Here is a 288358-nt window from a genome sequence, read left to right as displayed (position 1 = left end):
CTTCCCAATCTGGCCCCAGCCATGCGTGTTACTACTCCAAGCCATAGAGGAGACGAAGAGAGAAACGATTCACACCAGGACTAGTCCAAATGAGGGGAGGGAATAGGTTTCTCCTCGGCAAAAGGATCATTTCTGCTCTGTTGGACATTTTGGTCGCTGTTTAATACAAAATATGCTCTTTTGAGACGTTTATGTGAGGTTTATTTTCATCTGAAAGCCACAGAAAGGGCACTCACATTGGTAATAGGGGTATATCATGGCTGTGTGGTGGCCTCTTGGCTCTCTGAGCAGTTGGAGTGTGGAGCGGTACGGTCGATTAGCTCAGCAAGCAGTTGGGGATGTTACAGTTTTGTCGCTCTCTGAAGTGCATTTAACGTGTCAGCTTGTGGCAGTAGAGTGAGACCAGCGTGGTGTGTGATTTACCAGTTTGACAGATTGGGATTAAGCCTTTGGGTTTAGAGCGGAAATTAGACTCGGGAGTTATTCGTAGCAAAAGACGAGGATTTAACAGAATCGCAGTTTAGCCGAAATGATATATTTTAGAAAATGTAAAAAAATAACTGAAAATATTTGTGTGAAAATGGACAAGAATGAACAAATATTCTGAAAATCCTGACCAAATTACTGTATTTAATCAATTAACTTAATTAGCAATTAACATTTTTTAAAATCATAAAAAGCGAAATAAAGAATCAAACCAAAAGGGTTCCTTAAGGATTCGTTGGATAATTCCAATAGATAAGTTCTGAGCTTACTAAAAATGTTCTACTAGGAACCTTTTCAACTTGACAAACACTCTATTGTAAGGTTCTACGTAACACCTTTAAGGGTTCCTACAGATGGACAACCGAAGAAGCCTTAAGCATAGATTCCTAGATTTTCTCTGAGCGTAGTGTTTTAGTGAGACTGTGTGAATTTGAGAGGGAATGAAATCTTTGATTTCCTGCAGAATACTTCATCAACTTAAGCAGTGTTCGCGGGTTAGCTAGCCACAAGATTGGGCTTGGATTTCAAAATCCAACAAGATTGTAGTGCAAGATTCAACAGAATCCAAATACAGACCTGTAATGCTTTATTATGATAAAAACTATAAAAGATTTTATATTATAGTTTATAGGCACCTAGGAGATAATGTTATGAGGTAACTCTGTGAAATTCTCTATCATTTTGTGATTCTGTCTATTATTTTTTCATTCTCTCTCTCTATCTCTCTCTTGCTATCTCTCTCTCTCTCAGTGCGTACACAGAACCTTTCCCAATGTGTCCTGCCCCTGCATCACATTTCACAGAGGAAGACCACGGACGCACGTCTGAGGAGGAGGAAGGGTGCGCTGATCAGAGCTTTGACAGACAGGTCAGATACACCAAAACAACAATTGGATCAAGTTTTTTTTGTTGTTGTTTGTTTGTTTTTTTTAGTTTAAAGCTTTTGTAATGCTGGCGAGAAACAAAATGGTGGAACTTGTCCAATGGGTTTACAACCAGATGTGTCTTTTTTGGAGTCCTAAGTCTATACTTTTACTTCCTTAATATCTAAGGAATAAAACATGACAAGATTGTACTGTTATAGGAAAAATAATAAAGGATAAGATGGTGTGATGCCGTCTGGCACAATATTTTGATATAACAGCACATTTCAGGGTGTTTTATTTCTCTTATACCACAGCAGGCATTATCAAGTCAATTTTTTCATTATTCAATAACACCATGTTGTACATTTCATCCATTTATAGTTATGTTAATGTTGTAGAACGTACACAAAACAAGTTTGTTCCCTCATAAGCCTCTCTCTCTCTCTCTCTCTCTCTCTCTCTCTCTCTCAACAAAAAAAGATGCATATATATATATATATATATATATATATATATATATGTATATATATATATACACTGGACTGCAAAAGATGCAGATATACACAAAAAGAGAAGTAATCAAATACTTTTTCACAGCACTGTATTGTATGTTTAATAGTCTATACATTCCTCTTTTTTTACTGTTATAATAAGTTTTAGGTAATGAGTATAATAATGTACTCCAAATCACCAGAGTTAAAACCATCTCTGCGCTGAATGTGTTCCCCTGACCTGTAAATCTGAACTCGTAATCAAATTCTCATACGCTCTCTCTGACAAAAACAAGGAGCCTCCCTCTATAAGTGGAATTCCCTGTGTGTGCACTTTTGTCAGGTTCAGATTCATATTTCTCCTGTCGGCCATTTTCCAAGCACGGAGACAGCGGCACTCCACCCGTTCCCCCTGCCCATGCGGTATCAGCCCAGACCCTGGCCTTGTGACGCACGCTTCCTTGTTTTCTTCAGCTTTAAAAAGAAAAGCAAATCAAGGGCTGAGAATGCTCCAGCTCAGCCCAAGATAGCAGGATAGATAAACATGATAGCAAGCATTAAAAAAAAACAAAAAACAAAAAAAACCTGCCAAAGAGATTGTGAGCTACACTGAGCTGTAGAACGGGTCATACAAAATTCTACAAAATGTTTATAACTGATGAATTTAATTCCAAATGTTTATTATGAGAGAAAATCTGAATCATTTACAGACAATCTTCTAAAATTTTGTAATAGTATGTAACATAATAATAAATCCTGATACTGATGTATTATGTATTTTATGTATTGGTATGGTATAAAAAAAAGTGTGAGAGATTGAGAGTGTAACAAGTCTAACACAGTCATATTAACACAGTCATAATATAGCAGCACTAGCAGCACGTTTTTTTGTGCGTTTTATATTTTAAAACGCACTCTACTGACCATTTTCTTTTACAAAATGGAGTTGAAAAAGTTCAGAAAAGCATCAAGTCATGTCACGAGATTTTGTTACTTTAAGTTGAAAGACGCGTGAAAAAGCAAACAAAAATGGAGGACAGAGTGCTGGTGAAAAACTTGTTAGTGAGTGAGTCTTGTTAGTGAGCGATCAAAAAGAGATTCATGACATGTTGAATCAAAAATAGTCTCAGATCTACACTATATCCAGGGAACCTCAGATCTGCAGTATATCCAGGGACCCTAGAGCTACTATATCCAGAGAGTCTCAGATCTGCACTATATCCACAGAGTCTCAGATCTGCACTATATCCAGGGACCCTCAGATCTACACTATATCCAGAGAGTCTCAGATCTGCACTATATCCAGGGACCCTCAGATCCACTCTATATCCAGGGAGTCTCAGATCTACACTATATACAGGGAGTCTCAGATCTACACTATATCCAGAGAGTCTCAGATCTACACTATATCCAGGGACCCTCAGATCTACACTATATCCAGAGAGTCTCAGATCTGCACTATATCCAGGGACCCTCAGATCCACTATATCCAGGGAGTCTCAGATCTACACTATATCCAGGGAGTCTCAGATCTGCACTATATCCAGGGACCCTCAGATCCACTCTATATCCAGGGAGTCTCAGATCTACACTATATACAGGGAGTCTCAGATCTACAGTATATACAGGGAACCTCAGATCTACACTATATACAGGGAGTCTCAGATCTACAGTATATACAGGGAACCTCAGATCTACACTATATACAGGGAGTCTCAGATCTACAGTATATACAGGGAACCTCAGATCCACTATATCCAGGGAACCTCAGCTCTACACTATGTTTTGTCTGACTGGATTATTTCAGAATTGTGAGATGATAGAAATGCAAAGTGTAGCCTGTGTGTGTGTCACAGTGTTTCCAGGAGCTATTGGATTTAAAGTGAAAGCGCTACATCACTCTCTGATGTCCCAATCACTAAAACAAACTGCCTTGACCTCCTAAATATAGACATTCAGCAGTGACACGCGCACACAGCCGCCTGTGATTAGCCTGCAAATCAATGTGTGCTTTGTACTTGCCACAAGCACGGCCCCTCATCCATAATGCATCCGTGCCCGAAAGCAGTGCGTTTGAGAAAGCTTTCACATTTATGTTGTGCCTTAATGAAACGATCCGTCTTCTTCTGACAGGGTCGGATTAAAAAAAAAAATCAGATCAGTATGTTTTCTCACTCAGTCTCTGTCGCACTCTTTCCGTCTCACTTCCGATTCGTTTCCGGCTGGGGTTTTATTCTCTCCCACTTTCTCAGCATTTAGCATGATGGAACACTTTAAAACCCTCCTCAAAACCCGTCTCACTTGTGACTCTTTGTGTTTTGTGTCTTGCAGATTGATGGCAGATCCAGAGCATACTATGTTGCCAAAGAGCTGCTGGATTCGGAGAGAGAGTAAGTGTGTGTTTGAAGATTTTTGAGCCAGTGTGAATAAATAATACTACAGGTCACATTCGAGAGACCTTCCTACTTCCTACTTCCACAGTTAGGGTTGAACTTCACGTGTAGGTGTATATAGAGAGTGTATTCAAATGATACAGTATCCTAACATCTTGCTCATCACCGTGTTTACTAAGGCATAGTCTCTCTGACAGATTAGCACTGCACTATCTCTGTAAACATGCTCAATTTCAACAATGCGTCAATTAGCATGATAGGGAAATTGCTTGGTATTACTGCAATAATGCGCTCATCGATGCATAACATTCATCCTCCAACTTGCGTCACCTTATAAGAGCTTTGAAATGGCCTGATTCAAATAAAATAATGGGCAATTCCAGCCTTATAAATGTGAGCTCATATTGACTTGTAAAGAGTATCATTGCCTTTGTGAAGCCTATCTGCCCCCTCCTGATGCCGTCCTTACAAAAAGAACTTGTTAGCTCAAGTTACAGGGTTACACAACATTATATAAGGAATAAAACACTTTAGAATGTGCTGTTATAGGAATATAATCCCTGATAGGGTGGTGTGATGCGGCCCATCGCAAAGCAGAGTTGCTGTTTGTTCAGATTAGAGAATCTTCAGGTTACGATTGTTAAGAAGAAAGAAAGCGAAAGTACACAAGAAAGACGGCGCCCTCGCCCTGCTGCACACTTCCTGCACGAAGCTTGGGAGAGTTTGCCAAATAACACACAGACACACAAACTTCGAATGGCGAGGTCTCTGATTTATTTCAAGAAAGGCAGAGTACATATCGCGCTTGACACACGACAGAGACAATGGGTTAAGCATTGATTGGCAAGGCGGAAAGGCATATTTGCATAAAACAGAAAGCATATCAGTGTAAGACAGGAACAACTCCATATATGGTTTTCAGGAAGTCAAGGGAATACGAGCAAATGTTTTTTGGGAAGGTATGTAAATGCATGCAAATGGTAATCGGGGAGACAAAGGAATGCGCAAATGGTGAGGGGCTTTATCTGTCTGTACCTGGAAGAGGTACAGAGGAATAAAGAGATAAAGTTGTTAACACAGGTACAAAGAGGGAAGAGGTGTTCACAGTAAACTTTTCCCATAAGCGGCGAGGAACACCTAGGAATTTCTACGACAGATCCCACCACTCATATCCATCCAGACAGGGCATGAGTCGTTGCTTGTGTTCTCAAGGCTAATACAAAAAAATATATATGTGTATGTGTTAAGGTGAGGCGAGAAGAGGCCCCCTAAGGGCTGCTTGATTGTGAATTTTCTCCTTTCTCGTGTCAGCTGGTTCTGGTCAGGCACCGTTTCTGTTTACTGGCGTGAATCCACCGGGGTTGAGGGTCAGTGACTACATTTACATTGACAGCATTAATCTAATTATTGACCTTATTCTGAATAAGACAATATTCTGATTAAGGTGTTTACATGAGTCGCTTTTAGAATATTCCTTTCATGTTCCCGTTTTACATGATATAGAACATAGATCGATTAACAGCACACATCATTACGTCCCCACGTCACGCCGACCGACGTTCCCTCCAGAATTTCACGTATCGACATACAGTTCATCTTCGTTATGGTACCGTATACAGTTTCGGGTGTTTCATTTTTAATTTTACGAAAGCTTCAAGTGCAGTTAATTATTTGTCATGCAGTACGTGCAAATACACGACGGCTTGAAGCCGTGGGCTGCGTCCCAAACCACGTACTTACCTACTATATAATAGCTGAAACACATGCATCTCGCCTACTATATGGTAGGTAAGTACATGGTTTCGGACACAGCTGTGCTCTCTTGTTTGCCGTAAAACGGTTGAGCACTGCCGTGTGTGATCGTGTCCTGTCACAAAATGCGGTGAGAACTCCCACGTGACGTTAATAGTGTGATTAAGGTGTGTACATGTCTATAATGTACTTCGATAATGCGACTAAAACAGGAATACTCCACATGTCTTAATTCGATTTGTGTTTACTTCGAGTATGACTTTAGTCGGATTAAGGTCATCAATAATCGCTGTTTACATGCTAGTTTCTTAATCAGAGTATCGTCTTAATCGGGTTAATATCAGATTATCGTTGTCCATGTAAAAGTACTGAGTGAGAATGGCTGTCACCATTGTGGGAGGTCCAAAGGCGACTTCTCCAACCTTCCTGGGGTTGAGGCTTTTCTAGTACTGTATCACCTGGGGAAAAGGGGAGTAGGTTTCCCTGCAGGTAAAGCAAGAGAAGCAAAGACATTACCATGCACATTGTTCAATTTTTCAGTTAACACTCGAGTGTAAATGCTGACGATCACGTCTAGGTCTCCTTTAAAAGAAACAGCAGGGTTAGCTTTAGTCCACGGCATTGGAACTGGTCTGCCCATTTATTTAGTGCACGCATCATGTACTCATAATCCCACTGAGAGTCCCTATACAGTTCATTTTACTAATAGTATAACTGTATTTAAATCATCCTCATTAAAGGATTCCTCTCTAGGATAAGGATGCCTATGACCCCATATTAGATTATTTTCCTATAATCTGAAGTGTTTTATTCCTCTACAGTAATTTGCCAATGATTACATATTTTTATTTATGAATGAGTGATACATCATGCTTTTTAACCATTTATAGTTACATGTCATGTTGTGGCACATGATGGTGACATAACTTATCTTATAGCAACTAAAAAAAACAGTCATTCCTTCACTAGCATCTCTTCTCTCTCTCTCTCTCTCTCTCTCTCTCTCTCTCTCTCTCTCTCTCTCTCTCTCACTTTTCTATCTGAAGACATTTCTTGGCAGAAAACGTATTGACCCTTACAAAGCACTGTCACTGGAGACTCCTTCCATAAACATCAAATAAACATCTCCTAACAGAAAGCTTCACTTTATCAATGACTTTCCTCTGACGTAAAATAACAACACGCTCACGATTACATATCAGAATGAGTGCGCAACTGTCCGAGCTGCTGTTATCAAAAATGAATCAGCATCCTCTGATTCGAGGATGAACATGGTTGTGGTTTAAGTAAGCTATATGTAATGAAAAATCTGATTTTTCCAGTTATTTATTTATTTATTTATTTTCTTTCTCAATGTGATCACAGACATGTGAAGACACTGAAACTACTTCAAGAGGTAAGACACCATACCATGTTTCTTCATGTTTCCCCTGTCTTATTTTCATATTTTGCTACATAATGAGTATTTTGTGCAACATTTTGTGCTTATGTGGCTAACTGGCATGCTGGGGGTTTGTGCAACTTTACCACCCACCGTTTTAAAAAGCCAGTTAATTACATTAGAGCGCCGGTGCTGTCTTCATGGGAATATGTGCTAATTTCCAATGCCGCTCTGACTTCTAGGGGGTTTATTGTTGATGTGCATCACCTCGCTTACGTGGAGAATACACGAGGATGAGTGGCGTTAATGAGAGGAGTCTGTGTTAATGTCGCAGTTTAATGTGTGTACATGAATATGTTAATTAAAGCATTTATTATCTGCTGGTTTACAGGGAGCAGATAGCACAACACTGGAGGATGGTAATTGTTTCTTGTATGAAATTTCATTTGAGAGACAGTTTAGATCGGATCAGAAATGAATGCTGAAACGTTGCGTGTTTCGCGAATGTCAATCATGTCGTGAGTAATCTGATAATGGGAAAACTCGAAAATAGCACCCTTCTTCTTATTTCGTGCACGCTGCGAAGTACATTATTTCAGACATTATTAAAAAACCTGTGCACTCTATAGGGAATAGTGTGTGGACAGAGAAATATCCAATAATCTGATTTCTATTGAAATGCATGATACAGAACCCAAATGAACAAAACCCATGGTTTCCAGATTTTCTCCCCAGTCTGTTTGAATGCCAGTTCCCGCCCACCATCCAGCTCTCCCCTATCATACGAGGGTGAAGGCCGAGCCGTGCTTCCCCTGAGACGTGTGACACCTACTGCATCACAGGGCAGCGTAACACATTCGGAGGAAAGCGCTATCCGCCCTCTTCCTCATACATGAGGTCACAAACTCATACGATCAGCTAGTACCACTGTGATTGACAGGGGAGAGAGTATTTCGTCGCTCGTACCCAGAGCGCACAGACACTTTTTGCTCCCTGAAGCATTAAGAATAACTTTTGATAACACTAGAGATGTATCCTAGCAAATTATACACCCAAGCGTATTACTACTTCCTGGGCAGCTCTTTTCTTTATGGTTTTGTAGAAAAACTAATGATGTTAGATTAATTACAATTAGAATACGCTGGTCATTTGGATTAAAATCCACGCGTCTGATATCTCCGGTAACCGCTTTATGACGATAAAAATGAAATACCATAGTGCGCTGTCTGCATATTATGACCCATTGACTGTTCTGGTAATCAGATAATAATCGTGTTATTAGTGTGCATGTAAACACGCTCAGTGAGAGGCTCCTAATTGCTGACGCCTAAACAGAAATGACTGCATACACACAAGCGTGAGCACACACGCACACTCACTCGCACGCACACACACATGCACACACACGCGAGCTATATAGCTTAGGTTTATCAGTGTTTGTCCAGTTAGTATAACTTCCTTTCCTTAAGAGCATCACCTTGAAAATGTCATTACTTGTGTGACGTGGTCTCTACGCACATGCTTTGTGTGTGTGTGTGTTTGTGAATGTTCAGGAACAAAATGTCCTGATTATGTAGGAAACAACAGGGGTAGGCCAGCTTGTCTCAACCAGCAAGATAGTCCTGACAAAGTTGTTTGTTTTTTTTCTCCATATATGGCTTCATATACAGTAGATACAATATATAAATGACTTAAGTGTATCTCTACATGCATGGTTGTGTGAATGTATGTGCAAGCTAGAAATAGAGAGAACAAAGGAGATGTACTTATAACCCTTTGAAATGTTATGACGGTGACCTTGGCCCAACTTTTGTGCATTGTTTTTCTTTTCTCTTCTTTTTTTTTTACCATTAATTAAAGCTGCATCGCCAATTATTACACACAGAGGGGCCAGAGTGGAAGAAATAACGTAAGGTAGCATAATTTATCAGAGGCCACAGAGCTCCGAAGCAGTTTTGCTGTCCTGATGTAAATTACCATCCTTTATATTCAGCAGTATAATTGCCTCATTTGAATAAAATAGGCGCTAGTCTCTACAATCGCTTATCAGTTCGCTACTAAAGAATGCTAATGGTACTGTATACATGCAGATTGTAGTGCATTGTATTGGCCCATATGACCCTCATTTACATGCATAAGCTACTATATTTGCATTATGTAACATCCAGGGAGATGTGTGAAACGATTATAGATCTAGTTGTATGTTGGAAATGCTTGGCCTTAATATTGATACGCTATTAATATTTATGTAAGATAGCACAATTAGTGTTAATGTGATAAGATATAGACGCCATTAATCACAGAGTCTGTAGTGTATTGAATAGCAATGAGATTCAGCGAGAGGAGGAGTGGAGTCACCTTGATTAAGGTCTCCGATGCCGGCGTTAAATCAGTGTTTTTTTTTTTCTCTCCCGTCACTGGCGACTTTGAGGACCCTACTGAATATGGATTTGTGTAAAAGTTTACGTCAAGCCCTAGAGTTTCTGAGAGAAGAAGACCTAACTGGTACCTCCTACTGCTGATACAACGCACAGTCTACATGTAACTCTTCCTTGTAATGAAGTAGAGTAATGAATTACAGCTCAAATTCTTCAGTCATTTTATCACAGCTACTCGTTTTTTTTTTTGTATTTTTAACCCATTTTTGTTACTTCTATGCTTTTAAGCAGTTAAGAATTAGCCTACATTCCTATAAATATATATATATATATAAATATATATATATATATATATATATATATAAGCAAAGTAGAAATATCATGAAGTTGAAATATCTTGAATATAGGCAAAGTCAATTAATTTTTCTCTTTATTATTTTGTTTTAAAAGATTTTAAAAGTCTACCTCTGAACTGTAAAACCGGATAAGTTCATTTAACTCAAAAAATGTGAGGAAACTAATTACCTCGAAAGTTTTAAGTTGATAAATCAATTTCTATAAACCAAATACACTTCAATTTACTGGAACAAATACACTCAATTTACTCTATTTAAGTGTATTTAGTTTAAAGAAATTGATTTATCAACTTAAAAATTTCGAGGTAATTAGTTTCCTCACATTTTTTGAGTTAAATGAACTTATCCGGTTTTACAGTGTGGATATTTTGACTTATTTCAAGCTTGAATTTGTTTTATTATATTGGCAGGTCGCTTGGCTTATTTTAAAGGTTTCTTTGTAGACACAAAGCAAAATTATCAGCCAATAGAATACGACCTATGAATAGGTCATATATATGATATAATCATCTCATAATGAGGAATATTACATAACTTTTCCTTTATTCAAGATATACAAAGTATATTTTTCAGTATAACCCTGGTGCCTGATATAACCTCCCAAAATTCCCCAAAATAAAACACCACGCTTTCAGATTATGCTCAAATGATTTTGCTCATTATTCCGAGTCTCAGAATCTGTGATTTCCGACGAGATCGACAGAAACGCGGCGTACGACACTTCGGCTCGGCCGTCATCGGTTATCTGTCGACCTCGATTGCTTTTTCATAGAAGACGATAGCCACGTTCCCTCCGCAGTACAAGATGTCAAGTCGTGAATATTGATCGTGTTTAATATTTACGATTTTAAAGTCAGAGGGTTTGCGATGGGCTTTTACACACGCTACGTTGCAGGATAATCTGAGAAGATAATTTAAGTACATGTGTTTACAATCAGCCTTAAGATCGTAACATAGGTTCATGTATTTGTGATGATCATGAATGGTGAATATGCCTCAGAATCAGAACGATTATCCTCTCGCGTGTGAGGAATGAACTCGTTCATTAATTAAGGAATTGTATTCATGTTTAAGGAATACCATCATATTTTTTTATAGAAGTAGTTTGTAGCAGATTTCTGTTTTCAGGTAATACAGTCTCTGTGTGTGATTTTTTTCTTTCTCTGTCTTTATTTATTTATTTATTTTTATATTATCCATCTCTATCTCTTCCTCTTTCATTCTCTTTCTTTCTTTTTGGGGTTCACTCTGCATATCCTGCTATAAACCTTGCAAGAAGCGAGCATTTCAACATTTTTTGTTCATGTTGTTACAGAAAGTTGTATCATTTCAACTTATGCTTATTTTATTTAGTGTTAGTGCGTATGAATACCTCTCCAGTCCTCTCCAGTTATATCTCTCTTTATTCTTCCTACAATTATCTGGCACTTATTTCATTGACAAAAAGTTTCTGAATAAAGATGTCTGCCAAATAAATGACTGCAAATGCAGTGTAAATCAAAGTTTATTTTGCCACATGGCTGGAGATAATTGTCATACTTTCTTAGCAATGAAAGATTAAAAAAAAAAAAAACCCAAAGTGCTTTATTCTTTGTGCTGTCTCTTCAGATTTCCATTATTGAAGGGACAGTGAAGGACAATGTTTTCACAGCCATGAGTCCCATAAAAGTAGCGCAGAGTGAATTACAAGAGCATTGACAGACGCAGACCTCAGGAGCGATCGATACTCATTGATTAATGCGTGAAGCTCCTGTGGCATTTCAGGGGATTATCACCGTGTGTGTGTGTGTGTGTGTGTGTAAATGTTTGTCACTACTGCTCTCTTAAAAGTGAAATTGATGAGCTGCAGAAAATGGCCTTACTGGACACTTCAGTGCTTTTTTATTATTTATTATTATGACGTTGTTACACGCGCTTGTTTTGTGAAGACTCCAAGCAGCAATTTTGCAGATAATGTCTTCAGCCAGAGTAAACGAAAGCCTTTTATTCTCCGGAAGCTCTCTCAGAACACAGTCGTTCATCCGTGAGAGCATCTGATGGCGTGTTAGTCCGGCTCTTTGTGGCGAATATGTTCCACACGCGGCTTTTAAGTCATTTACTGGTGTTGCAGGTGTATCTTTTTGTTTCATATTGTCTTTTTTATCCTTTCTGAGAAGGAATAACCAGCTACTTATCATGTACTACTCTGAATTTTTTAAAATTATTATTCCTTTCTCCCTTTATTTCAAAGGTGCCAACAACAGAGCTCTTTTATCAGTTATTTAGTAAAATAAAAAAGTTTTTCTAGGCCAAACTGAGCTAAAAAAAAAAACAAAAAAAAAATCCCACCAGATTTCCAACCATTTATTCTTCGTACTCATGTTGATAAATGCCAAACAGCTCTTAAGGACCAAGCTTGTTCACAGTGCAGCTGATTTATATTCAATGATGTTTACAAAACCCATAAAAGGCAAAGCTCACAATGACCCGAAAAAGACAAAATGACAACTAAACGGTGAAAGAGCCCCTCCTTTAAATCTTCCGTTCCGCAAGCAAAAAGGAACTAAATGCAAATGCTAGAAAATAGTAACTACAGCTGACTTTTATCCAGCTTCAGGTAATATATGTTTTTAATTGATAAGAAGACGTGTGCGTAAACTACGATGGGAACACATTTAGCGAATAATTTCCTCGATTCGCATCAAAAAATGTCATGTAAGTTTGCCTGAGCAAATCATGTGATTGGATAACCGGCTCAGAAAAGTAAACACAGCCGAGAGCGAGCGTCGGTAGTTTCCCTGGAAGTGACGATTTTGTTCTCTTGAACACATGGTGCTTTATTCACAAATGCTTTATGCAATATTCCAATTGTTCACATGAGTTAAATTCACGACTTGGATAGAAACATGGCTATTGCAGCAGCCTGCACCTGCCTTGAGCGATACTGTCGTTAATCTGAGATAGTCAGGGGGTACGGTAACGCATTGTGAAGCTGTATTATTACATATTATGACATATTATACCATCTTTATTTTTTATTACCGTTATGCTTTGCTGAGATTTACATTGATTTACAAAGATTAGAGAACTCAGTAAGTCCTTAGAGCCTGTATGGAAGGATAAAGAGATTGTCACTCTCACACACATCCTTTAACACCCCTCATATCTCTAGTGTCATCTCTTTGAGACAAGACAGAAACGTGCTTGGAGAAGTGATCAGGTTAACGGTGTAACGTGTAAGGCGTCGAAAATGCAGTCGAGCAGTACGTAAAAGCAAACATTCGATTATAACGTCCGTTTAACGTTTCTCTCGATCCCGTCCTCTGTGTAGGATTTCAGGTCAGCGGTGGAGGAGGCAGTAGGGGAGGACGGCGAGCCCGTGGTGGAGGAGGGGAGGATGGACGAGATTCTCAGCACCTTGCCTCAGGCCTACCAGCTCCACACAGACATCCTTACGCAGCTGGACTCCCGCATACAACAGTGGTGAGAACTGACAGTGCATACATACACTACTGAGTGTGCGCAACCTCTGAAAAGCACAATCATTTCATTATGGTTGTGAAATAACCATGTACGGTGAACTTCAGAATTATTGGCACCCTTCAAAAAAATACGGCATCCCTATATCTTTAAGATCTCTTCGTAAAATGATTAAGTACGAAGAGATCTTAAAGATATAGGGATGCCGTATAGTGGCGTTTTTCACGCTTACGATTTTTCCGTTTATTTCCCTGCAGAAAAAGCCGTTTGAAAATGATTGGCATTTTTGTGGAAAACCCTTTACGGGGTGAAGTTTTTGGACATTTCTTGTTGCAGCATTTTTAAATCTGGATCAAGGTTGTGTGAGGTAATCACACTTAGCTGGCAAGGTTTTAGACATATTTAGACGGACTTCCTTTTTTTTTTTTTTTTCTAACCACTGGGTGTGTTAAACTGGCTCCTTACCAGATATTATCTTTGCAGGAAGACAGCTTAGGCGAGGTTAGAAATTATTTACATGTTGTTATCCATGGCAATATCCAATAGGCATTCGCAGACCAACACATGTTAAACAAGGCAAATTAAGGCAGGAAACCCCCCAATCAAATTATGCCTACACTGACAAATGCATTAGATCAACATTCATATATACACCAAATGCAGTGGTTAGCATGTTCGCCTCACACCGCCAGCATTGGGGGTTCGATTCGTGCCGCTGCCCTGTGTATGCGGAGTTTGCATGTTCTCCCCGTGCTGCGAGGGTTTCCTCCGGGTACTCCGGTTTCCTCCAGCAGTCCAAAGACATGCATGGTAGGCTGACTGGCATGTCCAAAGTGTCCGTAGTGTATGAATGGGTGTGTGAATGTGTGTGTGAGTGTGCCCTGCGATGGATGGGCACCCCATCCAGAGTGTACCCCACCTTGTGCCCGATGCTCCCTGGGATAGGCTCCAGGTTCCCCACGACCCTGTAGGATAAGCGGTATAGAAAATGGATGGATGAATGCACACATTCGATAGGCATCAAAAACCTCCACCCAGAATGCCACCAATTAAAACCTCCTATTATGAGTCTCTGCCAACTCCTATTTCCCAAATGTGTGTCGCTACGCTCCATCAGATTAGTTCTCATACACCTTCATGTGAAAGAGGAGATATATCCACCACAAAGGTACTATCATTAAGGCAGGTCGTGTCCTTGAATACCCTCTGCGGCTGTTGCAGAGACCTCTAATGCTTCTCATTCATCTTCAGGGAGGAGAGCCCGAAGATGGTGGACGTCTTTCTGACACACCGCGAGGAGTTTGGGATTTTCGTGACCTACATTGCTGGTTATGACCGCAGCATGGCTCTGCTGGAGGAGAGCTGCAGACGGAGTAAAGCCTTCGCCGATGTCGTCAAACGCTTCGAGGTGAGAATTGGATGTGATTTCACCTGTGGAAATGGTATTTGTAGACCTGCTGTATGCACCTAAATCTCTGGTATTAATATTTTAGGTAAACACAAAAAAAGAAAGAAAAAAAACACTTTCTATGAAGGCCAGGTGTGCTGTTTAATGACCTTATGAACACATTTCTACCATGTTATTATGCATTCATATGATAAATGGTCTGCACTTTTTTAACCTTAGCAGTTCTACAAGGCACTTTACACTGTTTCTCATTCACCCATTCACACACACACTCATACTCACACACCAATGGCTGCAGAGCTGCCATGCAAGGCGCTAGCTTGCCGTCGGGGGCAACTTGGGGTTCAGTGTCTTGCCAAAGGACACTTTGGCATGTGGAGACATGTGAGCTGGGAATCGAACCGCCAACCCTACGACTAGTGGACAACCCACGCTACCACCTGAGCCACAGCCATGGTATAATGGTATTATATAATATCAAAATGTGTGTCAAATTAGCATGTGCCTTAGCAAATGCCTTTCGAATGCAAATTAGCATGATATGAATGTGTTCACAGTTGTATTATAAATATGAGCTTCGTATATAGTGTTACTCTTTATTCATAATGCATTATAAATGTCCATCCATCCATCCATCCATCTTCTACCGCTTACTCCTTTTCAGGGTCACAGGGAACCCATGGAGCCCATCCCAGGGAGCATCGGGCACAAGGCCGTATATATGTGTGTATATATATATATATATATATATATATATATATATATATATATATATATATATATATATATATATATATGTGCTCAAGTGAACATCTGACAATATGAAGTCTTTATAAAGTGTTATGCATGCTACTATATGAGGGTATATTTAGACTTATGGATGGCATGCATTATACAGTGTTATGTATTCTATATAACATGTTACGAACTAATTTTAAAATGTGTTGTGAATGCAGGATTCACAGAGAGTGTCACAAAAAAAAGAATTACACTGGTCTGTGCACAATCCTTATTCACGTGTGGTCTCTGAACACGCCTCGTAGGATATTCAGCGCGTTCATTGACCACACGTCTAAACGGAGATTCGAATCACCAATGACAAGAGGCCAACTGTCCCGGCTCATTAATATTCATGAGCATCTGTATTCAGCAGTTCTTGAAAGCGCGAGGGGTTTTCTGGGAGGCTTAATCAATCTATAGCTGTGACAGAGAGACAGTGATGAATGGTGAAATAAGCCACTGTTCTGAGCAGCCGATGGTGTCAGAGTTTGTTTAACGCGATCTAATCTATGAGCACTTTCAAATTACAGAGATTTTATAGCTGCTTATAAGTGTATCAGTGATGTATTACAGCAACATCAGCGTTATGCAAGGTGCAAAGTGATGTATTATAGCACTTATACCAACTTTAAATATTATTTACAGCAGCAAGTTTCAGGAAAATACATCAGATATTGGAAACAGAACATCCACATTCATCTTCTGTGCTGTAAATCAATAATATTTTTCATATTTATAGGGGTGTATTAGAGCAAGTGGAGTGTTTGGTAGTAGTGCTGTGTGTAATAAGAAAAATTGCATTTAGTTTTTTAGTCCTGCCCTGAATTCGCTATTTCACATAACACATGTTTACATATAGTCTACAAGACACAATAATAACTGAATTTACACAAATGAACCAGTTCAAAAGTTTACACACCCTTGATTCTTAATACTGCATGTCGTTACCTGGCTGATCAGCGACTGTCTGTGTTTATGTTTTGTGAGAGTTCTTCACGAGTCCCTTGTTTGTCCAGTTAAACTGGCCCACTGTTCTTCAGAAAAATCCTCCAGGACCTGCACATTCTTTACTTTTCCAGCATCTTCTGCATATTCGAGCCCTTTCCAACAGCGGCTATATGATGTTGAGGTCCATCTTTTCACACTGAGGATGACTGAAGGACTCGTACACGACTATTACAAACAGTGCAAACATTCACTGATGCTCAAGAAGGCAACACGGTACATTAAGAACCAGGGAGGTGTAAACTTTGGAACAGGATGATCGGTGTAAATTGTGGTATCCGGGACTATACACACCTCCACACATCTTCACACACACACACACTCACACACTCACACACAATATGACAATACTATAGAAACAAACTGCTTTTTCAGCATCCAGACATCAATAGATCTGCTGTGCAAGCCTGAAAAGCTCAACGCTGTTCAAATGAACATCCTTACAGCCCTCTTCTTCCTCTCTCTGCTGTCAATTGCCTTTAACTGCTCCTCAACGGATTCCTTCACTTCCCCAATTGGAGTCAATTTGCTCCTTTACTTGTTGCCTTTAGACAAAGTTGCACTGATCGCTGTTTAAGCTCTTGTCAAGCAGAATCTCTGAGTCTTTCATTAACCTGAATAGGACACAGTAACTGCTGTGACCAGTCCAAGTCTGAGTCTGTTACAATTTCAAACATCTACTGTATGATTATGATTGACCCTTGATAAGTAGATTTAAAAATGTGTAAAGAATCAAGTTATAGCAATATACATGGATGTGAACTGGCTGTTAAGGAATAGGTTATAAAACTTGAAATGTAGACACTCTTCCGACACTCTTCCTCTTAGTGAAAATGTAATCGCTACGCTAAAACATTACAGATGGAATTATTTATTTATTTTTTTGGGGTGGGGGGGACTTTCAGTGAATTGAATCATTTGACTCAATTGCATGATTCATTCTGATTCATTCTCCAATGAATTCATTTGCACGGTTTGCCCAGATATAGAGCTCCTCTGTTTTGCGGTATTTTGTAATGCGCTTGTATGTCCGTGTTTAGAAGAATTATTTTTCATGCCCACCCCACAACACTGAGTACTGTTGCTAAAGATTCATTGACTCAAGGGGTGTGGTTCATCCAGTTTAGTGCACATGCAATTGCAAATAAGACTTAAATAATTCACTGATGTTCATAAAACCATGATGTAATCTTATCTAAAATCGGAAAACTTCCACATTGAAATTTTGTAGTAAAAGAAATGAGTCAGTGCATGGCAATGGCTGATACTGATTCGTTAAGCCTTTGTGACTCCATTAGGCTTCATTAGGCTACATAATCTCATCTTAATTAGATTTAAACAATTTGGTGATATACCAGGGACAGTCTGTGTTCACGACGCACCGACTTTCTGCTACAATTCAACCTTAAAGTGCCAATTTTATGCTTTTTCATATATTACCTTTCATGTAGTGTGTAATATAGCTGCTTTTGAATGTAAAAAGGCTGCAAAGTTTCAAAAATCAAATTGCACAACAAATGTAGTTGTTGTCTCCCAAAAGAAAGTACAGATTCTGAACAGCCTGAAATGAGTCGCAAGTCATTCCAGACTTACTTCCTGAACAAACCTACGTAGGTTTGTAACAAAAACCCCCACTTCTGGTCTTCATTCGCTGCTCGCGAACAACATGTACTTTGACCCACCTTTGTTGTTGTCATAGTATCCGAAGCACGAGCCGTAAAGGCACAGCCCTCTTCTGGAAAGGGGGCGGGGAGCAACAGCTCATTTGTATTTAAAGAGACACACATGAAAACAGCGTGTCTTTGCTTCCACCCAAAAAGGGGCATTTACACTATGGTATAATAAATGATCCGTAGGGTATTTTGAGCTGAAACTTCACGCACATTCTGGGGACACCTGAGACTTATATTACATCTTGTAAAAATGGGCATAATAGGTCCTCTTTAAACTTTAGGATTCTGGGTTGATACCAAACTGAAAATGGGGGAAAATTGTGTAGTTGATTTTCACACAACTGTTGTTTAAACCACAGGAAAAGATCCGTCCACATGCCTTAAGCCCATTGCTTTTTGTTCTACTGTATATTAGTAACTCTCTGACATGCACTCTTAGAAGTTCAGTTGGATGCATAAGGATACTTATCTTCCTTAAAATTGTAGGCAACAAAAACTCTTAGAAAAGCATCTTGTGTACTGAGTTCTTCAGTTTGTAGCAGTAGACACAGAAGGATGAATCACCTTTGGTATGTGTGTAGGTGGATTTAATCCCAGACAGTCTCTTTATGTAGGTTTCTCAAAGAATTCAGATTTTAATCTGTTGCTTGGGTCACAACAAAACGCAGAAACAAAAACAAACAATAAAAATGAGGAAATATGGACTTCGAAAAACTACGAGTGCGGAAAATGAGAACCGTGAGGTTCTTCTCAGTACTCGAACTGACACCAGCTTGAGTCTTCACTCTGACTCCTGTGACTCACAAATTGATCAATGTCCACACTCATTAAAGACATATCAATACTTTAAGTACTCAAAGGAACTGAAAGACAGAAGTTTAGGAAGCATGGATACATCATGTGCTTCCCCAAACGTCGATTATTTTCCAATAACCGCACATCTGGCAGTCTCATACAACAACAATTTGCTAACGATTACATTTTTATTTACTAAAGAACAACACATTGTACTACTAGCATCGCTGTGGTATCGGTTTTTATATAACATGCTTGCTATCATGTGCATTTACTCTGTGTGTGTGTATGTGAGAGAGAGAGCGTGTGTGTGTGTGTGTGTGTGAGTTAATTTGGGCAATTGCAGCCCCTTAAAATGTACAGGTGGGGCAGGTTAGATAAAGACCCAACGAGTCTGTTACACACATCCAGGCAATGAGGCGCACAAAAGCTAATTAGTGAAGCAGCCTCCTTTGAATTAAATCAGCTCCGGGCGCAGACGCTGCCTCAGCTCGTACTGCCACGGTGATTTGTGTAGCTTATCTGCACGCTGGCATCGGCCACTGTCCCTCTGAATGCCTGGCTCACTTCCAGTGCAGCTCAAGGGTGCAAAATATCAGCCCTCGCGCACACACACACACACACGGAAACACGCATGAAAAGACACACACTGGCTGGCTGAAGAGTCCACTTCTTCACTACTGTCAATTGGATTGCAATCATAGCGCTAGCTCTCAGGCTGCCGAGAGGGTTTTAACACACAGGTCGTGTTACTCTAATCTGTCTGCTTTAGTGGTTAAATTAAAGGAGCAAATAAATATGATGTATGGAAAGGGAGGAGAAAGTAATGAATCTCAAGGGGGTATTCATCCGAGTGCGGGGAGGGAGAACGAACGTAGGAATGATGATTACAGCAGTATGATGATGAGAAAATAAAGACAGAAGATTAAAGGAGGATGGAATGAGACAAAGAACATTTTAAGGCCTATTCACACTGTATTTCGTTTCAGATAAAGGATAAAGTGAAGAGTGCTAGAACCCCCCACCCCCCACCCCTATAAAATATAGGGTATTTTATCCCAGCAAACAGATCTCTGGTCCATTTTAAAATGTTGGAGTTTGGTGTACACTGCGTCCTGTATGAACACAATTCGATCCCAGGACCAGGCATCACGTTTCTTCCTGTTTCACGGGTCACAATGATGTCCGATGTTTTGTTGCGCAGATTAAACTGAATGCTTTCTTAAGATACCGAACAACAAGAAGACATTTAAATTCCAACTTGAATACAGTTAAACTCTATTGTTACTTTTTTTTTTCCATGTAACCAAACAGGTTTGGCTCAAATGCTTCAGCCAGACCATGGGTCAGTGTAGGAAAACCTGAAGAAGCCAATAGCAATAAGAAGGAACCTATAAAAACGATTGAGCGATTGATTTGTTGTTCAAAAGGAATTGGAATTGAATTGATTTGGGGTACAGACTCAAGTGTTTGGGCCAAATGTGAAAGACCTTGGCACTCTGTTACCTTAGGTAGAAAAGCAAGTTAGATCAATACAGGAAAGCATTTATGAAATGAATGTAATCGCTAAATTGTTTCATCTCAATACTGTCTTCACTGGGAGCTAATTATATGGGCATACATGTATTTAGCTATTATGATAAAAGCTACAGCTAGTATAAAGCCACGCCTCGTATTCGGATATACCGAAGTATTATGATCGCTGTTAAACATAAATTCATGATCCTGTAATGCGATCATAATCACCTCTGAAGCAACAGAACCAGGTCCGGTGTAAGAAAATCGTTTCGGTTTCTATAACCACGCTTTACAACCGTGATGAGCAGAAAAGCATGCCAGAATGCACAACAGGTCGAACGTACATCCGCAGGAGACTCCACACCTGTCAGCCAAGAACAGGAATCTGGGGCTTAGACCCTTTCCACGTTTTTGAAATTGGAAAAACATCCTTTCCAATGTTCAGCTGTCTAGTTTGTTTGAGTCTGTACCCAATGTAGCCTCACATTCCTGAACTCCAGATGTGGTCCTCTGCTAGTGTAGCACATCAGGCCTCACGGTTTGACGTGTCGTTCGTCCCGAGATGCATTTCTGCTCGCCACGGATATAAAGAGATCATTAAGTGAAGCTCTTGTCCTGTAGCATGTGGCATGCATCTATGCATTGCAAAGCTACTATATGATTTGGCTGATTGGATAGTCGCATGAATGATGTTGCACTTTCACAGATATCGTTTATCTCAAACCACACAACCCTCCCCTGTGTATTCATACTCATTAGTGTACTTTCACAGGTCACGTCCTACCTGCTTAAAACCTTTCTTTATCGTATCCCGCTTTGCGGTTCTCCCCCGATCCCGATCTCGGCGAGTTATCTGACCCCCAACATGCCCTCAGAGCCTGCAGGCTCCTCCGAGTCACCCTGAACAAAGACTTGTCCCAGTCAATTAAAGCTTGATTGATTTTTGCGCTCTCCTTTCGCCTGACCCATTCACTCACTCACAGTTTTTTCTTTCCACCCTGAATAATGAATAATTGAAGAACAGAAAGAGATTTATCGAGGTTCTGTCTCGATGTAAGGAAAGGTCACCGATTGTCCTTGGAATGATTTTTTTTTCCCCTTCTTTGGTAGTTGTGTTTGGTATCTGTGATCTAGGTGTTGTAGGCTGAAGGTCAAGACAGGATGACCGTGTGGGTTACACACATCTGTGTCAGACTGTATTGCGATGCATTTACAGTACATTAGTCGCATTTTTTAAGTGGTGTGTGCATGTGTGTGTTACAGCAGCAGAATTCAGAGGGAGTGCAGATTCCTGTGAAACACCAGCTGCTGCAGATCATCGTGCGTGTACTGCAATACCGCATGCTTCTCACAGGTAACACGGCCGTAAATGTGTACGTATAGACGAGTAGACGGGAGTAGAAAGATCTACATTTGAATTTTGGGATTTCATTTTTTATTTTTTCATATTTGACTCAGACTGGGAGTTTTCTGGTATTTGGCACTCAAGATTTGCTTTGTTGTGTGCATTTCATTCTTTCCAGATTACTTAAACAACCTCTCCCCCGACTCTAAAGAATATGAAGAAACACAAGGTATTGTTCTGCTCTCGTCCCTGCATTTTTAAGCATTATTAAAAACACACACACACACACACACACATATATATATATATATTACATACATATATTATACTTATTTGCACCACAGCAATACTGAATTCTCCAGTCTCATTGGTCAGACTCGATCGTTTTCTATAATAAGGGCAGCTCTATCAACACGGCATTTTTAATTAATGACCGATTCAAGTTAATTACACTCGCTGCGCTGTCAGAGGAATAAAACACTTCATGACATGATGTCATTGGAAAGCAACCAACATTGGGATAGATAGTGATGCATCACATCACTCTGTCATGGATTATTTTTCCTATAACCGCATGCCCCGTTGTGTGTCTTACCTTACATACGTATAGAATCTGTTTCAGAGTGTTTCAAGAGCTATAATAATTCCAGAATTTCACAGGAAAAACTGAGATTCACAATATTTTAAAGGCATTTGTCTACCTTCCTCAATTTCAGCCTTCTTTTTTTTTCATTTATTCCATCACAGATATTAGTCAGATCTTGTCTGCAATTTGTCTTTTATATTAGTATGCTGGCTAGCTGGTTCATATTGGGTTGTTGTTGTTGTTGTTGTTGTTTTGAGAAACGTGTAAGATTTCATTCCATTACATAGAAAGGAAGTTGTAAGAAAAGTTGTGAACAGTCACGACCTTACAAGCATGAAAAAAGACGTTGGCTTTTTCTGCATGGCTAAATTTTTGGCTTCCCGCAAAACAAGGCTGGTTGGTTATTCATCGTCTTCCACTATCCTTTATGGAAGTATTTTGCTGCCCACACACACACACACACACACACACACACACACACACGAACACAATGAAAGTTTTGTGATTTTTTACGGTGTTTCTAATTTGCTTTTACACGCAGCTGCGTTGGTGATTGTGTCAGAGGTTGCAGACCAGGCCAACGACAACCTAAAAGAAGGGGTAAGTGTGTGCGTACGAGTGTGTGGGATCTCTGCTCTGGCAAAATGTTTACCGCATGATGCTACGGTCAAGGGCGGGGAGAGACAATGTCATCAAAACGTTCCAGATGTTCCAGAAACAAAGAGCGTAGTGTGTGCTGGAATAAGGCCTAGACTGAGACACAGAGGCTTTCCCAAATACACACACACACACACACACACACAGAGGATCCCTCTATCTCTTGCACTGCTATTCATTTCCGAACAGCCTTTCCGCCTTCCACCCTCTCATTTGCAGAACAAACAAAGGCATTCAGAGCGTCTCATTTTGTTTCTCTCTGTCGTACTTTTCCTATCTCTCTGTCCTCCTGTCTCTCTCCCACTCACTTTCTGTCCTCCCCTCTCTCTCTCTCTCTCTCTCTCTCTCTCTCGGTTTCCCAGGAGAACTTGCTGCGTCTGGTCCACATTGAGTACAGTGTGAAGGGGAAGAGGAGTTTACTGCAGCCAGGAAGAGTGAGTGCTACATACAGACATGTTCGCTTCCTATCTTTGTCACGCTCAGATTCCTACTCGCATGAGCAGAGATGAGATGAGAAAAGTTTGAAAAAGTGTTTGTTATTTACTAGGCTAATATGGCGGTACGTTCCAAGCACAGCAGCACATCTAGCAATGACATTACAACAGTGGCACCTCACTGATAAAACATTATGACACTCATATGAGACGACCATCTGCTCTGTGTTTGTGTGTGCGTGTGTGTGTTCCAGGTGTTTGTGAAAGAGGGCACGCTTATGAAGGTCTCCAGTAAGAGCCGACAGCCTCGACATCTGTTCTTGGTAAATCTTGTTGCTTTTATTTATTTTTTTTCGCAATATTTCCATGCTATTGTATGCAGTGTATACGCTGCATGCACAATCATTAGGCAAGTCAGGATCTGATCAGTATCTGATTATTATTTCAATGCATATTATTAATTATCTGTATAAACCTCAATGCTAACTGGGTATAATTCTTTTTAAGGTGAAGTTTAATGAGGCAGGGTGTGGCTTAAAGTGATTAACACCCTGAAATAAGGTGTGAATAATTATTTATTATTAGTTAGATTAGATTATTAGTGAATAATAATCAAGCGTGAGATTTACAGTGAGGGAAGACAATTCATTTCTTTGCACAGCATTTGGGAGGCTGTGGTGGCTACCTGAGCTAAAATCGATCGTGAACAGATCGAGAAACTGACAGATTCGATGGATGGAAGGCTCATGGTGGTTATTGGAAAGAAGGGTTGGGCCAAAATATATATATATTTTTGGTAACTTTATGATTGAAGAATAAACAAGTCAGAGAAAAAAATCCTTTGAAATTTAGTTGCCTAATAATTGTGCATGCTGATAATTTCCCCTGAGAAAGATGTGAAATAAACATTTAAGATCATCTAACACCATTGTATTTCTTCACCAATAAAACTAAGCTGAGAAATACCATTTGCCTAGTAACTGTGCACGCAGTATCTCTGTCTCTCAGTCTCTCTCTCACTCTCTGAGTCTCTCTCGCTCTGAGTCTCTCTCTCTCCCAGTCTCTCTCTCTGAGACTCTCTATCTCTCTGAGTCTCTCGCTCTGAGTCTCTCTCTCAGTCTCTCTCTCACTCTCACTCTGAGGCTCTCTCTTGCTCTGAGTCTCTCTCTCTCCCAGTCTGTCTCTCTCTCTGAGTCTCTCTCTCAGTCTCTCTCTCTCAGTCTCTCTCTCTCTCTCTCTCTCTGAGACTCTCACTCTGAGTCTCTCTCTCTGAGACTCTATCTCTCTGAGTCTCTCACTCTGAGTCTCTCTCTCTCTCTGAGTCTCTCTCTCTGAGACTCTGTCTGAGTCTCTTTCTCTCTCTGAGTCTCTCCCTCTCTCTCTCTGAGTATCTCTCTCTCTCTGAGTCTCTCTCTCTTTCTCTCTCTCTGAGTATCTCTTTTTAAATCTCTCTCTCTCGCTCTCTCACTCTCTTTCTCTGTCTGTCTCACTCACACTACGCTCTCAGCTGCTCTTGTTTTTTCAAGGCTTTGTTTCCTCCCAGGATGTTTGGTGTGAGTCAGTGGCTGACGGTTTCCTTTGTAATGCTAGACAAGACAGTCAGCAGAAGCCTCTAGTGACACACTAATGCATTCAAGCACACACTAATGCATGAGAATGAGCTTCAGGCTTCATTCACCTAGAAACTGGGTTTAGGTTAGACAGAGGTTATTGTTAGACAGAATCTACTTTGTCATATTTTGGAGTTAAATGACGTTACCTAAGAGCCTTTTCTTGCTTTAAGTGGTGTAAGTCTCTGCTTACGGACTTCGGACCACCAGGGGGCACGAGGATTTTTAAAACAGGTTGTGCGAAAAAGCACACTTTACTATATTTTGGCAAAATGGAATAAAAAATGACAATTTATGTAACTAAACTAGGTAACAATCACAAAGAAGCGACGACCATGAAGCGTTTATATCTGTTTATGGTGGGGGAAAAAATTAGAAGAGGAGAAACACTGAAGATAATGCTAATTAAATGGATTTATTCAATTTTCTTGGTTCCCCTTTAAAAGTTAGTAGCTAAATATATAGAGTAGGAAATGTTTTTCCATCATCTAACATAACCCAGTATTAATTCTGTTCATTCTTGCATATATAATGATGTGATTGGTGTGGGTGGGTGAGTAAATTGTCACCTAGGGCCCCCAGATGTTCAGAAACGGTTAGCCTATAGCTTTCCAAAATGTGAGACTGGCCAACTCATTGGAGCGCTCACATCTGAGCCCAATATGCTAGCTAACGAATTTATGATCCCTGATATGCAATCATATACATGCCGTACTTGTGCACACGTACCGCTGCTCTAAATCCACCACTTGTTCGTTCACAGTTGTCTCTTCTAACGCTCTTGCTGTCTCCTCCCTCTTGTTTTCTGCTTTATGATCCCTCTATTGACTCCATGTCCCTGATTGATGCCACAGTCTGAGTTTATATGACCGACGATCGCGTCCGTAATGCTGGCGTGAAGCCCGACGTGATGTCACAGGGTCCACGAGTAAAGACGGCTGTCTCAGTTCAGTTTTAATCTACACAGTAATAAATAAAAGCAATTCAAAGGCAGAGCCATCGCTCACGCCGCGACCGACCCGCCGGCGCATCCCTGCTAACAAATCATACACACGTATTTTTATTCTACACAGGTGAAATCCATCAACTCTCAGTGCTCTGAAAACATTTTTCTTTTGTGACTGCAGCGAGAGAAAAAAACAAGCTTTCAGTCACATGGATCTGACATGGGCCGAAAAATAGAGGTTTCTTTTTCTCTTTTTTTTTTTTGCATTATATAAATGATAAAGAAATCTGGAACATGCAACCGGTGGAGAAAATTATACTGGATGAACATTTGGGGTTTGTGCTAAATGTGAAAATGTGAAAATGTCCCCCTAGTCTATTGATCAGCGACTGCAGGCTAAGTAATAAGGAATACGACTCTCGTATTCGTGGCTGTCCCGTTGTAGGAAAATAATCAGCGACAGGGTTGTGTGATGAACACGGAGTAGAGTTACTGTTATTACCCCAGAGATAATTCTTTTCCAATAACAGTACGTCCTGATGTGTTTTATTCCTCTTCTATATTCCATCAGTTACCATTTTTATTTATTAAAGCCTGACGGTCGGACCATTTTTACAATCCAAGCGCAAAGCTATGATCACCTGTACTGACCTCCGGAGCCGTCCGTAATGAGGAACTGTCACGTTAATATGTTTAAGGGTGGGTTGCACCAATAAGGATTAATCTTAAATCTAGATTAAATCAAGGTTTATCTAATAATTCCGTTTGCACCAAACGTTAAACCTTGTTTAAAATAAGCAGGCTTACATATCAACCATCACATTAATCCTGGATTTAATTTCACAATAAACCTGGATTAACTATAATCTAGTTGCTCCATCACTTTAAACTCAGATTTTGAATTTTTTTTTTTTTTTATTATTATTTGAATTTTTTTCATTTTCTCAGTCTGTATCGGTTATGCGAACGAGCGGTTAATAACGGCAGTTGAATTTTTTGTTTTCATTCAAAGTTTAAAGTTCACGATCCCTTTGGAAGTGAAAGAGTTACATTGTTGCTGTTTAGTTCCACTGGAGAATTTGTATATTTCCACCTTTATGAAATCTGCACGCACTGCCGCAATGTCGTGAATGGCGAATCCATCACGATGGAGAAAACGAATCGTAAATGGAGGTTTTAATCGCAGGTTAGAATTCTAATCCCTGATCTGTGTTTAAAATGAAGTGGTGCAACACAACTCGATTTAAAATAAAGCCCGGGTCAACAAATCCTAGATTAGCTCTGGACTGTGCTTAATTTAATCTTTACTGGTGCAACCCACCCTTAAAGTCTTAAAGTAGCTCGGCCATGGAACTTCGAAAGGATTGTCTAAGCGTGAGAGAGAACAGGCGCGTGGCCGTGTATTCCTCCTGGGTTTTGCGACTGCTGTTTTTTTTTTTTTTTTTAATTATTATTGCTGTTTTGTTGTCGCTGTTTAGAGCCTCCGCCCAGGTTTCTTTCTCTGAATCACTGGTGCAGAATTCCTGGATGCCGTCTCTGAGATACGGATGTTTGGGGCACTGCACGTTTTGCGTCCCAAATGATGTCATTGCTTTTGTTCGATGCTAATTTTATCGAGTAAAACACAATGACTGGTTTGAAGAAGTGTGTGTATGGGTGTGAGTGTCTGTGTGTGTGTGTGTGTGTGTGTGTGAGTGAGTACGTGTAAGTACGGGTTCCCACAATTACAATATCATCAAGTCAAGCAAATAAGATAAACTATATCTATTGTGTGCAGCGTGTGAACTGCGCTCTCAGGGATCGAAACAGAGACACGTGTTACAGAAAGTGTGAGGAACGTGGGGGTTGGGGTGGGAATGACACCTTATACTGCACTCTTGTGGTGAAAGATAGAAAAGGCAGGCTGTGGAAGTCTGTGTAGTAGGTTATATGTAGATTTATAATAATGGACAGTTAGTCACAGTGTACAGGAAGTCATTTGGAGTTATAAAGGATAAGACTGATAACCCTGCCGTGTGTGTGTTGCAGATGAACGACATGATCCTGTACACCTTCCCTCAGCAGGATGGGAAATACAGGATGAAGAATACTCTTTCTCTCAGTGGGATGAAGGTACAATCCACAGTTCAGCGCTGCGGTTTTGCAGAATTTTAGTTTCTGAATGCTTAATAGGAAAGAATCGAGATCATTTGCATTTGACTCTTGGTGCGTCTTGATTATTCATCTAACTCCTAATCTAACTCAAAATCCTTTTCATTTTTTAACCTTTTTTTTTTTTTGCTCACCATCTCCCTCTTTAGATGGGGGGGGGGGTATTATTATGCACGTGTACAACAGGAATGAATACATGAGAGAAACAAATGTAAAAATTAAATAATAAATAAATAAATAAATATTATACCTAAATATACTAAATATACTCATCTTCATATACACTGCAACAAATCTGATACTTCTCTTTATTATTATTAGTAGTAGTAGTTTTTTTTTTTTATATAAATATGAGACGGTTAAACCTATTTCTAGATAGAACAAGAGCATTTTAAACTTGAAATGATTATATAAGTTCTATGCCTAGAAAAAATGGTCTTATATTTGTTCTATAATTAATCTCATAATGAGAAATATTACTGTAGTATTACTGTAGCTTTAGTTGTTGTCAATATGTTACATAAGCTCGTGGAGCGTCGCTATCGTAGACATAATCTCCAGCTTTCATTAAAGATCGAGAGGCGTAACCAAGGAAGGAGGAGCGATACTAAATTCAATGAGTTGTTATCGATTATAGAATAGTAATGATTAAGATCTGAACAGTGTCAGAAAGATTGAGGGGCATCACTGAAGAACATTAGTGTCCTAACAAACATGTCTGTGGCTGAATGGGGGAGTGATTCCTTTAACACATGACCTTGTGTGTGTGTGTGTGTATGTATGTATACAGGTTAGTAAACCGGTCATCGATAACATCCTCAACACACTAAGGATAGAGGTCAATGATGTCACCATCACCCTCTCGGCCAGGTATGGACCCGTCTTTATGCACATTTGCGCGAGTGCACCCTGTATCAGGTGTACACGTAGCTCTATTTACATCCAGTGTCGAATGTTGAGCAAAATTCAAAAGCATTTCCATAAAAAAAAAAATCTGTCAAAAGGAAACGCAAAAACGACATGCTTTTATCAGCACGGATGTTTTAAAGACAAGACGGCATGCCGAGTAAACTGAAGTTTCCAGCTCAAACACATGTTCAGCGTAGATCTCCTAATAACAGAAGCATGCCAAATGATATGACGCCACAGCTGTTTTGTTTCCATCTGCAATCCATGACATCATCAAAATGGTGCAGGCCGAACACACAGAATCATGCAGATACTTGAATACACACTCTAGCTTTCGTCATGATTTCTGCATTTTTTCATTATATCAGCATGTGGATAAATAACACTAGTTTCATATTAATCTCTCTCTCTCTCTCTCTCTCTCTCTCTATAGCTCTGTAGGAGAGAGGGAGGACTGGTTCCACACTCTGAGCCGAGCTATAGCCGACCACGCTGCAGGCCTCAATACGTTCAGCTCCTCCAGCGAGGTGATCATCGTCTTTACCTACTTAAGCTTAGATATTTGTGTGTGTGTGTGTGTGTGTGAGGGTGATTGTGATTGGCTTACTTTCCAGTTTTCTAACCCAGAAAGCTGACTTCATGCATGAACACGTGGTATCACGGGGTATACGGCGGATGCAGCGTGTATCCGTGTGTGATGTGGCGCGTTATTTTTCCAGGCGCGAGAGAAGCTGTGGATGTCTCTGGGAGAAGCCGCGCCTGTCCTGGTGCCCATCTCTCACGCCATGATGTGCATGAACTGCGCGTCAGATTTCAGTCTCACGCTGCGCAGGCACCAGTGCAACGCATGTGGCAAGGTAACACACGCAGTCTCACACACCTGACACTTACTCACCCACAGCAGTACCATAAAGTCTTCAGTGTTACAGATTTAAAACATTGCTATAGGTGTGAAGAAATAATAACGATTTACACCAATCATCCTGGTCAAAAGTTTACACCCCCCCTTTGCTCTTAATGTATCGTGTCGCCTTCTTGAGCATCAGTGAATGTTTGCACCTTTTGTAATAGTCCTGTGCGAGTCCCTCAGTTGAGTTCCTAAGTGTGGAAAGACGGATATCAACATCATATAGTCTGTTGGGAAGGAGTCAAATATGTAGAAGATGCTGGAAAAGTAAAGAATGTGCAGGTCCTGGAGGATTTTTCTGAAGAACAGTGGGCAGTTTAACTGCTCAGGACAAACAAGGGACTCGTGAAGAACTCTCACAAAACATAAACACAGACAGTCGCTGATCATCCAGGTAACGACACGCAGTATTAAGAATCAAGCGTGTGTAAACTTTTGAACTGGTTCATTTGTGTAAGTTATTACACAACTGAACTCAATAAAAACTAAACACAATTTTTATGATCCCTCTTAACTAATAACTGTAGGTTATTGATTGCACTTTTGTTTCCCGCCTGCAGGTGGTGTGTCGCTCCTGCTCAAGGAACAGATACCCGCTGAAGTATCTGAAGGACCGAATAGCTAAAGTTTGTGACCGCTGCTACGCCGAGCTCAAGAAACGAGGCATGTTTTCCAAAAAGGGTTTACCCCTAAGTAAAGCTGCATGAGCTAGTATTGATCTTTTTTTTTTATTTTTTATTTTATATTATTTGCATACAACAAGTATTTTACAGTCAATTTTAGAGCCACAGGCAAAAAAAAAAAGAGTGATTTTTAAAATAAAATGTACATAGTAATATTATTAATAAAATAATATTACAATAGTAAAAAAGAATCTAATTAATGACAATGCACTATAACACTATCATAAGCAATTGTAATTTTAAAATCATAAGCGATTTTATCGCCAACGTCCTTTTCCTGTCCTCGCTGCTTCACCGTGACGTCACATCATATTAATGCTGCATTCGACTATGGCTCATAACTCCGACTAGGAAAACCCTAAGAAAACACCCCCCCAGTTCTTAATTCCTATCCGTAAACTCGACACGGTCTCCTCAACCCCCGAATTCAGCAAGTGACATCAAATCAAAATGGCTGCCACAGCATCAACTTTAAACAAAGCAGCACTTCTTTATTTTTACACACGTCACACTGTATATGTGAGTATTTGCTTTAGATCAGTCCACCTGCAGACATATTAGCTGTCAAATCTATAACGTTTAATATATAGATCATTGTTTTGAGGATGTACATTTACATCGCTCGTCACGGTTAGCCGACTAGCTTATTGCTAACAAACGACGAACATGGAGGTGAACTCAAGACGTAAGTGGAACACAGCGTCAAATCCTTTCGCGGAATGATAGTAAAGTATCTATATTTAAAAATCACGGCGCCCCCTGGTGTTCGGTGGTCCCTAAGCAACCACTTATAACACTTCTGCCAAGAAACAGCCCTGGTGACCAGGATATTGAAAACTATGCTCGTTTATTATGAAGATTTCTCCCATTTTTGAAAGTTGTAAATAATGTAGCCTTGAAAAATATTGTTTTTTGAGAAATTAATCAAAATCGTCCAGTTGGTAGTGGCCTCAAACTGTAATCAGTTGAAACCAAGGCAAATCTTCGGACACTTCTAAACTGTCATGTTTCGTGTGTGTGTGTGTGTGTGTGTGTGTGTATATATAGGTGGGAACGTTCCTATTCCATGTGGTAGTGCGAGTCCACATACACAGCGCGCCAGCAGACCACTGTCCGCTGTGTTTCAGAGCCTGCAGCCTCCCAGCCTGTGGAAGAACAGGAAGAGCAGCATATCACCCCTCGCTCAGGTATTACTGTACACTCTCTCTCTCTCTCTCTCTCTCTCTCTATTTATTTATTTATTTATTTATTTATGTGTTTGTTTCCTTCTCTGTTATTCCTCTGTTATGCTTGTGTGTGTGTGTGTGTGTGTGTGTAGGTGTCAGTGGGTGCTGAAGGCTCCACTATGAGTGGGAGTTTGCAGAGGCGGAAGAAGAGCAAGCGGAAGTGGAAGAGGCTGTGGTTCCTGCTCAAAGACAAGGTGCTCTATACCTTCACAGCTCGAGAGGTGAGGGGACACAGAGTCTCCTACACCAACACACACACACACACACACAAACACACACAATCACAAACATACAGACTTTTATCTTTGACCTTTGTGAGGGTGTCCACTGTCTCGTGTATTACTGGAGCTAAATAATGTTACACCTGCTGTAGAGCCAAACACAGACGTAAACAAAGGAAATTTTTTGGCTCATTATTTGTTTTTAAACAAAATCTATTCATGGGGACCCGCCAAATACCCACATAGGGTCACGATAAATATACGCAGATTTTTTTGGCAGTAATGAAATCAACACGTTTGTGTGCACTTAAGTAATCTGATCACGTAAAAAAAAAAAAAAAAAAAAAGCTCAGGTTTTCATGAATCAGACAGTAACAAATCTTCCATTTTTCTTTCGTAATACATCATACCTGCAGCTCTGCAGCCATTTTTTCAACCTATTTACTGTTTCCATAGCAACTTGTGTTTCTCGGGTTCGGTTTGCACAAATACAGAGATGTAGAGAAACGAGACATATCAGCTGTATGATAACTAGTCAAGTTATAATCAAGGTGTCTTTAACTGTTTTCTTGATAAAAGCTTATGAAGGCTAAAACAGCAGTTATATAAGCATGAAAACTTTAACAGTTATATTATTAGCATCTGAGCTTTAATTACAGTTATATTATTAGCATCTGAGCTTTAATTACAGTTATATTATTACCGTCCGAGCTTTAATTACAGTTATATTATTGGCATCTGAGCTTTAATTACAGTTATATTATTAGCATCTGAGCTTTAATTACAGTTATATTATTAGCATCTGAGCTTTAATTACAGTTATATTATTACCGTCCGAGCTTTAATTACAGTTATATTATTACCGTCCGAGCTTTAATTTCAGCCATATTTATTACCGTCCGAGCTTTAATTTCAGTCATAGTATTAGCGTCCGAGCTTTAATTACAGTTATATTATTAGCGTCCGAGCTTTAATTTCAGTCATATTATTAGCATCCGAGTTTTAATTACAGTTATATTATTAGCGTCCGAGCTTTAATTTCAGTCATATTATTAGCATCCGAGTTTTAATTTCAGTCATATTATTACCGTCCGAGCTTTAATTTCAGTCATATTTATTACCGTCCGAGCTTTAATTTCAGTCATAGTATTAGCGTCCGAGCTTTAATTACAGTTATATTATTAGCGTCCGAGCTTTAATTTCAGTCATATTATTAGCATCCGAGCTTTAATTTCAGTCATATTATTAGCATCCGAGTTTTAATTTCAGTCATATTATTACCGTCCGAGCTTTAATTTCAGTCATATTTATTACCGTCCGAGCTTTAATTTCAGTCATAGTATTAGCGTCCGAGCTTTAATTACAGTTATATTATTAGCGTCCGAGCTTTAATTTCAGTCATATTATTAGCATCTGAGCTTTAATTTCAGTCATATTATTAGCGTCCGAGCTTTAATTACAGTTGTATTATTAGCGTCCGAGCTTTAATTTCAGTCATATTATTACCGTCCGAGCTTTAATTACAGTTGTATTATTAGCGTCCGAGCTTTAATTTCAGTCATATTATTACTGTCCGAGCTTTAATTACAGTTGTATTATTAGCGTACATGTAAACACACTCAGGTTGCATGATAACAATGCAGCTTGACAAATGAAAGGATCTACAGTAGTGCGTTCTACACACCCACACACACACACACACACACACACACACACTCATACACACACAGACACAGACACACACAATTAATTGTCATCGACTCTCTCCCAGCCAGCACATGATATCTACATGCACAGACTCCAACTCATGATCAAGCCAAATCACATTCTTTATCTTTCATTTGTCACATTCATGTTCATTACTGAACCTCGCTCTCGCTCTCTCTCTCTGTCTCTCTCTCTCTCTTTCTCTGTCTCTCTCCCTGTCTCTCTCTCACTCTCCCTCTTTCTCTCTCTCTCTCTTTCTCTCTCTCTCCGTCTCTTCAGGATAAAGTGGCGAGTGAGAGTTTACCTCTTCAGGGTTTCACTGTGAAGCTGTCTGATCAGTCCGAGGGTGAGGACACAGGTGGTGTCTTTCAGCTCTACCACAAAAAAACTCTGTACTACACATTCAGAGCGGATGATCACCACACCGCACGAAGGTCTGTCTGTCTCACACATACACACACACACACACAAATATACACAAACAAACACTCCAAATGAATGGCAGGTTTTTTAAAATGATTTATTGCAGTTTAATCACTGCGACAGACCAAATAAAATCATACAGAACAGCAAATAAATATATAATAACTTCATTATAATGTATAACATCCCAATACAGCTCTAATGAGTGCTTTATGATAGGTACGAGCACTCGGAGTGTGAAACCTATAAGCCTACAGAAAAAAATACAACTCATAAAACAAAACAGTGGTGGCGCCTAAAGTACATAACGAGACTGATAAAGATTTTGGACTTGACCCGATTTGATTAGATCTGCAGAAAGTCATTTCTAACATTTCTCAATTCACTAAGTAAGGACTAAAACACTTTCAAACACCCCCGCAGATGATTACAGCACATCCCAAAGTCTTTCAGTCAGCTAATACCGCTGCAATTTGCCAATGATAAAAAATGCCTTTTTTTTTATTATTATTATTAATTACAGAACATCACATCATACTTTTTTATTCATTTATAGTTACTTTTAATGCTGTGGATGGAGACAAGAAGTTATAAACACTACTCTAAATAGCTGATCCCTGACCAGCCTCGTTTTTTCTCTCACTTTTGACAAAAAAATTTTTAAAAATGGTCATGTTAGAGAAATCTGAGGGAAAAAAAGAAAGCGTCTCGAATACTTACTGCAACATTACAATACAAACGATAACATATTAGAACGATTAGATATAGTATTAATATAAACCTTGCAGCCAGAAATAAGTATTACCAGAGCTTCTGTTATAGACAATGAATCAACACCTTCTGACCAATCAGATTTGTGAATGCAACAGGTATAAACATTTCTCCATTCTCGATACAGTATACTTAGATCTTTGGTTAGATTTCGAGTATTTTAGAGTATTTCTAATGCGGTAATCGAAACCACAGGAAAATACCGGGTGTTTACAAACTTTTGACACATATACAACTTTATATTTGATTTTCTCCTCTTTCTCCCATGTTCACGTTCTTTTTGTTTTATTTTTACAGATGGGTGAATGCCATGGAGGAAGCCACAGTATTATAGTATTAACTGCAGCAGTGTGACTGTAAGCCGTGACTTTTCTAAACAAAGACGAAGAGGAAAGCGTATGTTAAACCACAACTCACTCCTACCCGAAGGAATATTTGCGCCTTTTGGGTTTTTTTGTTTTCTTCCACCGCAGACGTATAAATGGAGTCGTTTCTGCATACGATCGCTGGAAATTCCACGATGGAAGAAAAGACAGTGTTACTTGACTCGACTTTGTTCACTTTCTCGCCGAAGAAAAAAAAGTGAAGAATGCCAAATGTAAATAAAGTGACATAAAACGGAGGAATCTTTTTATAAGGACAGAACATTTTACACACGTCGGATTTATCCGCTTCGATTTTTTTCAAGTATATAAGTTTAAATGTCAGCTGTTTGAATTTTGATACGCGGTGATTTGGATTGATGTGTATTGTGTGAAATCTACCCTAACAATTTCAGCATAGGAAAGTTTGATACAAGACTGTATATTAGCTGTATATTTCATCATTAGAGATGAGAATTTAGGCTGTAATATAATTATAGGGCAATGTCAATTGTGCCATTGTTTTTCATTTATCGTCATTTTTTTTGTTTTAATTTACACATTCGGTCTGAATTTCTCTTGTGGCTTAGTTTAAAAAAAAAAAATGCACACAATTTCATACTCGAAAAATGTTGCTTCTTTAGTTTTGCACTGGAGCTACAAGAAGTCAGTCTGTCTCAATTTATATTTTAGACAAATATATGCACAAATCAACATCATTAGTCTATGTGATCTCATTATTTAATGTTTTGTATAGTCCATATTTACAGATTTAATTATAAAATACAACTATATGACTGTCCGCATAACTTTTTCGCTCCTTCAAACTTTTGGGAGGCGGGGCTTAGGGGGGTGAACTGACACCAGTATGTCCTCATTCAAACTTTTGGCAGGCATGGCTTAATGGGGTGAACTGACACCAATGTGTCCTTGTGCAAACTTTTTTGAGGTGGGGCTTAAAGGGCAGACTGACATCAATACGTCCTCATTCAAACGTTTGGGAGGCGGAGCTTAAGGAGGAAGACTGACACCAGTATGTCCTCATTCAGACTTCTGGAAGGCCGGGCTTAAAGGGCAGACTGATGCCAATATGTCCTCATTCAAACTTTTGGGAGGCGCGGCTTAAAGGGCAGACTGATACCAATATGTCCTCATTCAAACTTCTGGGAGGCGGGGCTTAAGGGGATAAACTGACACCAATGTGTCCTTGTGCAAACATTTTTGAGGCGGGGCTTAAAGTACAGACTGACACCAATATGTCCTTGTGCAGACATTTTTGAGGCGGGGTTTAAAGTACAGACTGACACCAATGTGTCCTTGTGCAGACTTTTGGTAGGCGGGGCTTAAAGTACAGACTGACACCAATGTGTCCTTGTGCAAACATTTTTGAGGCGGGGCTTAAAGTACAGACTGACACCAATGTGTCCTTGTGCAGACCTTTGGTAGGCAGGGATTAAAGTGCAGACTGACACCAATGTGTCCTCATTAAAATTTTTGGGAGGTGTAGCTTAGGGACCGGACAGACACCAACTGCGCTAAAGGAAAAAATGATTTCAGTTATCCAAGATGACTGCCTGTATAATGCATTTTTGTCTATTTCTTTTGTTTAGATTTGCTAGCTTTATATATAAATGACATGACTGATTTGAGGAAGATATTTAGACTTCTCTGACGTCTCAGGCCGATCTGAGGCGGAGCTCCATTTCCGAACTAAAGAAGCGAACATGACTCGCTAAAGCACGTCATTTGGAAAATTGTGTAAAAAAAAAAAAAAAGGTTTCCTTTCATCTCAGTGATGACGCCTGATAATGATGATGCTGAGTCTTTCCTACTACATGAACTATCGTTACTGTGTCATATTAAGGCCTGATTATAGTCTATAATTTTACTTTATTACATTTCAAAACTCTTTATCCTGCGTAGCACCATGTCGTGTTGTCGAGGATGCGTCCTGATCTCGATCTCCACCCATGCCTGTTGTTTTCTCTATACTTCCATACACGTCTCTGAATTCTCCAGTTGCTTTGAAAAAGTCTGAACCAGCACCAGAGAACATTTCATCTTACATCAATACAGCGCCGTTCTCTTTAAATAGGCTGATATAAATATCTTTACGATGTTCGTTCCTGCTGTTATTTTCATGAACACTGAGGCCGAGTACGCGTTTGAATGTTCTTCCACCTGTCGCTCACAGGTTTTGCATTGTTTCTATACACGGTAACCAGATGTCAGGAACGGCGTCGTGAACCACATTCAAATCACCGATGGAAATTTGTCCACAGGGGATCGCACTCTTTGACAAATGTCTCCACACCAGAGAAGTGTGTGTGGAAGGTGTATAATCCATCTAAAAACTGTCTTTGTATCGATCCCTGCTTCGCTCAATCAGATTAGTACAATGTTAAAAATACGGGATTCTATAGGGCTGAGATTGGAGAACACTGATAATATGTTTCTTTAAATATCTGTTGTATTGCACTGATTTGTAAGAGACAGAGTGATGACACAGTATTGAATTTATCCAGGTTTATTCTGCTGCACATATCGATGATACACTGAGAACGCAGAGGAACGTGTTGCAAATGATACTGTAAGCTGCTTTTTTACCGCACACTATAACGAAGCCCGTTCTGCTTTCTTTTCCCCCGCCGTCTCACAATCTCTCCAGGTTCTTTGCTTCAAAGGCAATGTTTTTATCCCTTGGAAAAAGAAGCAAAACAAAACAAATGGGCAGTACTGAACTTTTTATCAGATCTAGAGATGCACAGTATCTCACTTTTGATGTTACAGTCACACACTGTGTTACGTTATGATGGCTATATATACGACAAACAACAGAATCTAGAGCAATGTAAATGAAATGTACATAATTATTAAGAAAAACATGCATCTTTTCTTTTATTTGCACTGATAGTAAGAAAAAGAAAGTTATGCCAGTTTTATCAAGTTTTATTAAGGTGAATCAGCTGTATGGATTTGGGATATTATTGTTCAAATAAATATAGTAAACAGATGTGTCACATACAGGCAATATTTTTTTTTAATATAATAATAATATAATCATAGAAGAAGAAAAAAAGAATGATTGATTATTATTTATGTTTATATATTTTTCACAATTTATTTGGATTATATATATGGTGAATTATTATTGTTGTTGTACATGAATTATAATTTCATGATTATAGATAATAATAATAATAATAACAGAAGAAGAACTATTATTATTTATGTTTATATATTTTTATATACAGTTATTATTATTATGGTCTTGCTGTTTTACATATAAAATTTTAATTTCATGATTAATAATAATAATAATAATTATTATTATTATTATTATAAAAATGTAATGTGATAATGCATAAAAGTATAATGTATACTATTTTTAATTGTATTTAGTTAACCCATCTGAGTGCTTTAAATACAAATATCAAAATATTCAGCTAGATATTAATTAAATAATCCACATTAATGAAATCATCTACTTCATTAATTAAAACTAAATTTTTACAAATGACCACAAATCATGAAAATATAATCAAATAAAAGCCCCCAATAACTATTTAAAGAAATGGCTTTGTTGAAAAATATTCTATTCTAAATGCAGTAAAAGTTTTCTGGAGCATAATTCCAAAATTATATAGCTAATATAAGCTAATATATCTCTTTTCTTAGCTTCCATGAAGACAGCGTAATTCACTGAGTAGCCGATAGGGGGCAGCACAGACATTTCTAATCACCATGACCTTTTCATGAGTTCCCGCTGAAGCGATCATGCGGAATTGTGATGATAATTGTGATTATATAACACTCTCGTTCCTGTTGATTAGTAACTGAATGTAAATACGTTATAGAATCACATTAATGTGGCCTGACTCTTATTCAAATCTGAATTTTATCTCCCTGAGACCAACCTGGAAAAAAAAAACTTCCTATCTAAATAATTAATAGCTCTCCAAGGTCACTGGGCCTAAAGTGCCTGCTCTCTCTCTTTAATTACACACACACTGCTTGTGTGAGTTAGGACCAAAGTCTGGATGCTTATCTGGACCCCTTGTGTAAGAGAAGCTCCTTGTCACTGACATCGATTTGCATTGGAGCTCTCGCCGCTTGTGATGATCAGACCTCGGGGCTGAGTAAGGTGATATAACTACTGTAGGTCTGAATAATGAGCTTTATCATCAGGCCCCGGGCACAGTTGGGTAAAGTGGGACGAATTGTGAATAATTGATGTGAATGAAAAGAAAGAAACTGCACAAAACATTTCGGCCTATTTCTTTTCATCCACTGAAATATTAATGGTTCATTGTGAGGTCTTTGTATGAGGCTGATTTAGGGTGTGTAACCTTAGCCCGGATAACAGAATTACTGAAAAAGCTCTCAGGCAAGTGGAAAAGGACCATTTAGGCATGATGGGTTACAGAAAGTCTGGGACGAATAACAAATAAATTACAAATAACTATCTGTTTATTGAAATAGGAATGGAACAGCAAGGCTAATTCAATTTTATTGTATTTTCTTGCTATACTTTGAAGACATTTGGGTTTGAGATGAATATGAGATGATTTCAGCTTTTTTATTAGTGATCTTTTCACTTATCCAGCTGTAGATCTGAAACGCTGCGTATTATATTAACAACAATTCCTGATTTGAATTGAAACTGCAGTTAGATTACTTTTAACACAATGCCAGTGATACTGGTTTATAGTAATCATCACCGTCATGTGATTTAAAATAAATAAATTCGGGATAGACATCACAGACCTCCGGGAGCCTTTGAGCTACATGGATGTATAGGACAAAACTATATTTGCAGAATATCTGAGTTGTTCCTTGGTGCGTGAATGAAATGATTATTAGAACGGTACTGTCTCCCAACAGTGGCTTGCATAAGTATTTACCCCCCTTGGCTTCTTGGTTGCTTCTCTGACCCTCTGATTTTTGGTGGACAGCCTCCTATAGGCGAAGCTGTGGTTGTGCAATATGTTTCCTTTTTAAAAAAAAAAAAAAAAAAAAAACAGATTTTAACCAAAGCCTTGTTATACTTTGCCAGAACTTTATCCTGGACTTGTTGTGCTTGCTCCTTCGGTCTTCATGATGCTGTTTGTTTAGGTGTGTCCTTAAACAAACTCTGGGGCCTTCCTGGAACAGGTGTATTTATATTGAGATCATGTGACACTATAATTGCACGCAGATCGACCCTGTTCAACTACTTGTGAGACTCCTGATGGCGACCGGCTGCATCAGAGATAAATTGAGAAATTGGGCTGCTGTGAATGGTTCATGGTTAAGTTCAAGGGCATGAACACTTATGCAAAACACTTTAGTTCAAGGATTTATGGCAAAATGTGCTGGATGATGACACAATAAGCCTGTGTGATTGCATCAGATGAACATGATGTAACATGAGGTCAGTGTCAAGGTGGCAGTCGGGGTGCCAGGACTTATTTTAAGTGTAAAACCTGTGTGCCCGGGAAGAGAAATCAGATTCAGCGAATGAATGGTGGCTGAAGAGTTATGACTGAAGTACAAGACGACCTGAACATTATGAGACTGTTCAGCTCTGTCTGTTCCTTTTTTGGTTAAATGAGATGTGTGATAAGAGAGAGGGAGAGAGAGTGTGGTAAAAAAAAAAAATAATAAAAAGAAGAGAAAAACGAATCTGCAGGGAACGAATAGCGTTCGGCAAATAGGCGGCGAAACCTAGAGACTGACAGAAACTGAACTGCAGAAACTGGGCTGCTCCAGTTGCTAAACTCCCTCAAGTCTCTCCTGACCCAATAACGAGATTGATAAAGTAGGGACAGAGGGACAGGTTGCGGGGGACAGATTTATTTTCTCTGTCTTCCTGCCTGAAACGTACAGAGAGAAACAGTGGGCTAGTCAGTTAGAGAGAAATCTTGTCTGTGTGTAGATAACATTTCTAAAAAAAAAAAATAGAGTTCCCCTAAGGCCTCTATCATCGTCTCTTTCCTTGTAGCAGTATTAGCCCGGTGGTTAAGGTTCCAGAAGGTTCCGAGGTCAAATCCCAGGACGCTCTCAGCTACTCACATCTGATTTAATGTAAATATTCCATCCATATTATTCCACACGAGGTCAAAATTTAATACTTCAAGAGACACTGTTTTAAAAAATATAAATTATGTCACTCAGAGACCACAAAACCCAAAACCTCAGCCAGATTGGTATTTAACCACAACTAGAAAGCGAGAGGTTACAATGTGATTAGGCAGCTTCTCGATAGAGAGAGAGATAGCCATCTCTACGAAACACAAGACAGGATATAACTGTACTACAGAAATGCTGAATTCTTTAGTTAATTCTTAAGTTATGAGAGTTTGTGTGTTAGTTGCATTCGTTAGGCGACAAAAGAAAAGATGTGTCACTCCGTGTGTCATCTCTCACCAGGTCCATACATGGCTGAAAAAACAGGTCTGTGTGTATTTGTGTTCTCTCGCTCTCTCGCTCTCGCTCTCTCTCTCTCTCTGTCTGTCTGTCTGTACGTGTGCGTGTGTGTGTGTGTGTGTGTGTGTGTGTGTGTGGGTGAAAGGGCAGGACTCCACTCCTATCACTCTATCCATAAAGTCACCATTGTAATCTTGACTAATGTTTAGTGGACACGACGTACAGCTGTCGTTTTCTTGTGCAAACATTTTTTTATTTTTTTTTTTAATTAAGTTCACGTCACATCTTTTCTAAGCACAGTCATGCCTGGAATTATGTCATGGCTGGAAATCCCCACTGAAGAACAATTTTACAATATTTAGAATTAGACTTCATGTGTAAACTTTATTTATTTATTTATTGCCAGCCTTCAGAATAATAAATTATTCTGAGTTTGAGATGAAGAGGAAGAAGAAGAAGAAAAAGACTAATTGTGTGTGATTAATATATACTGTAAATCACACAGTCATGCATCACAGATATTTCAGCCACATAAAGATATTTCAATTGTGTAAAAAAAAAAAAAAAATTCTCTCCTTGCTGAGAAAGGGAGCGAGAACGAGAGGAAAAAGTGTGTGAATGAGTGTAGGTCGTTTTTCTCATTTTCTTTGGACATTGTTTTTCTGCCCTGGCGCCTTCCTTTCCTGTCGTTTAGCCTGGCAGTGCCGTCTGCTGCTCCATTACATTTTACACACACACACACACCGACTGGTGCCTGCATAATCAATTGATCATAGTGAAAGGTCATTAGTCAGGGCCAGTCGTCTGTACTGCTTCTGTTCTGGTCAGTGGAAACACACACTCCCTCTCTCTCTCTCTCTCTCTCTCTATCTCTCTCTCTCCCTCCCTCCCTCTCTCTAAATTTACCCAAATAAGACTTTTCAGTTAAGTAACACTTTTTAGCAGGCAATCTCCTATGACAGAGAAGCAAAAGAGTTGTGTCTATGGAAGTCTATGTGAAGTATAAACCAATATAATAGTAATCATTGTGAAATTAAATGTCAGGGGTTTAATCATGTTTAGTACATTTGCCTCGCACCTCCAGGGTTGTGGTTTCGAATCCCGCTTCTGCCCTGTGTGCGCGGAGTTTGCATGTTCTCCCCGTGCTGCGGGGGTTTCCTCCGGGTACTCCGGTTTCCTCCCCCAGTCCAAAGACATGCGTTGTAGGCTGATATGCGTTTCCAAATAGCCCGTAGTGTGCCCTGTGATGGGTTGGCATCCCGTCCAGGGTGCCCCCCACCTTGTGCCCTGGATAGGCTCCAGCATCCCAGCGACCCTGTGCAGGGTAAACGGTACAGAAAATGGATGGATGGATAGATTGTGAAATGTCACGATACACAATGCTTGGATAATATTGGATATTGTCACTACGTTTACAGTTTTGCAAGCCAAACTTCTCGATTTCTCTAGAGAGTCCAGTAATTTCAACACCCCCTTGCTCAAGGGCCTTGCTCAAGGGCCCAGCAGTGGCAGCCCTGGCAGTGTTTGGATTTTGAACTCACGACTGTCCGATCAGTAGTCCAAAATCTTAACCACTGAGCTACCACTGACCTATTCTAGTTAGTGGATCTGGAGCCTATCCTGAAAATCTGTCCGAAAAGGCATTGCACAACACCCCAGATGAAACCAACAGAGACACCTAAAGTTTAAAGATTAGCTTAAAACTTGACAACACAAGATGCCATTGATTTTGACATAATCAGTATTCTTTCTAAAACCCTAAACCTATTGTTTTCAAAATGGGGTCCAAAGATCTGCAGGACTGAGATGTATAGCCTCTACCACCCACTAGTTTTACTAGTATCACTGTTATATAATTATTTACTTTATATTGATGGGATTGAATGGGTTTAAACTGATACCAGCCAAATCTACACGGTTACAGTAAGGAAGGATGGGTCACTGAGTTGCTTAATATGTAAACACTATGTATTAATGATACTCACAAGATGAGTCACAACACAGTATGAAGAAATTTCGAAATTTACTACATACTGGATCTGCTAAACTCTACACTCAAGTAAGACATTAATCAGAAAGCACGATCGTTATTTTATCCCCCTTCACATAAAGAATGTATCTGATCATCTCAGAGTGTTTATTCTGGAATGAAGGTTCTTAACGATTCTTAAAGAAATTCGCAAGAAGAGGAAGAGATGACATGGTTGTGTAAAACCTAAAGTAGAGGAAGGAAGGCAGGCAAGGCTGGGGGGAAAAGGGAGAGGGAGGTAAGAGCAAAGCAGAAGAGAAAGAATGAGAAACAAAGGAAGAATGGGCCAAAAAGGAGAAGAGAAGAACAGCTACGAAAGAAGTGGTTCTAGGAGATAGAAGAGAAGTGAAACAGTGCAATGGTTCAGAAACAGTCGAAGATCTTTCTCACACATACACACACACACACACACACACATACATAGGTTTTCTCTAGGGTGGAATTTTCTGGAGCCAATAACTTTATAGGAAATTTAGGCATACAGATTCATGAGTTACACACTCCAGGTCTTATTAGCAGCAGCTGAAGACGTTATAAATAGCAACACAGGATCTCGCACTACTTTATATGCCACAGCTTGGACTTAGAGCAAAGGGTGTAGCAGAGTAAGCATCATGTGACCTTACAATGGGTATGTGTGTGTGTGTGTGTGTGTGTGTGTGTGTGTGTGTGTGAGAGAGAGAGAGAGAGAGAGAGAGAGAGAGGTGGGCACTATGTTAAGGCTTGTGTGTTTTCCAGTACTGTGAGGTAAGAGTAAGGAGGAGTTCCCTGGGCTCAGGTTTCAGTGTGGGATCTCCCGAGTCCATCTGACTCATGACAGCTACATCACCTGAGTACATGCAAAACAAAGCTAGGCTTTCTGAAGGTGCCTGTAGAAGCACACGCCCAACACAAGCCTCGCTCGTTTCATGGAAAATGACTGCAGAGTGACTTCCTTATTCCCTTATTCGTAAACTAATCTACAACAGGAATAAATTATATGATTTTGTTTTCCGTTTCTTTATTTCTAATGAAAATGAATTACGTTCATTGCTTTGTCAACTAGTTTCATGAACATATATGTTTGTGTGTGTGTGTATATATATATATATATATATATATATATATATATATATTCTGTTTAAAAAAACAAGAGACACCTAGAATAGAGTTTGTAATGGTTTTAATGGAAACTGTAATGGTCCCTGTGGTGTTCTACTGGTAATTTGTTGCTTTCTGTTGATGGCATGTTATGTCTAGTGGACACCATAAAGCACAATTAATTGTAATGGTTTTCGCTGATGATTTGTAATGGTATTTTTAGTGGAAACCATTAGAATTTCTGTGATGATTTCTATTGGGGTCCCCCCCCAAAGCAGGGTAGCTTTGAAAACAATAATCATTTTGATGTTCATTTTAAACGAAAAAGTCAAGTTATAAAACGTAACGTTATTTTTAAAAACTTCTTGAAATGAATCATTATTTACGTTCTTAAAGAAATTTGCCAGAGGAAGAGACTACACGATTGTTTTCCATTTGTTCACGTCACTTTACTTGTAAAAAAAAAAAAAAAAAAAAAAAAAAATCTTCAAGCCTTAAAACACAAAGATCAAGATATAATATATCATGTTACTTTAAGAATAAATATATACATATTTTAAAATATTTTACATTTTTTTAAACTGTGGACTAAAAGTCCTCGTGCGTAAATCGCCAATCCCCCTTTTTCACCTGTGGAAACGTCACGCGCATCACCATAACAACTCCCAAAAATCGCAATCGTACTCAGTAGCTAGTGGATCAAAAATTCATACTAGTTAGTATGGTAGTATGCAGCGTTTCCTTGTAGTCATGGAGACGCGCGAGGAGTGAACCGCTGCTAGCGTTATAATTCGCGTACTGTTTAGTATGCTAGTATGCGGTTTCTGGACTTGGCCAATGAATATGACAGCGGGGCGGGTTCACACACACATACACACACTCTCACACTCTCTCTCTTTCACACACTTCCTCAACCACACCGTGTGTTCAGTTCTGCGGTCAGAAGCACACTTTGTTAGCACAAGAAAGGACTAGTTTACGAAGATTTCTTGGTCGGTTCTCTGAGGTAAGTTTGGAGACTGGGGGGTTTAAAAAAATTAGCTCATAGCTGCAAAAAGTTTCCGAGTCGTAACTTTTGACGTTAGTGTTGATAGAAATACGAGCACGGGGCATGATTAGAAGTGTTTTCATGTTTCTTCTGGTTATCAAATCATCTTAATGTTGTACTTCATGTTGTTTAGTAACACGGAGTAACTCCGCGTTGTCAGTCTCCCATTCAACAAAGTAGTGAATTTCGGTTAAACCGCCGCTTAACAAAGAATGCACTACTTTTGGACAGGAAGTAAGAATAACATGCGTGTTGTTTCATCTGCAGTAGCGTTCAAGCCGCAGGAAAGGCACTTAAACGCGGTTCTAATATGTATTTCATGCAGTGAAGGATGAAGGAACCGTGAGCTAGAACGGTTCTAGATTCGGGTGTTTAGTGGAACGCATAGCGCTCGCGACGTTACGTAAGCAGAGCTCGCGCGACTCTGAGTGTACAATCTCTGAGCAACACTTTTTATAACCTGGGTTTTTTTTTTTGGTCTTGTTTCGTGTTATATGTTGTAGGAAAGTCGCCTATACACGTCGTAGTCAAGTGAAAGGGAGACCAAAGACATCATTCATCAACTAAACTCTATATTTGTCGCTGAAGAGACACTTTAATCACTTACTGTATAGTACAGCTGTGGAGGAAGAGGCAGCTGCTGCTACCCTTGAAATGAACCGTGCCACCTCAGGTCATAATCACATCTAGGTCAAATTACCACAGTGTGTGTGTGTCTGTCTGTTCGTGTTCCGAGCTGTGTTAGGAACTGTGTATGAGTGTGAACAACTAGCCTCAGAGAAAGAGGGAGAGCGAGAGACTCGGAGAGAGAGACTCAGAGAGAGAGAGAGAGACTCGGGGGGAGAGAGACAGAGAGAGAGACTCAGAGAGAGACTCGGAGAGAGGGACACTCAGAGAGGGAGAGAGAGAGAAATTCAGAGGGAGAGAGAGACTCGGGGGGAGAGAGACAGAGAGAGAGAGAGAGAGAGAGAGACTCGGAGAGAGAGAGAGAGACAGAGAGAGACTCGGAGAGAGAGAGAGAGACTCGGAGAGAGAAACAGAGAGAGAGACTCGGAGAGAGAGAGACAGAGAGAGACTCAGAGAGAGAGAGACTCAGAGAGAGAGAGACAGAGAGAGAGAGACAGAGAGAGACTCGGAGAGAGGGAGACTCAGAGAGGGAGAGAGAGAGAAATTCAGAGGGAGAGAGAGACTCGGGGGGAGAGAGAGAGAGAGAGACTCGGAGAGACTCGGAGAGAGAGACAGAGAGAGAGACTCGGAGAGAGAGACGGAGAGAGAGAGAGAGAGAGACTCGGAGAGAGAGACTCGGAGAGAGAGAGACGGAGAGAGAGAGAGAGAGACTCCGAGAGAGAGACTCAGAGAGAGAGAGAGAGACTCAGAGAGAGAGACACTCAGAGAGAGAGAGACTCGGGGGGAGAGAGACAGAGAGAGAGAGAGAGACTCAGGGAGAGAGAGAGAGACTCAGAGAGAGAGACACTCAGAGAGAGAGAGACTCGGGGGGAGAGAGACAGAGAGAGAGAGAGAGACTCAGGGAGCGAGACTCAGGGAGAGAGAGAGAGAGAGAGAGACTCGGAGAGAGAGAGAGACTCTGAGAGAGAGAGAGAGAGACTCGGGGGGGGACTCAGAGAGAGAGAGAGAGACTCGGGGGGGGGGGACTCAGAGAGAGAGACTCAGAGAGAGACTCGGAGAGAGACTCTGAGAGAGACAGAGAGAGAGAGACTCGGGGAGAGAGAGAGACTCAGAGAGAGAGAGAGAGACTCGGAGGGAGAGAGAGAGAGAGAGAGAGAGAAAAGGGGTACTAAGCTGTAGCGTTCCAGGTAGTACAGCTAGCAAGGTGTATGCAGGGTCTGTTTAAAGATTTAGTCTAAAAGATATGCACATTTCAATCTGTTTTTCAGCGGAACCATTCAGAAAGTGTACAGTACAGTAAACAAACCTATTAAAAGTTGTGCCACCCTTCTCGCCTCCTCTTTTCCAGCCCGTGTCCACAACCACTTTATCGCATCTCGTTCAGTCGGTTGGTTCTGAGGTGGTTTCTGATTCCAGTTTGACATAAGTGTAATGAAAATCTCACTTTCACGCCTAGCAAATCAGGTATTTCCAAATCATTTCAATTCCGTTAAAGCGTCGACGTAATTACTCAGCTGTCCTAAACAACAGAGAATGGACGTGTATTTCCAAGGCTACATAAATGGCATTGGGTTCTGTGAGAAATCGATCCAGACGTCTTGTTCTACATTTTCAGATTTATAGTAGCCACGTCTCAGATCGTATGACTTCCCTCCAGATAACAACCCAAGCGTTTACCCAACACCTGATATTTTACTTATTGTCCGTCATGTTTTGGGGAATTACCACAGCGGAAATTTTATGACGTCATAGCGTGGATTATGTTTTGTTACGTTTTAAAAAAACAAAAAACATTGTAGGTAGTTAATATGGACATATCTGATCATGTATTCGATCATATATTTTAGGATGAATTTAAAACGAACGCGCTGGATGACACGGAGAACCGGAGCAGGGCTTTATGTTCGGTTTTCATGTAAAATAAATAATTGGTAAATGATCCGTTTTAAATCGGGCAATTTATCATCCAATTCACACAAAGTAACACTGAGCTGTTTTCTCACGTCCGCTGATATTGTTTCGTGTTTATGATTGTTATGATATTTATTTATTATTATTATACCACAGTGCTGTTCAGTTCTCCAGTCTGATTTACGCTCTACATACTCCTGATAATAGTCTAATAACAAATGAAAAATGTGTCATTTAACAAGGAAAGCCCTCAAATTGTCGACACCTGTGCGATTTTTAACTGCGTTTTCGTTTTTTAAAACGCTCTCCGTCTACGCTGGCGTTTTCGAAACGTTTTCCGAAAACATGCTCGAAACGTCTTAAAACGCTCACGTCGCCATACTGCTCGTGTGTAAAAACATATAACTCAAACGTATAAGTTTGCAGTCTTGAGTAAACGTTCTGTCCCCTTTTTTTTTGGGGGGGGGGGCAAACTGAAGGTTGTACATACAAAGTGACATTAATTGTTAACAACGCTATTAAACTGGATAGCAGGCACAACGACTGCAGTACAACATCGTCCACCGTCTTGTTTGTTTTCAGTTGAATGGGTCACGTGACTCAAAATATGTCACTGTTTTTGTAAATATCCGTTTTCAAAAAAGCTCAGTCAGTTTTTCGCCGGACGAAAACGGCGTGACGGTGTGGACGGAAGTTCAAAACGTAGAGAAAAAATTTCAGATTTATCCGGATTGACGTAGACGTAGCCTTTAAGTTTTCCACCACGGGATGTTGTGTTTTGCGTCTTTTTGGTAACAAGCTGCGTTATTTATTTATTTATTTATTTATTTATTGTCTCATTAACACGGAGCTACTGTCGATAGCTGCTGTTACGTAAGCGATGACAAGAACTAAGTACGTCGTCGAATGTAGCTATAAACGGATCGAAAATATGACGTGTCCTAAATAATCTAAAATTGCGAATGATCACACTCCTGCACATATCTCGTGTAGCTCTCGCACAGATCACACTTCACTCCCGCACATATCTCGTGTAGCTCTCGCACAGATCACACTTAACTCCTGCACATATCCCGTGTAGCTCTCGCACAGATCACACTGAACTCCCGCACATATCCCGTGTAGCTCTCGCACAGATCACACTTAACTCCCGCACATATCCCGTGTAGCTCTCGCACAGATCACACTGAACTCCCGAACATATCTCATGTAGCTCTCGCACAGATCACACTTAACTCCCGCACATATCCCGTGTAGCTCTCGCACAGATCACACTTAACTCCCGCACGTATCTCGTGTAGCTCCCGCACATATCTCGTGTAGCTCTCGCACAGATCACATGTAACTCCCGCACATATCTCGTGTAGCTCTCGCACAGATCACATGTAACTCCCGCACATATCTCGTGTAGTTCTCGCACAAATCACACTTAACTCCCGCACATATCTCGTGTAGCTCTCGCACAGATCACATGTAACTCCCGCACATATCTCGTGTAGTTCTCGCACAAATCACACTTAACTCCCGCACATATCTCGTGTAGCTCTCGCACAGATCACACTTAACTCCCGCACATATCTCGTGTAGCTCTCGCTCAGATCACATGCAACTCTTGCACATATCTTGTGCAGTTCTCCTACTCTCGCAAAGACCTTTCCCACTGATATCTTGTGTTTACTTCTTGCATAGATGTAGCATGTACATGCATGTAGCTGTCACACAGATCTCATGTAGCTCTCACACAAATCTCATGAACTACTGTTTATAGCTGCTGTTATGTAAGCGATAACAAGAACTAAGTACGTCATCGAATGTAGCTATAAACGGATCGAAAACGTGGCGTGTCCGTCTGTAGTAATCTAAAATTGCGAAGTGTGGCGGTACTCCTCGGGACTTTCCGATGTTTTTATTCCTCATCTAATAATTCTGGATGACCCGAAAACCCTAACCTGTTATATATGAATGATCTGGAAATCTTTTGCGTACTATCTCTACAGCGATGACCTGTTTGTCTGTTTATCGCCACCCTTTCTTTCTTTTCAATCTGGACGCACTGGAGTCGCAATTCTTATCCAGTAATCGTGTCCGGTGACACGTTCGTCCAAAGAACATTCGCACGCTGTTGGGTATCCTTCCGTGCGATCTGCTGGTTCAACTCTCATATGACTCATTTTCCAATGCTCGTTTTTTCGCTACTCATCTCCACCCCCCGCCCCCTTTGTAGTCGTTTCTCACTTCTCTTTGGTGCCGAGTCGATGTGGCACAGATGAAGAAAGAGGTGGTCGAACGTACCCTACTTTGCCGTAAAGAGCAGCTTTAAAGTCTCCGTAGTGTTACTCTACTGATCGCAGAGCTCTGTTCTGACACGCGCAATGGCTCATCCTCTTTTGACACGCGATCACGTCGATGCTGCAAACATGTGGTTTCGTTCGTTCCTGTTATCGGTTCTGCCGAAGAGAACAGCCCGTAGCATTCATTCATTCAGTCTCTTCGAGTGTGTTCATTAGTAATCTGTGCACCACAAGACGGTGTTCTGTTTATTGTATTCAGGGAAGTCCAGCGCTAAGGACGCGGAACAGGAGCCGCTACCCTAGACAAAACCCGAGCTAACTGGTAGCACTAGCGAAAAAAGAATTTTGTAAGAGCGACGTAGGAACCGCGAGAGAGCACCTAGCACTCACCATCTAACTCTCGCGTAGCTCTTAAGTAGGTATCACATAGCGGTTGCATGACTTTGCATATCTCTCCTGTAGCTCTCATATAACTCTTGTTTTGATTTTGCATGAATCTCTTGCATTGATATCTCGCATTTACTTCCTGCCTAGGTCTTGCATGTACATCCTGGGACACACTTGCGTAGCTCTCGCGCAGATCTCGTGTAGCTCTTGCATAGATCACATGTAACTCTTGCACATATCTCGTGTAGCTCTCGCACAGATCTCGTGTAGCTCTCGCACAGAGCTCGTGTAGCTCACACAGATCACATGTAACTCCCGCACATATCTCGTGTAGCTCTCGCATAGATCACATGTAACTCCCGCACATTTCTCGTGCAGCTCTCGCACAGATCACATGCAACTCTTGCACATATCTCGTGCCGTTCTCCTACTCTCGCAAAGCCCTTTCACATTGATATCTCGCGTTTACTTCTTGCATAGATGTTGCATGTACATATATGTAGCTCTCGCACAGATCTCATGTAGCTCTCGCACCGATCTCATGCACTGCATGCCGTAGCACCGGTCTCATATAGCTCTCACTCAGATCTCGTATAACTCTCACGCATGCCAAACAGCTCTCGCAGATATGCCATGTAGCGCTCACACAGATCTCCTGTGGCCCTCGCAGAGACCTCATGTAGCTCTCACAAAGAACTCACGTAACTCTCAAAGAAATGTGTAGCTCTCGCACAGATCTCTTGTAGCTCTAGCACAGATCTTGTGTACTGCACATCTGGCACAGATCTCGCGTAGCTCTCGCATAGATATCGTGTAGCTCTAAAATTGCTGTAATACAGATCTTGCACAGCTCTTGTTAGCATACCTAATAGATGTGCAGGCAAGGCGTTTGTGTTTAACAGCTTACTGTATGCTAGGGGCCCCTGTTTGTTTGTTTTTTTGTTTTGAAGTGGGCGGGCGGGGGGTGGGGTGCTAACACCCTTCAAGCAGCATGTGTTTATTACCCATATTTGTTCTTTCACTTATACACAACAGTGTATGGCTGACATGTTTATCCTCACTCACAACACCAAGCAGACTGTTATTTAAACACACACACGCACACACACACACACATAGAATGGGCAGACAGGAGGCACTCTGAGTGCAGTGGGTGGCCTGGTGAGGTTAATGAAGTCTTTGTGAAGTGTGTACAAAGCAGAAATGGATACCAGGCTTAATGCACTGAGAAACAAGAGCAAAAGCCTTTTCACCTTTAGGGAGACATGCCAACACACACACACACACACACACACACACACACACACACAGAGTATTGAGTTACTTTTGAGTTATATTACTCTTAACACACATCTGTTTGTCTCACACACTTTTGTGACCTGTAATGTTTCTTTCTCTCACTCTTTTCTCTCAGTTGTTACTACACACACACACACGCACACACACACACACACACACACACACACAAGCTCACTCACTCACAAGGACAGACCTGTTTTCAGACCTGTTGTTGCATTCTATGACTGTGATAATTGACCAGAGAGAGAGTAGTTCAGCAGGTTTGACTGTACCCTGGTACTGTTCACACACAAACACACACATGTATGTACACATTCTCTCTCTCTCTCTCTCTCTCTCTCTCTCTCTCTCTCTCTCACACACACACACACACACACACACACACACACACACACACACACACACACACACACACACACACACTACACGTGTGCAAACATGAGTCGCATACACAACTTGCCCTGTTTAATAGAGGAATCAGCTTTTCCACACAGACCTAAAGCTGCCTGTACATACTGTGTGTGCATACGTATGTGTGTGTGTGTGTGTGTGTGTGTGTGTGTGAGAGAGAGAGAGAGAGAGAGAGAGAGAGAGAGAGGCTCCTGTTTCTGAGCCTGAGGGAAGAGAGAAATCAATTGCTTTCTGAAATGAGTCACATGGCACCTACCTCGCCAGTGACCTTGAACCCTTTCTTTCTTTCTTTCTTTCTTTCTTTCTTTACGTATGAGAGAGAGAGAGAAGGAAAGAAAGACAGCTCATAAGTGTGACTTTGCCCGCACTCGCAATACTGAAACTAACATGTAAAGTCTGTCTCGAACCATCCAAATCCGATGGAAATTTACCTGGAGCAGTCATTTGACAGCAGTACGTTTTCGCACCGCGTAGGTTGTTCGTACGAATTTGGAACAGATGGGCTTAAAGTAAATGACGGTTAATATTTGGTCGCATATCCCGTGCTTGCAATAACTGCATCAAGCCTGTGACTCACTGACATCGCCAAACTGTTGGTTTCTTCTTTTGTGATGCTTTTCCAGGCTTTTACCTCAGCTTCTCTCAGTTGTTTGTTTCGGGAGGTTTCTCCCTTCAGTCTCTTCTTCAGGAGGTGAAATGCTGCTCTACTGGGTTAAGGTCTAGTGATTGACTCGGCCAGTCTAAAACCTTCCACTTTTCCCCCCTGATGAAGTCCTTTGTTGAGTTGGCAGTGTGTTTTGGATCGTTGACTTGCCGTATGATGAAGTTCCTCACGATTAATTTAGATGCAAATTGGTGACAGATTGTTCCTGTAACCTTCTGAATTCATTCTGCTGCTACCATCATGAGTTCCATCATCACTAAAGATTAGTGAGAATGTTCCAGTGATGAATGATTTGCTTCTTGTAGTACGGCCTCTATATTTCTGCACTTGAAGTCTTCTTCGAGGGCTGGATTGTGATACCTTCACCCCTGCCCTGTAAAGGTTGTTGGTGATGTCACGAACTGTTGTTTTTGGGTTTTCCTTCACAGCTCTCACAATATTTCTGTCGTCAGCTGTTGATGTTTTTCTTTCTTTTCCAGAACATTCCGAATTGTCCTGTATGGGCTTTGCCCAATGCTTGTGCAATGGCTCTGATGGATTTTCCATCTTTTCTCAGCTTCAAAACGGCTTGCTTTTCTCCCATAGACAACGTTTTTAACGTCAAGCGCAGGCTTCACAGGCGAAACCCAAGGCTCAAACCAAGAGTAGATGTCCGGAGCTATTAATTGTTTAAAAATCAATCTAACAGGGCACACCTGGGTAACAAGAAATACCAGTCAGTCGCATGTTCCAGTATTTATGATCAATTTGAAAATGGGTGGGTTCAAACAAAAAAGCTGCCAAGTACTGAGCTGTTTAACACATCTAGATGTAAATATGAGGAAAGGAATGCTGACGTTCCGATGTATTATCTCTTATTCATCGTTTGACCTCTAACCCAAGTGTCTTCAGTGTATAGTGAAAACAAAATAATTGGCTTTGATGTTCCATTACTTTCAGAAGGCGCTGTCTTTTAGAAACTACACTTTAAAATGGATTTTTTTTTTTTTTAAACTAAAGCATGTCGAAAATGCAGGAAAATAAAAACATAGCTAAAAATGAAATGCACACTAACCCACAGCTTTAACAAATAAAGGAACTGTAATCCTAACAAAAACCTTTTCCAATTCCAATCTTTTCTGTTTGATTCAAGATATCTGAGCCACCATTTTTATTGATTGATTGATTGATTGATTGATTTATTTATTTTTGGCCATCGTTGAATCAAGGCCGATCTTGCGTATTGAATCGGTATCATATTGATTCGTTTAAACGAATCATGAAGACTCTTTGGAAGTAGAAACATCAGCCTATTGTCAAGTTCCGGAACAAGCTGAGGAAACGAGAGGGCTTTTTCATTTTCGTTCCCTTCGCTGTTTCTGAGAAAGCTTTGAGAAATTGTACTGTCGCATATCAGCGTTTACGCCATTTGTTCGAATGTAGATGTTATGTCAGGAACTCGAATCTGACGACAAGCAATTAGACACGGGACAAACCGGTAGGCTTCGGGTTTCGAGAGGTGTACATAGAAAAGAAAAGAATGCGGAATCTGATGGTTAAACATCACACGCGACTCAGGCAGGATAAACAGGTCGGCCTGCCTCGTACATTCTGCTCCGGAGAAGAGTCGAAACGCTCGCGAAGGCTGTCCAATAAACTGTGGCGATGTAAACAAGCTCAAGAATTAGAAGACGTGACTACAGCGAGCAGCTTTTTTTTTTTTTAGTGGCGAAGTCATGTGATCACAAACCCTACCGTATGTTCGTAAAACCGGTTTTACAGTGTGCTCTTACCACGGCTTTTTAAGATCCGTACTCCTCACGCTGTATGAGAGGACCGCAACAGAGTCTGTGCGATGATGTCCGTTGTCCTTGTCAGACCTACGGAGCATTACTACGTTCTGCATACGTCACCAGTGAGCGCGATCCAGGCTCGTGCAGAAAACAGGTCGCGTAAATGCAAGCGTTATTTTACTCTGTCCGTCAGCATGTTTTGGTTGCGTTTCACCGTCACCGCTACAGAATTTGCAGCCGTCCTGTGAGATTTGTGTAATGCTGTGTCGACCTCCGATCGCTGCTTTTAGACGAGTGTCGAAGCAGGGCTCGCACACTGACATTTTCATTTGAAAATATTCGACGCTGACGGAACTGTCGTCGGCCATCTTTAGTCAAATTATGGTGCCGTATCTGTTTATTGATGGCGGGGGTTTCATGTTCTCCACATGTTTCCGGGGTTTCCTCTGGGTACTCGGGTTTCCTCTCCCAGTCCAACGACACGCACTGTAGGATGATTTAGCATTTCCAAATTGTCCGTAGTGTGTGTGTGTGTATGATTGTGCGGTTGGCACACAAGTTTGAATGATTCCTGTACAAAGACTTGGCAACACATTTCACAGGAACATTTCCTCAGAAATCCTTGTAAGCTCTGCACACACACACACACACACACACACACACACACACACACACACACACACACACACACACACACACATGAACTTGACTCCCAGGACCTTATATAGCTTCACGCTTCATTTGAGTGAGCGTCTTATTAAAGTTTATTGGTTTAAACATCCTAAACTCCCTCTGTGAGAGAAAAGGGGCTGCAAGAAACGAACGGGAGAGTGAGCGAGTAGTGAACGAGCGAGATTATCTTTCTGTCGAGAACGCAAAAAGTGCTGACTGCGGTCTGGGCAAAATCTCCACTCCCAGTCTGGCCTTTCTTCCGAAGAGACATATGATACATCAAGGACGAGAACGAAGTCGTTACTCATTGACTGTGCTCTGTCTTCTTCTGCCTCTTCAACTGTGTGTGGGTGTTGGTGTAACCAGAGATGAGGTTAACAGGAGAGTAGGAGGTATCTTGGATACACACACACACACACACACACACACACACACACACACACACACACACACAGGACTGCCTCGCCAGGTCGTCTCTCAGTAACCGCTGTTACTGCTGAACAAACACACCAGTTGAGCAGCCACACAGTGTGTAAACTAGTAACAAACCAGACAAGCTGTGTGTGTGTTAGTACATAATATATGTGTATGCGTGTGCATATGGGTAAAGAAAGCTTCAGAGAGTTGCTGATGCTCATTCCACCTGTGTAACTAGACAGAGAAAAATTCTAATTACACTGTGTATTATCTAATGTTTATTTGCTTTTTTTTTTGAATAGCTGGTAAAGAATTCAGCACCAGCGCTTTGCCATTTATACTGTTTGCTTTAGAGATTTGTTGTGTAGGATTTGGCACTCTCAAATCTCACACACACACACACACACACACACACACACACACACACACACACACACACATTGCGTGACAGGCAAGAAGCTGACCAGTTACTCATCACGTATTAGGTACACTTAAGGAAATTTTGTTAACCCGTCCTCAGAAAGATAACACACAGGTACAACCCTCATGCTTCGGAAAGGAGTTTGGAAAAATAAAAACCCACCTCAAATCTTATTAGTTGTGTTATCTTGGCTGTCCATCAACAAGTGGGGCGGGGTAATGAACAGCATGTAGTAATGGGGAAAGCATTTGTTTTGTTGCTGTTCTTTGCGTGTCACGTCATCTAACGAAGACGACTGTAGAATCGGCCGTCTTTGTGGTATTAGGCTGATTTTTACCAGGTAGCGAGTTCAGACACAGAAGAGAAATTGAGCTCAGGTGCGTAAAGCAAATCTACGTTGAAGTTACATGCAGAAATGATCAGTCGCAGTTTCTGATTATATAAAATAACAGGGGAAGAAACATGCCTGATGGTGTTTTTATTACTAATCACTGGTTCTCTAAGCTTGTTCGAATACTCGATTCTGATTGGCTAGAAGGTGCGTGTTAAGACCGTTTTTACTGTGGTCTGTCTGAATACCCGATTCTGATTGGCTGGAAGTAGTTCCGGTCAGTTTAATCACCGTTCTAAATGAATGTGCTGCCTATAAACTGTAACCAGAGATCGTCACACCGATCTCAGTCCCATTAACTGTATTAGAAATAGATTTGACGGGATTAGTAATTCATTATGAAATATCCCAAGATCAGTCTGTGCGAAGTTTGTGGTTGTGTTTGCATCTCATATACATTTTCTCTCGCTCTCTCTCTGTCTCTCGCTGTCTCACTCTCTCTCTGTCTCTCTCTCTGTCTCACTCTCTCTCTGTCTCTCTCTCTCTCTCTGTCTGTCCCCTCCTTTGCAGCGTGTGCTCATTTTTTCCGCTCTCTCCTGAGAAACTAGTGTGTCTTTTTTAACGTCATTTGCAGCTGTGTGTGTGTGTGTGTGTGTGTGTGTGTGTGTGTGCGTGTGTGTGTGTGTGTGTGTGTGGTTCCCTGTTTATGTTTGTGTGAAAATGTTCTTGTTTAATGACAGGGTTTGTTCGTGTGTTTTTAAAAAGTCAGTGTGTAGAGTTCAAGCAGTGTGTGCTTTCTGTGCGAGCGTGAGTGTGTAACACTTCTTGAAGCGCACGGTCCCGCTCAGTCCCACTCCACCTGCTCCACATTTCATTCCTGCCCTTAATCAGTGCCCCACTGGTGCGGAGAAACGCACATCCCACCCGGTTTGTTCCGTCCTTCTTTACAGGACCCTTACTCTCGTGTCCCTTGCCAATTTTTCGATGCCCGAGTGCTGCTCCGTTTCCTGTTATGATGTAAACACGCCTTATCAGCATGGGTACTGAAGTGTTAGCATATGTCATTGCTTTGGAAAATGTCTAGCTTATCTGCTGTCGAAAAATGCACTCGGTTGAAAGTTCTCGGGGGGAGGGTTGGCGTTGACCTCGCCGCCATTTTGTGATCCAGCGAAAATTGTCTGTTACTCTGGAACTAACTGTTCGGCCAGAAATGCCGTCTGGAATCTGCAGCTCAGTCGCCGTCTAATCCTCACCATAGCAACGTGATAAAACCCAGCACTCACCCCCCCCATTGTGACTATGTTCTAATCTAAGATCAGTTGGATTCCCAGTACACGCATGCCGGAGATGCATGCCACTGATCTTGTGAGCTGATCTGAGACCAGATTCTTTCCATGCTGTTTCCTTAATTGCCAGTGTATTTTAGAGCTGATCTGAGATCAGCATTTTCCAGTGTCTATGCTCGTTTACGTGCCTTTGACCTCAACCGCTGACCTGAGACCGCTTTATTTCAGTGTCCAAACTTGTTCAAGTGCCGGTAAACTTGTGGTCTGATCCAAGATCAGCTCCTTCCAGGGTCTGTGCCGGTTCGAATTCAGCAAACGCACGAGCAGATGGAGGATCATGGGGGTCTGAGTGCCGAGGTGTCTCGTGAGCAGCCCTGCTATTGGACGCTATCGGAAAGTGTTTGCAAGCAAAAGATTGAACTCTGTCCACGCACGCTGTATATGCAAACAGTTTCTTTCCAGTTATAAGCCACAGCTTCCAGACTGCTTCCTCATTTTTACAGACCTACAACTTTACCCTGTAAATTCCCGGAGGTCATAAGGTCCCTTATCATATGAGTAGACGTTTATTTGTTCTGTATCAGAATTGTATGCTATGTCATGTTATGAAATGCTGTAAAGGCCAGTTGTGACACACTTCGGCCGTGGAATCACTTAAGAGAGGGTGGGTGTGTGTGTGGGGGGGGGGGGGGGGGGACGGACATGTGTGGGGACGTGTGTAGGTGTGTTTTGAGCTTTAATGCCATCAGGAATGCAGTTCAGTCCGACTTTAGTTGCTGGGTTTGGAAAATAACATCTAAGAAACTTAGCGTTTATGAACGCATTATGTTATTTTATTAAATACATAAAAGGACAGGAAGCTGATGCAAACATTGGGAAAAGAGTTTCAGCAGACTACAGCAATATGTGAAATGTGTGTGTACAAAAGGAAGGGGAACAAGAAATGATGAAAGGATGTGTTAACTCGAAATGCACACGTTTTTTTTTTTGTTTTTTTTTAAAGCGAATAGTTTAGTTGCTAACAGTTTTATGTAACATTTGGCACATTTGTTTTTATTCATTTCTGTAACGACTTTCTAGGCTCCACGGACGATCGCACGTCCACGTACAAGCTTTTCACACGTGCTGGGGATTTGTACAGCTTAAATAAAAGGCATCATGCATACTGTACAGCTAATCCACGGCTATTATGTACCGTAAAGGAAATGGAAAAAATAAAGGCTTTCACTGTCGTGTGAGCGGTTACTGTGTGGGACGTTCTAATGTGGAAGTTTCTGTCTCTCGCTCTCTGTCGCTCTCTCTGTCTGTGTGGCAACTCCTCAGGTATTTCCTGTATGTAAAGATCCAGCTCTGCATACAGCTGTTTGAACATCTGTTTGATCAACGTGTTCTCCATTTCTCTCTGTGCGTTCTTCAGGTGTGTTTTCGCCATGGCTCCGTTCCTGCGGATCGCCTTTAACGATTTTAATTTGGGAAGCCTTCCTCCTTTGACCGATGAACCATTCTGTGCCATCAAGATGAAGGAGTCTCTCAGCACGGGTTAGTATGTCTGAGTAAAACTCGCACGCGCGCGCACACACACACACACACTCACACTCACACACACACAATATGCTGCCTACATAACAAACCTCCTAGTTGATATTAACACTGTGAAGCTATGATATGATGATATTCTAATTAGTGGCATTATCATGATTCTGATTGGCTGCTGAGCTTCTCTAATGTACGTCATGTCAAAAATGTCATCACAGTTTAGAAATCAATGCACTAGATTGTATGTAACCATGACAACAAGCTTAATTAAAGGTTTAGCCTATGTATAAATGTATATACTTTTTCTACACCCTTTTACTGTTATGCATTTTTCTAAATACATTTAAAAAAAAAAAAAAGTCCAATGACAAGGATTTACAGAGAAAGGCGGTGACAAAAACTGAGTGACCTCCCTGTCCTGTTTGAGACGTAACCATAGCAACAGTCTCGTAATAGTAGCTTATTGAGGGATTTAAAAATGAATTCAAGGATATAATAAGTTACATATGCAGTACGGACAGACAAAGAGCCCCAATAAACCAATTTGTAATACACCAAAAGAAACCAATTAATATAGAATTATCTTGCTCAGCTCTGTCTGTCTCTCTCTCTCTCTCCCTCTCTCTCTCCCTCTCTCTCTCTCTCTCTCGCTCTCTCTCTCTGTCTCTCTGTCTCTCTCTCTCTCCCCCCAGAGCGGGGAAAGACTCTCGTCCAGAGGAAGCCCACCATGTTCCCAGCGTGGAAGTCCAGCTTCGACGCTCATATCTACGAAGGCCGTGTGATGCAGGTTCTCCTGATGAAGACGGCCGAGGAGCCTCTCTCCGAGGCCACCCTGGGCGTGTCGGTCCTCGCGGAGCGCTGCAAAAAGGGCAACGGCCGAGCAGAATTCTGGGTAGACCTGCAGCCCTCTGGGAAGATCATGATGTCCGTGCAGTTCTTCGTTGAAGATAACGAATCAGGTGGGTGGACACTTTATACTGTGTATATATACTCACAACGGTTTGTCACACACAAGTAATGAAAAGTTTGTTTATTAACAGTCATTTTCAAAGTGTAGTGTCGTTACGCGAGTTTCCCAAACTTTTAGTAGCCAGGGAAAGTTTATATTACTGATTGTCGTGCCCAAAGTGTACACATTTACACAATATATATATATATATATATATAATATATAAAGTAAAAATTCTACGCACTTTGTATCATATCAACAGCACTGAATATGGTCATATTCCTACTGTAGTATACTTTCAATTAAGTTTATACTTGTTTTTAGGGTCCAGATTTATGTTTTGAGCTTTAGCTTAGACATGTTCAATTTAGGATCATAGCTAAAATAGGTAAATGATAAGTAAAAACCAATGTAACAGAATGTCTTTCATACGCTGGACTACAGACCCCACTGTGTAGTGCACCCTAGTGGTGATACGGGGTTAAGACCACTTTTATCATCCCAGTTCAGCGTCTACTGAGTGATAAAAGCAAAAAAAGAAAAGAGCAGCATGAAGTTTAGGAAGGTAAAAAAGGGAAATGGACAAACATTATGGGCTTGTGGGAATGTAAGGAATGATTTATTGCAGTGGCTAGGACAGTGTGGAGTGTGTCATGTTACTGGACCGTTTGTGGAGCGTAACGGTTGAGGTGGCAGACACCCTCGCTGGTTCCACCCCTGTTTCATAGACTTCCTGAAAGGAGGCACAGTCATGCCTATTTATAGAGCTCATGTCTGAACAGGCCTCTGCTCTATCCTCAGAGTGTGAGCAGGCCTCACGACAGCAGCTTCTAATCCAAAACGCACACACCCACACCCCCCCCAACCCCCCCCACCCCCAAACACTGCGTCCTGTCAATAAGCCATGAACCGAAACATAATGTTTGGCTTAATCTATGCCCCCGCTCTTTCTCCTTTTCTCTTTCTCATTCTTTCTGTTATTTCTTTCCTCATTTTAGTTTTCCTTCTTTCTTCCGTCTTGACCTCATTCATACACACCTCCGTCAGCTGTGTCCCACAATGCCATTTAATTTGTTTACTTTAGTTATCAAATGAGTCAGACGCCCAGTTTCACTTCCACAATCTGCTCCTTATATCTTTCTGGCCCATTTAAAATGCAGGCATGATGGCATTATAAATTTTATACACACTACCAGTCGAAAGTTTAGAGACACTTGACTGAAACTTTTAACATGATCTTTAAAAGCGTAGTTGTGAACTGCTTTAATACTGTTTAAAAAGCATCTCGGGGAAATTCCTCAAGAAATCGGTTGAGAAAATGCCAAGAACACATTTCTGGAAATTCTGGGCAAAAAGCGTGTCTACTTTGAAGATGCTAAATTATTGAAATTATTTTGAATTATTTATCACAACATAATTCCCATGGTTCCATGTGTGTTATGCCAGAGTTTTGATGACTTTATTATTATTATTCTAAAATGTAAGGGGGGGGATGAGGATGAGTATGAGTCTGTCTAATCTTCTAACCAGTAGTGTGTATATATACAGTGAATACATAAGACATGTATTATGTAATATATAAAGTTTTTGGTTTATACAGGCATTTTGCATTAGCCTAATTGGGGCATAAGCATATCTTATCATATATTTTTATTGTACTCCTGCTGCTATGGCGCAGTTATGTTATTCATGGTAAATGAACACCATTATCCTAGCCCTAATGCAGCACTGAAAATCCTTGAATGCTATTTCGAAATTAGCATTTAACCTCATATCCACAGCAAACAAACTGTACATAAAGTGAATTACAGTCTAACAGCATTACAGACTAATAAGCTCTTCCTTAAGATTAGACTTTTTTTGTGTGTGTGGCATGAAAAAAAAAAAGCGCTGACATGAAATAGGACAAAAAATAAACTAGATCAAACTAACGGTGTCTCTGCGTGAGACAATAATTATATACATGTACATAATAATAGCTCGATTTTATACTGCGTAATATGCAAATGTAGACAACCGACGAGCTCGTGTCGACTTTGGAAAACGCACGGCAAAGAATTACTTTACTAGGTGGCTGTGGTCGGAACGTTCGCTGGGTGTTGCCAACCCAATGGGGGGAAAGATGAGTCAGTGGGTGACTTGAGGGAGTGTGAACAGCAGTGTCAGCTTCGCTCAACAATACACTGGAACTCCCCTTTGAGTGGTGGTATGGTGGGTTTTTTTTTCTCTTCTCAGCGGGGGGTGGGGAGGGACGGATTGGGGGCTCAAAAATTATGCAGAGTTGCAAAAGTGAAAGAAAATCCCGCAGATCACAGCACAACAACAATCTTAAGCACATTCTGCATACATGTACTATTGTTTGTTTGTTTGTTTGTTTGTTTGTTTGTTTATTTATTGAACCCATAAACTATTAAAGATATCAACTAGTTATATTAAGAATCTAGTTCCTTATATATTAAGAATCACATTTGTGGGATTGGCATCATTTTAAGCCCGTTTAATTCAGCGAAGAGTCAGGTTCATAATTATAATAATTATAAAAATAGTAACTATAAGGGATATATTGATAGTAGTTAATGCACAGCAGTTCTTCTGAAGACCTTCGTAATCAGGTACTTAGCATGATTCTTAGCAACAAGCATCCGATTGCAAATGTCCTTAATTTGCAGCATGGTGTTTTGTAGTTCCGTGACGTCTCGATCGAACTGTCTTTCAGAGGGCAAGGCGTCCACCGGGGAGAAAGAGGAGGACGGGATCTTAACACTGAATCGAAGAAGAGGAGCCATCAAACAGGCCAAGGTTCACTTCATCAAAAACCACGAGTTCCTCGCCACCTTCTTCAAACAGCCTACGTTCTGCTCCGTCTGCCGAGAGTTCGTCTGGTGAGTGAGTGGATGGATGGATGGAAACATGATGCTAAGGAAATGTTGCATTGTTACACAAACATCAATAAAAAAGTACTGTTTAGTATCTACTGCAGCAGGTAGCGCTTTGTGTCGTAGCTGATAAATCTAAACTATATTCTGTGTTTGACAGTTTTGAGTGTGTGTCTGTACTGGTTCTGAGGAATTCCTCTGATTCTTCAGGAGTCACTTCAAATACCCTGGGCTGTTCGTTCCTGTATCGTGTGCGCGTGCGCACGCGCGTGCAAAAAAAATGCTTCATAGTTTTGCCCTGGTTGTAGTATCACCTGATCTCTACAGATAAAGCCTTACACTGTCTTACACTAACACTTTTTCTGTGTCCACTCACAGGGGGCTTAACAAACAGGGCTACAAATGCAGACGTGAGTTTTTTTATGTCTGTTCTACACTCGCGCACACACACACACACACACGCGCACACACACACACTGTTAGTACAACTACATTTAATAGATTTAACCATGCTTCAGTAACACGTCAGCCTGTTATGAAATAATACTTAAAGTTGACGTCAGGCCTCTTTGTATCTCTGGCTCGCATCGTTATTTTGCCATTTTTCAGAAGCCAGAAGTTTCGCACGTCTAACACGAATCACGTCGGCATTATCGGAAAACCAAAAGGAAGTGCAAAAATAAAACGTAAAATTCCAATTCTAGTGTAGTCATAAACGGGCTGACTTCCTGGTCCACGTGTTAATCTTACTTATAGACGTATTGTGCTCTAGGCAGTTAAATCGGTGAGCATACGGATTCATTTTCAACAGTTGTCGACACATTTGAAACATGTACAAGAAGCTTGCTTAATTAATTAATTAATACTACCTCACCTAATAATGTAACCTCTGCCCCCTGCACTCCTGCCTCTTTCCCAGAGTGCAATGCGGCCATTCACAAGAAGTGCATCGATAAGATCATTGGGAGATGCACAGGAACGGCAGCCAACAGCCGAGACACTGTGGTAAGGACCAACACGCCGTTTATCTGTTAAGTAAACACACACACACACACACACACACACACACACACGAGCAGTATCAGCCCCACGGCGCGCGACAGTGACCATGTGATTGGCTGGAATTGACTTCAGTTGAAAAGTGTATCAGCTAGGTGGTGTTGTGGTTGCGTTGGCCAGTAGAGTTCACTCCAGCCTGTTGACTTGGTTGATCTATGGGTGTGCACGAAGGAAATTAGTCTTCAAGGAACAGAAGTGTTAATATAATCGAAGTGAAAGTGAGACTGTAGGCTGTAAAACTGCATTCCTTCTAAGTATTGTAAACGTACATTAAATGTTCCTTCCTCTGCGAATGACATGACATTTGATGTGGGCGGCCAGATGACGAGTGATGACACGGACGGAGTTATAATTAAGGGAACAAAACACGACGGGGCATTCTTAAAATTTTACACTGGTGACTCCTTCCATAAATGTTAAACCTCCTTCCAGAAAATGTCACCATATCACGTGCTCTTGCTTTTAAAAAAATTATTATTATTATTTTTTTTAATAAGCACAAAGCTTTAGGATGGGCCTGGTGAAAGGGTCGAGTTCCGGCGGAACAGACTGGCAGGTTACAGACTCGCAAGGATCACAAAGATCAGAGTCTTCTGCTGATCAATCAACAGAGGCATGTGCGCTCTTAAAGCGCACGCAGCTCAGTCGTGTACATCAGTGAAGCAGCTACAGAGCCACTGGACTACATTCGATGAGCCAAAGATCTGTTTGGGGGGAAATGACGATGCAGACCTTGTGTTTTTATAGACAAAAGCCGATACCTGATATTTAAGCTTCTCAGGGATGTAGGAGTCCGGTAGTAAGCCCTGGTAGATAGCGAAAGAGCAGGAAGATCGGGGGTGGGGGGGGTTCTGTACCTCAGAGTGGCACTATGAAGCGGGATCGACGCTTCGTTCGAACTCACAGACCTCTGGGTCTACGGCGGTGGGTAAATTACGACTCCTTTGTGTGTCTGCAGTTCCAGAAAGAGCGCTTTAAGATCGACATGCCACATCGCTTCAAGACGCACAACTACATGAGTCCTACCTTCTGCGATCACTGCGGAAGTCTGCTTTGGGGAATGGTCAAGCAGGGCCTGAAATGTGAAGGTGAGACGGGATTTATTGTCTGTCTCTTTTAACTTCGGCTACTCCATTTCTTTCACCTCTCCTCCTGGCGCACGTACGCTACATTTTGATGCAGACTAATAACTAAGTATTAATTCCAGAATTAAAAAAACAAAACAAAACCCTAATCTAATCGAGAAAGATGGCCAATCTGTTATAATCCACTAAATAGGAAATTACTCCATGCCAACATCTGCGCATATGTGTTTGGAAACAATTACGAGATTAGATGGAAGTGAGAGACATTTAAACATTCATTTCAAAGCACAATGATAAGATATAAAGTCTTCTTGCAGGAAAACTGATCCCTTGATTAATCAGTATTAATCACCAAATTTTTATTTTTCTGGTGTCTTCCATCAAAATGCTAAAAAAAAATGCTTTTTTGCACTATGAATTCCTAAATGCTTGATTTGGTTGAGTCTCTCTCTCTCTCTCTCTCACTCTCTCTCTCTCTCCCCACTCTTTTTAATCTAAATATTTGTCTTCTCTCTATTTAGACTGCGCGATGAACGTCCACCACAAATGCCAGGGAAAAGTAGCCAACCTCTGTGGTATAAACCAGAAACTTCTAGCCGAAGCTCTGACTCAAGTTAGCATTGTAGGTGACCCACAGCAGCAAGGTTTATACTTAAAGTTGTCAGTGCACCTGGATTCACTTACCTAACCTTACATTCAGTTCCCACTAGTTTGTTTGTTTTTTGCTGGCTCTCTGTTTGAAATAACTTCATGGTGCTGGATGGTGCTAAAATCATTTTTAACATGTTGTTAATCATATTCCGCTCAGAAATCGTCCACAAAGCGTCCTGATCCCACCGTGTCAGACATTGGCATCTATCAGGATATAGCCACGCGTGTGCCGCTGGAACCTAGCAGTAAGCCTTTATTATTGTTTCTTTACACTGTACTATCGAGACGTTCGAAAAGTTTGAAATGTTTTCAGGCAGGGCGATATGACGATATAATATTACGATAGATTGCATCACAGTACACTTTTGTGGATATCTAATATCTATTTTAATTCATTTTTTTGAATCTTTTATCATTCAAAACTGACCAAAAGTAGCTGATTCGATGTTCAAATATTTACAGATTTTTTTTTTTCTTTTCTGCTTTCAGTGTTAAATATTTATTTACTTTTAATAATAAATTATAATATAATACAATATCAATTCAAATGTTATTTTTTTTTAAATATAAACATTTATATTTTGTACATTTTGTACTTTATTAATATAAAGTATCAAACTGTTTATTTATTTACTTATCTATATCTATAATTTTTATTTTTTTATAATGTGTCATTGCTATATTGCTGGGAAATTGTGAGCAAACATAAACCATAATACGTATAATATTTTTGTCACATCGCCCAGCTCTAGTGATAATTAGTGATGCACTTTTTTCTGGTTCTACGTTCTTTAATAATTGTTACCGCTAAATAATCCAAAACCGTTGATTTTGTTTTTTTTTTCCTGTGAATGTGTTAGGAGATGGCACTCTGTATGACAATCTGTGGGATGGTCACACTCCTACACCTACCGCCATCCCACACCAAACTCACTCCATACACCTCTCCATTGACCAGTTTGAGTTCCACAAAGTGTTGGGTAAAGGTAGCTTTGGCAAGGTGAGAAAACACACACACACACACACACACACACACACACACACACAGAGTAAACACACAAACCTGAGTATGCATCGCCATGCGATTAATAAAGATCGGTTCGAGACAGAACCTATTTAAAAGCACTAATAATATCGTTCTCTTGCCTTTCTTATACATCATATACATGAAGCCTGTACTGTGTAACGAAACATTAGTACTGTGTCCGTATGCGCTAGGTGATGCTGGTAGAGCTGAAGGGCCGCGGCGAGTTCTTCGCCTTGAAGGCGCTAAAGAAGGACGTGGTACTGATGGACGACGACGTGGAGTGCACAATGGTGGAGAAGAGAGTGCTAGCGTTAGCCTGGGAAAACCCCTTCCTCACACACCTCTACTCCACCATCCAGACCAAGGTGCAGTAACAGTTCTCGGGTGAAACCGATTCGAAACTCAAAGCTCATTTTTACGTCAAATTTAGGTCTATAGTATGGTTAATAAATCCGTCACCTACGCATGATGGAAATACCAGTCTGCCTCGTTCAACAAAGAAATAGACAGATACTCAACTCATAAAGATACTGTCATTGCTCATTAGTCATTTAGGAGAAACATTGTCCGAGTATCGGCTTTATTTAATAACATAACGTTTTTGTAATCCACTTTCGGTGTGTTTTTCTCCACAGGAGCATTTATTCTTTGTGATGGAGTACCTAAATGGAGGAGATTTGATGTTTCACATTCAGGATAAAGGCAGATTCGATCTTTACAGAGCCACGTGAGTGACTGACTGACATAGTTTCCCATAAAGAGCTGCACAACCAGCCAAACAAGACCGTATATCTGTACAAAGAGTACTTACACTGAAATTAGAAGAGCGTTTAGAAGAGGGGGATTATCTGATGAACTCGACGATCCGGTCCTTCACTAAACGGTGCTCTAAATAAGTAGTATTATATGCTTTCTTAAACATAAAGTCTATCAGTGGTGTTCATTATTCTAGCTATCTCAAGGATAGGCCTACGGTTTATAACAATTTAATTACCTTTTGTGCCATAGACAAAAGAGAAAAGGTACATGGTAGCAAAAACAATTCTCTTCACTTATAGACTCACTGGGTAACACCTCCACCCCTGCTCGTTCGTGCAGTTTTCCAACAAACCCAATCATGTGGCAGCTGTGCAATGCATAAAACCTTGTGCTTTGGATGAAGATTGGAAAGACCAGTGGACCTTTTTTTTCCCCCCAGTCATCAGCTGTCCAGGTTTGGTGAGCCTTTACAGGCTTACCGTAGTGGAACCTGTTGTTATAGGTCATCCACTTTGAGAGTCGATGCTTTTCTGCTCACCACGGTTGTAAAGAGTTACCGTGGGCTACTGTAGTCCATGACATGAACAGTAAGTGAAGCTCTAAAGCCGTATAAGCAAGATTTTATGTATTGTGCTGCTGACGCAAGAATGATTGGATAATTGCACGAACGAGAAGGTGTGGGTGTTCCCAATAAAGCGGTTGAGTATACGCATTCCTTACTAAGACTGTTTTTGTTTTTTTTTTTTTAGATCGTTTAAATTGCTTGAAGGTGAATTGGAAATGCTGACGTATAGACTTTTTTCTTTTTTTTTAGTCTTATGTCATGTTATTTATCCAGTGCAGGGAAGCGTATGAATTATAGAAACGATGGTGAGATGGGTTGGATGCTCTCGATGGAAAATGTCTACAAAGTACGTTCTTTTATTGCAGGTTTTACGGTGCTGAAATTATTTGTGGCCTGCAGTTCCTTCATTCCAAAGGCATTATCTACAGGTGAGATGCTGGGAAACGATTGTCAGTATTTTCTCGTATCTGTCCCGAAGGATATAATGTAATATCCTAATGTAATGTTGTTTCGACTTTTTTTTTTTTTTAAATAAATAAACATTTCACAATGCCACATATTGATCGTGACATGCTCTCTAATGTGTTTTTGTGTTTTGTTTTGTTTTTTTCTTCTCCCAGGGACTTGAAGCTGGACAATGTGATGTTGGACAAAGACGGACACATTAAGATCGCAGACTTCGGCATGTGTAAAGAGAACGTGTTTGGAGAGAACCGTGCCACCACTTTCTGTGGAACACCTGATTACATCGCACCAGAGGTGTGTGTGTGTGTGTGTTCTCTATAGCAGTCGGTCCCCAAAGTATACGTTAGAAGCTGATTTGAGGGGTCACTTGATTTAATGGGTTGAATTCAGTATCTTGGCAATAAACTTTGACACAGAAGTATAGCGTACCAGTCTGCCAGGTTTTTTTCCTGGGTTTTGCAGTGTCCCAAACAAATTGTGCTCGTTTAACAAAAGGAAGTGAGGATTATTCACTTCGTTGCATTTGTAATGATGCTGATTATTTATTCAAATGCTTTCTAAACGATTTTAAGAAACTTGGTCAATTCTGACCACAGACACCAAAGATGGAAGACTGGCTCAACACATCATCATCATTCATGCAAGGGTGTGTGTGTGTGTGTGTGTGTGTGTGTGTGTCTGTGCTCAGATCTTACTAGGGCAGAAATACACCTTCTCAGTGGACTGGTGGTCGTTCGGCGTGCTGGTTTACGAGATGCTGATTGGCCAGTCACCGTTCCAAGGTGATGATGAGGACGAGCTGTTCGAGTCGATCAGGATGGACACTCCTCACTACCCGCGTTGGATCACCAAGGAGGCCAAGGACCTGCTGGAGAAGGTAACGTGTAAATGGGACGCTAATGAAAGCGATCTCTTGCCAGTCATGCTGCGTGTGCTGTATAAATGCAAACATCACTAAATACGCTTATACACTATCTGTTTATTACTTACTACTATACTATATGTTTATTACTATACTGTGTTTTTTTTTTTTTTTGCTTTAAAATCTCAGTGTGTAAAGAAAGTTGTGAAAATGTACTTGCCTAAACATTTCTGATTTCTTTAATAGGTTGATTTTTATAGAAAAATGTAACACTGTGTTGCTGAATATTTCTTTTTATTTATTTATTTTTGCTTAGTCGATGTTTTGAATACTGTGTCTCATCGTCGTTTTACAGTTATTCGAGCGGGACCCCACCCGCCGTCTCGGTATCGTGGGGAACATTCGTGGACATGCCTTCTTCAAGACAATCAACTGGCCCGCACTTGAGAAGCGAGAGGTCACGCCCCCCTTCAAGCCTAAAGTGGTACGGTCTTTAGATTGATTAGGTTACATTGTCCGGTCTAAACTTCTTTCGACAATAATTAGTCTGGTGAAAACTCTGGCGATTACGTTCACGGTCCAGACGAATAATCTAATCACATCACTCTAAGTCTTTTGAGAGTCTGAGATTCTGTGGTTTTTGATCTTATCGTTAAACCAAACAAAAGCTGATGAACGATTCATTAAGAGCTGGAATGATGTCTAGAAACATGTTTATCCCTGGGCCTCAGGTAAGCTAATAACCTTTACTCCCAGCAGTTAGAGCACCGTTCTATAACTCACTCGAATGCCCCAATTGCATTTAGTGTTTTATCCCAATTTGCACGTTATTTTGGGAAATGAATGCCAAAAATTAGGCTTAGATGAAAGATTTAGTTTTGCTGGTTTCATCTCTCTCATCAAAGCTAGCAAATGGTTGGATTGCATGCAAAACTATACTTCGATGTTTTGGTGGAGAAAATAGTGGTGGAGAAGACTTATACCCAAGTGTGTACAGTAAAATACATGTGAAGCTTTAGCGATCTAGAGATTGTAGAAAGCCAACTGATTATTTACATTAATGATCGATTGGTCAAATTATATCTGAACATATTGTTTTAAATGATTATAAATAAAACTAAGATGTGTTCAAAGACGAAAAAAAAACAATTCCTTGGTCTTCTTTAGCTAGATTGACACGCAGGTAATGCATTTTGGCAGGTTTTCAGGATTTGCACGACTTATATAATCGATCACATGACTGAATCGTGGAGTAGAGAAATAAAGCAAGACTGTTTGCACACGCCGGTTTGACGCGTACGCCGGGAAAGTCAAATAAGCGTCCCGTGCGATCGCGCCCTAATCCGAAAGGAATCGCTTTTTAACGAGCCGCAACGCAGTCGGTCAGTACGACCGCGCTCGCGTTTGGTCACCGTGCACAGATCAGGCGGTTATCAGTCTGCGCTCTGATTGACGTGTGCTCTCCTCCAATCGCAGAAATCCCCCAACGACTGCAGCAACTTCGACCGGGAGTTCCTGAGCGAGAAGCCCCGCCTCTCGAAAGGCGACAAGAACCTGATCGACTCCATGGACCAGTCTGCGTTCGCCGGCTTCTCGTTCATCAACCCCAAGATGGAGGCCTTTCTGGAGAAATGAAACCGTGCTGTAAACCTCTCTCTGACTCAAACACACACACACGTACAGTACTCAGAGGGTGCTGGAGCTCTTGGGGTCCAACCAGTGTTAAACACAGCCACCCAAGCTTGCTCTTCTGCTCATAGTGTGAATGAAGTGTTATTAGATCAGGAAAATAACAGTAACAGATTGGTGTGAACAGAACCTGCTCACAAGCAAATGCCACTGCGCCCCCTAGGGACCAAGTACTGAATATGGTTATGTTTCTCTCATTTTTTTTTTTCTTTTTTTTTTTCTTTCTCATGATCAAACTTTGTAACCGAATGAACTGTATCTTACGTACTGTATCTTTTGGTGTTGTAATATAGGACGCTGTGCAGATGCTTCATTTGCAGATTAATTGGTTGACACGGATTGGAAAACTGCTCCCACTCACAGCTCAGACCTTGTGTAATCCTAACGCTAGACTTGTCTGGACTGGGAATCTTACATTTCCCCTTTGGGCTCTTTTTATTAATGCCTTGCTTTTACACCAGGTTTTCCATTTTAAAAAAGAATCAGGGGTGCTCTATATAAACTGGATTCGTTTAGTAAGTTGAGATTTTTCAGCTCACCTTCCCACCATCTCTGTAAGTGGAGCCAAAATTTAGCCTGCTAATCTGTGAACCCATTCCTTTCGTTCTAGAAACTACAGCCAGACAGAAATCATGCTATTGTCCTTATAGTCTATGGTACTATATTTTGCTACAGAATAAATAGTGGGTGGAGGTTTAATACCCTCGTAAATTAATATTTATATATATATATATATATATATATATATATATATATATATATATATATATATATATATATATATATAAAATGTGTGTGTGTAAACTTGTAGGTGATTTAAAAAAGAATTAAGATTGTATATAAATATATATATATATATATAAACGTTTGTATATTGTTCTGAGCTGTTGTCATTGTTGGGAAGATAATGATGTTTTTTTTTTTGTTGTTTTTTTTTGGTTTTGTTTGTTTTTTATTACACTTCAGAATTCCATATAATAAAAAGCATCTTTATCCCAGAACCCTGGAGTCATCATGTGTGTGGTGTTTATACTTATTAATACCTTCTTAATGATTCAGTAAGGATTATTAATCCTCCTTTAAATGATTGTGAATGTATTTTAAAGTCACCCTGAATTTTATAAAATGTCTTTAAAAAAAATCATTGTGAATATTAGTATTGAACAGGTAAGTGCTATTGTGTCGTAAAACATTCGAACCGATCAATCAGGTGAATCCGACGTTCGAATATAGGCTGTGCAACGGTAACTTACTAAGTCAGTGGAATTGTTTATGTTGTTTGTTATTAGCATATTATTACTAGATTCTGAATTTTTTGACACTGGTAAACATTTGCATGTTTCTATACGTGTTTCTGTTGTTGAATAGTTGAATCCTTGTTGTTTCACACGATTTCCAAAAAAAGTTTTTGTCGTGGAAGTTAGACAACACTCGCAGACTTGTCCGCTCCTTGACTCCCTTCCATAGAGACAGCAATACACAATGACTTCATAAAATTCGAATTCTAAATTCTTGATGATTCCTACCAGTCAGTGGTAAGGCTGAATCGGTTTTTCGCTCTGCACAACAAAGGAAAAACCGCCTTCGCGTCAACACAGACTTCAGGGTGAAACTTTTCCACGGGCGTCCTCCGGTGTGCTTGTTGTCCAGAAAAGCTGAAAAGACTCACGCAGCCCAGCCAGGAGACGCCAAATATTCGTGGAAATTAGACAACACTAAAAGGTGTAAAAAGGTTTATTACAGAAAGATGGTTAATGCAGGATAGGATAACGAGAGCGCTCTGACGCCCTTGTAATAAACCACTACTATATATATGAAACTCAGAGCATGACATAATTCTGTGTACCCATAAGAAGCAGTTTGAGGCAGTTCAAACAGGCTTTTTTTTTAGAATATTCGAAGATGTTTAGATGAACCTTGAAAGGAAGAACATGTTTGTGTCTCTGTAAGCAGATAAACATTTTGTACTGCTCTCAGTGACATAACATGGCCTTCTTAGGCGTTATCCTCACATGAGAATGAAACAGAACAAGAACAAACTTATTACAAAGTAAAAATGAGTCATTTCCCTCACATTTCCCCCATTTCATCATTACAAAATATGATAACTAAAATTAACAGAGAAATTACAATGCTGAGTACATCAGAACTTCAGAATCTTTTCACGGTTCAACTGAATTCAACATGATACAGACATAATGGAGGTACTAAGGCTGTTTTTGTGGATATAAAGTATCCTGTAGTCAAGCAAGCTCATTTAGGGTGAAATGAGAGTCGTCATGGTCAAAGGAATATTTACAATAGGTGTGAAATGGATGTCAATGGGTCGTCATCGTCAGTGTCACTGGGAGGACCTGATACCCAGTCAGGTTTAGGATACAAGTCAGGTTGGTCATCATAGGGATCGTAATCAGTCTTTGTCAACATCAGCGTTTGATCATTAGTGATTCCAACGAGCGTGAGAGACAATACAAGGCAAAATGAGCAAGATGAAGAATTATTGCACCTATTGATAGACAGACGGTTAATATCCATGAGCCCCATCCCCCGAGTACTGAGTTCAGCCAATCAAGCCCCATCTCGCTAGTTGCGTATCGCAGACCGCATGTGTTCAATGATAGAATAATCATTATGTGTCTGTGTGACGAGGGGACGTGTGACGTTGTGTGGGTGTGTATATGCAGATCGTTGCTCGTGAGCGTAGGTCCTCCTAGAGGCCTCTTGATAGAGAATCACTTTCTAGTCCTCCTGTCGAAGTCTCGTCTTCTCCAGCTCAATGCTTGGCTCTGGCACCCTCCTACAGTGGCTGGCACGCATCCATGTGGCTCTCTGGTTAACCTTTACCACAGAGCGAGTGACAAAAAGGATCTAGAATGGCCCCGACCAACATGGCTTGTTCCACCTGGTCCTGCGGAAGTCCTTGATCACGATCCACTCTCCGGGCTTCAGATCATGCAACGGACCAGTGTTTGGAGCTAGAAGTGCTGCCTTTACCTGCTTGTGGATAGAGTGCAGAGCAGAGGACAGGGTTGCACAGTAATTTAACAACGCATCATCACATGCTGCAGCGTCGGGAAGAGGAGCTGTCACAGGTCCAATTCCTGTGTGTGGAGGTCTCCCAAACAGTATCCCAAAGGGGCTAAGCCCATCCCAAGCCTGTTTCAGAACAGTATTTCCTAAATCTGTTTTTCAGTGTCCCAGTTTCTCTCTCTACCACCCCACCACTAGCTGGATGATATGCACAGTGCTGCTTTAATTCAATACCCAAATATTCACCCACCTACTTAAGGGCATGGCTCACAAAAGGTGTGCCATTATCACTGGAGATTATCATTATCACTACCGCGTCTGAGTCCTCTTTGGACGTAGGGACGTGGCCTTCTCTACCTTCAAACCTCAACCCATGTTATGAGTTGCATAAACAGTGTAAACAAAAAAATTATTTATTTTTTTAGAGTAATTAGAGAAACCAATGCTTTAACGCAGCTATCATTCCCACTTTTGACGCATGGTCCCTGCCATGCGTCAACTTTGAAGACAAGGACAGCCCTGGGGGGCATCGCCAAACTCCGTCAACAACCGTGCAGCCTACTTTGTGCCACACAGCCTTTTCCTCGTCCGTAGCTCGTGCTTGGAGGTCTGAAAGCTGTAAAGAAGGAGTGGTTATTTTCTTTTGAGTTTTGGGACCATAGCTGCAGCTGCTTGCTTTGCTGCACTGTCTGCTCGAGCGTTTCCTAGGAAAACATGGTCTAATTTGTTAGTGTGTGCATCACATTTGCATACTGCAATAGTTTTGGGGAGTAGGACTGCGTCCAGCAGCTCAGAGACTAGTTTGTGGTGGGCTGTGTGTGTTCCTGAACTCGTCAGGAAGTTCCTGTGTTTCCAAATTGTCCCCAAATCATGTACTACCTCAAAGGCATATCTACTGTCTGTGTAGATATTTACTGACTGTCCCTCAGCATGTCTTCATGCCTCTATGAGGGTGTACAGTTCAGCTGCTTGTGCTGAAAGGTTTGAGGGGAGACTTCCTGACAGACCCGTCTCGTGTGCGGTCACTACTGCATAGCCCACTCGATTTTTACCTGTCTCTGGGTCACATGACACTGACCCATCCACAAAAAGGATCAAATCTGGGTTTTCCAATGGAACATCCTTCAGGTCGACTCTAGGGGAGCAGAGTTCGTTAGTCAGTACGACACAATCATGTGGTTCCCCGTCTCCCTCTGTTGGAAGAAGAGTAGCAGGGTTAAGGACAGTACATCGTTTTATAGTGACATTCGGCATGTCTAGTAGTATAGTGTTATGGTGCAGCCACCATTGGGTGGACAGGTGTAAGGTTGTCTGTTCAAGTTGGAATAACAACACCTCATGTGGAACCAAGAGGATCAATTCTGAGTAACCTACCAGGTCTCTGGATGCCACCACAGCTTTCTCAGCTGCTGCTACTACACGTACACACGGGAAACTCTCTAGCGACTGGATCCAACTTACCTGAGAATGAGCTGTCCACCCTGGTGCATATGCCATCTCTCTGAGCGGTGCTTCTAGACTGGAATAGTTTAGAATGAAAGATCTCTGATACGAACACATACCTAGGGTAGAAAGAACTTGTTTCTTCGTCAGAGGCTTGGGAATCTTCTGGATTGCAGTTACTCTTTCAGCAGAGAGTTTCTTTCCCTTTGCAGAAATGTCATGACCCAAGAAATCTCACTTCTTGTTGTACATACTGTAGTTTGGAGAGACTGGCTTTGTGTCCCTCTTTGGCAAGATGCTGCAACAATTTAATGGTGTCAGTTTCACACTGTGCCCTGGAGAAAGTGGTAGAGGTGCTAAGCTGTCCTTTAGCATTTGGTTGTATATCGTTAGTGACTCACAATACCCTTATCACAAGCGAGTGAAAGTGTAACGATGTCCGTCAAATATGAATGCAAACCGAAACTGTCTTTATCAAGAGATATACTGAGAAAACGCATTAGCTAAATCTACGACTGAAAACCATTCGCTATTTGCTGGAACCTGGCTTAATATAGTGTAAGAATTTCGCATGTCTGGAGGTCTCTGTTTGACTGCTGCATTAACCGCTTGCAAATCTTGTACAAATCTCCATTCATCAGGTTGTGGGGGTTTTCTTGCTTTCTTTACCGGAAATATTGGAGTGCACACTGACGAATCAGGGCAGGGAACAATGACCCCTGCCTTCAATAATGAATTGAAATCTGGTCCAATGCCCTCAATAGCTTCTGATTTAAGAGGGTATTGAGATTGTCTGGGCCTAAAGTCAGATTTGGGTGTGATCACGACTGGTGGTCGTGGTTTAATCAGGCCTACGTCATGTTTCCCTTGGGCCCACAGCCTGAGAGGCACCTTCTTCAATTGTAGGTGTATCTCTAGGGGTGTGGGGCTTGTCCCAAGGTTCAGGAACATTCCCTTGTCATGACATATTACATCCAGGTTAACCTTGCACATTTCCAGAAAGAATTTTTTTGGTCTTTTGGTCTTCCTCTCCTCTCCTCTCCATCTTTCTTTCCTTTGCCTCTCGTAGGAACTTCTCCGTGTGGATTGCATACCTTTCCACTTGTGTGAGGTTTCTGGTCTCCCAGGGGATACATTGTTGTTTGATTATAGCGGCAATTTCTGGTTTCATGCCGTTCATAAAGCTGTTTCTGAGATGTGCCTCCCATGCTGTGACGGCCGCCTGCCCATCTGCCAGAGCGTCGGGTTTCTCCAAGCCTGAGTTTGCGTCATGGATCTCAGTGAGTCTGGACAGGTACTGTGATACAGTCTCTGAGTCTTGTTGTTTACACATCGCTATTTCTGTCATGTCCATTCGCACAGGAAAGTTGTTCGCCAGCTTCTGCTGGAACACTGTGATTTGTGCTCTGTACCTTGCGTTGACTCCATCACCCCACTGTAGGTTGATCAGGCGGACATCGTTCTCTGGGAATTCACATGAAACCTTGACCCAGTCCGTGCCAAGTTTCGCCATGAGCAGTCATCGTAGTTCATGCGTGGTGGGTCTGAATTCTCTGCAGAATATCTGAAGTTCATCCCCAAACTTTCATCCTCCTACTTTACGGAGAGCCGGCAAATGCGTCATGCTGCTCCTGATGTCTTCCAATGTCCATGGTCTGTGAACTAGTGTAGGGCCTCCTTCTCTGGCCACTTCTAGCATTGGGGCATTCACCATGGTGTGCAGTGTCCCTTCTCTGTCCGATTTTGTTGGTCTGAAGCCCTCAGGCAGCAATGTTGTTGGTCCCTTCACTTGGGATCTCGTGTGTAACGCCACCGGTGAAGCTAGGATGGCTGGCGCATAGTTCCATGGGGGTTGGTGGCTCAGTTCTAACAGGTTCTGATAGAGTGGCGTAGGCTGGGCTGCTTCATCGTGAGGAGGTGCCTCTGAAACTGCAGTTCCCTCCCTCCTTACTGGCTGTGGGTGTCGCAGTGGGGCAGTGTCCAGGTCGGGATCGGCTTTCTTCAATTTAGCACACTGAGAAACAGATGAGGGACCTACCTGACATTTTTTCTCTCTTTTATGTGCCTCACTCTGCCATTCCACAAATGTCTTCCAGTTTCCACTTCGCTCTTTGTTTTAGGGGTCTCTCTCTCTCTCCTTTGTCTCCAAATTAAGTTTCAGTTGTTCTAACTGTCTGAGGCTAAACATGATATTAGGATCAACATATGAGCACCCTGTCACAGGATGTGCTTTGCTATATGTTTTTCCCATATTTTATTTTATTTTATTTTATTTTTATTTTTACTTATTTTATTTTATAACTTTCAAAGTTTTAATCAATTTAACCTGCTATGAAAATCAAGTGAATATGCATTCTCGTGCACAGACAGAAAAGGTTCAAAATGTGTGCCAAGTCTCTAGACATTTAATTTATCATATAACCTATAGGTTCAATAGAGCAAACCTTAAGAATGTGAAAGAGTTTACCTGTGAGGGCGAGTCCACATACAGTAATTTGGTAGGACTTACAGTTTTCTCTTCCCTTCTTCTTTTTTTTTTTAAAAATTATTATTATTATTATTATTATTTTTTATCTAAGTAAAATTTACTTGTGCGTTAAATTTGCCAAATATATCATGTACTGCTGATATGATGGAATTCCTCAATGGGGCATGCTACTTGATAATAATCTGCCATAAAAATACTGCGCCTCTTGCGCTTCTTAATAAGTACTCTCTTTACTTGTTTATTCCTCGAAACGGACTCTTTCCGTTAGCAAATAGTTTTACCGTTATTATCTCTCTCTGGGGCGCACAGTGGCTTAGTGGTTAGCACGTTTGCCTCACACCTCCAGGGTCTGGGGTTCAAGTCCTGCTGGGGCCCTGTGTGTGTGGAGTTTGCATGTTTGCATGGTTTCCTCCGGGTACTCCAGTTTCTTCCTCCAGTCCAAAGACATGCATGGTAGGCTGATTGGTGTGTCTAAAGTGTCCGTAGTGTATGAATGGGTGTGTGAGTGTTTATATGATTGTACCCTGCGATGGACTAGCACCCTGCCCAGGGTGTACCCCGCCTTGTGCCTGATGCTCCCTGGGATAGGCTCCAGGTTCCCCGTGACCCTGAAAAGGAGTAAGTGGTTGAAGATGGATGGATGGATCGCTCTCTCTATATATACCTGTTGGTATATATCTTAGTTTTGAAGCTGTGATCTAAGAAACACCAATATCTCTGCTGTCGCAGAGGCGAAGTTCCTGGAACTTCTTATAAGAAATCGCTCCATGTAATACTTCTCTCAATGTAATACACGCATTTCTTATATCATTGACTCCCTTCCATACAGACAGCAATACACAATGACTTCATAAAATTCTAATTCTAAATCATTGACTCCCTTCCATAGAGACAGCAATACACAATGACTTCATAAAATTCTAATTCTAATTCTAAATTCTTGATGATTCCTACCAGTCAGTGGTAAGGCTGCATCGGTCTTTCGTGTGTCTGCACGACAAAGGAAAAACCACCTGCATCGGTCTTTCGTGTGTCTGCACAACAAAGGAGAAACCGCCTTCGCGTCAGCACAGACCTCAGGGTGAAACTTTTCCACGGGCGTCCTCCGGTTTGCTTGTTGTCCAGAAAAGCTGAAAAGTCTTACGCAGCCCAGCCAGGAGACACCGAATTGTCGTGGAAATTAGACAACACTCACAGACTCGTCCTCCGAAGGTAAAAAGGTTTATTACAGAAAGATGGTTAATGCAGGATAGAATAAAGCAGGATAGAATAATGAGAGTGCTCTAAAGTCCTTGTACTAAACCACTACTATATATATGAAACTCAGAGCATGACATAATTCTGTGCACCGATAAGAAGCAGTTTGAGGCAGTTCAAACAGGCTTTGTTTTAGGATCTTGGAAGATGTTTAGACGAACCTTGAACAGAAGAACATGTTTGTGTCTATGTAAGCAGATAAACATTCTGTACTGATCTCAGTGACATGACATGGCCTTCTTAGGCGTTATCCTCACATGAGAATGAAACAGAACAAGAACAAACTTATTACAAAGTAAAAATGAGTCATTTCCCTCACAAGTTCTAAGGCATTACCTGAGCAAATAATGAGCTTGTCTAATAACATTTAGTGACATAATATAACATATGACTGATACAGCTGAGGTTTACATAAGTTTACACACGCCTTGCCGAACCTGCAACATGTTAATAATGTAATAAAAAATATGAGGGATAATAAAAATTCATTTGGTTTTTTATTTAGTCCTGCCCTGAATAAACTATTTCACATAACACATGTTTACATGTGTCACAATAATAACTGAATTTACACAAATGAAACAGTTCATTATTTTGTTTAAAGCACTTTTTTTCATTATTTTCAATTATTGGAAGTCACCCAGGCCCTGAAGCAGCAAAGCATCCCCACACCATCACACTACCTCCACCATGCTTGGCTGTAGGTCTGATGTTTTTTTTGTGGAATTCTGTTTTTGGTTTATGCCAGATGTAACAGGACCCCTGTCTTCTAAACAGTTCCACTTTTGACTCATCAGTCCACAGAACAATCTTCCAAAAGGTTTGAGGATCATCAAGGTGTGTTTTGGCAAAATTCAGAGGAGCGTTAATGTTTTTTTGGGTTAGCAGTGGTTTTCACCTCACCACTCTTCCATGGAGGCCATTTTTGCCCAGTGTCTTTCTGATAGTGGAGTCATGAACAGTGACTTTTATTGATGCAAGAGAGGCCTGTAGGTCCTTTGATGTTGTCCGTGGTTCTTTTGTGACTTCCTGGATGAGTTGTCGCTGTGCTCTTGGAGGAATTTTGGAAAGTTCACTACTGTGCAGAGTTTTGTCCATTTGGAGATAATGACTCACACTGTGGTTTTTTCGAGTCCCAGAGACTTTGAAATAGTTCTGTAACCCTTCCCAGACTGATGTATTTTAATCACCTTCCTCCTCATCATTTCTCGAATTTCTTTCAATTTTGGCATAGTGTGTTACTTTGTAAGATCTTTTAACTGACTTCATGCTCTTGAAAAAGTTCTATTTAAGTGTTGATTTGATTGAAAGGGGTTGCAGTATTCAGATTGTGTCTAATCCAGCTGAACCCCATTATGAATACAGTTTCATAGATTTGGGGAATTAGTTACAACGGGGTTCAAATGCATTTTTCACACAGGCCCAGTTGGTATTGGATAACTTTTTTGCTTCAATAAATAACATTATAATTTAAAAACTGTATTTTGTGTTTACTCAGGTCGCCTTTGTTTTATCTTAGATTTTGTTTTAATTTCTGAAACAATTTAATATGAAACATATACACAAAAACAGAAGAAATCAGGATGGGGAAATACTTTTTCACAGCACTGAACATGTTTCCAAGAAGACAAAATAATTACAATTTACACTTCGTATCCTGTTCAAAAGTTTACACCCCCTTGGTTCTTAATGTGTCGCCTTCTTGAGCATCAGTGAATGTTTGCACCTTTTGTAATAGTCGTGTACGAGTCCCTCAGTCGTCCTCAGTGTGAAAAGATGGATCTGAACAATGTATAAACGCTGTTGGAAAGGGCTCAAATATGCAGAAGATGCTGGAAAAGTAAAGAATGCGCAGGACCTGGAGGATTTTTCTGAAGAACATTGGGCAGTTTAACTGCTCAGGATAAACAAAGGACTCGTGAACAACTAACACAAAACATGAAAACATTCGTTAATCATCCAAGTAACGACACACAGTATTAATAATCAAGCGTGTGTAAACTTTTGAACTGGTTCATTTGTGTAAATTCAGTTATTATTGTGTCTTGTGGACTATATGTAAACATGTGTTATGTGTATATAAATAGCGAATTCAGGGCAGAACTCAGTAAAAACTAAAAAACAATTTTTATGATCCCTCTTAATTTTTTTTGTAAACTTTGTATATAATACCATGCTAACTGACATATTTAAAATACGATAATAATAATGATAATAATTCTGAAAATAAGTTAGTAACCATAAACTAAATGAACTGGGTCAATCAGGGAATTGTAGCTTTGAAAAAAGAAATACAATTTAATATAACTTAAGGAAAGAAAGAAAGACGAAGTTGTGAAGGCTATAGTGCAGTGAAATAACGTCGAACTACTTAATATATTTATTTACTACCAATTTTTAAAGTCTCTCTCTCTCTCTCTTTCTCTCTCTCTCGCCCTCCCTCCCCCTGTGTGTGTGTGTGTGTGTGTGTGTGTGTGTGTTTCCCCAGCATGCCTGTGTGTTTACTCGGAGAAACTGAAAGGGCGGAAAGAGAAATAGTTGCTGTGTTACTCGATTATATCCTTCATTAGAAAATTATTGCAGATATTAAAACTACTGATTGAGGAAATATTTGGGAATGACCCGCACAATTAAACACACTAAACCCGCATTTCTAACACCACGTGCTTTGACCTGTACTGTGTGACTCCGCGCCGCTAGGCGGCGCTACAGCAACTCCCTCTCTCTCCCAAATGCACAAATACAACCTAACTGAAGTGCCTTTAAAAACAGTTACTGATTTAATTATTTTAAAACGAAAGTAATAACGTAACTAGATACAGAATCGCATTGTACATAAAGCTTATACTTGTAAAAAAAAATGTCACAAGTTATACGAAATATATTTTTATAGTAACTAAGGGAACAATTTAGCCCTGTACGAAGTCTAAATGAAACACGGCTCATCTGTGTTGCCTTTATTTTTGATTAACGGTTGAACGTTTCGCCTGAGACTAATAGAAAATATTGATTTTGCCTCCATCTTGTGGTCGCCGTGTGTAACTGCATGTCTCTGCTTTTCCGCCTTTGTCTGATTTACCTGCAAAAACCTGGAAGTGTTCAAAGATAAAGACATCATTTCTTCTAAACTGAAGAACACACGCCAATTATAAACAAACAAACAAACAAACAAACAAACAACAATATTAATAGCAGTAAACTATTTCAATCAGCTATTTCTGACCTTCCTAAAAAAAATTGCATTGCAATAACTGACTGCTGCAACAGCAATTGATGTGGCTATTATATAACAACATAAATATCACAATATCACAATGTTCAGGAAGTTTAAGCAAACTATTTATTTATTTATTTATTTATTTTACATAAAACGAATATTTTAGAAATATTTATACATTATTGTTTATGTCGCCAATACTTTTAGGTTTAGTACTCGTTGAATAAATTGCTACCTTGCTAAAGCATTTTACTTTTGCTTAAAAAAAAAAAAAAGTCAGTAGTTTTGTCATTAGTACTAAGTGTAACGACGCAACCATGCAGAAATCTTCCGCCATATTAACATTACACAGAGCTTCATAGAGCTGAACTCGAGGCAATCTCTCTCAAGCACACAAAGCCCAGAAAAGCAGCATGAGTGGAACATTTATTCATTATTCGTGGGTTTAAATAATAATAATAATAATAATAATAATAATAATAATAATAATAATTTTACAGCAACTTCATGAGGTTTAAATGATCCTACATCCTGAGAGATAACCTGCTCAGGTTAACTGCAGCGTGCGTCGCGTGCCACTATACTCTATCTCTTTCCAAACCCCAAACAGTAAATAAACCTCAACCTAACATTACTTCTGGACGTCATTTCTACCTACGAGTTAAAAACAATCCCTCCTTTAAGAAGTAAATAAACCCAAGCGCTGTGTTTTTATTATCATTATTATGATTATTCCATTATTTTTATTGGTTGTAATCCGACAGTATTAGATGAATCGAATGCTTAGCTGCACGCGGACAGGGAGGTTAGGCGCCCGCGCATGCGCAGTAGCACTTTGGGCCATATTGGAATGAGGTCGTGAACGACTAACGAAGGCGGAAAAAAAGAGAGAGAGAGAGAGACGGCATCTATTAAAGGAAGGGGGGAAAAAAACTCTTCGGAGGTAAGAAACAATCCGAGTGTTGATTTGAGAGTGGTTGAGAGTTTAATGCGTCGGATGAGTGTGTTTCTGAGCGGGTCGAGGGTGCTGTTTTCTTTCTCGGCTGCTTTTTTTTTTTTTTTTTTTGGAAATCAAAAAATCCAAAAATAATAAAAGATGACTTGTGCTCGAATGACGTTCGGGTTGAAGTTGACTTGGTTCCGGGCGGTTTTTCGAGCTCGAGCCTGCGCTCGCATGGAGCGGAAAAACGCACGAGAACATCATATACATCATAGCACGCGCAGTTGGTGTTATAACGCGGAAAAGAACGTGCTGTAGTGCGGGGTCTTTATGTGCGAAAGTTGCTTAAATCGGCGCGTATGTGTGGACACGCGATTACCGGCGATTTCTCTGGAGCAGGACACTGCGTCTAGACTCCAATCATCATCATCATCATCATCATCATAAATACATGCATGAATAAATAAATAAATCATCAAGACGTTTATCTATTTTCTAAACGCTAATACTAGTGTGTGTGTGTGTGTGTGTGTGTGTGTGTGAACCCTGTGTGTGAACCCTGTGTGTTTGCTCACACTGAAAGCCGTTTCAGAGGTTTGGGGTTGCATAAGAGCACCATATCTGCAGTTCCTATATTGTTGTTGTTGTTGTTGTTGTATAGCATTTGCTTTCACCTTCATAGAGAAGTTCCCTGGTGCTGCTCCACACAATTAATCATCCTCATTATTATATTTAATAGTCAAGACTAGCGTTGCTGCTGTGCACGCGGTGTAATTCCACCCTTCAGAAGTTTTGCATGGGTTTCTCTGACATAAAGTCCACCCTGACACACATTAAAACATCTTCCTGTTGAGCTGTTTCTACTGGGTTCAGGTGGTCATCTGGTGAGAAGTTGGGAGGTTGTGTGCAGTGCTGACGTCACAGGGTGAGAGTGCTGTGGTAGGGGTGAAGGTGGTGGTGGTGCATTCGCATTCTGAGATGCTTTTCTGCTCAGCACGGTTGTAACAAGTGGTTATGTAGTCAGTACAGAGGAGTGCATGGATTGTTATTTGTTTGTTTATGATATTTTTTTTGGTGATCGCTGCAGCCGAAAATGCTTCGATTTTGATGCGGCGGGGTTTTTTTTTTTCTTCAAAATTTGCGATGCGACTTGTGAAGTTTTTTGTTACGTTTATGTTTGTTTTTTTTTTTTTTTGCGTAAAACTACTCGGATTGGTGAAATTGCGATTGTACAGAATTGTTGTGCACGGTCTTACGCGGTGACGTTTGTCGGAAAATGAGACCTTTTAGCTAGGGATGCACCAAATGAAAATTCTTGGCCGAAGCCGAAACCGAGTAGAATGAAAAACTTGGCCGAATACCGAATGTGCTTTTTACTATTTTGTCTTGCTTTTCAAAGAAAAAAAAAATCAATTACAAAAACTACAATTTCAAAATGTTTATTTAACACTGAACATTTTTTTTTCATTCCAGCAGGCATAGGCTACCAACAAGGCACAATATAACTTTAAATAAATAAACGAGTAAAATAAAAATATTTTGATGTGGTCATCTTTGAGCCCCCCTTGAATAGCCGATGTTCGACCTGTAACTGACTGCTGAAAGAATGGAACGCTGTAGCCTACGACTAAAAAGTGCATGAAAAAGTGCATTGACGAGTGCAAAAAATGGTTCTATTGGGTTCTATACGGCTGATTATATTGGGGATATATACCGCTCGCGTCCCTGTACACCTCGCGGCTGATTATATTGGGGATATATACCGCTCGCGTCCCTGTACACCTCGCGGAGTATTATAGTAGATATAGGATTTGTCTGCCTGCCCTTAAATAAATACGTCTTTACCTGCTTCCGTACTCTACTCCCTTGACAGAATACTCCGGAACAGAAACAAAACAAACGCACGTGTCCACAGTAAACATCCGAAGAGCACGTAGCTCGTGCACGTAGCTTGCACGTGCGCGCGCCCCCTCATCGAGGTCGTGACATTCGCGCGTCTCACTCTGGTTGCTAGGCTATTTGGTCGCGTCATCAAACACGTCACTGTTCGGTCAAATTTATTCGGCCTTTTCACCTATTAATTAATTATTAATTGATCATTTCGGTTGCCGAACATTCGGTGCATCCCTACTTTTAGCTGTACTCATGTCGAACCAAAGCTGCGGAAAATCAATTTTGAAAAATTGCACGCTCCTCAGAATATCGCCGAGTCCGCTCGATTTTGCGTTCATTTCTGCGATCGCAAAAGCGGGAGATCCTGGAGGGAATGGTTATATAAAGTGAACAATAGGAAACAACAGGTTTCTTATACCAATCCTGGTTCTGTTACTTCAGAGGGGTGATATGATCACATGCAACAGCAATCGTAATGTTGTGACGTATCCGAATATGAGGTGTGGTTTTTACACCAGCTTTTATCATAATTGCTGAATTGTAGCTACACTAGCAATTAAGTAAGGAATAGAACTTGACATGGCGTTGATGGAAAACTAATTGACGAACGATCTCCAGATGTTAAACACTTCCCGAATCGCGAAACCAAAAATGTATGCTTCTTTATGTTTTATTGTATTTCCAAATTGTGGCTGGAACGTTGGTTGAAACCGAAATTAGAGCTCTTCTCTACTCCAGTGCCCCTTCGGCCACTTGGACGCCATGTCGTGAATAGAGGGTGACCAAACATCCGGGTTAGTATTAAATACAACCCGCTAGAAACTCACTGCTCCTGTGGTCACTGTATTGCTCTCTGGATGTGAAAGTTTTAACAAAAATAAATTAAAAAAATTCCAGCTGTCCCCTTGAAGAACGAATCCGATCCGAATCGGGCTTTTTACAACACCAATTTGTCAATGATTACAACTTTTCATTGATTAACGAACAGCAGGTCATGCTTTTTAACTGTTTATGGTTACATTTATTGTCTGTACAAGTTATTTCCTGTTATCACTTCTGTTATAACAGCTATAAATGCTCTCTTGAAGTTAATATATAGAATTAAATTAGTGTCAGCTGTATCAAGACCAAAAAAAAAAAAACGCAGCTCATCATGTTACCCAGAAAATCGAACATCCTTTGTTTCGAAGACTTTCCTGTGGTGGAAAACATCCTGACACTGGAGACTCCTTCTGTAAAAGTCATACAACCCTCTCCTCACAGAATGCTTTTTCAAATAACAACATGTTATTTACCTGTTTATTATTAAATAATTATTCTGCCTACACGTCCCTGTGAATGAGCTGCTACTATAGAAACGACGGCGCATTAGAACGAGCGCATTAATATAAACCTGTCGATCGGATTACAGCCGGCGCTACCGCCAGAGCTGCTGCTCTAGAGAATGAATCAAATCCTTCTGACCAATCAGAATCGAGAATTCAACAGCGAACGTAGGGGAATGCATAAGTGATAACAGTCAGGTTTCATTGTTGAGTCCTGAAAACAAAAAGAGCAAACGCTTTTGATTTTCACAGCGACGTTCAACGTGGCGTTAATGACGACGCCAATGTTGGACTCCGGAATATTCCAGAATGCAACTCGGTTATACGACGCAGTTACTTACAGCGGAGACTCGGCTCGGCTAGTTGGTTACCTGTCATTGGCGTTAAAGCTGAAGCTTAGCAGAGCTGGACAGAGTGAAAGGAATCAAGCGCGGCTGCATCGCTGTCTTTAGGTAGAGATGAAGCAGGGAATAAATCCAACCGTCAAGTCGTGCCTGTGATTTTATTTATTAAAAATCTGATAACAGAAGATAGTAGAGTGCTGGTTCAGTTAATATAAGACTGCTCAGATGCGTTTTTATTTGTATTTTTATTTTATTTATATCGGCACAAGCATGGTTAATGCGTCCGTATAAGTATCTACATTTTATTCGTTCATTTAGATACAAGTACAGAACACCTTTGATATGTAATAGATAATAACGATTGTTAATAACGATGTTTGATGCTAACTCCGGGTCTTGCCCATATTTTCCGTGGCGCAATCGCTTACAGAAGTTGCATGTTGGTCTCTGGGTGCTAGCTAAGCACTCCGTCACCGCGCTCGTCTCATCGGGCGTCAGGGATTTCTTGTCGAGTCTCAGCTGGCAATATTGTCCCACAATGCAACATGTGCATAAAAAGTGGCATGGAAGCATCTTTGCTCGCCTCACTGAGTCATGCCTATAGATAGATCGTGGCCTAACCCTGTTATATTTATACAGCGCCTTTCACAAAGCAGGCCAGAACGCACAAGCACAAAAGAGACATTTGAATTGAGATTTTATGCAAATTAGTTGAGAGAGTAAAGCGATAAACTGGTAAAGTAGTCGGACCAAACGTGCAGTTCATTACCGCCACAGCTCCAATGCAACAGCGAGTTTAAAACTTTCACACTGATTTCATATTTTCCTCAGCTTTAACCAAATATTACAAACTTTTTTTTTTTTTACCACAGCGCTGTTGAATTCTCAATTCTGATTGGACAGAACGTGTTTTTTAAGGTGTCATTTATCTATAACATCAGCTCTGACTGTAATTCAAATCGCAGGTTCGTATCAACGCGCTCGTTCTAATCGGTTGCCGTTTCTATAGTAACGGCTAAGCCACAGGGCTTGTACGCCGGACGCGCCGCGTAAACTAAGGCTAATAATAAACGGATTAAAGTGTGTCGTTATTTAACACAGAAAAACATTTTCAGTAAGGAGACATTTATTTGAACATTTATGGAAGGAGTCTCCAGTGTCAGCGCTTTGTAACAACTTTCCAACGAGTCTTCGGGACAGAAGCGTTTCGATTTTGCTGGTTTCTCAGTAATGTGACAATCCGCGTTAACCCTGTACTGCGTGGCGTTACCATTTGGCAACAATTAAAATCTCCAGTTTTTTTTCGACAGGCGATAATACAAAAACTCTGCAACTTCTAGTCTGGAAAATGCAGTAATTGGGATTGTACTCTGATGCATTTTGTGTTATTTTTGACTATATGGTACTTTCCACCATTGAACATCGTCGCCATACGGCAACAATTTACCAACTAAATACTTTTTCACATTTTTTGCAAAAAAAAAATTACAATATGAATGTAATAATTCATGCAATAGAGTGTTAATTTTGGTCTTGTTAAGTTCAAGAGACATAAAAAAAAGAGGCTGGAGAGGGAACGACTGTTTATAGCTGCTATAACATTAAACTTGACTATAAATGGATAAAAAGTATGATGTTGTTCTTTAATTAATGAAAATTGTCATTATAATTGTTGCTAAATAGCTGTGGTAATATAAGAGGAACAAAATACTTCTGGATGGAATATTATTGGCAAATAATAATAACTTCTAGGTGGTAAGTAACTCGGCTTCATGTTGGCTCACATCGTACCCTGTTGCTTATGTTCCTAAAACACGGTGTCCCCCAGGTGTGTTATTTATTGCTTGAACGAAAATAACGCGATGTCGAAAAACAGATGATATAATGTTTGGCTTCAACTATTTTTTTTTTTTATCAAAAGTAAACAGGCCACGCCCACAAGGGACGGCCATAAGCTCGCTGATATGAACACGGGTCAGTCGCACACGTCTGCGTGTTATTTGTTATTTTTGTGCCGTATTTAAATAGGAGGCTTCTACTGAGACTTTTACAGGGGAGCCAATAGAGTTCAAAGTAGCAGCACACAGCCCAAGTAAACACCAACATCATCACAGGCAGAATTAACGCACACATCTGAACTTCTCACCTCTCGAACCAGCGCCGCCTCACTCGCTCTGCGGATTCTTTCACAACCACGAAACGCCTGTAGACTCAGCTCTTCTACTCGGCGCTCTCCCACTGCTTTATTTCCACGTAGGAGGGGTGTAAACCCTCTTAATCGAATACCCAGTTAACCCAGTGTGTCCCAATTCACTTCTCAGGGAGCCCTTATGGTCCATATAGTCACGTTTGCGCTCTCTCTCTGTCCGCCAAACCAAGCGATTACATGCCAGGAAAGCCAAAAGGGGGCTCATTTGATGTCTCAGAGGAGCAGTTTGGGAAAACGGTGAGTTAACTGTTCCAGGTGCGACTGTTCGAATACAGAATTTGGAGACTCGTTATGCTATTTGTTATAGCAGGGGTGGGCAATAATGTAAAAATAATATCACGATACTCGAAGACATTTCTGCGAAAAAACAAACCGTCCCGATAAAATAGAAAACAGAGGTTGATGTTACTTTAAATACCATATTCACCACTGTTAAAAGAAATAAAAACAAAGCTGTAAATATGAACATTTGCCAAACAAAAAGATTTAGTATGATATTTGTATGTAAAAAAAATATAATGTTAAAAGATGTCATGATGCTTGCTATATTTCAGGAAAAATCAGTCCATACAGGATTTTGTGGAGTTTTTTTTTTTGCGATTGTTGCGACCAAAAATATTTTATTTTTCTGCGACTTTTTTTTAAAATTCGCGATGCAACTTGCAGAGTTTTGTGTGTGTGTGTGTGTGTGTGTGTGTGTTTTTTTTTGCCGTAAAATTGCGATCGCACGAAATACTTTTGCGCGGTCTTTCACAGTGACGTTTGTTGGCAGACGAGACCTTTTAGACGCACTCGTGTTTGACACGCGTGAATCGAAGAGCACTTCGGACGAGTGCGCGTTGTGATGATGTCACGTGACGTGTCTCGGCCCAGACCTGTGGAAAATCTGCGGTAATTTTGAAAAATTACAAGATCCTCCGAATATCTCAGCGTTTCCTTGATTTTGTCCTAATTTCTGCGGTCGCAGAATCATGGACAGACTGAAAAATGATCACGACACCAATATACTGTCCAGGCCTACATCAAACCAAACGCTCGCACCACCGAACCAGATGGAAACATCCGGCACAGTCGCCTGATCCGTCAGCAGGATGATCACAAATAGTCTTGCCTCAGTTTAGTCAAAGGTGCGGGTTAAAATGACATCCCAGCTTTTAAATCAGATTTGTTTATTTGTTATGCAGCAGAACGTCCGTTCATCGGAAGTCTAACGCTATGTTTATGTTAATAGTTAAGTAGCATACCTTATACACCAGTCGTAGCTTATAGCTGCTGTAATGTAAGTGATAACAGGAACAGCTTGTCTCGCAGACATTCCACATCTTTAAACGTAGCTATAAACGGATAAATAGTACGACACGTTGCTTGGCGTTTAATAAAAATTGCGGCGGTATAAGAGGAATAAAACGCGTGCTGTAATTGGTGTCGTAACTCCGCTTCATCACATCACTCGGTCACTGATTATTTTCCTCTAACAGCATGCCTCGTCGTGTTTTATTTCTTAGTTGTTATTTGATATTTTTGTTGTTGTTGTTGTTGTTGTTGTTATTATTTTTGAACACCTGCATTGACTGGAGGGAAATTGAATTGGTTTTTTTTCCCCCCTCGATTTAATGTGATTTTCCCTTTAACATGTTGATTTAGGAGAATTTCTGTCCTCTTACACACAGATATTCATTCATTAAATCTGTTCACTAACTGTTGAATAATGAAATTAGTCTTGTATTTGAGGATATGGTCGTGCCACTTCTAGTTAGATTGACTGATATGTCAGTAGTGCTTCTAGTCAGTAGGATTTTGAAGCACTCGTACGACTGGCAGCTCCTTTAACAGCGCTGCACTTGGATTAAGCATAAAGGCGCCCGCCAAATGAATAAATTACATTTACGTTTACGGTATTTGGCAAGCGTTCCTATCCAGAACGACTTACAGAAGTGCTTTGTTGTCTCCTTGGAAAGCATCTCATCCATACTAGCGCAGACAGGCGCTGCCAGAAACAGGAATGTGATCGGAGCGTGATTAGTGCTCATTTAAGCGCCTGTTGAAGAGACTGTGCTTCAGTCTGCGTTTGCTTACCGCACTGTTTAACTCAGATATTTAGTGGACAGAGACAATGATGTTTTTGGAATTTATTCCAGGTCGAAGAGAACATCTTAAACAGATTAACTAAAGATTATCCGTAGCATGCCTGCCGACCTAGAGATCAACCAATCCATCAGGTGTTTTTATTTTATTTTATTTATTTATTTTTTAAACAAATAACCAAACCACAGATCAGATTTGAAAAGTACTGCAGCGTTTTACGTCAGGGTTCGATTCCGATGTCAGGGGCTTCGCGAAAGATGTCAGCTGTTACTCTTTTCTGTCATGTGACGAGCAGCTTTAAAGCACCAGCCTCAGAATGCTCTCCGTCCTTCATAAAGCTCCAGTTCTGTCTATGCGCTTTCTATTCCTGGCCGCGTGACTAGTGATAACAGTGAGGTTAGAGGTCACTGGATGGGTGTTTGTGTGGTTGGTGGGGGTGGAGTTTAGCACGATAAGCATGCGCTGTTACACTGTACACAGGATCAAGATTTTTCAGTGTATAACTAGATGCGAGTGAAGTAACACAAACGAGAATGTTATAACGCCGCAGCCTGGTTTATACTTCTCCGCCGAAGCGTGGTTGTGGATTTGCATTGCGAATACAAAGAGAGGGTGTGTATGTGGAAGCAGCGTGGGGGAACAAATCAGTAGCCTTGAAATAGCTCAAGGTTCAGGTTATTAGTTTTTAATTTGTAGTTGCCTGGAGGAGAAGTCGGTTCAATAACCAGAAGGAAAAACAAACTCAACTCCCTATTGACTTTCTCAGAAAAATGAAGTCATTTGGTATGTTTGTTTAGACTGAAAAATAACTCTCTTGCCAACAGACATTCTCTTCATGGTTAAACATATCAAGGTGGGGGAGGGGGACGCTAGCCAGACTTTTCTAAAAATATTTTATAATATTTTTAATTGCGATCTTGAAATGTCGGCTGTGAACTTGCTGACTTTTTGTCTAGGTCGCAAAAATATTTCGGAAACTTCGTCGTCCTTTACTCTGTATTAATGTACTTAACTTGCTAACTAGCTTGCCAAGTTTTAATGAAGTGAGGCCAGATTTAGTTTGAGTTTTTAGCAAAGATAAACTTAAAAAAAAAAACAAAAAAAACTTTTGTAAAATCTTCATCTTTTGCTACATTTTAACTTATTTCCCCACCGTGAAAATAGCCATGGTAGCTGGCATGGTGTTAAAGTACAAACAAACATACACAAAAACAAACAAACTAGTTCCCTGTAGGTTATTACATTAGCCGGTCCCGCCAGGATTGTGCGATCGCAGAAATGAACGCGAAATCGAGCAAACTCCGCAGTATTCTGAGGAGCTTGCAATTTTTCAAACTTAACGCAGATTCGCGCCAAGACGCGTCATGTGACATCATCACGATGCGCATTCAGAAAAAGCCCTCTTCGATTCACGTGCCTCGAACGTGAGCACAGCTAAAAGGTCTCATTTACCAACAAACATCACTGCGAAAGACAATTGCGTGTAATTGCATTTTTGCCAATTCAAGTACGCTCCCGTGCAAAAGATTAGACACTCTCATTCTTTATTTGAATTTTTTCTCCACATTTTAGAATAATAATAATAAAGTCATCAAAACTCTGGAGTAACACAAGTGGAGCTATGGGAATTATGTTGTGATTCAAAAATAAATCGAAATAATTTCATATTTTAGCATCTTCAAAGCACTTTTCGACCTAGAATTTCCAGAAATGTGTTCTTGGCGTTTTCTCACCCGATTTCTTGAAGAATTTCCCCGAGATGCTTTTTAAACAGTATTAAAGGAGTCCGCACCTACGCCGGACTCGTATCGGCTGCTTTTCGGAATATTTCGCTCCGAGTCGTCCGTTTAAATAAATATTCTTTTGTAAATAAAACGTTCGTTTTCTAACGAAAGATACGAATACGTCGGCACGATTCTATTTTTGTCTACGACGCCGATTTCAAACATTTAATCACACACCTTCAGATCAAAAAGGTTTTTAAGTTCATGAGAAACTTTTCAGTCGAGTGTGAACAAACTTTGACTGGTAGTGTAGTTGCATCGCAAATTTTGAACAAAACGGCAGCAGAATCCAGCTTTTTTGGCCGCAAACAATCACGTAAAAAACAAAACAAACTCTACTACTACTTTTTAGCCTCGTTATTTAGTTAAACCATGAGAATGGGGAGTGCAGTGGCACTTGTACTTCACTTTTACCCAGTGAACTAGCTAACGTATGATCGAGCTGTCCACCCCTGATAAGTGAGACGGTTTGACATGAACACCTCTAAAATCCTGACAGCACTTTGGGCGTATCTACAGAGCTGTGCGTCTGCTAAATGCTTGTTAGAATGTTTCCTTAAAATTGTTCAGGCTTCAGTAGTTTATTGAAACCATGCACAAATACTTTTAAAAATACATATTGCGAGACATTTCGAGTGATGTCACATCCAGACGGAAGACATTATTATCTGTTGTGTTTGTGTGAGTGGCATTTTATGTTTCTGCGTTCTGTCTTTGGTGAGTTTGGCGATCGCCGTCCGTTAGTGCAGTGGAATGTCCCAACGATTCGCTAAAGAAATACCAGAAACACCAGATTCCTCCTCTGTCTCAACTCCTTCCTTCCTTCGTTTCAGCCCTTTTTATCCTCTGATCGTCTGCCTCTGAGTGGAAAGAGCAACGTGCGGGGCTTTGGGGCTGGCCTTTTCTTTCGCTCCTGCATTGGAGCGCTCTGGGACACAATCCCCCCACGTTTCTGTCGCTCCACTCTAAGCACAATGTGATGGAGGAGGTAGCGGCGGAGGCGGGGGTCGCGGCGGGTGGGTCGGGTCAGCTAGCGCCTGTCAGAGCGAGCCTGTCGCTCCCTCATCTCTCCTTTTAATAGAGATGTCAAGCGTCACAAAGACAACTTGACAGCTCGGGCTGAATGGCGCTATGGAGTTAATGCCACTTTGTTTTTAAACTGTTTTCTCGCTACATTTAAGCCTTTCTTTTTTTTTTTTTTTCTTTAAAGTGTTAAATGGTTTATATTTGAGAAGGTTTGAGAACAAGCTGTAAAAGTTTTACACAATAAGGGCAGCGAAGTTCGCAACATTTTGGTTTGTTTTTTTGCGACGTCGTGTGTGTGAGAGTCCGAGGAGATCTGAAATTGTATCCGTCCGTACAGGATTTCGCAGAGGTTTTGAAATCTTTTTTTATTATTTATTTATTTATTTATTTGTGATTGCTGCGACCAAAAATGCTTGATAGTGCTGCAATTTTTTTTTATTTTAATTTTTTATTTTTTTTTAAATGTGGAAAACTACATGAATTGACGAAATTGCAGTTCCAATTTTCGCAGTGATGTTTGTTGGTAAATGAGACCTCTTAATTCTACTCTTGTTCGCTGCACGCAAATCGAAGGGAGGGATTTGGATGAATGCACCCAATTTTGAAAAAGTGCAAGCTCCTCCGAATATCGCGGCGTTTGCTTGATTTTGCGTTAATTTCTGCGATTGGAAAATCCCGGAGGACGCGAATAATGCCCTTTATACTCGGTACTGTACTCAATATGTTATATAGGGGAAAATGTATATTATTTATACAGTGGCAATAAAAAGTCTGCACACCTCTGTCAAAATGGCAGGTTGAAAAATGAAACTAAGTTAAACCATGTCAGAACCTTTTTTTTCCCAGAATGTTCAGAATCAACCAATCACATTCGAACTCATGTTAAATACTAATTAGTATACAGTACACTTGCCATCAATTAAAGTGACTGATTGATTAACCCCAAATAAAGTACAGCTGTTCCTATGAGAAGATCAGGAGAAAACTGGTCAGGGAGGCTGCCAAGAGACCTACAGCAACATAAAAAATCTGCAGCAATTTATGGCAAGTACTGATTGAAATGCATAAGTACTGGTTGCTCCCTACATGTGACAGCGATCTCCCGAATTCTTCATACCTCTGGGTTATGGGGTAGGGTGGCAAGACGGAAACCTTCCTTAACCAAAGGAAAAAAGCCTTCCCATCTCCCAAGACTATGTGGAATAATGTGTTATGGTCTGACGAGACCAAAGTTGAACTTTTTGGCCGTAATACCAAAAGATATGTTTGTCATTAAAAAAAAAAACCCAGCAACACATCTCCAGAAGAACATCATCCTCATGGGGAAACATGGTGGTGGCAGAATCGTACTTTGTTTTTCTTCAGCTGGAACTGAGGCGTTAATCAGGGTGGAGGGAATACTGAATAGCTCCACCTACTAGTCAATTTTGGCGCAAAACTTTAAATCTTCTGCTAAAACACGTAAGATGAAGAGGAATTTCAGCTTTCAGCATAACGACCCGAAACAAACCTCCAGATCGACGAAGGAACGGCTTCACCAAAACAAGTTCAAGGTTTTAGAATGGCCCAAGAGTCCAGATCTAAAATCCAATCAAAAATCTGTGGGGTGACCTGAAGAGTTAGAATGCTTTTGCCGAACGGATTGACTTTTACCCCAAAATACTGAATGCTGTGATAAAATCTACAGGTGCTTCAACTAAGTAGTATTAGTTTAGAGCTGTAACACAGTCAGGTTGTTGTACATTTGGTATTTATCAGTTTTTTCCCCCCTAAAATGATGAATATTATTATAATTTTTTTTCACTTTAATATATAGATTAAAATTTCTCTCTCTCTCTCTCTCTCTCACACACACACAACCCTAAATAAATAAAAACAGCATTTATGTGTAATTATCACAAAAGGTAGTTTATTAAAATAAATTTCCTTCCTTTCAGTATTGGTTGAGGCTTCCCTTGTTATGCGTGATTTGCAGACATATTATAAAGAAGAATTGTCCTCCGACAGTATTAGCACATCAATAGGGCTGAGTGTCAAATGTGTGCAGCGTTCACGCCCGTCACGGCCCTTGTGGCAGTTGTGGGAAAATAGCTGTTCTACTGCTATAGAGTTTTGTGTGTGTGTGTGTGTGTGTGTGTGTCCTTTTCTGGTTTGAAGCGTGTGTGTGATCCCTAAACATTGCAGACATCGCAAAGAGCTTTGTTGAAAAAGAAAATCCGAATTCACAAATGAAACAAATGGTGGAGAGAGAGAGGGAGAATGCCATGTAATGCTCACTCGACCATTAGCTTATATTTGTTTTGCATTGATCTGGGGAACTTCCGCCCAAGCCGTTTTATGTTCTTGCTGATCGTTTGGGTGAGGGCCATTTTTTTTTTTTTCTCATTTCAATCTCGTAATTCATGATGCTGGATTAAGTGGACAGATGTTTACTGCTGTTGCAAAGCTAAAGCCGTGTTTGATTCTGTTCCTTAGACTTGGAAATAATCCTAATCATACACATTGTTTTTCGTCTCGCCCACGCCGGATTAAATCTTTAGTTTATGGGTATTAGTCTGAGGGCAGTGCTTTTGGCAGTCGAAAAGGAAACGCAGACGAGTCTGGCTTTTTAATTTTGCCTGAAGTTGTTGTTTAGCTGTTGGGCATGGTGCGCTTTCAAAGCATCGGTATGTATTTTAAAAACCACTCTCTACATTCTCCCTCCCACACACACACTGAATGTCAAATGTGGCTTTTTACAACGGCTGCTTATCTCCGCATTGATCTCCATCTCATGATCTCTCTCTCTCTCTCTTTTCATTTCTCACAGGTTTCTTTAAGCTTACATCTTTTTAATCATTTCTTTTTTTCTTCTTCTTTCTTCCCTCCTACAGACACTGTGAGATCCAGTTACAAAATGAGCCAAGATGCGCTGGAGTCCGGTAAGGGCTTTTTTCTTTTCGTTTTAAATGTATTTATTTGTTTAATTATTGGAGCGTGCGCCATTAATACACGTGTTTAAATGCTCTCGTTGGCGGTTAAAATACGAGATCTTAATGACTTTATTAAATTGCCTGATTCAGAAACACCTCACCGTTAGTAAGGAAGAAAACACTTGGGACGCACGCTGTTACGTGAAGATAATCTGATTCATTAAAAAAAAAAAATAAGCAAAACGTAAAAAGATATCGCGATACCGGTGATATCTCAGACTATTGTATTGTGACAGTTTATCACGTTTATGGATCTCATATTGTTATATCGTCCAGCCCTGCCCTGAACTTATGAACAATAAGAAGCTAATAATACGTCCTGGAAAGCTATGAGACAATGAGAACGAATGAGAACGGATCATTTCCAGCCTAAGTGCACTAGTAACACTAATACAGGTACATGAATGAAGCAAACAACATTTTGTCAATTGGTTTCAGTGGTACGTTAGTGCTCTTTGAGCAAAATCACAACAATCAATTCCATACAAGATTTCCTGGTGTTTTTTTTTTTTTTGCATTTGTTACGGGCAAAAACGCTTCAAAAATTATTTTGCTGTGGCTTTTTTTTCTTTCTATCTTTTTTTTTTTTTTTAAATTTGCGATGCAACTTCAGTTTTTTTGCGGAAAACTACTTGAATTGGTGAAATTGCACTTACGCAAAACTGTTTTGCGAAGTCTTTCGCACCGACGTTTGTTGGTCAGTGAGACTTTTTAGCTGGACGAAGGAGCGCTTTGGCTGAACGGGCGTTGTGATGACGTCACCTGACGCGTCTCGGCCCAAACCTGTGGAAAATCTGCAGCGGTTTCGAAACATTGCAAGCTCCTCCGAATATATTTCGACGCTTGCTTGATTTTGCGTTCATTTCTGCGAACACGAAATCCTGGAAGGACCGAATAAACCTTCGTACATATTGCGTGTCATGAAAATATCTTCACAGAGTTCAGTATGTTTTTGACATATCACCCACGCCTACATGTACCTCATTTGTGTGTGTGTGTGTGTGTGGTTAATGATATACATGTAGCACGAGATCTATCATGTTCTGTTCCGTTTCAGACGCGGACTCTGGTCAGGACGTGTCAGAATTTAACTGGGACGATTACCTGGAGGAGACGGGCGCTCTGTCCGTACCTCACCATGCCTTCAAACATGTAAGCAAACAACTCAGTGTTGTGACTCCTCTCCCGCTTCATGCTCCTGTTTTACTTCCTGCTGATGCCACACACACACACACACACACACACACAGCTTGAGCCGGTTAGTCTCAGTCGTGCAAATGCTCTGTCGATTTAGCATTTTATAGAAATGCAATTTTCACACTTATACTCCTCTTTCTATTCTCTCCAGTCACTACAAATAAATTTCAACCATATTTCTGGAAACGCACACACAAAAAAAAACCCCCTCTGTGTGAGTGTAATGAAATTTTGTACAGTATACTGTACTATTAATCTGCGATGCCCTACTGAGACTAGTGTCTCCTTTTCAGAGCGGACCTGTATATTTATGACAAAATCGTAAAAACTAATTAAAAATAAAATACAACTGGCAAACTTGAGACTGGGAAATTCATTCCATTTCATTTTCTTTATTTAACACCAGGTTTAAAAAAAAAAAAAAAAAAAAACCAACTCATCGAGATTAAAAAGAGTGACCTGTTCAAGAGGGCAGCAACAAATATGCAACATAAATATAGAAATTTACAACATCAAAACACAAAACAACACAATCAAGGATCACAACGACAATTTACCCCGGGGATAAAAATCTCTTCGAAGTACTTTAAATGATGATAGATAATAGATTTAAGAGAAATGAAGCACGAGCACTCGCAAATAAAAGGAAATGAAGCCTTCAGCGGCCCTTAAAATCGAAATCAGTGTAATATAAAATAGTCCTTTATGATTAAATAAAGCAGACAAAAGTATAATAAAACCTACAACTGATCATAAATGATTAACCAACCTGCATGATTTTGTTTTTCTGTGTTTTATTCCATGTTACACTTCACTCAGATACTCGTTTCATCGACAGGGTTTTTGGTACAGTCGTATATTATTGTGCATATCGTTCTAAACAGTTTACTGTAGTTCCATGACCATTTCCATAAGGGCTGTTGTGATTGGTTAGATCCAGCCAGCTTCCATGATAAACGATAGCTGGGGGTTCGAAACATATTCGTGAGCCGATATTTTACCATTTAAAAATAACTTTTTTGTGGGGGCGGGTCTTAGTGCTACTTTGGATTCAAGAGGTAATACTTTCAGCGATGAGAAGTTAAATAACCTGCTGTGTTTCTTCTCAGATGGATCAAGGCCTGCAGACGGGTCTGACTCCTGGTATGAAGCTGGAGGTTCCGGTGCGTGGAGAACCCGACGGCGCTTACTGGGTGGCCACCATCATCACTACCTGCGGCCAACTGCTCCTGTTACGCTACGAAGGCTACCACGACGACCGGCGCGCCGACTTTTGGTGTGACGTCATGACCGCCGACCTGCACCCCATCGGCTGGAGCAGGCAGCAGGGTCGACCCATGAGACCGCCTGAGGGTGAGAGCAGGGGGTTATGGGTGTTCGGTTTGTTTTGTTTTTGTTTTGTTTTTTTGTTTTTTTTTCCTTTCCGACACCTAATATGACTTCTTGTAATCCTCAGGAATGCTCCACTTTCTTGGAGTAAAACTAGTGTTTTAATTTTTAACTGCACCTCCATTCCAGCCATAAATATTCATGAAAATATGCTGATTAGTAAGTCGGTCCAAAAAAGAATCCTAATCGTACCCTCCGTTTAAGCAATGTATATTCCAGAAGGAACTGCACATCATTAACCCGTGATGTGATTATAATTTAACTGGTTTTATTCTTTGCAGCCTCGTGCAACATTATGCACGTTGACACTTGATTTGTGCTCATTGTTGAGGAAGTGGGGGGATGGGCCGGCCTGTGTTGTGGCTAGACTGTGCTCTATTTTAGATTACAGCTCAATAGTATACACCATCCAGAATGTGCCAGGTCACGTTGCTCACACGCTAGCAAGATGCACTGTGTTTAGGAGTTTGAAGTGTGCAGGCCGATTAGATTTGTCTGAGCCTCCGGTCCGGTCTGCATGAACGCCTTTGCACACGACGACAGTTCCGTTATATTTCACGGGGTGGTGTTTGTGTTTAGGCGTGCGAGAGAAGCATCAGGACTGGGAGTCCCTGCTGGAGAAATCTCTGTCAGAATCCTGCAGCGCACCGGTCAACCTGCTAGAAGGGGTGAGTAATCAAAATACAACACAGATCTGCTGTTGCTGTGCTTCTACATGAGCATTATACATTAGGTCTGTATAGAGGAAGTGCTGGAAGGTCTTAAGGGTGTGCGTGTTTTTATTTTTCCATGAACTTTTAGGCCCAGCGTGGCTGCAACCCTGTAGACCTGCTGAGTCCGGGTCTCGGCGTGGAGCTGGTGGATAAAGAGGATGCCGGAGTGGTCTGGGGCGCAGCGATCGAGGAGAACGTCGGGGGCCGACTCCGTCTCCGCTATGCTGGCACAGAAGGACTCCCTGACACACACTCCATCACCTGGGTCTTCTACCTGAACCCCCTGCTCCACCTCCCCGGCTGGGCCAAAGAGCACGGCTGCATCCTCAGACCTCCATCAGGTGAGCCACGAGGGCTCGGGTCACTGAATGCGCACCACTCTTTTTCTGGAAACTACTTAAGCAAAAAGAACATTTGTTGGTTGCTTAAGTATCAACCTTCCTGGGTCAGAACCACCTCTGGATGCAATTACAGCTGCAGGTCTTCTAGTATACGACTCGGTCAATTTTGCACATCTGGATTCTGGATATTTTTGCCCACTCATCTTGCTTGAGCTCTGTCAGATTGGATGGAGAGCACTGGCGAACAGCAGTTTTCAAGTCTTGCAGCAGATTCTCAATTGGATTGAGGTCTGGCCATTGATTGGATCATTTTAACACATTCAGGTTCTTAGTTTTGAACTACTCAAGTGTAGCTTTGGTGGTATGCTTAGTGTTGTTGTCCTGTTGGAAGGTGAACCTCCACCCAAGTCTCTTGCAGAGTGGAACCGGTTGTCTTCTACGATTCCCCTGGATTTGGTTCTATCCATCTTGTGCTCATCCTTGACCAGTTTCCCAGACCTTGCTGGCGGAAAGCGCGATGCTACCACTACCATGCTTCACTGTGGGGATGGTGTTCTCAGGACGATGAGATGTCTTGGGTTTCCACCGAACATATCACTTTGTGCCAAGGACAAAACGTTTTTTTCCACATCCACTTTTTTCCCAATTTCTTTAGAGAAACTCTGAATGGATTTTTTTTCAGTAATGCCTTCAACACCAGAAATCTTTTTTTTTTTAGGAATGCAGTCATATTTATTCATGAAGGCATTTCTGCAAAAACCCATTATTTAGCAATCCATACCCTTGGAAAGACATTTCTTGCCTCTGTAAAAGTAGAGAGACTGGTTTATGGATACATTCCTGTTGGAAACCGGAACAAAATATTTCTTTGTCCACAAGCCTGCTATAAGGTTTTATGGTCCTTCATATGTTCGGTTATAAATATTTACAATTGATTTGTATCTAATGAATCATTTTCTTTATATTTAATGGGAATTTAATGGCTATTGAGCAAGCTCATGCAATGTTCAGCTAGAGTTGATGTTTGACTATTTTTCAGTCGTTATCCTTTCACTTTGGCTTGAACAGTGAGCTGTGTTTCAGTTTAGCAGATCAGTAGAGCAGGGGATGTGGAGTCTGGTAGACCAGCGACCACTAGCGTGTAGGAGATAAACATTGTTATTATATATATTTGTTTAAGTCATGATTATTCTGACGTAATCATTTCGTGTGGCTTGTGTTTGCGTGTAGTTTTGCTTCCATTACGCACTAAGGAGGAATGGGAGGAAGTGAGACAAACCATCACTAATCAGCCACAGGATTCGAGTATTAGTGAAGAGTTCTATAAGGTGAGCAAAGGACTGACTCTTGTACATATGATCTTTTACTTGAATGTGCAAGTTTATGAAGATTTAAATCTGGAAAGCATAACAGGATGTAGGCTGATGTTAGTGTGTGTGTGTGTGTGTGTGTGCGTGTTCAGGATCGTCCAGCCATCACTCCGCACTGCTTCACTGAGGGGATGAAGCTGGAGGCAGTTGATCCTGTTGCCCCTTTCACCATCAGCCCTGCTTCTGTTGCCAAGGTAACACGTTCACCTGCCCTGTCGTGCCACTAGGGCTAAATTATAACACATTCTTCTCTTTCTGCCTAAGCTAACAGGAAGGTGTACACTTTAACCCTCATCAAGCTATCCAGATTATATGATATGAACGTGCATATATTAAACACACAACCCTACATGGACCTGCCCACTCTGTTGGTGTTGCATGGCCTTTATTTGCATGCTAGAACCTGATTGGCTCTTAGATTTTATGACGCAATAACAAAGACGTCCAGTGAGATTTTCAACTCCATGCCACGACAGAAATAGCGACTATAGTTTGATTGATTATTATAGTGTGATTAGTGTGCGCGCACAGACGATTTCTTCCAAAAGAATTCATTCATCAAATTGGACGGGAATTAAGCAAATAGCTTTATATTGCATATGTTTTCAGTAGAACTGCTCAGGTAATCATCATCTAAGTCTAAGTCAAAATTCGCAAGCTGCTCATTCATTAATATTAAGTGAATATTCATTCATAGATTCATTATTTTTTTTATTTATTTCTACCCTCACTCTCTACTGTGACAGCAGGCCTTGTCTTATTATTATTATTATTATTATTATTATTATTATTATTATTATATATGTATGCACATATCCCACATATAGTAATTGGTAAAGATGTGGTATAATGATAACATGTTAAAGTTCTATACGTGTCATTGTTCCTAAACGGACTCAATAATAGATATGAATAATGATGATTTTAACGTCCTCGGCAGCCCTCCTAAACTCCCTCGTGCTGTTACGCAGCAGGGTGAAGCTTATAACTCCTACTTTTTACAAACACTGATTTATAAAAGGTGCTTCTACAATGCTGTGTCATCAGGTCCAAAAATGAATGATCATGCCTCCTCAAGCTTTTGTTTTACTCTTGGGTGATGTAAGAGCACCCTGATGTCCTCATACTCTCATACCCTAAACCATTTACAAGAAATGGATCTCTGCTTAGAGCTAGAGATTCACTTCCTTATTTTCTTTGTGTTTGTGGAAGTTGGTTTTTTTTTCTTTCTTTCCTTACGCTAAACGCAGGTGGTTTGCATGAGCGTGTGTATCACAAAGAAAGAAAAATACGAAATGACCACAAATCACCGCTTGTGCTGGCACATATAAAAACCAAATTAGATTTATTCATAAGCAGCGGTCCACATGGGGAATCCGCTCTCAGATCCGCACTTACTTGGACATTGTTTATTCATACTGTGTATGTGTGTATTTTGCATTACAGGTGTTCAGTGATCAGTTCTTCCTGGTGCAGATGGATGATATGAGAGAGGAAGTCGAGAGAAAAGGAGGAAGTAGATTGTTCGTGTGTCACAGGGACAGTCCTGGAATCTTTCCTGCTCAGTGGAGTTTCAAGAATGGAGTGAAGATCAGTCCACCAGCAGGTATAACCGTTAAAATATTCACATATAATTGCTTTTTAGATGTCTTAGTAGTTGAAGCCAGTGGTGTCTTTTTACGGATAATTGTGCCCATGAGCATATATGAGGGAAAGAACAGTGGCCCTAGAAGAGAGCCTTGTGGAACACCAAAGCTTACTTTTGTATGCGCAAGGAAGCAGCTAACATTTAAAGAGTAATAATCTTCAGTCACATGAAACCTGAACCAAGAAAGAGCTGATCTCTAATCCCAAAATGTTCTCGTCTATCTCGTGGAATTTTGTGATCTATGGTATGTAAAGTGCACTGATATGAAAGTAGTACAAGCAGATGCAAGAGGTGCAACACTGAGTGTAAACCAGGACCTGGACATTTACTACTTTAACCACCGCTGTTTCAGTACTGTGAAAAGGCCTAAGACCTGAATAAGATTTTGTGTATGATTTAGGTGACAGATTTCACACAATGCATGCTTGCAAAATTGATTTTTATTTTTTTATTTTCCATTGCTTTAATTCTCACTAATGAATGAAAGAATTTTACCGAGTGTGTTTCCACATCCAAAATGTCTTTGTTTTTCTGGTCTGCCTAAATTTGTGTTGTTTGGAATCAAGGCAGAATTTAATTAAATATATCGAATGTATTGTGTCACTCGGTGTGTATTTTTAATTTTTTTTCTACCAGCACATAGTGGGTTAAACTTTTTTTTTTTAGGTAAATAAAACAGCAGGGTAAGCCCTGAATAATTTCAGATTAATAACTAAGCATAAAACAACCATGCAAGTCATTCTGTAGCATCCTACAAAAGGTGAACCCTTCGTGTCATATTAGTCATCTCTGACACTGGGACGGAGATGGATTGAAAGGTAAGGCGTCCTTTAAGGCGTCACTGGCAGTGTTGAGGATGACTAATATGCAGATCATTTGTGTTTCCAATCTTTGAATAATTCTTTTGGGCTGTGGCACTTTTGTATTATTCAGAGAAGAATGAGCAAATGACATTGAAGCAGATAATAGTACGGTTCTCTCATCATCACTGCTTGTTAAATGATGTCTTTTGTCTATTGTGGGTGTGCGCGTGTGTAGGGTTCCAAGGGCAGGACTTTGACTGGGCTGACTATCTGAAGCAGTGCGAGGCCGAGCCAGCCCCGCAACACTGCTTCCCCTCCGTGAGTCTTGTTTCTTTCCCTAGTAATTCAGCTGTGATTATAAGTGTGTTAGAACACCAGACATATAAAATGAATGTATAATTTCATCTTGAACTTATCCCGTAGCTCTGTGCAAAAAAAATAATAATACATTTTTTGCATGTGTGCTTTCCTTGTATCAGGACCCCTCGGATCAGTGCTACAGAGAGTCCATGATGCTGGAGGCCGTTGATCCTGTTTGCCCGCAAAACATTCATGTGGCCACAGTCACCAAGGTCAAAGGTCAACATATCTGGATTAGACTAGAAGGTGATTCAGCCATTTATGCAACATTTTGTTTTGAAAGTTTCTAGAGCATTTGCTTTCCCTTAATATAGCAAGCTCTCTCTCTCTCTCTCTCCATCTCTCTCTCTCTCTCTCTCTCTCTCTCTATATATATATATATATATATATATATATATATATATATATATATAAATTTATAGCGTTCTTCTGGAAATAAATAATGTGTATGTTTATCATGAAGATGACACATTTCTAGGCAATGATAATTAGGTACTGGTCAGTTGGATGAGGAGTTATTATGTAGTAAGTATAGTTCCTATAATTTTTATAGCATATAGGAATCTATATAAATCAGTGGTGTAGCTCCACTAAACATACTGTGCAAAGGTCACAAAGTCATGTAGTGTGCAAACTACACCGAGATGAAGTAGTAAAAACCCAAGAGACACGACCCTGATCCGAAGCCAGTAGTTGAACATTTACTACTTTAACCAGCGCTTGTCAGTACTGTGACGAGGCCTGAATCCTGACTGAAACATTTTATGCATGTGATTCATGTGTAAGCATGAGCTTAACTCCTGAGCTAAGTAGGTCATTTACTACATTAACCAGCACTGTTTCATACAAAGGCAACGCAAGGGATGTACCCAGTCTGAATAGAGGGCGTGGGGTTGGATGAGAGAAGAGAGGCTTGTTAGTGTTGGTGTTGGTGCAGGCATGCCGAGGACTTGAAAATGACATAACGCTTCTTTAAGTTTTAATTCTCTTTCTTGGGTCTACAGGAGTGAAGCAGCCTGTTCCAGAGATCATAACGCATATGGACTCCATGGACATCTTCCCTGTTAGCTGGTGTGAAACTAATGGCTACCCTCTTCAGTACCCCTGCAAACCCAAAGGTTGTTTTATGTGTGTGTGTGTGTGTGTGTGTGTGTGTGTGTGTGTGTGTGAGAAAGAGATTGAATGTCCGTGATCACATACACTCCTACAGACTTAAAAGTTAGTACATAACAGGTCCTTGTAATTATTCTATACACAAATTAAGATATATGGACTCAGATAAATTGCAGTACTAGGTGAATATTTTCTAGCACATGCATCAGTGTAGAGGGTACGCACATGACGTCACGGTAGCCAGAACTCACCGCGGTCACGCCCACCGAGTGGCAAAAAGACCGAGCGGCAGCATTCGTGTACAGCGTGAAAAAAAACGCATCTATAATGGGAAAAAGCTGCTGTGAGATCGACGGTGCTAACAGATTCAACAAGAAATCAACGCTATCTTTGAATGAGTCATGTAAGTGGAAGTTCTTTGGGCATGTGGTATTCATGTTGTACAATGATGAATAATTTGCTACATATTTCTTTTTAAACGCTGCCTGTTTCCATTGATGAATAACGGGGGGCTCATTCATTCTCTGACTGTGTTCGCGACAAACAAACTAGGACTAGCTAGCTCACGAGTTAGCAGAAAAAAATGATACAATAAAAGAAAAATATTCGTACATACAACCAGAATGTTTATTGGTGTTCTTGTCACTTTAATTTCTCTAACAAATCCCGCCTTGAAGTAGGACCAAGCGTCAAGGCTTTTGTATGCGTTCAGGCTTTGCTTAAAATCAGTTACATATAAATGTCAGGAAAACCGATTTCTGGCCACAAGCCAACGTCCATGGACCACAGGTTCTTGGGCAAGTTGTAAGGGTCACTGTCGAGTCCAACTGCCTTTAATTTAAGCTGATAATCGTTGGTTATACTAGCGCTTTCGCAGCTTCCCCTATTAAAACCAGCCGTTTTTGTTGGATGTTTTGCCGCTCAGTCTGTCCGAGTTGGGCGTGTTCCGGCGGGAAAGTGACATCGACGCATACCCTCTATTATCGCTCTGTATTAACACACCCTCACTATTAGGTTCTCGTTATTTCCTGCCTGTATGATCGACCTCATCATCGCACCGGCCGCACGAGGGTCTTCACATTTCTATTAAATCGTTTATAAATTGTGTAACGTTGCCTCTTCAGTTTTGTCAGCGTCTGCCAGTGCAGGTTTATTGATATCTGTGTATGTGTTGGTTCTCACTGCAGTGGAAAAGCAGAAGAAAATCGCCGTGGTCCAACCGGAGAGACAGTAAGGAACACGATTTGAACGTGACCAATACTGTAGCTGTGTATAATTTCAGTATTTTCAAACTAATCCTTTCTTTGTCTTACACTTTCAGCAGAGTGCCAGCTAAAGACTCCTCCCCTGATGCCCTCAAACAACCTCTGAACAGTCAGACCGAGATGAGTAAGTGTTTGCTACTTCAGCGTCCAAAACCACCTACACACATGCTGACACAAACACACACACTCACACACACACACAAACACAAGTCCTTTTTTTCCCCTATACACTAAATAGCGCATGCTTTTCCTTGTTATTTTGTTTTGACACAAACACAGTGAAATCGCAGTAGGAGTTATCTAACTTTCAGTACTGTGCTGATAAGTAAGGAATAAAACACTTTGGGTGGACTGTTATAGGAAAATAATTAACGACATGGCGGTGTTATAAAGCAGAGTTAATGTTACCACCCTGAAGGTGATTATTTTCCTTTAAAAATCTGCCCCAGAGTGTTTTATTTCTCGCATAACACACTCAATTCTCAACACTAGCTATTAAAAAAAAAAAAAAAACGTATTAAAGAATGACACGTCACACCTTTTTATCCATGTATAGTTACATTTCACGGTTTGGAACCACAGCAAAACAAGTTAGTTCCTATTCTCACTTATTATAACAGCTGTGAACAGATGTTCCCCACCAACAACTTTTTGAGCCTCACTTGAAGTTAATAAAACAAAGAATTTAGGGTTGTGGTGTTAAGAAACCAGGATGTCTTAAAGGAACCGTTTTACCTCAAAGCACTGACACCGTAGACGCCTTCCGTATACGTTAAACAAACCTCTCCTCCTTGCAGAAAGGTCCACCGGATCAGTTTTTACACACGTTTTTCTTTGTTCAATAACTCAACGTTCATTTTTTAATATTTACGTGAAAAATTGACGTCTTTCAAACTGCTGTTCCTGTTTGCTTTAGAACGTATCCATCCATCCCGTCTGAGAGTAAACGATGAACTGCGTGCTCTTTGTGTGTGAATATACAGTCATATTTTTGAATCGTTTTTGAATAATCTGTAAGAATATTTGTTGTGTGACAGGTCAGGCCAACGGGAAGTACACCTGCCCCAAGATCTACTTCAACCACAGGTGTTTCTCCGGTCCGTACCTCAATAAGGGCCGCATCGCAGAGCTGCCACAGTGCGTAGGTCCGGGCAGCTGCGTCCTGGTGCTCAAGGAGGTATGCGTTTTTGTCATAAATGTCTCAGTTACACTCAGAAACCCTGCTACTTACTTTACCTTATTCTTGGTTCTTTTCTGTTCTCTTTTCTGTTGTTTTTTATTCTACGTTCTGTTCTGTTCTATTCGATTGTGATCTCTGATCATTTTCAATATGTACTAGCAAGTCTTACCGTAAGTCTTAATAAGGAACCCACAGCGTTGCCTTTTGAATGGGAACCCAAAATGAAAATGAAGCTGTTTTGGCTGCATGTGCAGTGTTCATCAGCAGGATTTGCAATGAGTCATGACCATAATACCTTCCATCAAGCTGTCATTACAAGAAGAGTTGCGTAATCTTATAATCTCTCTCTTTCTCTCTCTCTTTCTCCCCCTGCATTTTGTGTCATGAATGTCTCAGTCACTCTTTCTTTATTCTGTAGTATTCTTTTGTCTTCTATTTCCTTCTATTCTATTTTATTCAGTCCTGTTTGTATCACATTCTGTTTGGTATTTTGTTTAATTATGTTCTGTTCTATTTTATTCCAGTATATAGTAACTTCTATACTGTTCTATACTATTGTGTCATATTGTCATCTAATTCTATTATTCTGTTCTATACTGTCGTATTGTTTTTCCTTCAACTGTGTTCTGTTAAGTTCTATTCGATTTTAAAAGTTCTGTTTTACCCTTATTAGATTCAGTTCTCTTCTTTTTTTTTCCCCCTTTCTTTCTATTCTGCTCTATTTTATTCTTTTCAGTTCTGTCCAATGGCGTTTTATTCTCTTCTGTTCAGTTCCGTTGTTATTTATTCTAACGTTCTAACGTGCTCTGTTGTGTTACATGTATATTCTATTTTGTTCCGTCGTGTTCTGTTGTGTTCGAGTTGATTCTATTATATTGTCTTCTGTTCTGTTCTGTTATTTATCCGAGTTACCTGAGGAGACGGGAGGCAGGCTCGGGAAATCCCAAAAAGGGGGCGCTTTATTTTTCGTCCCTCTTTCTTTATTCTTTTCTGTTCTTTTTTTTTTTTTTTTTAATTATTATTATTGTTTTCTATTGTATTTCTCTGCTATTCAGTTGTATTCCTCTTCTGTTGGGTTTTATTCTAATAGGTTGTGTTCTGTTCTATAGCATTCTGTTCACTCAAGTGTAGGATATCCTACATTTTAAATGAATAAGAAATTACTTGACGAAAGTGTTCCAAATAAAAGACCATTAGATTATACTTTTACCCCGTATAAAAATCCAGATGCTATGAATATGCAAAAGGGACGTATTTCCCATATACACTGCACTGTCCACCTGCTTCCCTATTGCATAGATGATAGGCCAGTGTTACAGCATTATAAAGTATGTCACATGTTCAATGCTAACTCCAGTGAGATTTTCAGCTGTTCGTTTCATTAAAAAAAAAAAAAAACGGTGGCAAAATGGCTGCAGCCACAATTTTTCCATATTTCACTGCTCCGCACGTCCACACGATTGAAATGCAATCACGAAAACACATTGTGGGAAAAGTTTAGAATAACTTCAGTATTTTTTTCTACTGAGGTCAATGCCTTACTTATTTATTTCAGAATTCTTTAACCCAGATAGTGCTGTCTGTACCTAATCTGTACTATGAATTTATCTGAAGAAAACTTGAGAATTTTGCCAGTGTTAAACACTTAATAATAAACTGCATGGTTTTACCCGTCCTGTGTGTATGTCCATTCAGGTGCTGTCGCTGCTGATAAACTCGGCCTACAAGCCCAGTCGGGTGCTCCGTGAGCTCCAGCTGGACCAGGAGGGACGCTGGCAGGGTCATGGAGAGATTCTCAAAGCCAAGTGAGAACACCTACATGTTTGTGTAAAAAAATAATAAATTTAGAAAAAGAACACTATTTGTTGGTTTGCATTTTCCCTGAGCTACATCCCTGTCTCCTGGGATTGATTTTAGCCTCCCTAATGAGTGTGCATGTGGATATAATGTAGGTACAAAGGGAAGAGCTACAGGGCGACAGTGGAGATCGTTCGTACCGCGGACCGTGTGGCCGAGTTCTGCAGAAGAACCTGCGTGAAGCTGGAGTGCTGTCCTAATCTGTTCGGGCCGCGCATGGTGCTGGAGCGATGCTCGGAGAACTGCTCCGTACTCACCAAAACCAAATACAGTGAGCAACGTTTTATATATCGTACACGATTGACTTTCTGCACTGACCTTCTCGCTAGCTTTTTCTACAGCGTAATGAATTTAAATAGCTGTTTATCATTCACAAAGTCAACCGCTCTGTTTCATTTGTATGCAAATTCACTTATTTTATTTTAAGCATATTACTATGGGAAGAAGAAGAGTCGACGTGTAGGTCGTCCACCGGGAGGCCACACCAACATGGATGCGGTTGTGAAGAGACGAGGCAGGAGGAAGAAGAGAAGGAAGCAGCTGTTCGTCCACAAGAAGAGACGCTCCTCCGCCTCCGTGGACAACACGCCTGCAGGGTCTCCTCAGGTACACCAATAAAAAGTTCAAATCAAAGCTTCATCAATAAAGCTACATATTGAATCTAACTGCATTTATTTGTACCATGGCGATTTGAACAGTTTCTGATTGGCTGTCTGTTATTTTCTTATATTAATTGAACGGGTCTAAAACTATAGCCATTTAGGCTAAGATTATATTTATGAATCTTACATTAAAAAGTTAGAAAAAATGAACAGATTTGCAAAAAAGGAATTGTCACTTAAATGCAACAAGAACAGATCGGCCTAATACCCTCGGAGATAGAGTAACCATAGCAACGGTAGTAAATGGAGGCCTAATGATGTGTGTGTTCACAGCATTCATTAATGAGAAGAAGAGCATAGATGTTTTAAGTGCTGGTGTAACAAAAAAAAAAAATCCTGGTATTAGGAAATACAGGACTTGGCACAGGAAACGTCACTTCACTTCACATCTTCATCCATTATTTTTAATCCTTACGGTTCCAGTTTATTATTGCCGTCTCCTAATGGATTTAGACAGATCCTCACAGATGATTGAATTTCTTTTCTATTATGGCAAGGCACTAGAGGTAGAAACACATCTTTTCTAATAGTGTAATAATGAAAATATCAAAACACAACAGAAAAAAAAGGAATAAAAAATTTTTAATAACAATTTTCACTGTTAATAGCTTTTCACTGTTTTTGTCTACTCGTGACCACTGCATTAATCTCTGCCCACACTAACTCCGCCCACTTGGCACAATCACATCATGTCGGTTTCCTTTATAAATTTTCCTTATAAACAATAAGGTTGCGAAGGTCTTGGGAGAGCTCCTTGCTTTTACCCATCATGAGATGTGTCTTGTGACACATTGGTAACGAAAAGCCTTTTTATAGACCATCAGTTTACTAACCCAGCTGATATTAATTTGCACAGACAGGAGGTATAATTACTGTCTAATTACTTACGGATTTCAGCTGGTTCCTTGTCTTACCTTGCCTTGGAGAACTGCTGCTTCATAGCGTGTTCAATACTTTTTTCCCGTGTCATTCCACTTTATTACACATAACTTTATTTATGGACTTTCATGTTGTGAATTCTTTATATTTGTGGATATCTTGAGTTAATACTGATGTCTGGTGAAAATTTCATGTGAATAACCTCTGGAAATATATTTACTCAAAAACATGTTGACGCGTTCAATACTTTGAAAACTAGTAGTAAGAATATTCGAATTGTGACTGATTTTTAGCTTATTTATGTTTTTAAAAATTGCCCTATTCTCCTGTAGTGTTAAAGCGCCTCTCTGGTTTGTTTGTGGCTCTTCAGGGAAGCGCCGACGAGGAAGACCTGGACGAAGACGACTCTCTGAGCGACGACAGCGGCTCCGAGCAGGACGAGTTGATGGAAGATTCAGAATACTCCGAAAAGAAATCACAGCCCCCGACACCCTCACCCTCTCCTCCTGAAACTCCCCGACCCACCCGCCGGCGCCGCAAAGCTCGCTCACCTTCATGCTCGGACGATGAGAACAGACCTCCGTCACCCAAAGTAATCACAAAATTATACGTGGATTGTATGATAGATTTTGTTATACTTGTTACAAGTAGTACACATTCTAACAAATATTTCATTATTTTTCATTACAGTAATATCAATGTACTTAAAGCATTTACTGCAATAGTTGTTCCCCGAGTCTAAGGTTCATTTACCTGTCACTCAGAGTCCCTTTCCTGAGGCTCCTCAGAAGCTCTGCTTGGACAGCAGTCCCCTGGAGTGGAGCGTTACAGACGTGGTGCGTTTCATCAGGACCACCGACTGTGCTCCACTCGCACGCATCTTCATGGATCAGGTGATTGTCTTACTTTCTTCAACGCAGACTACTTAACTTGTTTGTATCACAAAGTATCTAATTGAGGCTTATTGTACTGTATATTATTCGAGTAAATAAAACTGTCCACACCGCAGAAAGGTATCGGATCTATTTGCAAAAATAAATAAATAAATAACTGACTAATTTTTACTAAGAATCTGCACTGCAGATTAGCAGATCCAATTCAGTCGTAGTCACATCCGCTCTCAAATCCACTTTGGTTATTATAGTAAAGTCGCAGGCGTGTGTACGCTGAGTAATCGAGGGTTGGCAATAAATAGTAAGTTAGCTTATTAATGATGAGGACATTTATATAGTATAACTCTGTGTGCGCACACGGATTCTACCAATTCTCTGAGAAAAATAAGACGGGGAAGAAATATATTTTTAAATTGTTGTTCAAACTGTTGAGAGTCAAAACTAAGACACATCAAATTAAACCGAACCTTATTGGATCAGACTTGAATCTAATCGCAACATGCTGAATCGAATCATGTTAGTGCTGAACTGAATCCTACCAGTGCTGAATCAAATCCTATCTCTCAGTGCTGAACTGAATTACATTTGTGCTGAATTGAATCCTATCAGTGCTGAACCTCATCCTGTCAGTGCCGAATCAAATCCTGTGAGTGCTGAATTGAATTGTATTTGTGCTGAATCGAATCCTGTCACTGCTGAAGCAAGTCCTTTCAGTGCTGAACTGAATTGTATTTGTGCTGAATCAAATCCTGTCAGTGCTGTATCATGTTCTGTCAGTGCTGAACTGAATTGTATTTGTGCTGAATCAAGTTCTGTCAGTGCTGAACTGAATTGCATTTGTGCTGAATCAAATCCTGTCAGTGCTGAACTGAATTGCATTTGTGCTGAATCAAGTCCTGTCATTTCTGAACTGAATTGCATTTGTGCTGAATCAAATCCTATCAGTTCTGAGCCGAATCATATCGGTGCTGAACTGAATCATATGAGATAAGTAGTGAATTAAAATGTATCCAATCGTTATTTACTTAACTGTAATTGTTTTGTATCGTATAGTGCGTATCACGATGCGTATTGTATCATCTGATAGAGGGAGATTCACACCTGTACAAAACCAAGGTTTGAATCAGTTTAAGTGAAAAGTCACTTTTCAGTAAATAGTCTTAGCACCTCTCTGATGTGTATTATAATGATGTGCGCTAGTGACCTCTAGCAATTGGTATTTTTTAAACTCTTTTAAACCTACAGCAGTAATCACGCTCTCTACGCACAGCCACTTTCTCATTACTTGTTTGTTTGTTTGTTTGTTTTAGGAGATTGATGGTCAGGCCCTGCTGCTGCTAAATCTGCCCACTGTGCAGGAGTGTATGGACCTGAAACTCGGTCCCGCCATTAAGCTGTGCCATCACATCGAGAGGGTCAAACTAGCATTTTACCAGCAGTTTGCCAGCTGAGAGTTGCAGGATGAGACGGCGGGGGGAGGATTTTTTTTTTATTTCTCATTATGTGTGTGTGTGTGTGTGTGTGTGTGTGTGTGTGCGCTTTTGTTTAGTTTTTTCTTTCCCCCTTTTGAGTTTTGTTCTAGACAAAAATAAGCTACTGAAGGGGAAATTGGTGTGGGAGACATCAGTGGTGTTTGTCACAAAGCTCTGCTCAAACTGAACCCGCCCACGTTATAGGTGATTTTTACCAGGTTTACTCGAGTTAATAATCAGTCATTAGGTGGCGTTCTCCTTAAGGCTCAGGCGAGCTGTTCGTTTCTGAAACCTTTAATAATCGTAGAGCGGACGACAATGCAAGAATCTTAAGCACAAAGACCAGTTGCCCGTGTACAGTAAGTGGTATGCAAACGTGTACATAGTAGTTTGTCTGTATATAAGTGTAAATATCAGATATTCCCTTTAGTGGGATTAAATGTCCCAGTTCCTTTTTTTTTTTTTTTTTAAATAACAAAGCTTGAAAATTACACTGTAAGTAAACACAAACATTAATTTTCAGGCCTGCTATTTGGTTTTGTGGTGCCACCTCCCACCGCACCCCACCCTATCCCACCCTATCCCACCCTACCCCCTCAGACCAATCTCAGTCTGACTCTCGTATTCAAGCGGAGAAGTGTCACTGCATTAAAACAATTACATTTAATGCAATATAACAACGTTAATGTGATTAATGTCGTGGTTAGTATTCAAGCACACAAAGGATTCAGGTTATTGTATAAAAAATTTGGGATGATCTATCCGATTCTAAAACAATAACGTATGCAAGACTAGAATTGGCTTCGACTCGTAAGGCTTTGGCTTCAAGCATTGCGTTTGTATTTAGAGTGCTCTCAAGAGGAATTCAACAAACCTCATTTTGATTCAGTTTTCCCGTTTTATCTCATTCCCTCTCCAAGCGTTTGTGCTAAAAATGGTGAATTTTGCAGGCATATTGTGTGTGTGCGTGTGTGCGTGCGTGCGTGCGTGCGTGTGTGTGCGTCTTCTTACCCTGTTTGATTTGATTCCAATTTTTTTTCCAGTTTGGTCAAAAAAACATTTGAATTAATGTTAAATTTACATTTAAATTGTATATGTTTGTGAAATGTTATTTAAAAGAAACTGAACTAAACTGGAGCTATTGTTTCGTCTCTTTCAAAAGGGGTGCTGTAAATAAATTCCATAATTGCTCGAATCGCCTTGTGTACTTCATTGGTGCGGGATGTGATGTGAGGGAATGTTTCATGGGAATACACAAGTTTCCTGTTTTTTTTCTTTTTTCTTTTCTGTTTTTAATCGTTCGGAGCTCTTGTACAGATGTAGAACATTTCAGCACAAGGCAGAACTGATAGCCGATGTAACTGACCGTCACGGCGTTGTCGGAGCAGACCAGACCATTGCCACGTCTCAGAACCAGCAAGAACCTTAATGACTACAGGGCCAGATGGATGGTCCTCCACTCAGCCAGTTGATGTGCCTTACTCTGGAGGGTTCTCCACTACCCTGAGCCTGTAAGAGAACCAACTCTCTCCAGAGCAAAGGTATTTATTGCAAATATTGCATCATAGGTCACTGTTACCTTGTTGGCATGTCGCAATATATGTGTACACATACAGACACGAGTTATTTAGGTGTCATAAAACCACCTCTGGTTCTTATAGGGGTTAATTAGAACGATGGTTTTAATACGGTTTACTCTGGTTAACCATGCCCTTGCTATAATAAATGTAACGCTACCATGGTTTTACTCCAGCACACTATAGAATGGTTTAACCGGTACTTTATGGTGACCACACGTCTACCACAGCGTTGTTGAATTCTTGAATCTGATTGGTTATCATTTCTATAGCAACAGCTCACGCCAAGAAAGACTTATAATTGTTGATAATTTTGAAATTTGCAGTAAGAACATGTTTATTTAACTTTTACATAGGGAGTTCAAGAGAGGAAAAAGGTGAGGCAAGTGAAGGAACGACTGTTTATAGCTGCTGTACCATCAGCGATAACGTGAACTTACTTGTCTTGTGGACGCCCTTCAACCTTAAATGCAACAATAAGCAGATAGAACTTGTGAAACTGTGAGAGAAGTGAGTGCCGCTTACATTATAGCAGCTATAAATGAGTTGTTCCTTCACCACCCTGCTGGGGGAAAAAAAACACAATAGAAACCATTACAGAAATTCTAATTGTTTCCACTACAAACACCATTACAAACCATCAGCTAACCAGTAAAACCATTACCATTATTGGTCCTTCATGGTATCCACAATAGAAGGCAACAAATTTCCAGTAGAGACCCACAGGAACCATTACAATTCCCATTAAAACCATTACAAATTCTATGAGGATTTCTATTGGGGGTTTTTTTTCCAGCAGGGCAGCCACATTTCTTTTACTAAAGGACGTCCAACAACATTAAATATCAAACAATGAACAAAATAAAAAGGAACTGGAAAATACTCTGCATCACTCCATAGCGTTATTGACTATTTATCAATTAAATCATGCCCTTTACTTGTGAAATTCTGAATCATTATACTCCAGGGTGTCCCAAAAGTCTCCAAACGTATGGGAAATTAACTTTTTTTTTCTACATGATTGCCGTTTCTTTGTAGACACGCATGAGTCATCTCTCCCAGCTTTGGCTTCCAGTTTGGCGACAGTGTCGTGTGTGATACACCACGTTTCCTGTTCAAGACCATTGCGACCTTGCGACAGCGTCGCAATCCAGCCATAACAGTGATTTCTATTCTCAAAGACACTCTTAAACCATGTCTGAAAAAGAAAATATAATATAAACTAAGTTTGAAAACATTTTGTTTTAAAAAAAAGTGTTAATTCCCCCCTATGTATTGAGACTTTTTATTAATTTATTGGAGACACACTGTACTATGTTTCTACTTAGATGGTTGTAGTTTTTTTTTAACGGTGGCACCTAACTGTACTACATTTCCCAGAATTCTCACGTTCCGCGCGTCTTAAAAACGTCATCACGTTGCGGGGCGGGGGGGAAAAAGGGGAAGTTGAGGAGGATGTCGGGGTGGACACGTTCCGTGATGTTAAACGTGTTTATGTGCAGTTGAAGAGGGTTTGAACGAAAAATAATTCCCCCTGAATGTGAGCTGGAGAAGAACTGACTGACGTGTGTATGTAAATATCCGGATAAAACTCAAGCGAACGACTCAGAGCCTGAACCGACACAGGAGCTCCATCATTTTAAAGGCGTTTTCGCTGCTGCTCTAGGCAAGGAAATGTCATTTTATATCAACTAAACTTGCTAGAAATATACAAACAAACGATATCGGCGTGTTTTAACAGACACAGCCTATTGTTTCGGTGTTGTGAACATCAGGAGTCAGTGTAGCATAGTGGCTACACAACTAGCTAGCATGACAAACAATAAAACAAGTCGAACATATACGGGTTTAAGTTAAAAGAAAGGAACAAAACTAGTTCTTGGTGAGGCTTATTATGAGTAGTAGCACATGATAGCATCCTTGCTAAATGCTACCTGGTTGCCTCATTAGGAGGTTGATCCATGGCATCCTTCATGATGTTAGGTAGACTCAAATAAATAAATAAAATACAATTAATATGGGTTATATAATAATGTATCAGCTTTACTGAGCTTCTTAGGCGGAAATGAAGGCTGGAAAAAAACATTAACTAATATTTTACACACACTTAACCTAAGCCTTGACATTTCTTTGAGGAGTTAAAGCTCATAAACATGCCGAACACCGGCGTCAGCGCGATGTTTTTGTCCCGACCCGAGGAAGGAAATGTAGCCGGACACCTGATGTCCGGAGCCGCGCCAGGGCCGCAGCTGCCCTCCAACTCCTCTCCCGCGGACACGGACATGAAGGGATGCGCTAACGGAGACCTGATGGACAGCTTCGGGATCTTCCTGCAGGGCCTGCTGGGGGTGGTGGCCTTCAGCACCCTCATGTGTAAGTTCAGCAGACTTTAAAGCAAAACTCCACATTGAAACTTCAATAGGTTTATATGGAAATATCAGTCATGTGTTTATCGATTCAGCTCTTACTTCGTCGGTTAGTGTTTGAGTTTTCGTTTTGTCCGACATGAAGTTAGCCTTATGTCCCGCGATGACATCACTGGGCGGCGTTTAGTGCACATATGCTGCATTCAAGTCCTCCTTGGGAAGCTCGTGTGAACGCGTTCAATAGTGTGTCAAGGGGAGAAAAAATGGATAATGTGAACGAACAAATTGTGGTTTTTTTTGTTGTTTGTTTTTTTTTGTTTGTTTGTTTTTTTAACTTTTAACAACAAGAAGGTGTCACCTTGAAGAGGGTGGTTTCCCTTTAGGGTCTGGTTCCTCTCAAGGTTTGTTCCTCATGTCATCTCGGGTGTTTTTTCCTTGCCACCTTTAGGAAAATGGGCTGTGTATATTGTATCGCCCATGACACACCGGTTCGGTTCCTCCACGTGATGAGAATTTGTCATCCCGCGATGTTGACGGTGTAGTCGATGACGTGTTTACACACCACATCGTGGGCAGTTCGCATGTAGAATGTGAACAAGTGTGGGTGAAGGTGGCGTTTCAACTCTAGAAGAGGAAGAAGAATTAATCCCCATAAGATTAGTCCGTACAGGAGTTTTTTTGTGTGTGTGATTGTTACGGCCAAAAATGCTCGATTTTTGCTGCGGGTTTCTTAAAAATTTGTGATGTAATTTGCACATTTTTTGTGCTTTTTTTTTTCGGATAACTACTTGAATTGGTGAAATTGCGATTGCACGAAATTGTTTTGCCCGGTCTTTCACAGTGATGTGCTGTTTGGATGTGGGCTTTGGCCCAACGAATGTGCGTTGTGATATCACATGATGCGTCTTGGCCCAAATCTGTGGAAATTCAGCGGTCATTTTGAAAACTTCCGAGCTGCTCCTAGTATTGTGGCGTTTCTTTGGTTTTGCTGTAATTTCTGCCATCGGAAAATCCTGGAGGTTCCTGGAAGCGTTATAAAAGGGTGGAAACGCATCAAATTAGTTCCATCACCTCAAGCAAAAACATAGACCACTGTGTGGTAATGTAACTTGTAGCCAAAAAGATAGTGTTGAATGTTACTCTTTACATGTCGTCATTTATACCATGGGATATCATGATATAATTTTAGAAGTATCTTTAGAAGTATCCATCCCTAGCCACCGTTACCTCTGGCTTGCTCGTTAGAGATAAATCTAAATCTATGTCGATATCCCGATAGCTGTTCAGGGTTTTTTTTTGTCTGTTTTTTGCGTCAATGTTCATTTTTAAAAGTGCTATATAAATATAATTGAATCTGATTGAAATTTGTCTTACTGAAAGGACATGAAGAACTTAACTGTTCACATCACATCACAAGATCTTTGCAGCCACCATGACTTTTTGTTATCTGTTGCATGACAAATGGTGGCATGGTGGTGTTCAGGTGTGCTCACGTTGCAATTGCGATCTCTCTGACAGGACTTCTGTTCTATTCAGGACGTCTATTTCGACAACTGATACTGAGAGAAGAGCCAAATGTCCTCATGCCTCATAAACATATTGTTTTAGAGATCATTTAGAGGGATACTTTGACATGAAGTCTACTTTAACATAAATGTAATCCTTTATATAATTACGGTCAGTGTACTTAGAATGCAGTGTGTCCACATGAATGTGGCTGTGTTTATAAACCTAAGACTTGTATGTGACATTAATCACTAGCTGTACAGCTAATCTGACCGGTTTGTTATTTGTAAAAGTGTGTGTATGTGTAACTTGCATCTGGTTCATATCTTGATCAAACAGGAAGTACTATCTTGGGACACTCCTACATCATGGAAACTCAAATACCTTTGGAGCAGATTTTTTTTTTCCACCCCTCTTGAATATAATGGAGAAGTTTGTGTATGGGATTTAACATGGTAGCTAGTTAGTATGAATATTTAAATATTCCCTGCCAGGCCATATTTACTGTATATTCAGTTCTCAACACATTTCAGTGAGGGTACCAAGAAGTGATGAATGTTTATTCATTTACAGAGGTGTGTTAGAAACTGGACCAAAATGAGACGTGGTCTGGCCGAGGTCCTCAAGGACTGTACTGATAATCTGAGTAAACATTCCAGTCCAAAAGTCCAGAAATACAATAAAAAAAAAAAAAAACCAATACTCGTTGGTTATTGGAAGGAGTCTCCAGTGTTAGCGCTTTGTAACAGTCAGTGATAAAGCTATAACTTGTAAGAGGTGTTATAACGCAAGTGATAACATGAAAAAACTTGTTTCACAGAAGCTCCACAACATTAAACGTAACTGCAGATTGATAAAATGTACAATTTTTAATTCTTTAATAAGTAAACATTTGCAATTGTTGGCAAATTGCTGTGGTGTAAAAGGAATAAAACACTCGTTCTGCTTCGTGTCAGGCCATATCACACCACCTTTGATTCGTTGATTATTTTCTTATAACAGCAAACTCCCTAGCATTTTATTCCTTACATAGTTACTCATCATGTAACTGGTTCTAACTTTTGGTCAATGACTAACATCTATGGTTTTACCATAGCATTTACATATTTTGGTATAATATAGGACAACTGAAAATGCTTTTATGCTTTCTCAGCTAAAGCAACAGTCAGACTAAACACAAATAAAGTGCTTCTTACAGACGCAACCGTCGGAACAAACACGGATAACGTTCTTCTTACAGACGCAAAAGTCGGAACAAACACGAATAACGTTCTTCTTACAGACGCAACAGTCGGAACTTTCTTCTGGTGGAAAAAGCAGTTCACTGAAGGGGAAAGGACACAGGACACAAAAGATGCATTTGCTTACTAGTGGCGTTTACTAGAGGTCGACCGATAGTGGATTTTATACCGATAATCAGGTTGTGCGGTACCTGCCGATAACCAATTCATCAGCCAATAGTTTTTAAAATGAATTCTGAACGAAAACATAACACTCAAAGTAAAATAACGCTGAACCTTATTACAAAAATTAACAGTACTGACTGTACCATGAAAATGTACTGTACTTTTCAAAGTGAAATAAATGTCAATATATATTTAACTATTAATAAATATTAAAGTAAATAAGATATACATCCGAACGAACCAAAACGTTACACTCCAAATAACATAAAAATAGAGACGTCCAAAAAACACTACAAATAAAACAACAAAATTTGTCAGCAATAACTTTTATTTCACCTGTAGAGGCCGCTCTCATACCGTATAACAAAAGCGGACCCTTCTCAGCCGCTCTCATAATCGGGGAAAAAGTATCGGTGTGGATTTTTGATGATAACTGATCGGTTATCAGTAATCAGTTATCAGTGCCGCTTAATTGTCAAAACCGATCAATCGGTCGACCTCTAGTGTGTGACCTCTTTAGCTACGTGAAATTGATTTGCCAATTTGCAAACCTTGTTGTTGTGAGCCAGTAGTAAAAAAAAACCACAGAACAGAATGTACAGTTCGTCATTTACGCTGACAGCGAGAAGCCGTCTCGTCCGCCGTCATACACAAGGAAGTTTTTGTGTTTTTTTTTTTTTTCTTTTTTTTTGCTTGCTTGGATTTTTGTGACCAGTATTTACCCCTCCCTGCCTGTCCATCCCAATCTATATCATATATATATATCATCATCCAATGTGGTTTGTAAAAGGAAGCAGGGGAAAGTGTTGCATACACTGCTGCAGTTCTACAAACACAACGACCATTGTCGGAAACAGCGAGAGCTTTATTTCTGATAGTTTCCGTCACTCGCTGTCTGAATAGCAGTTCTGTCAGATTAGTTCCAGCTGCTGTAGTATAGACATGAATAATAATAATAATAATAATAAAAGTGATGAATATCCCTATCTCTTTCTGCACAGGACGATCCATCGTAGGCTCAAGATCAGACGCCGTGCATGGGACTGTCTGATCGTTTTGGTGTGCGGCAGCATAGCAGGCAGATTTGCATACTATTCCAATGAATTATTCAGTAATGCAGATTTATCGTTCTGGATGTGAAATCTGATCCCGTAGACCCGGAGCGTCTCGTCCCGCTGCCTGCACTCAGACGCTGCGCGTGTGGTCATGTGACCTTTCAGGGAAACTGCTGAATAATATTTGGAGGAATGCTATTGAAGTAAACGTACTTTGGGTGATTTTTAATATTGCATGAAAGAACTGAAATCAAGATTAAGAGTCAGTTTAAGGATGACAAATTTTTTTTAAAAAATTACAATAATTTAAAAAAACAAAAGTATCCTGCGCACATCTGATATTTGTTCTTGGAGTGGATAATGCGTTCCTTTTTAGAGAGGTTTGATTATATTCACTCACTTTTTTCCCCCCAGTGTAGTAAGCTGTTATTGGGAAGCTTGTGATCATTTACTGGTACTTTAAATAACTCCTTGAGTGCACTGCTCTATGAGGATTGTAGCGTTGCACTGCATCATTGATTTCCCCCAGCACCTCCTGGACTAGACCTGAACAGCTATATCTAGCAGAGCATATTCCTGGTAGCTGTTATTGATCTGTTCTGTGGCTCAGACCTCATTTCAGTGCTTGTGTGTGTGTTTTTTTTTTTCTTCTGTCCTTTCACTGCAGTGAAACGCTTCAGAGAACCCAAGCACGAAAGAAGACCCTGGAGGATCTGGTAAGGCATTCACGATTTGAACTTTGACACAGCGATGCCGTAGCTGTATAATTTATAATAATCCGAAGTCTATCGCACTGGGGTATGTGTGTGTGTGGGTATATATATAAATATATATATATATATATATATATATATATATATATATATATATATATATATATATATATATATAAAAGCCCACCCTGAAACACGTTCAATATGTTTAGATTGAAATATCCATATTGTGTTCAGTGATTTTAGTGATAATTTGGGGTTTTTTTTTTTTTGGTCAGCGCTGTATTTTTGTTCTTTCCACCCGAAGTTAGCGTTTGTGTCCACTGTTGATGTCACAGCATGACCCTGCGAGCACAGTATAAAGAGGGGAACGCATTTGAGCGATCCCTAATATAAAGAATGACGGTCAAGTTGCACTGTTGGGTCCGAAAAACAAAAATGCAAGAGCTTCTGATCTCACACATCGATTTCAGTGTTGGATGTAAATATATAAATGAGAAATCTTACACGGAGGTATTGAGGTATGTCGGAATTCATTGTAGCTACAGTACACGACAAGTTGCGCCGAGTTCGCTAGTTAGCAATGACGTTGACTGCGGTATTCGCATGAAAGATGACGCTTTCATGAGTGTACAGATGAAGAGGTGAGAGAGCAGACTCGAGCGCTGCCGCATCACTTCTCTTTGGGAAGACATGAAGCGAGAGCTAAATCCTCCCAGGCCCCACTATGAGCAGAGAGTCGAACCACTTCTTTTGATGAAAGAAGTGTAAAAGAGTTTCATTATTTAAAAAAATATTGTACAGCATTTAAAAGATTAATATGTGAGGGGATTTTTCCATTAAATGTACCTCTGTTTTAAAGAAAATGGACGACTGTTGCGGTAAATATTACGTAGCCCGCATAAACATATTTACACATGCCATGAATGACAGTTTTTTAAAAAAATTAAACAAACAGACCTTTTTGTGTTGGTGTGGTGCCCTTAGCCCCACCCCCCTGCTCATGTCTCCTCCCTCTCTCTCCTCTTTCAGGTTTCTTGACACTTCCAAACAGGCCATTGGGATGCTCTTCATTCACTTTGCCAATGTGTACCTGTCGGACCTTACAGAGGAGGACCCGTGTTCGCTGTGAGTCTGCGTCCTCGACGCCGTTATTGTCGTCGTGCGTTATTGTGTTCTTTCTCACGCTGCGTGTTTCGTCACCAGATACCTCATAAACTTTCTTTTGGATGCTACACTGGGTATGTTGGTGATTTACGGTGGCGTGAAGGCCGTCAGTGCTGTGGTCGAGTGGAGGCAGTGGGACTCGCTGCGCTTCGGAGAGTATGGTAAAGAATGGTGGTTGTTTTTTTTTTTCGGTTTATTATTATTGTTCATTAATTAATTACATTTTCAAACCATGGAAGTTATTATTACTTAATCCATTATAATGTTATTTTTAAAGAACTTTTTAAGCAACTGAGTGATTTTGTAAATAATACTTCACTTAAGATGTAAAACGTGTTCAGACTAACCTAAAGCAAGGAATACACAGCCATCAACACAACTTAGACCAAACTGCAGCTTTTTTATTTCTTTTAAAAGAGAGAGAGAGGGAAAAAAAACCTGTGGAAATGTGTCAAATTGGCCAACTCGTCAATTTAACTGGAATTCCAATATAAAAATTGCTAAATAGCTTCTCATTACTAACTGAGGTGGCTAATTTTATCAGCACATGACCTCCTTTATGTCTCTTTACGTTACGTTATGGTGAGCCACATTTGAGGCGTGATTTGTTACAGAATCGGAGCAGGATCGTTTCTTTTCGTCTATCTGATATCCAATCCAGTATTTTCTGCTCATAGCGATACTCTCTAAAAGAATTCTTTTAAAAATGTAAATATTAAAAATGAATAATCGACCCTACCCCCTAAGAAACTAAGGAAAAGCAGCCCAACTGAGCAGCTCTGTCCTGTTTGTCCTAGAAGGGGGCGGAGCTCATTTCTGGCCCTGAAAAATAGAAAAGGAATGCCTGAAATTAAGAGAGAAACTATTCAGATTTATCGCTTCGTAATATTGCAAAGGTTATATAACGTATCTTTGAAACGATGTGGTAATTACAGGTCTAGAAGCATATTTAACATTATAGACGGCACCTTTAAAAAAAGATTAGCACCTTTTTATTTAAAAAAAAAAAAAAAAAAGTGTGTAAAAATGTCAGTCTGATATCAGTGTACAGTGAACTCGCCTCTTTGTTTCTGCACCAACAGCCGGCTAGCGTGTGGTAATTATTCTGCTGTTTGATTAACCCGCAGTCATTTATACTGATTAGGCTTATCAGCGGAATGGTTCAGAAGAACACACCGAAATTGCGTCGGTGCTTATTTAAAGGCTCGTCAGGCTTGCCGAGGAAATTGTTATTCGCGTCACAGACCTGCACTAATATGCGTCTAGCGTGCAAAATGTCATCCATTCAGCTCTTCTTTTCAACCGTGTAGTATGATATGAATATCAAGGATTATGGGCATTTTTTTTAAATGAAAAGGGCTGGGATTAATATTCTTCTCTTATACATCATATTGTACAATGTTGACTAGGCAAGTTTAAACATGGTCGCATATTGTTTGTGTTTAATGAAGGAAGCCAAAATGTATTCTGCATGCTCCATTTGCAATATGTTGTTAGTTATATTTTTGTGTGTGTGTGTGTGTGTGTGTGTGTGTGTGTGTGTGTAGGGGAGCCAGTACAGTGCACTGCCTGGGCAGGCCAGTGTGCGCTATACATCCTAATTATGATGTTTGAGAAGGTTTTCATCATCCTGGTGCTTCTAATCCCTCAATGGAAGAAGGTCAGTGACACATTTTACCCTAAAAAATTTGACGTGAACTGCCTATAATTACCGGATTTTTACACACGTCTTCCAATCAGACACGAGCACGTCAAATCTGTGTGAAAATGCTCGATATACAGTACGATGAAAGGAGTGTGCCGTGCAAGTTCGACGTCTATCCTGAATATTCTCTTATGTTTTGTGCCTGGATGTACGCGGTGCACAGCTGGCTATGCTGAACCCCATCACAAACCCACAGCTGGAGCTGGCTCTCGTTATGCTAATCGTGCCGTTCTTCGTCAACGTAAGTGGAACGTCGGTTTCCTCTGGTGAAACAGCACTCCTTACTCAGACGTCGAGATCGTTTGAGTTAGTAGCAGTTATAAAGTGTGTGTGTGTGTGGGTGTTGCCAGGCACTGATGTTCTGGGTCGTCGATAACTTCCTGATGAAGAAAGGCAGGACAAAAGCCAAGCTGGAGGAGAGAGACGTCGGGGACGATTCACGAGGTAGCAGCAAGGTGCGCTACAGACGAGCGCTCTCTCACGACGACTCCGAATCAGAGGTGAGGTCTCACACACACACACACACACACACACACACACACACACACACACCCCTGGTTCTTAAAGCTGGACAGCTGAATTGGATTATGTTCCTGTACTGAAAATGCTTTATTTCTACCCAAGATCATTCCTAATTAACTGAGAAATAATTAAACGATTCAAAGATTGAGATTGACTGGGCAAAAATGTTGACATGAAGTAATAAACCACCTAATGAGGTTTGGAGAGTGACATCTAAAGCTTTACGAGTTAATTACGTAACACGGTGTCACACATAAACCCCGATGTACTGGCTGCCTCAGTGTTGTTTTTTTTTACTTCTGTTTGCTCTGAATGCGAGACATTACTTTTATAGGCTTATGAAGCAGGTGTGGCTGAGCATGACTCGCCTCATATCCTTTCCACAGAACCTACTCTTTCTGATTCTGTCGTTAGCGGTGTGACGGACGAGGGATGTGCTCATGAGAAGAACCATTAACTCCACTTTGCTTGTTTTTATTATTATTAATAATACTGCTCAGTCATTTGGTAAAAAGTTGTTACACAGGGTGTGTGTGTGTGTGTGTGTGTAAACTCGAAGTGTTTATGTACCGGGTTTCTAAGCGTCTCGCTTTTACACCGTTCTTTCCCGTGCTGCAGTGGTCATGAATTTGAATCTCCTCGTGAAGTGAAAGAGCTTTCCAGGTTCATATAATGTCCTTTCCTTTTATTACATTTCTCTAAATATTGTGTGCAAGGACACATTGCACTGAACCTTAATTCTTACATCGATGTTATTAATCTAGAAGAAGATAGGGTTTCTAAATAAGATGGGGTTTTACTGTATTTGCTAAAATGATCAGTTGTTGAAGTCTTGAATTTGATTGGTCAAATGGTGTTTCTATAACAGCAGTAGTTCCGGCTGTAATTCAGATTGCAGGTTGGTGGTGTTTTTTTTGTTTTTTTTAACAAATAGAAAAATGCTAGTGTTGGCAAGTTGCTTAAACCAAGGTTTACAAATTCACCAGGAAGTGAATCACACATAATCCCGTATTGCCATGGCAAGGCATCGAATTTGCTACGGCTAAACCATAGGCGTTGGGTATGGTCCAAAAGTTACGAGTTCGCACCGGTTATGTAACACGGAAGTAATCTATCACTTTGTAAGGATAAAACACTTCATGGCATGCTGTTATAGGAAAATAATCAACAATCATTTTGTGTGTGTGGGTGTGTTTGTTACTGAATTCTTAAAAAGTGTGTTTTAAGATAATAACTGTAGGGTTTTCTTCCCTGATCAGATCCTGTTCTCGGCGGATGACGAAATGGAGGATTCGGAAGGCGACGAGGACCTGCGCAGGCTCACCACCGGTCTCAAAACGGTTAAGAAAAAAAAACATCGACTGGGCATTCCTGTCTGATGTCTGATGTGAGATCAGGCTTTTTAGACTTCTCATTCCTGTCACAGACTCACTCTGCTGCCTTCTGCTAGTCCGATAGAGAGATCAGCATGCTTCCAGCCTTCCATCCGTGCATGGATCTGCAGGTAGGAGTAATAACACGCTCCCGAACAAAGCCCTAGGTACTGATTATGGAGCTGTGAAGCCGTGGGGAGCGTCTTGAACATGGACCCCCTCTAAAACAACAGGAGAGGAACGTGACTCCTTCCTACTGGCGTCTATAGCCATCTCTCTTTACAAACCACTCCTGCTGATCTCTCATGTTTCGGTTTTTTTATTACTAAGGGAAGTGTGTGCTGGCGATCGGTGCTGCTTCTTTATAACTATAGACTGGATGTACTGTCCGGTTGTAACGGCTGGAACGGCCGCTCAGCCTGGATGTGCGTTACACGGAGGACGTAGGCAGCAAAATCTAACTTGGGAGAATTCACCCAGCCTTCAAGCACACCTCTACCTTTAGCGTTTATCTTCCGTCTTGTTGGTGCATCGTCTCTTCAACTGTATGTAGAACAAATAAAAATAACGAGCGTGCCGGTTTAATCGTGTTGAACTTGTGTGGTACGAGGATCTCAGGAACAAATGGTTTGGCGAACAGTATAAAGCGATACAAAGGGTTTTCTTTTTTTTTTTGTTTTTATAAAGTTACTTACAGTATGTATTCATTTGGTTTAATATAAAATGGAACATCCTTGAATAACTGTGAAAAACCTTTTCTGCAAAGCGTGTGTTTGGGCAATGCTCGTCCGTGTGTGCGTTTGTGTCTGTGTGACTTTATCGTTCTGCGGTGTTTTACGGTTCCTCAGTCCAGGTGGGAGATTTAGATTCATTCCTCGGTCACCTTTTGCACAATTTGTTTAATCACTGTGGTTTCATTGTGTTTTGTTTTTGTTTGTTTTGGGTGTGGGGAAAGGCATGGAAATTCTCCTACATTATGCCTTCTCTGTAGCAAAGTTCAGATTTTGGCATCCTGTATAAACTTGTAGCATTTGTTTTCCCCTGAGGATTCTGGGAGAATCAGTGTATACACTCTCATATTTTGTGCATTTTTGTGCCGCCAGTTGTTCCTGGTGTCTGCGTGAGTGTGTTCTAATGTGCCCGTGCTTGGCCTGCTGATTTTTGGACTACTGTGATGTTCGGCACTAATGCTGAGGGTGAATTATGTTTGTTTTGATAAACACTGACCACGGACGCTTGGGTGAAGTCGGTGCTCGGACACCGAAATCTTAAATACTAACTACTACGTGATTGGGATTACTCACAAGCTGCGTTATCATTATATGCTTTTTCAATAAACAAGGTCAAATTACTTTCACCGCTTGCTTATTCTTAAAATAATAATAATTGAAATGTCTCCGATTTGTTTGACCAAAATGTTACTTCCCTGACCGGGAATCGAACCCGGGCCGCGGCGGTGAGAGCGCCGAATCCTAACCACTAGACCACCAGGGAGATGGAGGCTTGTGTTTCAGCTGTAGTGAGAAGCATGCACAGACTGCAGCGCCTGAGGAACGCTGACTTGGGCGAGCCCAGAACGGAATGTAAAGAATGATCTATGGAGATGAATAAATGCACTGCATACCCCGGATAATCCACAGAGTACGTCAGCGGATGGTTGCAAAAGAAGATCTCATTCGCTGCTGCCCAGTCTGTTTGAGTTCTGATTTGAATATGGAGCACCAAATGTGATTTAGTGTTGGCGATCCCATCTTGGTGATCAAATCCTGTCTCACCATAGCAGCGAAATGGTACCAATGATTTGACTCTTTATTTATTTATTTATTTTATGTGCAAATTCAATACCAAGGTCCTGTTTTTCACTCAATGCCTATAGATAGTTAATGCACACACCACTGGTGTTCAACACTCCCCTGTCCTGCACACTTTAGTCTTTCATCTGCTCTAACACACTCACAAGCTGTTATCAGGTGATTAGTTGAATCAGGTGTGTAGGGAGCAGGAAAAACACTAACATGTGCAGGCTCGGGAACCCGATGTTTGGAGTCTGAGAGCTGCGCCTCTCAAGGTTCAGTAAGAACACTTCTACCACTGAACCAACTAGTGGTGTCTAACTTCCTGCCATTATAAATGATAATACAGATTAGTGATCTGATATTCCTGCTCGAACACCTACTGAGTCGAATCAGGAAGCATGGTGGAACTCTGACAGCTCAGCAATCTCACAAGAATCACGTGATATTTTCTACATAGCACATTACAGGTTTAACACCTTTACAGTAAAGCTGCTTCCCTGACTGGGAATCAAACCCAGACCATGTGAGTGAGTGTGTGCATGGTAAGTGTAAACTGAGAGTGGGAATGCAGACATTACACGATGCATTCACTGTAAGTGTTTTATGGGCAGTCTGAGCATAGCCTGGACCATACACACACAGTATGTCATCGTACACATACGCGCCAACATGTAGAGTTAGGGCATGGCTTGATGATCTGAGTGAAGCTGAGCTTTAGAGTATAATTTTTTTGGACAAGATGTTTAATTTACTGACAATGTTCAGGTTATTTTTTTTATTATTATTGTTTTCAGGTTATTTACAAAGATGGGGTTTTTCCTCTTAAAAATAATACATATATAAAATGAAACGCATTTTTGCATTACTGACCCTTTGTCACTGTTGCTCAAGATAGTTTTCCAGGATAGTGTATTTCTATTACTAAATAGATTTTTAGATATATAAAAAAGGAAAAAATTAAAAATATACAAAAAAAAAAACCACCCACATATATTTGCCTTACTGACATTGTTCAGGTTATTTTCCAGGATAAAGGGAACAGATAGTTTGCCAGAACTAGATCTTGGAAAAATAATAACATTAAAAACATCAGAAATTTGTGGACTTAGTGGCAAAATGTTAGGAAATTGAATGGCCTGGAAACCAGTAAGATGAAATGACTAGATATCGTATCCACAAGAAAACAAAACCAACAATAAAACTAATATTGGCAGAAAATTCTGCATCAGATATCAGAAGAAAGTCTGATTCTGAAAAACAAAATCTATCTGAATCTAGGCTGAAATATCACAGAATTGCTCTTAGCTCATAATGAATGTAAAGCGACCTGAGGTAGGTTATACAGTAATAACAGTGAATAGCTTTGTATTTATATTGATTTATTTTTATTTTTATGAGTATTATACTGCCCATATTTTGTTTGTGATTTTGCATCAATGGTAAAAAAATTTTATTTATTTGGAATTTATTTGAATAATAAAAACTGCCATTTTGTAAAAGCCATGTTGATCATGTATTTCTTTACTTCCAGAACCTGCTACGTTTCCTTAACAATAAAGGAGAGCTTGATGCTTAAGAATAATCTATATCGTATAGAAAAAGGTGTTTTCATGACCTTTCTAACTTTAAATATTTACGGTAAATTAAATAGTCAGAGTGTGACTTTATAATGCCAGCATTTGTCAGTGTTTCTTAAGTTTAACCAGATCACACAGAGTACCAGACACATCGCCTCACTGACTATACATAGCCTGCTTTCCTCAGAAATACACACACACTCACATTCTCTCCCTCTCTCTCACTCTCTCGCTCTCTCTCACTCACTCACTCACTCTTTCTTTCTCTCTCTCTATCTCTCACACTCTCTCTCTCACTCACTCTCACTCACTCTCACACAATCTCTCTTTCTCTATCTTTCTCTCTCACTCACTCTCTCTCTCACTCACTCTCTCTCTCACTCACTCACACACTCTCTCTCTATCTCTCTCTCTCACTTACTCACTCTCTCTCTCTCTCTCTCTGACTTCTGCACTCATTCACGAAGGCTGACTCACCGTTCCCGAAAAAAGTGCTTTGTTATTTTGTTTTGCTCTGTTCAGCCTTCTGAATGTCCCAGTGTTTATAGCTGTCCCCGTCACTATGTCTGTCCTAAGACCTGTTTTAGGATCTGCTCAGTTGACAAAATCATTAATGGTGAGTGTGTCAGGAATGTTTTAGGGCTTATTAATTAAAGTAATGTCATTGTTTATTTTTAAAGAGACGATCAATTCTATTTAAAAGCTAATCACAGAAAACAATATATATATATTTTTTAAGAATAGCTTTTCTTGGGTCTTTATTATGACTGTCTATATTCTCATAAGTCATAATCGTAGAATTAAAATAAATGGATCATACTACTTTTATGGGGTTAAAAGAGCCGGGTAGATTCGACATTATACAGTAGGCTTTATCTTGCTTAAGCAGATACAAAGAAATGAAACTATCTAGCCTATATTTGAAAAATGAATCACGCTGCTTCGATTTTTTAAAATTTTTTTTATCTAATACTACTGACATTCAATTTATATCCTGTTGTTAAAACTCACTTTATATATCCAAGGACATAAGATGAAGAGATTCAGTTTTATATATTAAACCTACCTGATGTGACACTTTGTTGTTAAAAGTAATATTCTACGTCACGTGTATGGGCATTATATGGAGATTTGTCATAACAAAACTTATAAAGCATTATAATGGGTCAGATTTCAGTAGAGTAGAGGAAGTATAGTGTTATGGGGGAGGTATGGGAATGTTTTGTGTTTTATTTGTCCAGCTGTTCATGGTCGTCACCCTCAATGAGAAGGACCGTCCACTTCAGCCGCACTGTCACTGACGTCATATCTAATAATACACTGTGATAACAGAAAGACAGAGATAGCACCAAGGAGAGGATAACACTGAGAGAAAGATATATATAAAGGGCACAGAGGTAGGAGCGGGACAAGTAAACAGTCAGCTTGCTGCTAGTCAGGATCGTCCGGACACACGACATGTCTCAGGTGTGTGCTTATGTCGATAAATATGCGAATATATAACGTGTTTGTTGTCGCATGGGAATCGAATTAAATTTCTTTTATCGTCTGATTCACTCCATCAGCCAGGAGAGATGAAGAAGAAGCGTCCGCCTGTGAAAGTGGAGGACTTGAAAGGGGCCCGCAGTAAGCTGGGCCTGAAGGGAGAAGTGAAGAGTAAAACATATGAAGTCATGGTGGAGTGTGGTGAGTCTGGCAATGTCCATCTCAGTCCACTGTTTTGTTGTTGTTGTATTATATACAGTATTTACACATGAGTTATTATCCCAATTGCTTTCAGGTTAAGTTAGGAGTTCTGTTTTTAAAGACTTTATTAAACTTACTCACTTATGTGTCATTAGTTCTATTATTGACAGCTTGTACCGTTTCACCTTCATTCACAATCGTGCGAGATTACCTGCTGCCTCGTGTTGTATATTCAGTATAACAGCACTCTCACGTGCAGTATTGCTTATGTATACCACAGAGTTGTTCAGTGCTCAGATCTGATTGGTCAGCAGGTCTGTACAGTAGTAGATCTGGCTGTAAGAAAAGTTGCAGGTTTATATTAATGAACATGCTCTAACATGACGTTTCCATAGTAACAACTTGCACAGGCACTTCTATGGTGAACTTTTCCGTGTATCATTGTTGATGTGGTGCAGTTGTTGGTGATTTGTGAGTTGTCAGTTATTTTTTATTTAACATTTATGGAAGGAGTCTCCAGCGTCAGCGCGTTGTAACAATCAGAGGTAAAGCTGTGACTAAAGAAGGTCAGTTCTGGTTTCTCAGTAACATGATAAACTGTAGTTTTATTTGTCTAATTATCTTCATGAGAGCGGAAAAAAAAGAGCCCGGTGAGGGAATGGCTGCTGCTATAATGTAAATGATAACTGGAACTAACTCGTTTCACAAGTGTTCCACATTAAATGCAACTATAAACGGTTAAAACTTGCGCCATTTTGTTCTTTAATGAATGAAGATGGTTAGTTTGGGTAAATTGCTGTGGTGTAAAAGGAATAAAACTTCTATAATATCTGAACCTTTATTGGTGTTAATGGAAATCAGCTTTGAGGTGGTAACAGTACCTCTGGTTCTCCTCAGGCTGTATCATAAAACCATGCTGATGACTATGTTTCCTGTAAACCACAGTGCAAGTGTTTTACTCCTTACATCATAGGTTTAAAGGTCTTGACGTGTATATACATTACAGTACTTTGTGTATCAACCAGTGCAGTGATGTATCCGTTGCCTCTGATTTCAGAACGTATGGGCAAGACAGCTCCATCAGTGTTTAGTGGATTGCGCACCGGAACAGAGACTGCACTGGACAAACCCAAAGCTCCATCAGGGAGTGTCTTCAGCAAGTGAGGAGATCAGATCAGGAAACCATCTGCATTAAAGGGAAAGATGGCTGACAGCCCACTGTGGGCCAGTACTTTAAGAACCATTTTTAAGAAAGGCTGGTGTATAGTTCTATGATGATTGAACTGGAATTTGGAATTACACATTTGATCTTATTTCCAAATGTTGAATTAATTTTTGTATAATTTGTACAATATTTGGTTGATTCTTTTGTTCCCATTTCAAGTCTTATGTTTTATACATTAAAACGTTCTAATAACAACTTTCCTCCATTTTAGACATTGTAGTTGATTTCTGATTACAGATAACATGACAATAATATTACTACTTCTGATGCTTGTGAAGAGAGTTTCTGCCTAAATATGCCCTCTTGTACATGATGTGTTCAGCAACAAACTGAAGATAAAGGTCTAATTTAAGAATTAAATATCTACTACTCATATTTTTATATCAGGATATGAAAAAAAGTTATATCTGACCATAGGTCCAGAACTGTGTGCGCTTATTAAGACGATTCTTGACTTGTCACAGTAGCCAAAACTATGAATCTCATGCATTCATGACTGGTCTCACCTTGCTTGCCCACTGAATCACTAAATTAGACAGAGGACCGGACTTTTGATCTGAAAGAAGAGCACTTGAGCTATATTCAGGATAAACTCTTTAAAAACAGCCTAGTTTCTGTGAGTCTCTGTGGTGTAATAAGAGAGCAGTCGCCTTTCAACTCTGAAGTTCCTTGTTCAGATCTTACTTAATTCTTTCTAGAAATAAATACAGAAAAAATATAAATGTGCAAAAAAAAAAAAAAGTGGTATGGTTGTCAGCACCAGTAGCTTAATGGGCTAGAGAGTGTGTATGGGGGGTGCTGCAGTTCTGGGTTCAAGTCCAATTGAGGAGTGCAAGGCCTGGGAGCCTGCATGAGGGGGGAAAAGTAGTGGTTATGCTAATTTAGAATAAAAGTTGCTTACTATGTTAGCAAGAGAAAGTTACTTGCTAAGTAACTTTTATATTTAGAAAGTTGTAGAATTATGTAACAAGTAAGTAGTACAACAAAAACACTATAGTTGATGTAGCATAGCAAGTAGATAAGAGGTAAATATATATGTATAGATATAATAATAAAAAAGCATATATATATATATATATATATATATAAAAGAAATAACCCAGAGCAGCATAACCCCTCCTCCCACCTCTCCAGGAGCCCCAGTTTGGACATACTGGCTTTCACTCTCTTTGCCAGATATAGTGCCCCACTGGGTCCCAGCACCTTCAGCTCGCCAGAGTTGGTCCCACTCCTGTGTGCTTGCAGGGACAGCCCAGACCTCACCCCCAGCCCACTGAGCCACCAGTGCCTTCCGGTAAAACTCCTTTTGTAAATTTTTATTTATTTATCTATTTATTTTTCTACAAGACCTGTCCACAAAGCTGTATATTCATAAGGAAAACATAACACCTCAAACCATGACTCTTGAATGCATACCTGTCTGTTCACTTGCCCACTGAACCACCAACTCCTTCAAACAACCAAACTTTTTTTTAGGGGTTTATCTTTTACTTTACATCACCTACAAAGACACATTCATCTAACCTGAAACAAGCCTCAAGCCATGACTGTCAGGCACACACCTACCAGTGCACCAGTGCATCTGAATCACCAGTTAAGACGTAAGAATTGGCCTATAAATCATACCTTAGGTCAAACCCCAAACAAAGTAGTTGGGTGCCAGGATAAATTGTTTCAAAGCAGGCTTGCCCATGTGAGATGTCGTGGCTTTGTGGGAAAGTACTTGCCTCCCATGGTTGTATGCTTAAACTGTGTTATGTTTAATTTTTCTTTTTCTTCTTTGGGTGATCGTTTACTGAACCTTATGGCTGCTCTTGTTGCTTTTCATTAGCACCAGTGGCTCAGTGGGAAAGTAATCATGCGATTGTGGCATTGTAGCTCACAGTTTGGTATGAAAAGACACAGACATGCAGTTTATATAATTTTTTTGCAGTTGTCAGAGATGTTTAATATGAAGCAAGCTTGTACATATTCAAAGGAAACAAGGTCATCTTAATGAAATAGGATGGTTTCCCCTTAGCTTTATGCGATCAGTAATTAATTAGAAAAAAATGTGTTTGTCCGTTGCAATCTAGGCAGGTCCATTTTAGCCTTGTCTCCTCTCTCAGGTTGTCTTGAAGAGTCCAGAGACAATGTAGTCTCCAATGACTCCATCGATAAGCCCTGTGCCGTTATTATGAATGAACCAACAGGGCACGTTTTCTCCTTTCTTCACATCCTTCCTGAAGTCTTTCTGCCAGCCCCTGGAGTCACACAGTACACAATTAATATTAATTCATTCAGTTCTAAGGCCTTACCTTAACATTTCTATAATGTTTACATGTTTGTGTAAAATCATAGGATATGTGATTTTTGTATTTTATTTATAGATTTTTTTTTTTTTTTTTACCTGGTCACTGTGAGATTGTGGCCCTTCACAAACATATTGGCATCTGGTTTGTCTGGGTCTTCCCCTTGAAAGACATCACTAACTTCAAATGTTACACCATGGAAAAACTGTCCTGTAAGAAGGCAACATTGAACGAATAATCAAAAAAAAATCATATAAAACGTCAACGTCGAAAACTAAATGTGTAATATAATATAATAACATCAACAAAATTTAATGGTTAATCAGTAAAAATAAAGTCATGTTTGTTGCGTATCTTAACGGGCCTTCGTAAACAAGGAATTTTATGCTGCAAGAAATTTTAGCTAAATCCCAGCTGACAAAAAAAGGTCCCCAGGACGTCCCCTAAATGGCCTCTATGAATGTCCCCCGAACGTCCGTGTGTAGGGTCCCCTTCATGTCCTACGGACATTGAAGGGGACGTTCACAGTACATCCAGCGGCCATTCGGGAAGCTTAGGGGACTTTCGCTGAAAGGAACACATTCAGTAGTGTTATGATTTATGAATCATAGATGAATCTGACTTCCTCGGAACATCCGCCAGCGAACATTATAAACCGGACCAAATGCAGACCTAAGTGGACGTTCACAACATCCGGGGGTTGTCCCCTGTTTGCTGGGATGCTCCTGCTATACTGTATGCCCTGTAATGTTAAAATTAATGACTTTGGTGGGAAATTACCAAGTAGACCGTGAACTTGTTTTGAAAACAGGTGGCTGTCCAGGGTGTAAAAGCCCAAGTAGTCCTGGTGGTAAGGGTGTTTCTTCCACACTTTGTGTAGAATTATAACAAATTTCATCGAGTTCCTCAAGGTCACTGTAAGACTGCGGTCTTTGGTTACATGCAGGTCCATACTGAGAAAAGGAGAAATGAATCTCAGATATTTTTACCATCTAGTTATAAGTGGTTTATACAGGAGATTGCACTGTTTATGTTGACAATGAGCTGACTGTCTAACTATATTGATTAAACAATAATGGATGTGTTTTGGGTCTACAATTATGCTTTATATTACACATTCATTTGGGTTACACATTTCAAAGAAGCTCTAAATGCCTGAATGATATAATTGGATTAGGATTATGATCTTTTCAAAACAAATTCAATTGTCACATATACATTACAGCACAGTGAAATTCTTTTCTTCACATATCCCAGCTTGTTAGGAAGGTGGGGTCAGAGCACAGGGTCAGTCATGATATAACACCCTGGAGGGTTAAGGGCCTTGCCCAGTGTGGTGGTGCTGGAGCTTGCAATCATACCCGTCTGATCAGTAACACAGAGCCTTAACCGTTGCGCCACCACTGCCCTTCCAGTACCCCCACATTGAAGTGTTTGTCTTACTCACTTGGGCCCTTTGTTGGTGGTATTTTCAGACCAGAAGAGTTTTGCCTGTTTGCCCTTTTCAGACACCAAGATGTCCTGTGTAGTCACCACCAATCTGATGCCAAACTTTGCATGAATGATTCCAAAGCGCCCAAAGTAGGTGTTTACTGTTTTCTCAGGGTCTATCTTCTTGTCCCCAATGGTTTGACCATTTACCATGATACCTTTAAGAAAAAGGTCACTTTAGAGAATCTTGAAAAGATTTTAGAGAATCTTGGAAAACCGCATTTCAACTTACCGGTCAGTGGATCTTTGATCAGGTTAAAGATGGTGCCTGGTGTGTCGTTGATGTTGAAGCAGAATGCATCATTTTGGTCTGGGAACTCAATGATGAAGTGTGGGTCTGAATCAACTGTTATATAATCAATACCAAAAAAAAAAAAGATTTGGTTACCTTATGCTTGGTTGTTAGGTTACTAGATTTAAGGCTTAATAAATGTAACATTTACCCCAGTTTACAGATGATGAAGTGTAAGTCCTGTGTGAAGTAGTGGGACGAGATATAGGTGCAGGAATCCGAACTAGAATAACATAAAGATATTAATGAAAACAAGGGGCTTTCTATTTTCCATGTCAAATGACACTTACTCATGTTGGGAGTAAGATATACTTAATATTCTGAAGTAGTTGTTGATCAGTACTTACCTTGTGCATCAGCCCGACGCTCATCTGTAAAGCAACACATGTGACATGTAAAACATGCTTGTCATGTCATGGCAAACCAGCGACTCCATTTCCCAGAATGCACCACGAACTACAAATATGGCCGATGACTACAACTCCCAAAGCTACACACTGTCACCTTCACTTAAGAACTAATCAGACACACCTGCTCCCAATTACACGCTCAATCACACCACACTACTTAAGAGACTCTCTCACACACACAGCCATTGCAACGTATACACTCACTTGACTAGCTCTCTGGCTATACCGAGCCTTGAAATCAAGTTGGGGTCTTTTTTTTTTGGTGGGGGGGGTTGCTCGTACTCGTTGATCTTGTCACTCTGCTTAACCTTGTTTTGACTGTTTTCCTGATTGCCTGACCTCTGTCTATTTAAGTTTGTGGATTTTGCGTTACCGTTTGAACTTGTTCTTTTTGGTATTAAACTATGTAACCTGCACTTGCTTCTGTCTTTGCCTCCATTTTGTGGCCAATGTGCAATTATTCATTGAATTAAACATGTACTACTGATGCACTGATCAGTGTGTGGTAGGGGAGGTGTGGTCAAGTGTCAGCTGCAGACAGAGTGGAGGTGGGTTCAACTGGCAGGTAACGTGTGATTTCTCATCTGTGTGATCATGGAGCGTTTATTTATGTGTGCCTTGTTTCTTTCAGGAAAAAAATTTGAATGCTGTAAACTAGAGAGTGAGGAAAGATCTAACAGTGGTCATAGTGCACACCAGAGCATGAGCTTGAAAAGTAATTAGGAGAAAGCCCTGAAATATTGTGTGTGTGTGTGTGTGTGTGTGTGTGTGTGTGTGTGTGTGTGTGTGTGAAGTTGTTTCCATTGAGCCAGTATCCACCACCGATGGGAGCCTTTGACCTGCTGCATGAAGACGAACGAGCTGCCGACCTCCACATGTGTCAGGACCCAGAAAGGTTGTCAGTTCGAGAGTCTTGAGTCTGGTTGACCCATTGCAGCATCACTCTCCTCACAGTCTGGAACTCCAGTTGCACATGCAGAGACAGTTACTGTATGGCAAGCCCTGCTTCCTCTGACAACAAGAGGAGGTGTAGGACCCACTCTTCTGGTCATTCCCATGCAGCTGCCGAAAAGCTCCACAAAAGCCTCTGGATCATCCATGGAGGACATCATTGAGCATCATGAACGGGTCAGCTGGAGGGTCCACATGTGGAAACACGGCTGGTTGCAGCAGTTTTTGGAGCCCGTGCCAGTTCTTGGCCTGCTCCTGATCAATGAGCTCTATCATAATGGGGAAACAATGACCTTGCCTGGTCTTTTTATAATCTTCACCAATCTGGTTTCATTGAGCCTGTGCCCACTGTGGTCTCAAAAACCTGTGACAGGAGTCGAGTGGTTCTTCTGCTGTTGTAGCTCATCATCCTCAAGGTTTGATATGTTCTGAGATGTTCTATTTCTGAATGAGTAATTGTATGAATGAGCAGGTGTACTGGTGTTCCTGAAGTGGTTGAGTGTATGTCATTGTTGCACTGTCTAGTCTTACATCATCTGTTGCTATGGTCCTGTCATCTTTTTCATTTTTTTGTGTGTGTTAATTCTAAAATACGTTACAATATAAAGACTTGGTGTTTTTGTTCAACTTTGGAGAGCACTAATTTTGTCATTAGACAAGAACCAAGACAATAAAAATGTAGATTAACATGTATTTGTATCATACCCTCCGTCAGCTTGTCAGCAATTAATTTATCCTCTTGGTTTTCTTCATTTTTCGGCTTAGTGACCACCATGGAGGTGAGTGGAGTGACGAAGTTATATTTCAGAGAGAGCGCCAGAGCTTCTGCTGTGGCATTTTGCTTCTCCTGAGGGGAACCCTTGTCTCTGTCAGAAAATGTTGTCCATTAGTTTTGGGTTGGGGCTCTTGTATATTAGACTACAAATCAGCACAATAATAATAAACTTTCAATGAAGGTCTGAGAGAGATGTTGATAGTGATAAAAGCCCAGATTCATTATGAAAACACCTAGACAATCCCTGTTGTTCAAATCCAGAAAATAAGCCCATTGTCACACTAACTTCTTGTCCAAAAGCTTCTGGATGGTCAGATATGCCCAGAGACGCTCTGTGAAATCCCCAAAGATGTACTCTTCATCAGGGAAGATGATATTCCAGTCCTGAGCACTAGCCTGGCCTTTTACCACATACTCGTTATTTACCTAAACAGAAATAAAGAAAGATCACATGAGGGCAATATTTCCCAAATTTGTATTTCATTTGGTGTAATTCTACTTTGCAACCAGTTGAATTTGTAATGACTGACTTTCTATTTTCTAAAATATTAGCTGTTGAAGCCATTTGATGTCTCTCACCGCCTGAGCGGATACTTCGATCGGAAAGTCGTTCATTTCGATGTCGTTCAGTCGACCTGCTACGACAATCTCAGCGCCGTTAAACAGCTGATTAAAGTGGCTGCCAGTCACAGAGTTTACTGTATTGTCCGGATAATGGAAGTTCACATCTGCTAGGAGGACGTTTGAAATCTCATTGTAGAATCCCTGTCAAATAAAAGACATTAAATTAAAAACATTATATATATATATATATATATATATATATATATATATATATATATATATATATAAAAAATTTTTTTATATATATATATAAAAAAAAATTTTTTACTTGATCCACTATGTACTTATTACTCATATAAAGATCTAAATGAAGCTCAAATTTAAGGACATGTTACAGGAAAATAATTAACTGAAAGTTGTTGCTCTTATACTAGAGCAATCTGCCAATGCTGACAGTTTTTAAAATGATATGTCATTGTTTTTAGCAACTTGTAGGTAATACTGCAGAACATCCACAAAATTAGTTCCTGTTATCACTTCTGTTACAGCAGCTATGAGCAGCCGTTCTCTCACCAGCCTCTTTCCCTTGAACATAATAAAACAAGAAATGCAGCTTGTCATGATACTGAGCAACCCGAGAGCCTCCCATCCTCGAGACGTCATTTGATCGTTGACTGTGCTGATACTGGAGACTCCTTCCGTAAACGCTACAAAACCATCATCTTCCAGACAATTTCACACTATCAATAATTATACACATTTTTTAACATGGTGTGATGTGACATTTATCTTAGAAGAAGCTGTGTGAGGTGATTTTTAAAAAAAAAAAATTTGTATGACTGCAATTATTGTCAGAGTTGTTGTTATAGAAATTAATCAGCACCTTCTGACCAATCAGAATTGAGAACTCAAGAGCAGTGCAGCATAAAGGGTAATTAAGCATGATGCTGGTATTGTTTTCAAAAATGATTAAAACCCCAATCATAAAAAATGAGTGCCAGGAGTGATTGCAAGAATGCAATATGGAGTCATCCACAGAAGTTCTCACCTGCAGCTGAACCACAGCATCCGATGCTTCATAGATTCTCCGAGCCAGACCGTTGTTCTGCTTGGCCATAACTTCCAGGAAACCAAATTTTACATCATAGCCAAAGCCCAAGCAAAAGATGGTTATATTTCCATGATTAGCATTCTGGACATTTCTGTGTATTTTTTCTGGATTCACTTCACCTAAACAAATGAATGGTTAGGTACATTTTGATATTTTAATATACTTTAAAAAGAAACTTCTCTTTGTTGTGGAATCATGAGAGATTTTGTCTCTACAGTGTATTAAATCTTATCAATTAGGAGAATATAAAAACAAAAACCAAAAATACAGCTCAAAAAATAAATACTAAGGCCCTGTAATCAGTGTGCTTAGTTTCCTTAGATCTCTCTCTCTCTCTCTCTCTCTCTCTCTCTCTCTCTCTCTCTCGCTCATTTTAATTTGACCATTTTTTTTTTCATTTTAATTGATTTTGTATGCTAGCAAGAGACACAATATCACAAAAAATATCATTACTAGCACAGACATACCCTTGGTTGGGTCTCCGTCAGTCAGGAGGAGGATTATGGATGTGCTGTTTTCTGGGAGAGTGTTTTGTTCCTTGGCTACATTCAGCAGGTCCACACCACGCAAAACAGCGTCGTTCATATTCGTCCCTAAACAAATAAAAAATTGAAATATATTTATCCGTCAAATTGAACTGATTAATATTTCATATATATTAATATACTCGCAGGTAGGCGCCGTGCGAGTGGCAGCCTGTTGCAGCAGCTCTGATCTTTTTCGTCTAAGTTTAGTATATTTCCCTTGTTTTTTGTTCTTTCTTAATGTTTATTTCTACACTAATCTTATGCGTTGTGTTTGCAGACATGGATACACAATTGTGGAGGTTAGCAATATTTATTTTTCTGTTTGTTGGACTGTACTGCTCCGCACTGGCACACCCATTCGACCACAGCTCTGTTGTTTACACTAGGGAGCAGCTGTTAGCACTGAGCAACACCAGGATACTTCCTACAGAAAGACCAGTGATCCCCGAGGAAATTAGGAGGGCAAGCAGAGCTGGACTTAAACTCCAGGAAAGAAAAAAACGGTACAAACCGTTCATTCTGTCCGTTATAACGGGGAATCTGAGATCTCTCTCCAATAAGATGGAAGAGCTAACGGCGCTAACCAGGCTGCAGAGGGAGTACCGAGAGTGTAGCACCATGTGTTTCACGGAGACGTGGTTGAACGATCTCCAGTATGGATTCATTGGTTACACTGGACGGATTTCAACTTGTGAGAGCGGACAGGAAAGCAACGGAGAGTGGTAAGAGGAAGGGTGGGGGAATAGCGATGTTTGTGAATGAGAGATGGTGTAACCCTGGGCATATCATGGCTAAAGAGCAGCAGTGCACCAAGGATATTGAGTTGCTAGCGGTTAGCATGCGGCCATATTACCTGCCGAGGGAGTTCTCGCACGTCATCGTGATAACTGTCTATATCCCCACCTCGGCTGACACTTCAGCGGCATGTGAGCTACTTCACAGTGTTGTGTCACAGCTGCAGACATCGCACCCACGGTCCCTCCTTCTCATCTCCAGGGACTTTAATCATGCTTCCCTGTCCTCAACTCTCACCACCTTCACACAGTATGTTAAATGCCACACTAGGGGCAATAAAACATTGGATCTACTGTATGCAAACACAAAAGATGCATACAGTTCTTCACCCCTTCCCCCGCTTGGCCGCTCAGATCATAACCTGGTCCATCTGCTGTCTGTCTACATACCTTTGGTGAATAAACGACCTCCAATCACAAGGTATGTGAGAAAATGGTCTGAGGAGGCCAGTGAGGCACTAAGAGACTGTTTTGAGTCTACAGACTGGGAAATGCTCTGTAGTTCACGCGGAGAGGACGTTGACAGTCTCACTCACTGTGTAACGGACCAGATTAATTTCTGTGTGGAGAACACCATGCCTAAGAAGAAGGTTCTGTGTTTTTCCAACAACAAACCCTGGTTGAGTCCAGAGCTCAAAGCCCTGATAAAGGAAAAAAAGAGACTGTTCAGATTGGGGGACAAAGATGAGCTAAGGAGGGTTTGAAAACAGCTCAGAGGGGAGATAAGGAAAGGAAAAGACAGCTACAAAAAAAAGTTGGAGGACCACCTTCAACAGAACAACATGAGGAAGGTCTGGAGGGGACTGAAAACAATTTCAGGTCAGAACAAAGACAATGGGAGGGTCTTTGTATCCGGCGACCGTGACAGGGCAAATGAATTAAATCTGTTTTTTAATAGATTTGATTCGGCTCCATCTCCTCCCCCCTCCTACCAGACCTCAGACCTGGCAGTGACTCAACCTTTCCCTCTTGGGCCATTAAGCACCCCCTCCTCCACCCCCAGGGCTCCAGGAATATTGGCATCATTCAACTCACACCTCAGAGCTTCTGAGATATCAGCATTACAGAGCTCACTCCTCTCCACTGCTCACCATCCCTCACTTAAAGAGGTTTCACACCCCTCCCCCCATACCACTCATCAGGGATCGCCAACAACTCCCCCCTGTAGTCTCTCTCTGACACTCAATCAGGTGAAGAAGGAGCTAAAGATGATCAAGGCAACAAAGGCCCCAGGCCCAGATGGAATCAGCTCCAGACTGCTTAAAAATTGTGCAGATCTGCTCAGTGAGGTCATCCTGCACATCTTTAATCCGAGCCTGAGACTAATGCGAGTTCCAGTACTGTGGAAGACTTCCTGTGTGGTTCCTGTACCCAAAATTGCGCATTCTAAGAGAGCCAAACCACTTCAGACTGGTAGCCTTAACTTCACACCTGATGAAGTCCATGGAGAGGATTGTACTGCGACAGCTGCGGACCCTAGGGAGCTCAGAGCTAGACCCCCTACAGTTCGCTTACCTACCAGGCATGGGGGTTGAGGACTCCATTATTTATCTGATGCACAAATCACTTCTACACCTGGAGAATGCTGGGAGCATTGTGAGGATCATGTTTTTGATTTTTCCAGTGCTTTCAACACAATTCAGCCATCACTACTTAGGGGGAAGCTTTTGGGAGCTGGAGTTGACCGCCACCTGGCTGCATGGATCACCAACTATCTCACTGACAGACCACAGCATGTGAGGCTCCAGGACTGTATGCCGGATGTGGTGGTTAGCAGCATGGGAGCACCGCAGGGTACAGCGCTTGCTCCATTTCTCTTCACACTGTACACAGCAGACTTCAGGCATAACACTAACAGCTGCCACGTGCAGAAGTTCTCTGATGATACGGTCATTGTTGGACGAGTATCAGAGCAGAATGATCAGGAATTCCGTGAGGTCATTGCTGACTTTGTCAACTGGTGTGAATTAAACCACCTCTGCCTCAACACCAGCAAGACAAAGATGATGGTAGTCGACCTCCACAGGAGGCCGACCCGGTCTACGCCGGTGAGCATCCAGGGTGTTGACATCGAGAGGGTGGAGACATACAAATTCCTGGGTGTTCACCTCAACAATAAGCAGGACTGGTCCACAAACAGATGTCCTGTACAAAAAGGGCCAAAGTCGTCTACTCCTTCTAAGGAGACTGAGGTCTTTTGGTTTGTGCAGGACCCTGCTTAAATCTTTCTATGACACTGTGGTTGCATCTGCCACCTTATATGCAGTAGTTTCCTGGGGAGTTGGGAGCACAGAGAGGGACAGGAAACGTCTCAACAAACTGGTTAAGAGGGCTAGCTCTGTCCTGGTCTACCTTCTGGACAGCATAGAGGTGGTGGGGGAGAGGAGGATGTTAGCTAAGATGGCATCTATCATGAGCAATTCCTCTCACCCCCTGTATGAGATACTGGGGTCCATGAGCAGCTCCTTCAGCAGCAGATTGCTGCACCCTCAGTGCAAGAAAGTGTGCTACCGCAGGTCCTTCATCCCTACAGCAGTCAGACTCTTTAATGCAACAACAACATAATGTAGCACTGCTAGCTGTTTTTTTGCATAATCAACCCACACATTATTATTATTTGTTGCTCACCCCTCTATTGTTAACTGTACAATAATCCAGTTATCCATTCATGTACAGTATCTCACAAAAGTGAGTACACCCCTCACATTTTTGTAAATATTTGATTATATCTTTTCATGTGACAACACTGAAGAAATGACACTTTGTTACAATGTAAAGTAGTGAGTGTACAGCTTGTATAACAGTTTAAATTTGTTGTCCCCTCAAAATAACTCAACACACAGCCATTAATGTCTAAAACACTGGCAACAAAATTGAGTACACCCCTAAGTGAAAATGTCCACACTGGGCCCAAAATGTCAATATTTTGTGTGGCCACCATTATTTTCCAGCACTTCCTTAACCCTCTTGGGCATGGAGTTCACCAGAGCTTCACAGGTTGCCACTGGAGTCCTCTTCCACTCCTCCATGATGACATCACGGAGCTGGTGGATATTAGAGACCTTGTGCTCCTCCACCTTCCATTTGAGGATGCCCCACAGATGCTCAATAGGGTTTAGGTCTGGAAACATGCTTGGCCGGTACATCACCTTCACCCTCAGCTTCTTTAGCAAGGCAGTGGTCGTCTTGGAGGTGTGTTTGGGGTCGTTATCATGCTGGAATACTGCATACTGATCATGCTCTGCTTCAGTATGTCACAGTACATGTTGGCATTCATGGTTCCCTCAATGGACTGTAGCTCCCCAGTGCCGGCAGCACTCATGAAGCCCCAGACCATGACATTCCCACCACCATTCTTGACTGTAGGCAAGACACACTTGTCTTTGTACTTCTCACCTGGTTGCCGCTACACACGCTTGACACCATCTGAACCAAATAAGTTTAACTTGGTCTCATCAGACCACAGGACATGGTTCCAGTAATCCATGTCCTTAGTCTGCTTGTCTTCAGCAAACTGTTTGCAGGCTTTCTTGTGCATCATCTTTAGAAGAGGCTTCCTTCTCGGACGACAGCCATGTAGACCAATTTGATGCAGTGTGCGGCGTATGGTCTGAGCACTGACAGGCTGACCCCCCACGCCTTCAACCTCTGCAGCAATGCTGGCAGCACTCATACATCTATTTCCCAAAGACAACCTCTGGATAGGATGCTGAGCACGTGCACTCAACTTCTTTGGTCGACCATGGCGAGGCCTGTTCTGAATGGAACCTGTCCTGTTAAACTGCTGTATGGTCTTGGCCACCATGCTGCAGCTCAGTGTCAGGGTCTTGGTAATCTTCTTATAGCCTAGGCCATCTTTATGTAGAGCAGCAATTCTTTTTTTCAGACCCTCAGAGAGTTCTTTGCCATGAGGTGCCATGTTGAACTTCCAGTGACCAGTATGAGGGAGTGTGAGAGCGATGACACCAAATTTAACACACCTGCTCCCCATTCACACCTGAGACCTTGTAACACTAACAAGTCACATGACACTGGGGAGGGGAAATGGCTAATTGGACCCAATTTGGACATTTTCACTTAGGGGTGTACTCACTTTTATTTGCGGTTTAGACATTAATGGCTGTGTGTTGAGTTATTTTGAAGGGACAACAAATTTACACTGTTATCCAAGTGGTACACTCACTACTTTACATTGTAGCAAAGTGTCATTTCTTCAGTGTTACATAAAAAGATATAATCAAATATTTACAAAAATATGATGGGTGTATTCACTTTTGTGAGATACTGTATATAAACAAGGTGTTACTCATCTGTATATATTCAAATTTGTATTCATCTGTACATACATTGATGTGTCCATAGTGTACATATTACCATTATTATTATTATAATTTTTTTACTGCTTTAATTCTTATTTTTCTATTCCTATTGTGCGTGTGTCTATATATATATATATATATATATATCTATATATATATATATATATATATATATATATATAATTTAAATTCTGTTCCTATTTAATGTGTATTCTTTCCTATCTGTTTTTTTTTGTGTAATTGAGCTGCTGTAACGAGGGAATTTCGCCAGTGTGGGATCAATAAAGGTTATCTTATCTTATCTTATCTTATTTCAGTTTTGCCTAGATTCTAAGATATAATTCATTCCTGTTATGTAAGCGAAAACAAGAAGGAACTATTTTGCAGATATTCCATAACATTAAATGTTACTATAAATGGGTAAAAAAAACCCCCACATGCTTACTTGGTGTAGTATGAGAAATAAAGCAATTATGTGCTAATATAGAAAAATAACCAATACTGTGGTAAGTGGTAACACTTCATGTCACTACTACCCTGATCATTTTTCTCTTACAGCCAAGTAACCAAGTGTTTTATTCCTTACTTATCATTGCAATTTTGTATTCTGGGTGTAAAATTATAACACGTACAATTAACATATATTTTTTAACAAGTTCTACATAAAGAAAACAAAACCCAGAGGTCAGAAGATTGTGCTGATACTTGCAGCCATTTGGTCTTAGGGTATGAACAAAAGCTTTTGCCTCCTTCACATTTTCCTCTGTGGCTTTCTGCAGTGATGGTCTCCATGTTACAACATCAGATGAAAAAGCTACCAGGGCAAAGTAATCTTCCACAGGCAAGTCACTGAGAATGGTCAGCAGTGCCTCTCGAGTCTGTCAGATGGGAACAATGTAAATAATATTGGATCTGCTAAATCAGCGTTGCTATGTTTTCTCTTACTGTACCTGCTGCATTTTTGCTCCAGACATGGAGGTACTCGTGTCTATCACAAACACTACATTCTTTGGCAATCGTGGCAAATCAGCTGGGGCAAAAAAATGTACAAAATACCCATTCACGATCTGAAACAGAGAGGAAGAGTGATATTACTAGAGAAATTACTATTGTTTGAGAATTGCTGATATTCATGAACTCAGAGATGTTACTGCTTATAGAAATCCAAACCTGAATATCACCAAGATCTTCTGCACGCTTGACATCGTAGTTGATGAAGAAATCTCCATCTATCTGTGTACCATCACAGTCTGAGCATTTCCTTTGCTGATCCAGAGTTGGAGAGAAGGACACATGGGCCTGGAAACGAGGATCAGATCATGTGATCAGGATCAGGACTGTGCATTGTCCTCAGAGTTAGACTCTAGGGGAATCTAGAGTTAGGGGGGGAATCTAGCTGGAGCCTCAACACAAAGAGACTGTGGCCTCAGAATTGATGGTATTTTCAGTTAATAAAACTCTGCCGTTTCACATGCATTTGCTTCTGTTTGGTTTGTTTTCGGGTCAGTGTAGCTGACTAGACAAACTAATTTTTAGAAATAAACAATTCCTAACTCACCTTTTTGTCAGTGACTGTTTTCTCCACCAGGGGAAGTAGCTCATTGGTAATGAATGTACCATAGGCATCCAGAAATGCAATGCCCTGAGGCTCATAGACATCAGCAACAATCTGTGGGTGAGGTTTTTTTTTTTTTTAAATTAAATTGTTAAAAAAAAATGAGTGCGAGGAAGGATTTAAAAAAAGAGAGAGCATGTAGATGGTAATTAACTCCACCTCAAAGTGCTGAACAAGTTGTTTGGGTTTTACTCGGATCATGAGCTCATATTTGCCAAGCCGGCGCTGAAGGAGCTCCTCATACGTAAGTGTGAATGTGACATTGCTGTTGGCTGCAATGTTAACAGAGACAGAAAACTTCTCCATCTTTCTGCCTGAAGCTCTGGAAAAGAGAAAGTGTAACATAATTAGTCAAATGTCATCCTAGTTCTTTTTTTTTATTGGATCCACATTTATTCTATACAGATTTTCATTGGTGTCCCACAAGGCTCAGTACTCAGTCTGATTTGCTTTTTATTTTGTACCTTTCCTCTTGGCGATATTATCTATTTACACTACTACTTCTACCTGTTCTGTTATACGGATGACACCCGACTCCTCCTCTCATTCACACCGTATGAGACGCACAATGAATCTTGGCATACTATGAATGTGTTGACAGTTAAGGTTATACAACTCTACTTCAAATGAAAGTTTTTTCTGGGTGTTTTTCCCACCTCCCAAAAAGGTACAAATAGGTACAAATTGGGATTGAGTGTGTGATTGGCGTCCCATACAGGACATGCTCCTGCCTTACACCCAGTGTTCCTGCCATAAGCTCCAGATCCAACTCAACCTTGAGCGACCCTTATGGCTTAGTTTGGTTAGCACGTTTGCCTCACACCTCCAGGGTCCGGGGTTCGGTTCCTGCTGTGGCCATGTGTGTGGGGGGTTTGCATGTTCTCCCTGTGCTGCGGGGGTTTCCTCTGGGTACTCTGGTTTCCTCCCCCAGTCCAAAGACATGCATGGTAGGCTGATTGGCGTGTCTAAAGTGTCCGTAGTGTATGAATGGGTGTGTGAGTGTGTATGTGATTGTGCCCTGTGATGGACTGGCACCCTGTCCAGGGTGTACCCCGCCCTGTGCCCGATGTTCCCTGGGATAGGCTCCAGGTTCCCCCGTGACCCTGAAGAAGGAGTAAGCGGTAGAAGATGGATGGATGGATGGATGACCTTGTCTGTGTCACTTCCTGACTGGATTTTCATTGAGAAAGGACATTTTCAAACACACCATCTCTACATTATGAGTAAATTTTATGTTTGTTCTACATTTCTTTTTTTTTTTTTATGATGCTTGCATGTACATTACCCTATAATAGTTTTTCATGAAACAGAATATGAAACAGTTTAATTTCTGTTTTCTGCATACACACCAGGCCTCTGTGTGTGTGTGTGTGTGTGTGTGTCTCTTAGTTGACCTTCTGCCTGCGTGCATACGTACTCCACCTACACTCTGAGACCTGCTGCACTTAATCAAATACATGTATTGTTATCCCCCTGCGCCTTGCTTATCTGTGTGTTGTGTCTTAGGTGAACATCCGTTCATACAGTCCACCAGCCCAGTGACTTCTCAATAAGATTACATATTACTCATACTAGGTCTCCCTCGTGTTTATTTCATGTATATTTTTTATACAACACTATTATTATTATGTGCATGTCCATATTCCAGCCTTAGTTCAGTAAAAAAAAAAAAAAAAAACAGTATTGTTATCCATGACCAATTCTGTCACTTACTTGACCAGGCCAGCTGTCTGTCCGGATGACACAGCCGCCTCATACTGTTTCTTGGCCTTCTCTTTCTCTTTAACCTCTCCTACATATATCTTTCCATCAATCTCCCTGAAACATAAAATATTGTAATATTAAATTATTTGAAAGTGCACATAAAAAAAAAAAATGACGAAAGGCACACTGACATAAATAAAAATTTCATTTAATATAGAATTAACTGATATATAAATAAATATAATATAAATCACACTAAATTAAATATAAAACACACTGAGTAAAACTAGTCCACATCTGACATGCTGAAATTGGTGATGAAGGCCGTCTTGGGTAACTCCACCTCGAAGACAACTTCCTGTGAGACGTTGGCCTTGTTCAGAGCTGTGGAAGTCATGATTGTGTGGGCAAATCGAGACGCCACCTTGCAATCTATCTTCACATTCTGCACCTCTATCTGAGAGAGTGCAAATAAAAAGAGGAATGAATACACTTTTCCAGATTTTAAACACTTGATTTCAAACATTATTTAAAATATTGGACTGAATGAAGAGTAAACAAGACTGTACACATTGAAAGAGATAGCTGTGGACTTTGGCATGTTTACTTATTTCCCTAAACCAACTAATCAAGAAATAATTAGCGTATGTCGGGTCAACTCCCGCATCCACCACCAACTACAATACCTTTCCCAAAACACACTGTGGCCTACAAAGATGGCGGCCCAAATCTACACTCCCCAACAACCACGAACTTTGTCACGTTCAATGTCACCTGATTACACAGGTAACATTGTAGAGATGACCATATAAAGGCCTCACAAATAATTACTCACTGCGAAGTAACGCTCTGTGTGTACCTGCCTGAACTTACTAAGCCATGTGTCCCGTGTGTTGTTATCTGGTTCTGACATTGTTTGCTTCTTGTTTGTGATATTGGATTTTGCCCCTGACCTTTGGATTTTGTTTTGGATTTGATTGCCAGTTTGTCCAGTAAAACCTCAAACTGCACTTGCATCTGTTTCAGCCTTCCTTATCTGACTGCGTATTGATTAACTCATTCTTATTCTTACCTGAACAGGGTCCACACTTCGTTTCTGTTAGAAGACAATTGGACAGAAAGCATTCATATAATAATCATAATCTATTAAATAAACTATTTAATGTGTTTTACTAGCAAAGTGTATAATAGGTTATTCTTTTAAAAAATCATGTTGCAGCCTTATACCATTATTGCATACATCACACATTTGTTAATGTAGTTAAACAATGTATTTAAAAAAATTGGCCCTCATACAATCAAACTTTTATTGTTTCTTTTTTATCATATTTATTCACTGCATTTCTGTAATTTGATTAAAAAATATATACCTTTATAAATTTTATGGCGTCACTTTCCTGCGGAAGTAGACAAGTAATAGTTATGTAATGTAAAACTCTTCAGCTCATAGTATGAACTAGATAGGTAAAGTTCGTCATGACAAACTTTGATGTTGGTTTGAGAAAGCAAGCCATCAGCTAGACAGTGTCCAAATACTTGTGGAGCTAGGTGGTGTCCCAATATTTTTGGAGCTAGAAGGTGTCCCAATACTTTTGGAGGCATGCGGTGTCCCAATACTTTTGGAGTGAAACAGCGGTCGAATACTTTTGGAGCGAGACAGCATCCTAATACTTTTGGAGCTAGGCAGCATGCCAATACTTTTAGGCTTCAGGCCATGTGCACTCAGGTGTGTAGGTCTGTGTGAGCTCTGAGAGTTGGAGCCAGGCTCTGATCATTCCCTCAATGTAAGTGAATGGGAGTTTTGGGGAATTTTCATCGTCCGCAATGGGAATACTGGGAGTCCGATCAGTTTGGACAAATATGACCTGACCAGTGTGATGGGCCTGAAGGACTGTGCTGAGTTTTGTGGAAATAGCTTGAAAGCTCAAGGAGTTATAACAATGAGAACTTTATAATGGAAGTCAATGGGAATTTTGGCCACTTTGAACTTCTGTACCGGGAATTCCGGAATTCCGATCACTTAGAAAAGCCTTAGCAACTCTAGTCAGAACAGGCTGAAGGTCTGCAATTTAAGGAGTAGCAATAATTTTTTTTGGTCTCGGAATAATAATAATAATAATAATAATAATAATAAGCTTATAAAGCAAATCGGTATGTTGGCCTTCTCAAGCCAACATAACTCTACTACAAGTATTGACTACAGTTCGGTCCAAAAATCTGAGAGTGCTCGTGAAAATGCTTCTGTTTGACATTCTTTTCCAGTTTAGCATGATGGTTTTCAATGGAGTGAAATATATTTCTGACATGGATTTCAGAATTTCAGAATTTTAGTATTTGGTATGTCCCCTTTTTGCTTTAATGACAGTGTGCTAGCACAACCTCCACGAGCTTGTGCTAGACCCGATGATCGTTGTTAGATCAAATTCATCGCTGTGTCATCTGATCATGCGCTTCAATAATTAACATAATAAGGTTAATATCATAAATTTGTTTCAATTTAAATAGTGACCTAGAAATTGTGCAACATCTTGAATATTGAATAGTCAAGATGTTGCACATTTAGGATTTTCATAATGTTTTCATATGTTAATAATAATAATAATAATAATAATAATAATAATAATAATAATAATTAACAACAACCAGATTTTCAATGTGGTCTCAGACCTTTGGACCACACTGTATATACTAATAACATACACTAATGGCATACACACAAAAGCTTCTTTCCAATTTCAGTGAATCTTTTAACACTGAATGCCTCACATACCTTTTGCTCATTGTCTCTTGAGACAATTAATTCTCCATAAGATCCCTGTGGTATACATAAGTAAAGAGGGATGCAGATCAGCAACACAGTCCACGCTGTAGGCATGATTCGTCCTGTGCTCAGTCCTGAATGTGTAGTTCGGCAGGAGCCCTAAAATAAAACAGGACTTCTGATGATGAGGTCAATGATCGTGCGTGCTCTTTGCTAGCTCAATGTCCAATCGTGCCCAAAATCAATAGTCTGTTTTATGTTTAATTTGGCACAAAAGATTTGCACTGTGTACTGCATTAGTAAGTTTAAGCAATACTAGTAAGTGGCACATATCGCCCAGGTTTATATTTTTTTCCCAGTTTGACTGTGTGATCTGTGTGCATTTTATTGTAAATAATTCTTTCTTTTCTTTTCTTTGTCTTTTTTTTAAATAAAAGTGAGTGAATACTTATTTCACCTTTCTGCTATCACTGCATTTCTATTTTGCTTCACTGTTTGTTTCTCAATTTTTCTAATTAGCTTATTTGACAAAATTTCAATTCATTATGAGCAAAAAAATAAATAAATAAACCGACTACATTTATATGAATAAAACAGACACAAAACCAATTTAATCTGGACAGTTATCAGAAACGTTTTATCAGAAGAGAATGTGTACAAAGTCAATAACAAAGTCCTCTCAGTGTTTGTTAGAAACATTCCTGTTATACTGGTTTATGATCAGGTACTTTTTCAATTCCAAATGTCATACTTTCAATAATAAAAAAGGGGGAAAATATGAAATATGTCTACAGTCCAGTCAGGAATTCTGTAGTCCCTTTTTCCTTTTCCCTCTCAGACAGTTGTAAAGAGACCAGAGACAACATAATCTCCGAGGACTCCATCGATGAGCCCTGTGCCGTTGTTATGAATAAACCAACAGGGCACATTTTCTCCTTTCTTCATATACTTTCTGAAGTCTCTCTGCCAGCCCCTGGAGTAACACAGCACACAATTAATATTAATTCATTTAGCCATAAGTCTTTCTTCCAAGTCCTTACCTGTGCAGTTCAAGGATTTTCACTGTTCATAAAAGATGAAATACAGTATTTGATAGGATATGTTCTTTTGGTGGAGTGCTTTTTTAAAATTATTTTTTATTTACCTGGTCACTGTGAGATTGTGACCCTTCACAAACATGGTGGCATCTGGTTTGTCTGGATCTTTCCCTTGAAAGACATCACTAACTTCAAATGTTAACCCATGGAAAAATTGTCCTGTAAGAAGGCAACACTGAATAAATATAAAACCCCATTAAAGATAACTGAATAGATAAATATAGTAATTCCATTTAGTTATGGTGATTATCATGTTGTTGTTTTTTCCGCCAACATAAATACGACTTGAAGGACAAGAGTCAATCATGTTGTTTTCGTCAAAACAACAGAGCTAGTAAAACATTAACAGCTGGAACATCGCATAATCTCTGACCATTATAGTGCGAGATGTGAAATACCATACGCTAAACATATATATATATATATATATATAAAAAAAATACCCAAACTGTATTGCTTTTCATTAGCAATATACAGAAAATGTTACATGCTGAAAAGCAAAACCTTCATTGCTTTGCTTTTATTTTGCTAGAGCTCGTCAGTGGAAAACAATCATCATGGAATAGTTATTTTTTAACAATTAGCTCCACTGATTTTATTCAGAGAAGGAGAGAAGGGCTTGATTGCATCATTTTTCATGACTAGTGACAATGTTTCCACACCCATCAACCGCCTTTCTCCTTCGTACTGTTTAACAACTCCTACCGAAGAGTTTTTAGCAGGGGCCAGGTGGCTATCAAGCTCAAAGCAACAGCCAGCCAGAACTCAGTTTTTCCCCATGTTTGCATTTCTACAATCACTCTTCATGTCATTTAATTGAGGGAATGGCCTGCACTTGAAAAAAACTCAATTTTTTATTTATTTATTTATTTTTATATATAATCCAAGATTAATATGTTTTTGGTGAAATTACCAAGAAGACCATGGACTCTTTCTGAAAGTATGTGGCTGTTCAGGGTGTAAAAGCCCAGGTAGTCTTGGTGGTAGGGATGCATCTTCCACACTTTGTGCAAAATGATGATAAACTTCAAGGTGTCCTTCAGGGTCACTGTGAGACGGTAATCTTTGGTTACCCGAAGGTCCAGGCTGGAGAGGAGAAAAGGTGTGGTTATGAGGGCTTTAAACACCAGAGTCAATGTTTGTGCTAATGTATCATGTGGATGGAATACATTCTTCAATCTCACTCACTTTACACCTTTAACATTAGATGTTTGTGACCAATCAAATTGTTGTTCTATGCCATGCTCAGACACTATGATCTTTTGGGTTGTCACCATTAATCTGATACCCAATTTCTCATGAACAATCCCAAATTGACCAAAGTAGGTGTGCTGCTTGCTCCCAGGCTCCACCTTCTTGTCTCCAATGGTTTTCCCATTCACCACCAATCCTGTGGATTTGTAATTAAGTGAATATCAGTGAATACATCGAATGCTCTTTTTGGCAGACTTGGTAAGACTTCTTACAGCAGACTTTTACCTGAGACTGGATCTTTCACTAGGTTGAAGATGGTGCCTGGTTTATCATCAGTATTGAAGCACAGAGCATCATTCCGATCTGGCAACTCAATGATGAAGTGAGGATCTCCATCAACCAAACCCATACCTTTCGGACCTATCACAACTATTTGATCAAAATAAACTTGATTTATATTTTTGGTCATTAAACAAAATCTTCAAATCTTTATATTTATGATCACATATTATCTCACCTAAATGACTGTTGTGCAAAAGATTATGTACAGATGCACTGCCAGTGGATAGAGATGCTCTAGATCCCATTGCAATTATACCAGAGTCTAGAAGTAGAAATATTGTTTTATAGTGCTTCTGAGGATAGTTAAACTTGACAATTTGCCCAAATTAACCTTAGTTATCTATTAAGAAAGCAAACTGTTACGTGTTTGCGATTGGAGCAAATCAGGAAAGTCCAGACGTTGGTCTGTGAATGAAATGAGGAGACACATGCTGTCAGTACTTAGCTGTAGCACTGTGATACTCGTATGGATTCTTGTTGAGACATGCTGTGTAGTCAGTGTGTGTGCCAACTGGGTATGTAGTTGAATATGCAAACATTATTCCGATTGAACAGGTAATGTGTTTTAAACGGGTACAAATACAGATACAATAGAAGGAGTGCTATTTGTTGTTTTATTATTATGGATTATTTATTTAATTTTAAAAAGCACTATTTTGGGCTTATAATATTTAATAGTCTAGAGGAGTATTCTATTGTAATGAGACATTTTATTCATACCTTCTGTCAGTTTGTCAGCAATTAATGTATCTTCTGATGTTGTGTTAGTTTCCGGCTTAGTGACCACCATGGATGTGAGTGGAGTGACAAAGTTGTATTTTAGTGAGAGTTCCAGTGCTTCAGCGGTGACATTCTCACATTCCTGGGGTGTACACTTGTCTCTATCAGAGCATAAAGTTATTATTATTATTATTATTATTATTATTATTATTATTATTATTATTATTATTAATAATAATAATAATAATAATAATAATAACAACAATAATAATAATAATAATAATAATAATAATAATTTAGTGCAAACTTGCAATATACATTAGTGTTAGATTACAAAAGCACTGTCATAAAAAAAAGTTAACATATTCAAATTCTCTAATGGTAATGCTTTGGATTTGGAAAATATCGTACTTACTGTTTGTTCAAGAGTTGTTGGATGGTCAAATATGCCCAGAGATGCTCAATGAAATCTCCAAAAATGTACTCTTGCTCAGGGAACATGGCAACCCACTCCTCAGCATGGGCCTGGCCCTGGACCATAAAAGGCTCCCCCAGCTAAATGAAAACAAAAAAAAATGAGATTACATCTATGACTTTCATTTAATTGTATAAGATGTTGGGTGACCATTGTTCTTCCATAATCATATGTGCATTTCCTTTCGAAATTATTTTTGGATACTCTCACCATTTGGGCTGACACATCAACGAGAAACGTGTCCGCTTGAGAGTCGTTCAATCGGCCAGCGACTACAATCTCTGAGCCACCAAAGAACTGCCTGAACTGGTTTGTAGTCAAGGAATTCTCCATGCTGTTTGGATAATGCAGATTCACGTCTAAGAGGAGCGGACTTGCCACTTCTCTATAGAAACCCTTCGGAATGAAATTGCAGACCATAGTCAAGGTCATAGTTCTGGCTTTGACTGTTTTTCGAATGAACTGACATCCTCATAATAACTCACACCCAACAAATATTATTTTAAACATAGCACATAGCAATCTATGTACCTGCAACTGTAGTGCGGCATCTGAGGCTTCGTAGATTCTCCGAGCCAAACCGTCGTTCTGGTTGGCCATCACATCCAGAAAACCATAGTGTACATCATAGCCAAATCCCAAGCAGAACAGGCTCATGTTTCCGCCAGTAGCATTGCGGACATTTTGTTGGATCACAGATGGATTCCTCTCTCCTAAATGGAACAAAATACACTATTTAGGTGGTGTTGTAGAACAAAACACTGATCAGGCCAAATATGGTTATAGCGAAGCCAATAAGTGTACTGTGGGCCAAAAATGATGTAACCAAAATAAGGCTTTCAATTTTAGACCAACGTCTTGGTCTAAATCTTACTGGTGATATGGTCTTATCAGGGTTGAGCGATGGCTGTGTTCTAGCAATGAGATTTGGATGGCATCATTGCCATCATGTCATCACGGTGGTATTTGCACCAGATGGAAATAGGAAACAATTTGCTTTCACTCATTTGCTATGTGAGAAGTGACTTGTTTCAAACTATGTCTGATTCCAGGGCACAACAGCATTTCAAACAACCAGATGTGCTGCGATGTGAAGCATCGATATAAATCCCTCTGTTGTGACGTCCTACAACAGTAACATTATTTACTAAGCTGCAGATTTGAATTCTTAAATCTGATTGGTCGGAAGGTGTTGATTCATTTTCTCTAGCAGCAACTCAAGCAACACTAAGCGCTCATTCTAGTATGTTCTTGGTTCTATAGTAACAACTAATTCACAGAGACTTGTATGGCGAACGCGCTATATAAGTTAAAGTTCATAATCTAAGAAAACTATATAATTTTGGTATGGTAAAGTTTTACCATTGCAAAGAGACATGTACTTAACATTTAGAGAAAGAGTCTCCAGTATCAGTGTCTTCAGGACAGAGGACTTTACACTTTCTGTTTCTTGGTAATATGACAAATTGTGTACATTTTGTATTATTAACTTTAAGAGAGAGTACCAAAAAAGGCTGGTCAGTGAATGACAGTTTACAGCTGCTACAACATAATTAAAAACTGTTTTAATGTTCCACTACCTTAAATGAACTTTATATGGCTTCAAAAGTACAATGTGTCAAACTTTAATCATTAAAAAAACCCAAATTCCTGGCAAATTGCTATGTTTGAGAGAAATAAAATCCTGTTATTGGTAATTAACCAAATTCAGGAACCTCTGCTTCATGTCATGATGCCCCTTTGTTGATTATTTTGTTATAACAGCATGCTCGATCATGTTTTATTCCTTATATTTTGCACATATAGTGTGTATGTAAAATGTTTGTGTGTTTTTTTTAATGTAGCACTAATAAACATTGAGTCTTTGAACCAGGCATACCAGCAGTTGGGTCTCCGTCAGTCAGTAGGATGATCATGGAGGGGCTGCTGTCTGGAACGGAGTTGTTTCTCTTGGCTGTACTCAGCATGTCAACCGCATGTAAAACAGCTCCATTGATATCCGTCACTTAAAAAATGTAAGCATACATAATATTTCTACAGATGAGTCTGGGGTAGCCTTTCCCCCCCATCATAAACCTATTTAGAGATCTTTTCAAACATTGACAAATGTAAAGAACTAAAAATCATTAAAAAATTATTAAAGTTTTTTAATATTAAACAAGGGTAGCTAAATACAGTGCTGTGAAAAAGTATTTGTCCCGATTGCTTGTGTTTTTGTGTATATCTCATACTAAATAGTTTATAGTAAATAGTTTACAAAACACACCATAAAAAAACCTAAGGCAACCGGAGTAAACACACAATACAGTATTTTTTAAAAATTTAAAAAAATTTTTTTTTACTGAAGCACAAAAAAGTTATCCAACACCTATTACCCATGTGAAAAATTAATTGTCCCCTTAAACTTAAAATCTGGTTGTGCCACCTTTAGCAACAATAACTGCAACCAAACTCTCCCATTTACTGGAGATCAGTCTTTCACAGCACTGTGGTGGAATTCTAGCCCACTCTTCTTTGCAGAATTGCTTTAGTTCAGCCACACTGGAGGGGTTTCAAGCATGAACGGCCTGCTTAAGATCCTGCCACAGCATCTCAATTTATTCAAGTCAGGACTTTGACTAGGCCACTCCAGAACTTTAATTTTGCTCTTTTTTTTTTAGTCATTCAGAGGTGGACTTACTCCTATGCTTTGGATCATTGTCTTGAGTTTCAATTTACAGACTGAAGACCAGACATTCTCCTTTAAGATTTTCTGGTAGAGAACAGAATTCATGTTTCCCTCAATTATTGCAAGTCACCCAGGTCCTGAAGCAGCAAAGTATCCCCACATAACCACAGTTGCTCCACCATGCTTGACTGTAGATATGATGCTCTTTTTTGTGGAATTCTGTGTTTGGTTTATACCAGATGTAACGGGAGCCCTGTCTTACAAACGGTTCCACTTTCGACTCATCAGTCCACAGAACATTCTCCCAAATGGTTCGAGGATCATCTAGGTGTGTTTTGGCAAAATTCAGATGAGCCTTAATGTTCTTCTGGGTTAGCAGTGGTTTTCTCCTCACCACTCTCCCATGGAGGCCATTTTTGCCCAGTGTCTTTCTGATAGTGGAGTCATGAACAGTGACTTTTATTGATGTAAGAGAGGCCTGTAACTCCTTTGATGTGATCCTTGGCTCTTTTGTGACTTCCTGGATGAGTCGTTGCTGTGCTCTTGGAGGAATATTGGAATGTTGGCCACTTCTAAGAAGGTTCACTACTGTGCTGAGATTTTTCCATATGGAGATAATGGCTCTCACTGTGACTATTAGGAGTTCTAGATACTTTGTTATAGCTTTGTAACCCTTCCCAGACCGATGTGTTCAATCACCATCTTCTGCGTCATTTCTGGAATTTCTTTCAACTTTGGCTTAGTGTGTTATTGGGTAAGACCTTTTAACTAACTTCATGCTGTTGAAAAAGTTCTATTTAAGTCTTGATTTGATTAAACAGGGTTTGCAGTAATCAGGCCTGTTTGCGTCTAGTCCCCTGAACCCCATTATGAATACAGTTTCATAGATTTGGGGAATTAGTCTCTACGGGGGTGAAATACATTATCACACAGGCCCAGATCTTATTGGATAACTTTTTTCCTTCAATAAACAACATTTGTGTTTACGCAGGTTGACTTTGTTATATCTTAGATTTTTTCATTTTTGAAAATATTTAGTATAAGATATACACAAAAACAGAAGAAATCAGAAATCAGAAAAAGCTAATACTTTTTCAAAGCACTGTATCTTCATCATACTCCTATAAACACTTACTGTGCCTTGCTCTTATATGTCTGACATATTGTTTTGCTTCTTTTATATTTTCTTTTGTAGCTTTGCTCAGTGATGGTCTCCATGTTTCAATCTCACTGTCAAATATGACCAGACCAAAGTGATCTTCCTCATATAGGTCATCTAGAATGGTCAAGAGTGCTTCTCGAGTCTACAAACAACAACAACAACAACAACGTCAATGACAACAACAACAAAAGAACTGTCTGTAGTTCTATAACAGTAACAAATGCTAATAATGCTGTATCTTTGTTGAGTTCTACATCCAAACACTATCTGTTAACGTACCTGTGTCATTTTTCTTCCCTCCATGGAGCCACTCCTGTCTATTACAAACACTACATTCTTTGGCAATTGTTGCAAATCACTTGGGGCAAAGAAGTGTACAAAGTAACCATTCACGATCTGAAACGGAAAGAGGGACAAAAAAAAAAAAATGAGTTAAAAATACATTGACCTTGAAATGTTTTCTCAGAAGTGCCTCTGAGGTTGGACCTGAATATCACCCCAATCCTCTTCACGTTTGACATCATATGTGATGATGAAATCCCCATCTATAAGTGTACCATCACAGCCTGGGCATTTCCTCTGTTGGTCCAAAGTTGGAGAGAAGGACACACGGGCCTGGAAAAGAATACCATGGGATAGGATGTTTCCACTGATCAGATGACGGTATTTCCTTAATACACAGAAATACACAGTGTACACTACAGAAGGAGTTGCCTGTGCCATGGACACATATATTATATTCCAAATATAGCAAGGTTAACTAGAATATTCTGCTAACCATTAGATACTAGTTCATTTAAAGGTACAATATAGTCTATTGTAAATATCTACTATAGATTGTGACTATCCAGTGTGGTCATCTTGATTACCAAGTTTTATACCTATATTTGGAGTATTTCTATTACTGGAGTTATAATTTGGAGACATGTTTTGCTAAAGCAATGTATACTATGCATTAAGAGACATTTCGATACACAGTACGTATCATGATATACAAGTTTAATTCAGATCATTAATGCCTTATCATTGTGCTTTATAAGCTTGCCAATGTACATTAACAAACTGTGTGGATTTCCAAAATGTCACTGAAACGGTGCTTAAGAAAATAATGGACTCACCTTTTTATCAGTGACTGTTTTCTCCACTAGAGGGAGCAGGTCATTAGTGATGAATGTGACATTGGTGTCCAGAAATGTAATGCCCTGGGGCTCATAGACGGTAGCAACAATCTGTGGGTGTGAGTGTGTAAATTGAATGAATCCAAACCCAATTTAAAGTGAAGGAAAGAAAGAAAGGAAATACACATTAGTACTCCACCTCAAAGTGCTGGACCAGCTGTTTGGGTTTGACTCGGATCATGAGCTCATATTTGCCAAGCCGGCGCTGAAGGAGCTCCTCATACGTAAGCGTGAATGTGACACTGCTGTTGGCTGCAATGTTCACAGAGACAGAAAACTTCTCCATTTTTCGGCCTGAAGCTCTGAAAACCCCAACAACATAACACTGTAATTGTCCAAAGGAAATGTTTCTTCATTATTTTACCTAAAAGTATGCAAAGTGGAAGCACAAACCAGCTCTCGTCTTCTAGTGTATATTATATATACTGGCCATGAGACAGATATATAAATTATTTACTTATGATGGCTATATATCAAACTCATTTACTGATCTGAAACCAGTGACTTATTGTCCGTTGTGTAACTTTTGAGATTTATTAATAATAAGCATGGTAAGAATTTCTATGAAACTGTAAATCTTTGTAATGTTCTGTCTATTCTTTGTAAGTTGGTCATAATTTCTTGAGAGCATTTTTTTGTAAACTCTAATAATGTCTCATAAATCTTTAATGATAATCAAGTTGCAATGCAAGTGTCCATATTCATTATAATGCCATGTGATGTACTTACTTTACCAGTCCAGCTGTATGTCCAGAGGACACAGCCGTCTCATACTCCTTCTTGGCCTTCTCTTTCTCTTTGACCTCTCCTACATAGGACTTTCCATCAATCTCCCTGAAACCAATGACCAACAAGACAGAAAGCACAATATTGATTATGCATTAAAAACATATGCATATATTCAAACAAGCATTTAATAAAAAACAAAACATGGACCATCTGTGAGAACTGGATTTGAATCAATGCTGTCTACTGTTGATTCGTGAGTCAGTTTCATCATGACTCAGATTCATTTATTAGGAGCAGATTTTATGGGCAGTAAAAACTAGCCCGCAACTGACATGCTGAAGTTGGTGATGAAGGCCGTCTTGGGTAACTCCACCTCGAAGAAGACTTCCTGTGAGACGTTGGCCTTGTTCAGAGCCGTGGATGTCATGACTGTGTGGGCAAATCTGGACACCACCTTGCAGTCAATCGTCACATTCTGCATCTCGATCTAAGATTAAACTAATATTAGCCACATTGTGTGTAACCATATTAGCTAATTAAGTAACTATAAAGCAGGAAATAATAATTATGATTTTTTGGTGATAAATGACAGAATGATATATACTGTATTATCCAATTAATTGGCTAATATGTCCAGTAGAGAAAGGCTCATGGTTACTGTGATTTGTTTACATGAGGATAAGTACAGGATTTTATTTTGTATTAATTTCATACAGCGGTCTACTGAACATTTCCAACTTTCCATAAGCAGGCAGAAATGCAAAGGCAGCTGACAATTTCTTACCTCATGACTCCTTAGATCTGGCTTCTGTGTGGATAAAAAGGACATGTTAATATTTCAGGAGTGTTTTCCATATTCATGTATTTAATATTTTATACATTTCTATATACTGTATTGCTTCTTAAGAATATGCCAGTGTACTTTTATTGTGTTTTTGTATACCACTGTTTTGAAAAAAAAATACACATATATTGCCTTTTACAACTTTATTCGTCCTGTAGCGTGTACATTTTTGCTTTAAACAACATTATGAGACAAAAGAGAGTAAAAAGAGTAAAAATGTAAATATGTAGATGAACTTGACAAGTATGACTCACTGACATATGACTCTTTTAGTACACAGGCATTTTTTTTTTCCTGTCCCATAATTAGCTTTTTTTTTTTTTTTTTAAAAAGTATTTATTTATTTATTTATTTATTTATTTTATTTTATTTAAACCCTGAACATGTAATACACTGGAACATCTAGCATGTTTAAAACTATATTAAAGCCAATATCATACAAACTGAATTATACAAAAGTAAAATGATCGTAGATTTAGTTACAATTTTAAATAGCGTTTGAGGATATGAGATCATTTTCACAAAATGACCAAACGGGATTGAACACTGAATCATGCCATGTTCTTTCTCATGCTGTATCCAAACAACATGCCACACGATGCATCAGATTATGGACTCGTGCATCAGATTTTCATAATTTGACAATATTAGAAGACTGATCGAAATGAAAAGTCAATTAATATTTTAAAATAGCAAATATTCAAATACATTATGAGTGATTATAGGGTTCTTTTCTTTTTTTTTTCCTTTCTTTTTTTATTGCACATTTTATTAAGTCTCATGTTTACAATGCACATATGCACTTTCTCTTGCACAGAGTAAGAACTTCATTGAACTGTCTAACAACAGTTTCCTGTATATATGACAATAAACTCTAGAATCTTGAATGACGCAGAAGGACAAACAACAGGACCAGTTTGGTGATTTTTGCTTTGTACCGAAAGGGTTACAAGTCCTCAGGGGTCTGCGATGCATTCTGAATCAGTCCGTGACTGTATTGCTTTAATTTATTTCTTTTTACATCACATGATGGTAGTAGAGATTATGATCAATTATGAATGTATATATATATATATATATATATATATATATATATATATATATATATATATATAATACTAAAACCAGGAAGTGCTTTATGATGCATTATGATTTATGATGCATATTCTTTGTACACATGGATGAGCTCTAATGTAATGAACATATTCATGTGATGCTACATACAGTATTTGCCCAGTTGTTCTTCAAATGAAATATATATTTTTAAGTGTATTCCTGATTAAACTTTGCACACTCTTGGCATCATCTTCTCAATCAGCTTCATGAGGTAGTACGCAGTTAGGCTGAGGGCCTCACTGCGTCCACATGGAAACGACTTGTACAGAAACAATTCAATTAGAAGTAAAAAGTACATTTTGATTCAGAAATAATTTTACACATGGGTATTAAAACCCCTATTTACATTTGAGCTAATTTCAGTCATAAATCAATATATCATCTTTAAGACACACACACACACACACACACACACCATCCACTATTTAGTAAACCCATTACCTGCAAATGAAATCTTACCTCTTCCTCTGTCTGATCATCATCATCATCACCATTATCAAGAAAAAACGTCGTAAGACTCGGTTGTGCTGTAACACGCAGACAGACACACACACATACCAGCAGCCCAATCCACACTTTAGACATGATGAATCCTGAGCTCTGAGCACTGAGTTTAGTCCTGACTGCAGGAGCTTTTTAAATGAGTGTGTTTGTGTGTGTGTGTGCGTGAAAGAGGGAGGGTGAGAGAGTGTAATGAATAAGGCAGTGTTTCATGCACAGGACTTTTGCCAGTGGAACGTGTGGACTAATACCTCTGTATCTGAAGCGTTCACTTGGCTTTGTAAAGCAGTCATTCCTGAAAACCTTGTTGATTCTTCATTAATGTAATGGACACAGCTTTAGGATTAGGGCCTAATGTTGTCAATATTCTTAAAGGAATAGTTATTCGGGGATGGGGAGGTTGGGGTGGACAACTTGGCACTTGGCGGCAACAACAACACAACACTTGGCACCAAGTGTTGTTGATCAGCCAAAACGTTGTTCATATGTAAATTTTGCAGTCATGCAAAAAAAACCCCCCCAAAAACAAAAACCGTTCTTTGTATAGTTGTGCATTCTTCGCTTCTTAAAAAGGATGTAGTAGGGAGTGCTTTCTGAAAGGAAAACACCTTGTTGTATTTTTTAACTTTAAAAAAAAAATGTTGCGTGTGCGTATATAAAGTTTTATAAAATGTCAGAATAAATCGGTATTGAACAGGAAATTTGATATCCAAATCAGAATGTAACTATATTATCAGTGATATTAAATGGGAGGCGATACATTATATTACATGGTATAAACTATTGCGCAAACACACACACACACACACACACACACTTAGAGTCTGACAAGCAGCTGCATTCATGAATGCTAATTTTTGAATTGTAAATGTTCTACTGGCTTCATGCCGGGTTTCCTCTGAATACCGAACACTGTAAACAGAAGCCTTGTCACTTTTCCTTCAAATCAGAAACTATTAAACTCACCGTTCTGTTGTCTGTCCTTGTGTGTCACTTTGATTTGGACAAGATGTGTTTATGTGTATATCTACTTTTAGTTTCTCCTCTGAAGGCATTTTGAACAAAAAAAAAAGGGTGATAAAGTAGATAGATAGAGTAAATAATCCATCTTGTGTTCATTCATTACACCCACAACTGTATTTCACTTCTCATGTGCACTGGTGATGACACGTTACGTCTTACTGCTGAAAAATATCAGCCCAAATAGAGATCAAATCTAGGGGGGCGTGTCATGAATCTACAGTTTGGGTTAGAAAGAAATGAGCCTTGCTTTTTCGCTTCTTCATACCATCCTGTGTGCTTTTCTTATGACCACAGGTGGTGCTGTTGTGCTCCAAAATAGTCTGCCTTAAAGTCCCTGTGAAATGCCTTGAAACGAGCAGGATTATTCAATGTGCCGATGTAATTTCCACTGAAAAAGGACGTCAGGGCAGAACATATCGAGTGTCTCCTCCGCCTTTTTAAATAGCCAATAGCATTTCGCTTACCTCACAGCACGGTTTAAGCCGTACTCGACAGTTAGTACCGTATAAAAATGCCTGACACAAAGCCGTGAGCTGACACAAATACCTCCTTCTTCAAAGTGAATGAATTCAAGGAAGGCACATTTACGTCCCACGCTTGCTGATATGATTTCTCTCACACAACAACAGCAACTTCAGCAAGGTGATGTTTATAATCTCGGGGGCGGGACACTTCAAGTTCTAGAGAGCATGTGATCGGACAGAGAATCTGATGAGATGCTGAAGTGCAGAATGATGTCATCAAAATTACTGATCTGTATTGGTGGTAGAGAGACTGTAAATTTTGAATGCATATATCTTCTCAACGCAAATTTTGTCATTGTTCTGGAGCACACTAGCTTATAGATAACCTTAAGGCTGACATATTCATACTAAAATCCACAAAATCTCCATTTGGATTTTACGACATTAGCAATAATGATACCAATAATGAACCTTGACGTCTTCATATAGCCTGTTTATACCAGTCGCCGATATACTGTATAATATCATCTAAATCACTTCTAATGTACAATATGTACCTTCAATCATTAGGCCACACCTTCTACATGAGTCTGATACTGACTTCAATATGGCCATTACTACTGTTTTAATCACTGTGATGTTCTCATGTCCATTTTTATAGACATTTTTGTCATATAATGTATAAAACCACATTGAATATTTTTGGTTTAAGGTACTGAAGAACTCGATGCGGTTTGCGATGATGGAAGCATGCACAATGTTTACATAATGTTCAACTGGACGCTATAAACGAATGTAGGTAAAAATGAACTGATCGGATCCATTTGAGAAAGCTGAACTATTGCTTTACTGAATTGCATCATAGATGGAACAAATCGATTTTAGCTCCTGAATGACGCTGGTTTAATCCAAACATCCTGAGGGTGTTCTGATATCAGCTGTCGTAATGTTTCATAGTTCGACGCCGTAACCATTTAAATGCATGGTTGAGAGACCAACAAAGATACCTCAGACTTGGCCATTGATTTCCTGTTTCCTGCTTTGAGTACAGAGGCTGTTTTGTTATGTTCAGGTAATCACTGGATGTGTACACACCCAGAACAGAATTAGCTTCCTTTTTTTTGGTTTGCTAGAGCAACTTCAACAAGTTTGCTTATTTATCAAAAAAAGATTTCATTCCTGGCAGTTTCGCTGTTAATACAGCTTCCAAGAAGGAGAGGGCAGAAATCAATGGGTCTGCCTGTGAGGGTTGTGCAACTATGGCATTCTGGCTTGATCTCAGCCTGGGTTGTTGGGGTGTGTGTGTGTGTTTGTGTGTGTGTGTGTTTGTCTTTGCACACTCCTCCCTCTTTAACAGGACTGAAGTCACCTATGAAGTCATGTTCAGAAGAAAAAAAATATTTCATGGCATAAATGAGGAAAACCTCTCAAATATCCAAATTCTTCAACCCGACAGTAAGCCGCCCGTTCTGCTTTATTTCTCCGTACACCCATAGGATATTTTGGCAAAGGCAGAAACAAGCAAATAAAGGAAACTTCAGTTTCAGCCTCAGTTATTTTTCTTCTCTTGCTCTCTTCCTCTCAGCGTCTCTCCTTATTCTGCCGACAGATTTCTCCTTTACACGAAACAAATATTCCATATATTACTGTCCAACAGCTTGAGCAATATCTCCATCACAGGTTTCTTTATATTTTGTAGCAAACATGTTGCGTGTGTACTGTCAAATGGAAAAAGTATTCAATAAAAATTTTATTAGATGCAAAATACGTAGAACAGAAATGATTACTATAAGGCTAGAATATCCAAAGGAGCCTGTATACTTTTAGAAAAAGGCGTTTTCAAGGTGTTCTTTGGATAGTTAAGAGTACTTCGGTTCCTAAAAAGGTTTTACATGTAGCTCTCTCTGAAATAATCATCATAAGAATATACTGCATTTTTGCAAACTAAAGAGTGCTTTATGGAGTCCGATTTTTATTTTAAAAGGTTCCTCCAAAGGGAAAAATCAAAGAACCCTTTAGCGTTTAGCTTTTTTTTTTCTTTGAGTGTTCTTTAATCTGGTTAAAGTGCTTAAAGCTGACTGTATTCCAACTGCTGCTCTGTCAAACGTATTAGCCTCCGTCTACCCCATCATATGACTATATGACTACCAATGAGCAGGTATTATTTGGATGCTGATCAACACTACAGTGACACTGACATGGTGGTGTGTGTGGCGCTGGTACAAAAAGTGTTGCTTGATATTTTGAACTCAATCTCAATGTCAGCGCTGGGGTGAGAAACAGTCCACCAAGCAAGAAGCTCTATCCGAGAGTAGTGCTATGGTCAGAAATTGACTCTGATGAAAGGCAGATAACAATGAATTCATTGTCTATTATGATGGAAAGGTGCAGGTTGTGGGAGGCCACGCAGGCTTAGTGATTAGCACATTTATCTCGCACCTCTGAGGTTGGGGGTTTGAATTCCGCCTCCGCGCTGTGTGAATGGAGTTTGCATGTTCTCACCGTGATTCCGGGGTTTCCTCCGGGTACTCCGGTTTCCTCCATCCAGTTCAAAGACATGCATTGTAAGCTGACTGGCATTTCCAAATTATCCATAATGTGTGAATGGGTGTGTGAGTGTGTGTGCGATTGTGCCCTGCCCTTCCAGGGTGTCCCCCAACCTCATGCCTCGCGTTTCCTGGGATAGGCTCCAGACTCCCCCGCAACACTGTATAGGATAAGAGGTATGGAAAATGGATGGATGGATGGAGGTGCAGGTTGTTTATCAGTACCTAGAATGTAGACTAAATCAGGGGGGTGGTGCTTTTCCCCCAATAAATCCCCATGCTTGTGGAATAGCCTTCTATTTTTGAATAGCTTACATCAAGCTATCATTAATCGTAAAGACTATTCTATGCTCATCGTAGTCTTTAGTCTCTATCTGTACACCTGCAATGTGCAGCAACAAGGTGAATGTGTGTATAATAAAGCACAGTAAGATTGCAGAGCTTTAAAACACGCAGAAATGCCCCGGTGGTGATTTTTGAATGATGGACAGGGTATAAGTCGACATTATGTAACTGGACATTAAATGTACATGTACATCATGTTATTTTGCTATAAGTTGGAACAAGTTTGCATAAGTATTCACCCAACCCCAAGTGTGATTTATCATTTGAGTTACACAAGACGTTTAACATTTGAAGGGGCAAAATATTTTTGACTGTGGCACCACGGTTAAGTAAACAAGAATGTATTAGTTTGTTGTTTGCAGAAGTATTCACCCCCCTTGGGTCAGTACTTTGACTGCAATTATAGCTGCCAGTCTTCTGGGATTTGCATCTTGATCCTGATATTTTTGCTCATTCTTCTTGGAAAAACTGTTCTGTGAGATTAAATGGAGAATTTTCAGTTCGTTTCACAGGTTCTCCATCAGACTGAAATCTTGTGCTTTGAATTAGTCAAATGAACATAGGTAATTTTTTTTTAACCCCTTACTTTATTTATTATTTATTACTTAATACAGTATTTTTGTTTGGGTGCCATAGTAACAGACTAGACAATTATGCAGAATAATATGACTCATTTTCCATTTGCTCTGTTTGTAGCCCAGCCTCTAGAGTTCACAGTATGTGTAATGTCACTTGAATTAACTGGTGGATTTCGGTGTACTGTAGTGCTATTTCAGGAAGTGTGGGAAAGTGGAATATTTTTAAAGAGTAACTCAGTCATTCTCTCATCTCCATTTAGAGTGATGTGTGTGTGTGTGTGTGTCTGTGTGTGTGTGAGAGAGAGAGAGATAGAGAGAGAGAGAGAGATAGAGAGAGAGAGAGTGTGAATGAGACCTTGTTGGTGTGCTTGGTGATTAAACGGCTGGGGTGTGTGTGTGTGTGTGTGTGTGTGTGTGTGTGTGTGTCCCATGGGCCGAGGGTAAGCGTGTTGACCCGGATCGTGTCGGAAGTTCAGGAGTTGAGCTGGATTCGAGTCGGAGGCTTCGCAGGGTCCCTCAGGCTGCTCTGACTGAGACCTAATAACTAATAACAGATGTGTTTCTCAGTCTTCAGATACAGATATGATGAGGTGGATATGTGTGTGGTTCCTTGTCTGCTTTTCTCAGTTTTATTGCCATGACAGTTTTACATGCTGCGAATATCAAAGTGAATTGTAAAACTACAAGTAAAAATATTACACAGACAATATCTATAAATGTTATTGTAACCTAAATGCTACCTACTCTCCAAAAGTCACATGTCTGAAGTTTGCATTCTTCTGTATGACAGTATGACAGAAAAAGTGCTTCCATGAATAAAGGCTTCCTTATATAATTAGCCTATATGTAAGAACTAATTTACATGATAATAAAGTTCTAATTTACATTGTAGGCTATATATATTTATTTTTGTTAAACAAAGACCTTCTCTGGTGCCTTCTTTTTTTTTGTTTAATTTAGGCATGCTAAACTGTTAGCTATAAGTGTTCCATACTTGTTAGCAACATTAGCCTCGTGACTCCACGTCAAACACCAAACATGCCTTCTTATAATGTTAACTGGCTACACTTGCCACAAAACTTAAGCAATTAGAATTTATATTCAGAGAATCGGTGTAGTTGCATTATGTGACCACAAGATGGCGGCAAAGTTACAATTACGGTGTAGCGCTGTTGTCCACTAGGGGGCGCCAAAATCTTGAAAAAAGAACTCTGAGGAATTCACTTAGAAAAAAAAAAACGGTGTAATTAAAGGAAACAACAGATTTGGGGGGTTGAAAAGTTTTTGAAAGTTTAGTACATTTAATTTATATAAAATTTTCATTGGGCATGAAATTTTGGGTCTGGGTTTGATGTTTGTTTTCAGAACATTTGATAACATTTTATTATATATATATATATATATATTTTATTATTTCTTTTTTACACTTAAAAACATTCAAATAAGAATGACAAAAATTATCATGTACCGTTTATTTTTTCCCCCACCATTTTAGTGTTCCTTGTATAGAGTTTATAAAGTTTATGAATCGGTTGCATTTAAAAAAACAAACAAACAAACAAAAAAAACCCCTACATTTAAATAGTATAGATATTAAAAAGTAATGTCTTACTCCCCCATTAGTTTTATATTACCATTTAAATGAAAATAAAAATTTTAATTAGCAAATATAACTAGTATTTAATTCTATAAAAATGCAAATATTACTGCAATACAATTATATTACTGTCTATGGTTGTGTTTGTTGTTGTTGTTGTTGTTGTTTTTGGTGTAATTTTCCCAAATATTTGACCTCATCCTATTATTATTTTTATATTTATCATTTGGAGCACTGTGTGTTGCCGTAGACCAAACACTACATGCCTTTCATCACTAATTTGTTACATTTTATTTTCATTATTAATCTAACTGTAATTCACTGCTGCATAATTCACTGCTGTTGACATTCTGTTCCTCCTGAAAAGCTTTCTGCTGTATCACTTGACAGATTTTTAAAAAAAATAAATTATACATTACAAAATAGGTATCATTAAATTGGTGTAATTGTGCACGAAACAAAATTTTGTTGCGTGTGCACTGACAATAAAAAGAATCAAATTGAATGTGAACCTCTGAATCAAAGAGACACTGATAAAGAGTTTTGCATACGTTTAATTAAACTGTCCCTGAAGTCTGTGCTGGAAAAGAAAATAAATTTGCTCCACCCGTCGTCCAACAACTGGGTCGAATCTTCTGGGGAACAGAAATACGGAGTACCCCAAACAGTCCATGTTGCTCATTTAGCAGATTTCCAGTCCATTTAAAAGTGAGGGAATCTGAATTCTGAACATTATAAACAGTCCTTCAAGAAGCAGGGCAATTTCCGTCAATAGTGATGATATTTCGACGTGTGTATTTGTGTTACTCGGGTCTGGAATCATAACTCAAGTAAATGAGGAAAGTCTGATTCTGGTGAATCCAAGAAGAATCAGATTCTGTCAGCAAGTTCTAACGATATTCTGATTTACGCTTTGCAGTTTGCTGCGGTTTCTCGGTTTAAGGGGGGAAAAAAACGAATGTTCTGTTTCGAATCAGCTGCTCTTATTTGTTGGCACCAAAGATTCTTGTGACATACAGTATTTACCATGTTTACAATTGTTTACTGCTCATTACTGTCATAGTAAACAGTACGTGAGGTCCAAATCTAACCAGAACAAATTCCTTGTAGGCTACATGTGTAAACTCGACAAACACGTTGTCCCCTGACCGTACACTTCATCGTTGTTGTTGTGTCAGTGTTTTATTTCACGTCTCACTTCTGTATGGGAGCGTTTGCTGCTGTACACACATGTTTATTTAGAAGACGATAACACGCAATCTGAAGATGAGGCACTGATATCAGTACAAACGCAGCGAAACGCGTAACATAAAGCTAAAAGAACTTTAGTATCGCTGCTTAGTCTCTCTTACAAACGTACAATTGCTTTTTATCTAGATGAAGATAAAGAGAAATCACTTTTTTTTTTTTGGTGATAATTGTAATTATATAAATTCCAAGTGCATAAATTTCATTGTGAAGTAGTATCAGTGTAGGGACAAAAGTCCTTCAGAAGAACTTTACGCCACATTTCTCTGGAAACTTTGTGAACTATGTGGCAATTTTGTATATTATATTATTCTATTCTATTCTATTATACTTAGGCTTGAATGCATGGTAGAGTACTAACAAGAAACATTAATACATACTTTAAATCTTTTTAAATTATATGTACATATACCCTCAACCATTATTATTTATTATTAGTTGTGCATGTGATAATTGTAAACACTGAATCTGCATTTAAGGCTTGTTCTACATCATTTTTTCCCCTGCTTGGTCTCCTTTTTTTCTTCTTCTTTTTTTTTTTAAATCTAAAATCCTTCAAGCAACATACTGAGTGGTTATTGAAAGCACACAATGTGTTGCGAATCCTTCAAAAGTCTTAAAACGTTGTCACTTATGAGCAATGAAACCACATCTTTGGATAGATCAGATAAGAGATATTTAAAACTTGAATTTAAAACATGAAACTATACAATCTTTGTCAACAATCAAGACACACTGAAATATTGCTCAGAAGAAAAATTCACAATTTATCATGAAGTTCCTGATGAGTAACACCCTGATCATTACATTTGGGGAACATTTGTCTGGAAATATTTTATAAGCCTGAATTTCAACGCCTGCTCTCAACCTTCGAACTTTAACTGAAAGATATAATGTAAGAAAGTGCACAAAAGCCTTAGGGTTAGGGTTAGTCTAGTCTTGAACCAATACACTACCATCATAACAGTTGCATAGATGAGATATGTAAGGAATAAAACAACTGGGGAGGGGGTATGATGATACGGGAAAATAATCAACAACGACAAAATGGATTATTTTCCAATAACAGCATATCTTGAAAGGATTTATTCGTCACTGCATTTTGTTTTTTAATTTCCAGAAGAATGACGGGTTATCCAGTTTTGTCTATTTATAGTTACGTTTATTATTGTAGAACATCTATGAAACAAGTATAGCAGCTATTTCCCTTACCAGCCTCTCTGCCCCTCTTGAACTTAACGAGAGTTGTAGCTACAGAAACGCCATGATGTGCAGAACATCCTTGAAAAGGCATAAGACACCTGAAACCTACTTAAAACTACAGTAAGTGTACGAGTTAAAATGGTTCTGTCAAAACAGTCTTTGAGTTTATGTGGAGCTATAGAAAACTCACCAAATCCTTACAATATGGATATTTTACATGATTCTCAATCACCATGGACGCACTTTTATACATTTTTATACACTTTCATACACAGTATGCTGGAAATTTGAGTCTGAATTTCAGGCTTAAGATTCATTTGATTCTGCTTGGCCTTTTTCTACAATTTCTTATCTACAACCTAAAGTACAACCTGGTGAAAGCTGTAGCTATAGAAAGCCACCAAGTGCAGCAAATAGATAAATTGTCAAAAATAAGGAGGAAAAAAAACAACACTAATTCCTGAACTTTGCCACAGTAACTGTTGCATAGAGATATTAAAAATACAATTAAAAAAAAAAATCAAATAAAAAAAATACAAAAATGTAAAAAGCACATTGCAGAAATGTTTGTGTATATGTGCTTCTATTATAAAACCGACATCCTGATCATTGCTTTAATGTTTTTTTTAATGATTTAGTAATTTTTTTCAGCTTTATATTACAAAACACATTTTTATATGTGCATAATCATTAAATGTTTGAATTAGACTCGCTCTGAATAAATTTATATTATAAAATTATATGATAACACTATAATTCCTTTTGTAGAAGTTTGATTTTATCCCCCCCCCACTGCTGTTTTTTGTTATAGGACACACTTTTCTGCTCAGATTTCTGCTCTAAATCATTTTATCCGTCATAACCTCTCTCAAATCATGTTGTTGCTCTTTTTTTTTTTTTTTTTTTTTTTCTTAGCTCAAACTAGTTTCAGTTGACGGTTAATATGCAGAAGAAGAGCAATTGCATCACATCATTCATTCAGCTTCAGTTACACGAAGGCCGACATGTGGAACAAATCCTTCAAATCCTTTTTATTGAAAAGTGTCGCCATGACTTTTCATACACATGTAACTATTATCTGATGTCAAACAGCTCAAGGTCACGTGTATGGTATGTGTGTATGTATGGTGGTTGTGTGAACTGTGCAGTGATTAGTGCGTTACCCTTCACCCTCTCCGGCTCACACATCAGCTCTACCTTTGTGTTGGAATTTTTGGCATTGCTGCTGCCGGCGATGCGTGATGCAGGACTGAGCACTCATTGTGCCCGCGTGTGGGCGCGCTGGTATGCGGGTTCTTGGCGTGCGGCGTGGCAGGACACGCGTGTGGCCGCCGACGCCAGTCTACCCGCCTGTCTGTCTCTCGGCGCTGCTAGTCGGACACACCTGAGCGAGGCTGGAATCACCCACATGGCTGCCTGGTCTTTATCTCTGCCTCTCTTTTTCTTTTCCTTCATCTGTAAGCTCTTATAGCCAAGACCTCTCTATTTCTCTCTCTCTCTTTTTGTCTCTTTCAGATTTTTGTCCTTTGTACACCCCTGTAATCAGACTGATCTCTCGCTCTCACTCTATTCCCCCTTATTTTCAGATCTTCAGAGTGAAAGTATGAAACTACAATCTTTTAAATCGACTTTATTTACGTATGAAAATAAAAGGGTGAGAAAGCATCACAAACGAAAAAGAAGTCTGTGTTTCAGATCGCACAATAAATACTGACGATAAATTAGTGCACCTTTCGCCAAGGAAGCAAGCACCCGGGACACACATCAACTAAACCAGCTATCCCTAATCTCTCACGTCAACTTAAGCTTGTACGATATAGTGTTTTTTTAAAAAAAAACAAAAAAAACCACCACCACCCAATCACAATTAACTATTTAATTGTTCTGAACCAAAAGCCTAGAAAAATGAACATTTCCAACATTTCAGGTTTAAGGGAGCGTACAGAAGGCTGTAATAATGTTAGCAATCGCAAAAACAAAAACTCAACTTTTTGTTTGTTTTGTTTTCCATTTAAAAATCTATCATCCACCATGGTGGATTTTTAAATTGAAGAAAAAAACAAAAAACAAAAAAAAAAACCACACAAAAAAACCCCGAAACATTTCTAATCATCATCACCATAAAGTACCTTATAGTAAATTATTTTTTCTTAAAATTTTTAAGCTCTTTTTCAACTTATTGCTTTCCTACCTTACCACACGTGATTCATTTATTTTCACATTAATGTTTCATGTGATCATATATTATTCACGAGATGAGTACTTGAAAAGTCCCTTCACATTTGTTTTCATATAAAAAAAAAAGAAACGTCACTTTTACAGGAGACTGCGTTTTAAAGATAATTTTGTAAAATCCAAATAAGCTTTACAGATGTTTATCAGAAAGGTTTAAACGATGTTTTTCATGCTTGTTCAGTGAATCATAGACCATTATTGCTCATACACCTGTGGAACAGACCTTAAAACACGAACAGTTTACAGGCGCTAGGTGATTAAGCTCACAGTTACAATAATTTAGGACACTAAAGAGACCTTTCTACTGACTCTGAAAAACACCAGAAGAAAGATGTCTCGTGTTCCTCCTGACCTGCGTGAACATGCCATAGGCCTGCTGCAGTGAGGGATGAGGACTGCAGATATGTCCAGAGCAATAAACTGTAATGTCTGTAATGTAAGACACCTGAGACAGTGCTACAGGGAGACAGGAAGGACAGCTGATCGTCCCCGCAGTGGAAAATTACACGTAACTGTGTGTCCCCCAGACGTGATGGAGTACTTGTAAATGCCTTGGTGGAAGAGTGGAGGAACATCTCACAGCAAGAACTGACAAATCTGGTGCAGTCCATGAGGATGAGATGCACTGTAGTACTTAAAGCAGCTGGAGGACACCAGATACTCACTGTTACTTTTAATATTGACCCACATTTTGTTCAGGGACTCGTTACTCCATATCTATTCGTCAAATGTCTGTGAAACTTGTTTGTGAAACTTATCTCTCAGTTGAATCTTTTTATGTTAATCCAAATGTTTACACATGTTAAGAAATTTGCTGGAAATAAAAGCAGTTGAATGTGAGAGGACGTTTCTTTTTATATTATATTAAAAAAATATTATATTACTCACACAATTACACGTGAGAAACATACATTGAGAATTGAAGAAAAATCACGTATGTATGTTTTATTGTTTGTTGTTGGGATTTTTTGTTTCAAACAAGAGCTCAGTTATTTTTTCTGTTCGTTTTTTCTTTCCATTTCGGTACAGGACACTGCAATGCAAATCATGAAATGTAAAAATGTACCAATAAATAAACCAAGGGGTTAACTAGGCATTTAAGAAAGAAAGAAAGAAAGAAAGAAATCAATCAATCACAGAGCAGCATAGAATTGAAATGTAGAGGGTAGAACATAAAGATTTTTTATTTTTGAATCAACGAAAACCATTTGAAAACTGTCCTGCACATTGTCCGAATTGCCTCAGTGTCGTTATCTGTTCATTAACACTCACTGTCTTACAATAGTGAAGCATTAAATCAGTATCATTAATCAATAGCAAGATTTTATTCGAGTTAATTAAAAAAAAAAAAAAAAAAAACAACACATAATGTACTTTATGTAATTATTACCATTACTATTACACAAGTGCTGACCTCAGTGAGAAAAGGTCATAAGGGCATCACCATTTAACCGAGGACAGAGACGTGTGTCTCAGGTATGAGCCGTGTTCTTGTTGCAACAAGAAACAACATTCTTACCATTTTACATGTTCAGATAAGATACTTTACATATTTCAGACTTATCTTCCTTGTTTGTTTGTTTGGTAAAGGGTTTTGTTTTTTTTGCATGCTGGAAGTCTCATACTGTCATGCTTGTGTTAAATCACAATTATGTCTAGAGAGAGAGAGAGAGAGAGAGAGAGAGAGAGAGAGAGAGAGAGAGAGAGACGTACTGGTGCCCCATGTTTATCAGACTCATGGAGCTGAATTCCAGATGGTACGATAAGCTGAGGGGGAAAAAAACAAGCAAACAAAAAAAAAAAAAAAAAAAAAAAACCAAATATAGAAAGTGTAAGAGTAAAAGAAAGAGCAGACAGACAGACGACAGGAGCGTTGTTCCATTCTGGGAAAACACTGCACAGGATGCTGATTCAATTAGACAGAGAGAGGGTTCCAGTCTGCCATTTCAAGCCTATTTGAGAACTCAGGTTCAAATCAAAAGCTCTTTGAAGCAGTGACTAAACACCATGTGTATGAACAATACTCATCTGCTGCATTGCTGCATTTTCACTCTGATCCTGTGGTAGACTTACAACACTTCTGACTTTCCCCAGTCTACTAAGACATGTTTGGGGTCTAATGTTTGCTTCTTCAGCTCTGCACCAGACTAACAAGGCTAATATAGTAATGGAAGTCTATCGAACACCAAATTTAGTAGATTTGCTTCAAATGACAGTATTAAGCTGTATAGATGCATGATTTTGTAAAATATCAAGGATATATTCTCTGTATTTAAAAGTGCAAAGTGAATAAAGCACAACTCCCAGCTTTCTTTTAAACTCTGCCTTCTAATTTTAAGCGATGTAATGATACCAAAGTTTGCTAAATTCCCCTGGTTTTCACTTACAGTAAATGTAATGTCTCGTTCACTTCATTTGTTTGGGGTTTTTTTTTTTTTTGGATGATCTTTGTTAAGCTGTGTAGAAAAAGTAGATAAAGCCAAACTTTCAGCTTTTTGGTGAACTGTGATACCAGATTGTGCTGAAGGAATAATTACAGAAAGTCCAAAATGTCTGCCACCTTAACATTACATTCCTAAATGTTTATTACAGTAAGTCTCACTGTGCTCACATGTCGGCCATATTGCTTGTGACAGGAACTGTCAGTTAGCAATTATGGAAAAGCGGTCCAAAAAACTTCACCCGTTTCCCTCTCAGACCATTCAGAACTGATACTTCAAAAGACACAAAGATGGAAATCCAATAAACTGGATTGAAGTTCACAATGTTGAATATAAAACCAGGTTAAAAGAATGTAGTCGGTTTTATATTCAACGTGTGACGTTCCGACACATCCAAAAATGATCAAACTTCCATTTAACTCATGTCCATAGAAGATGGAGAGCGAACTGCATCCAAACATATTTCAGATATATGTTTTGTTGAATCGTGCTGCTTGTTAGCTACATACATTAGCAATACTGAAAATTAAGGTGAAAAAACGTTTCAAAAGTGTAAAGTTAATTTCATGTGGCTTTGTCTAAGAGAAGGAGCACAAAATCACTTGTAACAAAGTCAACGATCCTATCTGATGCTTATTTTAGCCACATTTTATCCAAATATTTGTGGACAATAATTCATAACGCTCTAAAAATCTGTTCAGCTCATGCACTTTTCCTACAATCTCTTAATGAGTTCCTTAAACCATTTCCTGCAGTCAAATGGTAAACTGGGTAAATTCGATTTTATCACCAAGCTGTTCCTGTAAGTGCAAAATATTCTGGATGTATGAATTCACAAACTCGACTTAAGGATTTAATATATACCACTAAAGGTAATGCACCCAGAAGCTCATCTTTGTATAAATTGAAACAGGGCCTTATGATGAGGCTAAACACAATGTAATCCTTTCTCTGAAGGAGAGCTAAGAGAGATGGGCTGCCCATTCTTCCCTCCATCTGTTTCGCCTTTGGGCGAATTATGACGACCTGGCAGTGACCCCTACACTGGACTCTATCGCCCGCTCCTCTCCTGGGTCACCTGATCAGCTCGCTGTCTGCCTGATTGCGCCGAACGTGTTTGGCCTTTTCCTGTTTGCTCGATTAGCGGAGCCTGTGGCAAACGCTGCAGATTACGAGGGCCGATCGCGCAGTGGAAGGGGAATGTGAAAATCTTAAAGCGGCGCCGATCTTTGACCCAGCAGGTCCCCAAACGAGTCGGAAATGGCCCGCGGTCTGCACGCTGCAGATCTTTTATTGAGAGGCGTGAGGTGACTGCAATTATCGCTAAGAGTTGAGCTTCCTTTTTACTTGATTGACCTGTGTGTTAATGAATTATAGCATGAACAGTGTTTGTCACTTCCTGTTTCAGGTGGTCTGGGTAAAGAGAAAACGGGCTGTGTGTGTGTGTGTGTGTGTGTGTGTGTGTATGAGTCTGCATGCATGCTTTGATGTGCCTTGCTCTCTCTCAGAGCTCAAAGCACACACGATCTGATGAGAGAAAATTGTTTGTTTTTAGATGTTTCAGTGGACGGTGTCGCCACACACACACACACACGTACACACACACATACACACAAGTACACACACACACATACACACACACATACACACACGTACACACACACATACACACACAGTGCCCAAAACATACTGGACAGGACCCCATTGACCCTTTTCTCACCCGGGATCTCTGGGAAAAATGCAGACAGGCTGACCATGTAGCAAAATGACAACCAGACCAAGTCCAAGACCCTCCATCCAAGCTGTGCCACCCATGGAGCCAAGCCCCATGTGCCCCGAGAGAGAGAGAGAGAGAGAGAGAGAGAGAGAGAGAGAGAGAGAGAGAGAGAGAGAGAGAGAGACTACTGCCCTGGGGCAACACACACACACACACACATGGCAGCACCTCCATGTTCTCCCATTATTGCTCTAAAATGAAAAGTGACACTCATGTGATTACCAAAAGCGCACTTCGTCCATGCCTCGTTCAAAAAATGGCCTGTTTTGTTTTCTCTGAACCGGTAGAAAGGAATTCTGGGATTGCTGCTCTCCCAAGTAGGAAGAGATGCAAAGGTCAAGCTCTATCTATTTGCTCTCATAGTCTGCTGACTCTACAGCTGAATGGAGAACCCATGACCAGAGTTAGGTAAACGGAGGAAGACGGACGGACAGAGAACACACATACACATGCACACGTACACAAAACACAAACACACACACATACACACATATACACACACATACACACACCAGCCTTTCAATGACCCCTGCCTCATCTCCCACAAGCCCCTGGGTGCAGCAGCCTGGCACCAGACAGTTATTTAAGCCCTCAGGCCCCGGAGCAAACGCAGGTCACTCCGTGCGAGTGTGTGTATGTGAGCGGGCGGAGAAACAGAGCGAGAGAGAGACGTTGAATTGATGTAATTGTTATATATGTGTAATTCAGTTTTCAGAAGGGCCCACATTCAGTCATTCAATACAGCTTGTTTATTTAGTGAGGCAACGCATCTAATTAAGAAGGAGAAGGTCAAAATGCAAAAAGTGAACACACATATGCACACACACACACACACGCAAGGTAGTAGGCTGAGCCAGGAGAGGTCATTTTGCCAGAGAGTAAAGTGATGCGTGTTCACTGGTAGTGTTCTTTTTCAATTCCAGCCCCTCTTGAATTGCACAACGGCTTCCAGACATTTTATTCACTCAAAGACTATTAATGCGTTTTCCTCCGAAAATCTAATTAAAGGGGAATTTAAAGTGCAGCTGTGTTTTTTTCTCTCTCTTATTTTTAGTGAAAAAAGTATTGCATTCCTGATTGTCATGTCTGAGAAAATGAAAACAACAACAATAACAACAACAACAACAACAACAAAAACGTTCACTACAGGAAGTTTGGGCATCTCTTTACCTTTTAGGTCATGGACTGACAAGTTTCAGTTGAGTTCAGTTGTTTTGGTAATACAATATAGTTGTGAACATTACTAAATGCATCAATTAAAGGTTGAAGGTTGCCAGGGATTCTCAAATCCAGCCCTGGGATGTTCTTCTGTTCTCTCAAAACACCTGATCTGATGCAACTCTCTGCATCTGAACGGCTTCATCAGAACATTATCCAGATGTTTTAGGAGTGTTTTGAGCAAAGGAAGCTTAAACCGATGCCACTGGTCATTTATTCATTGCATTGTACTTTATTCCAAACTATTGGGAATCATAGATTTGAACATAGGGTGCTGCAGTTTGTGATTTCATTTGAATATACAATATAGTAGATATTTCATTCCATTAGAACGTTCCACGGCAAGGAATGAATAAATTAACTCTAAATTGATGATTGAATGTGGAATCCTTTATTATCAATTTTAAGTACTAAGCATTAATTCAGTTAAACCTTTATTATAGTAAGGTTTGAACCTCATGCCCAAGTATTGCTCTGTATAGGTTGTATACAGCGTGTCTCAAAATTTTATGCAATAATCATTCATGACCATTAATTCATTATTCATCTTTAATTAATGAACTAATTAGTATTACTTGCTTATAACTATTTTATTACCAAACCATAAATGAAAGTGTTACTGTAAAGCCAGTGCACACTATAGGGAAGTCTGTGACCTCACTGCTCGCTCCAGAAGCAGTCGCTCATGTAGTGTGAACAGTTCAGTTATGTGATTTTATGCGATTGACTAAAAGCAATCACCAAGGCTACAAACATGCTTGAACCGCTCTGTGACTAAGAACATTGCAAAGAAATAGTCAATGAGAGGCCGAGAGAAAATCAAATTCATCTGCTGTCATGCGCAGCAGATACCTGAATCCAGTTCATCAGCTATCTATTTATATGGAAGTGCAAGAGCAAAATGTAAGCACAATAATAACACTTCTGTAAGAAATTATTTAGCATAACCAAATGGTTGTTAGGAACAGTGAAAGTAAAAATGTAAAAAGTACAAATAGCTACTTTTTCTCTTCGCAGAACAAACAATTGTTGCTGCCCATGTTTCCAAAACCAAAACTCTTATGTCTGTGTTTTTGAAAGTCGTGTCGCGTGCACTCGACCTAAGGTGACCGGCCAAAGTGGATAGAAAATAAACCGTGTTTTATAGAGATTCATAATGTTTTCTGCAGATTGACGTTAAATGACAAGCCCTGGTACCACAGAGTTGGCACTCGTCAGCACACAGCAGCTTAATCAGCGGTAACCGAACATTTCAAAATTAGAGTCTGGTCCAGAAAGAGCTCTCTGATTGGCTGTTCACACTCATCCAGAATCATACAGATTCGCAATGGCGTGCCAGTTGTAACGAGACTAGATTGGCTAGGACCCAAACCGCATACTACTACACAAAGTGGTATGCCGAGACAATACACCACTATAGATATAGACACTGATACTGGTACACCATGGGTTCTCAAGGAAGCACACATTTTGTGCACGTTGTTCAGATTTTTGCGTATACATTTGGATGTAAAGATAACTACTAACAGGTTTACAGTGGAAACTCATTGCCAATGTGCCAGAATGAAAGGCATGGGTGATGCAGTACGTTTAAGCACGGCTACATGATCGTAGTTTGTGTGTATGTGTGTGTGCGTGTGTGTGTGTGCGTGTGTGTCCTACTCTCAGCAACAGCACACTTTATTCACTGATTTCTGTAGAACCTTTTATGGGTTTTTTTTTGTCAAGGTGTTTTTGAGAATATGTTAATTAAACCGCGTATTTACAGAGAAACTAAGTCACGCTAAGCCGTCTTTTCGCTCTCTGTTTACTACCTCAGATCCTCTCACCGCTGACTCTTTCCTCTAAACATTAGACAGTTTTCTCTTCTAGTAAATTAATTAGTTTTGCCTTGTTTCTTTTATTTCCGTTCATAAAGAAAGGCGTGGGAGGACAAGAGACGAGTCTCTCTGTATTCGGATTAAGAATTTCTTTCTTTGTAAAGCCTATGACCCGAGCTTCTGATGAGTGTTTCTTCCCTCCTTTAAGACTGGTTTTAGCTCTTCTTTTGGACTCTGGCGTGTCCAGAACAGGAAGAAGGAAGATGAAGGCTGTGCTTAAATCTCTCGCTTTTTTTTTTTGGAGTCTTTGTGCGCTAATAGGGATGTGTTTTAAATTGTTTTGTCCTGTCTGTTTTTCTTAGCAGAGCTTTGAGGAACTAGGGGGAGTTCTAATCCCCTCCACATATAATCATTTCAAGTACAATATTTCTGCATATATGCATACTGTGGAATAGGTGTTTATTTTATGTGTATACCTTATAACTTTGCTTAGAATATTTCATAAATATGGAAAATATTACACACAACATATAAAGGTATGAACAACAGATTCCAGGCTCTTATAATTACTCCATGCATTATTGTATGGTATTATATCTAATTTAAATGTAGTGCATGCTTACTTTGTGTTTTAGTTGCTGGGTATGTTTTTAGAACCTCTTCTGAGCCCTCACATCACAGGACCCTGACACCTCAAGCCATCATCAACAACAACAACAAAAAAGCTAAACTAAAGCAAACTGCCTTAGATCTTCCCCGAAATGTTTCCTTCAAACACACAGCAAAGACAACAGCCGATAAGGAACCTGCACTTATCATCTGTGTCTGAGTAAGAAAATTAAATAATTAAAAAAAATCCCTCCACACCAGGAGGGGGCAGTAGTTTATTTCTAGTGTATAGTGTATTTGTGAACACAAAATAAAATCTCCAAGAACAAATTTTTACAACTATTTATTAAATAACATGTCACACGGTTTTATCTAATTATAGTTCCATTTCACTTGGATTTCACAAAATAAGTTTGTTTCTGTTCTCATTTACATTATAGCAGCTTTAAACAGTTGTTCCCTCACCAGCCTCTCTTTTTTCTCTCTCACAGCTTGTCCTTTTACTGAGAAATGATAAACTGTTGTCTTTCACCATTGTAGCTCATCCGCCTCAAGATTCAATGCGGTCGATTCTGAGATGCTTTTCTGCTCACCACGGTTGCACGGAGTGATTATTTGTGCTACCATAGCCTTCCTGTCAGCTCAAACAGGTCTAGCACTAACAGCCATGCCAAACTGAACATTACCTGAAGCTCTTGACCTGCATCTGCATGATCTTATGCATCACACTGCTGCGACACGATTTATTATGTTCCTAAGAAAGTGGCCATCAAATGTACGTTTCATATAACCTGTAGTGTTTTATTGTAAAATGTGCGAGTGTGTGCAGGAGAACCAGCAGGCCAACTGCACCAGAAGCCCCGAGTCCTGAAAGGGCTGTGTATCGTGGCAGGCATCAACAGAAATCTGAGTGCTGCCATTAGGCAAAATGAACAGCAGCAGAAAGAAAGAAAGGGATGAGACCAAAAAAAAAGAGAGAAACAGAGAAAAAGAGAGAGGCTCACAGTCAGAGAACGAGAGCGAGTGCGAGACAGAGTGAGAGGGGGACAGTGAGAGAATTGTTCCTAACAGACTGACTGTCCTTTTAGTCTTATCTCTCACAGGTTCTCTTACTGAAAACCAAGGAGCGAGACAGTGAGAGAGAGAGAGAGCGAGAGAGAGAGAGAGAGAGAGAGAGGAGGGAGAGGAAAAAAAGAGAACAGTTTGCTCCTATTACCCTTTCTCTGATTTCTTGTCTCTCTGTTTCGCCCCATTTCATTCCTCTCCATTTTCTTTTGTCCAATTCCTCCAATCGCCTTTTCCCTCCGTCTCATTTCTTGTCCGTCTTCTCCCCCAGTGTTCGGAGGTTCTGCTCTAAAAACTCGCTACCTGTCTGCATATAAACACATTAAGACACTAGACTCAGGTTCCTCAAGTGTCCATGGCAGGCCATTTCTCCAATTAGAGTCAAACTGATCTATTAGTCAAGCTGTCAGTATGTACTATACAACACATTTGTAAATGAGTGCATTTGATACACTCTGGACTACTGAACCGGCAAATGGATTAATCCCTATGTTCTGTTTGTGTCAAAATTATTATTTTACCTTTTTTTTTTATTTTTTTTTACCCATTCAGTTTCAGTAACCACTTTATCCTTTTCAGGGTTGCAATGGATCCAGAGCTTATCCTGGTAACACTGGGTGGGTGGTGGGAATACACCCTGGATGGGATGCCAGTCCATTGCAGAAAGCTCTTCTAATACCATCTTCATCCGTTTGACTCGATTTCCCAAATAACCTGAGTGTAGCAAAGTGTTCAAAGTGACTTTCTGCCTCACATGATTCTCCATCACTTATTTGTGCGCACAAACACACACACACACACACACACACACACACACACACAAACCACATACTCCGTACGAGGGATGATAAACTCAGCTAAGAATTTCGCAAAGAATAGTTCTTTTATAACAGTAACTTATAGTAACTTTTGGTCGCAAGTCAAGTTTTCTGGGTGTTCTGAGGCTTTTTTTTTTTTTGGAAGACAAGATGGGTAACATTTACATGTGACAAATACAAAGTACTTGTTTTACAGTGAGGAAGACAGAAAATCAGCAAGTGACAGTAGAGACAAGACAAAAAGATGTGACAATAAAGAATCATTATGATTATAGGTGTTAAAAAGTGTTAATGTATAGTTTGTATGTATTTACTGTATGTATTTACTGATACACTATAATGCAGTCTGCGAAAACCCATGGGATGCTGTCTGCATTCTGGCAAACAGCCAAAAATGAAAACCAAAACATCAGGTTTTGACAAAATTGGGGTTTTCGATCTATAACATAAAACAGATTTGTGACATGATCGATAAGATTATCAGCTTATTCCTTGTGCTGTAACTATTTCAAACCCTGTTTTATGTGTACCGTTTTAATTATAAATCAAACAATAAGCGTATGGACATGTAGTTGAATGATCGAAACGTATCTGCTGATTTATTGGTGTGTAGAATCAGTAGATAGACTCACTCTTAACAGTCTAGATGTGGCCTACTGACTGTACAAATGAAGTATTATTATTATTCATTTTCTAACTGCAGTGATTTCTTTTTGTCATACTGTCTTGCAAAGTCTAAAGTCAAAAACACTGACGTGCACCTGGTAACAACTTTATGTTATCAGGTTTAGCAATAGAAGACAGAAAACAGCTAGTTTTGTTAGAAACCTAGCAGACTTGCTTTTTTAATTAGCAGGTTTGCTTGGTTTTTCAGTGCATGTGTTCAATGCGTGGTATAAAACCCGGGCCTCGTGTCAGTAGTTCATCAGTAAAACGTGCTCCATGGCTGATAGGACAAAAGCATTAAGGGGAGGGGCATGGCGTTGGTGGGGGGGATAATTAGATATCAAAGGAAGGAGCGGGGACAGGGAGGCAGACGCGGGCCCGCTCTGATGCTAAAGCACTTATTAATGAGATAGGCCTTATCTACCGTCCTTGGAGGAATTCTGTCTTTGATCGGCCCCACTTTGGACTTAATACATTTTTGATTGATAGGCTGAGATGACAGTGGAAGGAGGCGAGGGGACGGGCACGAGGGCCAGCAGGGAAGAGATGGAGACGCATGCGGAACGATGCCCTTCATGTGATAGAGTAACCTGCGAAACATGAACACAGGAGAATGCGCACAGAGTACATACCAGGCCTGCATTCATTCCTGATCAGTCTGATTTCAGGTTAAAGAGAGCGTGCTCAGAGCTGATTTATATCAGAGTGTCTTAACTGGAGTCCTCAGGACCTAAAACACTGCACAGTTTTCTAACCCCCAGTTAACCTGATTCAGATCATCAGCTAATTACTAAGCCTTTCACAAGATAGATCAGGTGCCATTATGAAAATTAAACATGTTTAATTAACCATAAAAAGTAATCGTTTCATGACTACTATAATTGCTATGAACTGTGACCTGGAGTACGCTTGGTAAAATAGTTACCATAAAGCACTACAGTAACAACATGGTAGTATTTTAGTTGACTATAAACTAACCTTAGTTATCTTGATTTACCATAGAAAGTGAAGCCATGCGATTTAAGGATCGTGTTAGGGACTTGGATGATTGCTAGAATGAGGTTTGCTAAGTAGCCTTATTAAATAGGACAGACACACATAATACACTTGAGCATCATATATGAAGGAGCAAAGCATTTGTTATACACAGACACAAAGAGAGAGAGTTATGCGGATACACACCTCCACTAGGACAGGTTATCTAAATCAGTGACGCACAAATACAGGAAACTGCAGTACACTATGTTCAGTACCCAAGTTTCCAGCTGAGTATCTGTATGAGCCAAAGAGAGAGTGATGAAGTAGGTAGATAGAGAGATGGAGTAAAGGTGAGATGGAAAAGAATAGCACAGCAGGAGAGAGAGGTGGGTAAAATCAAAGACGCCATAACTAAAAGTCTGTCACAGTCCGTCACCTCCATTAATCAAAAAAAAAAAAAAAAAAAAAAAAAAAACACAGGACAGCCCATAGGAGAGGAGATCGATCAGACTGACAGGTACATTTCACAAACCCCAATCAATCATTCTAATAAAGCTTGAAGAGGTGAGCGTTGTTCTAAAGGACAGGAGGAGAACAGACCGCCATGATGGAGGCGTAGAAAACTCGCAGGAGGACATAAGTAGATCAAATTGTATGTTACGTCTATAAAAAATAAGCAAATGTCTCACAAAATGGAGCATAGTCAGGGTTATTGTGTGAACCCTTTCTTACAGCTTCATTTGCCTGAAGTCACACTGAATTTGTCTAGCTCTTAATAAAAATAAGTCAATGAATAACATGAACATAAAAGCTGGAAAGGAGAGATAAAGTGAATGAAAACGAATACATTTAAAAACAAATCTTCAATTCAAAGTATTCGAAATTTAATTCAAGCACTTACAATACAATTAAACAGAGAACAAAACTGATAGACTTATAACATGAAAAAAATCAGAAAAGAAAATGTACACAGGTTTTCCCTGAGTGATTTCTCTACATGATCTTATATATTTCTGGACAATTATCTGTTGTAATGAATGTCTGAATGAAAAATAAATTAATCACTCAATATCTAGTATAAAGCCATGTAATTAATTAATGTACTTTATAAAATACTTTATAATTCTGTATCTTTATACTTAGAATGTACAAAGACATAAGCAAAGAGTAAATGCCTATTACAATCTCTCTCTCTCTCTCTCTCTCTCTCTCTCTCTATATATATATATATATATATATATATATACCTGCAGAAAACCTTTTATATATTTGATTTTTTGTATTGAAATCCATTTTTATCCTTGCATATTTAACCCAGAAATTCTGACCCAGGTTTAATCTTTGTCGTTTGTACATTTTATTTTTTCATTTTACTACTTTACTTGGTTTAAGAATACATGATACTTTAGCAAAATCTCGCCCACATAACGAACATTAGGCATACCATAAGGTCAACAGTGTGTCCACCTGTTGTCAGAAAGGTGCGGGTGTCTGATGTCCTCATAATGCGGCAATTTAGATTACAATGTGAAGGAGAGTCGCAGTAGCAGACTGACTGAATAGCTGTAAAAGAGTTCCTAAGTAGATAAGAACTGCTCGAGTCGGGAGTAAAAAAAAAAACAAAAAAAAAACTCGAAGGGCAAAAGAAAGTGATTAAAACTGCAATCAAAGGCGCAAAGTCTGATAAATGTACGATTCGTTAATTAGTATTGTTCAGCTTATGGGGCTACGGGCAGCTGGTTTGCCTTTCCTTGTACTTTTTAAGTCTTTAAATTAGACTCTTACTGTTTTCGACGACCCGTGGCTGTTATTGACCTTAACGCATACAGCAGGCTGGTAAACTGGCAGCATGAATCTGGTAAGACAAACAGTAAAAGACAGGAGAATAAAGCGAAGGAAAGATCAGACCAGAAGAACATAGAACAGGAGAAGAGAAGGTACCTGAGGAGAGGAGAGTGGTGTCAGACCATGTTTTAGTGGTGCATGTGCCACTCCGAGATGCAAGACAGACAGGAAGAGGACCATAAAGCATGCAGCGACAGCACACACATCAAGCTGACAGGCCGGCCGGCTGCAGGACAGATAACGCAACCCTGCACTGCGCCTCTCCCTCTATCAACCCCATCCATCATCCACCCCTTCATCTTCACCTCAGCCCGATGGCAGCCCACACAGGCACACCTGCCCCGAAACGCCCAGACCTCCATCAGAGCCTATCTCCATCAGGATATAAATGTATGCCAATTATCTAGACTGAAGAGTCATACATATGGAAGACTGATCTGTCTTATATGCCCAGCAAGCTCATAGTGTTCTAGCACTGAAAGATGTTTTCATATTTGTGTCTATATTCTTTTATGTAAGGAATAAAACAGGGCGGTGCACGATGTTATAGGAAAATAATCAACAATAGGGTGGTGTGATGTGGCCCAGCATAACATGGATTTACTGTTATAGTCCAAAGCTGATTATTTTCCAATAACAGCACATTCCATAGACTCTTTCCATACATGTCTTCACACAGAAAAATGTGCCACATCTACAGTACAATCAATCCGTTGCATCGATCATCGGCTATACAAGTCTACGTGTAAGCTGTTACGTACAGTATTAGAACTGCTATTCTAGAGAAATAATTTCTTTTCTGACCAATCAGATTTGAGAACTCGTCATTTTTACTAACTTGATTTTAAACCGTTCGTATCGGATGTCTGGTACAAAAAGTTAGCATGATTTAATACCAAAACAAGCAGCTGTCTGGAAGTTTCTTCGAGGTCCTCCATTTTGGCCGTGGCCTAATTTGCACAGGTGCATCCAGCCAGTGCCTTGTGTTCCCTTTGACAGAAATTACAATTAGAGGAAAATGTATTCAAAGAAAAGCAAATGACCCTTCAAGGCCACCATTGTTCCTTCATCACTCCGGGTTTTGTTTGCGTATCTCTCTCGCCTTGCCCGCCCTTGTTGCTCGTAAAGAGGGTGTGAGGGGGGAGTAATTATGCAAATAGGTGCTGACACTTCGGGGAAACAATGTAGATAGGAACACCCCTTTTCCACACGTCCAGACATTTTTACATACACACACATGGTCCATCTCGTGTGTATGACCCAGCCAGTGTTGTTATGGTGGTATAACCCCATCACGGCCAGCCTCAGCTCTCTGAACGCTAAAAGAAATGCTGACAAAAGAGCCAACAATGACTGTCATCGTGTCTGGCCATGGCTCCACTGCTTTATCAGAGGGAAGTGCTGCGTTTAGGAAATGTGGAATGAAAAGGAGAGCTTGCTATCACCCTCTTTATTCAAGCTGTCTGACAAAAACTCTTCAGCTCCGTCACTCTCTCCTTTTCTCTTTCTCTCTCTCACTCTTTCTCTTTGTGCCACACATGCTCTTACAAGTTATGGCTGTTTTTCTGCTTTATTCTTCTCAAAAGAAGATGATGACTTTGTGCTGACAGATTAAGGTTAATGGACTTTTCTGGCATGTACGAGTACTTTAAGACAAGTGAAAAGACTTTAACGCACCTTTAATGAGTTGTTTTAATTCTTCCGTATCAGCAGGGCGTCCATTATAGACCACTTCGGACCCTTGTTTGGGAAAAGGAGCCCTGTGTGAAGCCATTTTTAAGCGCTATTGTAGCAGTGTTAACTTTGGTTGACCCTTTAGATTCCCAGGATCTATTAAGAGGTCTAAACTAATATTCCTCACTGTCATAACTATATTCTTTTCTTATTAGGTTTACTATAGTTACAGAATAATTAATAGAAGTTACTGAATAATGTGACAGTGTCCTAGGGAGCTAAACACCTAGTAAGCTATCTCGAGTCTTTATTGTTTGCTAATGTTTGTTAGGTTAAACTGTTCTTGTTTACACTTGCATGTGAACAGCATCTTTCATAATTACCTTATTATTTTTTGGCCTGGAGTCTACAGCTAAGTTGTAAGCTATGCTATTTAATCTACGTATCATGCTTATGTAGCAGAGATGTTCAAGTTAGCTCACGTTAACTAGTTTTTATGCCTACTTTCACAGACAGAGGACATTCGACGGACATAGCCGATGACTAATCACAGAAGTTTTCTCATATTCTGTCGAGAGACATACAGAAAACATTCGCTGTCTCTTGCTTTTGCTTCCAAATTGTTGTATTGGCTATGCCTAATATTTGTGCCATGCATCTGATTGATTTTCCCTCTTTTCTCAGCTTCAAAATGGCTTGCTTTTCTCCCATAGACAGCTCTCTGATCTTCATGTTGGCTTATCCTTTTTTTTTAACAACAAATGCAGTCTTCACAGGTGAAACTGAAGGCTAAAACCAAGAGTTCAGAGCTATTTATTGTTTAAACAATCAGTCTAACAAAACACACCTGGGTAACAAGAAACACCTGTCAGTCACATGTTCTGATATTTTTGCTCGCCTAATAATTGGGTGGTCTGATACAAAATGTGCCATGTTCTATGTTGTTTAACACATCTACAGTACATATAAACACCAGGCAATAAAAGCTGAAATTCAAAACGTTCTTCTCATATTCATCTTTTGATCTCAAACCCAAATGTCTTCCGTGTGCAGCAAAAATAATTGAATTGGCCTTGCCGTTCCATTAGTTTCAGAGGAGACTGTATAACATTATCTAACCAGCTATGTTAAACACATCTCTTCGATAACTCTTTAAGAAAATGTAGGATTCTCTCAACCTGTTTCAATCTAGTACTTCATTATATAAACTTCCATGCACTGGATTCCAGAAGGAAAGCTAACTTTAGATTACAGCAAGATTTTTCAGAGCAGGATGAGGTCCATCCTGCTCTGAAAAATCTTGCTGTAATCTAAAGTTAGCTTTCCTTCTGGAATCCAGTGCATGGAAGTTTATATAATGAAGTACAGAGAGCCAAACAGATTTGAGATTCTGAAGCTTATGGCCAGAAAAGTGAAGAAAAGTGATCAGATGCTCCATGGCCCATAAAGTTTACAGCTGAGACTACCCAAAGGTTGGTCGCTTTTGAACTAGATGACAGCATTCAGGTACGTTTGTGGTCATGCCACAAAATTTGAACACCCCCTATCTAGAGACTCGTCTCTTTGGGAAACCTATTCTTACATCATGTATTGTCACTCTATATATTGTCAGAATTTCAATGTTTCAAGCCAGTGACGGAGAGTCAAATACACTAATGACTGCTTGATTTTTTTTTTTAGTAAACCAATCCATCTATAATAGTACAATTGTTTAATTTGATGCAAACACATGTCTTTCTGTTGAACACTTGTGAACGTTTATTCCCTAGCTCGGTTGGTTGAACCAGCTTTGGATAAAAGCGGAAAGGCCTCTTAGTCAGGATCTCCTTTGTGTGATGTTATGGCAGTAATAATAACACGGCTAATCCACAGTAGCTTGGATGGACACGCTAATAAAGCACTAATAGATGTGGTTATAGCAACAGTGGTGTGGTTGATGTTATTGCGGTAATAGAAGCAATGGAAATGCAAACAGTGGGGAGGGCTAAACTGATTACATTACACAGTTATTTCTGTTCGTCTCCTCCCTTTCCTCCAGTCTACGCTTCCCTCCATCCCTGACATACCTGCACTGCCACCACCACCACCACCACCACCACCTCAATTGCCTGAGGAGGGTATTGGACTAGTTATGCATGTTTGGTAACGGGATAGCCTATTGAGAGGAGCTTGCTGCTAATTTGTCATGGCCATGTTTCCCTTGAGTGATGGAGACCTGCTTTACCATACACACACACACACACGCACATATATGAATGAAAGAGAGGGTGAGATGGCAGGCAGAAACATGAGAGCGAAATGTAGAAAGAAAGTCACCATCATTTTCAGTTTTAATTACTATGCAGTGATTTAACACATTATGTTAAGAACTGAAACAATTATCGATAACACTTTACAGTAACAATACATGAATAATCATGCACTAATACCTGGATTAAACACTTACTCAAATATTAACTAACAAACATGTACTTAAGGCAGTTGTTATTCACGCATGAATTCATACGACTCACGTCGTGGTTAAGTTTAGCTCTTTATTAGTTCGTGATTAGTACATGCCTTAACTCATCATCAATTCATATTTCAGTAAGTATTAATTCAGGCATTAGTGCATGATTATTCATGTACTGTTATTGAAAGTGTTACCCAATTATCAAATGATCTAACCTTGGGAGTATGGATAAATGTGATCTATGTTAGGAATAAAATACCTGCAGGCATGCTGTTATAGGAAAATAATCAACAACAGGGTGTTGTGATGTGGCCTGATGTGAAGCCGGGGTACTGTTACGTCCCCATAGTCCATTATTTTTCAATAAAAGTCCATAATGAAGTGTTTTATTTCTCTTATACCACAGCAATTTGCTTAATCGAACAAATTGTTCATTCATTCCAACACCACATCCATTCACAGTGACATTTAAATGTTGTGGAAAACAGGAAACTGGACAAAGTTAGTTCCTGTTTCACTTACATTAAAGCAGCGATTAACACTGTTCCTTTACCAGCCTTGCTTTCTTTCTTTCTTTCTCTCTCTCTCTGTCTCTCTAGTTAATAAGCCAAAAAATGACATGACGTGTTACTGAGAAACCACAAAAGCCTCCATCTTGAAGACAGGCTTTAAATTATCAGCGAGACAGACAGAGTTCAGAGCAAACTTGAGGGAAAGGAAGCTGCGATGGAGTGACAAAAAACTGACGATCAAAGCGTTACTGATTAATGATCTGTTCATGGGCCAGGAAAGCCTTCACTATAGAACATGACACTTTTTCTCTACTCGTCACCCGTTCCCGCAACCGGAGGGGTTCGGGCTGTGGTGAGGGCACAAACACACACACATACACAATGGCATTTCTTCCACTCTTGTTCTTCCCCCTACTTCCTGTTGGACTCTGGGAAGGCAGCGGAGCAAGAGTGTTGTTGGTGGGAATTCTGTCCGGCCCTAAATTAACCTTTGGCCCCTCCCTCTGGCCTTAACCAGGCCAGACACAACACTCTCTGTGCCGAGACACAGGGCTTGTGGTTCAGACGGGGGACGGCCGTGTCCTGCGGCAAAACACACCACGTTCGCACAAACAGCATTTTAGATGTACAAATAGGGACTTTTTTGGGGGGCCATTGATGTTGCTGTACGCATTTCAAAGCTGAGTCGGCAACGTCTTTGTTTTGGGTGAGTGGGATGTTGAGTGATTAGAGCTTTGTTTAGTTATTTTTCCCTATGGCAGACTTATTTTGATGGATTTCTTAGCTAAAGGATAAAACTGTTTGTTCTGTTTGCTCTACAATCATGGATTGATTGCAGCTATGCAATGTTGTGATAATATTCTGCCCAAGGTTGACCATCACTCACCATCAGCTCCGTCTATACATCATACAAGATTTTAACAGTACTACTACTACTACTGCTGCTACTACTACTACTAATAATAATAATAGCACATTTTATTTAATGTAAATGAATTAACTGAATCATTTAAAATAATCTTCAGAAAACGCTTAATCGTGTTCAGGACTGCGGTGACCTGGTCAGGAATAAACAAACAAATAAACAAACAAACAAACAAACACACACACACACACACACACGCACATACAATTACTTAGTAAGTTAAACTAATCCATCTATGGGCATGTTTTATCACAGCAAACATATGCTTGGGAAATCTGCAAATTTTTAACTTCCATTTTTTTCTGCTTTAAAGCCAAAAGTGTTCCTCGACGCTAGTGAAAAACTTCTGTCTACCTCAGAGGACACAGATAATCAACTTACTATGTGTATGTGTGTAACCCGACTCTGAATATGTGTAACTTTCCTGCAAGTACTGATGGATCTTTAGGTTTTTAAAGAAGGTAGAAAAAAAATAATCAACAGCAGCATGCAACAAAAATTTGTACAAATGATTGCCTTTTTTTCATATATAAATGGTTAACTTTTACAAAAACAAAAAAACAAAAAAACCTAACTAATATTTAAAGTTATTTTAAAAACAATCAAATTAAGCACTGAATGCAGCCAGGTTATTTCTTTATGTATGAAAATGTAATCAAAGCATGACATGTAGAAAGCTAAATTATAATGCCTCTCTAAGCCTCAAAAAAATGAATAACTGTAAAATTTATTCATACGGAACAAATTAAGAATATGAACATAAACATAAGCATAAAATTATAATAATCACTATATTTAAAGATGTTGTAGCATAAGAACCAAAGGCTACAGTTTTACTTATGAGACAATCACACACTTATAACACATCATTGCACACGCACGCACACACACACACACACACACACACACACACACACAAACATAGAGTAACCCTAACTCTGCCTTCATGCAGACAGAAAACATTGTGTACTTTATGAACCATGTACATTATGCACACTCAGTCATCAGATTTTTTTCTGCAGGCCCTCATACCTCACCACCCTCATCAAGTCTGTGAGTCAGCAGCCGTGTGTTGGCGTGAGTATGTGTGTGTGTGTGTGTGTGTGTGTGAGGGACTGATGATGGCTTGGAATGTCTGATCTGACATGATGTTAGAATGACATCATCAACTTAAGGCTGTTGAACTTACAGCCCTGTGACACGTACACAGACACACCCAGAGTGTGAAAGCGTGCGACAATAAAGCCTGGACCTGGAAGTGTAGAGATCAAAGGTCAAGCCCTTGAGAGTTCAAGACGTTAACACTATGCTCCTTTTGAGCTAACTACACACACACACACACAGTGACCCCACATCGTGTTAATCTATGTTAGTGTCACGGTACTAAGAGACTTAGTCTCTCTGCCTCTCAGAGCACACTCCATGAACTCAGTGCTTCATGAACGAGGTCAGGTGTGTTCGAGGAGGATTCCCTACTCTGTACACACAGTTTGGCTGGAGGTGGTGGATGTTGTTCCTTATTAGGTCCTCATATCTGAACAGAATAAGTGACCTGGACAAGGATCTCTCCACAGCAAATCAAAACCACATCTCACCATGATCTCGCGCTTGTGATTTTAAACCTGGGAGAGGTGTCCCTCGGATGAACCGTGGTCCGGAGGACGGGCTCGCACGGTGCCACGGTTGAAGGTTTTTTTTTTTTTTTTTTTTTTTTTGCGCTGTGCGTGTGTGCCTGCGTGGAGTTCAGGTTGCATATTAAACAAACAGCCCGGGCGGTTTGGATGGCCAGCACTAGAGCTTGGCTCCAGTTAAGTAAATTAGTGTAAATTTGCACAAGTAACCTAATTTGGAGAGAAAACAAAGACTGGAATTTTAATTGGCCACAATGGCGCTGGACTGGAGCAGCGGCGAGGGAGAAATGAGCCGAGACCAGGTTGTGTAGGCTGCCGCTGTCCGAGCTGTTTTAGAGAGACTTTGTTTGTGTGTGAGTGTGTGTGTAAGAGTTAGAAAAAGATACTGTTACAGTCCAGCAAACCAAGCATGAAGGAACAGGTCAGCGAGTGTCAGGAAGGAATTTATTAGTATTTCTACTGAATCATGTCAAAAGAACAAGAAAACTCCATGTGACCCTACAAATGTGAAACAGCAAAAAATATGTAACCAAAGATTTCAGATCGTAGGATTTTGCATGCACACACACACACACACACACACACCAATATAAAATCTAGGCTTTATAACACAAACTACATGCAGTGTGCAACATAGGTGATGCAGATTTCCAATACACTACTGTATGTACATCAGTATACACGGAACGTCCACTTTAATAGGAACACCTGTACATCGGTGCATACGTGCAGTTATATAATCAGCCAATTGGATGGCAGCAGTGAAAAAAATCATACAAATACATGTCAAGAGCTTCAGTTAATGTTCAAACATCAGAACGGGGAAATAATTTACTCTCACTGACTTTGACCATGACATGGTTGTTGAATTGAGTATTTCAGAAACCGCTAATCTCAATCACAACAGTCTGTAGAGTTTGCACAGAACAGTGCAGAAAAACAACAACAACAACAAAAAAAACATCCAGTTGTTTTCCGTCAGAAGCACCATTTCATAAGAAAGTTCAGAGAAGAATGAGCAGACTGGTTCCAACTTATAGGAAGGTTCCTGTAACTCAAATAACCACTCTTTACAACCATGGTGAGCAGAAATGCATCTCAGAACGTACAAAAAAAGGTCAAACTTTCAAGAGAACGCTCGTTCTCCGAACGAGCATGGTTACAGGTGTTCCTATTAAAGTGGCCAGTGTTTGTACATGGCTATATATTGTTATGTACAGCATAATCATTGCCGTCTGAGTAAAACAGATATGTTTATAAACCATATTTGACAGGGAAAAAGTCTTTATAAATGTTTAAACTAACCTGCCCTGTTTTGATAAACCTGTGTATATGTGTGCATGTGCACATGTCAGAGTCGTAACCCGTCTGTATGTTGCGCGCACTCTTTTTTTTTTCCCAGCATCCGTTTGCATGGATCACGGAGGTCAAAAACGTAGGTTTTAATGTACATATGCAACCCCTTAAGACTGCATTTTATGAAAACAGTGGCCATCCTCCAATCAGATAAGAGCACAGGACAGGAGGGAGAGAGTCTCTAGAGTGGGAGAGAGAGAAGCAAAGAGGAAACAGAGGGAGGAGGGGAGAAACGAGCGAGGAAGGTAGAGGATGAGTGCTAAAAGGAAAGGAAAACAGAGGGTAGACCAAGCCGACCTGCAAATCAACTTCGGTACGATTGAACCTGGCTAGCGCAGATGTTCTGCTTTATAGTAATTCAAGGTTGTATTAAGAGTTAAAAGTACGATTCCACGATTGGGGTGCCATTACATCTACACATACGTATGTAAAGTAAAAGACATTTTAAACACAGGTAACGCATCCATCATAACAAGCCATGTGCATGTTTCAGATAATAAACATGAAATATAATTGAAAAGATTGACATATAATCATAAAAATACTTCGTTTAATATCATACGCATTCTTTTCTACGAGTCGTCCATTATCGGTCATGATCAACGTTTACATTACGTATTAGTCCCGTGAATTTCACTCACTTGAACACATTCACCCCTATAAATCTTTGGAATATAACACAAGTCAGAAATTTTCTGAAGATCCTCAGAAGAAGAAATGTAAAGTCGCTCATTCTTTCTTTCTTTTCAGTTCACTTCTGAGGAGTTCACTTAGACGAATCACACAATGTTAACGTTTTAATAAGTAAATTATTAATAAATTTTAAAAAAAAAAACTCAACTATTTTAGTCATTTAAGAAAATTCAGCCATCGTCAACAAAGAAACGTTGTTAAAAATGATATGTTGTTACCTGAGATGGGTTAACACATTTTTTGAGTGGTTCAATGCAGTTAAATGTTGAAAAATGATGTAAAAAATAATGTGAATTTCTAAACTTTGCATGGTGTTGCCAATTATTTTATCTCCAATTTTTTTGATAGGCAATATTACAAAACTCTGCAACTTATAGTCTGTAAAATGCAGTAACTGGAAATATGTATCAGTACATCCATCCATCTTCTATACCGCTTATCCTTTTCAGGGTCACAGGGAACCTGGAGCCTATCCCAGGGAGCATCGGGCACAATGTGGGGTACACCCTGGACAGGGTGCCAATCCATCGCAGGACACAATCACATACACACTCACACATCCATTCATACACTACGGACACTTTGGACATGCCAGTCAGCCTACCATGCATGTCTTTGGACTGGGGGAGGAAACCGGAGTACCCGGAGGAAACCCCCGCAGCACGGGGAGAACATGCAAACTCCACACACACAGGGCCGCGGTGGGAATCGAACCCCCGACCCTGGAGGTGTGAGGCGAACGTGCTAACCACCAAGCGCTCTGTATCAGTACATATGTATCATAAATGTATCAGTAACTCTGATACATTGAGTTCTTTTTGACTATATATTTTTTTTACTAGATACTTTTGACCATTGCACGTTGTTGCCGTACAGCAACAATTTACCACCCGCCCGTCATGAAAAGTTTTTCTCAATTTTTTCAATATTTTTTTTATGACTTGATTTAGTTCAAGTAACAGAACATTTTAATGTAAATGTAATAATTAATGCAGTAGAGGGTTAAGAGTTATAAGGCATAAACGGCACCGCAAAGGTTCACGATGGAGTCGTCATTTACATCTTAAAAGGTGCTTTCTAAAAGGGAACTTCTTGGATTCCTCTTTGAGAGGGGAACTCTCTTGTAGGGTTCTACATAGAAATAGTTTAGTGTTTTCAACCAAGGGACAAACAGAAGAACCCTTAGCAGTTCTAGATGTGAGATCTTTCTGGATTTTGCACTGCCACCATTTTGGATAAAAGAATCTAATAAATGTAAATGTTATGTAAAACTTAAAAAAAGAAAGAAAGAAAAAAACCCAGACGCGTTTCTTTCTGTCTGTCTTTCTTTCTCTTTCTTCTTGCTTTCTTTCGTTTTTCTTGGTAACTTTCTCAGCACTTCTCTTCCTCTCCTCTGATCTCGCTCTGGGTTTAAAGATTGAGAAAGCGCCGCTGTGTTGATTTGGGAAAAGGGAAAAAAAAAAAAGTCTCCCTTGATCAGCTAAATCTCCGCTTCTGCGTCAGGCCTCCTGCCATTTTCTGTCACTCCAGGAGACGACTGTGTGTGTGTGTGTGTGTGTGTGTGTGTGTGTGTGTGTGTGTGTGTGTGTCTGAGTTTCTGTCTGCTTTTTCCCCTTGCCCACTGGCTGCCTGAGACTCGGTTCCTGCTCCTTTGAAGTGGCTGCATGCAGAATGGAGGTTTTTTCGCATGGTGAATTTGCCCCTGATGCCCGCAGCGTCCCCGCCGCACGAGTCGGAAGAACACCGAGCGCTCGTTTGGGATGGACCTCTTTCTTCTCGCTTCATAACCAGCCTCTTTGTGTTTTGAACTCGAGCATTCACAAGCCATGTAATCTCCAAATTAGGCCTTTCTTCTGCGTGTGAGCTGTGCGTTTGAAGTGCAATTATTTTGCTCATTACAAGTTAATTTTATTGTTATACTTCGTCAGGGTTTCCTGAGGTTACGGCGTTGAAAAGTTTGAGAAGAAGGTAGAGGGAGGAAATTAGCGAGAATGAAAGCTTTGAGGTGCTTGTGGCATGCTCTCTATCTCTCCCATTCTCTTTTTTCTTTTTCCCTGAGCATCTCTCACTCTCTCTCTCTCACTCTCTCTGTACAAAAAACGAAAAAGACTCAAATAAGTAGATGCACACCTTTTAAAGTGTATAAAGATTCCCAAAACGGCCAAACAGAATGAAATATCTCGTCTTTTTTGTTTCTGAATTTGCTCTGGAATGGAAAAGCTTAAGCTCAGATCTCAGATATATTCCTGCTGCTGTATATCTGCTGTTCCAGGCCATTTCCGATTGGCTTTACACAAAATGTACACAGGCTATGTATTGTATGTTATATGTGTATGCTTCTGTGCATGCAATCATGCATGTACTTTGTGTGTGTGTGTGTGTGTGTGTGTGTGTGTGTGTATTGAGAGAACATGGGTCAGATTTCACTTTGGTCCATTTTAAGAACAAAGCAAACATTTGTGTTCCGGCGCACAGGCCAGTTCTAATGACGCGACCGAGTCCGATATCAGCCGCTCAAATCAACGTGTAATAATAGACATCACATTTAAGCCGATTTGATATTTAGTGTCTCATTTCCAATTAAGCCCTCAGATATCAGAGCTGCCCAAAATGATGAAGTAAAGCGAGCAGGCCGGAGATCGGCTTCCAGATACGAGCTAATAGCTGCACCAGTCATTAGCCACTTATAATTGGCAAAAAAAAAAGAGTGTTTTAATGTGGTACTGGAAGTCTTAATAGAAATTCTTCACAATGCCCTACAGTATTCGTTTTTTTTTAAATGTTACAACATGAGGAGGATTAAGAGTTGCAGGAAGTTGCATGTGAAATGTTTGATAACGGATTTGTACCACGCTGGTTCTTTCCTCGGGCGCGTTTGCACAGTTAATACCAAAGCTTCCTGGATGCAAACGACACACGGTGTGTACGACCACGGTCCCAGATAGGAACCGAGAAATATTATTCATATAAACATTTTCTTGCACGACTGCAAGAATGTCCAGTTTCACACAGGGAACACAAATGGCATTAGTAAAGCAGATCTTCATGTAACTTGAAATAATTGATTTTCTGGAACAACGTCCACACACTAATACATAAATACATCCAGCACATCTGTAGTATATGAGTGAATACCAGAGATGCAAATTTCAATATGTTTCCCTTTACGTAAAAAAAGGAGGACCCAATGACTCAAAACCTACTTATAATAGAGATCTTGTGATGAGTACTTTCTATTAGTTAATGTGAGCTAATATTTGTATGTCTTAGCTTTTGTTTATATCAGAGTAATTTCAGTTCTGGAAAGTTTTTCTGTCTGATTTTTAGGGAGAAATGTAAAATAAATAAATAAATAAAACTACACACTAGTGTACACTTGATGCGACACCAAAACTAATGTATTCAGGGGATCTCCACAACATACTATATCTTTTAACATTATGCAAATGAATAAAAAACCCAGTAGGTCTGTTATGCAGCAACAGGGGCATTTATCTATCTATCTATCTATCTATCTATCTATCTATTTATTTGTTTGTTTGTATCCACTTGTCCTCTTAGAAAGAAAGTGGTACTGCAAATCAATACAAAGTTCTTCTGACTGATCACTTTTACATTATGATGAAACAATTCTATCATGATGGGCGTGGTCTCTTCCAGGATGCCCCCCACCCCCACCCCCATTCACAGGGCACAAGGGCTGTGAGTGCGAATGATGTAAATCGTATGCTGTGGCCTTCACACAATCCCACAAATCCACTAGAACATCTATGGGACATTTGGGAGCGACAGTGATATTTAGACAGCGTTCTCTGACATCATCAAAACACCAACCGAGGGAATATCATTAGGAAGAGTCGAGATGCACATCAGACCCACAAAACTACTTCCTTATGAAAAAATAAGGAGTTCCATCTTTGAAGGGATGAATACAGATATTCAAAAAAAAAACAAAACAAAACTGAACTTCAACTGAATAATTCATGAAAGCATTCTACAAAAAAAGTCAAATCAGCACTCTTTACAGCCGTGGTGAGCAGAAACGCATCTCAGGGCACATCGATGCTTGGGGTGGATGAGCTACAACAGCAGAATCCCACATCAGGTTCTACTCCTGTCAGTCATGAACAGGAATCTGAGACTAGAAGATTGGAAAAGGAACAGATGATGCTTTTGCCATCTTCAACAAGCTCAGACTGTGTGTTAATGCACATAAATATAAACATTAAAACATGCACACACACACACACACACACACACACACACACACACACACTATAATATACTGTATATGAGGTCAACAAAGATCTAGATGTATATGCAGTATGGGCAGAATACACCAGGATGCACTAAAAAACTGAAATCTCAGGATGCACACACACATACACACGCGCGCACACGCACATCACTGGCTCAATAATAGGCAGCACAAACACAAGCTGTTTGTTTTGTATCTTCTGCCTTTCATCGAGCTCAGAGATAGTGCTGTGTTTTATGTTCTTTCACTGTGTTGCCTCGCTTTACTCTATGCTCCTCCTCTTCTTCCTCACGCTTAGTTCCATTGACGCTAAATAAACTTTATCCACAATAATAGCTGCTGGCAGGCCGCCCGTGAGAACAAAAACACAGACATCATGACAGGTTCAAAGGCAGTGTACTTCTCTCTCTCACTCTCTCTCTCTCACACTCCGTTTCTCACTATTTAGTTCATTCCTCCGTCTCTCTGACGTTTGTACCCTCTCTAGTCCTCGTCCGCCTTTGGTTTTCGTGCGAGAGAAAGCTCTTTGTCTGGTAAACGGCTCCATCGGTTTTGATCCAGGCGTTTATTAGCTGGAGAGTTTAATTAAAAAGGCCATTCATATGAAAATGGGAGTTTGATAGTGATTGCTGTCCCCAGCAGCCTCTCGCTTCTACTTTTAATTAGAAGCCTGGTTGATTGACATCAAGCCCTGCCGGCTGCTTACTGACATACGCACTCTTTTTTCTCCCCCCCTCCCACCCCCCTCTACTTTTTTTTTACACACACACACACACACACACACAGACACAGTTAATACATGCATACAATAACACAAAGGTCATTAAGGAATACACAGCACATCAAAGATCCAGCACACTTTTTGACACGTCTCGGTAATTAGCAAGGTGTGTGCGGTTCAGTTCCACACAAACACACACAGCTAATTCACTGTGGCCTTGTTCGTCATGCTCTGTGCTCTCATTATCCGGACATATCATTCGAAAATTGCTTGCAAACGAGCATCCTTAAACACAAATCCTACTACCGACTCTTGTAGGTGAGAATACAACCCGATAGTTTTTCGGTGTTCTTTTTCATTTACACATCATATCCTCAATCCATACCTAAAGATCTTCATATGCCTTCTGTATATGAACACATTATTCTTGTCACGAACAGATGTGACTGATAGATTTATTCTTGCTGCTCACCGTGATTTACTCAGGATCCTGAATATCCACTTTCTTTTTTCCTTATCACTTTTCTAAGCTCTATTAATGCTTACTGTTTTTTTACCCGACAAGCACGAGACCATCAAGGTGTATAGGTGGATGCAAGTACAGGTTTTAACTTTTATTAAAAATTACCAAACCAATTAATCAATCAATCAATCAATCAGAAGGGCCAGGCAGTACTTGGTAAACAAACAAAACCCCATAAAATCTAATAAACAGGCACAGGTAAGGTGATCGTCAAACAGGCACGAACCTGGAGAAAGGTAAATAAAGCTGAGAAAATATTGAGGCAAAACAGGAAATAAGGAAAAGGCTTAGTAGCATCACGAGCACAATACCGGACTCTGCAGTGTATGTACAGTGCCCTCCATTAATATTGGCACCCTTGGTAAATATGAGCAAAGAAGGCTGTGAAAAAATTGTCTTTATTGTTTAACCTTTTGATCTTTTGTTAAAAAAAAAAAATCACAAAAATACTCTGCGCTCATGGATATCAAATAATTGCAAACACAACACAGGTTTATCCAAAAAATATATATATCTTTGTTAAATATAGGAGTGCAACAATTATTGGCACCTTTTTTAGTCAATACTTTGTGCTAGCTCCCTTTGCCAAGGTAACAGCTCTGAGTCTTCTCCTATAATGCCTGATGAGGTTGGAGAATACATGGTGAGGGATCTGAGACCGTTCCTCCATACTGAATCTCTCCAGATCCTTCAAATTTCGAGGCCTACACTGGTGGACTCTCCTCTTCAGTTCACACCACAGGAGGGTACTGTATATAAGAGCGTGCTTGATTGTGAACGGGTTAATTAAATCAGTAATCAGGTGAGCGAGAACAGGGATAGATGTATGACAAAGGATCATGTGGTATGGTTGTGAGCTGGTCATCAGGGGAACTGGAGTGAATGCATCGTACAGCTCATACCGGGACTGATATAAAATAGAGAAATGAAATAGACAAAAGTCGCAAATAGACAAGCACATATCATTTCTGTCAGAATAATGAACTTGCCATGAAAAAAGAAAGTCCTAGTAGTCCTAGTACATTTGCAAAAAAAAAAAAAAAGTTCTCTACATCAATCAGTGCAGGAACTTTACACCTCGGAGAACATCTGTGACGATTAACTGTGTCAGAAATGTTAAATATTAAGTGAAACGAGTTTAATCAACAGAATGATCTGATGTACAGTACACCTTGTGAAGGGTGAACATTTTGGCTTTATCACTACATACTGTCACGCAGAACTGAATGTAGCATCATCATTGCACATCTGACAACTAAACAAGGGAAACAGAAGACAGCGATGCTCATGCCTGAGCAGACAAAGGTGGTACTACAAAAAGTGGCAAAGTCGGTTAACGATCATAACTGTAAATCTAATATTATGGGCCAGAATAGTGTGGGAATAGTGCTGGGAGAGTGAACATATCCTAGATGCTAGAAAGGTTTGTCCAAGCTCCATGGGCTTGTGGACAAGCTATTCAGCAGGAATTCTATGATAATTAAGCTTTAAGAACAGGAACCTGTTTCTACATACCAGCTCTGCCTGTACCATCCCGTTCCAAACCCCTTCTATAGGTTTGTACTTAGGGCCATAGTTGTGAAGCTCCCACTGATGTAAAACTCAATTCTAGGATTTGGATGTCTAATTTAATACCAAATTTCTGATCAAGTTCACTCAACATAAGTCAAAACTCATTTTCACGTCACCCATCTTCCATACCGCTTATCCTACAGTGTGGCGGGGAACCTGGAGCCTATCCCAGGGAGCATCAGGCACACGTTTCGGAAAACTCACAAGTATCATGTTTACTCACCAGTAACTTCTTCAAACCTAACTCTTGAAGTTCTGGTTGTCCTGTGACTACAATCTCATTCTGAAAAGCTTATCGAGAAACGTGACCAAAAATTGCCAGTCAGAAGTTGTTGCACTTTTACGTAATCAATGAGATTGCAACTTTGAAGACTCTGAGTGTGGCATGTGGCCAGAGCTTCAGTAAGTAACCCATTCTCTGTGGGTTGAAACTACTTGCAGCTTGACTTGCTTGCTTATCTCTGATCTAAGACTCGACTTGGACTTAAGTGTATTAAGTGGATTTTGACTTGGACTTCATTAAACTAAATTTCAGACGCGTAAATAACTGTTTCTCCAACAATACTTGTATTACTCAAACTCAAAACTGCATGTTACAGTGATACATTAAGGTGACCAGGCTGCCCAAACCATTAATTACTCAAATTGATTTGCAGCTTAGGGACCTTAGATGAGAGCTTTTGACTTAGTCCTTTCGAGCTGCTACCTGAGACTTGATTTGGACTTAAGGAGAAGGTACATACCTGCGACACTGGTAGGTCCATACCTTATTTATATGTCTTTAATTATTGATCACAAATAGACAAATTGCTCTTTACCAATATACCAGTCTTCTTGTGGTTGCGAACTGGTCTTGTTTTAACAATTCATTGAGACCTTAACATCTCTTTACTTGTCAGAGATCATTCAAATTATTCTCCCCTTACCATTTTGCAATAATCTTAACAATATATGGATTTTGGCATATAACTTGAGAAACTACAGTTTTGGACAGCAGTACGTCTGTAATGAACTCCATACACTACCTGTTAGCGTATAAATCCAGCATCAATCCCTATGAGACCGAAAACCGTTTACTTCCCAGCGTTTAGGGAAACCGTATAAGTTTAGAGGGTTTACTTATAGTTCCGAGTGACTGTTTATAATCCAGGGACACAATTCTTACAGTTTAATGTAGAAGAGCAGAATGTAAATGCCACAAACACAACCTGCCAGGATATATTTCCCCACTCTCTCTCTTTCTCTACATTTCTCCAATCACTTCTATCAAACCTCATCCCATCCTGTCAGACTTCATTTGCGCTTGCGTGTGCCTGCGTTGTTTTGCTTCGCCTGCCGTTTGGGTTTGATTTGGCCGAGAGTGAGCACTCACAGTCGAATGGAAGCGGAGGCAGAAGCGTTCGAGGGCCAAAACCTTGTTCCAATTACGACGGCTTCGTTACAGCCGCTTCCCCGCTCTTCTCTTCTGCTCCATATTTCATGGCTTTGCCCTGAAAGCCCTGCTGTTGTTTTTTCATATCGGCTTATTTCCTGTACAGCCTTGTTTAATGTATGTGGAAGCAAGATGCAGATATTGTCCAGTAGGAGGCAGCGATAGGGGGTGGGGGAACTGCAGTGACGTTTCTGAAGATGGCATGCGGCTTGCATACGGCAGCGCTTCTACTGTTTCTTTATCGAATTAGAGTGCGGCGAGCAGGCAATCCTCATTTACTCAACTCAGTTTGGCCTGTGGCTGACGTCTCAAAAAGTCGCAGCGAAAAACTTAAAGCCAGTAAAGCGAGGCCAACAATCCCTATGTATTGCTATATACATGAAAAAAAGTGTTTTTACACGTCACATCCAATTTAATACACCATATTTTGTGTGGGTTTTTTTTTTTAAAGACAACCCCTTATAAAAACCAATCTGAAGGAGACGAGAGATCTACAGCTCAGATAGAAGAAACTATTCACAGGACAACTACCTTAAAAAAAAAAGCTGGGCATTATGGAAGAGTAGCAAGAAGAAATGATTGAAAAAAAAATATACATATGAAATCCCATTTCTTTTACTATCTTTTTGGCCTTTGAACAAATCCTACATTTGGCAGAAACCCAGCACTAAACACCCTGACAACTTTATCCCTACAGTGAAGCACGTTTGTGGTAGCATCACGCTGAACATTACCCTTAGCCTGACTTTTGGTGGAAGGCCACCTCTAGGATTATTCTGTACGTATTTTAATGTTCCAACATGGCATGTTTAAGGATGAAGGTTTAGGATAATTGTTTTATAATTGAACCGGCATCTATTGTGAGTGGCCATGTTGATGTTCCTTAAACCTGGCTGAGGCAATAACCCTAGTGAAATAGCATATTGAAGTAACATTAGTTTGCTACATGGGAAACAACTCAGTATTCAGATGTAATTCATTTGATTTAAATTTTTGAGCAAGTTCTCATTCGTCAGCATTCATTACAAACGAAACAAGTTTGTGTCTGGGATTTACATGGTTTTAGCTTCATTCATTCACTAACATTAGCTAACATTTTTGATTGGTTGCTAGAATAATTTTAAATGATAAATGATTGGGGGAAAATAAACAATCTGGGTCTTTTGCCAGATTAGTGTACATACTGTAGGTTTGGACCCTTAGCTGTTTTTTTTCCTTCTTCTTGGTATCATTAGCTAGCTAAAAGATTGTTACACTTTTATTAGCAAACATGATCATTCTTTAGTTAGCTAGCTTACTTTTAATTGTCTCTTAATATAATACATTAATACTTATACCAGAAAAGAAAAATAGGCAATATGACACAAAATATATTCAAATGGTGATAAAGGTACAGTATGTGTTCATAAAGACACATGACCCTTGTATATCAACATACATGCTTATAAACATTTATAAACAAGCCTCCGTTATGACACTTTACAAGCCGACATATGTCATGAAAAGCTTGTGGGTGTGTTAAATAGCCCATTTGTTGTCATTTAACACATTAGTTTTTGTGTACATACACACAATGCCGTTTGATAACTTTGAAGAGGAGTGTGTTCGGATTAGAGGTTTGTTAGGTGCAATTGTATCTGTTTGACACAGTTAAGCTCTCAAGCTCAGGAACAGTGTATACCCTTTTTTTGGTTCAGTACACTTTACACACACACACACACACACACACACACACACACACACAGTCTAGGGTAGTCATTCTGGTGTGTGTAAGCAGGTGTGTCACCTATGTGTGTGTTAATGTTTGTATTCTAGTATAAACATCTGTCAGGTACACACCAGGTTTATGGCGTGTGTTCCAGCTGCTGCCTCAGGTGAGTCCCGTGCTCACGAGCGAAAGCCTCGGCTGTATTCAGTGTCTTGCTCGCTGTCGTCCTCCACTTAAATATCACTTAACTCTGATTAACCCGCGCTGGCCCACCTGCCAGCTGACTGCCATTAGACTGACCCTTATCTCCTCATCCGATCTGGCCACAATAGAGCCAGGGCCGGAGCCGGGGCTTACGGAGCCTCTTCAATAATAAATCATTAGCTAAACACTTTTGTTCATTTGTGTCATGTTACATGTACTTCAATTTGCTCTTCTGTATCTCACGCCTCGCTCGGCAGATGTAAAAGTGTCCAGCTTTTCTTTTTTACTTCTGTATTTTTCTTCTTCTTCTTTTTTTTTTTTTTTTACATTAATGTTATTGAGAAATAAATCCCATTTGGATGGCAGTGTCTTTTATTGTAACTGTAGCTGTATCCTTCTTTATCCCTCACTTTCTCTCTTTCTTCCCAGCTGTCAGCTAAAAAGATTGTTTGGAGGTGTGTTTTCCTTGAACTAAAACTACGTTAAATGATATTAAAGTAATCTGACAGATTATCTTTTTTAATGCTTCAGTACTTACATAAAAAAGAAGAAATTATTCAGGATGTTTTGTGTATAAAGGTATCATGGATACCATTTAATATGGAAATTATTAGAGGATGGTGTGGTATCTGTAAGCATTTGGCTTTAGAATCGGTGTGCTAAGCTAGCTAGCAAGCTAATTTTGCTAATATTAGTAATGAATAAAAAGTTTTGACTGCTATGGTAGAGGAGATCAGGGATTTTTTCTTTTCTTTTTTAACATTCGAAATAGTTTTTTCAAATTCATACCACTGAAATGGAACACAATTTGATAGAAAATGGCACTGTTAATAGTGAACAAAATATAATTTTTTTTCTTGTGGTACACTTTAAGAAGTATAGTGGCTTCTGTTAAATAAATTGCAGAGAGTAATACTCAGGAATCATCTTACAAATGCTAGCTAGTTTAGTAGCAGTTAGCTACCTAGCTAACTTACCTAAAATTATCTTGGTTGTTAATAGCTAACCGACTGAGAAACCATACAAAATGAGACCTAGATACTGAAATTCCACAAACGTCAACCTCTAACAAATGCTAGCTAATTTAGTATCAGTTCGATAGCCATTTAGCTAGCTTTCCTAAAATTGGTGCTGAACAAAATCCTGGGCCAACGCCCAAGATTTTGTTCATGGGCTATCATATAAATATCATATCATCATAGTTAAACTGCAGAGAAATAATGCAAATCAAGGCTCATATACTGAAATCACACATAAGCCAACCTCTGGCTGCTCACGAGTGTAATAGCAGTTAGCTACCTGGCTAGTCAACCTAGTCAACAAGATTATGTTAGTGTTGAACAAAATGATGGTTTGTTGTGTTATATTTCGACAGGCGGGACTAGTGTTAGTAAGTCAAGGAGAATATGGCAATGCTAAATATCACTCTTTTCTACCTATGATAAATTTGAGATAGTTTACTAGCAGTTAGCTAGCCGCCTTGCTAGCTACCTAGCTAGCGTACCTAAAATTAGGGATGAACAAAGTCCTGGTTGTTAACAGCTAAACTACTGAGAAAAACACAACTTGAGATACTGAATTCACACAGATGTCAACTTCTGACAAGGGCTAGGTAGGTTGTTATCAGTTAGCTGTACAGCTAGTTAACTTACCTGATGTTCGGGATGTCCAAAACGTTTGGTGTTAAAAGCTAAACTGCCGAGAAACAATGTGCATTGAGATGCAGATTCTTAAATTGCACATATGTCGACATCGGACAAATGCTAGCTCGATTAGTAGCTAGCCAGCTAGTGAACTTAGATAAAGTTAGTGATGAACAAAATGATGGTTTGTCGTGTTGTATTTTAACAGATGTGACTAGGTCATGTCAGAAACACATGGGGATATTTTCAAATTGCTTTTTCTTTTTTGATTTATTTAGTTATTTTTAATCAGGCTAAAATGTGATCCTAGGTCATTAAGTAGATTCTTGCGAATGGAAAAACATTGCAAATAATTTATTTTTATACTTAGGTTATTTGGTAACACTTCAGAGACTGACACTGTTCAGATGGCGACATGGCACCTACGTAAGCCCTTCGTGGAAACATAAACATTTATAAACACTTACTTCAGCACCTGTTATAAAAGCTGCTATAGTCAAATTAGATGACATTAGTTCATGTGCTTTGACACATTTCTGAGAGAAATGACAACCGAGTGTTAGGACAACAGACTTTGTAGACGTACAGACGTATTTCTTGGTGTCTTTGTGACATAATGTGACGTAGAGGCTTTTCTTGTCAAGTTGTCATATCAGCATAATGTCATACTTGATATGTCATTGGTGTAACTTTGGTGTAATGTCAACTTGACATTCAAAAGCATCCTTCATGACAACGTTGGGATTATATAGCATTTCTGACTGTTTATGTAGGTTAATGTCAGTTGTCATGAAGGGCTTATGTACTGTAGGTGTCATGCAGCCTTCTGAACACCTTCTGTACAGTAGGTATTTTAACCTTTTGTGCATTTTATTATATATACATTCCTACATGTACTGTGTACACCTGGAACTACACTAACATGTAAATCACTTCCTAATAAACACGTTTTAGAAACGTCGGTTTCATATCCGCTGTCCGATATCACCTCATGATTGACCTTCTACTGCAACAAGATTGAGCTGTTCTGATCCTCTCAGACTCATTTGACCTTGAGAAAGTGCACCATTTCTCGTCTCAGACCCGCAGCCATGTTACTGTATGTTACACTACACCGACTCTCCACCTCTCCCTCGTATGCTTCAGGTTCACATGAGTGGGTAATACGGGTTTACGAGTTAGGAGCATATGAGAAGTTGCTGTTTGTTACTCCCAAGGGACAGGCGCGCACACACACACACACACACACACACACACACACACACACACACACACACAGAGAGAGAGAGAGAGAGAGAACAGAGAATAGATTAGGCTTTCTTTGGGTATGACTTGTATAAAGTGATTACATTCCATCTTGGCCCAACAAATTTAGACTTCTTGACGCCCCCTCTGTTGTTGCCCCCTAGTCAGATTCATGTAATCTCATTAAATGCTGACAGAGGCTCAAGACAGAGGCCTGGGTCACACACACACACACACACACACACACATACACACACACACCCAGAGAACTACTTTGATGCCGTTATGTCGGAGACAGACGACATTAGGCCTGTCTGCAGCTTTTAGCCCTAAAACCATGTCATCTCCATCTGCACACAGAGAGAGAAAGAACGGAAAAGAAAGAAAGAGTCCCCTCAAGCCGTCGCATCAGTAAACAAGAAATGCTACTACACCCACAGCTATAGTGTATGTGTGTGTGTGTGTGTGTGTGTGTGTGTGTGTGTGTGTGTGTGCGTGTACATGTATATGTGTGCATGGACACTCCCACATGGTGCTACTTTATTACTATATATACTCTTATTGATTGAGATTTCCTTTTTTTTTTTTTTTTTTTTTTGCTGGTTATAAACACCAAACCAGTTTAGATTAATTTAGAGATTTTGATACAGTAAGTAACACATTTTACATGCCATGTTCCATCAACAAATAGTCACGAAAGCATCAGTATAATAATTAAATGACCATATTATTGCCTGGATATATAAATCATTTAAATTTAAATGTATTTATCATATCCTAATACAAATTTGATTTGTTCATTATTGATATTTTCATGCGTGTTTATGGCTCAATGCTGAATAAATAAACACAGTTATAATAATAATAAGAAGAAGAAGAAGAAGAAAAAGAAGAAGAAGATTCTAACATGTTCCTGTTACAAATTTTTTTTAAAAGCTTTTTAAAGTGCTTTTTATTTTTTGTTTGTTTATTTATTTATTTCAATTGTAATGGTGCCAGTTATTCTTTTTATTCCATGTGAACAACTCAAATGAACAACTCAGCTATGAGCTACAGTATACTGTATATAGAACTGATTTATATAAGTAGGAATGTTTTACATCATGGTTATACCAACTAACATTATTTACAGCATTATTTACCATTAATCATTTATACGCATTTATTTTTGTTTTAACAGTGAACCAAAGAAGCCAAATGATAATCACCTGAAAAAAATATATTGGCAGAATTTTTTAAAATAAATTCACATTTGGAATATTTACAGCTGGGGAGTTCATTTTATCAATCAAAATTTTATAATGTAACAGAATTCCTGCTAATTTAATTTTTAGTCATGGACGCACTCTTAGGGATAAAAAGTTCAATCTAAAACACTGAACAGTTCTTCATTTGTCTTTCTCTTTGGGGAATTTTGTTTAGAACCAAACAACAAACTGTTTCCAGCAAAGCTTCCATGTAGAACCTTCCTGAGAAACTAAGAGCCCTTAACCACGCAAAGAACCCTTGAAGAGCACTTTCTATTTTGTAAGATTGTGAAATACTCATTATTTATAACATTTAAACATTATTTATAACATTTAAACAAGCCTCAATTATCACATATGTTCATTCCTTTGACGCATTGTTAACAGTAATGGATGGTTTGTTAATGTTAATTAATGCAGTAATTAATGTTAATTAAGAGGAACTTTAATGAAAAGCATCACCATGATTGTTGCATAACCTTGTCTTTGCTACACACATTAGTAGTAGTTTTTCGAGTCTCATTCAAATCTAATCAAGCATAATCCGTTATGCGAAAATAATCAACGACATGGTTGTGTGATGCAGCGTTACTCTTACCAGTTCTGTCCTGAAGTGTTTTTTTTTACCCTCGTACCCCTCAGCAATTTTCCAATAATTGTAATTTTTAATGAACAACGTTTAATGTTGTACTTTTAACCATTTACAGTTACATTTAATGTTGTGCTACATCCGTGAAACAAGTTAGCTGAAGACTTACTGACTGTTATGTTAAGTTCTGACACTGAAGACTCCTTCCATAAATCTCCTTACAGAAAACTTCACCATATCAACCATTATGTTTTCACTATTAAATAACTTTTTTTTTTTTTTTTAAATTTCTGTTCGTTATTAGCTTTAGATTATGTACCATGCGTCATACAAGTCCATGTGAATGAGTTGTTACTATAGAAGCAATAGCACATTAGAACAAGGAACATTAATACTGTACAAACGTGATGTGAAGTATTACAGTCAGAGCTGCTGTTCTAGAAATGAAGCATTTCCTGGTGAATCACATTTGATCACTCAACAGTGCTGTGGTATAAATAATAAATAACAGTGAAATTGAAGTCAAATGATTCAGCTTGATTCAACATTAAAATTTACATGTGAATATTTAAACAAATGCATCAACAAAATCAATACTGAAGCTCAAATCTGCTCATGTTTGTGTGCATAGCTTCAACAACATGATGAGTCGCCTCATACTCTCTCACTTGTGTTAGCCTGTTTCAGCTTAGTCATTTTGCTAATGCTAAGCGGTTTGAAAAATCAGGCCCATGACTGTAAAAAATAATATATGGCACCATGTTCTCTTTACTCGAGTATATTTGTAGCAATCCGTCATCTTGTGTCAGAGGCTTTTTCCTTTCTTGTCCATATTTTCCTTTCATCATTTCTAGTTTTTTCCCCTCCACCCTACCTCTTTTCTCATAGTCACACTCCTTGTTTAAGGTCAATGTGCACAGGTTTTATATGAATATTTTATTTATGTTAGTGCTTATGGATGTCTTTTTCTACCCCTAGCCCTTTTCTTCCCTCCCATTTCTGTCTCTCTCTCGCTCTCCCTCCCTCCCCCCCCCCCTCTCTCTCTCTCTCTCTCTCTCTCTCTCTCTCTCTCTCCATTGGACTGGAGCGAGTGCTGATAGGCATCTATGTTGGAGTCTGCCTGTGTTTCTGCAGACAAAGCGCCTCCAAGAGCTACGCTGTACTCCCTGGGAACCATGCACAAGCCCCCTGCCTCCTTCCTACCCATAATGCTCCTTTCCCCTCCCCCCCAACATTCTACCCTCTGCCAGCCTGCCTTCCTGCCCTCCACCCACGCCTGGGGCACGAGCTTCAACACAGGCCAAACTGCACAAACTGCTGCCACTTTAAGGGCTTTAAAGCTCAGTTCTCAGGCCTCACTCCGGTCACACAGCACTGCATGGCTTAGTGATTTCGCCTGACTGCGCTCAGCTGCTAATGATGCTAATGCTAAACTCTTTAGGATTGGAAATGGGTGTTTGATGGAGCAGAGAACATCTCCTAATGGAGTTTGTTAGCACCAGTTTGGTGTATGTGGCGCCCAGTAGTAATAGCCAGGTAACTATTTCAGGCTAGTGGAACATTTATTAAATGATACGGCTCTAGGAACATTCAATCGGTCTGATTTTCTGGACATTCATAGAACATGATTTACTAAACATTCCTGATCATGTTTTTCACATTGTAGTCCCTTAATGGGGACGTAACAGGAATGCTGTGTGAGCGACATCCTATTAACATAGCAAAAACCCTATATTGCAGTAAAAGCTATTTTCTATTACCGTTACACGCTAACCTTTTAAAATCCTGACAAATAATTTCAGAAGGGTTTTAATAAAATTCTAGGCTGGGATAGTGAAGCTTTATCACAGAGTCATAAGGAGCAGTCAGTACAAATTCATTTCGCTGCATTGAGCTCCTCAGTGGGAAATGATCCAAACGTTTGAGAAAAAGGAATTCACTTGGGGTAATGTACAACTTCATTTCATGCCACATTCATCAAGGCGAACTTTTATCCTGTAAATTCTCAAACTCTGAAAGCATGAACCAATAGAAGACAAGAAGTCTTCCATTGGTTCAAACAAATAATCCCATGCAAAAAAATTTTAAAAAATAATAATAAAAAAAAAATTATGCAAGCAAACAAAACCAACCAAACAAATAAAGAAATAATCATGCTACTAAGCAAACAAAACCAAACAACTGAATAAAGAAATACTCATGCAAGCAAACAAAACCAAAGAAACAAACAATGATATAATCATGCAAGCAGCAAGCAAAACCAAACAAACAAATATGCAAGCAAACAAACAAAACCAACCAACCAAATGAAGCGATAATCATGCATGCAAACAAAAACCAAGCAAAACAAATAATCATGCAAGAAAGCAAATAAACAAACCACCAAATAAATAAATAAACAAAATGGCAATTATTAAATAGGGTTATTATTCTCTTAAACAATTGTCACGACTCAGCTTATATAAATAGTTACAAAGGTTAAGGTTAGGGTTATTATGTGCACCTTTACTCACAACTTTATTGCTATGAAATTATATAAAATCCAATACCACCACCCTCATGGCTTTGAATTCATATGCATTCATCATGAGATCGTGTTTTATTTATATAATGTGTTCTTCTGCTAGCAGTCTACCTAGCTAATTTTACCTAGCAAACTACCTAGCTAATTTTATGAACCACTCCTTGCACAGCCACCAGGACCGCCCCAAATCATTACTTTTTTTTTTTTTTTTTAAATCTAATTTAATTGCTGTTTCGTGCTGTTTCCTGTACGATGCTTGTTTAATTGTCTACTTAAACAGCCTTTAGCCTCAGAAAACAGTGCAGGTGTTGGAAAAGTCCATTTGTCTCTCAGCATTCCCCCAAAATGGGTGCAGATCAGTGGAAGGAAAGTGAGGCGATGGCCTCTTGCTAGGCCACTTGAAGAGGTGGTGATTTGGAGCTTGCCTGCGTCTCCCCTTGCGCTTTCCTTTCGTCAGACCTCTGGACGACCTCTACAACTTGTTGTGGGGGTTCAGAGTTTTGGTGGAAAGGCGGCTGCTTAGGCCGAGGCCCGTCGCACACATTCCTCTCGGGCTATCGCTGCCATCACTTGACAAGAATTATATAATTGCAGCCTGTGATCTCATTCTCCTCAAAGAACATTTTGAAGTTTCCTTTCCTCTCTTTAGCTTTTTTTTTTTTTCACGTTTTCTCTCTCCCACTCGCTGTGTAATGTTCAAATTGCTCACATTAAATCACCCCCCTTCCCTCCTCCTTCCTTTCCCCCTTTACTTCCTCATCTCTTTCTTTCTTGTTTTTGCATTCCTTACTCCCTCGTTCCAACTCCGTCCTTTTCCAAATTCTCCTTCCGTTGTTGTCAAATTGTTTATGATGTGGTTATCGCTTTAATGTGTGTGATTGCGCTTACGTGCATGAGCATTTGTGCGCTCGTTCTGCAAACACCACGATGGAGCGATACAAAGCCGCATTTATCTACGTCGTCCACGTTTAAAGATAACCTGCCTCCATGTTGGTTAAGGGAAATGGAAAACAGGCAGAGGGAAAGAAAGGAGAAAAAGGAACACCGAAAAGGACGTGAGAAAGGAAAAGAATGAAAGATACAGTATTGTGTATGTTTTTTTTTTTAAATTCTTGCTTCTTCTCTCCTGACATCACTGCAATGTACAGCAAACACACACACAATAAAGAGATTAAACGTTCTCACTGTAATCTTGTACTCACAATCAATGAAACAGGTCTCAGATCAGCGATTCATAACCACGCTCCATCTCCAGAACCAGTATTACACCCGTGTCTGATCTGAGAACAGTAATCAGGTACAACCACAAGCATGTGTGAGTCACTCAGCGATCATAGGGTCATACCATGTGCTAATGACGGGGGTCACGACCTCAGCAGTTGTGGGTGAATCCCAAATTGAAGAGTCACACACTGCGCTGCTTTGATCTGATTAATGAGTCAGTACTGCTAATTCATCACAGTTTAAAAGAACAGCTTCTCCACAAAAAAAAAAAAAAATGAACAATTAAACTCACACCAATTTCTATGTATGGCAAATGTATTCAATCAGCCATGACACGTTTCGTGTCTGACGTTTGCTACCAGGCTAATATAGCTAATCCAGTTAGCCTGGTCAAGTAAGACTTGACACTGTGGTTTAGTTCACAGTACTTTAGAAGGTTCTTTCAGTTTATCCATTGCAGAAATGTGTCATAGTTAATATAGCACAACTGTGAATGTTTGCTAGATCAGGTGCAAATTTTTAATCTTCCGTTCTTCAATAAACTGCTCTGACTCGTTTAATTTTATCGAACGAAATATTTTGGTTTGCAGAACCAAATAGAGCATCTGCTAAACGATGCAAATGTAAAGGTTCTATGCGGAATCCAATCTTGGTTTCTCCGTACAGAGAGCGTGCTATGCATGCACGCATGTTGGAATCCAAGTACCTTCATTATCTAAATACCCCCTGTAATACCCATATTTAAGACTTCATAACCTACCAGATTCCACATTGTAGCTGAATGGTATAACGTGATGGGGGCGGCCATTTTATACAAACAAAATCAGTTTCTTTATTGCCGCTATTTGGTATCGTTATTACACCGTAAGCCCCGCCTCCTAAATGTTGTACAAATTTAGATGCAATGTGGATGATGATAATTTTAGAAAAAACTTACATTTGCAAATACAGACTATCCCGTATCCCTATTATTTCACAAAAGTTGATCAGAAATGAGATTACATAACTTAAGTACGGTACTTAAAGCATGTATTTGAATATTCAGACATGCGTTTGCGATTTAGGTGACATAGACCTCCATTGCGCATTCCAGTGCAAAACTAAATAAAAAAAAACCCCACAAAAACACCAATCAAACTCTCAAATGTTTGAAATAAGTGGAAAATTGTATTTGTCCTCCAAATTACAGTATCTGATCTAAGATCAGATTCTTCAACATACTGTATTACAGTGGTCATGGACATAACTACAGACCTTGAATCAGCTGCTTGTTGCTTTATATATATATATATATATATATATATATATATATATATATATATATATATATATGTCTACTACTCCTTAGCCATGCCCCAGTGTCATGGCTGCATTTCGTGTCTGTCACTTCAGGTTGTCATGTTTTCGAAAGAATCCTGAAAATTTTGCCAAGAACTTCCAACTGCATACACTTCCAACTGGTGTATGCTTTCAGACGTTCAACCACTCAAAACCGAATCCAAACAACAAAAAAAAAAACAACCCCACCAGGAACACTGGTGAAAGTATACAGTAAATCCGTTTCTACCACACAGTATTGGTGTATTCTCAAATCTGATTGGTCAGAAGGTGTTCATTAAATTTTCTTTAACAGCAGCTCTGACAGTACATCTGGCTGTAATTCAAATCACAAGTTTATTTTAATGCGCTCGCTCTAATACGCTATTGTTTGTATAGTAAGAACTTACTATACAGTAACTTACTATATATACAACTTACTATATTTTCTGCTAGGAGATGTTTATTTAATGTTTATGGAAGGAGTCTCCAGTGTCAGCGCTTTGTCACATACAGTACATTTTCCACCAAGTCTTCAGTTTCTCAGTAACATGACAAGCTGTGTTTTTGTCTTAACTTTAAGAGAGAAAAACAAATTGAGGCTGGAGATGAAACAACTGTTTATAGCTTCTATAATGTAAATAATAAAAGGAACAAGGTTGTCTCATGGACATTCAGTAACATTATACGTAACTATAAATGGTCAAAAAGAATGGCATGTTTGTTAATGAATTATAAACGAATCATTGGCAAATTGCTGTGCTATACAAGACACTTCGTGTTGTGCTGTTATAGGAAGTTCAGGCTGGCAATATTAACTTAACATCACGCCACCACTTCACACTACCAAGTCGTTGATTATTTTCCTACAGCAGTACGAGTCCAAGTGTTTTATTTTTTCCCATTGAAACATCATTCACTGCATCTTAGAGATAAAACCAGAGAATGTTTATTTAGCAAAAGCTTCCCAGGTCACCATAGCTACATTTCCATCCACATATTTTTATGTGAATTCTGGGATATTGTATACATAAAAAAAAGGCCCCAAAAAACCCAAAAAACGCTGGATGGAAACACTAGATGCGAATAAAATCTCCAAAATGTGCATAAATAAATGTATGTGCTCAATTGAGGCAGATAATTTTTTTTTTTATCCAATTAGAAAACATGTGCATAAACTACGATGGACTACTACGGTTTACCCAATAAGTTCCTCCATGCTCATCAGAAAAGTCATGTGACTTTGCCTCAACAAATCATCTGATTGGATAATTGGTTCCAGTTGGATGATTGGAAAATGGCGGCGAGCAAGAGGTACGTTTGGATAGACGACTTTGCGCCAGTTTCCCCGGAAGTGACGATTTTATTCTCTTGAACACACGGGATAGAAACGGTGCTTTATTCACGAATGTTTTATGTGATATTCCAATTTGGATAGAAACATAGCTACTGTGACAGTACAGACGTCTTCAGAAATCTTCATATAGTTACTTGAATTGCTAAATGAATGTATAGAATTTGGTTGTTTCTTCTTCCTCCTCTTCTTTCCTTCTCTTCTCTAGTCTTTTCCTATTTCTTCCATGTAATATACACATGACCATTGGGAGGCACTAGAGTCCTACATCAATGACAAACCTCTGTGTGTGTGTGTGTGAGAGAGAGAGTGTGTGTGTTTGTTTGTGTGTCTCTACACTGAACGCTTTACAGTGTGGATTTATTGAGGGTGGAAATGCTGTTATTATTATTCAATCCTCCTCTCATGCTCTGGAGGGAGGCAAGGAGGAAAAAAAACCTCTTTTCAGAGGGGATTCTGCTCATCGTCTGTGTGTGCGTAGGGAGGCAACACTGACATCTCTCACTCCTTCTTTCATTCCTCCTTTCATTGCTCTTCTTCCTGGATGGAGGGCAGAAGAAAACAGCTTGGCAGAGATATGTGGAGTGTCCTCTCGTTTCTTTATTAACACATCGTTGCCTCTCGTTTATTTGGACTTTCTTTCTTTCCCTCTTTTTTTTTTTTTGTTGCTATGACAAAGCTTCATCCATCACTCACAAACATTAAACTGACAATATGATTAAACCATGTACACTATTCTTTGTGGATTTGATTCCAAGCTCTGGACAGGTTGTCCTGCAGTGTGTGTGTGTGTGTGTGTGTGATATTCTGTTTGAGGTGTATGGCAAATTATACATGGGGGTGGGGGGGGGGTGTAATTATTGGGACTCAGATTGTTTTAGCAGGAAATTTCTCATATAAGGACAAAAGAAAGATTGAAAAAAGAAAGAAAGAAAGAAAGTTCCCAAGTAGGCCTCCATGAGAGTGGTCTGTATGCTATGAATCATAGGTAGTTTGCATTCTAGAGAAAGATGAGTAAATTCTAAAAACTGAGACAGAGAGAAAGAAAGAAAGAAAGAAAGAGAGAGAGAGAGACCCCGATCCCGAACAACCAACCTTGGAGGAGGAGTGAAAGAGCGACGATCCACCCATCATCCATTTTATGATTACAGAATCCATTTTGCTGATGTGCGCCTACACGCAGCCCTGTGTCATTTGTGTTATGTATTTTTTTTTTCCTTCTGTGTGTCAGCACTAATTAAGCAAAGCATGTTTAGGCAGGAAATTAATTGATACATCACCAGCCATCTCTCTCTCTCTTTGTCTCTCTCTCTCTCTCACTCAAACACACACACACACACACACACACTAGATCCGTGTCTTTTTCCCCCACACAAAAGATGGCAGCATTCAGAATTGGAGTTGGAAATGAACGCAAGTGTGAGAACGAGCGTTTTGAAATCTATAAGCCTCCAAAGATCTTATTACACAGATGATTCGATAAGCGTCTCCGCTGCAGAAACGCTTAGCACGCTGTACTTTTAATTAAGCACGACTACGTGGAGGACAATGAGAAAAACAGGACGAGGACGGGGACAAAAGTGCGGAGAAAAGAATGAGATGTGCGCATGTGTTTTTATAGTCAGAAGAGGATGTTCGAGAGAGAGAGATAGAGACAGAGATGACATTTATCTTCACTTCATGGCCCTGACCCGTTTCGTAATTTGAGCCGTGAAAATATCAAAGCACGGACAGAGATAGAGGAGGTCTGAAGGAAGTCTTATTATTTAAAGTATTCGATGATTAACGACTCGTGGGATAACTTGATCACAAAGTCGATGAAAATTATATTACATTATATTATATTGAAAATCTACGATTTATTCATAGTTATAATTGTGACTAGCCTGACAACTCGAACGAATTCGAACAAAAACACAAATTACGTGGTTCGAAAAAAAAAAAAAAAATCTATGAACGCTAACCCCGCCCCTAAACCTAATCTTAACTTAAACTTTCATAATTTAATCTCTGCTTCTTTTTCCCTTTTTATGCTTTACTGTTATTTATTTCACGTTTTTACTCCTTTATTTGTGCCGAGTAGGTACATCGATGTGTGTCCATTGTCTGTTCACTTTAATTCATAAAACGGCAACCAGAACATGGAAAGAAAGAGTACGAGAACATGTTGTGGAGTTGTAACACATGTTTAGAGTAAATGATCATAGTGGCAATTAAAATAAAATCAATTTTTTACCTCATATAACTATACATTTTGCTTTTAATGTAATTTCCTATGCATTGCAATATGAACAGTGTTGTTCTCATTAGATTATCAACATTAGATTAAACCCTTTATATCGTATATATGTAAGGAATAAAACACTTGGAGGAGTGCTGTTATAGGAAAATAATCAAAGATGAGATGCTGTGCTGCAGCCTGATGTGACACATTGTTACTTTTAGTACCCTGAAGTTGATTATTTTCCTTTCCAGAGTGTCCCAAAGTGTTTGGTTTCTCATATACCAAATACAATTGGTCTTACATGTAATAGCTTTTTTAAAACCCATTACTCTGTTGAAGTTAATAATAATAATAATAATAATAATAATAATAAAGCTCATAATGTTACAGAGAAACCACAACATTTTCCCACGAGCGGAAACAAAGCACCGACACTGGAGATGCCTTTCATAAATGTTAGACATCTCCTCACAAAAAACTTCCCCATATCAACATTTACACATTTTCCTTTCTTAAATTAAAGCAGTTTTTTGTAGTTAGGCATAGCTTATGACCATGCAAGTCACTGTGAAGGAGTTGCTACTATAGCAACGCTAACATAATTAGAGCGCATTAATATAAACTTGTGATTTGAATTACACAGGGAAGTACCATCGGAGCTGCTGTTATAGAAAATGAATCAACACTTTTTGACCAATCCGAATCGAGAATTCAAAACGGCTGTGATTTGTACTGGTATGGTTTACTTAGACCTACTTGTTTTGATACAGCTCTGTTTTGGACAGTGTTTTCTCCTTTCCCATGCAATACGTGGCTTTGATCATGTGACTAATTACCTCACGCATAATAATATGATGGTAAAAATGACATTTTCATTTCAAGTTTCATTTTAGTTACGTCATTCTATCACTATCCTGATCCTGTACACCAGCAAGAAGCCACAAGAAAAAACATACTCAGGTAGCTGGTGTGAATGTGTGTGTGTGTGTGTGTGTGTGTATACACCCTTTCTCTTAAAAGTGCGGCCTACACGTGCCGATGCCTTAAGGCGTGTATATATATATTGTGTGTGTGTGTGTGTGTGTGTGTGTGTGTGAGTGAGAGTAGTCATCCTCCTGTTTGAAGTCAGCGATAAGAAACACTTGTCCAAACAGGGCTGCCTGGTAGACCCGAGTGGTGCTTTAACCACATCCCAGTCTAATGTGTCTGTCTGTGTGTGTGTGTGTGTGTGTGTGTGTGTGTGTGTGTGTGTCCTCTCCATCACTACAGGAGTGACAGCGCTGAGCTCAGGTTTAATGATGTAATGAAGCTGAAAGGCCCTTTTTTATTTAGTTTGGGTGCATTCGTGTGTCGCGAAATCACTGTATGAATTACACGACCCATCTTTAAATAATTCCAAACTTGTCGGACTTCTACGAAGAACAAAACTGTCCCCTCATATCATTTCACTCGTATCATTCCACTGTCATTCCGCTGTCAGCCTTTAAAATAAACCAAATAGTATTATTGTTTATTTGTTTGAGGAACATGGACACCCAGTGACACCACATGATTTACAAAAAAAAAAAAACAACAACAACAACAACAACAAAAAACAGTTAGCTAACAATAGCTATTTAATTTAGCTAGCTAGCTCACCACTGGTGACATAATTTGATCGCAAAATATGAAAAACTGTCAGGTAATACTGTCAAAGTAATACAGTCAGTAAAACTGACTGTATTACTTTGTTATAGCTTAATTAATATTTTCATGTTTGATTTTTTTTTTGGCCTATGAGAAAAAATATGATGCAGTTACCATGGCAATATTAAAATGCCACCACTTACTTAACCGTACTGTTGATCATAAATTAGAAAATGACCCCATAGCTAGGAATTTAAGTAATACGACTAAAAAACAAAATGGTAACACACTCAACAGAATGATACATGAGAATATACAGTATGGACCGCTTATATCAGTATTCACACAATGACCTCAGGTCATTTAGCATGTCGATGGTTTTACAAGGACGTAAAAGAAAACAGCGTGTGTGTGACAGGTGAAGTGAATAACATTGATTATCTTCTTACAGTGGCACCTGGCAGCAGGTGAACAGTCAGTTCTCAAAGTTGATGTGTTGGAAGCGGGAAAAATGGGCAATTGTAAGGATGTGAGTGACTTTGATAAGGGCTAAATTGTGATGGTTAGAAGACTGGGGCAGAGCTTCTCTAAAACAGCAGGTCTTGTGGGGTGTTCCTGGTATGCATTGGTTAATACCTACCAAAAGTGGTCCAAGGAAGGCCAACCGGTGAACCGGCAACAGGGTCATGGGCACACAAGGCTCACTGATGTGCATGGGGAGCGAAGGCTAGCCTGTCTAGACCAGTCCCACAGAAAACCTACTGTCACGTCAAACAATAAACATTTGCCAAAAGGTCTTAAGGTTAGTCTGAGGTGCAAATTCATCACTTCATTATCATTATCTTTCGTCTTTGATTTTTGTTTTGTTTAATGTTTTTATTTTTATTTTTTATAAATGGGTAATACTTAAAGCAGAAAGACAGTGTGTGAGAAGGAGAGTAAGCATTTAAACCTCCATGTTTGTACTTCACAAGACTATAAGGTGAATTTTCGTATGACAACCACACACCTAATGATTTAATTAAATTAAATGATAAAAATTCTGCCTTGTAAGATTGTTTAACAGAAGGTAAAACATACTCTCTCTCTCTCTCTCTCACACACACACACACACACACTATGACAGAAAAGCTGAAGCTGTGAAAGGGACAGGAATTGAGCAATAAAGAGAATTGTTGCATTGTCTAACATGAGGTCACACTCTGGGGGCCTTCACTAAAATGTGCACTGAACTGGGATTAAATCTCTCTCACGGATGAGCACACACACTCATGCATTCCCACACACACACACACACAAGTTAGTTTAGATTTTACACACTGATGTAATACGACAATTTTTTAACTGATAAATGACAAAATTGATAAATTACCTCCTAAATACATTTTAACACCTCCAAAGTAACAGCTAAAGACTTTTTCTGTCGTTACCTGCTGATCGATGACCTCTGTGACCTGTGATTTCATGGCTGGATGTAAGACATTGTAACATGTCCTATACACTAACATATGTCCTATGAACGAACAGCATGATGGTTAATTTTCTAAAATAAGGACATAAGGGACACCTTTAGCTAGCATTCTTGTATAAAAACAACAAAAAATGATATAGAAAGTTAGTATATAATATAGTGTATAAATATGCAATAGTGTTACTAAACAATTTTTTTTTATAATGTTATAGTGAAACAGAAAACGGAACAATTATACACCACCAAAAACTTTAAACATTAATTGAAGTCTCTACATTTTACAGTACATAAAATATGTACTTTGTCCTCTGTTTATTTGGTAGGTTTTTGTATGGATGTGGGTATTATTAAAAAATGTTAATTACAATTTCGTATCACGAAGTCGATTTTTTGAGTAATTAAATATTACAGTGACACTGAATAAAAGTAAAAACAGTTTTAACTTCTTCTTCCTCTTATTATTATTATTATTATTATTATTATTATTATTATTATTATTATTTCTGTATCTTTTACTTGTTTCTTTGATCACTTTTAGGCATAAATTTATATTCAAGAAATTACATCTCTGAGTCAGGAAACACTTTGACTCACTAGCTATGTTTCCATCCACGTATTGTTATGCGAATTTTGGGATCGCATTAAAAAAAACAAACAAACACTGGACAGAAACACCAAATGCGAATAAAATCTTAAAAATGCGCATTAAAAAAAAAAAACAACTTATGCTGAGTTTTTTTTTTAATTCGATAAGAAGACATGCGCATAAACATTTACTGAATAAACTCCTCGATGCGCATTAAAAAATAAATTCAATAAAAAATAAACTCACGTGACTTTGCCTGAACAAATCACATGATTGGATAATTGGCTCAGAAAAGAAAAATGTAAAAAGTAAAAACGGACTAGATCGAGAAGAACGTTTGGATAGACGACTTTACCCGTTTCCCCAGTTTTGTTCTCTTGAACACATGGATTGGAAACAGTTCTTCGTTCGCAAATGTTATATTCCAATTTTTTTTTGCAGAAGTTATGTTCACAGCTTGGGTGGAAACATAGCTACTCTTCTTCCCTGACAGAACCAAGAAAAAAAAAGTCAAACAAGACACTGTATTCAGCTATGGGGCATCCTAGCAGAGCCAAATATCTCTAAATCATCGCTTTATGTCACTAAAACTGATTATGTGCAAAATATTATTTCATCTACATTGACAATCAACCCAATATTTCTAGTTCCACAAAATAAGACTTGGCAACACTTTTCTTTCCAAAAGCATGGTAAAGTTGAGAGAGAGAGAGAGAGAGAGAGAGAGAGAATGAAGAGTTCTTAATATGATGCTCGCTCTACCATTTAACCATAATCTTTGTGCTTAGGTCTGAATTCTGTGTTTGGATGAAAGCCGAAAGAAATGACTGTAAATCTTACAAACGTTTAGCTGTTCTTGGTATATCTCACAGGCTCAGAGTGTATTCCTAGACAGGGCACATTTCCTAAAAAAAAAAAAAAAGAAAAAAAAAAGGCACGTTTAAGTAAATAGCAACAGTCAAATGTGCAGACGACAAAAACATCAGCGACTCGTCTGTATACAAGTGCTAATGAAGTTAACACACTTTGTTTGCTAACATGTCAGCGCTTCCTAAGCAGGCCTCGTTGCGCAGTGTGGTTAAACACATGCTGAATCTTACATGAGAGCTAGTTTGGATTGGGGTGCATTAAGTGTGTGTGTGTGTGTGTGTGTGTGTGTGAGAGAGAGAGAGAGAGAGAGAGAGAGACGACAGTCCCTGCTCTATTATCACATAAAAAGAGGAGTTGAATGAGCCACACTCCCGGCTTGCTGCACCTGCAGTGCTGAGGTCATTGTTCAACACCCCCTCCTCCGTCTTTCTCTCACTCCGTCTCTCTCTCTCCCTCTCTCTCTGTGTGTCTCTCTCTCTGGAGGGCAGCTTAGTGGCTGCTGCTCTTTTCACAGCTCCTCGTGCTTTTCTTCAGGCCCCTTCTCGCCTGCCACTGCGCAAACACAGCTGAGAGAGCGGCTCACGTGCCACTCCGTAAAACCCTCGGCCTGCAGCCTGCTCCGTGCGCGCGCGTGCCCTTGCGTGTGTGTAATGTCACTATTTGACTCCATTGTCTCAGTGTTTTTGCTGCCTTTTTAATGCTGATGAGTTTGCTCAGCGCCACCCGCTTGTTTGCGGATTGTTTGACTGGAAAGAGTTGCATTGTGACAGCGGTTATTGATCTGTAGGTTTTTTTTTTTCTTTTTTTTTTTACTGGCTGCAGTGTGTGTGTGCGCGCGCGCGCGCGCGCGCGTGTGTGTGTAGGAACATCCCGGTCACACCTGCAGTTTGTAATGGCCGTGTGAGGAATTAATCTCCCACATATTTCTCACAGACAACACTTTCTCTATTGTACAGACCCATCATTGTCACTTTAACTCTAATGCTAGTCATCAAGAGTCACTGGATTTTAAATAAATAAATAAATAAATAAATAAATAAATAACAAAGAACAAAAAATAGGGTCCAAAAGCCTGAGTGTACTCCATGAACTGGATTTAATTCACCAGGCAGACTATATCATTCGTTCCTTCTTCACCAAGTCAAAAGTGAATTATTTTCTGAGGATCCACAATGTAATTACTGGTAGCGAGTTATTATGACACGGATATATTAGGTGTTAAATAATAATAATAATAATAATAATAATAATAATAATAATAATAATAATAATAAAAATACCAAAGGAAAGTTGATTTGAGACTATACATTACATTTATTCATTTAGCAGAAGCTTTTATCCAAAGCGATTTACAAATGAGGAAATACAAGTAAAGCGAGGAGAATAATACAAGTAGTGCTACTGTACAAGATTTATAATTGAGTTCTAGAGAAGAAAAGTGTGCAGAGTCGAGGAGTACGAGCCAGAGTAAGTTGTTGTTGTTGTTTTTTAAAAGAATAACGTGGGGGTTGGCATTTTAGGGGTTAGTGAAGTGCTCACGGAAGAGGTGGGTCTTTAGCTGTTTTTTTGAAGATAGTGACAGTGTGGTCCGGATTGAGGTTGGAAGTTCATTCCACCACTGAGGGACGGTTCGTTTGAAGGTTCTGGAAAGGGACCTTGAGCCACGCTGAGTAGGCACTACTAAGCGTCGGTCGTTAACCGATCGCAGATTACGTGAGGGAACGTAAACCTCAAGGAGAGTGTTGAGGTAATGGGGTGCTGTTCTAGACAAGGTCTTGTACGTGAGCATCAAGGCCTTGAATTTAATACGGGCGGCTACAGGAAACCAGCGGAGGGAGATGAAGAGGGGTGTGACATGACATGTTTTGACTTCATAAAATTGGAATAATTTAACACTACAAAAAAAGAAAATGGTAGAGGTGTGACAAAACGACAAGATGTTTTCATACTTTCATCCAAAAGAATAATAACTAACAGTTTATTATAATAATTTTATTATAAGTATGATTACTAATACGACTGTTACTACTGCTGCTAGCACTACTACTACTACTATTACTATTTCTGCTGCTACTACTGCTACGTTCACTAGTACTACTACTACTACTGCTGCTGCTCAACTACCACCACCACCGCTACTACTACTGCTGCTACTACTACCACCACCACTACTACTGCTACTACTGCTGCTCTACTACCACCACCACCACTACTACTGCTCTACTACCACCACCACTACTACTACTACTGCTGCTACTACTACCACTACTGCTACCACCACAACCACTACTACTACTGCTGCTCTACTACCACCACCACTACTACTACTACTGCTGCTACTACTACCACCACCACCACTACTACTACTGCTGCTCTACTACCACCACCACTACTACTGCTGCTTTACTACCACCACCACCACCACTACTACTGCTGCTCTACTACCACCACCACCACTACTACTGCTGCTCTACTACCACCACCACTACTACTACTACTGCTGCTACTACTACCACCACGACCACTACTACTACTGCTGCTCTACTACCACCACCACCACTACTACTGCTGCTGCTCTACTACCACCACCACCACCACCACCACCACTACTACCGCTGCTTTACTACCACCACCACCACCACCACTACTACTACTACTACTGCTGCTGCTACTACTACCACCACTACTACTGCTACTGCTGCTCTACTACCACCACGACCACTACTACTACTGCTGCTCTACTACCACCACCACCACCACCACCACTACTACTACTGCTGCTGCTACTACTACCACCACTACTACTGCTACTCTACTACCAACACAACCACTACTACTACTGCTGCTCTACTACCACCACCACCACTACTACTACTACTGCTGCTACTACTACCTCCACCACCACCACTACTACTACTGCTGCTACTACTACCACCACTACTACTGCTACTAGTACTACTGCTGCTACTACTGCCACCACCACCACCACTACTACTTCTGCTACTGCTACTACTATCACTACTACTACTACTACAACAATCACTACTACTACTAGTACTATCACTACTATTACTACTTCTGCTGCTACTACTACTTCTACTATCACTACTACTACTGCTACTACTACTACTACTACTACTACTATCACTACTACTTCTTATACTGCTGCTGCTGCGGTTGCTACTACTACTACTACTACTACTATCACTACTGCTGCTGCTGCTGCATCTGCTGCTGCTACTACTACTACTACTACTACTACTACTACCACCACTACTACTACTACTACTACAATAATCACTACTACTACTATCACTACTACTTCTTCTACTGCTGCTGCTGCAGTTGCTACTACTACTACTACTACTACTCCCACTCCCATCACTACTATCACTCCTACTACGACTACTGCTACTATCACTACTATTACTACTACTGCTGCTACTACCACTACTACTAATCACTACTACTACCACCACTACTACCACTACTATCACTACTACTTCTGTGACTTCTACTACTGCTACTACTATCACTACTATTACTACTTCTGCTACTATCACTACTACTTCTGCTACTACTACTATCACCATCACCAACACTACTACTGCTACTACTACTTCTGCTGCTACTACTACTACTACTATCACTACTACTACTACTACTACTACTACTACTACCACCACCACCACCACCACCACCACCGCTACTACTACTACCACTACTACCATCACTGCTACCATAACTACAACTACTACTACTACTATTACTATTACTACCACTACTACTGCTACTAATAATAATTCATTGTCTCTACTTTTGGTTTAAATATACAAAGATGTAAAAAATGTCATTATTATAAAATAATAAAATAATAATAATAATAATAATAATAATAATAATAATAATAATAAATAATATACAACAATTAACATATGATAAAATAATACTTATAATAATAATAATAATAATAATAATAATAATAATAATAATAACCATCATCGTAATCATCATCGTCGTCATCATTATGCATGCATTTTATTTTTGCATGTATTTATCTTTTAAATTGTATTATATTAAAATTACATACATTTAAAAAATTACATTACATACATTTAAACTAATAAATAATACTTGTATAAGAATTTAGTAATGTAAATATTAAATCAGATTATTTAATTTTTTTTATTATTATTTTTTGTTTGTTTATTCAATGTTTGACTCTTTGAACAGATTTATTAACTATTAGATAATATTAGCGTAATTAAAAAAAAAAAAAAAGGTTTTATGTTTCTAAACAAACCTTCCCCCTGAAATATCAAATATCTGAATAAAACCGAGGGTTGATATTCATAGCGTTTCACATACCATAAATAAATAAATAAATAAATAAAATTCTTATTCTATACTATATAATATGGTGCGATTACAAAGAATAAAATTCCTCTCATAAAAAGGCATGAGCCAGAGAGAGAAAAATAAAATCCACTAAAAAAGTTAAATTTGCTGTTTTGTTAAAACGGGTTTCTTAAAAGACGTAACCTTTAAGAGGAAATGTGGGAAATGTCTGTGTGAGGAAGATAAGCGAGATAAAACAGATATAACTTTAAACTCTTGTACGTATATAAAGATTGGACCTTCATTTTTAAAAGGCCCTGTGTGTCAGTCAATAGGTACATTAAATTTATGGCTCTGTGTGTGTGTGTGTGTGTGTGTGTGTGTGTGCGTGTGTGTAACAGCTTCAGGCCTTCTCTGATGGATCTCCATTTTCCATGTCAATGCCTGGTATTCTAACCATGCTGCTTTTTACAGTCCTAGTCTTCTTTTATAAAGGAGCCGTGCATCTCCTCCCCAGGTTAAAACAAACACCCCCCCCCACCCCACACACACACACACACACACACACACACACACACCCTCCCCTGTTTTCCTCCCTGGCTCCACGAGCCCGTCCAGGGGGCAATAAACTCGTTATCTCCCTCTTTCAGATCCTAATCTGACGGCGGCCTGCACATTGCCAGGCGACCTGAGGTGGGGGCTTCCTTACTTGTCCACTCACTCCCATAATCCCTAGCTTTCCGCAGCCTGTCGTCGCCCTCCTACCCCTCCGCGGCTCTAAATACCCCCCTCTCACCACCCAGCAGCCCCCATTACACCCTCTATCCTCTAGCAATTAATCCAGCTATTGATCACCTGGAAAGTAAAGCCTTCTCTGCTCCATTCAATTGGGTTTTATTTATTTATTTAATTTTGTTTTGTTTCTTTTTTGGCTTCACTCCATTTACACTTAGTGGGTTTATGTGTGTGCGAGTGTGTGTTTGTGTGTGTACTGATCTTTTTTCCCCCCTGCTCTCTCACCCCCACTTTCTGTCTCTCTCCCTGAGCAACATGAGGATGCGATTTATTTGAAGGATAAAGCAACAATTTTGAAGCCACCACCAAATTGGTTTAAAAAAAAAAAAAAAAAAAAAAAAAGTAGTAATAATAATGAAATAACTAAAAGTATCATTTGATTCTTTGGCAAGATTTTGTCATATCATTGAAATTCAAAAGAAATATGGGAAGATTTTAATCTTACTATATCAGGTATCATACATCAGAGTGATGGCATCCACACAGGTCTTTGTGAGATTTTGTGTCAGAAATATGTGGATGTAAGCATGAGCTTAATATTTCTTAAAAATCTAAATCTACAGACAGAATTGTGGACAAAAAAAAAACCAAACAAGTAGAGGTCAAATGATCAGGCCAACAACACAATACAGAAGAACCAGATCACAAACACGGAGGAAGACAATGCTCAAAGCCAGGAAGACAATCAGGAAGTAATGCTCAGACGCAAAAACCTCACGAGTCCGAATGACGCTGCGTCCCAAATCACTTGTACTATGCACTAAAAGTGTCTACTGTTTTTGTGAAGAAAATGCATCTTTGTGAAGAAAAGATACATTTGATTGTGTAGAAAAAGAGTATGCATGTACTTCAAGTACATCATGTAACGGAAGAGAACGTTGTTAATCCTTGTATAAAATTTATACTGTAGATTCGACCATTCCCTTGATTTATTTTTCCACATTTCATTTACAATTCTCTAAACTGTGTCCTTGAATTCGGTGAAGGAAACGGTCACAAAGCTCCTCCACACTTGCACAAGAAGTTATGGACAATATTAGCTGAAAAAAGTGTCCACAGATCCACACTTCAGAAATCTACCAGAAGTAGTAGACCATCCAGATCTCTTTGGGATGCTGACTTCAACATTTGGGACCCGTTCAATTCTAATCTTGGATACTATTTAGGACGGATAGTAGGCGAATTGGGACGCAGTAGCTATGAGTTTCTTAAATCCACAAAGCGATTGGAGATAAACAGGAAGCAGGTGTGTTAGTGTTCAGGTGAAATGAGTGTAAAATCCGGCCTGGATTCCGATCGGGGATATAGAGTGGAGATCTATATCCAGGAGATTTGCACTGGAATGTTTCGGATTTTAATAATTCACAAATCACAAACCCTAAAATCTACTCATTATGAATACATTTTTTTTTTAAAGAGTGCTGCCAGAAAGAATAAGAAAACAAACCAAAAATAAAAGTGCATGCATACAATTAGGCGAAGGACTTGAGCTTTAGCATTCTTTTTCTTCCAGCATGGCACATGGAATGTTTTCCTTCCACATCCTGATATCCCCCCTATTTTTCAGCCTCTAAATCCACTCTCCACTTTGTCTAATGTAGAATGTTAAATGTGGGGCAATCGCAGTTCAGGTAGACAGCAGAGAGGCCTGCTATGAGCTATATTGAATGCACATACAGGCTGACTGTATGTGTGTGTGTGTGTGTGAGAGAGCTCCTGAGCTGAGCTCAGTGTAGACCGAGATGCATGAGGCATGCGGCGGCGCTTTCTTTGAGGTCCGCGGCTCTTTGATCTGGTTCTGCAGCCTGTGCCGGGGGTGTCGAGCTTGTCAGCCACTCTGATGGAGCGATAGGCCTCCTCTCTCCTCCTCTCCCGCTCCTGCCGTCTGCCGCCTCAATGCCTCTCTTCATACGCACTGAAGGCCACATTATGGAGCCAAGAGGAGTGGGATATCCTGCGCTCCGACCCTACAGGTCACGGGTCGTGGGGGAACAGGCGTGCGGATGAAAAGAGTCCATAATTACGCAGAAAACAAAAACTACCTTGTCCCCCCCACCTCCCAACCCCATCCCAAATAACTATTTTTGGTGGGAAGGCGCAATTGAGATCAAGATGGTGGTAGTTTTTTTTCTTTTCTTGGGAAATAGAGCGCTTATCGCGATTTGCGCTACTTCATCACAGGCTTCGGTGATTGGTCGAGGCCTGCTGCTTATCTGATGCCAATTGGCTGAGGCCTGCAGGGACAGGAAGTGACAGCGCGGTTCCCACAGTCCCACCCTGGGAGAAATGTGAGGTAGCATGTACACGCCCACTGCTGCGTCTGGAACACAGAGACCGTGTGTTTTTTGCGCTTGTACGTCTCCACATGCTTGTGGAGGTCATGAGCCGTCTGCCCCCATGTCTGTCTGTCTGTCTTCCTGTAGTAATGAACTGCTCCGTCTATGGGACGTGGGCGTAGCATTGAGGAATATATAGATATAAAGATATATGGCGTTTGGAGTTTGGTTTGGGATGGGGTCAGATGTTTGACATGTTGGCGCAGTCTATGGTGTGCTTAGTATCTGACTCCAATATCTAAACTGACAGATACTGAACGTTCTGTTTGGGTTTTTTTGTTTTTGGATTTACGGGTTCAGATAAGCTTTCATGATGTGATCATTTCTGCCGAAACTCTGCATCAGTCATAACAAAAAAAGATGTCAGCTCATGTGCGATTGTAGATTTTTGTTGCTTTTGTTTTCGAGAAAATGTTTTTCTGATCATTATGATATGTGTCAGATTCAGTTAGAAGAATGTATTATTCAGTAGATATTAAGAAACTAAAAGGCATGGCATGTTAAAAAAAACAAACGAACACACCAATACACAGCCGAGTTACTGTTACCACCCTCATGCTGATTATTTTCCAATAACAGCATGTTCCAAAGTGTTTTCTTCTATTTATACCGCAACAATTTCCTAACACCAACAATTTTTTTATTTATTAACAAACAACAAGCTGTACTTTTCCGTTTATCGTTACATCTAGTGCTGTGGAACGTCTGTGAAACAAGTTAGTTCCTGTATCATTTATATTACAGCAGCTATAAACAGTCATTTTCTCGCACCAACCTCTATTTTTTTTCTCTCTGTTGAAGCTGAAGACAAAAAAACAAAATAAAAAAAAAATCTGTTCTCGAGAAACCAGAACGTTCTCTGTCCCGAAGCCTTTCCTGTGACCGAAAACCTCCTGAAACTGGAGACTCCTTCCATAAGTGTTAAACTAGATGTTTCCTCACAGTAAGTGTAAACAACTTAGGTCATGTAAAGAGTCCACCTTGCACATCCCTGTTGGACAGATTTTTAGGAAATGTGAGAGACTATGCTGGATAGTATCACGGGTGTGTACCCCTCCAGGTGTGAGCTCACTCACCGTCACCATCTTTAGTACTTTATTTATAACTTACAATCCTCCAGTCACAGGTGCAGGTCTTTAACCACTGAGCTAACAGATGCGGAGAAATTGGCAGTACACCTTCTGGCCACCTTGAACCGTGTTTTCTCATACAAAGAGCCACTAGCATTGAGATTATTAGTATTTTAGGAATTTGAGCTGGAAATAAAAGACCTAGTGATATGGCTAAAGCTATACTTCAACAAGGATTATTATTATTAGACTCGAAAGTATGATATGAAACAAAGTGGGTAATAAGATACAGCCTGGAGGTAAGACATATTTACAGCTATAATACCCAGTAGGCGTGGCTAAGAGGTATTGCACTAAAATACAGTATGATGAATGCAGGAGCGTTGTGGAGTTATCTAGACGTGAATTTAATCCTTATTTAGATATTTGTATTCCTAGAAATAACATGACAGGATGTGATATAGGAAAATACAACACGATGCAATAGCATGATGCACTGTTACTACCTCGTAGTTGATTACTTTCCTATAACAGCATGTCTCAAAGTGGTTTATTCCATTTATACCACAGCAATCTGCCAACAAGTAAATTTTTTTTCCCCCAAACTAAAGAACGAATCAAAAGATCTTTACACCAGATAGTACAAAACAGGCATGGGTACTTGAGAGTTATCGCAAATTCCTTATGTAGTAAATTTGCACAAGGAGAGTTATGGAGCGTTATGGAGTTATGATGGTATTCGTACGTATGTTACAATCATGCTGGTATGCTCGGTTTTGGGCGTGTGTGGGTGGACGGCGTGTCGACCCTCTATGGTCCACGCTGGCTTCACACTGCATCATGCTGGCCCAGTGCTGGCTCTCTGATTTAGGGCAAACAAAGCACTCCTCACTGCCATGCATGCGTGATGGATGGCAGTGAGGTGAGAGGAGAACGGACAAGAGAGAGAGAGAGAGAGGGAAGGAGGAACGAGGGTATCCCTGACCACCCAGGCATGTCTTTACGAGCTATAGAGGGAGTAGGCCTCAAGCTTGAGGCGCTCTCAGATTCCTCTGGGAGATTCACGATCGGTCCGATGAGGAATGCGGAGCGGGGCCACGTGCCTGGCCACACTGTCAGGTAGGAAGAGAGGACTTGTTCGATGGGCGTGTGTGTGTGTATGTGTGTATGTGTGTGTGTGTGTGTGTGTGTGTTTCTATGCATAAGTGGGGTTAGGTTTATGAATATATATGAGTGCAAGTACATAAGTGTGATTGAATGTGTGCACATTTCTATACAGTATATCAATGGGTTTGTTTATTTTCCATATACGCAATTCTGTAAAGTATATCACAATTTGAATGGATTTCTTTGGCTGTTTGTGTTTGTGTGCGTGTGTTTACATAGTAAAGGAAACAATAGGTGATGTCTGATGTGTGTGCATGCATTTGCATACAGTGAATTGGCCGGACACGAAGCATGAGTTACTGATCACGTCCAAGTTCACTATTTTCCAAGAACAGCACATCCTGAAGTATTTTAATCCTCTCATACTGCAGCAATATGTCAACAATTCATTTTTTAAAATTAAACAACAAAACGTGGTACATTTTATCCATTTATAGTTACGTTTAATGACGTGGCGTCTCCGAAATATGTTCGTTCCAGTGATCGCTTGTTATAACAGCTACAGTCCCCTCTGAAACTATTGGAACAGCAAGGCCAATTCATTTCTTTTTACTGTGGACTGAAGACATTTGGGTTTGAGATCAAAAGATGAATACGAGACGAGAGTTTCGAATTTCCTGGCATTTATATGTAAATGTGTTATAAACGACATAGAACACAGAACATTTTGTAATCAGGTGAGCAAAAACATTGGAACATGTGACTGACAGGTGTTTCTTGTTACCCAGGTGTGTCCTGTTAGATTTACTGATTAAACAGTAAATAGCTCCAAATGCATCCAAATTAATCGAGAGGAACTTCATCACGCCGCAAGACAGTGACCCAAAACACACTGCCAACTCAGCCAAGGACTTCATCAGGGGGGAAAAGTGGAAGGTTTTAGACTGGCCGAGTCAATCACCAGACCTTAACCCAGTAGAGCAGCATTTCACCTCCTGAAGAAGAGACTGAAGGGAGAAACCTCCTGAAACAAACAACTGAGAGAAGCTGAGGTAAAAGCCTGGAAAAGCATCACAAAAGAAGAAACCAACAGTTTGGTGATGTCAGTGAGTCACAGGCTTTATGCAGTTATTGCAAGCAAGGGATATGCGACCGAATATTAACCGTCATTTACTTTAATTTACTTCAAGACTTATCTGTTCCTATACTTTTGCTCACCTAAAAATTGGATGGTCTGATCCAAAAGGTTCCATGTTTTACGTTGTTTAACACATCTGGTTGGAAATACCAGGAAATAAATGCTGAAACTTTCATCTCATATCCATCTTTTGATCTCAAACCCAAATGTCTTTGGTGTAGAGCACAAACAAATGAATCGGCCTTGCCGTTCCAATAGTTTTGGAGAGGATTGTATACAGTATTTCCCTATCCATGCACTCTTTTTTCCCCTCTCTTCAAGTTAATAAGGCAAAACACACACACACACACACACACACACACACACACACACACACACACACACACACACACACACCTTGAGATGTTATTGAGAAACATATCAGGTCCTCCATGCTGAAGACTTCCCTGTGACTGAAAATGTATTGACTGTTACAGCATGCTGACACTGGAGACTCCTTCCAAAAAAATCTCCTCATGGAAACCGTCACCATATCAACAATTACACAATCTGTTTATGTGGAGTGTCTGTCAACAAGCCCAAACAAACACTTTCTGTGCAGTTAGAATCGAGAATTCAACAGCGCTGAACAATGAACAACAAAGATATTTAAATAATGTGTATATGTTTTTAAGTACATTATCAACGTGAACCTGTGCATCTGTAGTATACTGTGTGTGTGTGTGTGTGTGTGTGTGTGTGTGTACATGAACTAGACCTGTTCACTTGATCTTCAATTCCTGATAAACAGGGACACCCTCCCTTTTTAGTTTTAAAAGGAAAACATATCTGATATACACTCACACAAACACATATCTGAAGTGGAAAGAAGGGTCTCCCCCGAGCCCACCTGAGAGAGGGATATAAACGAGTGACGAGGAAAGAAAACAAGCAAAGTGGATAGAAATTAAATTCTAGCGCTTTATTACTGTGGGGGATTTACGACAGCTCGCTTTTAAGTCTTCATGTCGAAGCTGTAAAACTCTGAGCTTTTTATAGCGGGGAGGAGAACTAGGTAATACACTAGAGGGGTTGAGGATGAGTATCAAACCAAAACAGGAAAAGATGTCGGAGTGTCCTAAAACAGGGAGTTTGAGGATGTGGGTCAAGGGAGGGTAAGTCATCCTCTCTCTCTCTCTCTCTCTCTCTCTCTCTCTCTCTCTCTCTCTCTAGTTTACCTATCAATCTTTGGAAACAAAATCACGGGAATAACGTACACATCTTAAAAAAAAAAAAATAAAAAAAAAACAGTGGTGGATGTCAACCTGTTGGATGTCACTTGGAAAAAAAAATTTTTCCTGCCACACTTTGACACCTCAAACTATAAATAGAATTTGTTATGGACAATGCTTATATTTCCGTTTTCCCGTCTTTCTTCACAGATTATGTTGTATAATGAGCCTGTTTAACAAATGGAGTGGTGAAAACAAGATAAATATGTTTTCCCTCACACATTCAGCATCACGCGTTCATCAAGTCGTTGCAGAGCTACACGCCCTAACGAAACAGACATAAGCCTGATCAATTCAATTCGAAATTATATAACGACTGTCAGCGTTTTTTTAAAAAAAAGGATCGTCATTTAAGAATCTAGCGTTCTTATACTCGACACACTCCACCTTCATCCTCCCACAGTTTATGTGTTACACAAATCTGACAAACCGCCACGATACTTTGAAATTTTTCTGGTTGTAGTTGAGGTCAGTAAAAGTGTGTTATCACTAACATTGCGACACAGAGGAACCTACCATCAGTTTACTATACACGCACACACACACACACACACACACACACACACACACAAATCAGCCCAACTAATATGGTTTGCACTTTGTTTTGCCAAGCCAAACTGTGCACATCATACATTTGATCTGTTTATAGCTACATTTAAATTTGTAGAAGTTCCTGTTATCACTTAACAGCTTTAAACAGTTTTTTCTCTCTCTTTTTTTTTAAAAAAAAAAAAAAAAAAAAAAAAAAAGGAGTGTCATGTTACCAAGAAACCGGAAAGTCCTACGTCCTAAAGACTTTTCTGTGAAAACTAAAGGTTGCAGTTTTACCTTTGACTGTTACAAAGTGTCAACACTGGAGACTCTTCTCTTATGGAAAACGTCACCATATCAACAATTCCTTTTTTTAAAATCCATATTTTAAATCCATACAAGTCCCTGTGAAGAAACCTTCGATTTGTCTTGAAAACAAAGTACTCGATTTGTTTCCCTTCACTTCAGCAGCCAAGACTGTTTTTCCTTATATTCTCAGAGTGGCTAGTAATTAGATACGTGTACCTAATAAACTGGCAACTGAGTGTATTTCCAAGATTAATGTACGTGCATCATTATTATGGGCTGTCCCATTACAAATCATTTCTCCCAAGTTCCTGTTCCATGTTCAAGTCTTCAAGTCTTCTGCTAGTAGGTTTCTTTTCTTTTATTTATTACCAAAGTAATCAAAGGAAGTTTAAACATTTGAATGATTTGTAAATGATTAAATGATTCCATATTTTTTTTTTTTTTTTTTTTACACACACAAAAAAACTATTTACTTTAATGTCAATGCTTCTTTTTTTTATTTCTTTATTCCTTACAACAGAAAGGAACACACATTCCTCTGATATAACCATAGCAGATGTCATATATGAAGAAAGAACTATAGAAGATTTGTAAAGAAGAATTTGTGGTTGCATTTAATTTTACAGCCTAGTATGCAACTAGTAATTAGATTCAATAAATGGAAGCTGACGAAAGGATTTGAATAAGAATCGTATGTTTGAATTAAATTGAATTCAATACATCACTTTAAATGAAATTCGTTTTTTAAAAAAAATTTGTTTAAATAAATGAATGGCAAGGTTTTTCCTTGTTTTGAACTTGCAAGGTGTAAGACACCTATAATGACACAGAATTAAAAATTACGAGTTATGGTTTTGAAAGTTAAAAAAAAAAAACAATGAAAAAAAAAATCAGAACCCTAATTACAAATCTCCAAAATTAAATCTCGAAAACTGAGATTTTATGTAAATTACTTCAAAAGCGAAGCGTCTCGTATTCCCATGGAAAAGTCAATGCTGTCAGAGTGGCCAAACTAATAAAAACAAGTTTTAATGTTCTACTCGAATATGCTTTTCTACAATGATGTTAAACACTTAATGCTTAATATATGCTAAGCCAACTACTTAGGTCATATTCTTATCGTTAGCTAGTTAATGTTAGCTGTTTAATAGTAATTCAGCTATTTCAGTCAAACATTAAAAAAAACAAACAAACAAACAAAAACCTTTAGCTGCACTTACCTCATTATGGTTCATATATTCTGTTTTGACACCATTTAATCCTACTCCACTTCATAGATGTGAGCATGAGATGAATGTGATTGGCTAGATCACTCTAAAAATTGTCCCAGATACTTCACATTTGCCATAACTTACATCAAAAATCTGTAATTGTGTCATTTGATTGTTTTTTAGGTTTCTCTGATTTAAAAAAAAAAACAAAAAAACAAAACAAAAAAATTCTCAAAACTTTACCCTGCAGCTCCAAATGTATTTTAAACTATAAATGTTTTTAAAGAGAAACCTCAACAGCAAATGTATTTATTGCGACATGTATATAATTCAAATATATACAAAATTCATGTTCAGTTAGTTTAGTCAGCTTTCAAGCTCTGTAATATTCAAATACATTATAAACTTGTGCAAAAACTACCAAGTTTCTATATCAGTGTTCTGGCTAGTGACAACGTAGTAACAGGACTGTAAAATAAAGTGTATTTTGTACTTAATTATTTACTATTCTCTATAACATTTTTGTTACATTCAAGTTCAAGTGGCTTTATTGTCATTTCAACCATATACAGCTGGTACAGTACACAGTGAAACGGAACAACGTTCCACCAGGACCACAGTGCTACATAAAACAACACACTAACCACATGAGACACCGAACTAAATAAGACCTACACGTTTTTACATAAAGTGCACGTGAAAACGTGTGCTAACGACACAGGACAGTACAGTACTACTAAATCAGGACAATAGGCACAGTAAGTGACAGTGTAGCACCGACCAGTACACAGTTTTAGTGTGGACGTTTTAGTGTATTACGTTCAGACTATAAACAGTGTTATAGGTACATACTGTATACAAGTAACTTCTTTGCAATACAGTGGAAATGGGTTTGTAAAATAAAGTGTATTTTGTGCATGGTAATTAAACAGTAAGAATACTTGTCTTTTCTGGCCTTATGGCACCATGTACTCCTAGATGAAAGATATTTTTGTTATGTTTTGATAAGTAGTTAATAGTTTGTAGTTAGAAGCTAATAGTTATAGTTTTACTATTGTACTATTATAATAGTATTATAAATTACTATGTAATCGAATATCCAATAATGTGGCGTTTGTTGTGTCTCAAGTTACCACAAATAGCCCTATTAAATACTAGTTAATTACCACATACTTACCTATTAGATAATAGGTACTTAAAAGGTAAATGTCACTTATCTTGAATTGTGGTTCATTTAAAATTTTTTGATTTACTTTTACATTTTAGGTATGTTTAATACTGATGTTTCATTGCAACAGCAAAAATAATTCAGTGTTTGTAATTAAAATTGTCTTTATGAACCTGGAATAATGCTGAAAGGTCAATAAAATCAATCACATATGTTTTATTACTAGGTACTTACCACATACTTACCTATTAATTACTAGTTACATATTGTAAAATGAAGTGCAACTGAATTTTTGATGACTTCATAAACAAAAGTCCACCAACCAAACCAACTATCCATGAAAAGATTGGAGCACACATCTTAAAAAATAAATAAATTTTTAAAAAAATCTATTTTCCATTACAATTTATCACAGCATCTCTTAGTCAATGAGTCACCTTTTCCACTTCAGACAAGCATAAACGCTATTTTGGAATGTTTCCATTTGGGTTTTGTTATATGCAAATTTCAAATTTGCTTAGAAACGGCTGAATGTAAGTCTCCCCTCTTATTAGGGTGTGGTGTTCGAAGACCTTCCACTAATGTGTCACAAGAAATGCGTTTTATTTCAACAAGAGTTTGCTTTTGGTCCGTCCAAGGTTATTTCCCGATAACGAAACCACACCAAAACTTCTCTAAAACAAAACCATAGCCATTCTGGCCTGATATGGCTCATCTGTGTCCCCACGATGCGAAAAAGCCATATAAGGAACTGCAGTAGTGCTGTTATCTGTTTCTATCTACAAAAATTTATGAACTCCCACTGACTTTGTGAGGCATCTGCGCAATCAGAGTTCCTCTGCTAACCCAGATAAATTAAGGTTGGAGATGTACATCAGTAAAAGCTGAGTTTAGACACAGAGCTACGTTTCCTGATTGACACACACTGATAAACTGAGAGATGTGATGGGCTGTGTACACAGAAAGTCAAAGCTACACCACGATAAGTTTTCTAGTGCTATGAGTAGTAAATGTAGCATCGGGGGTCACACTTCATGCTTGGGGGACCAGAGAAATATGCAGCTGAGAGATTTCTCTATGTTACTTGATCTAGATAGAACAGCCACTGCAACCTGATTTTGCATAAAATGAATTCATATTAAGATAACTTAATTCCTTTGGATTTCATAATACAATAAGGAAAACTACAATTGGCTTTTCCTGGCCATTCCTGATTTAAATTATGTATGTAAAACCAGTGAAACCTTTAACCACATCGACTTGAGGACAATGATCTTTTTTTTTTTTTAACTTAATTTTCTCGCAATTTAGTGGTTGCCAATTCCCATTCTGTTATCTAGATCCCACCATTTCACAGCAGAATAGGAAACAGATTTTTTTTTTCCCATTCCACCACTTACACAATGTCATAGGAGAGCTGAACATGCTTGGAGTAGAGCACTAATCACACTATTCTGTATTATGGACCTATCAGACGCCCATGATTCGCTAGTGTTATGTAATCAGGGAATGAGTTGTAGGACTTATTAAGATTGGGTAAGGACCATTTTTAATGACTTACCACATTATATTGTCACTACTGATTAGTCAGAGTATTAGGTATTGCTTAATTTTCTATAACAGCAGCTTTGACAGTAGTTACGGCTGTAATGATGGGAACGGCGGTTTGCTATAACGTATGAGATAACAAGGTTGTTTTCACGTTCACGTCAGGCCGCCATTTTAAAATATTTTATTCTTGTTTGTTCCATTTGGTTCCATGGAAATATCAATGATTCTGAACGAGTGACTGGGGCATCATCAAGAACTCGTCAACTCTTTACTAGTGGAGTTGGATTAGTTTTTTTCGGAAGATGTTCTGTAATGTCATTTAGGATTTCAGCTCTCAAGGACAGAAGCTAATTTGCTCTAGAGTTATTAATTTTACACATTTGTACCGTATAAACTATAAAAATTGTTGATTCATGTTTGGATTAAAATCACAGACAAGGTAAAACTAACATGAAAAGGTCTTTACAGAGTTGCATCACCCTGGAACCCCAAAGGCAGTTTAACAGTTTTAAAATGATGTGTTAGACCGCTATGTCTTTCTTTATTAGTTAAACCAATACCTGTTTACCTCTATCTTGTTTTTTTTGTTTTTTCACTATGGGAAATCCCAACCTAATTCTATGAATATAACATCATCATGAATCCATTTCCTGCTTTATGAGGACTTTCTACAGAAAAAAAAAAAAAAGTACATTTTGTAACCATAATCACAATTTTCGAATGATGTCAGAGTAGTAGGTGGACTGATATGATACATATCAGCATTTGTCAGTGCCTTAATGCTGCAATTGACCTTATATAATGACAGCACTTTACTTTCATCCTGTCCTCTTTACTTAATTTTATCTGCATTCCCACTGGGTGATGGAAACTTTTCAAATCCAAATCAGAAATTCAGATTATAGAAAAAAAATAATTTAAAAAATTCCCCTTGTTACATCCCTTGACGTATTTTGGCTTATAGGTGTGGGTTTCTGTGTCTCTCTTGCCATCTCTCTCTCACGCTCTCTCTTTCTCTCTCTCTCTCTCTCGGTTACACATTTAGGATATCCTTAAGAGCACCAGATTCAACATAGTATTTGTCAGATTGAGAATGACGTCATTGCATTAGAAACTGGTAATGCTATACATTATGTCTGCCTTAAATAACATTATTGAATGCAGCAGTTACAAACCATATACTTCATTAATGTACCATCAGTAATATTAACAAAAGAACATGAACAAAATATTGTATTAGTTACTTAAGTTACTCAAGTAAACTGTGTAATTTCAAGTAAAATGTACGTGATTGAAATGATTAAATATTGCACACACACACACACAAAAAAACATGTCAGTCAAATCTGTATTGTTCCTTTACTTATTTGGGTCATGCAACAGAGCTTGAATAAATTAGGTGAAGCTAACTTGAACTATTCTTACTAACAATACTGTAGAATATTATTAATAATAGGAATATCTTCTGTTGGCAGGTGTTAAACAAAATCGTTGGGAGATCGCAAGTCTGCAAGTTCAAAGACACAGCCATCCATGGCCAAGAGAAAAGAAATTCAGGGACCCCTGTCAATCATATTGCCACTAGGCAATCATGCGCATCCATGAACTCATGTACGTGGAAGAGGGTGGATAGCGCTTTCCTCCGAGGGTGTTACACTGCCATGTGGTGCACATAAAAAGTTAGTATTAAATTTATTACTGTATGCTTCTGATCTCTTGGACACACAGAAAACCACCTTCTCGGTCTTGCTATTTTTGACATGTTCTAGATTCTGGGGCGGGACCAAAACTGGCATCCAATTCAGATGATTTTAGTGTTGTGAAGATTAATTCTCATTTCTGTGATTATCAGTAAATCCTGCTGCCCTGTGCAACATTGCTTGCATGCTTGGGAGATCAGTTTGAGCTGGATTGCCACAGTATGTCAAAAAAATTTAAGACAGTAAAATGCTTAGTGTAAGTCTGAATGGTAACACACACACACACACACACACACACACACACACACACAGTGTTGGACAGTATTTTAAAATCGCAGTGATCACAGTGAACAGGCATGACGGAGTGTTGAGTATTATTCTCACCATGCTCACAGGCTTATGGGTTGGGTGTGTGTGTGTATGTGTGTGTGTAGCGAGAGATCCTCAACTACACCATGTTAAGATTCTGGAGTGTGTGAGAATGGTAATATCTCCTCCATGGCCTGATCAGCATGGATTTAAAGTTGGCTTTTGGCAGGAGGGACTGCAGCAAAGACACACTACTGACAGAATAATCACCCCGAGGCTTAACTAACACACACACACACACACACACACACACGCAGAAGAACAATACCCACACTTCCTCTCATCTCATGAGTGATGAAAAATGATCAGTGAGATTGAGATCAAGACAGATCAGCTAGTTTAAGGTGAACAACAAGCAAAATGAGCACACACTCATGTGTGAGAGAGCGAGAAAGAGAGAGAGAGTGTGAGAGAGATAGAAGCACTTATAGGAGATAATCTAAGTGAGGTTTACGTGAGATCGTTTTTTCACCATGGTTTAATACACAGCATAGCGAAAGGGAACATTCAAAGGGTCAGTGTTAATCTCGTCCACATTTCTTCACTTTTCCTATCCTCTTGCTTTTTCTCTCCTGCCATCCTCGCTCCCCTCAACAGATTACTGAGCCGCACTGCATCTGACATATGCTAATGAACAGTACACATTCACATGCCAGATCAAAAGATGGAGATATTTATACTCCAGAGAGTGTGAGAGCGTGCAAGAGAGAGAGAGAGAGAGAGAGAGAGAGAGAGAGAGAGAGAGAGAGAGATTAATGTAAGTGGATAACTCGCTTTAAAGTAAGAGTGTACATGTGATTCCACACTAGATGTCTATTGAATGTTAGATTACCACACTAAAACTCACACACATGCAAACCCCACTACCCCATGGCCAATCATAAGTCACATCGATTTTCAGTAATCATAGGGCTACATGACACCTTCATGACACCAATGCACTTGTTCTATCTATCTGTGTTATCATTTCTATAGTAACACAACTACAAACATACACCAAACAGGAACACGCAACTATAAACTGGGAAACAGCACACAATCGGCAATATTTTGCGAATAGACAAAGGAACATGAGGGTATACTCAGCAAATCTATTCAAGGGAACAACTAAGAACAGGTGTACACATGTGGATAGTAAACCGATGGCAAAACAGGAGCGAAGACAAGACCAAAGCCTAAACTAAAGCGTGTGTATGTATGTATGTATGTATATCTCAACAATATACCATATCAACAATTACACACATACTCTAGAAATAATAACATGGCTAATTAGAAACAAACACATTCATTTAAACCTGTGATTTGCCTTGTTGCCGTTATGGAAAATGAACCAGCAACTTCTGGCCAATCAGATTTGTGAATTCAATAGCGTTGTGGTATAATGCTATACAATCAAGATAAGCGCCACTGTCTTTCATATACACTCATGCAAAGTCAGCCATTCCATTTCTGAAATTGCCTTTCACGCCCTCTTGATGACTATTCCACATTCTCACTCACGTATACGCACTTATTGATATGCTGCTCCACAACCCCACCTTATCAGCGAACCCGATCTCTCAAGCCGTGCGAGAGGGGACTAATTTTTGTTAGCTAACTTGTAACCAGAGACACTCTTGCAGTTAGTCTGTCTCTCTGTCTCTCTCTCTCGCTCTCTCTCTCTCTCTCTCTCTCTCTCTCTCTCTCTGGGTGGCGTTACAGGCTTTTACAGGTGCCCTGATTCGATTTCCAGGGCTATTTGAATGTGCTGAGTGCAGTCGGCCTCCTCCTGTTTGTGTGCGATAAGGGCCGGAGGTTAGCATTACCCCTCGTTGCGTGCTTCGCACTAATGGTTTTTCAACGAGACAACAGGTGTGTGCTCAGACATGGCCATCTCTCCGAGACAAGCCGTGTAAAGAGACCCTGATTATCACATAATCTTGATTTACTTTGTAATCAAATTCTGAACTGTAATTTAAACATCTTTTATCCACATTGGTTTATTTTCAGATTGGTTAAGTGTCCTACAATACCCATAATCCTGTTCGAATTCCTGCTCAAAGAAATAAGTTCCCAAAGCTCCCAATTTCATGTCAACACCGCCATCAATGCCATCACACTCGTCGCCCTGTAGGTCATTAACTAGCCAAGCCGAATCTCCGTCGTAGCTGGATCGTATAGCCGCATTGCATTCTGGGACATTCAGTCCAGTCCAATGTTTGCTTCAAGGTATCCACAGTAGCTACGCCGGATTTCTCATTAACATGACGCTGAACCAACCAATAAATTAGCAACAAAATCACTAAAACAACTCACAAATATTTCAACATGAACATATTGAATGTGTTTCAGGGCGGACTTTCCTCTTCACACACACTAGCTAACTCCATCACCCAAGTCCCCCCTCTTACAAAATTGTGTTTTTTGCCTTTTAGCAAATCTGCTAATAAGCCTAAATTACTGTCAAACAACTTGGAAGCATCAAGTGCTTAAATGCTCAGCAATAATGACATCTGCTTCAGACAATTCAATTAGCGCCGCAAACACCAGCAAAAGGTCCTCTGAGCGTGTGTGCGATGTGTGTGGGCGCATCTGTGTACATATGTGTGTGTCTGTGTGTGTAAGTGTGTGCATGAGAGTGTAATGGACATAGAACGAGAGACAGAGAATGAGGTTGCCTCTGGGGCTTGTCAGTGAATACACTTGTGTGTGTGTGTGTGTGTGTGTGTGAGTGTGTGTGTGTGTGCGTGTGTGTGTGTGTGATACCTGCTGCTTTGGCTGGAAACTGTCACTGTCTGTGGCTAATCGGATTTGGAAAGCACCAGTGGCTAATGCAGGCTGTTGCCATCAAGTCCCCCATTTAAAGCACAAATGATCCGATTGCTGGAGTTTATTAGAAAATGGAGAAGCTCATGGTGTAGCCCCCAGCTCTCTCTCTCTCTCTCCCTCTCTCTCTCTCTCTCTCTCCCCCAACTATATCTGTCTCCATCTCTTCCTCTCTCTCTTTCTCTCTCTCATTTGCTTTTCACTCTCATATTGAGTGGAGATGGAAGTTGTTATCAGTGGAGGTACTTTAACATGGACTTGTTTTAAATGATTTAATGATGTAATGCAATTTCAGTGAACAGGAAACACCCTGCCATCAATGAACACTTTGGAACATAGGGCAGGTACCGCCACTAGCGTATCCATCCCATCTCTAACACTTACTAACGCTCGGAAAATCAGGTTTGCAGTTTGACTGTTTTTGCAGATTTGAGTTTCTGTTCGTATATCCATCCATCCATCCATCCATCCATCCTCTATACCGCTTTATCCTTTTCAGGGTCACGGGGAACCTGGAGCCTATCCCAGGGAGCATCGGGCACAAGGCGGAGTACACCCTGGACAGGGTGCCAATCCATCGCAGGGCACAATCACACACACATTCACACACCCATTCATACAGTACAGACACTTTGGACATGCCAATCAGCCTACCATGCATGTCTTTGGACTGGGGGAGGAAACCTGAGTACCTGAAGGAAACCCCCGCAGCACGGGGAGAACATACAAACTCCGTACACACAGGGCCACGGTGGGAATCGAACCCACGACCCTGGAGGTGTGAGGTGAACGTGCTAACCACTAAGCCAGGATCAAACATTACGCCTATGTATTTAACATTTAAGTGTACACCATTGTAACGCATAGGTCAAAATGTAAGAAAATACCATCATGGTGAAAGTGAAGGAGCTTCCTAAAGTTCTCAGGGACAACATTGTCATCAAATAACACTCAAATGGAAAAAGCTACAGAACTAGTGTGGACCTTGAAACAACTAATTGTCCCCAGAGAAGATTTCACAATGTTCTCTCAGACTAGTGATAAGGAATTGGTAAGAGAAAAGCCATCATGTTAATCGAATTGAGTTGCAGGACAACCTGAAAGCAGCATTTAGACAAATCAAAACTTTTTTTTTTTTGCAAATAATTCAGCTTGTCGTGTTTAGAAAAAGAACAGCTCAAAAAACGCCACGCTTACAGTGAAGTATGGGCGTGGGAACATCATTATATGGGGCTGCTTCTATGTACAGTGCCTCCAGGATATTGTGATTTGGCGAACACAGAGATTAACGCAAAATAAAGCAAACGCCGCAGTACTGGGAGGAGCTTGCAATATTTCGAAAATTACCGCAGATTTCGTCATCACAACACACATTCAGCCAAACCCCTATTCGATTCCCGTGCGTCGAACATGAGTACAGCTAAAAGGGCTCATTTATCAACAAACATCACTGCGAAAGATGTGCAAAACAGGTTTGTGCAATTGTGATTTCACTAATTCCAGTCAAAACCCCACAAAAGGTCTGCGAAATCATGTAGGAATTGTTTATAAACAATACTTCAGCTTTAAACATCATAGAAGGAAACATGACCGGAGAGATGTACCGACACACATTAAAAGAGAATGTGTGGATGGCGGTTTTAGTAACCATTAGGGTTTTTGTCATCATCTGGTGTAACTCCAATGCTCCTTCAACCCATATGTTCCATCTACCATCCTAAAATCAGGTACTTGACATTTCCCACAGTGTCTCTTCTGGCAGGACAGCCATCTAAAATTGAAACTGCAGGTGCAAACGAAGCACAGAATCTTCGAAATCACAGAAATTTCAAACTTGGCCATTTCACTATAAGCAGTGGATCACTACGAGAACACATCTTTTCTAAAGTTTAGCTCAGTCTAACATGCTCTCCTCTCCTGAGAATTGATGCATGGTTTTGTTTGGAACAGTATGACAAGCAAGTTGTGTGTGTGTGTGTGTGTGAGATTAAAACAATGAGCACCTTGGGTACGTCACTTACGTACAAATAGAGAAAGTGAATATTTTTAAATGAATTCTTATAGTCGTATACAGGCGGAAGGCACGTCAGCATTGTGTGCGGCATGAAAATAGACGAATCTGTCTTCTGCAGGAAACGTGCTCCAGCTAAAACTCTCTATTTAGATCGGAGTGTGTATTTATACCTCACCACGTTGACCAGTTTACTGTGCACTGGGGCTGCTTTTGTGTCCAAAGAGTACTAGTGTGTCATTAAGTGCCAATATGTTGGAGGTCTGTTTGTGTTTTTCTATAACAGTGTGTGTGTGTGTGTGTGTGTGTGTGTGTGTGTGTGTGTGTGTGTGAGCAAGTGTGTGTCTTTGCCACATCTCGCCTCTCTCCCTGATGCCTCCTGATCTTTATCGCTGCTCTGATTTTATTTGGCAGTCTCGGCTAATCAGAGGCTAACATCTGGCCCGTAACCATGGAAACAGCCTGACCAGATGAAGTCAGGGTAGGAGAGATCGACAACCATCTCCCCTGAGAGAGAGAGGAAGGGAGAAATTTGACAAAGGTGGCCTGAATGAGTGTGTGTGTGTGTGTGTGTGTGTGTGTGTGTGTGTGTGTGTGAGAAAAGCACACAAAAACACACACACATTCTGAAGCACAAACATTCTCAGAGCACTACAAGCCACACCGAGGCCGACCTGTATTCTCATATCCCTTGAGTCCAGGTCCCCCCCACACCCCCACCCACCGCTCCACACACACACACAAACACACACCGATGCAAGCAAGAATGGGTGAAGTAAGCCAGGGAGATCATTGCAATCACACTGCATTCAGTTGTTTCAATTTGTACAAATTTCTCATAAGACCATTTGGGTATAAAAGCAATAAAAGCTTACAATATTATATTTTATACAATAAGGGGAAATATTTATTTTGACGCTTTTGTTTTTGTTATTTAATCTACTTTCAGTGCATATGTCCACTTCACATTTACACATGTAATGTACATACGTATCTTGACTGGTGTTCTGGTGATAATACATGCCAACCTTCTTTCTTCAAACATAACCAGCTGAATGATCTCCAAAAAGTTCTCTGTTGGTTTCATCTAAGCAGAGTATATTGTTCCAAAAGAGTTCTGATTTATCTCTAAGCTTTTAGATCTTTATCTCTGTACTTTTTTTTAGTAGAGGCGTTTTGTGAGATGAGGTGAAGAAACGGAGATGATTGCAATCCAGTTCGTTGCTGATTGTCCTCTGTGTATCTGTTCCTGCTGCTTTCGGGTCATCCTGCAACTCTATTCAGCCGACTGCTGGCTTCTCTCTTACCTTCTTTATCCATTAGTCTGAAAGTGCGTCGTGGAATCTGGCCCACGTGTCCAGGGACTATTAGTCGTACTTCCATGAACTTTTCACCTGAACCAATTTCCATTCGAGTATTGTTTAATAATGTCCCTGAGCAGTTTTGGAAGCTCCCTCAACTTCACCACGATTGCTGCATTGCTGCGTGAAATCGTCTCAACCTTTGAAAAGTCTTTCATGAGAACATGTTTCACAGTAAGAGTTTTTATAGAACTTTTACATAGACACTTTTTTAGTCATATTTATATTTAAGCACAACGTCAAAAAAGACATTATGTGTGTAAACCCGAAGTGGAGTGTTCAGAGAATAAGTTCCTTCTAAAGTTCAGATTTCACTGTTGCTACAGCAACAACTAGCAATACTAATGTCCTTAATGCTTAAGGAGTACTTAATTCTCATTATAACAAAGCACAATTCATTATATATCAACTATGGTTGTGCTAGTATAAGTTATATACATACAGTATGTGCACTTTAATACACCCACAAATGTACACACACACACCAGCACACACTCGGTTAACAAGGTCCATTACACTTTGCTCCCCGAGGCAAGCAAAAACCTCATTTAGGCAGGTCTGTTGAGCCAAGACAGGAAGCTCTCCCCCTCTCCCGTAACTGGATTAAAGCAGGCTAGCGGATGAGCCCTAGGACAGGACACAGGGGTCCCGGCACTCTAGACCCAACCGCTCTGGTCCAGAACACAGAGACACAGGGATCGCGGATCAGAGAAAGGGAGAGAGAGAGAATAAAACAAGGATTGGCCGTAAAGGGGGACTTCCAACTTTTAAATCAAAATGTTTTTCAAAGCCGTGGACGTGAGCCAGTTTCTGTGATTTCCCCTACTGTGTATATGTGTATGTATGTGTATGTATGTGTATATGTGTGTGTACACATGTGGATGGTTGGACAGGACTAAGTACAGGCAGGTAGTGTGTAAATGATGTTCCGGAGCTGTAGAGTTCAAGCTATCAGATCTTCATCTCTCTTTTGGAGCCACAGAGTCTGATTTGAGCTCTTATTTATATCAATAAGCACATAAAGCTGGAGGCCTCTCTTTCTGAGGCCTGCTATCAATCATATAGCAAGGTCTGTCCTGACAGTACAGCACACTCTCACACACACACACACACACACACACACACACACAAAATAAACTGGGGCTAAATAATAGCATCCGCTCGGACACCATCTCACACACACACACACACACACACACACACACACACATAAGGATAACACACAAGCTGATTGTTTTTAGACATGTTCTTACAAACACTTTGATTCTTTATAGGAAAATGCAGGTTGTAAAATTAAGATTTTTTTTGGAAAATCTATTAAAATTTAGCCCTTTTCTCCCACTCCCCCACCGACCCCCTAACCCTCCGCCCACTTAAATTGTCTTGGATTTTCATTATAAGAAAACTAGCACTATAAAGCTTAACATAAAGTGATTATGTGATTCACACTGTATACGATCACATGAATCGTGTAAATAAAAAATAAAAACGTGAAAATCAATTAATCGTGTCTAAATAGAATAACAAAAGTAAATAAATCATGTGTAAAAGATCACATGTGGAATCATGTACAGCTTCAAGTGTTTCCCCCAAATTCAACTGAAAATGTGACTTATAATGACTTCTCCAGTTTCAAAATGATTCAACCCACTGAACAGAATCCCTCACAACAGCACAAATATGCAAAATAAGTACTGGTTCAAGCACAAATCTAATCAAGGGCTTCATTAGTTGCAGCAGGTGTGCTTGAGCTGGAACACATGAAATACCTGAACTGGCTAGGGGCAGAAAATGTATGAAATACCTGGACAGGGCAGAAAAAGGAAGCTATCAACGGCTGCAAGCAGATTTCCAAGAAGACAGGTTGTGAAAAACCCTCGAGTGACTGCAAAAGACCTGCAGCGAGACTCGGTGGCAACAGGCACTGAGGTTTCAGTGAGCACAGTAAGGCGTGTACTAAATGCAGAAGATTTCCATGCCAGAACTCCAAGACGTTCACCGCTACTGACCCAAAAGCACAAGAAAAGTCACTCAAAATCATATAAATAAGCCACAGAAGTTTTGGGATTCTGTTCTGTGGAGCGATGAAACAAAACTGGAACTTTTCTGCACAATGGATCAGCGGTACATCTGGAGGAAGAAGAATGAAGAAAGAACACTCTGTCCACAGTCAAGCATGGTGGTAGCTCAGTGATGCTCCGAGGCTGCTTTCCAAAGCTGCAGTGTGGGGAAGGCAAGATGGATTCATTGAAGTATCAGGAAATCCAAGGAGAAATGCTGTCTGTAAGGAAGCTGAAGCTTTTGCGTCATTGGACCTTCCAACAGGACAATGATCCCAAGCATACCTCAAATTCCACCAAGGCTTGGTTGCAGAAGAAGTCCTGAAAGATTCTACAGGGCCATCACAGTCACCTGACTTGAACCCCAATGAAAATCTCTGGTGGGATTTGAAGAAGGCAGTGGCAGCACGTAAACCCAAGAATATTACTGAAGTGGAGGCCATTGCTCATGAGGAATGGGATAAGATTCCTCAGGAACGCTGCCAGAAGCGCTGCATCTCATTTGCAGCAGGTCATAACAGCAAAAGGGTGCACTACTAAGTAATAAAGATGCTTACCATGAAGGGGTTGAATAATTTAGAGACTGGAGAAGTCATTATAAGTTGCATTTTCAGTTGAATTTGTGGAAACCACTTGAAGCATTCGTCGTGTTGAAGTATTTCCATTGCTTTTGTTTGATTTGTTCATTGCAAACAGCTGAATGTCTGTACATTTTGACAATAAACCTGATTTGCAATGGGGCCGAATCATTTTGACTGCAACTGTACGCAAAATGAATCAAGCGTAAAATATGAAATATATGTAAATAAAACAAATCTTGCGTAAACAATGAATCGCGTAAAAAAAGAATCATGTGTAAATAATCACGTAAAAATAAGTGAATCGTGTAAACAGCCACGTGAAAATAAACGAGTCATGTGTAAAAAAAGGTTCCGTTTGTAAATAAAACCATGTGAAAGTGAATGATATGTGTGTGGGGGGAAAAAAGAATCATGTGTAAATAAAAATCTCAAAAGAATCAAGTGTAAAAGATGAATCATATGTAAATTAAAGTCCCATGCAAAATGAATCGTGTACAAACCGAAATGTTTTTTTAATCAATTTTTTTTAAAAGAATCATGTTTAAATCAAAATGACATGTTAAAGTAGATCATATGTAAATAAATAAATAAATAAATAAATAACACATGGTAAATGAATTGTATAGAAATGACTCGTGAAAATAAATGAATCGTGTAAAAAAAAAAAAATGTGCTTCAAAACATGTGCTTCTAAAATCCATGTGTGTGATGTTATTTTCTTTAAGTGACAGCTGAGAATCACTTTGATCATGCCCCCCAATATCCCCAAACAACCAGCTCAATAGCTTTAGAACCTATTCTAATAACCTCTCCCAGATCAACAATTTTTTTATATCACAGTTCTGGGAAAAGTCTTATGCATGTTTCACAGGCTACAGGTTCATCGTTTGTCCCTCGTTTTGAAAGAACACAGGGAATAACATCAGTACAAATTAAAAGAAAAAGCTCATACACACGCACACGCACACACACACCTTGTTAATCTGTGTCCCAGGCACACAGCCCTGATCACAGGAGACTTTAATAGTATGATTGCTCGAACAGCGCAGAGGCTAAATTGTGCCGCATTGAAGGCTTTCACGGTTGAAGGAGTTTATCACTATACGCAGCGATAAGGAGCCTGAGAGACAGAGGACACGGCGAGACACAGCAAAGCTCACGAGCGTCGACAGACAGAAATACGGAGAAGAGTGAGGGGAATAAAAGATGAGCGTAGGAAACGGATTAAAGGCCAGAGACCGAGTGATGGAGTCAGAGAGAGAGAGCGAGAGAGGAAGGAAACCGATCAGAGTTCAGCGCTAACTATATCTGTGTTTCATATTTGCAAGAGCAGTGACTCATGACAATAAAATGAAGCAGTTCCATCTACTCTTCTCGATTTATCTTTAAATTCATCTCTCCATCCTTCATGTAGCAGAATGTACAGATCTCTATTTCTTCCTTTTTTTTCTTGCTCTTCTTCTTCTTATTATTTTTTTTTCCCCTCTCACCACTTCCCGGCATAATATTAATAAGAAATCCAATGTCGAAGTAGTGGAGACGTTGATGCAAGCTTTGGACTGAGAACGCAATGCAGCTCTACGCCGAGTTGTGGCAGAGACTCAGTTTAGTTTGTAATGATGACGAGCGTGATTATGGTGACAGCTGATCTGTTTGATGAGAAGCTGGACAGGCTAAAGGACTAAAGTGCCGCTGCATCGCTCTCTTTAGGTAGAGATGAACTTACCACTCGACTTACCTCAGAAATGGGAAGTCTGAACTACAAAAAACATGGACGCCTTCAATGTTCCTTTGTTAGCAACAATCTAGCCAGTGTGATGAGTGATGCATATTTAGTGATATATATTTACCTCCTCAAAACTGTGCATTCAATGTTACTGATTTAACAAGCAAATTTGTCTGTATGTTGATTGAGCTAAAGCATAAGAGTCACACATGCAGCATGACTCATTTCAAAGTAAAGAAGTGCTGCTTTGTTTACTGTTGAAGCTGCGGGGAGCCATTTTGATTTGATTTGGATAATTTCTAAAGCAGCAATAGTGCCTTGAGCAGCGCCACAACAAAATGAAAGTGACATGGCTCACTTGACACGGCTTGAAGGAAGGACACGTTAGCCTTCAGCCTCCTGGCCTGGTGCCTGTCATGTTTTGGAGACCAGGTTGGGACCGTCAAAGACAAAATAGAGTGAAAATAAATGGAGGAGGTAAATCAGCTCAGCTGGACATGAAAACCAGTCACTGAGAAATTTCAAGTCTGAATTCACTTATGTGAACTAGGCATGTCTATGTAATAAATCATTTATTAAATCATGAAATGACCAATATTATATGTATAAATATCCCCATCCATCCATCCATCCATTTTTTATACCGCTTATCCTACTGGGTCACGGGGAACCTGGAGCCTATCCCAGGGAGCATGGGGCACAAGGCGGGGTTACATCCTGAATGGGGTGCCAATCTATCACAGGGCACGGTCACATACACACACCCATTCATACACTACGGACACTTTGGACATGCCAATCAGACTACCATGAATGTCTTTGGACTGGGGGAGGAAACCGGAGTACCCGGAGGAAACATGCTAACTCCGCACACACTGGGCAGCGGCGGGAATCGAACCCCCAATCCTGGAGGTGAGCAACCACTAAGCCATCATGTACACACACACACACACACACACACACACACACACAAGTAATTAGCAAATAAAATAATATTTTAAAATAGACTGAGACTCTAAGGGGGTTAAAAGTTATCATATGTTATCAATAAATAACATTTTTAAATAAATAAGTGACCAATAAAGCTGAGACTTGCTTCAGAAGGGGTTGAGACTTGCTTCAGAAGGGGTTAAATCTTATTATTATTTCCTTAATAGGAGAAAACATTCCTTATAATTCTGAACCTACAAAGCATTACAAAAAATATTATACACAGCAAAGTACTGAAATTCTGCATGTCGCACTCCAAAACTGAAATCTGCTCAAATTTGATTCATCTCAAACTTACAACACTCAAGTTCTTTGTCAGATAAATTTTGCTATTATTTGAAGCATTTATTTCTTCAACATCATTTGCCAAGACAAGACAATATCAAGCTCGAAGTTAGTCAAAATAAATCTAAAATCTCAATAAACTTTATGAGCATAATCTCATAATGACAAATATCAGATAAATCGGCCTCTATTCCAGAGATTTTCACCGGCTAATAAAGGAGCTTCTGTTCCGCTCCAGAGAAACTGCATTATTAAGGCTTCTTCTGTGCTGATAAAGAGATCAGTGATCAACAGGTTGGCCTACGGCGTGTAAATACATCCAAGTGACGTGAAATGCACACAATAATCCTGCGCTCTTCTGCTTCTGGCTTTTTAAACAAGCTGCTTTTTCTTCCTTCTGTACAGACTTTGTTTCTTTTCTGCTGAGGTGCCATCTTTACACACACACACACACACACACAGTCTCTTTCTCTCTTGCCTCTGGAATTCTGTCTGGGGCCCGAAGGTGTGACCGTCCTATTTGAGGCCTTCCAGATCACACACAGCCATGGGTCTTCAGTCAGAGAATATCTGGTAAAAAATTAGTGATGAACAAATACAGTACTGTGCAAGTCTTAGGCACCCTATATATTTATTTATTTATTTATTTCAGTACAAACTTCGTTATAGAGTTTTATTATTACAAAAAAAGTTTGTATGTCAGTAAAGAAAGCAGCAGATTAAGTGGTAAGAGAGACTTTTCAGACAAAAAACACAATGAAAGCTGTTGGATTTTGCTGCAAAAATAACAAGCGAGTGCGACGGTCAAAATCTCCGGAAGAGCCGAGGCTGGTTCTGCAAAGATGCTCGATAACACTTACAGCTCATTTCCTTATTAAACTGCACTCTCTACCTGAGATTACTAGGCTAAATGTTTTTTAAAGCAAAGGATCGTCACACCAAATATTGACTTGGTTTCATTTATTACTGTTTACTGCTCTTTATGGTATTTTTTTTTAAATGTAGAAACATTTCATTTCATTATTTTTGAAGGCGTCTTTGCTCTACAGCATTTCTATGTATCTGCCTAAGACTTTTGCACAGTACTGTACATCATTGTGCTACGGAAATATAACAAAACTCTTAGGCAAATTAGAGGATTCCTATTGGTTATTGGTCACATGGTCAATTTGAGGTGATCAGCATTAATGGGTTCATTGCACCCACAAATCCTCACAATTGTGTGTGTGGGGGCGGGGGGGCTTAAAGTAAAAAAAAGCAGCTTGAGTTATTGGCATATAAGCGCCACTATTGGAGCATTTGAACACAGTCTTGCATAGAGCTTTTCAACGAACTGCGAAGAAATGGCACAGAGGGACATTTTACCGTTACTGCAATTCCCTCAAGAGAGACAGCGCGGGGGGGCAAGGAAGAGGCCAAAAAGGTCAAGAGAGAAAAGGGGAGATGAAGAGATTGTAGGATTGAGAGAAAAGAAGGAAAGCGACAGAAAGAATGGCGACGTGGGCGAGTGTGTGTTTGTGTGGCAGTCACACCGTCCCCTCAGGCTTTGTGTTGATGAAGATGGACGCACAGCAGGAATGAGTTGGGCTAAGGGTAATTGTGTTAGTATTTCTGGCTCAGCCAATAAGCATCAATAGATCAATCTCAATTGCTACCTGTTTAGACTGAAGCTAACAGGCGAAGCTGATCTGAGCTAAAGCAGCGAGTGTGTGCACACGCGTGTGTGTGTGGACATGCATATACATGTCCCGTGTATTTCCACTAGGAGACAATCTGGATAGAGATGTAAGACAAAGCGATAAAGGATTAAGACAGAAATAAAGACGGACACGGACATAAATAGAGAGAAGGAGAAAGAAAAATCAGACAGGTGGATGGATGAAAAGAGTGAAATAGACAGAGAGAAAGTGGAAATAAGCTCAACAGGAACGGTAAATGACAGACAGGGCAGGGACTTTGATAACCTTGCCGGCTAAAAGCTTCCTCTTTCTCCTCTGGCGCTTAATCAAACCCCCCAATTACATTGACAAGGCTTTCTCCTGTCCCAGCATCTGATGTCCCCTCGATAAACGCAATTATTAATTAACCAGCACAATTAAATCTGTCTGTGATGGACAGGACACAGGGCGATTGGAGCCGAAATACCTGACTAATTCAATCTGTTACAGTGATTCAGCACACACACACACACACACACACACACACACACACACACACACACACAAAGTTTCTCTCTGTATCTTTTTTACTCTCTTGGACCACAATATCCAAGTCTAGTCCACCACCAGGGCAAAATTCTCAATTTTGATTGGTCAGAAAGTATAGATTCATTTTGCATATCTGCAGCTCTGACAATAGTTTTGGCCTCGGTCTTTATATTAATGTTCTCTTTCTAATACTTTATGGTTTCTATAGCAACACCTCATGCATAGAAACTTTTTTTTTTTTAATGTTATTTATGTGGTATTGTTGATATGGTAACATTTTTGGAAGGAGTCTCCAGTGTCAGGGCTTCACCTCAGTAAGAGGTAAAGTTAAGGTAAACTTTTTCCAGTTTCTAAATAACATGACAATAGGGATGATGAGGGGAACAACTGTTTATAGCTGCTATAACATAACTGATGGCAGGAACTAATTTGTTTCACGGATGTCCCCGCAACTATAAATGGATAAAAGCATGGTGTATAAAACTTCTGGATGTGCTATTATAGGAAGATAATCAATTTTGGAGTGGTAAGAGTAACTCCTTTTTATCACACCATGTTCTTGATCATTTTTCTATAACAACATGGCACCAATTGTGACCCACTGCAAACCTCATCCAGTCAGATGTTTATTGCTATAGAATATTATTGATATTTTATACTGAATTTTTTTGTTTGTTTGTTGTATTTTTTCTTTATGCAGATCCATATGGTGAATCATGAATTGCAATATGAGTTATTGTTTTGTTTTTTTTGCCATATTGCCTAACCCCTATATAAAACAATATCAAATTGTGTTTCACAAGCAGTGTTCCATGATATTATTACATATAAGACAAGAAAAGCACAATATAACAAAGCTCTGAAGTATTTACATCAATATCACTTGTGTATTCAAAATCACCAAAGATCTGCATTTAAAAAAAAACAACAACATTTGTTGTGAAATGCCTACAATACTGGGAAATGCAAATTAGCACACAATGAATATGCAAATTAGGAACGCCCCCAAACACTCCACACGTCCCTTCCCCAAACAGTGGACAAGAAACATGTTACATGACCTGCTTGTACATATTGGAACATTTTCAATATTCATATCTTATCATATTCACACAAACACTTTGGAAAATTATCTGCAGTGACTATTTTCACACAAGTGTGCACACTTCTCCTGAATGGATATAATCATAAAAAAAGTGAAAACTGTATTATATGTGCATGTGTGTTAATATGTTAATATTTTTTGTATTTTTGATAAATGATTAAATAGTTAAGTCTTATGGCACATAGAAATATCTGTATAGATCTGTATATGTTTTTGCTCCTTGCATACGTAATATAGCAAATTAAGGAGTTTTAACCTTGTGGTTAGTAATACAAGATATTTAACCTTTTTGTTTGTGTATGGGTGTGTGTGTGTTAGTTTGGGAACATTGTTGGTGGGAATATGCATTGGCTTGGCTTGGCTAGAGGGTGGTGGTCTTGGGGGGATTCTGTTTGGCTTGTATGTGTTTGTCTGTTATAATAGGTGGAGGTTCTGAGGAATCAGATAAGGCCTCGTCCCATATCGGTGCCATATTCACACATTTTGTTTTTTTGGGCTCCAATAAGAGTAATGAGCTTGGAGGACACTGAGGGTCAAGGGTGTGTGAAGCCAGTCATGAGGATGCTCTCAAATCAGAATCACGGCTCAATGGTTCAATAGAAATTACCTTTGTGTGACAAGAGGACTCTTGGGAATTTCATCAGTGCAATTCTTTACATACAGACTTACAACCAGTTGCTTTAGGAACGATCTGGGATGCGAAGGATCTCTTGGGAGTTCGAAGGTGATGGCTATCAGGTTGGGAGCGAATAGAGGGAATGGGACACACCGGATCAGTCCGTTCCCACACTGATGAGCTAGTGATCTATTGGAGAGTGTGGGGACTCGGATCAGACTGTAAATTAAAGTCGTGATTAACGCAATACAGTGTGAGCATATTTTCTGTCTCTTTAGCTTTTGGTACCTTCATTTGTCATTATTCATTCATTTATTCATCCATTTTTATACCGCTTATCCTACACAGGGTCACAGGGAGCCTGGAGCCCATCCCAGGGAAGTCTGAGCACAAGGTGGGGGACACTGTGGATGAGGTACCAACCCATTACAGGGCACAATCGCACACCCATTCACACACTACGGGCAATTTGGAAATGCCAATCAGACAACAACACATGTCTTTGGACTGGAGGAGGAAACCAGAGTACCCAGAGGAAACCCCCAAAGCACAGGGAGAACATGCAAACTCTGCACACACAGAACCCCTAACCCCAGTGTTGAGAGGCAAACATGCTAACCACTAAATCACTATGACCCCCTATACGTTTTATTTTCATGCAATTTGCTGCAGCTTTGTAAAATGATGTTATTATAATGCAGACAACTCTTATATGGAATCCACCACAAAGCTGTCAAAGTGCATCTGGACATGTTTAGGATCTGACTAAATGTCACATGGTGTCGAAGATTTATGGAATTATCATCTTTAACTGCTGTCTTTTTTTGTTGCATATGAACATCAGCAATCCTAAGGTCAAAAGAGTCAAGCAGAGAGCACACTAAAAGAACCAGAAGCTTACCTTACAATTAGAGAATAAATCCAAGATATCCAAGAAGAACCCAAAGCACACTGAGTCGTGAACTGGATGCACCTTTAGTATATCACAGTAAAACCTGTCCACAGTTCACTCTCTTAATTACACATCTGTGACAACTAATTAGCAATCAGACACCTTAAACTAATACTAAAAATCAACATTTTATGGCATTTTGGCAGACACACTTATCCAGAGCAACTTACATTTATACAACTCAGCATTAAGGGCCTTGCCCAAGGGCCCAAGAGTAGTAGCTTGGCAGTGCTCGGGCTTGAACTTCTGACCTTCTGATCAGTAACCCAGAGCCTTTAGCCACTGAGCCACCACGGCCCAACGACACCGGTCAGCAGAGCCAAGCAGAAAGTACACTTAAAATCAAACGCAGCAGAGAATAAATCCAAGATCCAAATCCTAAATCCAAGTCTTACACAAGGACTTTTAAAAAGAAAACATGTCATCGTTGATATGGTGATGATACGTTTTCTGTAAGAAGATGTTTCCTGAACAGTTTTTGGAAGGCGTCTCCAGAGTCAGTGTTTTGTCACAGTCAAAGATAAAGCTGTACCAGGCAAGTCTTCAGGACTTCCTTGGTAACTTGACATGGCTGACAAAGAGAAGCTGGTTAGGGAACGACTGTTTATAGCTCCTATAATGTAAATGACAACAGGAACTTATTCCACGACATTAAATATAACTGTAAATAGATCAAACATCCCTAGTTTTTAAGTATTGTTTTTTGGGTTGGCAAATTTCTCTTATATAAGAGGAATAAACACTTTGAGATGTGCTTTCTAATGGAAATACAAGCTGGTGTGACTTATAGCATGGTTTAGTGATTAGCATGTTTGCCTCACAACCCCGAGGTTTGGGGTTTAAATCTTACTTCAACCCTTCTTCTGGGTACTCTGGTTTCCAAGGACGTGCTGTAGGATGGTTGGCATTCCCTAACTGTCTGTAGTGTGTGATTCTGTCCTGTGATGGGTTGGCACTCCATCCTATGTGTCCCCTGCCTTGTGCCCCGAGCTCCTTGGGATAATTCTCCAGGGTCTCCATGACCCTGTGTAGGATAAGCAGTATGGAAAATGAATGGATGAATGAATATCTCACAAAATTATACAGATGAAGATAGGATTTATCCCACAATGTTATGAGAGATATGAGGCTTTTCTCCAGGCGCAATGTGTGTGACTGAATACAGTGTTTTCAGTATAGCTATGACCGACAGACAACCCTTCAAATATGTGAGTGTTTCTTTATCCAGCTATAGTCTCCTCTAAGGCATAGTGTTAACATAGGGCTCTTGTCACACACACACACACACTCACACACATGTAGAATCCGAGACTTGCCTGCTCCTCTTACCATGGTCTGACCTATTAACCCAATACACACAAACATACACACTGGAACACACGTTTGTTCACACACAATTATGAGCCCTCCGATCTCTATCCACACACACGTGCTCACACGCGCACACACACATTGGGAGTGTCGGACAGACAGACTGCCTGGCTCTCGGGCTAATTGAGTTGGGTGTGTGGCCCCGTGTAGCCGCGGCATGACCTCGCTGTAGCCAGGGACGCCGCTGAGCTCCGGCTTTGATACATTTGATACGGTTTAAGTGTGGAATGAAGACCTAAGCCTGTTTACATTTGAACTGGATTAGCATAGGGGTGAGGGTGAAAGAGAGGGGCAAGGTGAGAGAGAATGAGCATCGGAGCACGAGGGAGGTGAGTGAGTAAGGCAGGTTGAGCAGAACTGTTTGTTTGTTGATGTATGTAATTGAATTGTCGGACCGGGTGCATATGGGCCCCGTGTGCTGTGATTTCGGGTGTGCTTCGGTTAGAGCATGGGTCAAGATTTTAGCAAAGTATCAAAAGACAAAAGACTACAAAGACAAAGGGTTAGGACCTAAGGCGTAAACTTTTTAAGCCCAGAGCGGAATTCTGTCTTCCAGGCTTAAACTGAGCACAGCTCTACTTTTAGGAATAAAAAACGAAAAGCAAAACAAGATTACAGACCGATTTTTTGGACTGTAACTGTTTATTTTAGTGTGTTTGTTTGTTTTCTTGCCATTCATCCAAATACAAGGACAGGCCCAAACAGGACTTGAGTTTCTACTTCATCTTCCAGTAATTTAAGAGATGACTGGAACAGTTGCATAATTTTAGCACACAGTAAGTCGATTGTTAAGGTCAATTTGGAAGAAGGGCCTGGATTAACGCGGATCCTTGGTCAGCCTGGACATTTGGTTTCTACTGGCTACAATGAAAAGGCTTGTTGATGACAGGATTTTTCATTTTTGGCAGCAATAATAACACGACCAAACCCTGTAGGTTTCCTCTGGGTTCTCCAGTTTCCTCGCAGTATCCAAAAACATACAGGTAGGTAGACTGGCTATGCTAAATTGCCCCAAGAAGTGTACATGGTGCCCTGCGATGGACTGGCGTCACATTTTGGATGCATTCTCCTGCCTTTCACCAATAAATGAATGAACGAATGAATGAATTAATGGATTAAATTTCACACCGTTATTTAAATATGACAAAGCATCAACAACAAAAAAAGGACATTATCAACGCACTACACACTTACAAAGAATCCATTCAAATCTAAAACTTTTACAGGTTCCCTTGTTTGTCTCTTTTGGGGTAATCCTTAAAGGTTCTACATAGAGCCTACATCAGAATGTTTTGGGGGTTTTTTTTCTATAAGAAAGGTACAAATGCTTAATTATCCAAAGAACCCTCAAAGAAACCTTCTGGGTTTCTTACAATATAAGAGTTTCTGTTTGACGGCACAATCATAACATCAGTGGACTAGACTCTTTTATTCTGCATTTGACTCTTTCGATTCTTTTTACCAATGATTTACTTTTTATACCAGTTACCACAACCGGATCCTTAAGGCCTGTTAATTAGGGAAAAACACTTCACTCTTTTTGTTACTTTTTTTTGTGCCAAAGGTTCCTCATGACTCATGACAGATGGTTATGATATACTGTATGTCATGAACCTTTTAGGCTTGATACAAAGAACAATATTCATTCTTTTTGGCAAAATTTAAACAATAAGCAAAATTCTTTATTAAAATTATTTAATAATGTGTATAGTTGTTGCTCCCTTGTGTTATTTTTGTCCCTTTGTGTTTACATGTCTGTCGACATTAGGCTTTTATTTTTATATATTTATACAACTCTCATAGTGTGTGTGTGAGAGAGAGAGAGAGAGAGAGTGAGCGAGCACATTTCTATTTGTGCCATCCTGGGCTCTAATTCACTGTGTAATGCTGTTTATTGTGGGTATCGATGTGCTTTTCTGCATTAGTTAAATGGGCCCCAGCACATTACTGTAATGGAGTGGCCGCATGAAAACACTGAGAAACCCGATCTTCCTGTCCCTCTCTCTCTCTAGCTCTCTCTCTCTCTCTCTCCAGTTCCTCTCCATCTCTTTCCCCGGTTCCCTCTCTCCCCGTCTGTCCTAAAGTAATGATTTGATGTTGCTAATGGCTTCCTAAATTTTCTAGGAAGGGCAGAACCAGCATCGTCTTCAGTTACATTGGCTGGCAGACATCCAGTAAAGTGTTGGGGAGCAGGGTGGGGGTGGGGGTGGGGGGAGAGAGAGAAAGAGGGACAGAGAATGAAACAGAGTGAGTGCACAATTCATGGCCTTTTCTCTTTCTTTATCTATTTTTGATACCACCAAAAAAAAAAAAAACAACACACAAGAGTTTGCGTGATAGTTTTTACAATTTTTTTTTCATGATTTCCTTTTTTTTTTAAAAAAAACAATCAGACTCTTGTCTGAGACAGCTGGTGTGAATTGATTCAACTAACTAAACTAAACAGAGAGAGAGAGAGAGAGAGAGAGAGAGAGAGAGAGAGAGGATGACTTACCCTCCCTTGATATTCAAAGAGAGGGATGACAGATGAGAGATGACAGATGAGAGATGACATTCGAACAGTTATTTTAAAACATTACAATGGAAAAAAACTTTATAATTTATTTCATTATGTGGAGTTTTTTTAAAATAGTAGTAACAGCAGTGAGAGAGTGCAAGAGAGAGAGAGACAGAAGGAGAAACAGACAGACAGAAAAACATTGAGAGGTGAGATACAGTAAGAAAGAAGGAAATAGAGAGACAGTTAGCACACACAGAGAGAAAGAGATACAGAGAGATGGAGAGAGATGGAGAGAGGGAGGGAGAGAGAGAGAGAGAGAGAGATCTGTGATCCAAAGAGGCAGCCAGTGGTGAGGTGTGACAGGCCAAGACACACATGCATGAACACACACACACACACACACACACACACACACACACACACACACACACACTGGGACCTGTGATATGAACCGCATAATGCCTTGTATTGTTGCGATTAGCACTAGCTCTCTGATTCAACCCCGATGAAAGAGACCCGGCCACATGCCAGTTAATATGTACATAAAATGAAGGAGAGATTGATCCTGCTTTATGTGTGTGTGTGTGTGTGTGTGTGTTTGTGCGTGTGTGTTTTGTGACTTTGGCAAATGGTGTCCAGCTCACATGATGGCCTATGGCAACCCCTAACAAACCGTGTAGGCGCCAGCAGAAGGCGGGGGGCACCGACGACAGAGGGGCCGGGCGGCTCGGGGTGCTGACTGGAGTCACATGACAAGGAAAGTTTCCAGCCAAACTCCCTCCCTTTACACAATGGAGTATTAATGCTGATGACACATGACCTGAGCTGAGGCGGTGTGTGTATCTGTGTGTGTCCGTGTGCAACTGTGTGTGTGTGTGTGTGTGTGTGTGAGGCCTCGATGCTGAGAAATGGATCTGCAGTCGGTGTCAACATGACTGTTTGCATCCTTGTCTTTCTCTGTTCTCTTTTACATAGATACACTCATACACACTTATGTACAAACAACGGGTCTCCTTTATCATTCTTATTGTAAAGTTGTGTGTAATTAAAAATGCCCGCCAGATTTTTTCCGGTAATGCTGATTTTCTTCAAAATCAGGTTGATAAATGCGAATCGGCCATAAATCCCCTAGAGCATTCATGGCACCTATCTATGATTGATATTTAGCCACGCCCACAAAACTCCATAAAAGGCAAAGAGACTAACAGAATGACAACTAATGGTGAAAGAGTGCCTTCGAAGTGCGCCCCAAGCTAAATCTTCTAGTAACGCAGCTTACCAATGCAAGATATCGGCTACCATAGACACACACTAACAAGCTATTTTTATAGGGTGCCATTTCTTTTGTCCTAAGTGAATGGCTAGTCTTATTTGACTTTATTTCTGGAAGGAATGACAGATTTTCCCAAAATGTTCATTCGATTCGTGTGTGAATTATTGAAATAAATAAAGCTGATTTCAGCTTGTCAACACAATCCGTACATAAGATTACAGTAACTCATCTGCAGCTATACGATTTATCAATTGAGGTTCACATTAGTGAGTGTCCATATACATAAATTTGCACAAACTCAGGAAAGTTTTCCAGAAATAACTGGATTTCTAAGAATACCATATTTCTTGTGTAAATGCTTCTCCAAACGATTTATGAATAAATTCATTTGTATCCAGTTTGATAAATGAGGCCCAACGTACAGTATGTAACACGCATCCCTGAGGCTATGTTCAAAATAGCGTACTAACACTAAATTCCATCAAATCACAATGAAGTTTCATCAGAATATAGCAGGTAACTGCTTCTCTAAATTGCCTAAATACAAGAAAATGCTCATGCTAACACACAACTATTTATCTATAGCTACAAAACGTGCAGAATGTATTGTATTCACATTACTGTCTATTAGCAGTCAATTATTAACAAAGTAATACACTTAATATTAATATTCTTTGCTCTGTTTCTTAACTGGCTCTGGAGGTTTACTTAACACAGAACAGGCAATTAGTGGTTTATGCTAGCTGTGTTATATAGGCTATTACTGTACTTACATTTACCTCCTGTTTCATCATTAGAGATGATGTATTTTGAATTCGTTAAAGCCTTTCTCCAATGCTTCTTTTCCTTCCTTTTAGCTTCATCTCCAGATGGGTACACATTATTTAAGTCACAATAACTTTACTGTAACAATAAAACATAAAAATCAAACCGTCTGAGGTCATTTTTGAAGGAACCGCATCCACAACTGAATCTGATAGGCCGGTTGTCACATGACCGTGTAGTATAGTATAGTAAATACTCATTTTTGCATTCTCTAATATTATTATACTACTGGCATACTACTCTGAAGAATAGGATGTAGTATAGAGGATATACCGGTTGAGTATTGAGTATACAGTGAACAAGTACAAGCCATTTCGAGACTGATTCAATTCAACAGCAAAGGCAACAGATAATGACTAATGAGTTTAAAATATACAGAGCAGAAAGAACAAACAGTGAGTAACTGGCAAACTATTCAGATAAATTCTTATACAGCTAATGTTCCTATAAGGAGATTTTCTTAGTTTTAGATACAACTAATACAATAGTAATATTTATATGTACTGTAACATAAAGCCTGAGATCATATTATATGCATAGTGGACACATAGCTAATGATATTTAAACTTTATACGTTAAGCGATTTTGCTGTTTTAAGAACTACACTGAAACAAGTTGTTTTAAGGTGAACAGGCTCTCCAAGAAAAGTAAAAAAAAAAAAAAGAAAAAAAAAAAAAGGTCACCACGTGTTAAGTTACTGCACCATCATATTGAGCAAGATACAGTGACTAGGAATATTTCAGATTTCAACAATAGGAGCCTGGTCTGAAATGAACCTCTGTTGTAGAAGAAAAGAAAATGTGTGTTATTTTTGACGTGTAAGTCAATTTAGTTAACTAGTTATAGTTTAATTAACATGTATGGAAGGAATCTCCAGTGTCAGTGCTTTGTAGCAGTCAAAGGACAATCTGTGCTGGGAAAGTTTTCAGGACAGAGAGCTTTGTGGTTTCTTAGTAACACGACAAGCTGCATTTTTTTTCTTCTAAAGAGGAAAAAAGAGAGGCTGTTTATAGATGCTATAACATAAGTAAGTGATACCTGGAACTTATTTCATGAGTTAGTGTTGACAAATTGGAATTTTTTTTTTAGAAAGGAATCAACTTCAGGGTGGTAGCAGTACGTCTGCTTCGTGTCAGGCCACGTCACACTACAATGTTGTTGATTACTTTCCGTCTTTCGGATGAGACGTTAAAGCGAGGTCCTGACTCTCTGTGGTCATTTAAAATCCCAGGACACTTATTGTAAAGAGTAGGGATATAACCCCGGTTCCTTGGTGAAATCCCTGCATTGACAGTTTACCAAAGGTCTACAAAAATGAATGTATTCTGATTTGAATTACGTTGACGTATCAGTCACATTATAGCATTTGAAAATTCTTTATCTGCAAAGAATTTTGCAGTCTGGCAGCAACCAACACACTGTCGCAACACATCTTTAGACAAAAAGAGGATGTATGAAGAGAATGAAAAAAAAAGTGCACTGAATGAGGAGTGAGTCCCTTTAATGTCACTTGTTTCGAGTGATCGATGGAGAGCCTGGAAGAAGACAGAGTGAGAGAACAGAGCGGCCTTTCTCAACACGTGGCTCTGGTTCTCACAGGCCTAACTGGGCTGTCATGTCCAATGCTCTCAGTTCATTAATCAGAGCAAGGGTGCAAGCTTGTGTCCTAATGTTTACCCAATGCCATAGTGATCTCTGCCCGCCGGCCACACACACACAGAAGGTTGACGGCATGCTGTGAAATGGGCCTGACACTGTGTATATGTGTGTGATATTATAATGATGTGGTTGTGCACTGTACACAAGCTCTGAACTGAACACCATCCCACTCCCATTGCAATATTTGTAAAGTTCCGCATTGACTGTGGTCGCACGTTCGCCTCACACCTCCAGGGTTGGGGGTTTGATTTCCGCCCGTGGCCCTGTGTGTGCGCAGAGTTTTCATGTTCTCCCTGTGCTGCAGGGGTTTCCTCCGGGTACTCCGTTTTCCTCCCCCAGTCCAAAGACATGCATGGTAGGCTGATTGGCATTACATGTCCCAAGTGTCTGTAGTGTATGAATGTGTGTGTGAATGTGTACGTTATTGTGCCTTGTGATGGATTGGTACCCCGTCCAGGGTGTACCCCGCCTTGTGCCGGATGGTCCCTGGGATAGGCTCCAGGTTCCCGGTGACCCTGAAGGATAATCAGTACAGAAAATGGATGGATGTATGCACTGACTGTATTGCATTTTTTTGGTGCTACAGTACTTGTCACTATTAATTTCTTGTCATTATTATACACTTTACCTGGCTGCTACAGCAATAACTGCTAGGTCCATATTTGGTATAAACTAATCTGCTGAAGATTAAGTCATAGCATGTTATGTTTACATTTACAGCATTTTTAAATTATATTGTTAATCTTTGACACCTATCTTTTGCACTAACTGTTATATCAGACACTTCCACACTAAAACTGTCATTTACTGTGCCTATTGTCCTGTTTTTGTAGTACTGTGCTGCCCTGTGTCGTTAGCACACGTTTTCACTTTATGTAAAAACGTGTAGGTCTTATTTAGTTCTGTGTCATCTCATGTGGTTAGTGTGTTGTTTTATGTAGCACCGTGGTCCTGGTGGAACATTATTCCGTTTCACTGTGTACTGTACCAGCTGTATATGGTTGAAATGGCAATAAAGCCACTTGACTTGACTTGACTTGATGTATGAGGGCCAGCTAGAGATAGAGGAAGATGACACAAACATGCTTTCACAGGTCACTTTTTTGCTTTTCACACGCCTTGTTTATCTTGCATTTGAACCTTGATCACACCATCTAAACCGAACTCAAGCATTACACATAAACCTAGCTGTGAATGCACCATTAGGCTTCCAGGGGTCTTGCAGTCAAAACAGTGTAACATTTCTGAGAGCCTCTTTCTGCATTTTCACCCAGAACAACCATGTGTCACTGAGCCCCCGGAAAGACATAACAGGAAACCATGCAGGCTAAAGAAAATGCTAGTCTCTGTGCTGGGCGCCTCGAGTTCCATAAGGATGTCTGGTTAGTGGAAAAATTGACTTTGAAATTGAATATAGTGAAATATGGTTGGTTGTGGTGGCTCCAAATGCTTGTCTATGCACAGAAAAATTCTACATTTAGGCTTTATGACCGTTCAGTAATAATGCACAAGCTAGGTAAGCATGTAGCAGTCCCAAATAATGGCTTTTCAACAAAGGTTATTTGATTTTTCATTTCCTCTTTACTCTTTGCTACACTGAAAAAGTACTGGAGTACTCAAGGAAAGTGTGGTACCAATTTCCACACACACACACACACACACACACACACACACACAAAACTCTTAGTAAATTTAACGAAGCAAATTCTAAGTAAAGTTTATAAATCTTAACACAAATCTCAACACTGTAATAAGTACATATAATCTAAACATTATCATTATTACCTAAGCGTCACTTACACCAGTTAATGGCTCCAACCAAAATATCATTACAATGAGTAAATGCACTTCCATCAGCCTTCATAGAGACTGACCTGGAAGAACTGACTACTTAACTGACTTAGACACACACACACACACACCTGAATAAGAAACACAAAGAGGTTGACCCAAAAATTGTTCATAGTTCAAAACTTTCATAATACAAAAGCATTAGGCCTTAAAGCCAAGAAAAAGCAAAAAATATTGAAAACAACCCATCCATAACTCTCAAAGTGAGAGTTTTGTGAAGGTATATGCAAATCAAATTTAAAAACCACGCCCCCTCTTGCAGTATCCAATCAATTTACGTAAACATGACTTATTTTTTCCTAGTTTTGTGAGCACTTGTAAAATAATATTGTAAATAAGTAAAATATATAGGTTGGGTTTTAAACTATACACTTCGGGTCTAACTTAAAGTATTTAAGTAATTCTAATAATTTGCTTTTTTGTGTAAAAAAAAAAACAGCATTATACTTATTACATATTATTATGTCAGGCAGGAATCATCAGCCTTATATGAATGGAAGGAATTTTAGAATTAGGGGAAATTGAACACGCTTTACAGTCTTACTCAGCAAGTCCGTCACTCTTCCTCTTCACCCCCTCTCTCTCACCCCTTTTTTTTGTATCCCTTGATTACTCCTTTTTCCCTTCATGCCTGCATTCCTTACAGTTTTGTTCTCCTGCCAAGGAAACAAATCAAAAGCCTCTACTTTTCTCTCTCTCTCTCTCTCTCTCTCTCTCTCTCTCTCTCTCTCACTCTCTCTCTGTCTCTCTGTCTCTCTCTCATTGCAGTTCAGTGTGGACCCTCTGGTGTGCGCACACTCCTCTGTGACCTGAGCGACTGATGATGTCATTGGCAGTTGACCCCAGAGCGAGTGTACTCGTGGCTGTCCTTGCGCATGCTATGGGAGGGAGAGGGCCAGTAAGACGAGCTCGCTTCCTTTTGTTTGCCGAGCTGTTCTCCCACCCTGGCTGCATAAAAGTGTTTTTTTTTCTCCTTTTATAGAGCATGTTTCATGGCAAATTAAAGTTTGATCTGTTGGCACTGCCCTCCAGCCTTGCCTTTTCCATTGATGTCAACTGATTCTGTGTGCTTCATTAAGACTCCTTTTACAGTGCTCTTCTTGCTTTGACTCTGCTGTGAAATCTCAAGCAGACGGTCACAATGACTATGCAAGGGTGGTCCAACAGAAAAACATAGCCTTGTGTGCGTGTGTGTGTAGTTGCTGTAGTTCTTCGAAATGACAGTGACTTTTCTTCTAAGTAGTCCAACGCTGGAAGATTAGGCAATCATTTAAAAAAAAAATTTAAAAAAAACTAATGTGCACACTTTGAATTTCTCTACTATAAATATTCTATGGTTCCTGGTTTGATCCTGAGCTCTGTGTGGAGTTTTGCATGCTCCGTAGGACCCTGTGTCCATGTGGAATTCCTGCTGAGTCTCTGGTTTCCTCCAACCTCCCCCAAAAACATGGGATGAGCAACTCTAAAATGTTCCTAGGTGTAAATGAATATGTAAATTATAATTGTGTGAAGTGTATTGTGCCTTGTGATGAACTGGTGTCTCGGCTAGAGTGTATTCCCACCTTACGCCCAGTGTGACCCTGACCAGCTGTGATGTGACGTACGCGAACTCTTTTAGGTGAACTTTGAGGGGCTTACATATCTGATGAAGAACCATAACAGATATCATTTATGAGGGATAAGTTTAAGCCCATAGCTTTTCTTACTACTTCATTTGTATTTTTCTGCTATTCATTCTTGTGCAATTTCTGTCATTGATTTTTTTTTTTTTTGGGGGGGGGGGGGGTTTTGCCATTTTTTGAATCTCAAGAAGTGTGCGGGGCAAAAGAGGCTGACTTGTAATCTTAGTAATAACAGATCGTTTGAACAAACCGTTAGACACTCACAGATTCTGTTGCCCACGTTGCATCATGGGTAGATTATCAAATCATATATCATTACTGAGAAAATCTGTCAAAAACATGAGTGAAAGATTACAACGTGTGATTCAGTTTCCAAACCTACATGAAACATTTACAAGTCAAGGGAGATCCTTATCAACGTCTTATGTTCGGTTAGTGGTCACTTCTACGTACATTTAACCATCAACCATAACGGTTGGTGCCATCTCTTTCCCTCTCGCTCCACCATAGTCTCCTATCTTGTGAGATTTTCCACTGATACGATCCTAAACACACACCACAGGGCCCTCGATAAGGCCCTTCTCCGAGTCTGCGTTCAGCCGGCGTGTCATGCTGACAGGGACAAGCCTTTATCGGTGCCGATGTTCATACTGGAAACAGAGATCGCATCTTATTGATGGCAATCCTGCACTGCTCCAGTACCATCATCACACACTGGTTCTTATACACAAGTATATCCACACATGGTTAAGTCAATTGCAACCACATTTATTTGTTTACTTTTTGCTCTTGAGTAAATGTGTGCACACAGACATGCAGAGTATATTTCACCTTGGAATGACAGATTAAAAGTTGAAAGAGATCAGCATACTGCAGAGAGAGAGAGAGAGAGAGAGAGAATGAGTGAGGAGTGATGTTGAGACACATCGTTCAGCTCATATTTTTTTGGAGATTGTCATTTCCGACTATTTTGCAGATGCATATCAAATTCTGCAATCTGCCTCAGGGAGATAAGGCCCACGAGATGCTGGAGTTGCAACATCCCACAGAGCGAGCAAGACAGTGCAGAGAGCTTCTCATAGCGATCTTGGAAGAGATACTGCTCTTCCAGCACCCTCAGCATCACTGATTACCATGCTAATCTTACAGAGACTGGCGTCTGCCAGGCTTCAACTCAAACAGACATAGGAACACAGCCCTATCACGTGCAAGAACCATAACCGTGCTACTAGCTTAAGAAAAGAGAGGTTCAAGATGGAAGTATCCAATTTGTAAGATGGCAGTCTTAAAACTCAAGGCTTCACAAAAACTCCAATGTATTTCCAGTCCAGTCTAGAACTTGAACTTGATGTCTGCTAGGGTTAGGCTTAAAGCAACCTAGGAATATGGACCTGTAACATGCAAGAACATTTCCAAGCTGGAAATATGGCAGGATTGTCTTAAATCTCAAGGCTTCATGCATTCATCCATCCATACATTTTCCATACCGCCATCACCATGTGTATGAGATGGACACCTTATTGGGGGGGCTAGAGTTTATCCCAGGGAACTTGGGGTACTGGCAGGGGACACCCTGGACAGGGTGCCAGCCCATCGCAGAGCACATTCACACACACATTCACACACTATGGACAATTCGGAAATGCCAATCAGCCTACAGCCCAGGTCTTAGGACTGGAGGAGGAAAATGGAGTACCTGGAGGAAACCCCTGAAGCACTCTGAAACCACTCTGCCCCCCTCAAGGCTTCAAATCAGCTTCATACTTCCAGTCCAATTTAGAACTTGAACTTAATCTAAATCTCAGCTCTTCATAGGAGCTCCCTATGCGCTATGATCAGTCTAGATCCAGAACTTGGAATCTGCTAGGCTTAAACAGGCCTAGGAACATGGCTGCATCGCGTGCATGAACAATAACTGTGCTATTGGCCCATGAGAGAGGAGGCTTGTGAAGCTGAAACATGGCAGTAAAGTCTCAAATCCCATGGCTTTGTAGGAGCATCATACGTTCTCAGTCTATTCAAAATCTGGAACGTGGCTCAGGTTGGTTTGAATTTGAAGCCACAGGCTTAAAAACAAATGAACTGATAAACCAGTGACTGCAGAATCCATCATTCTTGTTGCTCCAGTGACCTTGTAAAAATGAATTATTCATCCTCTTTTCACCGATCCAGTAAATTAGTTATGCTTGCTATGAATCTTCAAACACTGCCAGCTCTTATAGAAAAAAAGCATTCCATGGGTTATGTTTTCATGACAATGCAAAGAATTGACTCAAGTCCTGGATGTTTAGATTCATAGGACCAAGACGGTGGTAGACGAGACACAACAAAAAGCAGAGGCATGTGTAAATAAGGTTGTTGTTGCCCTAAACTGAGCCAACGCTCGCTCTACATGAATGAGAAGCCAAAGCTTTATCAAATGAGGCCTAGCAATCTTGGTATGTTAGGCTTTCTGATCAGACCCAGAGCTTGACTTCTTATCCATGGGGGCTAGGGGGCAAACAGAGAAACTGCTTAAATCTGCCCTGAAATAAGACTTCACTTGTGCCTGGGACATTATTGTGCAGTGCAGTGTCTCTCTCTTTTTCTCTCTCGCATCATTGAATAAGTGAAACACTGAGGCCTAGATTCTCTTCAGGTATCGAAAGTCCCAGAGGAGCCCCTGCTGCCCTCTGTCTGTTCGGATCCGGGCTACCACTGAGGCCTCGCGGGGAAGATCTAGCAAAAGACACCAGGTCCTCTCCATCTCTCTCTCTATACCTCCACCACCCACATTCGGCTGTGGGCCAGTTTGGCCTGGCTTCACCCTCTCTGGTTACCTGCCTGTGAAAGCGAATGGGGTGCGGATGGGGATAGCCTGTCCAGACTGTGGCTCCCCTGAGCCTGCTCTGGCATTAGCACTTGCCCCTTTCGCTCTATCAATGGGAAGCTGGATGAATGCAACTGTTTGTGCACAGACAGCAGGGATGAATTTGTCTGCCTTAGAGAAGAACAGGAAGGCCTGAATACGTTGCCTCCTGGGAGGGTGCCGTGAATGGTGAGACCATCTCAGGTGGTATGGATTAATGCCGTAGGAGTTGCTGAATGTTAATTCCCCCAGGTGAGAGTGCTCTCAATCGTAGTCTCATCCTCACTGATATTGGCTCTCTCATTTGAACGCTGACCCAACACTAACCGTTCTTGATTTGTTGATTCTCCAACGAAGCACACGTTATCTTAAGATTATATATAAGGGATATGTTTTCAAAAGCCATTCAAAGATCGTCATAACTTTGATTATGTTTATTGCTCACTCAAGTTATGCATTGGAAACTTGAGAATTCTAAACTCTCTCAAATTTTCAGTTTGAGATTAATGCTAGCAAAACCGAGAGAGTAGGCTATAGCAAAGACAGTCTCAAAGCTAGGTCTACATTGCCCTAGCAACAAGATTACTCTCTAAAGCAGGATTAATAGGGAAATTTCAATTCTAAATTAACAGCACTCTAAAATATAATTCCACATGATTAGCTATTATAACTGAGAAACTCGAAAAAAGAAGATAATGAAAAAAGAAGACTTTACTATTGCCCCTGTTCTTGACTAGTCTCAAAGCTAGTTCTACCTTGTGGCCAGCTATAAGATCGCTCTCTAAGGTAGGATTAGTAGCGATGTTCAGTTATCTCTCTTTTTCTTGTTTTTGCTAGTTCTATCAGATGATTAACTAGCACAACTTCAAACTCTCCCAAAACGTTACTAGTCTCAAAGCTCATTCTAGTTAATATGGCTAGCGATAAGATCACTCTCTAAGGAAGGATAGTGTCAAAATGTGAAGAAATGTGCACTTAAATTCTAAATTAACCGCATCCTAAATTATAATCTCAGATGATTCGCTACTACAACAGATAAACTTAGCTATAACAAAAGTGAACACTTTAATAACGTCCCTGGACTTGAATGGTTTCGAAGCTAGTTCTACAGTGTGGAGGTCATTTTTAAATTAAAACCTTTAGTATTTATTGATCTGTTTTCACTATTTCTCTCAGATGATTAGTTAGCACAACTGACAGAGTCAAACTAGCCAGAAAATTGGGCTAGGTCTACACTGTGGCAAGCTCTAAGGTAGGTACAGCAGTAGTGCTATATTTGATACACACCATTCCTGAAGATGGTTATTCATTCCACTTGGTAAGGCATTATTTCAGTGCTGGTTCTTAGGGGTGGCTCCCAGCTAACCTTCAGATCAGTTCCAACTCTCTCAGGTGTAAGGTGGCTCAATGCTGCCTGCCTCAATTGAGAAAAGTGACCTATTTTCAGCTAGCATTGCAATCAGAAATGTCTTCTACTATACGATATAGCACTGATAGACCTAATATTGCAACCATTTAAGCACAACGCACACCCAATGACATGTTGTGGCAAGTGCAATGTACATACAGTGGCATCTAATTTGAGTAGTTTTACCACTGTTTATATATCATTTACAATTATTTTCGAATAGCAGTTGTTTATATGCAAATTCAGTAGACAGCAAATTGAAATTCACCAAAGTGCAGTTACTTTCACAACACTGTAGGTCTTGCATCAATATGAAAAACCACAAGAAGCAATAAAAGTGGCTCATAACCACCAGCATTCATGTGAAACTCTCTCTTACTATTCCTTTTCTCTTTTTCACTTCTCTGCTGTGATGCACAGGGTCAGGGTGCTGTCTAAAACCGGCAAACCGGAGAAACATACACAGGTGTATGAACTATACGCAACATGTCTGTCCTACCAAGCATGACGATAATCTGCAAGTTTCACAGCAGCTTTCCTTCATCAATGTATAGCTCATTTGTAGACTTGTGACTTGGTTGGAAATAATAATGCAGTGGAAGTATTTCCTGCTTGTCATTTTCACTTCCTGTTTTCTGTATTTGGTGGGGAGGGGTGGGGGGGGGGTATAGACACTTTTGTGCTTTATTATATTTAGGACCAGCTGTGGTGGTGGTATGAGTGAACTAGAGGGCAGAGGGTATCATGACTGGAAAGACAAGTTTCAAAAAGGGGTTACAAGAAATAAAATGCCAAGGGGCTTTTTTTTCCTTTTCATATCTGCACAGTTGATGCATTACTGTATCTCTACAGATGTTATGTACTGTATATGTTTGCCTTGCTCTGTAACGCTTAAATGCTTGAATATAAAAGTAAAGTCAATTTTTATTAATAATGATTATTGATAGTATGGAAAACCTAACAAGCAGGTCTATTTGCATTTTCTTTTCCTTTTCTTTACTTTTAATGAAGGAAAGTAACATTTGGTCTTGCGATGATGCATCGTAATTAGCATGACTCCACGGAAATGTTCGGTTTAAGCAGAAGACATTGAGTAACCACCTGAGACAGTTTGAATCGATGATTTTGGAGGATGACATGGACATATTTTATTACAGCATTAAAGAATATAGTTTATTATGGCTGAATGCATATGGAATCATCTATAGATACACTGACACATTTCTATAGGCTATAAATCTATTCTCTGTGAAGTTGATGTATCTCAAAGTTTATGTTACAAAGTAATCACGTGGCAAAATACCTTTCTGTTTTATTAAGAAGTCACGTCGGACGCGACACATAAATAACGTGCGTGCATAGCTGTTATGGGAAAACAATCAACGACGGAGTTGTTTATTTTACAATAACAGCAAGTCCCGATATGTTTTATTCATCAGAAAGGACAACAATTTACCTAACACAACAATTAATAATTGAAAAATGACAGGTTGTACTATCGTTTACAGTTCATTTTAATGCTGTGGAACGTCTATGAAACAAGTTCCTCTTATCACTGATGTTATAGCTGCACTAGTTTCTCTTTTTTCTCTCTCTCTTGAAGTTATTAAGGCAAAAAATAACATGCAAACTTGTCATGTTAGTAACAAATGGAAAATTATTTTGCCCTGAAGGCTTTCCTGTGTCAGAAAATCGTTACAGCCTTACCCCTGCCTGTTGCAGTGCTGACCATGGAGACTCCAGAAATGTCAAATAAAAAACTAAGTTAACATTTTTTTTACTTATTATTTGTTTATTTGGCGCATGCTCCATACACAGTAATTCCCTATGATTCAAAGTTGTTACTATAGAAACTATAACAAAGTAGAACCAGTGCATTAATATAAACCTGCGATCTGTCTTCCAGCTGGAACTACTGTCAGAGATGCTGTTATAGAAAAATAATCAACACCTTCTGAATAAACAGTTTGGAGAATTCAGTAGAACTGTGTTGTAATATGTTTTCTCGAAACTGCATAACACTCTCAGCCTTGGTCAACTGAAGGTCATTACGCGCTTGTGTAAATTAAGCACTCGGCAAAGAACAATATCCCGGTATTTACCGAGGTAAATTTCCAGCGCCCTTGAGCTCACGCAACTCACACTAATTCTTCGTCATAGGCTTTACGTTGGCTGCGCTTTGCTTCTCTGCCATTGAACACAATAGCCTTAAAGGTGGTCAGGAAACTGGGAGGGATAACAGTGAGGAGGGAAGTTAAGAGAAGTGTTGCTGGTTTTCTCATGGCCTTTCCACAGTGCCTCAGACAGGGGAAGGAAAATTCAAGATGGAGTAATTGGTTTCCTCTTCTACTTTAGTAAAGCACTTAGGGAAAGGATTGCGTGTTGCAGATGCAGCTGGCTGTATCAGTATGTGTATGTAGAGAGAGAGAGAGAGAGAGAGAGAGAGAGAGAGAGAGAGAAAGAGACAGAAAGGAAGGGACACATTCTATACCTATAGAATCTGATGTGTGACCTCCTACACAGTGTTCTCAAGCTATTGAGCAGTGTCGCTGTTACTCCTCCCCTTGGCTGGCGTTTCACTACCAAGGGACTGTGCTTCTATGAATTTCGGTGGCCCCTGAAAAGAGGAAGTTCAGCTAATAATACCCAGTTAATTCTGCAGAGATGTGTGTGTGTGTGTGTATGTGTGTGTATGTATCCGTCTGCCTCATCTGAGCCAAGCTGCTAAGCCTCTCAAAGAGCCAAAAAAGAGCCAAGTGATGTCTGTAATAGGTCCAGCATTTATTCTCTCCCTCTCTCTTTTTCTCTATTTGTAATCTTTCTCATTAAACACAGTGCTGTTTTAAAATAAGCATTCGTTAACGTCGTTTAACCGCTTTAAACATTATCTTTTGTACAGAAAGAATCTAAACGAATGTCCGTCATTAATGCTAGTGAGCCATTTTTTACAGCAAAAAAAAAGACCCAGAACATTTCTTTCCAACACGACGTCAAAATGAGGTGGCATGTCGACATTAAAGCTGAAGCGTTTGCACTTTTAAAAAACCCAGGAGAGGAAGTGACATAGACCGTGCTGGAGTAAGGATATGCCTCCTTATTTTATTCTGTGGGGGAGATGGAAAGAGAAAGGGAGAGACAGAGGGAAGAGATAGAGAAAAAAAAGGGAGGGCATGTTTCGTTAAAGCAGTTCTCCAAGGTCAGGAGTGTGACCCCGGGCGTTGGGAGAGACCCGCGGCTGAACTGCACTCTCCTCAGCTTTTATCTTTCATCTCGAGCTCCATAACTCGGCTCTGTGTGGGGACGGCCGGCGTACCTTTTGATTCTGTTAATTCAATTTAATACATAAACAAATACATGAGAGCGAGGAGGGAGAGTGAACACAGGGAGATGAAGGGAGATGCAGGAAGAGGGAGAGGATGAAAAGAAGAGAGGTAAAGGCACAGGGGGGTGAGGGACGAGAAGAAGAAGAAGAACAAGAAGAGGAGGAGGCTTATCTCAATAATGGCTCTAATAAAGCTCTCACGGAGAAGAAGACAAGAGGCCACCATGCTGCTCCTAAAGCGGTGATCATAAAGTTTCCCTGCACTATATTACACAGCCATTAAAAGAGCAGTGCTGCATCTTATTAGTCATGATTTAGCCTCTTCATTAGGGAGGTAACATATTGTTATGGGTCAGGAATGCAACTGTGTTTGCTGTTTTTGTTCTGCTTCTTCACAAGATCAGGATAATCAAAGGAATCCAGAAAGTTCATAAAGACATAGAAAAGCACACAAACATGCACGGAGGGCACCACACGAGAGCGTCACAGTGGCTCGTCTTCAGCGACGAATAAAGCGGCTCTTTCTCCCTCTGCCATCTCTCTGACGCGAGCAGATCCTTTTATTATTTTGGGGAAGACAGCTCTTTCCCTTCGGAGGGGCCTCACTTGAGTCCGGTGGACATTTCTTGCTCTGGGAGCCCAGCCAAATGGAACCACACACACACACACACACACACACACACACACACTCACACACTCACACACACACTCACACACACTCACACACACTCACACACACTCACACACACACTCACACACTCACACACACACACACACACACTCACACACACACACACACACGACAAACAGAAAAAGAAAAACTCTAACAAGCAAACATTAAGCAGGGAAATAGAAGCTGTTACAGTAATGAAAGATTTTCATCCAGGCCTGCCAGCACAATTTCAGATTGTCATCCCTTTCGGTTATGGAAGAAGAGCTTGATTTCTGTCAGTTGGATTCTTTTCTGTGTAGGCATATGACATTTAGGCTTTTAGCGTTGTCAAGCTCCACTGAAGCAATGCATTGTTTCCTGAAACTGTCACAGATGTTAATTATCTTTATCTTCATACATGGCTGTCAAATAATGTTTTTTTTTCTTTCTGTGGCAAAGACAGCAGGTGCTGGAAAATATCACAATTGGTGATGTAAACAAACTATACAATCTCATTTATTCATGTCTCATTCTAGTATTTATTGCTTAGCTAAACTTGCCAAAAGCCTGATCATTTCCATACTATAAAAAAAAAATCTCCTCAAATTTTGCCGACAACTCACAAATGTATTAAAAGTCTCACTTGTTAGTTACGTCCTATTGCTTTCAGTACTGGTAAGGAGGATTGGCGCTAACATTGCCTCATTGGTCAGACAAGTTGCTAGCTAACTATACTAACCAGCTAAGCACACGACAATGCATGTAGGGAGGCCCCCAAAAACAAATTATTCACTTGAGCAAATGAGATGTGAAGATTGGGAGGGCTTGCCGTTCTGGGATTTGAACTCAAATCCAAGTGTAGAGCCGTAAACACTGAGTCACCGCTGCTCTACATTTGTTTGTTTAGTTCTGCATTGTTCTGCATTGTTGTGTTGCAAAATAGTGTTGTAACAGCATGTTTGTTGTATGTACAGCATGTGTTGTAAAATAATGAAATATAGCACATATTTTGCTAACAATTTTTTTCATTTGCAGCTGTTTGTCTCTGTTGTGAATTTAAACAACCTATTTCATTTTAAAGTGCACCTATCATGGTTTTTCAAATATTACCTTTCATGTAGTATGTTATATATGTAGCTGTTTGTGAATGTAAAAACATCTGCAAAGTTACAAAAATCAAAGCGCACGGCAAACAGAGTTACTGACTCCCAAAAGAAGGAACCAGTTCTGAACAGCTGAATCGAGTCATTAGTAATTCCAGACTTTACTTCCTGTACTAACCTGCTTAGGTTTGTAACAAAAGCCCCGCCTCTGGTCTTCATCGGCTGCTTGCTGACATGCAGAGCTGAAACTCGTTAAGGTAGTGGGCGTTTCCTTTTAGACACACGCTGACAACGGTAGACCAATCACAACAGGCTGGGACGTCTGACCAATCAGAGCAGAGTATGCTCTCTGAAAGGAGGAGTTTAGAATGAATCCTTTAGAACGGATCATTTAATGAGTTGTTTGTGACACTGGGGGGAAAAAGGTAATGCTGCAATACTGTTTCAGTTATATTACAAAACAGGAAACAGATAAACCATTACGGTTAATGGTTAATAATCCTGAATCACAGTCCTAGGCCATAATGTGACACTAAACCACATCAACAGCTTTGCATAACATTACTCAGGAATTGGATTCAGATTAAGGCAGGTATTCACAGAAAAGATTTCGGGTGAGATAGACTTCCATTACATGTTCTCCTGATAGCTCTAGTGAAAACATCAGACACTGAACATGTCTTGGCTGATAAACTGGCACACATATTTGAGTTTGGGGGAAAATAATTCCTTTAACCGTTCATGCATTTGAGTTGAGTGTGGGAGCGGGGGAGGGGGGTGCTGGGGGGGTTGTTAGGGAGGTTGGGGGTGAGTCTTGGATAAGGAAGGAATTAAACCGGGATAAAACAGGGAATGAAGGGGTGGTGTGATGTGCCCCAGTGTGAAGCATGTTACCCTGAAGTTGATTATTTTCCAATAACAGCACACCCAGTAATGATTTATTCCTCTCATTCGAAAGAAATTTGCCATGGAAAGAAATTTCCATTTATTAAAGAGCATCATAGTTTTTTTTTTAAAGTCCGTTTGCATTTCCATTAATGCTGTGGAACACCTGCGAAATGGGTTTCTCTTATCACATATATTATAACAGCTACAAACAGTCATTCCCTTACTTTCACTTAAAGTTAATAAGACAAACAAAGCAGCTTGTCTTGCAATCGAGAAAGCGCAATGTCCCCTGTCCTGAAGACTGGCAGAAAATGTCAAATTACAGCTTTACCTTTTGACTGTACAGAAATCATCAGAACATCAGCAATTACACACCATTCATGTGAAGCATCTACTATACAGTATAAGTCTCTTTGTAAGTTGTTGCTATAGAAACAAAATCATATTAAGGCAAGAGCATTAATATAAACCTGTGAACTACAGGGTGTCCCAAAATACATAGGGGAAATGAAAAGTTTTTAGCAAAATGTCTTCCAAAATTTTTCATGCTTAGATTTTCATGCTTAGTTTATATATATATATATATATATATATATATATATATATATATTGAAATGGCTGGATTGGGAAGCTGTCACAAGCTTGAGGTGACCTTTACCAGGAAACATGGCAAGCACATCACACACACGACACTGTTGCCAAACTTATTAACAAATTCACAAAGACTGAAAGTGGACATCTGAGAACAAGCGAGAAGTGGATGTCCAGGAACATCCACTCACAAAAGCACCACGACATGCTGCTGGCAAACACAGTCCCCTATGTATAAAGACTGTTGGTTTGAATTGTATTGTCAGGGCTGATTTTATAAAAAATTAATCAAGTGCTTCTGACCAATCAGAATTGAGGTATAAAAGTGAGTTTCCTAAGAATTATTTGAAATTGTAACACAGGAAGATCATATATTGTTTGTGTAAAAGTTATCACTCGCTCATGAAAATTGAAACATGATGCTTTAAAAGGTGCACAGGTGCCTGGAATCCACAGGCCGAACTCATGGTACATGTGTGTGGGTATGTGTGGGTGTGTGTGAAAGAGAGAGAGAGAGAGAGAGAGAGAGAGAGAGAGCTGGCAGAACTGGCCTGGCCTCACTTCTGTCCTCTTGGACCCTCTGATTAGCCGCTGGCCCGGGCAGTACTTTGCTTGCTCCTCTGGGTTAAATGCTCTCCAAATGAGAGCCGGTTGAGGGCTGTTTCCTGCAGCCTCAGCTGCGAGCACATCTGGGAGAGAGAAGAGCGCCGAGCTGAACTGCCCCCCACGTGTTTGCTCACGGCTGGCCTGATTGCCTTTCCTTCCTCTGTCTCTCTCTTTCCCAGTCTCTCTCTCTCTCTCTCTCTCTCTCTCTCTCTCTCTCTCTCTCCATCTCTCTCTCTCTCATGCACTGTTCAGACTCGTTGTCCTTCCTCTCACTCCTCTCAGCGGTTTCACAGGAATATGCAAGAGAGAAAGAATACTGGACAAGTGAAGAGGTGCATGCACATATTCTGTGTTTGTTTCTCAGTGTGTATTCATAGTTCATGAGCACGGGCGTGTACTAAATATTTGTCAGTGTGTGTGTGTGTGTGTGTGTGTGTGTGTGTGTGTGTGTGTGTGTGTGTGTGTGTAAGAATTCTTAGCAAACACTGTGTTTAGTACTTTGGTCTGAGTCAGACTGAAAAACCCCAAGGCTGGTAAACTTCCCTCAGAAGTATTCAGGATACACACTCCCACACTAACTTGGGTGGAATTCCCTCTGAATGCAACAAGTGTATATTTGTACATGTGTGTGTATGTAGAGGTGAGAGGGTGTGTTCTCACATCTCTGTGATTAAGCTCTTCGTTTGCATGAATGCTTGAATGCTCGAGTGAAAAGGAGTGCCATGAGTAATAACGGTCTGAAACTGGCTAATTGGTAATGGTTTATAACACACGACTCATAAACTTTTTTCGTGAGATTTGAAGATTTGTGCCAAAGTTGTCTCAAGTTTACAAAGGCGTAACAATTAACGTGACTCAATTTGTATGACAAACTACAAAGGTTAAGGCTAGGGTTAGGGGTGGAGTTAGCTATTGTACTTCTTTTTTTTTTATAACTGTATTGGTATGAAATTGATTAAAATCCAACCCTTGTTTCATCACATTTGTATAGCTTTTTCATGACATTTGAACATTTAAGCCAAAACAGTTTTTAAATTCATAACAGTTCACACAACTCAATTTGGATGAAAAGTTATTAATATTACGTTCAGGGGTGGAGTTCGCATTGGTACCTTTTTTCTAAATATATTTCATTTTTTAAAGTAAAGGTTCTTCAATGATTCTTTACAGCACCATAGGTTCTGCAAAGAACTTTCTTCTTGTCAAGAACCATCTTTCATTGTATAGGGTTCTTGAGTTGAGCTGTATGGTTCTTTGGAGATTAAGGAAGTTCTTTATGTTTCATTATAGGTTCTTCAGAACAGTGTATTGGTTCTTCAATAACAGGTTGTTAACAGGTTAAAGTAAACCCTATAAAGTTCTTTATGGGACTGGAAAAGGTTCTCCTGGCATCACTCTTAAGAACCTTACTTTGGTTTCTTAAATCACTAAATACAGGTTTTTTAGAGAACTTCTTGAAAGCACCAGTCA

At 39.7% G+C, this 288358-nt stretch overlaps 6 protein-coding genes, 1 long non-coding RNA gene and 1 other non-coding gene across 14 annotated transcripts in view; 4 read left to right on the top strand and 4 right to left on the bottom strand.

Annotated features, from left to right (window-relative positions):
- fgd5a (FYVE, RhoGEF and PH domain containing 5a) overlaps positions 1-38692 on the top strand; it is a 54196-nt gene extending 15504 nt beyond the window's left edge. The window contains exons 3-21 of one of the 3 annotated variants that reach the window (XM_053652668.1): positions 1237-1354; positions 4175-4233; positions 7354-7384; positions 13414-13565; positions 14814-14970; positions 22008-22095; positions 22265-22315; positions 23214-23272; positions 23692-23763; positions 24018-24086; positions 28348-28431; positions 29261-29340; positions 29813-29906; positions 30099-30236; positions 30847-30949; positions 32017-32156; positions 32288-32416; positions 34403-34557; positions 35615-38692. In XM_053652668.1, coding sequence (XP_053508643.1) covers positions 1237-1354; positions 4175-4233; positions 7354-7384; positions 13414-13565; positions 14814-14970; positions 22008-22095; positions 22265-22315; positions 23214-23272; positions 23692-23763; positions 24018-24086; positions 28348-28431; positions 29261-29340; positions 29813-29906; positions 30099-30236; positions 30847-30949; positions 32017-32156; positions 32288-32416; positions 34403-34557; positions 35615-35651 — 1816 coding nt within the window. In that variant the 3' untranslated portion in view covers positions 35652-38692. Of the gene's footprint in view, positions 1-1236; positions 1355-4174; positions 4234-7353; positions 7385-13413; positions 13566-14813; positions 14971-22004; positions 22096-22264; positions 22316-23213; positions 23273-23691; positions 23764-24017; positions 24087-28347; positions 28432-29260; positions 29341-29812; positions 29907-30098; positions 30237-30846; positions 30950-32016; positions 32157-32287; positions 32417-34402; positions 34558-35614 lie in introns of all 3 variants that reach the window. The other 2 variants (XM_053652669.1, XM_053652667.1) reach the window with 2 other exon arrangements.
- Positions 38693-46055: 7363 nt separating this feature from the next.
- On the top strand, positions 46056-72981 carry prkcdb (protein kinase C, delta b). The gene is made up of 17 exons (XM_053652982.1): positions 46056-46202; positions 60151-60272; positions 60962-61228; positions 63935-64100; positions 64473-64504; positions 65014-65099; positions 66112-66241; positions 66760-66860; positions 67047-67134; positions 67750-67889; positions 68108-68281; positions 68552-68643; positions 69606-69668; positions 69861-69999; positions 70394-70582; positions 70923-71051; positions 72044-72981. The coding sequence occupies exons 2-17, from the start codon at positions 60164-60166 to the stop codon at positions 72200-72202; spliced, it is 2064 nt and encodes a 687-aa protein (XP_053508957.1). The 5' UTR covers positions 46056-46202; positions 60151-60163; the 3' UTR covers positions 72203-72981.
- Positions 72982-73972: 991 nt separating this feature from the next.
- Positions 73973-80252, bottom strand: LOC128624926 (uncharacterized). Its single transcript, XR_008388862.1, has 2 exons — positions 80172-80252; positions 73973-79963 (listed from the first exon to the last, which is right to left on the bottom strand). It is a non-coding gene; the product is annotated as an uncharacterized LOC128624926 (long non-coding RNA).
- On the top strand, positions 79944-116602 carry sfmbt1 (Scm like with four mbt domains 1). 3 transcript variants are annotated; one of them, XM_053652803.1, is made up of 21 exons: positions 79944-80429; positions 98171-98218; positions 99327-99421; positions 100576-100819; positions 101435-101523; positions 101657-101909; positions 103140-103237; positions 103372-103473; positions 104726-104885; positions 105966-106048; positions 106210-106336; positions 107095-107208; positions 108391-108433; positions 108525-108592; positions 109506-109645; positions 111344-111453; positions 111601-111776; positions 111933-112111; positions 113417-113638; positions 113811-113939; positions 115250-116602. In XM_053652803.1, exons 2-21 carry the CDS (start codon positions 98194-98196, stop codon positions 115388-115390), a joined length of 2598 nt encoding a protein of 865 aa, XP_053508778.1. In that variant the 5' UTR covers positions 79944-80429; positions 98171-98193; the 3' UTR covers positions 115391-116602. The 3 variants fall into 3 exon arrangements, with proteins under 3 accessions (XP_053508778.1, XP_053508777.1, XP_053508776.1); XM_053652802.1 differs by lacking the exon at positions 79944-80429 and adding an exon at positions 84329-84634; XM_053652801.1 differs by lacking the exon at positions 79944-80429 and adding an exon at positions 96632-97963.
- A 1809-nt stretch (positions 116603-118411) lies between these two features.
- On the top strand, positions 118412-135290 carry LOC128625111 (store-operated calcium entry regulator STIMATE). 2 transcript variants are annotated; one of them, XM_053653175.1, is made up of 10 exons: positions 118412-119361; positions 123989-124037; positions 125067-125162; positions 125241-125362; positions 126749-126861; positions 127070-127147; positions 127257-127406; positions 128688-128801; positions 133740-133860; positions 134918-135290. In XM_053653175.1, exons 1-10 carry the CDS (start codon positions 119142-119144, stop codon positions 135022-135024), a joined length of 1170 nt encoding a protein of 389 aa, XP_053509150.1. In that variant the 5' UTR covers positions 118412-119141; the 3' UTR covers positions 135025-135290. The 2 variants fall into 2 exon arrangements, with proteins under 2 accessions (XP_053509150.1, XP_053509149.1); XM_053653174.1 differs by lacking the exons at positions 118412-119361; positions 123989-124037; positions 125067-125162; ... (3 more) ...; positions 127257-127406; positions 128688-128801 and adding an exon at positions 133515-133641.
- On the bottom strand, positions 130224-130295 carry trnae-cuc (transfer RNA glutamic acid (anticodon CUC)). The gene has a single exon. It is a non-coding gene; the product is annotated as a tRNA-Glu (tRNA).
- A 1708-nt stretch (positions 135291-136998) lies between the features above and the next one.
- Positions 136999-154821, bottom strand: LOC128624910 (inter-alpha-trypsin inhibitor heavy chain H3). Of its 2 annotated transcripts, XM_053652760.1 has the most exons (22): positions 154700-154821; positions 153300-153326; positions 153002-153025; positions 152232-152386; positions 151939-152043; positions 150385-150547; positions 150169-150279; positions 149781-149909; positions 149561-149677; positions 149320-149488; positions 143438-143563; positions 142908-143089; positions 141875-142060; positions 141582-141721; positions 141226-141386; positions 139507-139530; positions 139311-139382; positions 139100-139213; positions 138824-139025; positions 138157-138329; positions 137475-137586; positions 136999-137328 (listed from the first exon to the last, which is right to left on the bottom strand). In XM_053652760.1, the coding sequence occupies exons 1-22, from the start codon at positions 154802-154804 to the stop codon at positions 137190-137192; spliced, it is 2736 nt and encodes a 911-aa protein (XP_053508735.1). In that variant the 5' UTR covers positions 154805-154821; the 3' UTR covers positions 136999-137189. The 2 variants fall into 2 exon arrangements, with proteins under 2 accessions (XP_053508735.1, XP_053508736.1); XM_053652761.1 differs by lacking the exon at positions 153300-153326 and having other exon boundaries at positions 154700-154819.
- A 32-nt stretch (positions 154822-154853) lies between these two features.
- On the bottom strand, positions 154854-166833 carry itih3a.2 (inter-alpha-trypsin inhibitor heavy chain 3a, tandem duplicate 2). Its single transcript, XM_053652759.1, has 21 exons — positions 166675-166833; positions 165040-165063; positions 164588-164742; positions 164256-164360; positions 163666-163828; positions 163467-163577; positions 162835-162963; positions 162628-162744; positions 162322-162490; positions 160398-160523; positions 159050-159231; positions 158729-158914; positions 158459-158598; positions 158044-158204; positions 157687-157728; positions 157499-157585; positions 157267-157410; positions 156976-157177; positions 156701-156873; positions 155835-155946; positions 154854-155663 (listed from the first exon to the last, which is right to left on the bottom strand). The coding sequence occupies exons 1-21, from the start codon at positions 166798-166800 to the stop codon at positions 155525-155527; spliced, it is 2793 nt and encodes a 930-aa protein (XP_053508734.1). The 5' UTR covers positions 166801-166833; the 3' UTR covers positions 154854-155524.
- Positions 166834-288358: the final 121525 nt, after the last annotated feature.

This window comes from Ictalurus furcatus, chromosome 21, assembly GCF_023375685.1.
Source record: "Ictalurus furcatus strain D&B chromosome 21, Billie_1.0, whole genome shotgun sequence".
Classification (NCBI taxonomy): domain Eukaryota; kingdom Metazoa; phylum Chordata; class Actinopteri; order Siluriformes; family Ictaluridae; genus Ictalurus; species Ictalurus furcatus.
This window is presented reverse-complemented; position numbering and strand designations above follow the sequence as displayed.

Bases quoted from the DNA above. Each gene is read 5' to 3' on its own strand.
- sfmbt1 (XM_053652801.1), top strand. From the start codon at position 97,942: ATGGTGCGCTTTCAAAGCATCG. The intron at 99,422-100,575 runs GTAAGCAAACAA...GTTTCTTCTCAG, and splicing joins CTCACCATGCCTTCAAACAT to ATGGATCAAGGCCTGCAGAC. The intron at 107,209-108,390 runs GTTGTTTTATGT...TTCTCACTGCAG, and splicing joins GTACCCCTGCAAACCCAAAG to TGGAAAAGCAGAAGAAAATC.
- prkcdb (XM_053652982.1), top strand. From the start codon at position 60,164: ATGGCTCCGTTCCTGCGGATCGCCTTTAACGATTTTAATTTGGGAAGC. The intron at 70,583-70,922 runs GTAACGTGTAAA...GTCGTTTTACAG, and splicing joins CCAAGGACCTGCTGGAGAAG to TTATTCGAGCGGGACCCCAC. The intron at 71,052-72,043 runs GTACGGTCTTTA...CTCCAATCGCAG, and splicing joins CCCCCTTCAAGCCTAAAGTG to AAATCCCCCAACGACTGCAG.
- LOC128625111 (XM_053653175.1), top strand. From the start codon at position 119,142: ATGCCGAACACCGGCGTCAGCGCGATGTTTTTGTCCCGACCCGAGGAA. The intron at 127,148-127,256 runs GTAAGTGGAACG...GGGTGTTGCCAG, and splicing joins TCGTGCCGTTCTTCGTCAAC to GCACTGATGTTCTGGGTCGT. The intron at 128,802-133,739 runs GTCTGATGTCTG...TCACTCCATCAG, and splicing joins AACATCGACTGGGCATTCCT to CCAGGAGAGATGAAGAAGAA.
- itih3a.2 (XM_053652759.1), bottom strand. From the start codon at position 166,800: ATGTCTAAAGTGTGGATTGGGCTGCTGGTATGTGTGTGTGTCTGTCTG. The intron at 155,947-156,700 runs GTAATTTCACCA...GCCTTCTTACAG, and splicing joins AAGAGTCCATGGTCTTCTTG to GACAATTTTTCCATGGGTTA. The intron at 155,664-155,834 runs GTAAATAAAAAA...GTGTTACTCCAG, and splicing joins CACAATCTCACAGTGACCAG to GGGCTGGCAGAGAGACTTCA.
- LOC128624910 (XM_053652760.1), bottom strand. From the start codon at position 154,804: ATGCCTACAGCGTGGACTGTGTTGCTGATCTGCATCCCTCTTTACTTA. The intron at 152,044-152,231 runs GTCAGATGTGGA...TTTATGTTTCAG, and splicing joins TTCATCACCAATTTCAGCAT to GGAGATTGATGGAAAGATAT. The intron at 137,587-138,156 runs GTAATTTCCCAC...GCCTTCTTACAG, and splicing joins ACAAGTTCACGGTCTACTTG to GACAGTTTTTCCATGGTGTA.